At 43.0% G+C, this 264,547-nt stretch overlaps 3 protein-coding genes and 2 long non-coding RNA genes across 12 annotated transcripts; 3 read left to right on the forward strand and 2 right to left on the reverse strand.

Annotated features, from left to right (window-relative positions):
• Positions 1-5,532: 5,532 nt before the first annotated feature.
• On the forward strand, positions 5,533-7,265 carry CLDN23 (claudin 23). The gene has a single exon (XM_072776226.1). The coding sequence runs from the start codon at positions 5,573-5,575 to the stop codon at positions 6,326-6,328; it is 756 nt and encodes a 251-aa protein (XP_072632327.1). The 5' UTR covers positions 5,533-5,572; the 3' UTR covers positions 6,329-7,265.
• Positions 7,266-15,058: 7,793 nt separating this feature from the next.
• LOC140604755 (low-density lipoprotein receptor-related protein 2-like) lies at positions 15,059-58,638 on the reverse strand. Of its 2 annotated transcripts, XM_072776228.1 has the most exons (33): positions 58,531-58,638; positions 55,460-55,573; positions 53,854-53,973; positions 53,003-53,242; positions 52,123-52,236; positions 50,933-51,052; positions 49,715-49,840; positions 48,583-48,786; positions 47,462-47,630; positions 46,975-47,143; positions 45,588-45,813; positions 44,942-45,067; positions 42,275-42,499; positions 36,575-36,886; positions 35,719-35,931; positions 33,352-33,546; positions 32,697-32,912; positions 30,890-31,128; positions 29,666-29,795; positions 29,255-29,445; positions 28,296-28,482; positions 27,511-27,729; positions 26,677-26,860; positions 25,548-25,749; positions 25,297-25,461; positions 24,919-25,119; positions 23,381-23,930; positions 22,839-22,967; positions 21,611-21,721; positions 19,770-20,006; positions 17,412-17,889; positions 15,922-16,030; positions 15,059-15,222 (listed from the first exon to the last, which is right to left on the reverse strand). In XM_072776228.1, the coding sequence occupies exons 1-33, from the start codon at positions 58,610-58,612 to the stop codon at positions 15,193-15,195; spliced, it is 6,333 nt and encodes a 2,110-aa protein (XP_072632329.1). In that variant the 5' UTR covers positions 58,613-58,638; the 3' UTR covers positions 15,059-15,192. The 2 variants fall into 2 exon arrangements, with proteins under 2 accessions (XP_072632329.1, XP_072632328.1); XM_072776227.1 differs by having other exon boundaries at positions 15,140-16,030.
• A 58,411-nt stretch (positions 58,639-117,049) lies between these two features.
• On the reverse strand, positions 117,050-214,321 carry MFHAS1 (multifunctional ROCO family signaling regulator 1). Of its 4 annotated transcripts, XR_012007567.1 has the most exons (5): positions 211,336-214,321; positions 210,944-211,034; positions 130,433-130,559; positions 124,310-124,421; positions 117,050-119,832 (listed from the first exon to the last, which is right to left on the reverse strand). XR_012007567.1 is itself a non-coding variant. In XM_072776229.1 (3 exons), exons 1-3 carry the CDS (start codon positions 214,304-214,306, stop codon positions 119,799-119,801), a joined length of 3,132 nt encoding a protein of 1,043 aa, XP_072632330.1. In that variant the 5' UTR covers positions 214,307-214,321; the 3' UTR covers positions 117,050-119,798. The 4 variants fall into 4 exon arrangements, 1 of the variants encoding a protein (XP_072632330.1); XR_012007565.1 differs by lacking the exon at positions 210,944-211,034; XR_012007566.1 differs by lacking the exon at positions 124,310-124,421.
• Positions 195,104-211,126, forward strand: LOC140604758 (uncharacterized). 2 transcript variants are annotated; one of them, XR_012007572.1, is made up of 4 exons: positions 195,104-195,377; positions 195,932-196,011; positions 209,510-209,592; positions 210,863-211,126. It is a non-coding gene; the product is annotated as an uncharacterized lncRNA (long non-coding RNA). The 2 variants fall into 2 exon arrangements; XR_012007571.1 differs by lacking the exons at positions 209,510-209,592; positions 210,863-211,126 and adding an exon at positions 204,151-208,766.
• Positions 213,510-243,166, forward strand: LOC140604757 (uncharacterized). 3 transcript variants are annotated; one of them, XR_012007570.1, is made up of 5 exons: positions 213,510-213,675; positions 220,473-221,487; positions 221,569-221,864; positions 237,624-237,781; positions 240,612-243,166. It is a non-coding gene; the product is annotated as an uncharacterized lncRNA (long non-coding RNA). The 3 variants fall into 3 exon arrangements; XR_012007568.1 differs by lacking the exon at positions 240,612-243,166 and having other exon boundaries at positions 237,624-239,420; XR_012007569.1 differs by lacking the exons at positions 221,569-221,864; positions 240,612-243,166 and having other exon boundaries at positions 237,624-239,420.
• Positions 243,167-264,547: the final 21,381 nt, after the last annotated feature.

The following is a 264,547-nucleotide window of genomic DNA, read 5'->3' on the forward strand; positions in this document are numbered from 1 at the left end:
GAGGGAAAAACAATCTTTAACTTGACAATGACAAGGCCTCCAGTATCTTGTAGGTCCTCTTGAGCCTATGAAAATCCTTTTGGAATCTCCCTTTTCCTTACCCCCCTCAACTCCTGGGCATATAATCACCCAACCCTCACAGGCCCAGGGCAGCTCCTCCTGCTCATGGGTCCTGTCCCCAGGCTTTAATAAAACCACCATTTTGCACCAAGAAATTAAGAAAAAATTAGATATCAAAAGTTATATATATATATTTTTCTTTTTTTCTTTTTTACAATATTGAGCACAAAGGCTAGAGAAAGAGCTGTTGGGCTACTTGCCAACAAGGAAAGCTTGAAGGGACTATTGAAGGGAAGCTATATTGAAGGGACTTAGTTCAATTCAGGCTGTTTTCACACTATTTTAAAATAACGAAAAAAATAAAATAATGATTAGAGTGTAATTCTTTATCATTTATTTTTTATTTTATAACCTATTGAATTTGCCTTTGGAAGACTAGCATCAGTGTTTAGGGCCTTCATCTGTGGAGAGTAAAAGGAAAGGACCTTGCAGCACGCTGATCTGGTGGGCCCCTCTCGGCCTCCCAAAGTTTGCAACATGACTTCCAAGATCAAGTCACTGCAGAAGATTGGAATTGTGTACCAGGTGTTCTCTGTGACCCAGCCTGGGACGGCTAACAGAGGACTTGGCTTCACTCCCTGTAGAATGAGTGGCTAGGAGCTCACTATTCATCTGGAAACCTAGGGCAACCTGAGTAGATTCTTGTCTTATCATAAGACCCGTCTTCAGAAAAGAAAGCTATTACAGGGCCTGGGGATCAGCTTCCACTGACGGGTGCTAATCTCAGCCATAATTCATTTCTGCCACACCAGGAGTCGTGCTTTCTTCTCATTCACCTTACAATGAACTTGGAAGCCCATAGCACAAAGAGCCCAGGTCTACACACTCAGATGCTACCCTTACTGCCATCATTTCTCTCCTTTTCTACCACAGAACGTTACCCCCACAGGGCTACACTTCTTTGTCATGAATATCTGGAGCTATCCCATATTTCATTGTTTTCTATGCTAACGAAAAGTAAGCGTTCATACAACAGACAAGCAAATTTGTTTACTGAGACACATTAGCAACCTGTTTTCACCAGGTAGTCACCTGTAAGAGAAGCCTGTGGATCCTGTGTGCAAGAATGCAGGGCAGAAGGAAATACAATTGATTTGTTGAGTGGCTACTGCAGCCAGGCCCTGAGATGGATTTCAGGGCTCAGCAGAACAAGGCAAAGGTTACCCCTGCCCTAGCTGGACAACCAGGTGGTTCAAGGAATGAGGAAATGTGGCAGGTCTCTAGCAGGAGAGAGTGTATGGCAGGACCCAACAGGAAAAGTCAATCCCATCCTGGAGATTGAGAAGCTCTCCCAGAGAAAATAGTATTTAAGCAAAGACCTGAAGGGTGCCTTGGGGTCATGAAAGGGCAAGCAGGACTCTAGGAAAAGAAACAGCTTATGCAAAGATCTAGGCACAAAAGGGAACACAACACTTTGAAAAAGATGAGAAAAAAAAATCCAAGTTTTGGGGGAAGTGGTATGAGGAAGAGGGGGGAGGGGTGATGGGCCAGAGTGGGAGCTGGGGTTGGGCTGTAGATGGCTTAAAAGGTGTTCATGTAGGGGGCACCTGGGTGGCTCAGTCGGTTGGGCCTCCAACCCTTGATTTCAGCTCAGGTCATGATCTCAGGGAAGTGAGATCAAGCCCTAAGTCAGGCTCCACACAGGGAGTGAAGCCTGCTTAAAATTCTCTCTCTCCCCCTCTTCCTCTGCATGCCCCCCCCCCCACCAACACATGTTAACTTTCTCTCAAAAAAAAATTTTTTTTTTTTTAAGGGGAGGGTTGGTGTAGGCACAAGATTCAGTTTCAACTTTACAATGTCAGTTCTGAGGGCCTGTGTGGCTAAGAGAAATGGAAAAAGAAAGCATGAGTGTAGGAAACCAGTTCAAAGTCAATTTAGGGGAAAGATGATAGCATGTCATGGGCTTAGGTAGAGACAAAAAAGAAGAAGTCCAAGGGCAGGAGGCAGATTTAGGACGCAGAGCAGATTCACGTCCCCCTCCCAGGTCACACTGCCTGGGATTCATTCATTCCACAAGGGACTCTAAATGATTCAGGTCCCTAAAGTCTTTCTGAAGTCTCTCTGCTGTTCTAAACAACAGTAAAGTTAGAGATAAAGCGGTGAAATGCATTCAAAAGCAAAAATGTCCTCTCAGACCTGAAGGGGATTTCAGTTGGTTTTGGCCACTCTGGCTTTGTGTTCTATACTTCCCTAAACCTAAGAATCCGCTGGGGGCTTGTAAACACAAATTCCATCACAATGCCCTGGGGAATCCCATTCAATGGCAATCTGTGTTTTCCCTAAGTGCGGGCCCCAGGTGATCTTGAGTTCAGACCAATGAGGGAGCTGCTGGGCCGAGGGGGGACAACCTAATAGTCCTTTGTATGCAGTCTAAATTGCTAGACTCCACTTAATACAAAAGTCTAGAAAATGCAAAACCAATCTATGCTGACAGAAAGAAGATCAGTGGTTGCCTGGGGTTAGGGAGTGGCAGGGGCAGATGACAGGGAGGATTTCCAAGGACAGAAAGAAACTGCTGTGGGGAATGGATGTGTTTACGACCATCTTGATTACGGTAATCCGTTCACAGGTGTTATATGTATATCAAAACTTAGCAGATTTAATGTGTGCACTACATCGTATGTCATTTATACCTCATTTAAAAATATACAGGTCAGTAACTTCCAATACTCAGTCGAGAGTGTCTTAGATCAAACTCCAGAACACAACCACTCATTTTTTAGCAAGCAGGCGCAAAAGCAGTTTTTCTATCTGTTCTGTAAATTTGACGAAGTCTCAGTTCTCTCTGTCTATGTGGCATCTGTCAGGAGAGTTCACTGGAGGCAATATTCCGTAGCAGGATTAGCTAACCCTCTGGCTGAGGTCAAGAGAGATGGACTTCTCTGGCAGCCTCTAAACACACAGTGATTTATAAATCAAAGGCTGGGGTGTTGTTCTTGCATGCATCAGGTGTCTAGATTCTAATACTCTGATCCTAGAGGGGCAAGAACATCTTGCTGGTATTTCTAGCCAAACCACAAATCTCAGACAGGAATGACGTCACCAGTGAAAGAGTAACAGGTATTGTGGCTGAAGCCTGTAGACTTTGCTTCTAGAGCATGACTTTTTGATTCAAGGCCCTGAAATGTCATCTAATCACCCATAGAGTAACTCAGAAGGTGAGAGCAATCAAAGTGTGCATCAAAGGATGGATGGCTAAACAAAATGTGGTGTATACATACAGTGGAATATCATCAGCCATACAATGGAAGGAAATTGGGCAGCCTCAGTGGTGTAGCAGTTTAGTGCTGCCTGCAGCCGGGTGTGATCCTGGAGTCCCAGAATCGAGTCCCATATCAGGCTCCCTGCATGGAGCCTGCTTCTCTCTCTCTCTCTCTCATGAATAAATAAATACAGTCTTTTTAAAAATTTTAAAAAAAAGGAAGTTCTGGCACATGCTACATACATGAACCTAGAGGACATTATCTAAGTGAAATAAGCCTCATAACTACTGTATGACTTCATTTATATGAAGATTCCCCAGTACTCAAATTCGTAGAGACAGAAGGGTTAAATGGTGGTTAGCAGGGGCTAGAAGCATGAAGAGTGGTGGTGGAACAGGGAGTTATTGGTTGGTCAGTGGGTACAGTTTCAATTTGGGAAGATAAAGTTCGAGAAATGGATGATGGTGATGGTAACACAACAGTATGAATGTGCTTAATGCCAATGGGCTATATACTTAAAAATGGTTAAGATAGTCAATTCCACGTCATGTGGATTTTACCACAATTTAAAAAAAAATGTTTTTAGAGACAAAGGTAGTGATTCCTTTATATGGTTATTATCTACTCTAGATTGTTCAAAATCACTTCAAATCAACATTTAACTTTGCTTTTTAGAAATAGTTTTAATTTTAACCATAATTGGTCAAAGGTAATACACTTCCATTGTAAGAAATACGGAAAATGAGAAAAACATTGTTGAGAATCATTTTTTAGAAAAATTAAAGTCATGACTCACACAAGTATAAAATGAACTTGTTTCAAAGGTTTTATTTAACTCATTATCAAGCAAGGAACAAGGATGATGTTACAACCAGGTCAAAGAAGAATGCAAAGAACACATTTACAGGTTAACAGGTAAAAAACTTTACAAATCAATGTCAAATTGGTCTGTATCCATTGGTCAATAATCATTTAGGTTTTACTGACTCAAACTCATTTGTGTTTCCTTTTTTATTTTTTTAGATTTATTCATTTATTTTAGAGAGAAACAAGGAAGGGAATGTAAGGGGGAGGGGCAGAGAGAGAGGGAGCAAGAATCCCAAGCAGATTCCCCGCTGGGTGTGCAGAGCCCCAGGCCGGGGTTGATCCCATATCCGGAGATCACCACCTCAGGGGAAATCAGGAGTGGGATGCCCAACCCACTGAGCCACCCAGGATCCCCTCCTCTGCATTTCTTCCTTCTTTCCTTCCTTCCTAAAGATTTTATTTGTTTATTCATGAGAGACACAGAAGGAGAGGGAGAGACATGGGCAGAGGGAGAAGCAGCCTCCCTGTGGAGGGTGGGGAGGGGGGGCGACGCAAGACTCGAATCCAGGACCCCAGGATCACGACCTGAGCCAAAGACGCTCAACCGCGGAGCCACCCAGACGCCCTTCTCCTTTGCATTTCTTTGAACAAAATCCATCGGCGGTACTAAGAGGCTTTCTACAGATTCACAGAGGTAGAAAGTAGCTCAAAGACAACGAACAGACACGGGACCCTATACGGCTAAATACAACTGGAGAGTGCGCCAGACACGACACCCAGTAAGAGCCTTCCCTTGTTTGGCCTCTTCAAAATCTTCTACGGGGATAATAAAAATAAAAATATGGGGATCCCTGGGTGGCTCAGCGGTTTGGCGCCTGCCTTTGGCCGGGGGCGCGGTCCTGGAGGCCCGGGATCGAGTCCCGCGTCGGGCTCCCGGCATGGAGCTGCTTCTCCCTCCTCCTGTGTCTCTGCCTCTCTCTCTCTCTCTCTCACACACAGATGAATAAATAAATATTAAAAAAAATAAAAATAACATCCTCTGGCCCGCATGCCAGAAACACTCCCTCTGATTCTTCGGAGTCGGCCCGAACCTCGACGAATCCTTAAGCAACGAGGTGCGCTCCCGGGCCGCGCCCCGACGGGGACCCAGGGGCGCAGCGGCTGCCCGCACCCCACCCGGGAGGCGCCGGGACGGGGCAGAGCCGGCGCCGCCCCGTCCCCCGCCCCCCCCCCCCCCCCCGGGCCCGCCCGCCGCGGAGCCGCGCCACGAGCGGGGGCGGAGCGACCTCCGCAGGCCGGCGGCGCCCGGGCCCGCGCCCCTCCCACCGGGCGGCCGCGGTTTCGGTGTCACCCGCCCGCGCGCGGGTTTCGGTGGCGCGGAGGAGGCGGGGGCCGGGGCCGGGCCGGGCCGGGCCGGGGCGGCAGGTGCGCGGGGCGCCGGGATGCGGACGCCGGCGGTGATGACGCTGGGCCTGGTGCTCGCGCCCTGCGGGCTGCTGCTCAACCTGACGGCCACGCTGACGCCCGGCTGGCGGCTGGTGAAGGGCTTCGTCGACCAGCCGGTGGACGTGGAGCTGTACCAGGGCCTGTGGGACCTGTGCCGCGAGCAGAGCAGCCGCGAGCGCCAGTGCGGCCAGCCCGACCGCTGGGGCTACCTGGAGGCGGCGCCGGTGCGCGCCGCGCGGGCCCTCATGCTCTCGTCGCTGGCCGCCGCGGCCCTGGGGCTGCTGCTGGCGGCGCTCGGCGTGCGCTGCTGGCGGGAGGAGCCGCGCTCGGCGCTGGCCGGCCTCTCGGGCGTGGCGCTGGGCGCCGCCGGCCTGCTCGGGCTCGCGCCGGTGTCCTGGTACACCCACCGCCTGGCGGACCGCGCCGTCCTGCCCGCCGACGCCAGCCCGGCCACGGTGCACGCCGGCTACAGCCTGGTGCTGGGCTACCTGGGCAGCTGCCTGCTGCTGCTGGGCGGCTCCTCGCTGGCGCTCAGCCTCGCGCCCGTGTGCGCCGAGCTCCGCCGCCGCCGCCGCAAGCAGCCCCCCGGGGCCGCGCGGCGCGGCGGCGGCGGCGGCAGCAGCATCAGCAGCATCAGCACCGTGCACGTCGACTGGCCCGGCCCGCACCTGCCCCGCCGGCCCGGAGCCGGCTTCCCCATGCCGCGCCCGCCGCCCGCCGCCGCCCCGCCGCCCTGCGACTCCGACCTGTAGTCGGACCCCGGACGCGTGCCCGTAACCGCTTTGGAGGCTGATCCCCGCCTGGGGCCACGCGAGGCTGCTCGGACGGGACGCTCGGGTCAGGTTGGCTTTGGGGTTTCCCTCCTGTCGAGTTTAGTTTCCTTCCCCAGAGGGGATGAGGATCCTCGGGGGACGAGCTTCTCATCCTTGAAGCCGGAGGACGTCTGGAAAAAGGGCTCCTTTGTGCACCGTGTGGACGCGATGACCAGAAGTCCAAGTCAGCAGCAGAGGTTCAGAGACCCTTGTAGCACCTGCAGACACTATCCGGAAATGCCACTGAACTTTACACCACCCCCCCGCCACCCCCTGCCACCCCGCTGTATAATTTATTTGCCTGCAAACTCTCAAGAGACCACTATACTGGCTATGTTTGATTGAAGCTCGTAAAATAAACTTAGAGCCGCACGAATACCAGCAGCTTTTGTGGAGTAACTTGATGGACTCATATTCACATTTCTTCAAGTATACATAGGATTTGCCTCTATCTATTTTTTGTGTGAAAGTCGAGGTCATTGAAGTTTCTCTCCTAGGAGCCAGGTGGGTTTGAACAGACGAACCCTATGCTGCCCTGTGCCTTGGCTACCTCACGCTGGACGTAGAGGACCATAAATAGTTGGTACAGAACGGAACCGTTCACTGCATTGAGTTAAAGAACATGGGCCTAGGGGATCCCTGGGTGGCTCAGCGGTTTAGCGCCTGCTTTTGGCCGAGTGCGCGATCCTGGGGTCCCAGGGTCGAGTCCCACATTGGGCTCCTGGTATGGAGCCTGCTTATCTCTCTGCCTGTGTCTCTGCCTCTCTCTCTCTGTGTCTATCATAAACAACAACAACAAAAATCTTTAAGGAACATGGGCATAGACCTCTTGTTTATAAATAAAAGCTGAACACAGAGTTTCAGTATACACACAAAAGTTTGTGGTTTGTTTTTTTTTTTTTTTTTTTTTGTCTCCAGTACAAACTTTGGGAGCTTAATCATTCGTTGCCAACAATACCCTGGCTGCTTCGGCACTGTTTCTGAAATCTAGCACTTATATCTTTGCCCCCTTTTAGCATAAGATTTGCTAAAAGGAGCCGACGGGCCCCACTTAAATCCCTGACTGCTTTATTTCCAAGTTCCGTGCCGTTTTTCGGCCAAGCCCAGTCTATTGTAGAAAAAGCTAGAAGCTCCAGTTTCCAGCATGAAGTGAGACTAGAAATCGTTTCCTTTTGTAAACGGTGGTGCCGAAAATCACAGGTAGGCAGCTCTGGTCCACGGAGGAGACTAAGTCGCGGGCAGGGCCAGCTCTCATTTCAAGCGGCTGATTTAAGGGCGCCTTTCCCTGCGCTGAATCTCCCCTTTAAAAGCCGACTCAGAGGTAGGAACATTCAGGTCCGTAAGCACTGGCAACAGGGCTGCAGCAGAAGGAACTAAGCAGCACACCCTACTAACTACAGTGGAAGGGATAGGATACTTTCACTTCCCTAGCCGTTAATGCCCGAAATCACCTATTTCTACCTTTTTGCAACCAAACCTTTAAAGTGCAGGTGTATCACCTGGTGATCTCTTTCAAATGCAAATTGTCATGGAACTGGGCTGGAGTGAGGCCAGAAACTGACTTCCTCACTAGCTCGCGGGAGGAGCCCGAGCTCATGTCCCCCCTCCCCCGCCTTGGGGCTGCAAGGCTTTCCTGGGGACCGTGCCTCACTCAAATTACAATCCCAACGGGCTGCACAAAATCAGACCTTTGAGAGTTTGCTGCCTGGATGAGATAGGGCACTTGCTCCAGGGAACCGAGAGCCAGAAGGAGAAAAGGCAACACTGCTTTCCCCGCTAACACCTCCGAAAGGCAGGGATTGATTAAGGGTCTGGGAAGTCAGGACCCAGCAGACAACAAAGATACTGAGTTCCTAGCAAGTTACTGAATTTACTGAATCTTGCCTGCATAACAGTTCCAAATATTACTCAGGGAAGCCTGGCTGAAAACAAAACTAGCGTTTTGTTGTTTTCACTTTTCTTCCCTGCCCAATTATTCTCCTGTGGCTTATACTCAAAACCCTTGCCCCCTCCCCCATGACTAAGAATTTGTTGTCAAGAATTAGAGCTCTGTTTTTGCCCTAGCATAACAGAAATGAAACCAAAACTCCCTTTTAAGAAATGCAAACTGGTTTTTGCTAAAAAAAAAAAAAAAAAAAAAAAAAGTATTCAAGACAGCATGGAAAGGCACTCCTGCATCAGGCTGGGATCTGTTTGGGGCACACGGGTCATTCTGGGGCTACAACAGCACAAAGTGACAATGGCTTTGACACACTCGAGACCCTAGACCATGCTGGAGCTTCAGCAGCCACCACTGTGGGTGTGAGCTTATCCTGAACCCAATACCGGCTAGCTCGGCGGCCTCCCCACGGGGAGCACATGATGGGGAAGGGCACTGCCGCCAGCCCTCCCCCGCTGCCTTGCACCATCACAGCCTGTTCTTAAGGATCCCAATCACAAAGTAGGTGTCCCTAGTTGATGGGCGAAGTCTTCTCGGGATTGCTCAAACTGTTCCTGCAAGACGAGGAATGTGTGAAAGTGGAGCAGCACCGCATTCCCGCATTCGCAGGGTTCCTGCTCCACCCGTTGGCTGGCCCGGCTCTGATCTAGAAGCCTGTCCTCACTAAGGAGGGCTGAGGCTTTCAGCACCCAAGCTGTTGAGCCCTTGCGGAAGCTGTAGGAGGTGCTGCCAGAGGTGTTCTCCACCCCTCTCCTCTGGGTTGCATGGGTCATCCAACCAGTGGGTGGGAAGACACCTGTCGTTTTGTCAGCCCATTTGTGGACACCTTGGAAAACAACCATGGCAGGCTCCGCCTTTGTGGAACCTACGCACTCAAGCATGAGAGCTCCATATAGGGAAAATGATGAATAATAGACCAGGGACCAGGACTGGAGGGAACAAGGGAGGACCTTTTAGGCAAGGTGGTCAGGAAGGAGGTGATGCTTGAGCAGAGAATGGAAAGAATAGAGAGGGGAGCATTCCAGGCCCTGAGAACAGTGATAATGAGTTAGGGACAAATGGGGCTAGGTAGGGGGCCATGAAATCAGTCTCACAAAAATCCCAAAAATGTGGAGATGAAAGAAAATCAGAGCTAAAGCCAGACCACCCTGTCCCAGGTGCCAGAGACGGTTACTTGTGGCCAACAAGAATTACGGGACCCTAAAAAAGGAAATAAGCCATTAAAGATGTTACCCACTCACTATGGTGGTATCAGTAGATATGTTAAAAGGATTTGGGTTCCCTGGTTGGTTCTCAATAAAAGACTCAACCCTACAAGCCTCAGTGACAACCCTGTCAGGACCCCCTCACTCCTGACAGCTTTCTCTGTATCTTTGCTTAATAAACTTCTACCCCTTTACTCACTCTCCTTTGTCCGCGAGATTCATTCTTCGATTCCGTGAGACAAGAACCAAGCTCTCCTGTTTATCGGTAGCACAGCAGGCTTGGCATCAGCATGGTTTGCTTCTGCTTCTCTCTAGAACTGCCTGCCAAGGACAGGAGGAAGCTGGAGGTACCTTTGAGTGAGGCTAGGGAACTCTTGCCCTCTACCCTTTGTCAGGGGAAGAGCTTCTTGAGGTGACAATACAGCTTGGAACAAAGTCTTTTCTAGAATGTCTTCAGAATCAAATATGAACAATTCAATGTGTGACTAACTCATGAGGAACATCCTATCCTACCGTGGTGCAGTAGGGAGAGGCAGAAATTTGAATCTCAGGATGCCTGGGTGGCTCAGCAGTTGGGCATCTGCCTTCGGCCCAGGGCCTGATCCTGGAGGCTCAGGATCAAGTCCCACATCGGGTTCCCTGTGTGGAGCCTGCTTCTCTCTCTGCGTATGTCTCTGTGTCTCTCATGAATAAATAAATAAAATATTTTTTTAAATTAAAAAATTTAAAATAAAGAAATTCAAATCTCCGGGCCCTATCACATCCCTGGAGCTGTGGATCTCGCCCCCATGCCCACCCCATATCTTTGATCTCACCTTCTTAAAATGAAGGCCTGTCAATCATGTCTTTTAAAATCTCAGGACCTTCCTTATGTGTCATCCATTCTCAGCTTAAATTCCGTTCATGGCTTGGCCAAGGCCTATGTGTTCACCGCCCCCCACACCCCCTAAATGGTGCTTTCCCCCATCAGCTTCGAGGGGTCATATTTGAACATATCATTCACATGTTCAAATGTGTCATTTTCTCGACGTACTTACCTTATCTCTGAATTTAATATAAGGGCATGATGGTTTCTATGTATTTTTGTAGTCCCAGAGTGGGTATTAACACTTGTTCAGGTCCGGTGAAAAATTTAGTGACTTAAAGTTAGCTCTAAAATCTATTTCCGTGCCCTAAGTATCTCCTTGCCCTAGACACAACTTGTCTTGTACACAGAGAGTCATCTGTGGCCTAAGGGCACCTGCCTACAGGGGTGGGGGAGGGAGTGTTGGGGGGGGGCATAGGAGCAGCTTCATGAACTGGGTTATAATCTGCTTCTAAAGACCAGTCCAGCACAACCGGTGCCTCTTCTGGTCCCAATGCATCATGGATGAGATTTTCCCCATGTGAGGGGAACAAAGTAAGAGACACCATCATTACTTCAAATAAAAACTTGTGTGAGGCCAGGGAAGGAAAAAGAAAAGACTTGTGCACAATTCTCAATCTTCTCAATGACCTCCACATGCATTCTTCTCTTTCCTCATTGCACGCAGTAAAATTACAGTTTTTGAATATATAGGTGAGGTTTGGTGGGGTCCAGAGCCAATGGCCATGAAAGAATTCTTGAGACTGTCTTTGGTGCAGCATGGTGGTTTTATTAAAGCACGGGACAAGCCCCGTGGGCAGAAAGAGCTGTTGCTGCTGCTCCCACTGCCCTAGGATTATTAGGAACAGATGATTATATACTTTGGGGTTGGGGGAAGTAAAGATAAAGGAAGTTCCAAAAGGATCTTCATCTACTAAAGAAGACACAGGACACCAGAGGCCTTGCTATTGTCAAACCAAGGTTGGTTTTCCCCCAGCAAGGCATTTAGACAGTTGGGAGCTTCCTGGAGGAAGCTATACCCTGACTGCCTCCAGTATTTGTCAAAGGGCTGCAGGTTATAGGGACATTGAATTTTATCTACGTTTCCCTCTGCCTTTGTTTCGCACATCAAAATGACCCCTTCCAGCACATCTCCATTACACAGGACTGGACACAGGGAAATAAGGACATCTGTCCAAACCAAGGAAAATGCGGACAAGGCTTTTGGGGTGGAGGGTGTGGGGCAGGCAATGCCGACCAGGTGGCCTGGTTCTCTAGTGTTGGTAAGTGGCGAGGCGGGCTTAAAACTGAGGTAAAGACAACTCTACTGCCCTCTGGTCCCACCAGGCTGCCCAACACCTCTGACAGGCAGGTGGGCGCAGCCGTGCTCTTAAACCAGCATGAGGTCCAGGCGCCCAGGGATGGCAGGTGCACTCACAGGTACCCAGCACCTCTGCCATTCACATGGCAAAGGCCCCTGCCACCACTCTCCCTAATCCCCACGGTCATGTCAGTGCCTCCCAAAGAGCTGCCCCTCATCCCAGCATTGAGGGGCATTGTGATTTTAGAATCTGGGGACATGTGCTTCCTGACAGAGTAAACGCCACCCCTGAGGGATTTAAGTTTTCTCATCTGTACAACTGGGAAGGCTGAGTTAGATGCCATCATAGAGCCTTTCTAAATTTGCTATCTTGAGAGAGATACCTAATTCTTGAGAATTAGATGAGGCTGAGAGGAGAGAAGCAAATATGAACAGTGAAGCCTGAGGAAGAGGACTGACTGATCTATAGATTTAGTAACTAGTCTGATGGCAACAAACTCCATGTTCTAGTTCCTGATTTCTCTTTTAACAGATTTTTTTTTAAAAAATATTTTATTTATTTATTCAGGAGAGACACACAGAGAGAGCCAGAGACATAGGCAGAGAGAGAAGCCTGATGTGGGACTCGATCCCAGGACCCGGGGATCACAACCTGAGCCGAAGGCCAATGCTCAACCACTGAGCCACCCAGGCATTCCACTAACAGACCTTTTTTTAACAGACCTTTCAGCAGTTAAAATAGTAGGAACACGGTGCATCCCTCCCATCATCGATAATCTCCCCCATTTATTTCCTAAAAAGAGTATCAAGTGTTTAACCTACTTGCTATAGACTGAAAAGGTCAAGTTTTGCAGAGGGCGCTCTCAACCTAAAGCATGAACCAAAAAACTTCTTTTTCTTTTTTTTTTTTCCAAAAAACTTTTCTAAAGCTCCTGTCCCTCCAGAGGAAAACCCAAATCTACTATCGGGTTACAGATGTCAGGTTTCTATAAGGAATTCAAATGTTTACATCTGCTATGGGGTTAGAGCTTCATCTATTTAGGTGGAAAGAAATAAAGAAATTAACACTTAATATAGAGATCATCACAAAGGCGGCTCTTACAGTTAACGTGCCATTGCTTCAAACAGGTAAGATTATGAAACTGACATAATAAAGCCAATTTTAGGAGTAGGGGTGGTTAGGCATTGTTAATCTTATAAATGAGTACCTGACATTTAGACTTAAGTCTTTCCTGTGAAATAGTCGTTCAGAGGCGTCTTGTAAATTCTTGAGTTGGGGAAGCAAAACAGGATGTGCCAAACTAGATTCAAGTGGAATGACACTTAGGCACACATTCATAGGAGGCCAAAGATAAGAAAAGACGTAGCTAAGCCCGGGCAAGGAGGTGGAAGGAAGGGGTGCCCACATGATACACAGATTTGGCAGCAGTCAGCAACCCTTTGCCCCAGGATAAAGAAACGGTGGATGTGTCGGGGGAGGGTCTAACCAAGTGAGGCTTGCAGAGTAGCAGGGGGGGCCGGAGTAACGTTCTGGCGGACAGACTGCGGAAGTAGGAAGTAGACAGAGCTGGCCAGAACTCCAGCCTGGGAAGTCTCAGGTCTGAAGGAGGTGAAGGCGATAGCTCAAGATGTCCAAAGTGGTATCGCTGCTGCACATCATTCGTGTATGTTTTCAAGCCAGACTCTTGTGTCCTTTTTACTCACTTCTCCTCAGATAGGGGTAGAGCCTTGCCAAGAGCCAACATGGCAGGGAGATGGCTCTTGGGAGAGGTGGCAAGAGAAACCTAAGAGTCACTCTGTGGAGGCGAGGCATCTCAGGCACTTGGGTGCTGAACTGGTTTCTCTCAAATATAGCTAAGCACTTGGGGAAACGTAATGCTGCTCTGTGTGTCTCCCAGCCTCAGGAAGGGCAGAGCTCCCAGCATTTGTTTTTCCGGTCAAGTTGATCTGTATTTGGGAATGTTTATACTTGACTGCACGGCAGAGTTGATTTTATGTACCATACCCACATTAATAAGCCTAGGACTTCTCGTGACCCTTGGTAGCCTACCAAAATCATCCTGCAAGAAGCTAAATATGAATAGCTTAGAAAAAAAAAAATCCAAGCAAGGAAAGACTTCCAAGTCAAGTCGCGATTATAATTCGGACTAGGGTTCTCAGCCTCTGGTACTAGGCACTAAGCAGTGCACAGGCATTTTTGTATTTTCATGCGATGCTCTATTGACCTGATGTGTGTTCTGTTAATCCCCTTGTTATCGTTGGGGAAATAGTTTTGTGATTAAGTGTTCTGCCAAAGGTTGCTGCTGAATTTTAGACAACACTCCTGTTACCTGTGTCCCATCACAGATTTAGTGCCCTTGGTCCTTACATAAGGGTGAAGGAAGATGTACTCTGCAGGGTCAAAGGGAATCTGGGATCTAAGTAGTATCTGCATGTTTCCCCAGCAGGCAAGAGCTCTTTGAGATGAACCCCAGTCCACACTTGTAACTCTGTGTTGAGGCCCCCAGCGTCTACCCACTTTACTTCAAGTCTTAAACCATATGTCTGCGTTTCTACATCTGTAAAGTAGATTGACCTATACGGTTGATCCTTGGGCAAACAGGGGTTGGGGCGCCCACCCACGGCAGTAGAAAATCCACATATAACTTGACTCCCTCCAAACTTAACAGCCTACTATTGCCCAGAAGCCTTACCTGTAACAGTCTGTTAACACGTATTTTGCATGCTATACGTATTATGTGCTGTATTCTGACCATAAAGTAAGCTAGAGGCAAGAAAATATTACCAAGAAAATCATGAGAGAATACATTCACAGTATTGTGTGTACTGCTTGAAAAAACCTGGATATAAGTGGATCCGTGCAGTTCAAACCTGTGTTGTTCGAGGGTCAACTGTACTTAGCTTTAGAATCAAATGAGAGCATAAGAAAAACACCATTTTTATAGATTTTCAACAAAAGTGACTACTTTTGCAGTACTATTGCAGTAGTTTTGACTACTTTGCAGTAAAATGTATCTGAGAGGGAGTGATAAAGAATACTGGAATACTTGTTACATGGCAGAAACGTGACCTTTACCTAAAAGGTAAAGATTTAAGAGCGATCTTTCCCTTTTGTAAGATGGAGAAGCCCATTCAGAGCAGAAGCCCGTTCAGAGCAATTAAATACACCTCAGAGTAAGTGACAAAGCCAAGATTCAAGTCCAGAACCTCAGACTAGCACTGGGCCAGGCACGCTGGGATCAGAAAGTTTCTGTAGCTAAACCAGAACCTGAATCACATGGAGCTTGTCCTGAAATCTGACCCCACCTGCAAATATTCAGTCTTCCAACACCTACTACCAAAACCAGATGACCTCAGCCAATTTCAAAAGCAGTTATTTTAATAAGTTACCATTTCAGCACACAGTTACAGTAAGTTACAGATGTTAAAACAGTACACAATGCAACGTATAAACAATTTTTATTGAGATGTTTCAGCTCTCTTTTTATCATAAGGTTAGTCGGTTTGTAAAGAAGTTAACAGTTCCTGTAGGAAAAGAGACTCGAAATCAGAGAATATACACTAACATAGTTGTTTTTTTTCTAAGATTTTATTTTTTAAGTAACCTCTACACCCAACGTGGGGCAAGAACTCACAACCCTGAGATCAAGAGTCGCATGCTCCAGTGACTGAGCCAGCCAGGTGCCCCTTGATATAGATATAGATATGTTTTAAAATATTTATTTGTTTATTTTTTTTATGTAAGCTCTATGTTCAGTGTGGGCCTTGAAGTTATTAGGCCCTGAGATCAGGAATCATATGCTTTACTGACTGAGCCAGGTACCCCTGAATACACACTACGTTAAAACAAAACACAGAGGTAGTTGAGTGAAGGGGAGATTAGGAGAGATCACAGGGGGGCATAATTTTAGGGGTAACTCCAACTAACTCTAATAACATCCCACCCCACCATGGAACTGAGCCCCTTGTGGAAGTTCACCAAAATCTGAATGTCTTGATTACCACTTCATGCACATTTCACTTTGGTTGGAACTAGAGACCGGAGACTAAAGATAAACAAGTCACTGAACATTAGTTTAAAACACATAATAGCATCATTCACCCAACACAAAAAGCTCTGTGAGTTAACACTGCCTACTGTCACCCAGCTCAGACTTTTCAGAAGGGGCATTCTTTGGCTGTATCTCACAATCTGTTCTCCTCAAAGACCCTTCCCAGGCATACCTGCTCATCATAGGCTTCGTTGACAAAAGTCTCACTATTCATTAGATTCTCCTCTTCTTGGCCATTTTCTTCACGGCGGGTCAAATTTCTCGATGCCGCTGCACGATTTCTAAGAATCAAAGAAACAAGAGTCAAAAGAGTTGTTCCTAGGGGCTGACGCTGGGATGGGTCTATACTTAGAAAGGGCCAACTCATATCCTATCAAAGGCCATTGCTATGGGAATTGTGTTCTGTCTTTTGGATGAATCAAATGACCTAGAATGGGTGATACCGGAGTCAATTATGATTTGTTACTAGGCATTCACTTAACCTCTGAAGTAGTACATCTTTTCAACTGGGGGACACTATTAATTGGTGTCAAGGAGAACGGAATCCAAGGACAAGTTAGTGGTGATTGGATGCCGGTGAGCTAAGGAAGTCCATCTTAACGTTAGTAAAGCTATTGACCAGTGCTCGTTGGCTTGGGCCAAGCTACACCATTTCTCCCGGGCTTTTCTTCAGTCTGTGAGTGCTGGCTTGATAGAGATTAACTTTTAAAACTTTCCTTCTCTATTTCTTGGTACATAGGCTGCCTACTGGCCCTCCCCCAGCACAGAGTGGACGGACCCTCCCCAGCATGCGTAACCTAGTGTCCTCAGTTACTGTCACTTCCTGTACTAAAGCCGATTTTGTCATCATCCCTACTCTAAGCCAACATTTTGCTATTTTTGTGTGTTTCTTAATATTCTCTTGCTCTTAGGCAAAACAATGTGCTTTCTTTAAATCTTCCCTGAGTGTATTTCACCTCCTGCTATGGGCTGAGTTATATCCCCTCCCAGTCAGTATGTTGAAATCCTAATTCCCAGTATCTCAGAGTGTAACCATCTTTGAAGACAGTCTTTAAAGAGGTATTTCTGTTCAAATGAGCTCGTCAATCTGGGCCCCAATCCAAAAGGACTGCTGTCCTTATAAGAAGAGACGAGGACATAGACATGGACAGAGGGAAGACCAGTGAAGACACAGGGAGGTAAGTCTGCATCTATAATTCAAGGAGACACCAATCCCACAGACACACTAATCTCAGTCTTGCAGCCTCCAGAACTAAAAAAATGAAATCTGTTGTTTAAGACACCCAGTCTGTGGTATTCGTTGTAGCAGCCCTGGCAAACTAACATGCCTCTGAGTTTCTCCTGCAGTTCTTGGCACAAACTTGGCCTCATTGGTAAAGAATCTCATCACTTCACCCCTGAGATTGTGCCACTGGTTGCTGCCAAGGCAGCTCTCACCTGCGCAAATGCCTCCTATCCCTTACAATATCGTGTGCCCCCAGGTCTCAAAGAGGTGACCTCTGTTGTCCCTCCAGGTCATCCAACAAGTAAGCAGGCTGCTTATTCACCTAGATCCTTCCCTGGAGGACAAGTTCCTAGGGTAGAGGGATAACTCCAACCCCACTAATCCTATAAGCCTTCTTTGGAATGAACTCTACCATGAGGACATTAAGAGCTGCTCACCTTTTTAATTTGTGTGCTCTTCTGAAATAGACAAATGCTCCCAGAGCTACTAGAACAACTGATAAGACAACGGTTAAGCTGAGGGCTATGTAGCCAGGTGCAGGTCCACGTGCTGGCTCTTCACAGACCTCTCCACTGTATCCCATCAGGCAGCGGCACCTTCTTAGCCCTCCTACCATGGTACAGATTCCCCTCCCATTACAGAAATCCGTGCTACAGGGCAGATGTTTTGCCTTCTGTGGGTCCTTGGGCTGAACAAGCTCGCCTTTTTCCTTGGTTTCGGAGATCTTGCTTTCTCTAGCAGAAATTGGAGGGATTAGTGTTTTCCCAACAGGATAATTCACCCCTTCTAGACTCGGATATCTGGCCTTGGTGGACTTGGTAGCTCGGAGAGGTAGAGAGGCTTCTGGATTCAACCTTTTTCCAGCCTCTGCATTTTTAGGTGTTGGTGTTGAATGGGTTTTATCTGGATAGATACCTACAAAAACAGATATGGGTATATCCCCGTATTTGTCAGTTAAACGATTTCAGAAGAACAAGAATTCTAGAAGACTCATCTTCTAGATGAGTTTGAATTTATGAAATCATCAAATCATTACCATTACCTCTTGGCTGACCAAAAAACTATTAAAAACATATAAAAAGCTGCATATTCTAAAGCACTTAAAATGTTTGGTTTCAGGACAGTCTATCATACCAATCTATAATCTATTTTTAAATGATGGTATGCCCAGGTTTAGCCATGGCACATTCTCTCAGTTACAAAAATATTTTTTTCTATTAACAACAGTATGGTAGATCTAAATGGTAAATATCCAGAAAGATTTTTAAGATGTAAGTTTATGTGTAAATATGAATTTGTGTGTGTGTGTGTGTCCAAGTAAAGTGTTGGTTTAGCAAGATCTACAAGCTGTAAATCTTGGACCAGATTTGGTAGCAGTAGTGGGCAGGAGGGTGCTTCTAACCAACAACCTGTAAGTTCAGTTTGCCTGTAAGACATTTCACCCTATCCCCCATCGTTGTTGGCACAAGCATCATTCTGTATATAAATACTAAAGACCAAACTAAGGGGAGGAAAGGTAGCCATGTTAGCAATAAAACCACCTACTGCCTCTGCCTCAGGTTGGTGTTACAGGAGTGTTTCCACTCCTGGGCAGTTTAAGGTCCCTGACAAGTGGGTATTTCCAGAGGAAGCCAGACTAGCTTTTCATACCCAGTACCACCCCCTCCAAAAAAGTTTCATGTACAAGCCAGGGAGAAATACTTATTGAGAAGTAGAGCCAACTCTTGGTCATCAGGATGGGAGAACCAGTGACGGTCGGTTAGGCTTCTGGTTTAATTCTAACACGAGATGGTGAAGGTGACACATTTCTTGCTCACTGACCTGCCTCCTACAGTCACCGTAACATGAGGTTTTTGAGAAAACATCCTCATCCATGAGAACATAGAATCAACCATGGGGAATCAAAATCTATTAACTTTCCTATTTAAGATGAAGTCATTCGGGGTAACAAGTGGCATTCCAACTCATCAGCTTTGAGGATGATAAGGATTTAAATTCAGAAATTGATAAGAACTCTTCACTGTTAAGATGCCTTTCCCACTTTGTTTTCTTAATAGTTACAAGCTTCAGTGCTGAGCTCACCATTTCTTCAGCTCTACAGCTTCCACGACTTGGATACCACTAGAGCCAAAGCTGTAGGATGTGAAGATGGTGACTGATATCCCCATTGCTCAGCTGACTCACCATGAAAACAGCTTTCCATGAAGGCAGGATTTGGCAGCAGCATCTCTGTAACCACTAGCTCCCAGCTAGCATTTAAGAAGTAACCTGACAGTGGTATACTCTAACATGGCAGCTTTATTCACATGCTCTTGGATTTCTCAACTCTTTGAGGGAGAAAGTACTATTTCCACATTTAAAAAGGGGAACCAAACCAACACAGGTTAAATCATTTACCCAACCTCTTCCTCCTGGCTCTGCTCACTGTGTGGTCAGTTTAAATGGACAGAATCAAATCTAGGTTAAATGAGTGCTCTTCCAGAAAACACAAACTCTTGAGCCCTTTGGAGCTATCGTATGGCCTATTCTAAAACTGAATCAGAGGACACGTTAGCTTTCCAGAAGATGTGCACATAATCTATACCCAATTGCCCATAGTTAGAAGTTTTATACTGTTCAGTTTAAAAGTGCCAGCAATAACAAAGCAATGATTTGGAGGATAAAAGCATGAGGAATACTATAGAATTAGATATTAAGAATCAGATTGAGATATTAATTAAGAACTATTTTATTAAATAGTCAAAGTATGTCATGTACAGTGATGAACAGTAGGGTCTTAGATAGGAGTTACTCACAGCTCATCTCATCAGATCCATCCGGACAGTCAGCATGACCATCACAAACTTGCTCCATGGAAATGCACTTCTGACCATCCTTACAGGACTGGGACAGCTCAGAGCACAGGACAGCTTCAACACATTTGCTTATGTTAGCCAAGGAGTACCCACTGGGGCATTTACAAGTCAGTCCTTCAGGGTTTGGTAAACACATATGGCTGCAGCCACCATTGTCTTTTGAGCAACTGTTACTACCTGTGGATTCCCCCCACCAAAAACAAAAACAAAAACAAAACCACACACATTGATTTAGATGGTTTCAGAAGGATCTTCTGCAGACATTCTACAAACAGAGAGTTATGGGACCTAGATTTTTTTTTTTTTTTCCCAGCGTGGATGGTTTTTCAGTTTAACTCCCTTTAGTCAACCAGGTACCAAATGATTAGTGATTTTTCTTCATGGGTAAGGATGGCTTTGGAAGGCTAGGCATTCAGACAAGGGACCAGCTTCATAAAAATTGAGCTGAACTCTGGTTCATCCAAGACTCCATTGGGAGTTCTCCTTTCCCCGTGGTGTAAGCCAAGCACCCAGCATCAAAACTAGAAGAGCCTCAGAAATAAAGCTCTCTTTTGATGAAAATATGAAGGCTATGGTATCTATTATCCCTATGAACTGAGTAGAAGGTCATCCACTGATAGCTAACCATGGTTCTGTAAGGCTTCGATCTCAAGCTTTACCTTTTAGTAAGGTTTTATTTTAAGATATTCCAGGAATTGTGGAATAGCTATCTATATACCATAGATAAACCTTCCCCCCCCCAAAAAAAAAAAAACCTTCCCAGGAGACCCTCCTTCTGCTTCTCAGAACCAAGCCACAGATTATCATCACATGGGTGATCACTAATCACACTGAAGAATTCTAAAAAGGTTCTCTCATGGGATGCCTGGGTGGCTCAGTGGTCGAGCATCTGCTTTTGGCTCAGGGCGTAATCCCAGAATCCCAGGATCGAGTCCCACATCAGGCTTCCTGCTTGGAGCCTGCTTCTTCCTCTGTCTATGTCTCTGCCTCTCTCTCTCTGTGTGTGTGTGTGTGTGTGTGTGTGTGTCTTTCATGAATAAATAAAATCTTAAAAATAAATAAAATAAAATAAAAATATTCTCTCCACAAAGCCAAGACTTCAGAAGTTTAAGCACAACTAACACTTGTTTATAAAGTTCAGCTTTCCAAAATAAAGCAATGGAGTAGCATTCACATAAGACCAATATATTCAACATAAATAGTGCTAAGACCAAGATGCTCAACATGCATGGTAGTGGTAGATATGCTTAATTATTTGAACTCACATTGTTGGTGTTCATGTCAACTAGGAAAAGACTTTCTCTCTTTCTACTTTAACCAAATCCATCATCACTCTACTCAAATACTGGAGCAAAACACATGGGCACTCCCAAGTTGGTATTTCAAGGATTAGTTAACAACACAAGTAGATGTAAGTGATGATAAGTAGAATAAAGGCTAGTTCCACCATGGAGCTAAAAGATGATTTCGATTATACCACAGTTATAATTGTGTCTACAAAAGAAATTAAAATAGGGTCCAAGTATACCAAAACCCCATCCAATATATTTACCACTCTTTTGTCTCCTAGAAAAGTAATAGGACTAGTTATATACCAGAACTATGATATATATAATTGCATAAAGACAAGAGAGTTATGCAGATCTATAAGAATTTGCCAGAGAAATATTTTATCAGGAAAAACAAAGCAATTTCAAGGGGATATTGCAGGATAGGGAATCCCTTTCATGGGGAAATTCAGCAGGCTTCAGTGTTGCCATAATCATTGAAAAGTAGCTTACCCTGTTGACTAAGTCTACTATAAACTTTTAAATCCACAATCTTCTGGTCTATTTGGAACCACTGGTTTTCTGAAAGTTCTGCCCTGCTGTACCAAACCTTAATGGTTTGGGCTGAAACAAAAACCAGTAAATGATCATTAAGACAAGCAAAATTTAAATTTTTAAGAAAAGCAAATTTTAAGATTACTTCCTGTGCAAAGAAAATTGCTCAGTATGAAAACTGTCACCCATCTGCATAAATTCCAGTTGAATATTAGGAGCTTTACAGAAGAGACATGTTTTTTTCTAAGTCTTTTTTTTTTTTTTTTTTTCTGAGAAGAAATTTCAAGACAAATAAAAGTAGTTCTATGCCTTCCTCCAAAATAAAGTCAGGTGTAAATTATGTTGAGCACATTCATATATGTCCAAATATACAAGGATAGATAATTAGGATATGAGACACTTAGATATAATCCATGCAAATGATGGGTAGTGATTTTAAGCATTGTTCTATAATATATCTGAAAATGGCTTTTTGCAGTAAGTGTTACCAGGGGATCTTAAAACAGATAGCAAAGGTCTTACCACATACCAAATAAATTAGCATCTCTGTTGGTAGGATCTGACAACCTGTTTTTGCAATTGTGATGTGGCCAGCCCAACTGGTCAATGGACCAACATTTGAAAATATTAAAGAGACAGATTTTAAATGGCATTTTCCAGTTTTACCAATTCTAGACTCTAGCCAGAAACAGCATACTGGAATACTGTAGCTTAGGAAAATCTCTTTAAAACTAGAAATACCCTGTAAGTACAGAATATTCTGTAATTCACCTGGTACTTTCATGTGTATGGAGCCAAGTGAGACAGGTACTGCCCTCATTTTATAGGTAAGGTGTTATAGCTACTAACCGACAGAGCAATTATACTACTTGGTTCCAATTCCTGGCCCAATTCTCTCTGGACTATATCACACTGTCTTCTAAAGCAAAGAACCTCAGATGAAAGCCAGAAATCTCAGGCAGAACAGGACTAAGCATATTTATATATAAAGAATAACCAAATAAGTAAAAGCTTCCCCAAGTCATAGATTTCCTGTTACACATACATGCTAGATTAGGGAAGTTGTTTAATTATTCTTCCAGAAGAAAGACTCTGCCAAAGATCAGTGGTAGGCATTAGTAGATTTACTTTAGAGACACACAAGTAAATTCAGATCACAAAGACAATCATGTTGAATAAGACCTACCATCATCATCCATTGTCGTCCAGAACATCACGCCTTGGCCAAATGTAAAGAGGTTAAGGCCCTCAATTCCTCTGCGGTCTACTCTGTATCTAGAGCCATCTTGTTGAATGCTCTCTATGAGTCCTCTCCCTAGAAAGAGAGGCTAAGTTAATTTCACTTGGCCTAAACAGCTCTACTCCATCCTGTAGTTCTTTGTGTCTTGTCTGCCAACCCCCTCCAGTAGGACATTGTGTAGCACACATTTTCTGAAGGACTGTTCTTCATTCACTCTAACAGTGATACACCAAGATTTGTTCATGCCCGTTTGTTAAGTTCTCGATTTTATTCCTTCACAAAGGACAACAGATGACTCTGCGGGCTATTCCATTCTACTCAGAATGATGAATCATTGTGTTTGTTTGGCAGGTGGTGCAGAATATGTAAACTCAGAACTAAAAGCTATTTGAAGTCATGGCTAAAGACCAGAAAGCAGAACATCAGTATTTCACTGGGGGCCAAAGTCCTTCAGACTCACGTTTATGGTATAGGTTATAATTGCTTACCAGTATCAGCCCAGTAAACTCGGGTTCCCGAATCTGAAAAAGTCAGGCCCTCAGGGACCTGGGATCTCTGCCACAGCATCTTCCTTCTGCTGCCGTCCATGGAGGCACATTCAATGCTGGACCCACGCCTACTATCATCCTGGGAACCCAGGTCCACAAAGCACATGACTGCAGAGGGTGGATGGAGTACAACTGAAGTGGGGTGGTAGAGATTTTCACTGAACAGGACAGTGGGATATTGGCCTTTCGAGGAAGCAACATTGATGTGAGGATTCTCACTGTCAATCCAATATATGTTTCCACTCAACCAGTCCACAGCGAGGTCAATCACTGTTCCCTCCACAGATAAGATTTTCCTCCAAGAGAGACTTCCAGATTCTTTGAGCCTCAGGAGCCTGATATCACGATTACCCAACTCTGAAAGGTAGAGAGCCTTTTCCTGGACTATGTAGTCCAGGGATGCAAGCTGGTTCACATTGGTAAAAGGAAGTATCCTATGTTCTGGTAAAGTTGGTTGTCCTAGTAAAGCTTCTAGATTTTTCAGATAAATCTATGGGAAAAAAATTAGGTGGATGGCACCAGCTGAATCTAGTGTCATTCCACATCTTGATTTTGTATTAACGTTAAAATACTTAGAATATATGAAAATCTGAATTTATCATCTAAAAATAGCAGTTATTTCTCTCCCTTTCTGGAGCTTTACTTAAAAGTCCTTGAAGCCACATGTCTTCAAGATGGACTCCTTTGTTAAACGCCCCCCCCCCCTTTATTTTGTAAATGTCTGAGCTATAATTGACATATAACATTTGTGTAAGTTTCAGGCATACATGTGTTGATTTGATACATTTATTCATGAAACGCCCTCCCCTTTCAATGGGACTCTACTATGAACATCTTACTGAACCTGAAGCCAATCCTCCACCCCAACATTTGTCATTTTAAAGTGCCCAAGGTGACAAACCCCTTATATGGTAGAAGTTAGAAGTGACTTATTTGTTAGTTTCTCCTATGACTTAAGAAAAATTCCCTCATAAAAGGTACACCCGCTGCCCAGGTTAGAACCTTGCCGAGTTGCTTGTATTCAGAATTACTCTATATCATCAGTGAGATGCTTGGACAACTACCCCAGGTGAGCCATACTCTCAGACCCCTAACCTATGCTCTGACATACTAGTTCTCAAGGAGTGGTTTTCAATTCATAGTCACTTTATTTTGGTCATGCTAGCTCCCAGCACACATGAATACTAAAATTTAAGTTGTATTTGAAGGCTATTCTAAAGTGGGAGGGGAAGGGAAAGGGGCAGGGGACATCTGGCTGGCTTGGTCAGTAGAGCATGCAACTCTTGATCTTGGGGTCATGAGTTTCAGCCCCATGTTGGGTGTAGAGATTACTTAAAACATAATTTTTTTTTAAAAAAGATTATTCCAAAGGCCAGGGCCCCTACTATGTATAGCTGTGCCTGGAGTGTTGGAATTATTCAGTCTGAAATAGACCACAGCCCAGGCACAGACATGTGGGTAAGGCTGTGGAGCAGTACCTGCATGACACCTGTGGGCAACGCGAGGAACAGAAACGCAGACTCCTCGAGCGGAACACAGGTGATGCCATCATCTGCAAGCAGGAGTCCCACTGGGCAGTGACAGCTTCCCTTGGATCGTGGGCTCAGAAGGCACAAGTGAGAACAGCCAGTGTCCAGACAAGGATTAGGAGACTTGGGCTGGAGCACTTCGTGCATTATCTGGAAGAGAGGTGCTGGATGTTACTATGCACTATTGAATCCTTATGAATAGCAAATGAATACGTCTTGCTTTTTAATCACAATAGAAAGATGTCACTAGAGTTTGTACTTGGGAAGCTGGTACACGTAGCCTTTTCGGGAGAATTAGGGGGATATTTTGAAGAGTACACCATAGACCTTGAGTCCATAAGGCTGTTGGGAACGCTTGATGAGGACAGCCCTGTTCTTGCCTGTCGTCTTCTTCATGCGCTGTACTGCTCTCATCTTCATATCGGACCAGAAGACTTCATCTTCAAACACAGCGACCGAAAAGGGGTTCTTGATCTGTGTTAGCTGCAATATCTAAAATGGGGATGATGAGGTTTCTGGAATGAATTTTATACAAGGCAGAAGACATTACATACAGCCTAAGACTAAAGAATACTTACATGGACACCAGTACCATCTAGATTAGCAGAGCCAATACAGTGAAATTTGTAATCAGACCAGAATATCCTCTGACTCAACTGGTCAAGAGTTACGCTGGTTGGCTGGCCAAGACTTTGACTGATGAGTATTTTTCTGCCACTACCATCCATCCCAGCTTGTGCTATTTGAGGTTCTCCTCCAATTTCAGACCAGTACATTAGCCTGTGTGGATAAAACTCAGCTTTGAAGTTATTACTTTGCAGAAAATATCCATTCATTCCTTAAAACACTAATCTAGACCCATTATTTTTTCCCTCATGCTTGGTCTATTCCTTAAGTGAAATTGTGAAGTAAAAGAAAGTTACCCTTGAAATTTTATGGTGCTTGTTTAGCCATCACTTGGGGATAAAATATCACGACAGTTATACAAGCAGCCACGGAATACATTAGTTCCTGGACCTGGAAAATAACCAGAGAACCTGCCAATCTCTCCTGGGCTAGAAAGCAGGCTAATTCTATGGGAAGATGTGTGACTTGATCTTAATCTTGGTCACAATCAAAGCCATTAGATGCCTCAGAACTGTTGCTAATTTCCTGAGGACTATGTATGTCATAGATTCCTGGATAGAGATATTGAAAAGGTAAGAAAAGTAGAATAGAGGGTACCCAATCTGGGTGACCTCTGGGTCCTAAGTTTTACCCTATCTTGTTCTTACATTTGATACACAAATGGCCATCCCAATAAGGGCTTGCCTCTGACAGCTAGGCATCATTGTCTCTAAGTTCCTGGCCTTTTCAGAGAAATGACTTTGGATGGAAGAACCTAGATTCAACACCAACACAATTATTTCCTCCACTACTACCAAGCACATTAGTGTAAATTAAGCACTATCGGGGTGCCTGGGTAGCTTAGTCAGTTAAGCATCTTGATTTCAGCTCAGGTCATGATCCCCAGGTCCTGAGATCGAGCCCTGCATTGGGCTTATCAGAAGCTTTTAAGATTACTATACATATGGCTGACCCACATCACCATAAGATCTAAAGTCAAATCAGGTAAGCTTTTTACTCATTCTATGTTGAGTGAACACAAAACTAAAGAGCAATAACAAACTTAAAGGGCTTGGCTGGCATTCTGACCACTGGACTCACCCATTTAGGGGATCTAAAGCCAAAGACTGTGGTTGTGTCAAGTCCTCATCCAGGACAATTGTATGTTCAGATTTCCCTCTCCAAACAGCAGTCAGCTGAATTGCCAAAATCTGGCCAGCTGTCCCATCCACCCAGTAGAGATTCCTCCCAATCCAGTCGACCACTATACAGTCTGACTTTATCCCTGAAGAGAGAGAGGAAACCATTCAACATGGGAGTCTAGGTTAAATAATGGCTTTTACTAGGTTTTAGGCTCATAGGCATCAGACTTGAATTCCATATTAGTTCATTTTACAACTGGTAGATGCATCTCCATCAAAGCAGACTTTATATTTCTCCAAGGTTCTACTTGTAGAGGAAGATGGCCATTAGAAATAATGGCCAGTGGCTGACAGTTTGGCCAACTCACGTGGTCTACTGAGGTGTCAATGCAGCTTTTCATTTCTAGCCAACTAGCAGGCCTTTGTCCCTTTTAGTTAAGAAGATTTAATGAGGGAGGCCTGGATGGCTCAGTGGTTGAGCGTCTGCCTTTGGTTCAGGTCGTGATCCTGGGGTCCTGGGATCAAGTCCTGCATCAGGCTCCCTGCAAGGAGTCTGTTTCCCCCTCTGCCTATGTCTCTGCCTCTTTCTGTGTCTTTCATGAATAAATATATATTAAAAAAAGAAAGAAAGAAAAGAAACTCACATTTCTCTATTAGTGGAAGGCCAGTTAAAACAAAAATTAATTTTAAAAAGGGAAGATTTAATTAAATCAATGTTTAGGATGTTAATGGCCATTTTTCATGCTATGTGTAATTCATAAGGGCAGGATGAAGCCTGCACAAGGGAACATACCTTTTACCACGGTCCCTGTCCTCCTTGTGTCCATACTTATCCATTTAATACTTTCTGCACTAAGATCTGTCCAGAAGACTTTCTGTCCCACTAAGTCGTAGTCAATAGAGAAAATCATCACATTCTTGTCTACAGTTGCCAGAACATCCTCCTTCAAGCTCCTCAAGCCATAGAGGAGTAGGTTGGACTGAACTGCCACGAGCAGGATTGGTTCAATACCTGGCAAATAATAACCTCTTTCAGCATGGCCTTACGAAATGTGAAGGCTGCTGAACTTCACTCTGGCTAAGGATTTAGAGAACAAAGGTGTCTCTGCATTCTCACTGCCAGGGCTGGGACACCAGCTGGCTGGTATCTGAGTAGTTCTCTCCTTGATGTGATGCTTGAGCTAATACCCATAGTTTAAAGATGTTTAGAATAAACACATGATTAGCATAAATTGAAAAAAAATTCTAAGTATTTGGCATAAGTAGGCAGGAAAGAAGTGCTTGTCAAGACTATTGACACTTATCCTAATTTAGGTAAGGACCAGAGTTGTGCTTCTGTTGTAATGATGGCTTATCTGCATAATCCTTCAGATTTAAATTCAATCTGAACTGCTGCACATAAAAAGGGGATTTGGAGAATGTGCTAGGCTTGCTCCGCAGATGCAGACAGCAGACTGGAAGCAGGCAGGAGCATTTAAGACTTGAGAAAGAAGGTTTGCATTTGTATTCCTGGGAGATTTAGGACCTCAAAGTTCCTGACCCAGGGTTTAGGAGAAAGACATCCTGGCACCAGCCTACCTGTTGCTTTACAGGTGTGACCATCAGGCTCCAGCGAGTAGCCAGGTTGACAGGTGCAGCTGTAGGAGCCCTGGGTATTGACACAGGTCTGACTGCAAGGTTGTCCTCCCGACTTCTGGCACTCATCCACATCCTTGCACACTTGGCCACTGCTCTCCAGCTCAAAGCCTTGCTCACAAGCACAGACCTGAATGGGTTTCAAAAGCATTAAGACTTCCTGAAGACACGGATGCCTAACCTTGATGAAAAGGCCTCGCCTTGCTATTAAAAGCACACAGTGATGCACTCGACTTTAGCAGCTCAAAACAAAAAAGATTCTTAGAACCAATTTCATTTTAAATACAGTCACTCTCTTGGTCTTTTTAATGCTGATGCACCTCACACCCTTGTCACCACCAACAAAGGGGTGCAATGGGTCCCCTGTGTTAACAGAGGGGTCCGCGTTCAGCCTAGGACACCTAGAATCCCCGCAGAATCAAGAAGAGGCATGGAGACTTAACTGAACCAACTATCCGCCCATAGAGAGGTTATTGTGCTCGGACGTCAGAACACCATTTTCTTCTACTTGCCCACCAGAGTCAAGTTCATGATGTTCAGCCAACTAATAATGCTAGGCCAGAACACGGGCAGTCCTGAGTTTAAGGGCAGGCCACATTCCAGATACATACACGGAAGAGACGTTCATCAAAATGTCTGGCTTAGTCCCAAGTCCCAAGTGACCCCCCGAGCTCAGGGGTAGCAGAGTTTCTGGAGTCTCGGTGGTAAAGTTCCAGGAGACACGACACAAGGAAGGAACCTGACAGGACTCAGGGGGAGCCAGGAAGGGCCCAGGGGATATCAGAGGGTGGGTCAGGACGGCTCAGCCAGGTAAGACTGTGGGGACAGCCTGCCTGGGGACAGAGACCCTCTCGCTATACCAAGTGCATAGCTGCCGGAGAAGAGTAGCTGAACGAACTCACGGGCCCACGTGGGGACAGGTAGCAGGTGTGGGAACACGGCGCTTGGCTGCATGCTGACAACAATGACGAGCACTTTCCACCTTCATCCGAGCCGTCGGCACAGTCCTCCTTCCCGTCGCACACCAGGCGGAGGTCAAGGCAGCCATGGGAGCGGCACTGGAACTCAGAACTCTGGCACTTCTTGGGGGGACCTAGAGAGGATGACTTTCTACTTTTATAGTCTGCTCCCCCACCCAGCCCCGGCATCCCTCCCCCGCAGCAAGGATGGACAATCAAGACACCTCCATCCTGCTAAGGGAGGTGTCAGGGCCTGCAGGCCTGCACCCAAGCCGGCTCCTCATGCCCAGAGGAAGCAAGCAGCGGGGGCCCCCTGAAACCCCCCGCCCCCCGCAGTGGAGGCCCCGCACTCACACCCAGCCTCGTCACTGCTGTCCCCACAGTCTCTCTGGCCATCACAGCGCCACACATCAGGCACGCACGGGTCTCCGCCGGCACAGGGCCACTGCCTGGAGCCACAGCGAAGCTCCTCGGGGCCACAGTCCTGAGGAGACAGTGATGCGGTCAGTGACACCTGCACTCGGAGCCCAGGAAGGAGTTCTCGGAGGGAGAACGAGCCTGGCTTACACGACAACGCTTGAGTTCCTTTGGCAGGGAGGGCAGACAAAGCCCCAAAACTCAGAAAAATGTTTGCAGTAGCCAGAGTGTAGGTGAGGAGTTCTAGGTAAATCAAATCTGGAAGTGAAGTGGAAAGAAAAGATCTTATTTTGCCAATTGGGAAGTCTTCACTCAAGAAAAACATAGATGCAAGAATGTGCTCTAGAAACTTTTCTTAAGAATTCTTTTGCCATTTCAAAACTACCCCAGCATACTAAACGTGATAGCAAACTTTGCACCTCACCTGACTTGGACACTCGGGCTCTGGGGCAGGACCTACTAGAGGAGGGGAGGGGACATCTGTGCCCCTGCCATAGTCCTGAACCTTTAGATGCATTCCTGACCCCTCAGGCACCACGAGGCCCATGTTCTACCCATTTGACAGATGAGGAAGTGGAACATGAGGGAGCAAGTACTTCTGCAAAGTCAAATGCAAGAAGGATTCAAGCCAGGCTGCATCTCCTACAATGTGGCAGTATCTGTGTGCTTCGTGGTGACAGGTGAGCAGAGCTTCGGAGCAGAGCTCTGGATGGGACATTCAAGCCACAGATATGGGGTGCCTGGGTGGCTCGGTCAGTTAAACATCTGCCTTTGGCTCAGGTCATTGAGCCCCACGTCAGCCCCACGTCAGGATCCCTGCTCAGTGGGGAGTCTGCTTCTCCCTCTGCCTCTGCCCCTCCCCCTGCTTGTGTGCTCGCTCGCTCTCAAATAAATACATAAGAAAATTTAAAAATAAGCCACAGCCATTAAGACCTAATACGTGCAAACCTAATACGTGCAAACCTACAATAAAAACCTCTTAAACGTTGGTCTTTCAGCAAGAGATCATCTCACTTTGGACACTTTAATGTAGTTAAGGGTGGCTTTCTGGGCAGTAGTGATGAGAGCCTTCTCTGCTCTTGTGTTTTCTCACATTTTCTACCAGGAAGCACACATTCCAGTTGTGAGGAGAAATCTGTTTTCTGAAGAAGGGTGCACTACCTTCTCGTCAGTCCCATCTTTGCAGTCTAAGTCACGGTCACAGAGCCACGCCGCTGGCACACACTCTCCACTCCTCCGGCACTTCACCTCCCCCGACGGGCACTGCACAGGCCAGGCAACAGGACAGCCCTCTTCGTCCGAGTGGTCTAGGCAGTCTCGGTTCCCATCGCAGCGCAGAGAGTTAGATACACACTGGCCGCTCTTGCATCGGAATTCAGGTGCACTGCATTTTGCATGAACTGGAAAATAAAGCTTTAAGTAAGAACTCAGCCAGATGTGGAAGTGATCTGAAGGCACCTAAAGGGGTCTGAAGACTCCCTGGTCTTCTGCTGTCCCCTGGGAAACGAAACCCCAGCCCTCAAAGGTGGTTTCAGTAGTGTTAGGCCAGAAAAGGCCTACTAAGATAGCCCAGAAAAATCCTGTCTTGGAGAATGAGGGCTGGGGGACAGGCATGGGAGACACATGGAAGGACACTGGATAGGCTAGGGAGCAGGACTCTTCTCCAGGACCTTAATGTCATCCATGAAAAGAGAAAGTCTCTCATGATATCCAACATGTCCTATGTGTTATGTTCTTGGGCTCAGTTCCTACAGATGGAAGTTGCTTGATTTGTCTCAAGAGAAAAGGCTCAGATCCTACCATAAATACTTACTGAAAAGTAAATTATACCTTGGGTTCCTCCCTCCCTGCCTCTCCTCCTGATATTCTCATAAGCCTGACTGCAATGATGTCATCTGGCTCCACAGTCCCCTCCGCATTCAAATCTATCATGGAACCTCACCCAGACTCTTCTTTTTCCCACTTCAATTCTTCAAATGCTCTCCTCTACCCTGTTCCCACAGTGCGACAAAGGTCCTTGAAACAGGTCATTGGGAAGACCACAGAAAGACTGAGTATCCCATGGGAAAGAGGGCAAAGCAATGACACTCACAGATGAGGATGGCCCCCCACATGAGAAGACCTAGGATCAAAATTAAAATCTTCAATGTGGTAGATTTGAGCTCAAGAAACATTTTGTGAAGAGACTGGTTTTCCACTAATGGGAATCTTGTCACAGAGAGGGAAGTGCTACCCCATGATCTCCAGCATCCCTTCAACTCAGACCCTTCCCTCCTAGTCTGTTAACTTCATGCTAAGTACAGTCCATCTGCATTATTTGCAGATTCATTATTTGCACATTCACCTACTTGCCAAAATTCGTAACCCACACCTCCCCAACAATCCCAAGCTCCCACGCTTTCGTGGTCATTTGAAGACACGCATACACAAAACAGCAAAACATATGCGTTGCCTAGCACACGCTTCCAATTGAGATGGAACAAGGCGACACTGCCTTCTCATTTCAGTCCTCACACTGTAAACAAGTGTCCTTTCTGCAATCTATTTAGAGCTCTACTTCCCACATTTTTGTACTTTTGGGGGATTCTGATTCTGCTGTTCAAATGGGCCCCCAAGTGTAGTGGAGAAATTCTGTCTGGTGTTCCTAGTACAAGAAGTCTACGAGCTGCCTTATGGAGCAGATACACGTGTTACATAAGCTTTGTTCGGGCGTGAGTTGTGATGCCGTTGGCCGTGTCTTCAATGTTCATGAGCCAACTTACGTATATCAAGTGGCCTTTAATCAGCCATACACCTAAAACAAGGTTATGTGTTGATTAGCTGACAAATATATTACCATGAGAGATTCTCAGAAACCTCACCCTGTATCTTTTTTTTTCTATGAGCAATGATGTGGAAAATGTTAATTCAGCGTTGGTCGCAACATCGTAGAACACAACCTACCACAAATAAGTTGCCTGGCACTTACTGCATCCTTGTTCATCTTTCTTGTCCAAACAGTCTGCGTTGCCATCACATAGCCAGATCCTGGGGATACAGCGGGTCTTGTTGTCACAACGTAAAGAACAATCGTCACTGGGCTTCCAGCAGCCCAGCTCGTCAGACCCATCCGAGCACTGCTGAGCCCCATCGCAGTGGTATTTCTCCTCAATGCACTGGTTTCCGTTCAGACACTGGAAGACCCCTAAAACAGAAAGGGCCAAAGGCTCTCGCCATATTCTCCATCATCCTGAAGGTTTAAAATTTGATTCACTCACCCTCATCCTGGAGTTTAAGGAGTAAGTAGATTGCATCCTATTTGTTCAAGTTCTTTAGCTTGAAGCTTTTTAGTAAGGCGCTCAGGCCAACTAAGTTAGCAGGCTGAACGGGGTTAAGTGATAGGGGCTCATAACACTTAAGCAAATTTGAGGGGGCAAGGAAGCAATAGTTAACAATTGCACCTGGTAAAACATTTGACTTCAGTGTGATGAACTAGATCTGTATTCTGACAGAGTAGGAGCTTTACCTACGACGATTTATAGGGAAAGCAAGGGATCGTAATAAACATGGGTACTTCACACCACGTGCCCAAAGCTGACTCCATATACCTGGCATAGAGGACTGAACAGGTGACGGTGACAGACCTGGCCTGGCGCAGAACTGGGAGCAGTTCCCTTCATCCGAGCCGTCCCGACAGTCTCGCTTGCCATCGCAGACGTACTCCTGAGGCACGCATCGCTCCCCGCTCCGACAGGGGACAGAGGATGGGGTGCAAAGCAGACGGCGTGTTAGAGGAAGAGTGGGGGTGCCGTCTGCGGCTGCCTCTTCAGACTTGGGATCTACAATAAACAGTGGCTTCAGCAAGGCAGGCCCTCGGGTCTCGGTGTCAGAGGGGTGCTTCTACGGCCCCCCTTCTCCAGAAACCATGTCAGGGCTGGGCAGCTGCATTGGTCTACCTCGTGGGAAGGAAAAGTGAAGTGGCCTCAAAGCCTAGATCCTGAGACGAGATGTGGCACCCATCGCATGATGGGCCCATCATCTCTTGGCTTCAAACTGGGCAAATCGTTTTCTCCTCCCAGTCCTGATGACTTTTCTCACTGCCTGATGCTGTCTGCTAGGAACGAAAAGTAAAGTTTCTGCACATGACGCGGACACCCACCTGTTGCGAGGTCTCAGATACTAAAAGTTACCAGCTAGTACCCTGCAGCAACTGGCACGGTGACCTCACAGATCAGTTAGTGGAATTATCCAAGTTGGATTATTTATTTATTTATTTATTTACTTACTTACTTACTTACTTATTTTTATTAGAGTTCAATTTGCCAAAATATAGCATAACACTCAATTCTCATCCCGCCAAGTGCCCCCTTCAGTGCCCGTCACCCAGTCACCCCATACCCCCTCCCATTTCCCCTTCCACTGCCCCTTGTTTGTTTCCCAGAGTCAGGAGTCTCTCATGTTCTGTCTCCCTCACTGATATTTTCACTCATTATCTCTCCTTTCCCCTTTATTCCCTTTCACTATTTTTTATATTCCCCAAATGAATGAGACCATATAATGGTCTGTCCTTCTCCGACTGACTTACTTCACTCAGCATAATACCCTCCAGTTCCATCCACCACGAAGCAAATGGTGGGTATTTGTCGTTTCTAATGGCTGAGGAATATTCCATTGTATGCATAGACCACAGCTTCTTTATCCATTCATCTGTCGATGCCAAGTTGGATTTTTTACTAAAAAGTTGACCTTTTCTTAGCACACCTCTACCCCCAAAGAAATAGGTTCCCATGCTTAATGTTTCTTAGCCCTGAAGATCAGGTGAAACCAGGCACCAATGAATCAAAAGGTAAGGTGGCTCAGAAAGAAGAGGGCGAGGGAGGATTCTAGAGTGGGCCCGTAGGAGAGAGGAGTCTGTTCCCTCTCTGCCTCTACTCTTCCTTTGGACTTCTGAATGCTTTTGCTGACAAAGCGCCCCCCCCCCCCCGCCCCCGCCAGAATCCTGTGAGATAGGATTTCTTCTTTTTCTGCCACAAGATCCAGGATCAGATTTTTTTTTTTTTTTTTTTTTTTTTTTTTTTTTTTTTTGGCTCTCGTCCTGGCCAAAGGCTTATGTGAAAAGAAACAAAGCAGCCTTAAAAAACTACAGTGCAACTGAGTGGAAAAAATTAGAGAGCAAGACAAACCATGAGACTCTCCTAACTCTGGGAAACAAACAAAGGGTTATAGGAGGGGATGAGAGTGGGTGGGGGGACAGGGTAACTGGGGGGTGGGCAATGAGGAGGACACTGGATGGGAGGAGCACCGGGTGTTATACTACATGTTGGCAAACTGAATTTAAATTCAAAAAATGTAAAAACAAAAACGACTACAGGTGTAACTTTAACAGCAGGAAGGAAGGGCTTTTCCTGGTATCCACGGCCCCAGAAGAGCAGCTTCGCAAAGGATCCTCCATGAGATGTTGCTGCTACAGGGGAAGGGGGTCCTCAGTAAAATGTTTGGGAAAGTGGTTTAGGACAAATCAAATGGATCTCCTTATTGCCCAATTAAGATGTTTAATATGCTAATGTACAAGAGGATTTCCCAAAGGGGTTCTGGTATGCAAATTTCTTGGAGTTTTGGGATGCCTGGGTGGTTCAGTGTCTGCCTTTGGCTCAGGTCATGATCCTGGGGTCCTGGAATGGAGTCCGCATCGGGCTCCCCATGGGGAGCCTGCTTCTCCCTCTGCCTGTATCTCTGCCTTTCTGTGTCTCTCATGTATAAATAAATTTTTAAAATCTTAAAAAAAAAACTTGGAATTTTGCTTGGGGTCTGTGTCATTTAGCAACTTTCAGAAACATGTCAGATGATTCTTACTCTTCCAGTGTTAAGGTCAGGTTAGGGAGAAGGCCGGCTGAACTGTGGGCCAGCACAACTGCCAATACAAAGATACCCAGGATTTTACCCACTGGAAACATACTGATGAGAGGCAGACAAAGTGGATTCAAAGAAGAACCCCACAGAGGAAGACTCGCCTGAAACCTGCTGATTCTCCGCCAGGATGATCATTTTCCGTACGTATGGCTCTTTTGACAGTGAGAAGGGCTCCAGCGTCTTCCTGTTCCATAGCAGGAGGGCTCCTCTCTGCAGGGTCACCAGGTAGGGCTCGTGAGCTGCTACAATGCCATCACTCCAGGTCTTGTTCAAAGTGTACGTTCTATTTTTTAGGAGACTCAGACTTTGCAACCCTAAGGAAGAGTCAAGTTCTTACAAGCTGACAGAGAACAAGTAACCTGTGACAGTGGGGTGGTGGTGGCTGGGACATGGGTACCATGCGATTGGAGTTCAATGACTCCAAATGAAAATAAGCACAGATTCTTCCTATAGAATTTCATAGGTAAAGATAGTCCCGGGGAGTATTAAAGCTCCGGGACAGCAAGATCTGCCAGGTGGGAGCACCGGGTGTGCCTTTACTGTCCTTCATGCAGGATGCTAACACAGTCTCCTGCCCAAGTGCCAGCTGTTGGGAGGGCTCCTGGCTGAGAAGACCATCAGGGTCAGCTGTAAGGTAGAAGTTGTATCTGGTCTCAAGTGTAACCAAGGCACCTCTGCTTCATTGGCAATGCCAGGTTGGGTCCTGCTACTTCTGCTCGTGGAAATAGAAACACGTTCTGAACAACAGGCTATGGGTACGTTAGCTCTGAAGTTTTCTACTTTTTCGGTCAGAATCCTAGACTTAGAAATGAAACCGGGTTTGAGGCAAGGGGTGTGTGCTCAAGCTTTAACTGTGAAGGCCAGAATTCAGGCCTAGGTCTAGCTGGTTCTAGGAATGACCAGAATCCTCCTGCTGGAGCAACTCTCACCACCATTCCCCAGCTCCTTCTAACTTACCTGACCCTTTGGTCGTCCAGAGGATGCTAGACGAGCCAAGATCTAAGGCCATGTGGGTGTCTGCCGTCCAGGTGCCCATCCATACTTGCTGTCTATTTTTGCCAGCGAGGGTCATACTTTGCAAGTGTTTCCCACTCTCTACCCAGTAGAGCACTCTCTTTGGCCAGTCGAGAAGAAGATGCAGTATGATGCCGCCTGTTCTATAGAGGGTCTGTGTGTCTGCACCAGTGACTCTGGTCTTCTGGATAGCACTTCGGTCACAGGGCAGCCAGTACAAGTTTCCAGTGGCTATGTCCACACTTGCCGAGCAGACTGTGACGGGGAAAAGTGACTCCCATTGGAAAGGATGTTCAAATATATTCATGCGCAGTCTTAACATTTTGGGTCAAGAGTGGAAGGGAGACGCTAGGAGGGAGGCGAAGACTGGTCCCTAACAAGCTTCCATGTTTCATTCACCTGAGGAGTCCCATCCTGCCTACTCTGGTTCCAGCATCTTCTCTGTCACACGAGCTCATGCGATCCTTACAACCAGCTGGTAAGGGAGATATTCTCCATCTTTTCTAAGTTAGGTATCTAAGTGGCAATGCTTACATTTGAATGCAGGCTGGCAACTTTGGATTCACATCCCTCTTCATCAGTTAAGTATGAAAATCAATCAATTATACAGCACGTTCCTAGGACTGAAACTGCTATGGGAAAGCAGAGACTGGGTGAAGTGTTAACACAGCAGGAGTATGAAAGGTCACGGGTAGAATGGATGGTAGTGGGGAGACCTATCGCTAGGAGACACACATGGGATAGGCACCAAGTATAGAAAAGCCACATAGTGGCAGCCTGTAAGTGCAACAGAGTTGGGTGCTAACCCACCAAGCACTCCCTACTCCCATCTCACCCACCAGAGCTGCACAACTGGGTCTCAGCTAGGTAGTACCTACTCTGGGGTGCAGTATAGCATGAAAGTTAAGAGCAGCATTAGGCTAGCAAGCCAGATTGACATTTTTGAAACATTCCAAAATAAGGTGTCAGCTAATTACTGGGCCTCAGTTTCTGTAAATGCATGATAGGAACACAGTGCTTCCCTGTTTTGAGGATTGGAGTTTGTACCTATGAATAGTTTAGGATAGGATCCATTATTTTATAGTGGTATGTGGGAGCTAGTTTGCACAAGCTGGGAACGGCCAGCTGTCAAACGCAGGACTGCTGCAAGCTTGCTGTCCAAACCTAGTTACATTAACTTAATTGTATTTGAAACAAAAATACTCAAGTCATCATTTCCTGCATTTACCGCACACCCCTTCCTAACTCCTATTAAGTGACATTACATTGGGAGCTTGAAATCTGGCGCTGTGGGAGTATTTTTAACCAGAGAAATGAGCAAATGCTCCAAATCAGGGCTTGATTTGTTTTTAGGTTTTGTTTTCTAGATGAGGGACTGACCAACAGTGGCCCTTTCAGGCCAATTTCAGCCTGAAGTCTGTTTACGTAAATTCTGGTGGGACACTCCATGGTCATTCGTGCAAATATGGTCTATGGCTCCTTTGAGATACAATTGCAGCATGTCCCATCAGGCTAAAATATTTAATATCTGGCCTTTTATAGAAAGAGGTTGACAACTCCTGGTCTGGACTTAAGAGGTAAAGAAAAATGTTGATATTACGAGTTAAAACTTACATGTGTCACATCTACAGCCATTACATTTTAAATATCACAAAAGTTGGGAAAATGTTTTCCTAGTATTTGAAAAACGATTATCCAAATCCACAAATAAGTCTTTTATGTCAATAAACTAATTCCAATTAGTCTTCACTGCTGCACTTTTTACTTGTTTACAGAAACAAGTGTCAAAACAACATTACGGTAAGGACGGTATTTACTCGGTGATGGCAGCAACTTGTCTAGCAAACCAGATAGCAATCAAGCATTTATTCAAGTTGGATTCTGTTAAATCCTGATTGAATTGCAACTATAAACAGCTTTTTAAATTCTGAATACTTTCAGATGGGTAGCCAATCTGAAAATCATGTGGCTATATGAAGTTTATAACAATGCTATATTTGTAAATTGTGTTACCACCTTTCTAACAGTTAAGCTTTATTACAAACATATATACTGTATATACGCACACATCTCCCACCCACCCCCACCCCCGCCCGGAGAGCTGGTTCTCAAGAGAATACTGAGTGGTGTGCTGGGATATATTTAAGAACTCAAATGTTAACTACCAGGCAGGTTGACAAACAGACAAGCCATGAAACTGGGGCGTGGATAGTGGAATGGAGAAGCCACTACACATAGGCTTCATGTGTTCTAGTTCTTTCTACTTCCTGGGTGTTAGGGTGGGAGGTCTTACTATTCCTCATGTTTTCATGGGGAGGAAATTGCATAGAAGTGTCCTCCACATTCCTTAAGTCACTCCAGGAAAGAAGGGACATAAAGGGGGCCAGCTAGGAAGAAAAGACTGGCCACACCCAGCTGAGCTTCTCTCTTCTCCTTTGGGCCCTGCCATCTGCACGGAAGATGCACTCTCTCTCTGGCATTAGATTTAACTGGTACTGTGCAGATTCAAGGTTGAATGCCCAGTTGTCAGGGCCACAGAATATTCTTTGAGCGATTCTTTTTTTTTTTTTTTTAAGATTTTATTTATTCATGAGAGACACAGAGAGAGAGGCAGAGACATAGAGGGAGAAGCAGGCTCCTGCAGGGAGCCCAACATGGGACTCGATCCCAGGACCCTGGGATCATGACCAGAGCCGAAGGCAGAGATGCTCAACCACTGAGCTACCCAGTGCCCCTCTTTGAGTGATTCTATGCAGGTTATTCCTTTTTTTTTTTTTTTTTAAGTAAGTAAGTTAGTTATTTGACAGAGACAGAGAGAGCACACAAGCAGGGGGAGCGGCTGGCAGAGGGAGAAAGAGAAGGAGGTTCCTCACTGAGCAGGGAGCCCAACGTGGAGCCCAATCCCAGGACCCTGGGATCATGACCTGAGTTGAAGGCAGACGCCCAACCAACTGAGCCACCCAGGTGGCTCCCTCTATGCAGGGTTCTTAAAGACATACTTTTTCCTAAAACAGAATTTTGAAGCCTTTTCATTTTTTTTTATTAGCAATCTCCTCTGTATTTCCCAGCCTCAATTTTTAATGAGGACAAGATTACTTATTTAAGAGAAAACACTGGAGCACCCGGGTGGCAGAGGTGATTAAGCATCTAACTCTTGGTTTTGACTCAGGTTGTGATCTCTGGGTCATGAGATCAAGCCCCACATTGAGCTCCACACTTAGCATACACTTTGCCTAAGTATCTCTCTCCCTCTGCTCCACCTGCCGTGTGCTCACATGCACATGCTCTCTAATAAGTAAATCCCCCTTTTTATTTTTTTTTTAGAAAAAAAAGAGAAAGTAGGGTGGTTCAGTCAGTTAAGCATCTGCCTTCAGCTCAGGTCATGGTCTCAGGGTCTTGGAATCAAGCCCCACATTGGGCTCTCTGCTCAGCAGGGAGTCTGCTTCTCCCTCTCCCTCTGCCTGCTGCTCCCCCTGCTTGTATGCTCTTTTTCTCTCTCTAAAATAAATAAAATGTTTTTTTAAAGGAGAGAAAACACTGGTATTAGCACCCTCTGATGTAAGGATAAGCTGAAAGCTGCATGCTCGTGGGTATTAAGAAGGCCCTGAGATCTGCAAACAAGTCCAGATAGCTAGTAACCAGCCTGATACCTGCTGTGAAGGGCCTGCCTGGCTTTGTCAAGCTTTCAGCCACTGTACAGGGAAAAACACACCCATATGGCTCCTTTACTCTTCCAACACTTCTGACACCAGATGTGGGGGTCCGAGGGGTTTCCCTACACCAAGCAATTCTGCGACAGTAGCCAAATGTCCTACAAGTCAGTTCTGACACTGTACTCCTGGAGCTGGCATCAGACCCCACAGCTTAAGGGCTCCATCCCAAGACTGCCCCCACTTCTGATGCCAATCACAAGTCTGGGTTGTTACCTGTACTCTGATCCACTGGCTCTAAATCAGGTTTCCTACAACCCCCCTGAGTTTGATAGTTTGCTAGAATGGCTCACAGAACTGAGGGAAACACATTCACTAGTTTATTCCATGAAAGATACAAATGAATAGCTGGACAAAGATCCATAGGGCAATATCCAAAGGGCTCACAAGTAGGAGCTTTTTTTCCTATGGAGATGAAGTATACCACCAGTCCAGAAGCTTACCAAACCCCCTTACTTTGGGGATTTCATGGAGGCTTCATAACATACGCATGATTGATCACTGATTCCATTTCCAGCCCCTCTCCCCTCTCCAGAGAACAGAAAGTGGGGCTGAAAGTTCTAAGCTTTGTCATGGTTTGGTCCTTCTGGTAAACAACCTCCCAGGGTCAGTGGTAAGGTTTTTGTTGTTGTTGTTGTTTGTTTGTTTGTTTATTTATTTATTATTTTTATTTTATTTTATTTTATTTTATTTTATTTTATGTTTAGTGGGAAGGTTTTTAATTTTTTTTTCTAGCCTCAAGTCCGAGTACCTTAAATTCAATTTTGCATTGCATTGCAGACCCCACCAAATTTGCTTCATTCAAACCAAGCTCTTCCTATCACCTAGAAAATTCCAAAGAACTTAGGGGAGCTCTGTGTCAGATGCTATCATTCAGGAAGTTACAAAGGTCTTAGGGTCTCTGTGCCAGTAACCAGGGATATAGATAGATATAGATATAGATATAGATATAGATATAGATATAGATAAAGATATATAGATATAGTTTTTTTTTTTCAGAGCCATCTACCACAGGGTCTCAACATTCCACACTAGAAAGTCAGCTCAAATGTAATTTCCAGTTCCTTCCAAATCTTTGATGTGATCATTCTAACACAGAAATCTAATAGCTAAGATTAAACAGTGGAGTGAAGGTGGCATTTTAACTGGTGAGGAGAAATGGGAAGAAACTCAAAATCATGAGTTTCCTCAGACAGCCATCAGATGTATTACAAGGACGTTGCTCATTTCACTTTTTCCTGAAAGTTCTCTGAGGTAGGTACTAGAAGTTCCTGTGCTTGCCCACAGGACTCAGTAAAGTCCACTACTCTGAAGGATGTCTCAGGAACATGCATTTCAATATGGTGCTTCTTGTAGTAAAGCGTATCATTGGTACTTAGAGTACACAGGGCACAGACATTCAGAAATCAAATTACTCACCCTAAGCTCTAGCTCCAGTTCCCTTTTATAAGTAGATGTTTGCCTTTATGTGGAGTACAGGGTGCTAAGGATGGGCTGTGCCATTCAGCAGTGTGGGAGGAGAGAAAATATATATTACCACATTAAGAAAATTTCTTGCTAGTTCTCTCAGAAATCTGCATTGCAAATAACTTCTAAATTAGTGCAAGAAAAATCTGCAATGCAAAATTGAAATATTTAAGGTCTATTTCTATCCCACCCAAACTTAAGGCCAGAAAAATAGAATTTCAAAAAACTTATCACTGACCCTAGGATTTCCCAAGTTATGGTAGCCTCTTAACGGGCCTGTGCATCTCTCCTCAGTATAAGGGTAAGTCAGACAGTTTGTATTTAAATTAGGTTAAAATGGTTCTTTGGCATTAAGGTTGACTCAGATCAGGAACAGGTAGATTTTTGTTTGTTTGTTTCTTTTGGCTGTAGTTAATTTTAGAGCCAGAAAATAAAGGGGAAAATCCAAAATACCCACCCAGCTTACCTGTATGCTCTGTCCAAATCTCTTGCTTTTCTCCTGAATAGCCAGTTGAGCAGAATAGCTGTCCCTGAGCATTTGTCCAGTAGATAAGATTTCTTTTCCAGTCAATATCCAGTAAATAGATGTTCCTAGGATGCTCTTGAACTAGGGTTCTCTCTATAGCAGTTCCCATAAAACCAACTTTCAACAAGTAGAGACGTTTGCCAGAAGAAAACACAAGCTTTAACTCTACCAAGAAAGAGGAGAGATTTGCTGTTTGGCCATTTGTCAGATAAACCCCATGCTCCTTTCTTGGCCAATCTTTCCAGCTGAGGTACACCTAGAAAGGGGTCTTATCAAGCTCAATTCTGAAGCACATATACAACATGAATGCCCTAGCTTCCTTAGAGAAGGGAGTCATCTGGGCAAATGAAGCATTGCTCTGCTTTCCCAAGGCACTGAGTCTTTCAAATTTTTGCTAAAAGGTTAACACAGGACCACAAGGATTAGGGCTGGGATGGTGCCCCACTGGATTCAGTAATGTCCTCAAATCCTTGCTCATGGCATACAAATCTCAGTAAAAAGAATTTTAAATTCAATTGCCTTCTTATTTTTATTTTTTTAAAAAGATTTTATTTGTTTATTTGGAAGAGAGCAAGAGAAAGCATGAGCAGAGGGAGGGAAAGAGAAAGGAAGAAGCAGGCTCCCCATTGAGCAGGGAGCCTGACATAGGGCTCTATTCCAGGATACCAGCATCATGACCTGAGCTAAAGACATTGTTTAACCAACTGAGCCACCCAGGCGCCCCTTGATTGCCTTTTTTTAAAAGTTACTAGGGACGCCTGGGTGGCTCATTGGTTGAGCATCAGGCTCTCTGCGTGGAGCCTGCTTCTCCTTCTGCCTGTGTCTCTGCCTTTCTCTCTCTCTCTGTCTCTTATGAATAAATAAAATCTTTAAAAAAAGTTACTTAGGTGTTTAACTTAAGGTTATATATATATATATAATGTTCAAGATACAACTTAAGCTGAAGTCCTGAATTTGGCACAACAGCATGTTATATACACCATGATCACATTCAGTGGCTACCCCCGAGAATTGTGTTCTTTAAAAGGGGGTTAGAACATGAACATATTTACATCATTTATCCTTCTTAAAACCTGAGTGTTCATTAGAAAAAAGTGATTTGGGGGGCATCTGGATGGCTCAATTGGTTAAGTATCTAACTCCTAGTTTTGGCTCAGGTCATAACTTCAGGATTGTGAGATGAAGCTTGAGATTCTCTCTCTCCTTCTGCCCCTCCTCCCACTTGTACACACTTATTCTCTTTAAGATTCTATGTGCTTATTCATGGGAGACACCCAGAGAGAGGCAGAGACAGAGGCAGAGGGAGAAGCAGGCTCCTTGCAGGGAGCCCGATGTAGGACTCAATCCCAGGACCCCAGATCTTGACCTGAGCCAAAGACTGAGCTACCCAGGTGCCCCTCTCTCTGTCTCTCAAATAAATACAATTTTTCCAAAAAAAATGTAACTTGGATAAAGATGTTCAATGGAGATTATAAGCTTTAATATTTGAAAGACAAAACAACATGAAGAATTTACGCTAACAATATTGAAGTAGAATCTGCTTACAAACCTAAGTCAGAATACACAATAGTCATAAGACTATGGAGGATTTCTTCCTCATACCAACTTAATTGTTGGGTAAAACTGAGTGGTGTAAGCTATTTCTCCCTGCTTTAAAATCAGTCAAACCCAGGGACACCTGGGTGACTTAGTGGTTGAGCATCTGCCTTCAGGTCAAGTCATGATCCCAGGGTCCTGGAATCGAGTTCCACAACAGGATCCCCACAGAGAGCCTCTGTCTCCCTCTGCCTGTGTTTTTGTTTTACTCTGTCTCTCTCATGAATAAATAAATAAAATATTTAATAAATAAAATCAATCAAAACCAACTATTCATTGATGGATGGAGAAACCAAATATAGTATAAATGGTGATTCAACCTTAAAAATAAAGGAAATTCTGACACATATTACAACATGTATGAACCTTAAAGATAGTATGCTAGGTAAAATCAGCCAGTAACAAAAGGAAAAATATGGTAGGAATCCACTTATATGAGATTTCTAAAGTAGTCATACTCATACAGAAAGTAGAATGGTGGTCTAGGGTTGGAGGAGGGGAGAGGAATGGGAAGTTATTGCTTAACAGGTATAAAGCTTCAGTTGAGAAAGATGAAAAAGTTCTGGAGGGGGCGCCTGTGTGGCTCAGTTGGTTAGGTGTCCAACTCTTGATTTCAGCTCAGGTCATGACCTCAAGTCCATGAGGTTAATAAGCCTCACTTCAGGCTCTGCTCTCAATGAGGAGTCTGCTTGGGATTCTCTCTCTCCCTCTCCCTCTGCCCGCATGATCCCTCTGAAATAAATAACTTTTTTTTTTTTTTAAAGAAATGAAAGAGCTCTGGAAATGGATGGTAGAGATAGTTGCACAAACATATAAATGTACTCAATGCCACTTGATACTTGGAAGTGGTTAAAATAGTAAGTTTTATATGTTTTTAACACACAAAAGAACTAATCAAAGTAAGGTTGTCAGTGTAAAAGTGATTGATCCCAAAATGGAAGCTACATTATTTCTAGGGCTACCATGGAATGTACCTCCTTGAGCCCAGCCCATTTCACCCAGCATACTTACCACTACATGTACCGGAAGGTAAAAGGAACATTCCTTCTGGGCAAACACACTTATAGCCCTTGGGATGGACAGGGGACAGGAGACATAGGTGGCTACATGAGCCTGGAGCACATGCAGGGTATCTGCCTATTTTAAAATAGAAATAGATTAGAAACAATTTCAGGATTATCTATACTAATTCAACTACTACTCAAGGAGAGTTAAGTTAGCTTTGCCTTAAGAGAAATCCCAGTGTACTCATTACCTTCTAGGTTAGGCATGCTGACCTTTAAACTCCCATGATCCCCTCTCGGTGAGTGGCAATTACTTATCCATATTAAGCTCAGGCCAAAAAGTCTTCAACCAACAGCATCTTCTCCCCTAGAGTTAAGGCAAAATGACTGCCTGGCTTGCAGATAGGAAGATTCTTTTAGAAAAAAATAGTGGTTTTAGCTCTCTGCTTCGATGAGTCTCTCAAACTCACTTAAGAAGCATTATCTGAGTTGAATCTGACATATAATTTCTGATTAACAAAAGCTTTTAACTCCCAGTCAATGAATATTTGACTTCCTTCTATGTAAACAGGATGCTGGGCTTTCTTCAATTTTCTGCCAAGAACAGAAAACTTCTAGGTCAACAATTAACAATGAGCATGTCAGTGACCTACCCTTGGGCTGTTGGGATTTGTGGAGGACAGAGAAAGCAGATATGGAAGCATTGAGCAATACCACTCTCTCCTTGGGGACGTGGGGTGAAGTGTGAAACAGCTGTATTTTATTTGCCCAGAAGAAAGAGTTCTCAAATACAGCCAGTCCTATTGGATTGTCATCTTCCAAGAAGACCTCCGGAAAGGTGTGCCTTCCACTGCCATCCACGTTTACCGTCTCTATGGACTAAAGGGTTAAAGTCATGAGAGGAGGGCAGCATCAGCAAGAGATGCCAACATCAGTGTGCCCCTTGCGTGGATGCCCATTCAACACCTTCACGTGCTATCAACTGGATAAAGATGAAAGCATTTTAGGATTCATGGAGGCTAATGCCAAAGCCAGTTGCTGGACCACTTCTTGCACAAACTGGGGTCACAGGCATGTTGTACAAGTAGCTACTATAACTTACTGTCTGCATCCAGACATTGTACCAAGTCCTTTCCCCACACTCTCCAACTGCTTATTGAGGTAAGCATTCTAGCTCTCTACAGAGAGGGCAGTGGGAGCTCAGAGAGGTGCCATAAATTGCCAAAATCATAGCTGAAGTAACAGACATAAAAATAGGATTCTTGGAGCACCTGCCTGACTCAGTTGGTAGAGAATGCAACTCTCATTCTCAGGGTTGTAAATTCGAGCCCCACACTGGTGTAGAGATTGCTTAAAAAACAAAACAAAACAAAACGTGGTGCCTGGGTGGCTCAGTTGGTTAAGTGTCAGGCCTTTGGCTCAGGTCATGATACCAGGATCCTGGAATGGAGTCCCATTCCTGCTTAGTGGGGAGTCTACTTCTCTTTCTCCCTCTGCCCCTCCCCACCATGCTCTCTCACTTTCTCTCTCTCAAATAAATAAAATCTTTAAAAAAATTAAAGTCTTAGAAAAAGACTATGACTCTCAAGCCTATGCTTTTAGTCACCACATCATACTGGTCTGCCAGTTTGATGCTTCCAAAAATAAGATAAAATCAAATGTAATATTAAGGCCTAGAAATAGGAATGTAAGTAAGTATTAAGAAAGAAGTACTGAACTACATGCTTTCAAGGAGGCGGTCTGCCACGTGAAAAGGTTTTATACCCCAGGTACAATACAGAATATGACCCAGGCTACTAGGAAATCCCAATGCTACGTTTGACTGCAGTGTTTAGGAAATTCACACTAAGTCTCCCAACCTATGTTGATCTAGTCGGGCTCTACCCGAAGAGACCATGCTGTCATAGCTTGCTTTTGTCTGTCTTCGTGGCCAGGAGCCACCTCACAGTGTTGATGCGAGACTCAGGAGAACTCTGTAGTTACCCACAGTTGCACCAAGCCCCTCCTAAAACGTTTTTCTCCCTGACCTCTCTCCAGTACCTCTTTATATTCACTGATCCAGTAGAGCCTGCCGGCCACGTGGTCAAGCGTCAGCCCTACTGGCTCCTCCACGTTGACAGCTGCAAGCACCTTCCGATCCGAGCCATCCATTCCTGCAGCTTCAATGGTTCTCATGCCTTTCTTACCACGATTTACCCAATACAGGGACCTGAGGACAGCGCAAGCACAAAGTGTTAACAGCAGTCCCCACGCTCCCCCTACACATCCAGTTCTGAACATCCAGGCCCCCTTAGGGCTCTTGCACAGGCCCCAATTCATCGCACTGCTAAGAATCCTTGAGTTTCTGCCCTCAGACTCTGGACTGAAAAGCTGGCCTCTATAGGATTCAATTTAGACTTAAAATGAAGGTATCTTTGGAGCAAATGAGACCTACGTTGAAAATGTTGAAGGGTTCTCTTTTCAATGTCTAAGGAATGTCTAAGATAACCAATGATTTAGGATACAATCTCAAAGAAACACTACTTACTTCTTTGTGGGAAACACGATCAGCTGCTCGGGCACCAGATCCTTTTCCAAGATTCTGACATAACCTCGACCATCACTCAAACCAGCACAGATAACCCGTGCGAAGCTGCTAGCCCAATACAACTGTCCCGTGAGCCAGTCCAAAGAGATACTGTCCACTGTTTTAAGTTCTGGGGACACACGAGACAGTATTATGTTCCTGTATTCTTCTACCTTCTTCTTGCCTTGAAAAAAATATTCGGCCTATACTCTTCTACAGCTTCTGATTTCGAGCTGTAGGAGAGGAGGAGGCAAATGGGACACAGGGAAGGAGGGCCAGAGGTGTGCTATGTCCAGGATACAGTGGGTGGTAGGGATGGAGAAGGACCTTAGCAGAAGCAGAACCCAGAAACCCAAGAGAATGCAACATCTCATTTTGGGGTGACAGCTATTCCAGAAGTCTCAGGGGAACTGCTAGGAATTGGACCTCTTAAGTCCTAGCAGAGGACTTCTTTGCCCAAGAGAATGCCAAACACTTCCTCACATGTACCATTCTACTTGAATCCCCACACCTACCCAATGAGACAAAGGCTATCCCCTTCGCCTTACTGAGGGTGGTTTCAAAGAGTTAACAACCGGCTCAAAGTCGGATACCTAGTGATGGAGCGGAGACTAACCTTGGACTGAAACCACATCCCCAAACCTTCGGTGCTTCTTTATAGTGATTTCCTATCTCTGGTTATGCTCGACCAAAGCCCCTGCTGAGCCAAATTGTGTGGTTTTATCTCAACTGGGATTGTATACATTCTCATGATTCACAAGTGAGTCACAGAAGATGTCCAGAGGAATGCGTAGGCTGCTTATACAGTGCTGAAGTAGCTTTAAGAAGTTAGGGCTCTTGGGGCGCCTGGGTGGCTCAGTCGATTAAGTGTCTGCCTTTAGCTCAGGTCACAATCTCAGGGTCCTGAAATCGAGCTTGCCATCAGGCTCCCTGCTTAGCAGAGTCTGCTTCTCTCTCTCCTCTGACCTTCCTACCTGTTTGTGTGCACATGCAAGTGCTCTCTCTGTCTCAAATAAATAAAATCTTAAAAAAAAAAAAAAAAAAAAAGCAGCAGCTAGGGCTCTTAACATCAAGAAATATACCTGGATAGAGAGGAACTGAATTTGGCTTCCCAAGGACGAATACATTTATGACTTCATCCACCCAAAAGTACATACTTCTCTCAAGATCATATGCAACAGAAGTAGGCCTCGATTTTATAGGTATCAGGGGCTCATAGATGCCTGTTCTTCGATCCAGGACCCCAAGCTCTCTACCTGCCACTATAAGAATTTTAACAGCACCATCTGCAAAAGAGGGTGGAAAAGGACTAGTGACGCATTCCTTTGACACTTTCTTTCATGCCATTCTCTTTAACTGAAGATGCTGTCCCATCTCCCATGCTAAAATCCACTTATGCCAGGGACACTCAGCAGTTGAGAGTCTGCCTTCAGCTCAGAGTGTGATCCCGGGGTCCGGGATCAAGTCCCACATCAGGCTCCTTGCAGGGAGCCTACGTCTCCCTCTGCCTATGTCACTGCCTCTCTCTGTGTGTCTCTTATAAATAAATAAATAAATAAATAAAATCTTTTTAAAAATCCACTTATCAAAAAAAAAAATCCACTTATCCCTGAAGTTTGGACTCAGGTGTGTCCAGAGGAGATGTCCAGAGGAGACTTAGAGATCACCCTAAGTCACAATTCTTCCTCTGAACTCCAACACGTTCACACTCATCTTTGGAATGTTTGGTCTATTTGATTTCAGATTCAGGCCTTACCCAACCTAGACAGAAGTCCTCTCCATGCTTTATACACAGCAGCTAAATGGAATTAATTGTCCCATCATTTAAGCAGCACAGGCCACATTAAGATCGTATCAGTGGGGTCGTTGGAGCAACCTAGGCATATAGCCTATTGAATAAGTTCTTTTAAAGACATTTAATATGAGTGCCTAGCTGGCTCAGTTAGGAGAACATCCAACTCTTGATTCTTGGGGTCATGAGTTCTAGTCCCATGTTAGATATAGAAGTTACTTTAATAAATAAACTTAAAAAAATAAAGATACCTAATAGCAACTGACACTTGAATTGGCCAAGAAATGTTGTAATACCAGCTTCTTTATGGAAAAAATTAAGTCACCTCTAATACTAGACCATAAAGTGAACAGTACTTCTATCTATTATTACTGCTAAAAACACGATAAAGCTTAAGCTTTGCTTGGGGTGTCAAAACTCACCTGTAACTCGACAACTGGTGCCATTATAGAGCTGGTAACCTTGAATACACGCACAGGAGTAAGAGCCTGGGACGTTACGGCATAGCTGGCCACAGGGACCGTAGGCCAAGGAGCACTCATCTATATCTGGTGATAGAGAGTCATAGGTCAAACGACCAAGGAACAATCTCTTGAGTAGTTTTGCTCCTTTGGGCCCCCTTTCAGGGGCTCACTGGACATGTATGATGTGGAAATCACTGTGCTGGGTGTGGGGACAGACAGCCTCTGCCTCTATGGAGTTGCATCAGTAGAGCGACCCCAGATGTGTGGCTGGTACAGAAGCCAGATGGGGGTTACCCTAGCAACATTCTTAGTGGTATTGCTGATTCAGAATGAATGGCAGGATGTGAAGAAACAGAAACACTTGTGTACTGCTGGTGGGAATGTCAAATAGGGCAGCCACTGTGAAAAACAGTTTGAAGGTTTCTCAAGTTAAACATATGCACTATGCAACAATTCCACTGTTGGTGTATACTCTGGAGTATTGAAAGCAGGGATTTGGACACGTGTGTGTCAATATTCCTAGCACTGTTCACAATAGCCAAAAGGTGGAAACCACCCAAATGCCCATCAACAGATGGATAAACAAAATGAGGCATGTACAATGAGTTATTTGGCCCTAAAAATGGAAGGAGAGCCTAACATGTGCTCTAACATGGATGAACGTTAGTGACATGCTAAGTGAAAGAAGCCAGACACAGGATAGATACCATAGGACTGCACTTATACGCAGGACTAGAACAGGCAAATTCAGAGAGATAGAAGGTCGATAGAAGGTTCCAGGGATTGGGGACAGAGTTATTGTTTAATGGGGACAGAGTTGGGGTGCCTGGGTGGCTCAGTTGGTTAAGAGCTGCCTTTGGCTCAGGTCATGATCCCGGGGTCCTGGGATTGAGTCCCATGTGGGGCTCCCTACTCTTCTCCTTCTGCCTCTGCCTGTGCTCACTCTTTCTGTCAAATAAATGAATAAAATCTTTTTAAAAAATAATAATGGGGACAGAGTTTCCATTGGGGAGGATGAGAAAGTTCTGGAGATGGATAGTGGTGATGTTTACAGGTGTTGTGAATGTAGTGGAGGCCACTGAATTATACGCCTCAAACAACTAAGATGGTAAATTGTATTTCATGTATCTCTTACTGCAATAAACACTTCAGAAGATGGGCCAAATGAACTCTGACCTGCACAGCTCTGCCCGTCCGGCTGTAGCTGCCACCCAGCTCCACACGAACACTGGACTCCCCAGGTGGTGACACTGCACTGCCCCTCACAGCCCCCGTTGGCCAGGGAGCAGTTTTTCCCTGGTAGAGACAGGGCAGCAGTCAGGACAGTTGAGTACAGTACAGATCAAATGTCTTATAAACTGTGGTGCTAGAACCCCCTACACTGTGAGGGCTGTAGGACCTTAAAGAATAAACTTTGACCCTGCCCTCCGACCTAGGAATATGGCGGCTTTGGGGAAAGGCTGTAGAACGGGGAAAGTTGGCAATGACGGAGCAAGGGAAAGGACTTTTTGAGGTGGACAGTCTGACAATTTCAAATGTTGGTATATTGCTCACCCACGGAAGGGCCAACAACCTCTTCCCTATATTCTCTAGAAAATATCAGTGGCCAGGGCTCGCACCTCAAGATGTGATACGGTAATTTATTAATCTCAGTGAATTATCTCCACGGGACCAGAAACCTGAGCTTTGTCCCATTGTTCATGCTTTCTGTGTCTTATTTGTTCCTTTAGCAGAAGGCTGCTTTCACAGCCCTTACCTTAGCAGCACTGAAGAGGTCTCATTATATACTTCTAAGCCCAAGTTTAAGGAGGAAATGAGACAGATGACAAAGTGACCTGGGGACAGGTGCCCCCTCCCCCACAGATTCAACCAACAGTGATTTTTATATTTTATATTGATTTTTATAGTGAGAATCTTAACTTTTTAAAGTTTGAGATGGTTGCTCAGGAGCCTTCCTCCTCACCAGGAAATAGTCTTCCTAAGTCCTTCCTCTAGTTACATCCTTAGATGAACATCCTTTGAGAACTCATCATATGGTCTTGAATACATGATTTTCTTCTCAGTGGCAAAGTCTGTTTCTATATTCCAGAATTTTCAGAGTTGAAAGTCTCTGAACCAGGGGTCTGAGTCTATTTCCCTGGAGTGATAATGCTTTATGGCTCAGGTAACCTTTGCTCACACTCAGGAGACCAAAGCCAAGGCTTGGAACTTATAAAATGTGGGGGACCCATCACTGAAGGATAATTGATGTAGGAGTTTAGTCCAAGCATTCTCTGAGAGTGCGGGCCCCCATGGTAACAAAGGCACAGGCTGACTTACTCTGATTCTCCCCACCCCCACGTGAAGCCCGGTAGTTGGGTCCTCACCACATGTGGCAGGTTCATCGGTACCATCTCTGCAGTCGGCTTCCCCATCACACACCAGGGATTCCGGGATGCATTTCCCTTCATCACATCTGACCATGCCGTCTGGACAGGAAGCTGTGTAGGAAGGAAAGCATCCTTTTCCAACAGCCCGTGGGGGAAAGGGTAGTAAAAACAGACATTTATTACAGTAAGGTGGGGCAGGATTTCTAGAGCCCAAGGTAAGTCTAAGTAGGAAGGAAAGTTTTGCCATTTCAAGCAGAGTTTTCAGCGAATTGGGCTTTAAGGATGACTGACGATGATGTCAAGTCACTTGGGCACTGAACTGAAATAAAGCTGAATTAGAATTGAATTGGTATTGAGTAGTTCTAATTGAAATGGTGTTAAAGTCAGTCAACATGAGCCCTAAAGGAAAACCCTATTGAGAAACCAGTTTATACATGTAAAAATGTTAGAATCTGAACATATTCAGTATTGCAGATTTAATTCTAGAAAGATTGAGCCGGATTGTGGTTTACTGAGAAGTTGGAGGTTCCACTACATTGTGTATGGTGCTCATCAAGTTCCTTTAATGAGAAATTTCCCCCTTCCGTACGAACTACACAAGGACGTGAGGCTCTGTTAGGAGGCTTCCTTCAGACACCAGTGCTCTGGTCTTCTGTGCAGCAGCCACGTTGCCTAGAGTGTCCAGCGCAGAGTCACTATTTGAGGACAGCTCAGTGTTTCCATGGATAACTAAATCTTGGTTATTGCTAGGAAACATCCTGTTTTTAGATATAGGATGGAAGCCCCAGTCAGAGGAATGAAAATGCAACTTGCAGAAGGCAGCCCACCTTCCTCTGTAAAGGACAGGCGGGAGGGGTGGGGTTGGGGGGGCACTCACCACAGGCATCCTCATCCGAGGAGTCCCCACAGTCGTTCACCCCATTGCACTTCCAGCTAGCCTCGACACACACCTTGTTCCTGCATTGCCACTGCCCCGCCAGGCAACAGTTCGGGGAGCAGCGTGCTTCCTCGAGCCCATCTTCCCAGTCCTTACGGCCCTCACAGAGTTCCCAAGCATCGCCACACTGAGGACGTCCCGGACACTGGGCTGTTTGGCCGGGGCATGGTGTCGAGAGCTCTGTAAGAGGCAGGAGTTGGCTCAGTGAGGGGGCACTGCTGAGCTGCAGGCTGCTTTATTTAGGTATTTATGGTGTGTTCATGGGTTTGGCCTATAGAAAACCAAGAAAACCTGGGTGGCTCAGTGGTTGAGCGTCTGCCTTACAGCTCAGGGCGTGATCCCGGGGTCCTGGGATCGAGTCCTGCAGGGAGCCTGCTTCTCGCTCTGCCTGTGTCTTTGCCTCTCTCTGTGTCTCTCATGAATAAATAAGTAAAAAAATCTTTAAAAAAGAAAAGAAAACCAAGAACTGAATGGGCATGCTAGCCACTGGAGATGTGGCCACAACTCTGTATACTGAAGTTTTACCTTAAAGGAGTTTAAAAAGCCAATAGAGGCAAGAATCTTTTAGGCAATTTTGCAAAATGCAGAAGGGGATGAAGTGTCCACCTGTAATACGGGGGACGACTGAACGGTGACAGTGAGTGGTGAACATGTGCTGTGGCCTGTACGGCAGAAGGCTACCTAGTGACTTGCTGGATCCACTGAATACCGCGGAGGTTCATCAATGCTGCTAACATCAATGCTGCTAACGCACAGAGAACATGTCCAAAGAGAAAATAAATTGTACATACCGCAGTTCGCCTCGTCGGAGCCGTCCAGGCAGTCCCCAGCACCATCACAAAGCCAGCTACTAGAAATACATTTCCCGTCATCACACTGCCAAGCCTGGGGATGGGCACGACACGCTTCCTCTGTGGGGCCGGTGGCAGTGTTCGAGAAGCAGAGAGGAAGAGGTGTTGGTCAGGGCGCTGACAGCTTTTCAGCTGGGGTTTCATAGGAATTATTTTCATTAGCAAAAGAACAATTAAGTCCCGATCCGCCACTGAGTCAATCCTAACTTTGCCTGTCCTTTCCTTGTCACCCTTAATCACACACCGTACCCCCTGCCTTCGTGACAATCACCGAGCAGCCCCACAAAGCTTACGCTCCCCCTCATGCTTCTAGAACACCGCCATCCAATAAAAACTTCTGCAACGATGGAAGTGGTTTGTATGTCTGCTGTCCAAAATGGTCATCACTAGGCACATGGGGCTCTTGAGCATCTGAAGTGTGATCAGTATAAGAACTATATTTATTTATTTAAATAAATGTAAATCTTCACACGTGGCTAATGGCCACTGTATTAGTACAGCTTTATAGGTTTACTTCTTTGAACCCCTTTGGCCCCATTTGAGGCCATATAAAGATCTCAGACAACTGGAGTCTAATGAGACCTTCGAATATTTCCACCTAAGTATGTCCCCTGGCAGTTCCAAGTAAACCTGAACAGCTGGAGTGAAGTGTACGGGGGAGCAGAGCACAAGGCACTTCTGCAAGTGTGAAATTTAATTCTAATCTGTAATATTACATAATATTACATCTTTTAATATCAAAGGTTTCACAGTAAATTAGTTACAGTAGGTGGCCAGTGCACTGACATGCATGTGGGGTGGAGAAAGGAAATGTAGCACTCCCCAGGCTCTGGGGGGGGGGGGGGTTGGGGGCTTCCTCTTTTTTTTTTAATAATAAATTTACTTTTTATTGGTGTTCAATTTGCCAACATACAGAATAACACCCAGTGCTTCCTCTTTTAATCAAGAATTTTCTCCTTCTGTATTCACCGCTCAAGGCTGTGAGACATCTGTTAAGAGGCTTTCCTCATATACAGGTGCTTGGAGATCCCTCCTGGGGCTGGGAGCACTCATAGCACAGAGGTGTTTGAGCTTTATTTCAGGAAGACCTTTTCCAAATGGCTAACTTGGTGTCTATCAGTTTAATGATTTTCTTTGTCCTCAATTTGAAAAATTATCTTTTTGTTGTGCAAAAGCTCCAAGGAGAGTTGAACTAGTTTGTTTTCAAGTAATCGTATGCACTGGGGTTGGCGAGGGTTTCCTATAAAGCAATCTGGAATATTCCAGCTTCAGTAGCTGCCACATGTTTAAGCTAGAAGATAAGGTGAAAAGCCAGGCTTTTGGTGGCTTTTCTATCCCAACCAGCCCTCCACACTTGTTTGATAGCAATGCTACCAACACGTACATCTCTAGGCTTACCCACCGAAAGCCTGCAACAACTCAGAACACCCAATATTTTTGGATATCCCCTCCCGAAGGAAAACTACAAGACCCGAGGCTGTCAGCCAGGCACACAGCACGACGGGCCATTTACGGAGGAGGATGCGATGCAGCGAGGAGCACTTACCACACTGCTCATCGGACCCATCGGGGCACTCTTGCTGTCCATTGCAGAGCCAGGTCACAGGAATGCACCTTTCCCCACATGCAGCCTGCCTCGTCATGTTACACCTTACTTCCTCTGCAGTGGGTAAACAAAAGCAAATCCTTGAGAGGTCCTGGCTTCCTCAGCTTCAAGAGAACAGCTTGTTTCATGATAAGCTGCAGTTAAAAGGTCATTGAGAGGACCTTCCTTCAACTAATTCCCTGGAGAACCCTGCGGGGGGGGAGGGGGGGGGGTCCAGTGCCATAAAGACCAATATAACTGCCCTAATACCGATCCTTGGAAACTCTTTTCTGGGCTGTGGAGTTGGGGAGTTGCCATTCGCCTCCCAGTTTTTGCATTAGAATGGGGCCCAGTTGCACTGTGTTCAAAGAGACCCAGCTACTTCTTTAGCTCTGGTTTGATCTTTAAGACTCTGCACGAATAATTGCACATTTAAAAGTCTAAGCTCAAAGTCTGGACTCTAGTTTATTTTTCAGCCTGTGCGGACATATCTAAAAATTAGATTAGGATTTGGGGTCCCACATACTATCTTTTTTTTTAATTCAACTTGCCAACATCCAGTTTAACACCAGTGCTCATCTCATCATGTGCCCTCCTTAATGCCCGTCATCCAGTTACCCTATCCCCCACCCCTACATACTATCTTCATAAGAATGCTTCTAATAGGTTGCTTATGAATACTTTAAGTTTGATTGATCTATACTATCTGTCTTATTCAACTCACAAGCTTGTGTTTATCAAACCTGAAAGATCAATGTCCAAACAATGCCTGTAATGGAATGTGGTCCTCAGAGGGAAGCACCAGGAAGGCCTGACTGTACCAAATTTACTATATTGTCCTAACTTTCAAAAAGAAAAAGCCAATCCAGGGGTGCCTAGGTGGCTCAGTTAAGCATCTACCTTTGACTCAGGTCCATGAACTCCAGCCCCACATTAGGGTCCCTGCTCCTCAGGGAGCATGCTTCTCCCTCTCCCTCTGCCTGCCGCTCCCCCTGCTTGTGCTCACACGTGCGCTCTCTGTCAAATAAATCTAAAAAAATCTTTAAAAAAAGAAAAAAAAAAGCCAATCTTTAGTCCCTAGAAAAGATAAGCTACATGGCCTGTACTAGAAATCTCTGTAAGATGCAGTGAAGTCCACCCACCCCCCACCTCCCACCATGGTCCTACTTCCAGGAACAATTGTATATGGAATGGAAAGTGGTATGGAAAGTTGTGTAATGGGAGCTGACAATGGAAGGTCATTATGTAGACCATCCCTTCTTCGGTAAGGGACCATTTCTTAGTCTTGCTTAGATCCCTCTAAGTACTTTTAGCTTCGCTACTTAGGGTTTGATTTTTTTCTTAAGGGTTGGTTTATAAAAAACATTTTAAATAAAATATTCACAAAATATTGGTTACTAACGGGCTGCTAACAACTCTGCCCTGTACCATCCAGGCAATCTCACTTAGCTTGCCCCAAAGCACTGACGACAGGTGATGTTACCAGCCACTACTATGGGAGCAGAGACTCAGCTGTCAAGCTACAAAGGTTGCCTTTTTGGTGGGACTGCTTACTAACAACAATAGGACCCTGGGAGAGTTACTTCCTCTCTCTGGATCTCAGTTTTCTGTCCAAAAAATGAGACTGGTAAATAAGTGATCAGAAGAGAAAGATTCAAAGATTAAATGGCCACAAAGCCACTTGGCACAGAATACCCACCATATAAATCTTCATAAGGCATTAACTCTTTTGTTACCACTTCCAACAGATCCTTCCAGAAGGATCCCACTTAGGGGTCCAGTCATCCCTCAAAGACTCACACTCCCAGGTGAGTCACACCTGGAACAATATTTTGCCTTGATGATTCTCCATCTGGAGACCAAGTGTGCATATAGATTCTACATATCTGCAGATAGGTCTCAAAACATTATTTTTCACTTATGTAGATGCTTGCTGTGAATAAGTAAGATATTTATTAATATGTTTACTTATCTGTTGAGTATATGGTAGCTTTCTCATAGTCTGTTAGGGTGACCACATGCTATTCTAAAACAGACATCCTAAAGAGGTCTACAGGCCAGAAAGCTTTGGTAACCACTGCTCGGTTAAAAAATGCTAATAATTTTAAAGGTGCTTCAGGAGTGGTGCAAAAAGACCACACAAGGGCTTCTCATCACTGTACCGGTGCTCCACCAGGTTAGGCAAAAATCTTGTGGGTTAGAATCCCTCCCGGAAGACAACTCAGTGAAGTAGCACCTCCTTGGAACTAGTTAACACAACCTTGACCAACAGTCTGCATACGTTAAAATGATTTAAAACCAGCCTTCAATCTATGAGGGCACCTGCCAGGTCGGATCCTCAGGCCAGGTGGTTTGACCACTGCTAGGCACCTCCTACACAGCGCTCACCCACCACCGCTTGGGAACTGTGGGTGTCTGAGTCACCCTGGGGCATCACTCAGCTCTCCTCTGCCCTGGGGTCGGCCTCAACGGGATTGCAGCATCAACAAGCGCTGCAGAAAGTTGCTTCCTAACTCTGCCTCGGACCCAAGCCCCCGTATTTCCCTGTGCTGTTTCTGGAATGAGGAGGTTATGTCTTCCCGAGCCTCCCCCAGGCTAAATCTGCTGCCTGGTGACCCCTGAGCTGGGGTGCGGGCCCCAGGACATTGGCTAGAAGACGAATCCCACTAGGCCACGACGCCCGACACCCGGGGAGGGAAGAGGGTGCGCCTGCTCTCCGGAGCGCAGAGAGCTCTGTCCCCGACGCTCGCTCGGGGTGCGGGGAGGGAAAGGGGAGTGTGCCCGGAGCCCACCTACCCTTCCGCCTGCACCTGCCGCGCTGGACCGGTAGGCGTCACCGGGAGAGCGGCAGGGGCCACCTCTCCCCGGGTCCCCCGGCAGCGCCGCAGAGGGCCCCGGGTCACCCTCCCGTATGCAGGTCGCTGCAGAACGGGGGGGCATCGCGCGCACAGCGACGGCGCCCCAAGCTCCCCGCCCGCCCTCCCCGCACCCTGCGACGCGGGGCGCCCCCCCCCCCCCGCGGCCCCACTCACCCGCTGCGGAGCCCGCGAGGCCGCCCAGCGCCGCCAGCACCCGCGGCAGGAGCAGCAGCAGCAGCAGCGCGCGGCGCCCCATGGCGGGAGCCGACTGGGCGCTCGGGGCTCGGGGGCCGCTCGGCGGAGGCGCCCGGGCGGGGGGGCGGGGGCGGCGCCGGGGCGGGCTTTCCTCGCTGCCGCTCACCGGGCCGGTGGGGGCCGGGGGGGACCCGAGGGGGAACCCCGGACGGGGTGGGGGGGATTCCGTGGGGCCCGGGCGGGGCGCCCCGGGCGGGGTGGGGGGCTGGGGGGTCCGGGCGGAGCGGCGGGGTCCCCGGGCGGGGCGGGGGGCGCTGGGGAGCGGGGGGACCCCTGGCGCGGGGCGGGGCGGGGCGGGGCGGGGGCCGCTCCGCCTCCCCGCGGGTCTCAGCTCCAGCGGTGGGACCGCGGACGCCGACTAGCTCAGGGCCTGGCGGTTGACAGGCTGGGGGCGACGTGGGCGTGCTCAGCCACGCTCGGCCGGAGGAGTCCCCGGCTCCGCGCCAGGGGTCCCCTGAAGTCCCCGGAGTAGACGGCCCGGGCCCTGCGGGCGGCGCGGCCCGAGGGTCGGCTGGGCCCCGGGGCGGCCTCCGCGCCCACTTCCTAACGCTGGGGCCTCCGGCTCCCGACCGAGCACCCACCGAGCCTCGGGGCTCCTCCGCCGGGCCTCGCGCGCCGCCCCGACCCGAGGGTCCCGACAGCTCGCGGCGGCCGCCCGTAAGCAGGGCCGGTGGGTGCGAGCGCCCTGGAGACGGCGCCCGTCGGTCCGCGTCCCGCCGCGGAGGGAGGCTTTCAGCATCGCATCCGGCGGGTGGAAACCAGAGCCGAACATCATCCCTGTCGAGGCACAGACTTCTAGGACTGCAGGAATCCGGACGTCATTTTACACAAACGCTACCCCTCGGGGATCAGATGATAGGACAAAACTGGGAGTTGGTGACACATGACCAAAGACATAGATCACCCTCCCATCCCCTTATTTAGCTAAGCGGTGACATTCCTTCTCTACACCAGGAGAAGGGAGTGTCAGATTCTTGGAGAGAACACCTGGGAGTTGGAATTTAGAACGTAAAACTGGCGAGCAACCTCTGCAGTGCTTGGGAGTGCAAGGCAGCAATAACACACCAGGGGGGGAAATAGAAACAGAAAACTGAATTGCAAAGTGCCTTCTTAGATTTTATTTGCGATACAGTACTCCAACAGCTTTCTTTTAAATCATACCTCCTCTTCGTGTTCACGGCTGGTCCCATCAAACCACACTTCGAAGTTATCAGAACGCCATATGCTCTGAAGTTTTCTTTAAATGCGTTGTATGCTCTGATTGCATAAGCCACTTGCAAGGACCCTTCCACGTGTAACAAAAACCTCCCAGCAGCATGTCATACTGGTTTCTGCTGAAATGTTGTTGCTTTAAAACCAGATTATCTCAATAATCTGCTCAGATACTTTACTGGTGTTGAGTGATGCAATAGAGCCGCTCAGAGTTTTCGGGAAGGAGACTAGTTTTCCTCCCACTGAAGGAACTGAGAGCCACTGAAGCTAGTGATCAGTACTTGGAATTGCAGTGGGGAAGACGGGGGTTCAGGCTCAGCTAGATGAAGTTATATATGGATACAAATCGCAGCTGTGTTGTTCTAACAGTCATGTCGGCTCTTCATAACCCAAACCAGCTGAAAAAAGCCACAGACATAAGTGATATAAATAAGAATTTCAGCAACAATCATATTTGTCTTTAAATCGTTATGTTCTGACTCATTCTTAGTGACATGTGTCATCCTCTCCTAGGTCCCTCCCCTACATTTCACCTTTTCAATCTGCTCTGTCAGCCAATGGTGAGCAGAATATTGTCCCACCACCACCACCACCACCTGGAAAAGGTCACGTTCTAATCCCCAGAGCCTGTAAATTGTGATTTATTGCTGTTTTGATTGCAGGATATAAAGGAAATCTGGCCTCACGCAGGTAAGCGTTGGCTGCAGAAGAAATAATAGCCTTTTTAGTTAAGTGTATTGGTTTAGTTTTCTGCCTCCCCCAAAATATGTTGACGTCCTAACTCCCAGTACCTCAGAATGTGACCCTTATTTGGAAAAAGGGTCTCTGCAGATTTACTCAAGTTCAGGTGAGGGCATTAGAGTGCGCCCCAATCCAATATGACTGGTGTCCTTATAAAAGAGAAATATGGGCACCGACATATATAGAAGGGAGGCAGCGTGAAGAGACCCAGGGAGCAGGCTATGTGAAGGTGGAGGCAGAGATAGGCCCTATGCTACTACAAGCTAAGGAGCATCTGAAGCTACTGGACGATGGAAGAGGCCAGCAGGATCTTTCTGCTAGAGCTTACAGAGAGAGCAGGGACACCTTGACTCCAGACTTCTAGCCTCCAGAACTGTGAGGCAATAAATTCCTGCTCTTCTGAGCCACCCAGTTGGTGGTAGTTTGTTATGTCAGCCCTATGAAATTAGCATAGACGCTAAGACCAAAACTTAAGTGGTAATTTCTTAAAGGTTAATTGCAGTGTGAAATCCAAAACCACATCAATGAGCATTTCATGCTGTTCTTATTAAAATCCACCAGTCTATTTTGTACTTTGAGTGGATCTTTCACCCATGCATGACTTTGTAGCATTATGCATTGATCATTTGGAAAATATGGGTTCATTAAGTTATGCTGATATTCCAAATGTTAACACCTTCTATCATGCAGTATTTTAAAAATCACATTTGTTAACATCGCTACTGATATCATCACAAAAGATTTTGACTGTTGGAAAGCTAGTAAGCTTTTAGATGGTGGACTCCAGTTTCCAAAAATTATAATTTTCCCTCGAAAGCTCAAATTATGTCATTGGAAACAAATACTGTCAGTTGTTTTCCTTGAAGTGACACATATGCACCATTCATTTTTGAGGATCATGTCTGCCAAGTCCCCAAGTCTGAATAACCAGATGTCTGTCAGTCCTTCTTTCATGTAAAAATGGTATGCTGTGAAAAGTGTGGCTCATTACGCTTGTGACTCAGATGGTTGCACAGGTGCTTTCCCTCCTCCAACTCTGGTACAAAGCAGACGGGCTTAATGCAAACTCCGTATTTAGTAACAGTGAATATTAAAAGCCTATATGCTACAGGGCTAAGATTTAATAAAAATTAATCATTTTTACTGCATGAAGCACATTCTTGTCTTAAAAAAAAAGACATATTTTAAAACTACAAGTATGGGGCACTTGGGTGGCTCCATCACTTAAGCATCTACCTTTGGTTCAGGTCATGATCCTAGGGTCCTGGGATGGAGCCCTGCATTGGGCTTCCTGATGGGCAGGGAGTCTGCTTCTCCCTCTCCCTCTACTGCTCCCCTTGTTTCTCCCCTCGCTCTCTCTCCCTCTCTATCAAATAAATAAATGGATAAAATCTTTAAATATGTATATATGTATATATATATATCTTTAAATATATACGTGAATAGATAGATGATAGATAGATAGATAAAACCATAAGTATGTAGCAATGAAGAATATACTGACCACTAGTATACTTTGGTGCCATCAGCTTAATTCATGCTAAGGAGACACCAATATTACCCATCATTAGTTTTTTGTTTGTTTACCATCAATGCAAATTTTATTTTGAAAGTAGTTTTGACCTTGCAGACCCACTGGTATCCGTAGACCATCATCTCAGGGAAACAAAATAGGCTGTATAAGAAAATGTATCACAAAAGAAAGAAAAGATTTTATTTACCAATGCTGCTCTATCCAGAAAACTTAATAAACCCTAAGTTAAACTAAAGTTATTAAGAGAATTTGCTGACATGGGTGCAAACAATATAACAGTATCTTCTCTGAGAGCAAAAAGCAGTTGAAATGGAAATACAAAAAAAAATCTATAAAATACTTAGAATAAAAGATATAGGACATATATTGAAACTATAAAAATTTACCAGGTTTTATTAATATTAAATATAATATATGGCAAATATAATATGTTACATATTATAATATTTCTATTTATATTAAAATAGTATATTTCCTATTAATATTAATAAAAAGATACAGATGTTTCTAGATATAAAGACCTTAATTTCAATGGACATTTTAAAAATTACCTGAATAGCACACTACTCAAAATCTTGAAAAACTAAAAAAAAAAAAAAAAAAAAAAAAAAAAAGGTTGAAAAACTTTCTTAAGCAGGCAGGAAGTTTTTATGGGGTCATGTTAATCATTACTTTTCATATTACTACACAACATTTTGCTGTAATTATCTCTTTACATTTCTGTTCCCCAACACTCTGAGATTTTAAATTCAAGGTAAGAACCTTTTCTTAATCATCTCTGAGCTCCACCATCTAGCACATTTTTGATTTAAGTGAAGAATCTATGATTGTTGCGTGGATGAATAACTTGTAAAGTAGAGGACCCAACTGTTCTGTCCCCTGCTGAGGACAGCTTCCTTCTATCACAGTGCAAATGCTCCAGAACCTGGTGGTCAAATGCCTGACTTTTGGTGTGGCCCAACAAGACAAACCTTGCAGTCATCTACTCGGGCTACCTGAACCAGTTGTGATAGTTAATTTTCTGTGTTGACTCGAGATGCTAAGTGATGCCCAGGTAGCTGGTAAAACATTATTTCTGGGCATGTGATCTGAGTAAAGAAGATCTACACTCACCAATGTGGACTGGCATCATCCAATCCATTGAGGACCCCAATAAGAACAAAAATATAGAGGAAGTTGTGAATTATCTCTTTCATCTTGAGCTGGAGACATCCATCTTCTCCTGCACTCCAACATCAGAACTCCTGGTTCTCCAGAATTTATCCCAGCAGCATCCCTGACTTCCTGGCTCTCCACCTTTCAGATGGCATATGGTGGTATATATATACGCCCATAATAATGTGAGCCAATTCCCATAATAAATCTCTTATCTATGGAGCACCTGGGTGGCTCAGTGGTTGAGCATCTGCCTTTGGCTCAAGTCGTGAGCCCAGCATCCTGGGATCGAGTTCCGCATCAGGTTCTCTACAGGGACCCTGCTTCTCCCTCTGTGTCTCTCATGAATAAATAAATAAAATATTTTTTAAAAAAATCTCTTATCTATATATCTACATCAGTGTCTCTATTTACATATCCTATTGGTTCTATTTCTTTGGAGAACCCTGACTAATCCATCAGTGTCATGAAATGAATGGATGTCATCCTAAATTTGAACCATATGTAAAACCAAAATCTAGGGACGCCTGGGTGGCGCAGCAGTTCTGTATCTGCCTTCAGTTCAGGGTGTGATCCTGGAGTCCCAGGATTGAGTCCCACATCAGGCTCCCTGTGAGGAGCCTGCTTCTCCCTCTGCCTGTGTTTCTGCCTCTCTCTGTGTATCTCTCATGAATAAATAAGTAAAATCTTAAAAAAAAAAATCTAGACTTCAACTCCTGGGTCTCTAGAGTTCTATCAAGTAATTTTTTTTTTTGGCATGTTCAAAATTCTGCCTAGAAAAATCTTATACTGGTTCTCCTATTTTTATACATATCTTAACAGGAGAGTTGCATTTATGGTTATACCCCAAAATTTCAACCCAGGGAAACAGGACAGAAGAATTATATAATTTGCAAGGCTGAACTCTTATAATTGGGATCTATCATGTAGTTATTCTGCAACTTTATATTTTCACTTTTTTTTTCTGAAATTCAGTGTCTAGTGAAAATGAACTGGTATCTTAGTAACCAGTGTCCTGCCTATAGGATATACGCGATAAATGTTGAATAAAGTTGAACTGCTGTTAATGATTGTTCTGCTGTTAAGTTTTTTTCCCTAAAGATTTCGTTTATTTATTTGAGAGAGAAAGCACAAGCAGGAGGAGGGGGAGAGGGAGAGAGAGAAGCAGCCTCCCCACTGAGCAGGGAGTCCATCCTGGGGCCCAATCCCAGGACCCAGTGACCACGACCCAAGGCAAAGTCAGGCACCCAACCAACTGAGCCATCCAGGCACCCCTATTTGTGACTTTTTAATTTAATGCCTCAGCCTTCTAACCAGATCTAGAAAATACAGGTTGTTTTATGAAAACTAAAGTGTTTTATGAATGTAGTTTATTCTTTTTTTTTTTTTTTTTTAAACCTGCCATCCCTTTCAGCTCTGGTTGATTTAAAGGAAAAAAAAATGTTAGGAAGTGAAACTCCAAGCAGTAGGCAGTTAAAGAATTTTATGGAGCACAAAGCACTAAAGATGCAAAATAATTTAAGATACATGTCCTACAATTTACAGCTATGATAACAGACCAGCAAAGGAATGACTGCGGTACAGTCAGAAAAATTTAACAGTGGAACACATGATATGTCATGGGTGCAAAGAGGAGATAGGGGTTGGCCTGGGATAGGCACAATCAAGGCAGGCTTCAGAGAGGTCATGATGTTGAGCTAATTTTTTGAAAGACATGTTATCTATGTAAAGAACATTCCAGGCAGACAGAGGAGAATATATGAAGGTGCAGAGTCGGTCTAAGAAATTCCCATTCATCCAGAATTGCTGTAGTGAGGGCTATCACAAGGTGGTGGCAGGCTAGGAAGCTGGATAGACAGGCGATCCCAGCACATGAGGTGCCTGATGAGCTAAGCTAAAGGAAGTTTTGAACACACAAGTAGGAGTACAAAGATTCAAATGAGACCCAGGTTCAGCCATCAAGAGGTAAAGAGGAGATCCAGTGGGAACCGGGCAGAGTGGGCAGTAAGGGGGTTGCAGGTGTAGCCATTTTAGAAGTTCTAGCTAGATGGAGCAGTGGTCCAGCAACTGAAGTAAGAAACCAGACACATACTGCTGGCTTCCCTCCTGGTGGCCCCAAGAGAAGGGTAGAGTCACCAGACACAGAATCTGCCAGGAAAGGAATGGTCTGGAGGCAAGGATGGACAACCTTTATTTCAAAATCCATTGGCCATAGATTCTTCAATAATATCAATGTTCCTAATTAATCAGGATGTCAAAAAATCTTTTGAATTACCAATAATATGCCAAATATGGTGACATGGCAAGGACCTTGGAGTGAGTAGACCCGAATATTTCCATACAGAGACACTTTGTTGATTTTTTTTGGCCACTTGGGATCTGAGCCTCTTTCTAAAGAGCACCTGAATTGCCTTGTGGAATTACCTCCTCCCTGCTGTGGGGGCATCCTGGTGGGAGGCCAGCCCCTGCCTCTCCCCAATGCCCAGGGTCAGATTATTTCTCTGTCCTCCCGAAGAGGGTAAGACAGCAGGCACATAACCCAAACTTGGCTGATTAACCTCCCCTGGAACTTTGAATTTTAAGCCACCAACATTCTCAATCTCGAGGAAAAGCATTCAGGGTTTCTCCATTATATAAGATGTTCATTATGGGTTTTTTTACAGATGCCCTTTAGCAGGTTGAGAAAGTTCCTTCTATTCCTGGTTTGTTCAGTATTTTTATCATGAAAGGAGTTAGATTTTGTCAAGTGCTTTTTTTGGAGTCTATTGAGATGATCATGTGGTTTTTATCATATTTTCTACTAATATGATATATTATATTGATCCACTTGCAGATGTTAAGCCAATGTTTTGGGTTGGTCTCAGCCTATCAGGTAGAAATGCCTGGGATGCTCACCTGTGCCCGGATGACTCACCACCAGCCCCACAGACATTTCCTGACCAATTCTGTGGCCGGATTGGCCCCTGCAGTTCTTACTAGGATTGCAATAATAATAAAATGATGGGGTAAATTGCTACAAAGCTTTACACCAGTGATTGATACTAAAATTATTAATTTGGTTGTTACATGTATTTTATCTTCCAACTGTGGTGGGATTTGTTAACTTCTATATGTTTAAGCATCGTGAATCTGCCTCCGTGAGCTGATTCACCCATACGTTATAGTCTGCCAAGCTGGGTAGCAGAGAACCGTGTGGGTGTCCATGTAAGTCTCAAAACAGCCGAAAGGAATAAATGTTGAATGATGATGTGCCAAGAGATATTAGCCTAGAAAGATTTCATGAAAGAGGTGAAATTTCAGCAGCATTTGAAAGAAAAAAGAAACCTGCTACAGAGGATCATTTCTGTAGCAAGTCAGATCTGTGTTAATTTTCCTCGCTGTTGACTTGGCAGCAGTGGCAGGCTGAACCACGCTAGAAGCACCCATCTGCTGGAGCTTAAATACCAGAGAATCACCTTGTCCCAGCCTCCCTTGCTGGTGTCCATCTGGGCCATCTGATTAACAGATTGCTAAAATAATCTGGTGCGACACGACACATTTTGAAAACGGTCGTGCTTGTCCTATCCTAGGTGAGGACCTGCTTCTCCACCACTGACTATAAAACCATGTTCCTTGGGGGGGGGGGGGTGGTGGTTGGGGGAGTCTCCATTCCCTGGATCCATTTGATTTCGTTTCTTGCCCATATCTGTGTCACTGATCATTTCGATTCAAAGCATCACACTTTCCATTTCTGAAGAGCCATTTCAAATATTATTGTCATTGGTAAAAATGAGTCATCTTAACTCCTTTTGCTGTATTTCTCCAAAGAGAATATGCCCTGGGCACTCAACCTGCAACACAGAGAGTATAAAAGATCTTGAAGTTAAAGAGCAGGGAAAAAATAGTAAGTACCTTACTGGTGTTTCATGTATAGCATTACAAGTCTTTATCTTAAAAATAGTGGCAAATGTCAGCATGGAATCGTTACAAGCAGGGACCACAAAACGGACAGATATAGCAAGACTTCAGAGCCGCAGCTGAATGTTTGGGGACCGTGTCTGTGCCAGCATGTTCTGTTTGCATATTAAGCTCTAACCAGAAAAGCACTCGTTCGTGAATTTCTTCTGTACCCTACCAATGGGTGCCTTGTTGGTTCAATCAGGTTTTCATCATGTCATATAATTCCATTTATTCTCCGAGCTTCTCCCTCACCTGTCCTCTGGATGCCCCCTGGCCGCACCCCTGCCCTGGCCCCGGGGGGGGGGGGGGCACACATGCCCCTTCTCAGCGGTTGCACTCACTGTGCTCTGCGCCAGCGCCGCTCACCAGCCCTTCATGTCCCTGCCCCAGGCTGCTCTCCCTCGGGGCCACAAGCCATCCTGTATTTCCATGCAATTAAATACAGATCTTGCTGCATCAGAAATTTTCTTCCACTGTTTCTTTTGACTAAATACTGCAAGATCGTGACTAAGAGAAAGCAAGTGTGGCATGTTGTTTCATTTGCTGGATTTCTTTCCTTTGGCATTTCTTTTTTTTTTTTTTTTAAGATTTTCCTTTGGATTTCTTTTTTTTTTAAGATTTTATTTATTTATTCATGAGAGACACACAGAGAGGGGCAGAGACGCAGGCAGAGGGAGAAGCAGGCTCCCTGCAGGGAGCTCGATGTGGGACTCGATCCCAGGACCCCAGGATCATGACCTGAGCCAATGTCAGGCACTAAACCGCTGACCCATCCAGGCGTCCTTGTCCTTTTCTTTTTTATCTTTTTTGGTAGTGGTGGTGGTGATGGTTTTTGTTGTCTTGATTTGGTTCTGGTTTAGGTTTGCCCTGGTAATATTTGAAGATCATACTCATTTGTTGATAGAACATCAATAAAAATTACCACCCAGGAAGATCTGGGCAGTGAAATGAGGGAAAGAAAGCAGTGGTCTAAAATGAAGAGACCTGAATTCTTCCCCTGACCCTGCTGCTTATTCACTCTATGACATTTATTAAACTTTGGAGCCTCTTTGGACGTCATGTATAAAAATCGGATGATGGAAGACCAATTCTCTTCCAGATCTTTCTGAACTTCAGCATTCTATGAATTGAAAACCACATTGTTACAAACATCTAAAAAGACTCCTGAAAACCTCTGAGGACAGAATGCTGAGAGAATGTCAGATTAAGTGTACATACATTTCTGGACCCTCCAACCTCCCACCTCCTTTCCAAGGCCACCCAACAACCCAGGTGAGTATGAGGTGCCAGCAGGTGTCCGCGGCCGGTCGCAGTGGCCCAGGGCAGGATTCTTTTATGCTTTAAAATATAGACAAATTATCCAGGGATCTTGTTATTAAGCACCTTCCTTTTCAGGTTGATCTGAGGTGAGGCGTGAGAGCCTGCATTTCTAACTCCCAAGTAAGGCTGCTGCTGCTGCTGGACGTGCATAGGTCCCTCACGGGATTCGTGAGTGCATCTGAGGATTAAATTCTCCAGGAGGAGGACAGGTGCAGAGACTGACTTTGGACACACTTGGTAGAAAGCAGAAAGCTCTGTGTCTCTGACTCAGAGGCTTCAGGATATGGACTTCAGATGCTGAGGCCGTCTGGGGAAGCCCAACTGAGAGACTCCAGTGGATTTTTTCGGCACTCTGTGTATTTGCCGCATGTGGCCCTGGGGGGAGACTGCAGATCTGAGCTGAGCCACCCAGGGAATGAACTGCTCCCTGTCTGTCTGCCTCCACAAAAGTCTTTCCCTCTCTCTGGAACCCTTCCACCCAACATACCTGTCTTCCTATTCCCAAAACAAGCTCCTCCATCCACAATCAAACAATTTGCCATGTCATTCACAATGTCCTGCCTGTTTACCACTTGCCATAGTTTTCCACAGCCTGACCTTGGTGGGGGCTGAGGGGCCTCCCCAGCCCATGAGCAGGTGGTAAGTGAGGAAGGGTGGGCAGGATGGCTAAGAACAGGGGGTTTCTGTTGAGGTAGAATCAGCACACGAGACAGGGTGACATTTTAATAAATACATAAAAATAATGCTTTGGAACTATCATTGGAGCAAATGGAAGATTTTTAGAAGTTCAAAATAGGATTTATGAATTTAGAAAATCAGCAGACATGAGAAGTACAGTGACCACAGCTGAGAGCATTCCTGGGATTTCAGGAGAAGAAATGGAAAAAAAGAGCTGAGCCCACTGAACAAAATACAAAGAAATAGAAAATATGAAGGAAGAGATAAGAATGGGCCTCGACTGGAGATTTATTATGTGAATAATAGAGTTTCTGAGGGAGAAAAAGCACTGGATGGAGAGAAATTAATGCTTGTACAAACACAGAAGAAACCTTCCCTAAGCTGAAGAGAAACTGCTGTCATAAGGTACTTGCCAATTCCCAAGCAAACTTAATGAGAACAGACTTCTCTCTGCCCATATATCACCAAAATTCCTGAACCTTGAGAATGATGAAAATACAATGTTTCAGACAAAGAAAATAGTACTTGCATGAATCTAGGCTAGCAGCAAAGAGAAGTCTCATGTCAAGACTCCTGGTAGACAGGGCTGTGATCTGGGAACTGTGTACAGAAACATACCATTCAGATGCAACGGCAGAAGAAGGAGATTTGTAGATGTTCAAGAATTCAGAAATGTGTCACCCTTGTTCCATTACCAAGGAAATCACACAATACTCCAAAAAGTAAAAAGAAAAAGAAAAAAGAAAGGAAGAAAGAAAAAAATTAATTCAATTTCAAGACCTAATGACAGAGAAAAAAATGTAAGAATACAAAAAAAAATTGTGACAAGTGCATACATTCCTGTGAAACATATACATTTACATTGATAAAGCCTAATGCAAAGGAGCACAAATGATATATAGTTGTGCCGTGTCTCCCTCTTCATTCTTTCCTTTTTTCTTCAAGCATGTATTTATATCAATATGAACTGATTGGTTCCTACTTTATGCTTTTCATGATAATCCAACAGTACTTTTTAAAGATCTCTTTGCTCTGGGACGCCCTGATGTCTCAAGGGTTTAGCATCTGCCTTCAGCTCAGGTCATGATCTGAGGGCCCTGGGATCTAGTTCCACATCAGAATCCCCACATGGAGCCTACTTCTCCCTCTGCCTATGTCTCTGCCTCTTTCTGTGTATCTCTCATGAATAAATAAATAAAATCTTAAAAAGAAGATCTCTCTGCTCAAATTGTTCTTGTATATGTGTGTACGGGAAGGAAAGAAGATGGAAGGAGTGACAAACCAAGAACCAAGAAGGAAAGAATCCAAGTACCTTGCAAACACGGTCTTTGCCTACATTGCCTCAATTTTAAGCCATTGAGGTGGGAGAAGAATGGAAAAATGAATCTCAAGCTCTTTTTAATGGTTTGTTTTAACACAGCCTGGACAAAGTAATTCTGAAACTATTTTAGCTGTACTAAAGGACGGGGCAAATGACCAAGCATGCTGATTGTTGGGAGCCAAGTTCTCACTGCAAAAGTAGGGACATACAAATAGGACTCAATCTGACACAATTTGAGCACCAAAATAGTTAAGTACAGTACTGAATTACAAACCATTGATAATATAGAAATCAATCAGCCCATTTCCAATAGATTAGATCAATAGCTAGGTAGATAAAGAGATAGAGCTAGATAGAGTAAGGCCTCTTGTTTACAGCAGAATGCCAAAAGCTGACTGGTAAATGTGCAGGGAGTGATAAAGCTGGAAAAATCACTATTTTGCAAACATTGTAAGTAATGAGTGGATCGGCCAGGAGTCATCATTGGATGATAAATCTAGGGGGCATTTTGGTAAGAAGAAGGATAGCTGCATGGTAATAAGGTATATCATTCCAAACTGCTTAGTAGCGGCAAAAGAGAAAACAAAAACCATAATGACAGAGCAGAGAATAAGACAACACTCTGCAGAGGTGATCAAAATTCATATCAGCAGTGGAAAGCAGGTAGGTATTCTGTGAGGACAGAAGACATAAACTAAGGGAAACACAAGCTCACTTGATGAGGACATGATGAGGATGCATAATCTGAATTAATCATGATGGAATAATCAGAAAAGCACAAAATAAACAACCTTCTATTTTTCTAATGTCAACAGAAACTCTGCTTTTATGAAATGTGAATGTTTCTCAAAGAAGACATCCAGATGGCCACAGAAACATGAAAAGATGCTCGACATCACTCATCATCAGGGAAATATAAATCAAAACCACAAGGAGAAATCACCTCACACCTGTCAGAATGGCTAAAATCAACAACATGAGAAACAACAAGTGTTGGCAAGGATGTGGAATGAAAGGAACACTTGTGTGGGAATGCAAACCGGTGTAGCCACTGTGGAAAACAGTATGGAGGTTCTTCAAAAAATGAAAAATAGAACTACCCTATGATACAGTAATTCCACTACTGGGTATTCACTCAATTATAAAGTTAAAACACTAATTCCAAAAGATACATGCAACCCTATGTTTATTGCAGAATTATTCATAATACCCAAGAAATGAAAGCAATCAAAATGTCCATCTATAAATAAATGGATAAGAAGAAGTGGTAAATGTATACATATATAGTGGAATACTAGTCAGCCATAAAAAAGAATGAAACCTTGCCATTTGCAGCAATGTGGATGGACCTAAAGGATATAATGTTAAATGAAATAAGTCAGACAGAGAAAGACAAATATCATATAATTTCCTATGTATGTGGAACTTAAGACAGAAAAAACCCCAAATGAACAAAGGAAAAAGAGATAAAGAAACAAAAAGCTTTCAAATACAGAGAACAAACTGGTGGTTGCCAGAAGGGAGGAGGGCATGGGTGAAATAGGTGAAGGGGATTGAGAGTACTGAGTAATGTATGGGATTGTTGAATCACTTGATATTGTACACCTGAAACCTGATGTAACCTTATCTGTTAATTATCCTTCAGTTTAAAAAATGTGAATGTCATAAAATACCAAGAAAAGCTATTGAAATTTCCAGACTAAAGGAGACTAAAGAGGCACAACCAAATGTGATACTTAACCCCAGATAAGGCCCTACAGTGATAGAGGGTGGGGAATGCCATAAAAGGCATTATTAGGTCAACTGACAAAACACGAATGTTAACTATACACTAAGTTAAAATATTAAAACAAAGTGTATGAAACCAATAATTATACAATGGAAATTGTAAGAGGATATCACTCTTCTTAGGAAGTACACACATAATGTTTAGGGATAAGAGTAGATATGAGGGTATATGCGTAACTTACTCTCAAAAAATAATTATATCTGGGATCCCCAGGTGGCTCAATGGTTTAGCGCCTGCCTTTGACCCAGGGCATGATCCTGGAGTTCCTGGATCCAGTCCCGCGTCGGGCTCCTGGCATGGGGTCTGCTTCTCCCTCTGCCTGTCTCTGTGTCTCTCTCTCTTTCTCTGTCTAAAATAAATAAATAAATAAATAAATAAATAAATAAATAAATAAATAAAAATAAATAAAATCTTAAAAAAATTATCTGTGTGCGTGTGTGTACAAGGAAGTAAATGATAGAGGATTATTGGGGTAAAATGTTAATAGGTAAATCTGACAAAGGGTATTGCAGATGTTCTTTGTGCTAGCTTTCTTTTTCTTTCTTTTTTTAAAGATTTTTATTTATTTACTCATAGAGACAGAGAGGCAGAGACACAGGCAGAGGGAGAAGCAGGCTCCACGTGGGGAGGCTGACGTGGGACTCCATCCAGAGTCTCCAGGATCACACCCCGGGCTGCAGGCGGCGCTAAACCGCTGCGCCACCAGGGCTGCCCCTTAAGTTTTATTTTTAAGTGATCTCTATACTCAGCGTGAGACTCAGACTCATAACCCTGAGATCAAGAGTCACACATTCCACTGACTAAGCCAACCAGGTGCCCCTAATTCTGGTTTTCTAATCATTAAATTGTTTTCAAAAAAAGAGGGAAAGGATCCACAAGTACAAATTTAATTTTATGAACAAAATATAGGGGTGAGGAATGATTGGCGGGGAGGACCAGGATGATGTTAAATCTTGACAGGTCAGGGCAACACGGTGGTTCCAGCCCACTGATTAGGACTTCCAACTTTGAGGACCAAGTAAAATGTAAGAGCTATGTAGTAAAACGTGTGCTGCTTGAGACAAAGGAGTGCAGGGAAAAGAATTTGAAAAATGAATGTCCTGATTATTCCGGAAGAAATGTGAAAAGAAAAGCATGAACAATAAATATAGTAAATGGTAAAGATAAAGTAAGAAGGAAGGCACTCAATCAAACTACCAGAAGAGATGGGAATGGGTTCAAGTCCAGCATCAGATGATAGGGACTTGGTTAAGAAACTCGGACTGGGTTAAGAAACAATAATGGAGTTTTGTGCTCTCTACAAGACACATACTATACAATTTTCACAGGAAATGTGAAAATTAAGAGATAGGTAAGTATAAATCAGACATATGCAAACCAGGTAACATCAGATGAAAGGAAATTCCAAAGCAATCATTGAAGGAGAACCACCTGGGTTTGCAAGCGCTGAGAAATCATTTTAGACCTCCCTGTCTTCTGTCTACCCCTCGGAGGGTCTGCATTATTTCCACAAGGGAGAACTTGTAAGGCACCTGGGTGGTGCAGTTGGTTAAGTGGGGACTCTTGGTTTCGGCTCACGTCTGATCCCAGGATCGTGAGATCAAGCCCCATGTCAGGCTCCTCATTCAGCATGGAGTCTGCTTTAGTCCCTCTCTCCCTCCTTCTGCCCCTTCCTCTCAAAAACAAATAAATTTTTTAAAAAGGGAGGATTTGGGACGCCTGGGTGGCTCAGCTGTTGAACGTCTTGCCTTTGGCTCAGGACATGATCCTGGAATCCCGGGATCGAGTCCCACATCAGGCTCCCTGCGTGGAGCCTGTTTCTCCCGCTGCCTGTGTCTCTGCCTCTCTCTTTCTCTCTCTGTCTATCATGAATAAATAAAATCTTTTTTGGTTTTAAAGGGAGAACTTGTTCCACCAAGAATAACATGCGTGATGGCTGTCACAGGCCATAATTTGGAAGCTATCTCTCATTAAATGTTGAATTCAACCTAATAATGCCCTAATGCTGAAGACATTCTGAATTTTTTTTTTGACATAAAAAAAACCACAAATGCAAGATTTGGGGGAATTTGTACGAATGAACTCAGAGATCTTCATTCACTCTGAAGAACAGAGAAGATAGCATCAAATGGTGTGTCAAATCCACTAAAGTTATGGATGCTAAAAGCTTCCAGGTCTTTTTAATAAATTCCTAAAAGCAAGTAGTGGACTTGCTTTTAGGAAAAAGCAACTGCCCACTGTAGGACAGTTTCCAGGAAGGCTTTACCAGCTGGCTCCTTTCTCCATGCCTGGGTTTCTGCTGCCACCTACAGTCTACTGTGGGCCCAGCACTTGGCCCTTAACGCTATTTTTCTTAGTTGCCCAAAGGTCCCTTGTCGTCCTGTGTGCTGTATCTTGCACAATGAATGTGGTGTGTATCTAGGACCTCCAGACATACGTCTACATGTCAGGGAGAGAAGGACACAATTAATTAGCACCAGGAACATCTTCCCTTGCCAGCCTCTGAGATGACTGGAGTGTAGCATCCCAGGGCCACACATTCTCAGCCTGGAAATTCCACTTAGTCACCCCTGACCCCTGCTCCTCCCCTCTTGAATTAGCCAGAGGTTGAGAGGAGGCCTTACCCCGCCTACTCGAGGCTCCAGTAGAAATAAGAAGAATGATACTCACAAGAAATACCAGCATTTATTTCATGCTGCCTCTGTGCCAGGCACCTTGTCCATGCATCGCCCCATTTATTCTTCACAATCCAATAAGCTAAGTTACTCTTATCCCACTTTTTATAGACAAGGAAACAAATCAAAGCTCAGAAAAATCAAGGTCCTTGTCCAAAAAAATAATACGACTAGTAAATGATAAGCCCGAGGTTCAAACCCAAATCTTGTGGTTCAAAGTCAACAACTCAAAAAAAAACAAAAACAAAAACAAAAACAAAAACAAAAAAAAAAAACAAAGTCAACAACTCTTTACAGTGTGATATACTTGATTTACGTAAGTACATGGGAACATCTATCACCCCACAGCTAACGGCTGGGACAACCTTCCCCCAAGAAAGATAAAATGTTATTTCACCATGAGGCTTTTCCATATTTTATTTTCCTGATGGTATCTATAGAGGAATGTCCCATTCAAAAAATCTAGAGTGGGGCGCCTGGTGGCTCAGTCAGTTAAGCATCTGACTCTTGGTTTCAGCTCAGGTCATGATCTCAGGGTTGTGAGGTCAATCCCCTCAAGGGGCTCCTCGCTCAGTAGGCGTCTGCTTGAAGATTCTCTCCCTCTGCCCCCCCCCCAATAAATAAATAAATCTTTAAAAGACAAACAAAATGAACCCTAGAGCAACTGGGTACATGAAATTGCTAAGTTCTTGAGAAGTCAAATTAGTCAAGTGGCCGTATTAGGTGACCACACTAGCTTCAGTGAGCTGTTCATCTGGTGAAAGATGTCATTTCTTCCTTCCTTCCTTCTTTCCTTCCTTCCTTCCTTCCTTCCTCCCTTCCTTCCTCCCCCATTCATTCATGTCAACAGGTTCCTGGAGCTGTGTTAGCTGCATAAACCAAACCACAAACCACAGTACAATGCAGTAGTTGCACCAACAGGGGTGTGGAGTCCACAGGACATCATGTGATACACCACAATCTGTCACCATTCAGCTCAGGTCAATTACTGCTTTTCTTTCTTCATTTATCTTCTTCATGAAAACTCTCTGATACCTTCCTCAAACTATAAAGATGATGCAGATCTTTCTTTTTATTGCTATTGGTTTCAAAGTTTACATCTTCTTAAATTTTTTCACTCAAGTTGGGTTTTCCCCTTTTGGTTTGCTCGGCTTCACCCTATCTTCTTCCCCCATGTTGCTCAGGAAAGCCCACACTTAATCAGGATAGCACGTTACAAATATTACATTTTTTCCTCCTTTTTTCCTCCATGCTTATATATTCATGTGCGAACATATAAATACGTACACATTTGGGGGGGAGAAAAGTCAAGAAAAACTTCTTTCTGTGTGTACCTATAAAGTGTGTAAAGCTATCATCTGGTTGTTATCTTTCACTTGCTCAGTATCCAGGCACTCTTTCAGCTGGAAGTGTCCAGAACTCACCTGCTTCAACCCTGTCTGTGGTGAGTGATCCACAAAGCCTGTACCTCAGATTATTCTCCTCTTAAAGACTTCCTGATCGGGGCAGCCCAGGTGGCACAGTGGTTTAGCGCTGCCTTCGGCTCAGGGTGTGATCCTGAGGACCTGGGATCGAGTCCCACAGCAGGCTCCCTGCATGGAGCCTGCTTCTCCCTCTGCCTGTGTCTCTGCCTCCCTCTCTCTCTCTCTCTGTGTCATGAATAAAAAAAATCTTAAAAAAAAAAAAAAAAAAAACTTCCTGATTGAATGCTGAGTGATGACCTTAGGCCAGTTGAACAACAATTTCTGTCTTTTAGGGCAGATACAATGTTTTCTTACAACTAACAACTCTCCAGCTTCATTTAAACCCATTTTACAGAGGAAGTATTTCATGGATCCTGTTTCTAAAATGCTTAAACGTTATTTGAGAAAACAAAACCTGCCCTAAAGGAGAAAGTACCAATGATTCCAGGGAGAATTCAAGGAATGATAAGAGCGTAGGCTCTGAAGTCTCATCAAGTATTTTCAAACCCAGCCTGGCACCTGCAGGCTGTGTGGCCTTAGCCCAGCTAGTTTACCTCTCTGAACCACTCTGTAAACATTATAAACATTTTGCTGTTGCAATTGAGATAACAGATGCAAAGCACTTAGCAAAAGCCAAGACTCAAGCATTGAAAATATTTTTAAATCTTTAAAAATGGTGATTTTAAGAGAATACTGCTGACCCAACTTTCTGCCTGAGAAGAGATGATCCCCTGGGCTTGACAGAGAGAAGCAAAAGGAAAGCAAACCTGAATATGCAGCAGGGTGAGCCAGAGTTCTAAGGCCCATATCCCACATCCCCACATTGACTGTGGGTCATGGGATAACAAAACCTCCAGAGGAGCCTGAGAATCTGAAGATGGAAGTAGCCTGTATCTTACCTCCCGGGTAGATCCTGGGAAACAGCAGGACTCAGGCATCCCTTCCCCTAAAGGGAGGAGACGCCGCAGTGGGTGTCACTATGAGGGCAGCTGAGATGGTGCCCCTGAGTTCCCTAGTGGCACTGGTGGGCATCACAGCGGCCCAGAGAAACCTTGAGGTGTCGAAAGGCAGAAGTAGGGTTAGCTGCAGATCTTTCCATGGGAAACCAGACAAATTTGAACATTGTCCAGGTGTAGAGAAACACACCAGAGGCCAGCGGCAGTGGGATTCAGCAGAAGATGCCAGTGTGGACACACGCAGATGAGGGACTGGACACCCCCACAGGCGCCTTGACTCTAAACCCCCCTCTGAGGACCTTAGATGCAACACTGAGGAGGAAGGAGGGAGGTGAGAGCCCCAGAGTTCACAGCAGAAAACATGAATCGGCTAAAATGACATTCCTATTCTTAGTGGAATGTGGGCCCCAAATATAAATTCAGATATGAAAGACAACTGATAAAGTTCATGTTAAGGGCGTGTGTTTGAGACCCGAGCAATTTGTTCCTCTTTTGCAAATACAGCGCTTAGCAGAGCAGCTGGCTGTCATAAATGCTCCATAAATGTTAACCATGATGTTTAATAACAGTATAGGCTAAAAGAACAATTCAGTGAGGCAGGACGAGAAAGCACCAAATGACAAAAGGTGCCGAAGGGTGGCCGCCCTGGAGATGCATGGCCCAGACCTCCTGCTGCAGGGAGCCAGCTGACTGGCCGCCCTGGCATCTCCTCTCTGGACTGTTCCAGGCCAAGGCTGAGGACTGGGCCTCCTCTGACCATCCCTTAGCTCTGGAACTCGGCTCCAACCTGGCCGTAGAGCCCTTAGAGGGGCACTGCTGTCTGCAACCCTTCCTCCCAGCCCTTCCTCCTGCCCCTGCTCCCCCTAGAGTCAGGGCTCTGGTCCACAGGCTCCTGGCCTGTCCTGGCTCATATGTCCCTTGCACATGGAATCCTATCTCTGTGTCTACTCAGTAAGGGTCCTGATGCCATAGTCACTGAGGGCCAGGAAGGACCTAGGTGGCTTCATGAAGTCACACTGAGGGATCAAGAGGACATAGACATAGCCAGGCTTAAATTCAGAGAATGAGCATTCAGACCCATGTGACTTTTGAAGCAAGTATGGGCCTGGGCTCTGGACCATCCGCTCAAGGGGAAGGGAGACCTGGTTTAAGGGGCTGGGCTTGGGATGTCTGGGTGGCTCAGTGGTTTAGCATCTGCCTTTGGCTCAGGTCATGATCCCGGGATCCTGGGATCGAGTCCCACATCAGGCTCCCCACAGGGACCCTGCTTCTCCCTCTGCCTGTGTCTCTGCTTCTCTCTCTGGGTCTCTCATGAATAAATAAATAAAATCTTAAAAAAAAAAAAAAAAAAAGGCTCGGCTTTAACCAGCTCTCTCAGTGGAGAGCTTGTTGAAGGGCTTTGGTCATGAGGACAGAAGGTGAAAGAGCTTCCAGCAGCTCAGGAATTCTGCTCTTCAAGTTTTATCTTTTATTTTTTTTTTAATTTTTTTATTTATTTATGATAGTCACAGAGAGAGAGAGAGAGGCAGAGACACAGGCAGAGGGAGAAGCAGGCTCCATGCACCAGGGAGCCCGACGTGGGATTCGATCCCGGGTCTCCAGGATCGCGCCCTGGGCCAAAGGCAGGCGCCAAACCGCTGCGCCACCCAGGGATCCCAAGTTTTATCTTTTATTGGGGAATACAAAACCTTCTCTTTTGTCAAATGAATTCTATGCTTTAGCAAATATTTGAGGGAAGTCTCACTGCACCACACAAGCTAAAGCTGATCCTAGAAACATGGAAGACTTGCCATAATTGCTACAGAAATACCCAACTTAAAAAAGAATATTATAAAAAGTATGTAAGGTTTAACTGAAGAGAATAATCAAATTATTTTCCCTTTCTGAGCCTTAGTTTCAGAAAGCTAGACAAAATAAAATTAACCTGGTTTTAATTCTTCTACAAAATCCATTGCAGCTCTGCTAACCTGTGCTTTTAAGAGTTATTCATCCACGGGCAGGGGGATCATTTCAAACTTTGGTTTCAATAGCCAGGAGATGCTAAGCTGTATCTGCCAATGCTTGACATTGTGTCACCTAAAAAGATTTCAGGGATGCCTGGGTGGATCAGTGGTTGAGCATCTGCCTTCAGCTCAGAGCATGATCCTGGGGTCTTGGGATCAAGTCCCACGTCGGGCTCCCTGCAGGGGTCTGCTTCTCCCTCTGCCTGTGTCTCTGACCGCCACCCCCACCCCCCCACCCCCGGCTCTCTCTGTGTGTCTCTCATGAATAAATAAATACAATCTTTAAAAAAGAAAAGATTTCTAACAAATGTGTCTTTCTTGTGATGTGAGATTTTTTATTTCATCCGTCCTATGAATAATCGCTGTTGACAGTTTACACTGACAAGTGTTTGAGCAGTTGCTGGTAATATGTTCATTTTATTGATTTTTTTCCTTACTTGTATATAATGACTAAAATATCTGTAACTCAGACTGTATATATTAATTGAGCAATAAAAGCTCCTTGATATACAGCCACGGAATCAGCAACTTTCCCTCTGATGCTCATATATATTCGAAGTAACAAGATTGAGGGAATAAAGAACAGAATACAGATAGGTTTAGATTGGTATCTGAATAAGTTATCAAGAAACCCTAAGAACAGCCACAAGTTTCTTTAGTGATGATGATCAAGATCCCTCCGATGGATAGAGTAAGATGCCAGTTCAAAAAATAGAAGTGGAAGTCTCCCACTGAGCCAGGACATCCCCCACCAGCCTCTCCCTCTGCCCTGCTCTGTAACACCTGCAGCCAGACTAACATGCTCATGGCAGGAAACGGGGCACATGTGTCCTCCTCGGGGAGCTATTAACAATGAGATGTTGTCCAGCAAAGCAGTAAAGCATCCAGGTCCCTTCTGAGCCACATTACAATAAAGCCCACCAGACACCAACCTCAGAAGACACACAACTTACAATCAGCTCAGAAATCTGCCTCTCCCCTAAATGGCCTGGTACAACTTGCCAAGTATTTAAGGAGAAGACCTAAAACAAAAGTAAAAATAAAGCAAAAGAGACAAAAATAAACAAACGGAAATCAGAAATTCAGAAGACATAGAGAGTGAAAGAAAATTCCATGGAAATGATGAATATGTTCAGAGAAATAAGCTAATGTGGCATTTATGAATCAAGGTAAGCAAAAATCTTTAAAAAGAACAAAGACCAAGAAAAGCCTTGGAAATAAAAAATCTGGCAGCCAGTGTTTTTAAAAAATCAATATAAGTATTGAAAATAAATCTCTCAGGTAGTTTTTTAAAAAGACAAAAGGATGCAAAAGGTAACGAATCAGAGGATCATCGCAGGAAGCACAACGACAAAATAATCAGAATTCCAAGAAGAGGGAACAGAGAAGATAGTGCAGAGAAAATTATCAAAGACAAATAGAAGAAAACTTCCCCAAACTAAAAACATAGTTCTCCAGATTCTAGACCCTGTGATTGCCTATGACTATAAATAAAGACTCAGAACATGACACATTGCTTATAAACTTCAGAACTAGAAGTGAGAAGAAATGTCTAAACATTTCTAGAAGAGCCAGGATACGGGAATAACAAAATTTTTATAATAATAAAAAATAGGAATCCGAACGGTATCAGACTTCTGAATGGCAATCTTTCAGTAAGAATATACTGGAAGAATGCCTTTAAGATTCTGAATGAGGGATGCCTGGGTGGCTCAGTTGGTTAAGCATCTGCCTTCAGCTCAGGCCATGATCCCGGGGTCCTGGAATCAAGTCCTGCATCGGGCTCCCTGCTCAGTGGGGAGTCTGCTTCTCCTTCCCCCCGCCTACACTTGTGAGCTCTGTCTCTCTCAAATAAATAAAATCTTTAAAAAAATAAAAATAAAAAATAAAGTTCTGAATGAAAATGACTCTTCCAACCCAGAAATCCAGGCCCAGCCAAAAAATCAAGTGTGAGGCTCGAGACACATTCTGTGTAACTGGAAGCAAGTGTCATAACCTCTCTGCTCTTCCATCGTTCCCACCTATCAAATGGAGAAGTTACACCTGCCTTGCCCATCTCACAGAGTCCATGCTAAGCCATGAAACAAAACATGGCTTCTATCCACGGAGTATTAATTCCCTTGTAAGTCATAAATTCTGGGGCAGTGTCTAATCTTCGTTGGAGCCTCCAAATTGCCCAGGCCCGTGACATACACCTAGTAGGTATCAATGAAGAACAAATACATAAGAGTTGTAGAAAGACTTTCTAAATGTTGAAACATGTGGCACATTATATATAATAATAATAATTTGGAAACTTAATATATATAATACTGCATTAGAGAAAAAAAAAGAACATAGCTGTGAAATAGAATATTGTGTATTTATTTGGCCTGGGCGAGTGTTCCTGCTATAATGCTGCAGCATTGAAGGAGAGTCACAGGTGTGTAGGAAGTGACATCCTACACACACCCATACACCTGCTATATTTCCCAATTTAATTAACCAAAAAGAGAGAAATAAGCAGAAATGCAGTTGCTCCCCGGGGGAGCAGGTGGGTAACTAGAGAGTAGGTGGGTAACTAGGGCTTTGTCCGCACCCACCCTTGGCTTCCAGCTGAAGAAGCTGGTGTCACTCTCTGTCCAGGTGACCCCGTCAAGGTTGAGAAAACAGCTAAATCTTTGCAGAGTTATCATGCTCTCATGCTGAGGTGAGCATCAGCAACCCGCCATAATGTGTACCTATCCTCTAAACACTTCCTTTTGAAGAAAGACTATGGAATATTGGCCTTTCCTTGCCCTTGAACCTGACTCCACAGCCACACGGCTGAGTCCTCTTTCAGGTAGCAGGTAAAGGCTGTACCTAGAGGGTCCGGAGTCATGTCTCTACGTGCTACTCTCCCCTGTCGCAGGAAGCCTGTCCCCACCACCCACATCTGCTCCGATTCCATCCCTTGCTCCTTGGCCAGTTCTCAAACTGTGTTGACTTGAAGCCGCTATCACACATCCATATAGTCGATGGTCTCAAATATTCGAAATATGGAAGACTGGGACTAGAAGAAAATAGGATCAAGTATTCATCGTAGCTGCCTTTTAGTGGTAGGGATTACAAGTAGGTTTTTCTAGTTTCTTTGGTTCGTGTTGTTTTGATTTGGCTCTATTGCTTTTTCAATACTTGTTAAAGGCCCTGCAGTCAGCAGGCATTGGACAGAGCAGGGGAAGCACTGAGCACAGTGGACATGCTGCTGGCACAATCAGAAATCATTTGCCTGGGGCACCTGGGTGGCTCAGTAGGTTAAACATCTGCTTTCAGCTCAGGTCAGGATCTTAGGGTCCTGGGATGGAGCCTGCCGCCCCAGTCGGGCTCCCTCCTCAGCTAGCAGGGAGTCTGCTTCTCCTTCTTCCTCTGCTCCTCCCTCCTTGCTCCTGCTCTCTCTCTTAAATAAATAAATAATCTTAAAAAAAAAAAGAAATCATTTGTCCTGTTATCATTACTTTTACCGTCAAAAAAGTAAGCTATTTTTTAAATGTGCTGTGCAGAGATGTTGAAGATCTTGCCAAATATCATGGGCATAATTGTTTCTATAAAGTTCTGGCCAGTTAGGACTATAAGTCCCTGTGAGATACAATAATAATAATAATTTTATATATATATATATATATATATACCGATCTGTGCCCCTGGTTTCTGGCACAAAGGTCCTGTAACCTTTGTGATTTCCTGGGTGACAAGAGTGTCTTTGTTCTAATGAGGGGACTCTAGATGGTTCCTGGATAGGGACTGGTCACCAGAAAGCTCCATGATTATTTGCTTGGAATTTTCGATTAGATTCTTGGAATTTTCGGCCTCCAGTCTCTTGAGAAAGGAGAGGGGCTGATAATGAAGTTAACGATTAATCATGTTTATGTGATAAAGCTTCCATAAAAGTCTCAAAAGTATGAGTTGCAGGGAACTTCCAGGCTGGCAGACACATCCACATGTGGGGAAGGTAACCCCGACTCCTGCGCCCGGGACCCACCCAGACACCACCCTATGCATCTCTTCAGCTGGGTGTCTCTCTGCATCCTGTATCATAATAAACTATAAGCAGAAGGAAGCTTTTCCCTGGGTTCTGTGAGCTGCTTTGGCTGATCACTCAAACCTTCTCAGGTTTGATTTGTGGCCAAATCACAGAGAAGCTGTGGGTGACCTGGGGACCTACTCTTTGTGACTGGCATCTGAGGGAGGGGGCGGTCAGCATGAGCCTGTGGGATCTGACACTCTCCAAGGTAGACAGTAGCAGAATTGAGTTAAATCGGAGGATGCCCAGCTGGTGTCACAGCAAATTGCTTAGTGTGGGGAAAGACCTCATATATTTGGTGACCAGAGGTGTCAGAAGCAAAGTGCTCCCTGAAAGTAGTAAATGAGGCGAGGGAAAGGGAGAGCTGCAGGTTTTCATAATACTCAGCTTCTTTTTTTTTAAAGAATTTATGTATGTATGAATTTATTTATTTATTGTAGACACACACAGAGAGGCAGAGACACAGGCAGAGGGAGATGCGGGACTCGATCCCAGGAACCCGGGATCACAACCTGAGCCGAAGGCAGATGCTCAACCCCAGCCACCCAGGGGCCCCAGTACTCAGCTTCTATTATAGTACAGCTAATACCATCTTGCAGTAAACCCCAATGTGCCTCTTTTCCGCTTTTGGTGCAGCATAATTCTGAGAAATGGGGCCGGGGGCAGGCAGGACATCCCCTGTGTGGGCAGGCACTGCCCTCTGGGGTATATGTTCAAAACCAAAAGGTACTGAGAAATTGAAAAAATAAAGACATGGTCTTCAAAAAGCAGAAGAAAGAGAGAGTGTGAGAAGACTAGAAATTCCAACAAATAATCTAAAATCAGACTTTTAAGTGAATTTCCACTTTCTATTTTGGGGTGAGTCTGGAGCCCTGAAGAATGACATGGAGACCATAAAACATCCCATGGTACCCACCAGCACCTTCCCATGGATGAGTTCGCAATCTCCGGCCACAACTTCCTTGAATTTCAACCACGCAGTTCCAACACGCTGCAGAATTCTCAAAAACCAATCCGTGTCTGTCAAATAACCATATGGGACATTAGCTTGCTTGGTGAGGGACGAGACCCCTTTGGAAGCTCCTTCCTCTTGCTCCAAATCAGCTGGTCTATGGGGGCCTCACTGAGGTCATGTCAGGACCTGAGCGACTGGTATGGACTCGTGAGAAATGTTTCAACAATTCTTATAGTAGAAGATCCCTGGGTGGCTCAGCGGTTTGGCTCCTGCCTTTGGCCCAGGGCTTGATCTTGGAGTCCCGGGATCAAGTCCCGCGTCCGGCTCCCTGCGTGGAGCCTGCTTCTCCCTCTTCCTGTGTCTCTGCCTTTCTCTCTCTCTCTCTGTATCTCTCATGAAAAAAAAATTAAAAAAAAATAAAAACAAAACAATTCTTATAGTGAGAAGGCTCGAGCTCCATTGAGTGATATGTTCATTTATTGGAATAAATCAATAGAAGCCTCCTGAGAAAAATTTACATAGTGCCTCTCCTTAATCAACTTCCAGCCCCCACAAATCTACGATAAAATTTTTAATTCCATTCTTAGGATATGGCCAATTGATGCTTTTTTTTTACCCATTTGGAAGATTCGAATAGCAAGAATGAAAGCAGCTATCAGAAAGCTTTGCATGCAATACAAGAAACAGTGAAAGGGAACATAAGAGAAGGCGAAGGGGACTGATTGGAGAAAAATTAGAGAAGAAGACAAACCATGAGAGACTCCTAACTCTGGGAAACGAACAAAGGGTTATAGAAGGGGTGGCGGGTGCAGAGATGGGGTAACCGGGTGATGGGTGTTAAGGAGGGCACATGATGTTATACTGTATGCTGGCAAATTGAATTTAAATAAAAATTTTAAAAAGAAATGAAATTAAAAAAAGCTTTGCTCTTTTTCGGTGATCTGTACTATACAATATAAAGATAAAATTCTCGGGGCACCTGGGTGGCTCAGTGGTTGAGCGTCTGCCTTTGGCTCAGGTCGTGATCCCGGGGTCCTGGGTTGAGGTCCTGCATCAGGCTCTCTGTGGAGAGCCTGCTTCTCCCTCTGCCTATGTCCCTGCCTCTCTCTGTGTGTTTCTCATGAATTTTTTTTTAAAAAAGGCAAAATTCTTTTTTTTTTAATTTATTTATGATAGACACAGAGAGGGAGAGGCAGAGACACAGGAGGAGGGAGAAGCAAGCTCCATGCGGGTAACCCGACGTGGGACTCGATCCCGGGACTCCAGGATCGCGCCCTGGGCCAAAGGCAGGCACTAAACCGCTGAGCCACCCAGGGATCCCCAAAAGGCAAAATCCTTACACAAATAAATGCAGCTTTCCAGCACAGCCCCAGGCCAGGCTCAGGCTGCAGCCAAGCCCTCCCTCCCAGAGAGGGACTCTAGGGCTGCACATTCAGAGAATGACCTCAAACTTTTTCACTTCTAGAGCAGAATTTGGTAAAAGCTACATACACCTCCTTGCACATGGTTAAGCTGATAAAGATATTTCCTCATCCCATTTAAGTCACTACAAGAAATGCCATTTCTGATATATTTGTAAAAGCTGACATTTAGAAATAAAACTTTCAGTCTTCTAATATATTTAATAGAATCCGATAACTCTAGAGATTTAATAACCACCACGATCCACTTTAAATATGCATGAGCTCTCTTCACAGTAAGATGTTTGACATTATTTCTTTTCCTCCTCGACTCCCATTTCATTTCTTCCAGAATTATATCCTTTGACAGCACTTTTTTAAGCTCGGGAGTCTTTTTTCAACCACGCTTCGTATTTCTTGGCCATCAGAATATATGTATCTAAATAGAAATTTGAAATTTTTTGTTTCCTATCATCATAGATCTCCAAGTGTTACAATTTTTCCCTTTTGGATTGATTATCTTTATGACTAGTAATACATAATTTTAATCAAAGCAACATCAGTTTCTTTCAAATTGTGATAAATATTCAACATAAAAAGTGAAGATGCATTGAAAGTACATCATTTAATTAAATGAATGTGTCTCTTTTATTGCTACTTTCAGGTATCCATAGATTAAAATTAGTTCAAGCAAAATAAGCTTCAGCATCCAATCTCCTACTATTTTTCCTTATTAAAGACTTAATCGAGGGGCACTTGGCTGGCTCAGTCTTTGAAAGGGTAGACTCTTGATCTGAGGCTTGCAAGTCGGTGCCCCATTTTGGGTGTAAAGGTTATACAAACATAAAAATCTTAAAAAAAAAAACACTTAAGCAAAGAGAGAGGTTATTCATATCAATAAATTAGTGGAAATGGCAGGTATGCTGTGACCACAGTGTTATCCATGTCTTTGAGTTCCTCTGCAGTGATACATGGAGAACTACACCATGATCTGTCATGATCTATCATATCCTCATTGCCAATCATCATTGCTGACAAATCTCTCCTTCCAGTTTGTTCCTGACTTGCAAAAGTGTTTGTTACCCACACATTAGAGTCCATCAGACACCAATATATAAAGCTGTTCTTTTGCCACTTACCACAGGGCTTTTTCCACTCCAGGGCAGTGGACAGGCTTGGGGGCAAGCTGGGAGTAGAGATTGAGGGAGTGAGAATGAAAAGGGCTGTTTGGGAAGAGGCTTCCTCCCCACCCCCTGGTGGCAAAGCACCTTCAATGCAGAAGGACAAGAGTACAAGGGGAAGTGACTTACCTGTAAACAAATGCCCAACTACGACCTTGCAGGAAACCCGTGTAAAGTTTCTGTGCAAGCTCAGGGCTACCCATACCCTGTTGGAACACCACCGATTCAGAACTCCAGGACTACAGGATCTTGCTAAGAGTGCAGCTAAGAAACGCACTAGTTAGACAAAATGCAGAAGCAGCTTGGCAATCCACTTCTCTAGGGTCCCTGTTTCTCCAATGGGCTTCCTGGATCACCCGCATCCAACAGGACCTGGGCGTTTCTTTAATATGTTCCAGACTCCGCTCCAGGCCAACTGAATTGGAATCTTTAGGAAGAGAGAGCTGGGAAGCTGTTTTCTTTAATGAGCAAGGCTTGTGTTTCTTAGGCTCAATAAAGCTGGAAAATATTCTCTTGGCAATCTAGTTTCTTTTTTCTTTTTTTTTTTTTTTTTTGGATCTAGCTGAAGCACCAGAGGGTATATACTTAGCTGTATCTTTTGCCCACAGCTGACTTTACTGAATTTCATCTTTTACCTGCAAAGAGTTTGTAAAAGTCACAAATACATATATGTACGGCACTGTCACATCAGCTTATTACATTGTCATAGTGCACATCCATGTCTCTATCACTCATTAAAGAATTTAATTTAGAAAGCAGTGCTTGGAAATACAATATTTCCCCTTGCTGGTCTGGCATGAGATGCAACATTATAATGAAAATGTGCTGACCCGGTTTTTTCTTTTTGCCCTAACTGCCTGAAGCTCAAAAGTTAATTTAAAGTTTAATCACTCCAATTATGTTGAATATCATAATTTTAAAAGGGATATTCTTTGTTATCGAATCTGAATCTTCACATCATTTTTTAAAAAGTCATCATCTGTGCTTTTGTAATAAATTATATTCAAATATAATTTTTTAAAGTTTTATTTATTTAAGCTACCTCTACACCCCACGTGTGGCTTGAACTCACAACCTCCGAGATCAAGAATGGCTAGCTCTTCTGATGAAGCCAGCCAGGCACCCCTCAGATCAAAATATTTGACAAGACTTTCTGCAAGTAACAGGCCAGAAGGTTTAGTTATTTTCTCTTTCTATTTGTTACAGTTGTTATTTTTTTGTTTATTAGAATAATACAGGTTAATTATATACAATTTTAGAAAGCCTGCTAAAAGTGTAATTGATCCACAATCTTATCAGTCGGAAATAGTCAGTTATCATTTTCTTGATTTTCTTTTCTTCCTTTTCTGTATATAGGCAGAGTTTTTAGGGTTTTTTTGGTTTGTTTTTTGTTTTTACAAAACTGGAATCGCACCTTACACTGCGAACCCTGACTTTAAAAAAATTTAACATGATTATATCTACAAAAGCATTTAACCATGTCATTAAATGTTCTTGAGAAACTTAACCTTGTACTTAATCCCTTTTTCTGGATATATCAAAATACATAGGTGCCCTCTGGTTGCTTCTATTATCTACTGCTATACCAGCCAGTGATAAGCATATGATACACGTGTTTTATGTTCACCTGTGATCATTTTGAGATTGGCTTCTAGAGGTAAAATGACTAGATCAATGGGTAGGAACATAGAAGTCTTTTGTGGTGTTCTGCAAATTCACTTTCTAGAAATGCTCTCTGAAATTTGTTTAATTCTCTAGCTACACAAACTCCATATCAGGTAAAATCCATTAATTCTCCTTCCACAAATTTCTTTTATCCATTCCTGGTGCCCTAGTTCCGGTTCCACCATCTCTCACCTGGGCTGTCGGGAATCCTCCCCACTCACAGGTCTATCTCTGATTCATTTCCTGTTCCTCCTCCTTCCTCTCCTCCTAACCCTCTTCCTCTACTCTATCGCCTCCTCCTTACCCTTTTCAATTGAGATGCTTTTTCTTTTTAGTATTTTGTTTTCCCTTTGCTCAAATTAGCTTTTCTCCCTCTTTTATGAGTGAAGAGTTTTTCATTCCATAAAACAGAACTTTCCAGAAAGTGGCTAGAGTAGGGAGCAACATTCTTATCTCTTATTAAAAATGTCCAAGTCCTTACCTTTATTAGGGGAGGACCTTGAATGCCCTGTGTCCCTAGGATGAAAAAAAAGCCCATGTGTGGCATATGTGTCCAGGAAAGCTTGGACAGATAGCTTCATTAATCATGGATCTGACTCTTTTACTTCTTTACTTAAACATGTTGAAAGGTTAATGTATTATTACTACCTGGAGGAAGTCCACATTTTTGCAGGGTGATCAAGACCATCGAGAGCTCTTCCCTCCCTACTTTCTGGCATTATGGCTCATTAATTGCGCCTCATGAGCACACTGTTCTGGCTCCAGCCTAAGTGCATGACTGGTTCTGCTGAAAATTCTCTCAGTCTGTGATCTCATCCCTTGATTCGCCTGGCCCTATAGTTCCCTCTGTCTAAATTCTACACAGACTTCCACATCAGTTTTCCTGCTCCTCCAAAAAGCCTGCCCTTTTGCTTAAGAGTCAGTTGCTCTTGTCATTAGCACGCACAGAATCTTGCTTTCCTAATGCCTGCAAATGCTTTCCTTTGCCTCTACTGCAACCCTGGGGAGCCCTCAGGGCAAGATCTGTCTTCTTCTTCTTTATGTCCACAACTCCTAGCCAAGGAGCCAGCATATTTACGCTCAAGAGATATTTGTTGTATTAATGAATTAATAGTAAGTGGAGGGACACCTGGGTGACTCAGCGGTGAGCATCTGCCTTTGGCTCAGGTTGTGATCCTGGGGTCCTGGGATCAAGTCCCACATTGGGTTTCCTTTGGAGAAGAGCCTACTTCTCCCTCTGCCTATGTCTCTGCCTCTCTCTGTGTCTCTCATGAATAAATAAATCTTAAAATAATAATAATAATAAGTGGAAAATACAAAAATGAAGATGGAAGGAATAGTTGAGGACCCCCCCCACACACACTGCCATATAAGATTAGTGCTTAACTGCATACACTAAAGAGATCCATGATGGGATTTTCACAACCAAAAAGTAGCCTCCAGATCATGTCTGATGACATATGTTTTTTATTATCTTAAAATAATGTCCTGAGATGGGGTCCATGGTGGAAAGGGCAGGATAATGGGATGGGGGATAGAGTCACACCTTCAGTTTTTGGAAAGGTGTGCTATCTAAATGGAATGCATGAACATCTATTTGCTGAGGATCCTCTGATCTTTTTAGAAATTAGTGATGATAACTTTGGAAACTTGTCATTCTGATTAATATTTCGAAGCCAAGCCTGGAAATGCTCTCTACTACTCTGGAATTGGGGTGATAACCTCAGAGGAGGACAAAAACCTGCTAAGTTGTTAGTCAAGTGCCCTTTGGCCCAACATCTGAGAATTTATCTTTGAGGCCTTCATATAGGAGATTGTAAACTAAACTAAAATGTAAACTAACCTCCCCCACTCACCCTCCACCACCAGAAGCCTAATTAATGGCTGAAAATGCTAGTGGGTAAGGAATGTCAGTGAGAAGAGCCCTGAAGCATGAGCCCAAGACCCTGAGCACCGGAGACTATAGCAATTGCTCACATTAACCAGCGGGTGGCGCAGCAGAACTCCAAACTGAGCAGCTCCAGGCCAACCCATTTCTTTGGCTCTTCTCCCCAAAGAAAAGGTTTGGAAACGGAAATTTGTCTGGAGGAGTGCTCAGAGTCAGACACCACTGAGACTGTAACCCAATACCTTCATTTCATCCTTCTCCCAATTTTACACTAAAAACAATTTCCAGAAAGTACATTATCTGATAGCACTGACTCTTGAGAGCCAATCGCTAAATCTTAATATTAGAATTAGATTCTGTAAATTTACAATGAACTGGATTATACTTCAAACAAAAGTAATAAACACTCAGAATTTATTGTTTCCTCATTCTTTTATTACATGTTACTGTTTTCTGTGCTCTTGAGGTTATATACATCCATAATAGCTGTAGGATACAAACAGTATAAAATGGGGCACACATGATATAAATACTATGTAACAGGGAGTGCTACGTCCGTCTTCTCCCAATTCTATGTCCAGTGCCATCAAGTGGGTCATTTGGAATTGGCCACTTGGAAATTGGCCCTGAAAATTGGCAAATATTACAGATCAGCTCTTTCAAGAGGGCTGGTTGTTAAATATTTTCCAAACACCGGTGGGCAAGGAAGAGGGGAGGTATACATAAACAGTTCTTGTAAAAAAAATAATAAAAATAAAAAATAAACAGTGCCTGGAGACAGAAGGAAAGGGATTTCTCATTAGAACTTGCCTCCAATAATAACTCAGACACAGTACAATGTGTAGCTAAAGGTTTGCACTCTGGAATCAGGACTGTGCCGTGCCGCTGGTTAGCTGTATACCTTCAGCTACTGAGTCTCAGTGTCTATTTCTCTGTAAAAAGGACATAATAGTACCCACTTCATAAGGTCGTTGTAAGGATTCCATGAATTCATACATATATAAATCACCTGAAATAGCTACATGTGTTGGCTATTGCTATAGCTAGAAGATGAATTATTAACGCCTGCTACAAAAGTAATGATGATGCGAACAGCAGAAACACACTTGAATTCTAAAATCCGAAGGCCATCTATCAATCTTATTATATTTTAATGTTTAATGTCACATCATGATTTCAATTTATTTTCTGGAAGGAGACTAAACCCAAGGTCAAATTTCAGGACAGAATAATACATGGTTACTATCATACATTCCCATCTTAATATTTGGGAAGTAAACTTTAAATGTCCAGGGTTTTGTACTAAAAGCTTTAATCCTAATTTCTTAAATATCTTGTAAACATCAGAGAATCGGTTGGGTTTTCCCAAAGAGCATTCCATTTAACTGGAGCGTATTTTATATTGTTGGAGTCATATACTCAGAAAGTAGGGTTATAGAAACTCCATGTCAAATGCCTCTAAGCAGGGGTTAAGATTCTTCTCCATGTCTGAATGACAGCAGCCTTTGAGAATACATTTAGGGAATGAGCTCTCATAGTGACAGAGAGGAATGAGAAGAATTTAGAATTAGACATGTGACCCTCCTTCCAAAATCACAAATTAAAGACCCAGCTTAGTGATGTGAGGAGCTTGATCAGTGAGGATCAAGCTGAATTTTGAATGATATAAAATTAGGATGTCTGCTTGCATGTAGTTGTGAAAGCCCTTTCTGGAAGTTTTGGAGAATGTCAGAGCACTGCCTATCCTCTGAGATCCCGAAGTCTTAACACTCTGTTGCTTGAAGCCAAAGGAAACTCAGTGACCACCCAAAGTCACCTCCAACTAGCAGACACTGGAAAGCCTATTGAGTTAATGTTTAAGTTGTCAATAGATATGTGTCCCTATTTTTTTATGGTGTAATATAAAATAACTGAATTTCATGAGAGAGTCTATTAAGCCAGGGGAATTTCAGCTTTGAACCAAATCTGTATATCCAATATTAACCAGTCTGTTGAATGTGGGTTTTAAAAAAGGTTTGCTAAACTACCCACGTAGGATTTATTGTATTAAATGGCCTTTGGGTCTGAAAAGCCTTTTTTTTTTTTTTTTTTTTTTTTAAAGAGAGAGTCAGAATCCATCAAATCCATTGCATTAATCCATACTTTAAAACTCACTGCAGACTGTTCCCCTCACGCCAGTCCTTCATACTTTTTTGATTTATTTTTTGGTTAGCTAATCAAACTAGTATTCATTGGCTCCCTATTATTTATGTCCCACAGTTGTGAGAAGTATAGTTTTAGAATTTATTTATTTTAAGGATTTTATTTATTTATTCATGAGAGACACAGAGGGAAAGGCAGAAACATAGGCAGAAGGAGAAGCAGGCTCCCTGTGGGGATCCTGACTCGGAACTCAATCCCAGGACCCTGGGATCACAACCTGAGCTGAAGGCAGACACTCAACCACTGAGCCACCCAGGCGTCCCTAGAATTTATTTTTAGAACTATATCTAAAGGAAAAAGATTATACTTTTCCCAGACATGCAAAGATTAAGAAGGCAGGCTCCATAAATCCGTAACAAATAACAATTTGCTCTAAAAATCAATGACACTTTAACAATGCAGACACGCTCCGAGGCCCTCCCTCTGGAACTCTTATGCCACCAGAAATGACAGGGTGTTTTTGCATCAGAGTATGCACGTTGCCATTCTTAGGATTCCTTCTGTTATATGATATACTCATGGCCTCAGGGGACAAATATGTGCCACTCTAAGTCACTTGAGACTACAGCTGTCTTACTGTCACGATCCCATTCAGAACTATTTTGGCACTCCCACAGCTGCTGGTAGGGCCCAGATGGGTGGGTGTAACCACGCGTAAGAGTAGTGATATGGAAAAGACAGCTGAACTGACAAAGTGCCATCATGACAGTAAGGGCCACAGCCCTTGCTAGTGCTTTTTAAAACCTTAAATATATGTATACGTTATAAAAATAGATACATACCCATGGTCGAATATGTATACAATATAAAAGCATGAAGAAAATTATTCTTCTTTAATTTTCCCCCAGCTTTATTGAGATATAGTTGACACGCAATATAGTATGCATTTAAGGTGTGCAATGTGATGCTTTGATACAAGTAGAGACTGTAAAATGTTTCCCACAGTTAGATTTGTTAGTGCATCCTTCATCTCACACAATTATCTTTGTTGCTGTTGCTGCTGTTGTTGTTATGGTGAGAACATAGAAGATCTACTCTCAGCAACTTTCAAGTATGCAGTAGAGTGTGGCTAATCACAGTTAGCGTGCCGTACGTTAGATTGCCAGAACTCGCTCACCTTACAACCAGAGGTTGTCCTCTTCCACCAACATGTCCCCAGTTTCCCCACCCACTGGCGACCACTCTTCTGCTCTCTGTTTCTATAAGTTCAGTTTTTTTTTTCAGATTCCACATCTAAGTGAGAACATACAGTATTTGTCTTTCTCTGCCTGACTTATTTCACTTATCTCAACACAGAGGTCATTCCGAGTTGTCAAGAATGGCAGGATTTCCTTCCTCTTTAAGGAGAAATAATATTTTACTGTGGATACGTCACATTGTCTTTATCCATTCATCTATCAATGGATACTTAGATTGCTTCTATGTCTTGGCTAGTGTAAAAAATACTGCAATGAACATGGGCAGATATCATTTTGAGTTGATGTTTTCATTCCTTTTGGATAAATACCCAGAAGTGGAATTGCTAGATCGTATGGCGGTTCTATTTTTAAGTTTTTGAGGAATCTTCATTTTTTTTTTTTTTAATAGTGACTACATCAATTCCCATTCCCACCAACAGTGAACCAGGGTTGTTTCTGCTCCACATCCTCACCACCACTTGCTATTTCTTGTCTTTTTGGTATAAGCCATTCTAGCAGGTATGAGGTGATCTCTCATTGTGGTTTGGATTTGCATTTCCCTGATGATGAATGATGTTGGTTATCTTTTCATGTACCTGTTGGCCATGTATCTGTCTTTTTGGAAAAATGTCTACCCATTTTTAAATTAGATTGCTTTTTTGCTATTGAATTGTGTGAGTTCTTCATACATTTTGGATATGAACCCCTTATCAAATATATAATTTTCAAATATTTTCTCCCATTCCATAGGTTGCCTTTCATTTTGTTGATGGTTTCTTTTTCTATGCAGAAGCTTTTTAGATTGATGAGTCCCATTTGTTTATTTTCAATTTTGTTTCCTTTGCAAGAAGATTAATTTTGAATGTAATGTCCCACCATCTAGATATAAATACTATTCACACTTTTGCAAAAAAAAAAAAAATTTCAGACATGTTCCTGTGTGTTTGTGTGGAGAGAAAGGGAGAGAGGGAAGAAGGGTGAGAGGCCCTAAGGGAAGAAAGAAGAAAGATATTTTTTTCTTTTCTCCCCTTACTAGCTCTGCCATTTATTTTGAAATAGTTTCAGGTTTACAGAAAATTTCCAAAAGTGGTATAAAGAATTCAAGTGTGCTTTTCACCCAGATTCTTTAAGATATTAATATTTCATCATATTTGCCTTCTGTCTCCCCCCCTCCATCATATAGTATATTTTTCTGAACCAGATGATGGAAAATTGTAAATTGTCCCCTGGCTTCTAAATACTTCTTCATGTATTTCCTAAAAACAAGACCAGTCTTATACATACCCACACAGACATAACAAAATCGGAAAATTAACAGCAAGACTACCGTACTATATGATCTACAGGATTTCATCACTAAATTTCACCAATTGTCTTATTTTTTCTTCTTTTTAAAAAGTTTTTATTTATTTTTTCATGAGAGACACACAGAGAGAGGCAGAGACATAGGCAGAGGGAGAAGCAGGCTCCATGGAGGGAGCCCGATGTGGGACTCAATCCCATGACTCTGGGACCACGCCCTGAGCCAAAGGCAGACACTCAACCACTGAGTCACCCAGGCATCCCTCATTTTTTCTTCTTTAAGCAGAGAAAAAAAAAAAAAAAAAAAACTCTGGCACAGGATCCAGTCCAACATAACTTACAGAATTTAGTTTCTTTGGGGTCTCATATGGGCCATTGTTCAGCCTGTCTTGATTGGTTCTTTAAGATTTTCTTGCTGGACAGTTTTGAAGAGTACAGCCAGTTACCTTGTAAGAGAGTTTGAAGTTTGTTGCTGTTTCCTCATAATTAGATCCACATACACATCTTCAGCAGGAATGCCACAGAAGCGAGGAGGTTTCATTCTCAGGGCATCAGATGGAGGGCACATGCTGTGGTGTTGACCCATTACTGGTGACATCCAGTTTGACGTCAGCTGGTCATTTAAGGTGGGGTCTGCCAACATGTTCTATTGTAAATGATACTATTTTACCGTTTGTAATTAAAAACTGTGGAGAGATAACTTTAATACTATGTAAATATCCTATGACACTTGCATTACTTTTACTTACTATTTTTACCATCCTGGCTGATTTTTGCTTGAATTCATTATCATAATGATGGCTATAAATGTTGATAGTTCTTTAATGCCATCATTCCTCATTTATTAGCTTACATTCTTCCTTTCTCTCTACCTCATTTATTTATTTATTCACTTATTTATTCAATATCAGTACTCATGGCTTCTCATTTTATTTTTTTAAGATTTTATTTATTTATTTGACAGAGAAAATGAGAAAGAGCACAAGCAGGGAGAGGGGCAGAGAGAGAGGGAGAAGCAGACTCCCTGATGAGGAGGGAGCCCCATATGGGGCTTGATCCCAGGACCCTGGGATCATTACCTGAGCCAAAAGCAGATGCTTAACTGACTGAGCCACCCAGGTGCCCCTCACAGATTCTCATTTAGTCTCTATTTATTCTGATGCTTACATGTTTTCAGACTTGGTCAGTGGGAGTCCCTCGAATGTGGCTCCCATGCCTTTTTGACACGTGCTCAACATCCTTCGGGTACATCCTTACTTATCTGCACAGTGAGAAGTTCCAGCCCTGGAATCAGCCAGTTCTCCAAGGACTCTAGGTCCTTTTAGTACAGAATGACATTTGAAAACCAGATATGGGCACTAAATGTTTTCATTGCTCCTGGGGTGCCATTGTTTATAGACGTTCTCAACAAACAGAACCAGGAATATGTTTGTGTCCTGAGATTCATGTTCATTTCTGAATCTATATATTTAATAACTGTATTTATACTAACACCTCCAATTCCAATACCCAATGTACTCCACAGAGTACATTCTAGACTTCTCCTTTCATGTTTTTGTAATTTTATTCTCTGATGGTGAAAAATCTGGATCCCATTATATGCTCAATCTAAGAGTCTCCATAACATAGTTTTAGAATTGCTAACATATACCCCTGTGGGGGGGGGGGGAAACCAAGCCCCCCACTAACTACAATAATTGTCAATAATTTTTGTCTTAAGACTGAGGGTATAAAATCAAATTACTATGTTCAAAAATTCCTTAATTGATTCCCTCTGCTCCCTTTCTGTATGGTTGTCGTTTGTTTTAAATACTATTAGGATTATTTATTTCTGTTCATGTTTTATTTGCAGTTTTTATCTCATATCCAAATTGATTCAATTTACTAGTATGTTTGTTTATCTATTTATTCTTTGAGTATGTGAGAATAAACATGGTTCTAAAAGTCAAACTATACAAAAAACTTACTCAACAAATGGTTACTTCTCTCATCCATTCTACCCTGTTCCATCCAGCTGATATAAGCATTAGAATAAATAGAGACTAAAATGAGAATCTGTGACAGGCGTCTGGGTGGCTCGGGACTCTGGGATCAAGACCTGAGCTGAAGGCAGATGCTTAGCCAACTGAGCTATCCAGGTGTCCCAGATATGGTTTATTATAAAAAGAAATCTTAAAAATCAATGAAAATTTAACAAAATGGTCAATCCATACAATTCACAAAAAAGGAAATATAAGTCCCATTGGACGGTATTATTAATGAAATGCACCTTAGATTGCTTTGATATTTGTTCGTAAAAAACAAAGATTTTTAAAGATGCATAATTGCTGCTACTGACTGTGGAGAAGTCACTATACACATCTACTCTATAAAGCATAAGATGGTTGGGAACCGGCAGTAACTCTTAAGGGCCTTTGAAGTGCCTGTTATCTTTTTTCTTCTGGTCCATTTGGCCCGGTATCCTTTTTGTTTACAATTATAATGAGCTATAATTGGCATACAATAAACTGCACTTATTTAAAGGACATAATTTGATGAGTTTGACATACATATACACCCATGAAGCTATCATCAATCAAGAAAGTGTTCCCCAAACGTTTCTATATAATATCTGTTCCCTTTATAATCCATTTTAATCTATTTCTTTATAATATAGTGCTCTTTTTACTCCTTCCACAAGTAACCAGCACTGTTCTTGCTGTTGCTGTAGATTAAGTCTTTTTTTTTTTTTTTTTTTTTTTTTTTTTTTTTGTAGATTAAGTCTTTAAGAGTTTTATATAAATACATAATATGTCACATTCTCCTATTTCCTTTAGTCTCTATTTATTCACTTAACATAAGGACTGTGAGACTTATCCATGTTGTTGCGTGCATCTGATTTTTCCTTTCCATTGCTGAGTAGTATTCCATGGTATGGGTGTACCATCATTTATTGATGGACTCACTTGCCTAATGGCATAAAATTATCCATTTTATTTTTCTAGACATTTATTCTAAAGAAACAATCATAGACTTCTTCAAAGTCCTGGGACTGAGCCTCACGCCAGGCTCTCTGCTCAGTGGGGAACTTGCTTCTCCCTCTCCCTCTGCCTGCTGCTCCCTCTGCTTGTGCTCTTTTTCTGTCAAATAAACAGATAAAGTATTTTAATATATATATAATATACCATATCTTCACTCCTGTATGTTGCAAATATTTCTCTAAATTTGTCTTTTGCTTTCTTACGTTGTCTATGATATTTTTAGATGGACAGAGCTTTTAAAAGATGCATACAGGGATCCCTGGGTGGCGCAGCGGTTTGGCGCCTGCCTTTGGCCCAGGGTGCTATCCTGGAGACCCGGGATCGAATCCCACGTCGGGCTCCCGGTGCATGGAGCCTGCTTCTCTCTCTGCCTGTGTCTCTGCCTCTCTCTCTCTCTCTCTGTGACTATCATAAATAAATAAAAAAAATAAAATAAAAGATGCATACAGTCAAGTGTGGTGATTTCCTTCATGGCTCTTATTGGAAAATCCAACCACATTCTGAAATCAATTGACTCTATTTTCCTAATGTTTGTTTAATTTTATTTTTTTTACACTTAATCTCCTTATTGCCCTCTGGAACTTACTCAAGAGTATCCTAAGAAAAAAAAAATCTAACTTTTTTTCCCCCATCGAGGAGTAAAATCTATTACTAAGGATCATTTTGGTGATATTTCTAAAGAATAAATGACCGTTTAAAAAACCGATGGATTTCTATTTATATTGTCCTGGTTGTCCTATGTGTAAAGTAGTTCCACCCCATCATCGTATCACACATTGCAAACATTAGCTTAAGCTGAACGGGGCTGGCTACTTCTTATATGTATGATAAGCATTTTGAGAGGAGGATATGACCCCCTGATGCCCTGAAGTAATGCCCCAAAAGGGCTTAAATCAATGACATCTGTAATCCATCCAGAGCTAAAATGAAGCACTTTGGGGGAAATGTGCCCACTGATGGCCTTCTTAACGTTATCCATAAGCCTCTTGTTTTTCTCTTTTTCCAACCCCTCTATGGACCATTCATCAGACACAAAGGAAGGTAAATTCAAGACAAGGAGAAGGAAAGAGGAGTGGATAGTAAAATCCACTAGCTTAAAAGTGAATCTACAACTAATTTCACCTGCATGAATTTGACTCCAGATTTTCCCCTCTCTATGCTATTCCTATATTTATTCCTTAAACATAAATGTTTAAGAAAAAAGATGTGATGGACTGACGCTCACCTTTACAGACTTTTTATATATTGCAGATATAACTCCTGGCACCTAATATGTGAAACTTCAAGTTTATATAAAAATATAAATTAGAGGGTAAGTTTGCTACTCCAGAATTATCAACTCTACGAATCCTTTTAAAGAGTTAGCTGTCCTGGTACACTTAAATTCTGACCCAGCTGACAAAATACAATGTTCGTGGGTGGAGAAAATTAAGCTCATGCCATTTCTGTTTGGCTTTTAGTCTACATGGTCTATAGCTGAACTTCTACCTGGGAAACACTATAATCATCTGTTTGACCTTCATCCAGAAAGTATTTTGTAAGTGACCTCACTATTTTAATTATATAGGAACCCTTTATAACATTTTATGATCATTGGCTTGGATAAACCATTGGGTGCATTATACACTTATAAAACAGTCACTAAATAGGAACACTGCATCCTTAGCAAATATTCTACAAACATGGTCAGCTATATTAGCATTTCCAGCCTGTGGATATTGTTTGTTTTTTTTTTCTTCTGTCCCAGGAAAACATACACAAACATTTGGAAGATTCTCTGAAGAGCCTAACTGTGCTAGTATTATTAGTGAAGCCTTCTTCTTGAAGGGCTTGTATTTTGGTGGTGTGTCTCCCCAGGGGTGGGGTCATGTTGTCTACTGGTATGTCTAATTCCATTAGATCTGCTATATCAAAATACCATAGACCGGAGGCTTAGAAGTCGAAGATCAAGGTGCTGGTAGATTCTTTGTCTGGTGAAGGCCTGCTTCCTGGTCCATAGATGGCCATCTTGCTGAGCCCTCTTAGGGTGGAGGGGCAAGGGAGCTCTCTGAGGTCTCTTTTATAAAGGCACTAATCCCAGACGTGAGAGCTCTACCCTCATGATCTAATCACCCCCTAAGAACCCACCACCTAATACCATCGCAATGAGGGTTAGATTTCAACATATGAATTTTGAGGGGACACAGACATTCAGTCTGTATGTAGCATGACCTCAGAACAGTGTTAATGCTGTGGACTCCTTTTTATTTTGAGGCCCATTCTTAGCCACCTACAGGGTGGGGGCCTTTCCTTTTTGGAGAGTGGAACTTCAGCTTTCTTTAGTGCGTGGAGAAAGTTTGGGGAAGAAGTAGAAGAGAAGTGGAATTAGGAGAACTCTGTCCTAGAGAGCAGCAGGGAAAGAGTTCATGGCTGTTGCCAGATCCTGAAAGAGGAGGTGTGGTGACCCAGAGATCTACCTAGTAAGGGTTCGGGGATTCTATGGACTGATTCTAAAACCTGCCTTGTGGCCTATCTTCCTCTCCTCCCCTCCCCACTTTTCTACTCCTCAGCAAGAGTATGTCATCTGATAGAGAAGCTCAGGTCCCCGATGCATCTCTCTCGAGCATTTATGATACAATGGCTCTCAAAGGTGCCACCCAGGCCAGCAGCACCAGAGCACTTGGGATACCCAGACTAAATCCAGAAAGTCTTGGGGTGGAGCCATGCAGCTTGTGGTATAAGAAGCCCTTGATTCTGAGCATGTTAAATTTCAAGAATCCTGCTGTCCTGTAATGGTATGTTAGCTTGTCTCTATTCTCAGGACAGAAAGTGTCTTCAGGGCAGAGACAAATGTTTTTATCAGTGCCTTTGAGGTACAGAATAACAAAAATGGTGAATGAACGAATGAGGCAAATGAACTCTTGCACAGTCTTAACTATTTAATAAACGCTTGGTAAATACTTTTGACAGCATTAGACTCAAAGCAGATCTCTAAGGAACCAGAGACAATAAATGGCTGAGAAAAACCTCTCCCTTCCCCTGGCAATAAAAGACATCTAACTGTGGAAACAAACATTTCTCCAGAATCCATTTAGGACTCATTTAAGTAAACTTATTTTTCTTTTCTGATGGGAAACAGAATGCAGTTTCATTGCAAAACAATTAGAAAAATGCAAAGAAAGCATAAAAATTAAGAATATATCTCTTACTCCACCACCTTCTGGGTCTTGTCTATGTACTTTTATACATGTCCCTTAAATGTGATGTTAAAAATAAAAATAGATCTTTTCTTTGTATTGTAAATGCAACACATACTCAGAAAGTTTGAAAAATACAGAAGAGCATCACAGGAAAAACAACATCACCAATAATTTCATCATTCAGAGATGTCAATACTCTGGGGGATCTCCCTCCAGACTCTGTGTCTTTGTATGTTTTAAAACCTGTCTATGCTCTATAACCTCCTCCTCTGTGATTCCACCCCCAGCTCCAGCATTTTGTAAGCAATTTCTTTCTGTGCCATGGCACACTCAAAATGAACTTGCGGGAAAACCCCTGTGCTGGATGTGGCCCAAAGGCCCAAGACTTGAATCTACTCTCTGATTTTCCTTAGCACCACCTTGACTTTTTAAATGATGAGTTAATTTAATTGGCCAACTCCTGGAAACTTCTTACGTCTCAGGCTTTCACTGAATGAAAAGCTTATTATATTCCAAGAAAAAGAGAGAAGATCATCGGACCTTCCAGGAGGATGTGTTGTGCTGGCATCAGTCCCCTCTCTTCTGGCCCTTGGCTGGTGCTTAGGATTTCAGAAACAAGCAGACATCCATAGGTGCTCATCTTGCTGAGCTTCTTCTTATTGTCTTCAAGGTAATCATTTGAGAATAATTAGGATATTGCCCCCCGCCCCCCAACCCGTCCTAGCACTGTCCACTAAACCTGTCTATATGGGCTATTAACATTTGCAATCCTCACCAGCAGAAGTGAATTTTGTGGCTTTGATTTTCTCATTTTCAGGGTATCGGGGGTGGAATAAAGGGATGGTGGTGACGAATGGGGAGACAAGGCAATCTCAGATGAGGGTGGGATACTCATCGGTTTTTTGTAATGATATTATAATTTCAAGCTTATGGTGGGTAATTTGGAAAGCAGAGTAAAGTGGAAAGGTGGAGGGAAAATAATCACCTGTCCTCCCAAATCTAAAGTAATCCCCCTTAGTATTTTGTCTTTCTGCTTTTCATCTGTGCATTTATCTTCATGAGCATTGAAAAAATATTGTATATAAAACTTGGAACCTCATTTTTTCACTGAAAATTGTAGCAAAAATTTTGTATATTGTTATTAAACTTTCAGAGGTATAATTTTAATGCCATTTCCCATTATATACTTTCCTGAATCCTTTCCCTATTGTTGCTTTAAAATTTTTTATAGGGACATCTGGGTGGGTCAGTGGTTGGGCGTCTGCCTTTGGCTCAGGTTGTGATTCTGGGGTCCTGGGATTAAGTCCCACATCAGGCTCCCCCCATGGGAGGATAAATAAAATCTTTAAGAAAAAATAAAATACATTTTTATAAAGATTTTTATTTATTCACTTGAGTGAAGGAGAGCACGAGCGGGGGCAGGAGGAGCAGAGGGAGAAGCAGACTCCCCACCACGGAGCTCAGTCCCAGAACCTTGAGATCTTGACTTGAGTGGAAGTCAGACGCTCAACTGACTGAGCCACCCAAATGCCCTGCTTTAAATTTTTTTTTAATTTTCATTTTAATCATCTGGTGCTCATCACACAAGTGCACTCCTTAATCCCCATCACCTAGTTCATCCATCCCCCTACCCACCTCTGGTAACCATCAGTTTATTCTTTATAGTTAAAGTCTGTTTTTTTATTTGTCCCTCTCTCTTTTTTTCTCCTTTGCTCATTTGTTTTGTTTTTTGAATTCCATATATGAGTTCAAAGAACATATATGTTCAAAGAACAATCATTTATTCTTTGTCTTTGACTTATTTCCCTTAGCATAACACTCTAGCCCCATCTATATCATTGCACAGGGTAAGATTTCATTCTTTTTTATGGCTGAATAATATTCCACAATATACACGTGATATATGTAGCATATCTTCTTTATTCATTCATCAATCGATGGACATGGGCTTCCATGTCTTGGCTGTTGTAAATAATGCTGCTATAAAATGCAGTGGGAGAGCTAAGTTTTTGTCTCCCAGAGTCAAAGAATGAATCTTATGAATGAAAGAGTGAATAAAGTGATAGAAGTTTATTAAGCAGGGATACAGAGAAGGCTCTCAGGAGTGAGGGGGTCCCAACAGGGTTGCCACTGAAGGTTGTGGGAATGTTCTTTTATTGAAAACCCACCAGGGACCCTGAATCCCCTTTTAGCATGTCTATTGATATTCCCATCAAATAAGGACTAGTGAATAACACTTTTAATGGTTTACTTCCTTTTTACCATCCTGTAATTTTTTTTTTTTTACCATCCTGTAATTTTTGTTGGTCACAAGTAGCTGTTATAGCAAGAACCCACCTCTGCCAACTAGGATAGGATACTCTGGTTTGTTTATCTCTGGTTTTCTTTCACTTCCACACTTTTGGGATTTTTGTGACCCCAATTCCATTGCCCCCTACCTATTTCTCCCTATGTAGCCCTGCCTGTCCCTTACTCATATACATAGGGAGGTATGTATCCCTTTGAATCAGTGTTTTTGTATTCTCTGGGTAAATATTCAGTAGTGTGATTGCTGGATCACAGGATAGTGATACTTACTTACTCACTCACTCACTTACTTACTTACTTATTTGAGAGACAGAGAGAGAGAGGAAGAGAGGGAGAGCACCTGTGCATGTGCATGGGGGGTGCAGAAGGGGAGGGAGAAGGAGAGGGAGAGAATCTCAAACAGACTCTGTGCTGAATGTAGAGCCCCATGTGGAGCTCAATCCCACAACCCTGAGATCATGACTGGAGGTGAAACCAAGAGTTGGACACAACTGACTGAGCCACCCACGCACCCCACAGGGTACTTTTAGCTTTTTGAGGAACCTCCATATTGTTTTCCACAGTGTCTACCCCGCTTTGCCTTCCCACCAACAGAGCACAGGCATTCCTTTTTCTCCACATTCTCCCCAACACCTGTTGTTTCTTGTGTTTTTGATTTTAGCCATTCTGACAGTTGTGAAGTGGTATCTCATTGTAGTTTTGATTTGTGTTGCCTTGATGATCAGTGATGTTGAGCATCTTTTCATGTGTCTTTCAGCCATTTGCATGTCTTCGTTGGGGAAATATCTGTTCATGTCTTCTGTCCATTTTTTAATTGAATTATTTGGGTTTTGGGTATTGAGTTTTATAAGTTCTTTATATATTTGGATACTAACGCTTTGTCAGATAGGTCATTTGCAAATATCTTCTTCCGTTCAGTAGATTGCCTGTTAGTTTTGGTGACTGTTTCCTTTGCTGTGCAGAAGCTTTTTATTTTGATGTAGTCTCAATAGTTTGTTTTTGCTTCTGTTTCCCTTGCTTCAGGAGACCTATCTAGAAAGAAGTTACCATGGCCAATGTCAGAAAAGTTACTTCCTTTGTTCTCTTCTAGGATTTTGATGGTTACAGGCCTTACATTTAGGTCATTATATCATTTTGGATTTATTTTTATGTATGGCGTAAGAAAGTGATCTAGTTTTATTCTTTTGCATGTTGCTGTCCAGTTTTTCCAACATCATTTGTTGAAGAGACTGTCCTTTTCCCCTTTGGATATTCTTTTCTGCTTTGTTAAAGATTAATTGACCATATAATTGTGGGCTCAGTTATGGATTTTCTATTCTGTTCTATTGATCTAAGTGTCTATTTTTTGTGCCAGTCCCATACTGTGTTGATCACTACAGCTTTGTAATGTAACTTGAGGTCTGGAACTGTGATGTCTCCAGCTTTGCTTTCTTTTTCAAGATTGCTTTGGGTATTCAGGGTCTTTTATGGTTCCATACAAATTTTAGGATTATTTGTTTGAATTCTGTGAAAAAATGCTGTTGGTATTTTGATAGGGACTGCATTAAATCTGTAGATTGCTTTGGTTAATGTAAACATTTTAACAACATTTGTTTTTCCAACTGGTGAACATGGAATGTCTTTCCATTTCTTTGTGTCATCTTCAATTTCCTCCATCAATGTTTCAGTTTTTGGAGTATAGGTCTTTCACTTCTTTGGTTAGATTTATTCCTAAGTATCATATTATTTTGGGTGCAGTTGTAAATGGGATTATTTTCTTAATTTCTCTTTCTCCTGCTTCATTATTGGTATATAGAAATATAACAGATTTCTGTAGATTGATTTTATATCTTGCAATTTTACTGAACTTGTTTATCAGTTCTAGAAGTTTTTTGGTGGAGTCTCTAGGGTTCCCTGGATATAGTATCATGTCATCTGCAAATAGTAAATGTTTTACTTCTTCCTTACTGATTCAGATGCCTTTTGCTTTACATTTTTGCTTAGTAGTCTTATATATGTAGCTTTGACCATATTTCTGCAAAGCTGGGATAGATTCCTGAGAGTAGGGTATAATTTGGATACATTGATGGCTTTGATAGCTATTCCTAATTGCTTTCCAGAATGCCAACTTCCACTGCCATGACCTCAGTGTATGAGTACAAAAGAAGCAAACATGAAAGGTGCACTGTTTGGGAATGTTCACAACACTAGATAGCGCAAGACGTCAAAACTAGGGTGGGTTTACTGACACTGTCCCTCTTAGTATCTACATTTTACGATCCCAACAATGCAACACAAGTCTGTTTAAATTCTATCTGGGGAGTTTGGCCTCAGATATGGCTCACATTATAGTCTGGTCAGCCCATGTTTCAAAAACACAGGTTTCAAGCACAGCATCCTAGAGGTGTCCCTGGGTGTAAATATTTCTGATGAAGCTAGATTTACTGTTTTCCTTTAACTGTGTTGAATTTTTACATCATCCTTGCACAGAAAATATATCACTCATCAAACCTCTCTACTTAAGAACTTGAACATTTAGTTCTTTTCACTTGAGTTTAAAAATAACACTATGATAAAATCCTTGAAGGCCAGTGACCACATGAATTGGTTCATTAACTGTTAGACTCTGCTGCCGAGGAGACGTGAGTCCAAGAGGCTGATTCCTTCATACCATGTATGGGTAAGAGGAAAAGTGTCACAGCCCAATCAAATCGCATTACCTTAGGCCACTGTGTGACAGATGCAGAGCTAGTCACAAGGAGAATCAGGTCAGAACGTGTGTGTGGTTCAGTGAAATTAGAAAAATGACCCTAATGTTGCTGAGTCAGCTCGGGTAATTTTGTAGATGTGAAACAACAGTCTAATGAACTAGCATAAATGTAACTCAAGCTGTGGAAGAGACCTTAAGCAATTATTGAGTATGTAGATGAGCAGTCTTAAGAAGTCAGAGGCATGCCCAAGATCCCATGGCTAAATTGGTGGCTCTCAAAAAAACAAAACAAAACAAAAATAAATAAATTGGTGGCTCTCTGGGTCTTTAACTAGGTCTTCTGATTGTAAGCTAAGTGCACTTTCTAGTACTGCATTGGCTGCAACTCTGGCGTATGTCTATCAGGTCTTGGCAATGTCAGTGGGGCTTGGCAGGATGGGTTGAGAGAGAAGCCTGGACTCATGAGAAGACCTCCCTTATTATTTATGTTGCTGCCACCTGCAAATAGTTAGTGGAATTTTCTGGTGCAGCCCAGAAGCTGACAGTCATCCACTTATCCTTGTGTGTGTCTCTAAGGAAAAAATAAAATGGACTTCAGAATTCATTTCTCTAGCCCCTTATTTATAGCAAACCCCCTCTCCATGAAGGGATAATCCGCTCCAAATCAAGATTCTTTTCTGATGAGATGCAAACCAATCTGCAGTGAAACATGTAGTCAGGGGACTATAATTTCCTGCCCTCGACATTATTAAACCTCAGCAAGGCCATCACATTAGCTTGTTTTCATGTAATTGTATAAACACAGATTTGCCAGTTCAAAGCACTTGGAAGTATTTCATTATCCCTTCTTCATAGCTAGGCAACACAGACCACATGCCAAGGCTAAAAAAAAGAAAATAATAACTAACTTGTCCGAGCTGCTGATGATTTGGACTTGTAGGAAGGCAGGTGGACAAGTCTTCAGATACATGCCACCATTTTGTGGCCATCTGCTTGGCTGTAGAAGCTGGGAACAAAAGAAAAGGGTGAATGTCCTCCTCGCTGTCTCCCTCCCTCATCCTTCATAGGTTGAATTTAATTCAGTTGAACCAAAATGCAGTGAAGGGATCCTGGGTGGAAGGTTCAGTGATAGGCCCTAGGGAGAAGGCATCAGGCCCATTTCCTGTGCTCAAGGAGTTAAGTTCCTGAGGATGAGATAGGCATATAAACAACTCTAACTCGAAGCAGAATGGCAGGAGTGTCACAATGGCTACAGAAGTGCTTCGTGTGTAGCACAAGAAAAAGGGAAATTAATCTTGCTTGAGGGATTCTGGAAGGCTGCATGGAAGGGGTAGCATTTAGCAGGCAAAGGGACTTCTATGAAGAGGAATCACCGTGAACAGGGTGAATCAAAGGCACACGGCCAGGGGAGTCAAGTGCATGGCACAGGGCGGGGGCTAAGGAATTCAGTGCGAGTAGTGAACATTTTCATCTCCGTCCACAAGAAAATCCGGTCTCTGCAGAGGCCCAGTGGGCCTCATCTAGTGCCGAATCTCCAGCGTGCCAAACAACACAGCGCATAATGAGTGCCTGGAAATGGAGCTAAGGGTTTCCTGGGAAAGAGGTCCTACTCCAGCCAGGGATTTTTGGTGCATACGCAGAGACCCATTCAAGTTACCTCTAGCAATGGGTGATTCATTTTAATGATATATCTGGGTTGGAACAATGGAGGCACCTCTAGGGACCCCAGTTTCCAGACCCACTCACAGCAGGTATGGTCTCTGGAATGCTTTGGTCTCTGCATTGGTCAGCTCTCCTCTCTCCCAGCCAGCTTCCTCTGCTTCAGCCAGTCCTCTGCTCCATCTTCACTTTGGTATGGAAGTTGTTCCAGTCACCACTCCGATCCGTCTCTCAGTGTCACAACATTCCCCCAGGTCCTATGCTGGTTGGCTCAGTCTCTTCCATGTCTAGTGCTAGGAGCAGGACACTTGCTGGCCTGGACAATTTTTGCATACCAGGCCACCAGATGCCCCTGCCTACTTCAACTAGCGATGCTGGACTGGCTGAGGGCCAGTAAGAGCTGCGGACAAAGGTATCTCCCTTAGAACTGGGGTGTGGTGCCTCTGATAGTCTCGGGTACACCTGCAGAGGAAATAGAATGGAGTTAGGTTTGTGCCAATTGACAAGGAATCTGAACTGTGTTCAGGAGGCACAATGTTGTAGAAGGATTCTGTCAGGCCAGGGCCTGCTGGCTCCATATCCCTTCGTGTCCTTAGACTCTACTGTGCTGCGGGCCAGCAGTCTAACAACTCATTGCCATAAAATATTTTCTTTTATTTCAGTTTTGTGTCTTCACTTGCGATCCTTATCACTCCATTCTCAATTTGGCTCCATCACTCCCTTTGTTCTCTGAGTCTTTCTCATAGAAGCCGGTGCCCACAGCAAATGGCCCCCCATGAGTGGGCCTCATCTAATCAGTTAAATACCTGAACAGAACAAAGGCTGAACCTCCCCTAAGAGAGAATTCTCCCGCCAGATGGCCTTCAAACTGAGACATCAACTCTACAGATTTTGGACTTGCCAGCCTCCATAATTGTGTGAGCCAATTCCTATCATTAATCTCTTTCCAATACATGCCATTGATTCTGTTTCCCTGGAGCATCCTGACTACCACGCTGCTCTAAAAGAATCCCATTACCCCATTAATAGTCATTCCCTACCTCTCCTCCTTCTAGTCCCAACCAACTATTACCTGGGCCTATACTGGATATTTCATATAAATGCAATTTGTACAATGTGTGGTCTTCTGGGATTGGCTTCTTTTGTTAGCATTATATTTTTAAGGTGCCTCCATGTGTTAGCATGTATCAGTACTTCGTGTCCTTTTATTGCCAGATAATGTTCAACTATATGAATATACTGCATATTAGTTTTCTGCTCATCAGTAGATGTCATTTGGATTGTTTCTACTTTTTGGCTATAAAGAATTGTTCTGCCATAAGCTTTTGTTGACAGGTTTTTGGATGAATGTGTGCTTTTATTTCTTTTGGGTATAAATTTGGAGTGAGAGAGTGGCATTGCCTAGTCGTAGGTAACTCTATGTTTGACATTTTGAAGACGTGCCAAACTGTTTGCCAAAGTGTCTTTACCGTATCACCAATAATGCACTGAGTTCCAGTTTCTTCACATCCTTGTCAACATTTGTTATTGTCTATCTTTTATTGGTAGCCATCATAGTGGGTGCAAAGTAGTATCTCACCAAGGTTTTGCTTTACATTTCTCTCAGAGCTAATGGCTTCAAGTATCTTTTTATGTGTTTATTGACCACTTGTATATATTCTTCAGAGAAATATCTATTCAAATCCTCTGCCCATTTTAAAGTTGGGTTCTTTATCTTTTTCTTATTGAGTTTTAATAGCTCATATGTGTCCTGAAGAAGAGAGCCCTTCTATTTTTCAGGAAGAAGTTGAGAAAGACTACTATCAGTACTTTTAAGATTTGGTATACCTCACCATGGAAGCCATCTGGTCCTACTCTTTCTGGGAAGTTTTAAAGCTACCAATTCAATCTCTTTTCTTGGTATAGGTTGAGTCAGATTTTCTATTTCTTCTTCAGTTTGTCTCTGGGAAACTGTCCTCTTTGCCTACGCTATCAGAATTATTGATCTGAGGTTTTCTTTTTAATATAGGCATGTCTTTATGCAGACTGCCTTAGCTATATCCTACAAGTTTTGCTATGTTATGTATTCATTTTCATTCATTTCAAAGTATTTTCCTTTCTTTTCTTTTTTCTTACTTTTTTTTTTGAGATAGAGAGAGAGATAGCATGAGTTGGGGGCAGGGGCAGAAAGAATCTCAAGCGGGTTCTAGGTTCAGCATGGAGGCTGACATGGAGTTTGATCTCATGACTCCGAGATCATGATGTGAGCCAAAGTCAAGAGTCAGAGGCTTAACCCATTGAGCCACCCAGACAGCCCTCAAAGCATTTTCTAATTTCTCATTTTCTTCTTTGATCTATTGAATACTCAGCACTGTGTTGCTACATTTTTGTCTGTGTTCCAAATTTCCTTTCCTTCTGATAGATTGACTTTTTTCACAATGAAATACCCCTCTTTATCTCTAATAACATTTTTGTATGTGTGTGTGCTTTATTTGTCTTAAAGATTTTATTTGTTATTTAGTCATGAGAGACACAGAGAGAGAGAGGCAGAGACACAGGCAGAGGGAGAAGCAGGCTCCACGCAGGGAGCCCGATGTGGGACTCAATCCCAGGTCCCCAGGATCAGGCCCTGGGCTGAAGGCGACGCTAAACCGCTGAGCCACCCAGGACGCCTGAGTGTGTGCTTTAATGTCTATTTTACCTGATATTGGCATAGCCACTTCAGCTCTGACATGGCTGTTTTTTGCCTGGCATATCTTTTTCCATCTGATTACTTTCCACCTATTCGTTTCTTTACATTAAAATCTGCCTCCTGTGCAGAACATAATTTTTTTAAATCCAAACAGGCAATCTTTGTCTTTTAATTGACTTGTTTAATCTCTTCCCATGTTATTAATATGGTTAGATTCACATCTGCCATATTGATTTTCGTCCTGTATACGTCTCATACCTCTTTTGTTCTTCTATTCTTCCTTTACCATCCACTTTCACATGAAGTGGGTATTTTCTAGTGTAACATTTTTAATTCCATTAATTTCTTAAATATATTTTTGAATTATTTTCTGAAGGGGTGTTCTACATCTTAACTTACCAGAATCTACGTCAGATTTATACTGGCTTAGTTCCAAGGAAATATAGAAAATAGTTTCTGTATTTTTTTGTTCCTACGTAACTCCATTTCCCCCATGCTTTTTTGTGCTATTACCATCATATATGTTACATGTACATCTTATAAAAAACAGTACATTGTTATAATTACTGCTTTATATAACATCTTTTAAAGATGCTGAGGGGAGAAGAAGAGGAAGTATATACTATCACATTTGTCATTATAATTTTTCTTTTTTTAAAGATTTTGTTTATTTATGAGAGACACACAGAGAGAGGCAGAGACACAGGCAGAGGGAGAAGCAGACTCTCTGCAGGGAGCCTGATGTGGGACTCGATCCCAAGACCCGGGAATCATGACCTGAGCCAAAGGCAGACACTCAACCACTGAGCCACTCAGGCGCCCCTCGTAATAGTTTTCTTATTTACCCATTGATTCACTCATTTCTTCCTTTGGGTTTCAATCACCATCTGACGTCATTTCCTTACTCCATCACTGCTTAGTTCTACTTGTTTCTGTTGTGCTCATGTTGTCAAATATATATTATGTTTGTGTATATTCTGTTTCATATGGATTGTTTTTTCCAATTGCTTTAAATCAGTTAAGAGAAGAAAGAAGACCTGTGCAATCATACAGTTTTCATCATCATCTCTGTAGTTTCCTTTATTGGGCCTCTCTGATGTCCCTGCTGAGATATCCCCCCTTATTTTTATCTTTGAGCCCCACAACCTAGGAGTTGTCCCTGGTTCTACATAGGTCACTTACTGGTCAAAAGTTGTGCTTCAGCCAGCAGTTAGATTTTTTACCCTCTACTATTGGATGTGCAGGTAGCTTGCAGGTTGCTATCACACTTCAGGGAATTTACATTTTTTTGGCTCCACATTCAGCCAGAGATTAGTAGCATGGAGTTCTTCTCTGATCACTCCCGAGAGAGCTCAGTCTTGGACATGCACAATCTTCTGGGTTCCCAGGAATGAGTATGATTTTCATTGCACGTCTACCTTCGTAGAAGTAGCCCCTTAGTGGGAGTAGCTTATTGTTCAGTTGGTGTTTGCTAGGAGGTTATGTGCGAGCCCCTTGTGCCAGGGAGGCTTCTGCCCTGTGATGATGGGGCTGGGTGTGCTTGGGGATGCTTTGAAGTCTGCCCCATGACCTGCTCTGATTATTCCTGAGTGGGTGCAGCCTAGAGCACCCACAGAATTGCCTGGGATCCTGGCCCTTTCCCTGGTTCTATTAAACCAGGTTTCTGGCTCCTCTGCTATTTTACGTGTCTTGGGGCGCTCCCAGCCTCCTTTAGTGTTCGCCCAAGATATCCATTGCTTTTGACAACACCCTTAGGCATGGCATTCTCTGGGCTCTGTTCCAGATAAAGTCAGCCTTCTAGGGCAGAGCCATGGAGATCTTCATCCTCATGGCCTGCCTTTCCTCTGGACAAAGCTCTGTGCCTCTGTGCTGGAACTGAGGGTAAGGAGCTGCTTTTCCTGATATGGACACCCCTGTTCTACAAGTGGGCACCGAAGGAGGAGGAAGTATAGCCCCCAGTCTTCTTGGCTTGCCTCTCCCGGGGTGGGGAGGGCAGGGATGACTGGGCCCTCAGGATGCTTTCCCACCCTGCCTGCCATAGAGCTTCGCCTATAAGCAGTTGGAGGCCCGGGTCCTCTCGGCTACTCTTGCCTGGAATAGAGCTTCTGCAACAAAGGGCTGGGGAGGTTGAGAAATGCAAGCAGCCTATCTTTCCCAAAATGAAACCATAGCCCCTGGTGGCAGGGAAGTGAGGGGCGAGAGAATCTCTATCTTCTTGGCCACGTCTGTCCAAAGTAGAGGGTCCAGGGAGCCACTTCTGGAACATGGAGCTATGGGGGAGGAGGGGTTAGGAAGGTCATGGCTTAAAAGTCACAGACCCTGGCTGATTTTGTATTTGGGAGATTTTCTTGAATGAATATTTTTTCCATTTGTTGTATGTCCTAAGGACAATTTCTGGAGATTTGAAATGACCATGGCTTTGTGTGTGTTTTTTAAATACGGATTTTGTTTATTTATTTGATAGAGAGAGAGAGAGAGAGAGAGAGAGAGAGAACAAGCAGGGGCAGTGGGAGAGGGAGAAACAGGCTTCCTGCTCAACAGAGAGCCTGACGCGGGGCTCAATCCTAAGACCTTGGGATCATGACCTGAGCCAAAGGCAGATGCTTAACCTCCTGAGGAACCACCCAGCTGCCCTGCTTTGTGTTTTTTTTTGTTTTTTGTTTTTTGTTTTTTAATTTCCCCTATTTTATTTTGCTGGGGAGAATTTACACTGAGCTCCTTACTCTGTCGCTCTGGACGTCCTCCTCAGCTGCCACATTGGCATACTTTTTGGAGTAGGAAAAGAGGAATGTATCGCTGGCTTGCTGGACATTTCATCTAGCCCTTGACACACCCTGGGCGTGTGGCCTGTACCCAACTTAATTTCATGCCATGATTTCTCAAGTACCGAGTGACTATAAAGTAAATCCAAGAGATTTGTTCTGTTCTATGTGCATCAAATTGGTTAGTGAGATTCTGCTTTTATTTCTGATGAGTGAAAACAGTAGTTAATTTTTCGCTGGCTTCAGTGCAATATTCAGAGAAAAAGTGTTCCATCTATAAAGGTCTTCTAAAACGGCACTAAAGTTTTCACAAATCAAATCAACTTTCCCAAATTTCAGTTGCGTTTATATGCAAAGCTTTTGGCTGCACTGAAACATTTAAGATGTTTCTTTTAAATTTCAGATGAAAAAATTGATTTTCTAACAATATAATTCTTCTGTAATCTTTCAGTAGATTTTTCTGGTGGAAAATTTAAAACTGTGGAAGTGTCTTTAAAAGCTTTAGGGTCTTCTGGGGCACCTGGTGGCTCAGTTGCTTAAGCATCTGCCTTCAGCTCAGGTCGTGATCTCAGGGTCCTGGGATGGAGCCACGCATAGGGCTTCCGGAGCAGGGAACCTGCTTCTCCCTCTCCTTCTGCCCTACTCCCTGCCCCTTCCCACCATGGTCAAATAATAAATAAAATCTTTAAATTAAAAAATCAAAGCTCTGGGGTCTTCCCTGGGCGCTTGGGTGGCTCAGTTGGTTAAGCATCGACTTTTGGTTTCAGCTCAGGTCATGATCTCAGGGTCCTGAGATAAAGCCCTGCAGTCAGCAAGGAGTCTGCTAGAGATTCTCTTTCTCCCTCTCCCTCTGCCCTTCCCCCTGCTCATGTGCACTCTCTCTCTCTAATAAAATAATAATAATAAATAAAATAAATAAAAAGGCTTTGGGGTCTTCCAGACTCACGGGGCAATTTCCTGGTCTCTCCATGGGTTGTGTTAGATTGTGTCTCTCCATGACATTACCCAGACATTCACATACCATTTTCTTAATTTTTCTGCCATATTTTCACCACTTTTTGTCTGTATCCCCCTTGCATTTATGCACTTAATATTTTTCTAATATATATTAAAGTATTCCTTTCTAAATGCACTTCCTTTTAAAGCAGACATTTTTATCACTAGGGCCAATAACCAATTTGCCAATATGATAAAACCAAGAATTATGAAAAATTCTAGGTAGGTACTGTTTCTTTCTTTGCTCCACCCCCCCCCATGCCAAGCCCCCCCAGGTAGGTACTATTAAAGACTCAGTCTTTAGACTTCAGGTCTGCTTTCTTGGTAAAAAGGGGAACCATGGAAGGAAAGAGAATGAGCTTAGTTGTATTTGATTAGTGTTCACCAGCGCCCAGCACTGTCATAAGTCCTTTTACAGAATCTCATTTGACATTTATTTACTTTTATTTTTAAAGATTTTATTTATTTCTTCATGAGAGACACACAGAGAGAGGCAGAGACACAGGCATCGGGAGAAGCAGGCTCCCTGCAGGGAACCTGATGCGGGACTCAATCCCAGCACCCTCGAATCATGCCCTGAGCTGAAGGCAGACACTCAACCATGGAGCCACCAAATGTCCCTCATTTGATGTTTATAACGACTGGACGACGTGGATGGCTTGGCCCATTCTGCGCACGAGGAAACGGGCACCAGGAGCGTAGGCCGCAGAGCCAGGATGCCCATGGAGGCGGTCGGGTCAGCGCTCTTCATCACTCTGCATCCGGCCTCCTACTAACATCAAGGCCGCTGGAGAAGTGCTGCTCCTCTGATGCTAAGTCCACAGGGCCCACACCCCCGCCTCACCTAGCACTGTCGGGGCGCACCCCAAACCCTGGAAAACCTGGTCACAGAGGGGATCTGCAGACGACTCAGGAAAGGCCCCCTTCCGCACTCTTACACGGAGAAATGCTGCGTGGAGGTCTGCTCCCCCCTCGGCCGCTCTCGCTGTGTATCTGCCCCTGAGAGCTCCTCCTAGGCCTGCAGCAAAAGCTCAGTATTTGATGCCGCATTTCTCAAACATATTTGACCTCAGAACTCCTTTACAGGGGAACATGCATGATAGCTCGGGAGATAGGATGCTTCATGGAGCAGTTGGAGAAACACTGAATTAGTCCCAGTGTTTAGAGTGAAATCATTCAAAGACATTCCAAGGACATTTCTTGTATCTAAAGATGAAAAAGACACTTCTTGAGCTGAAACATTCAAACAGGGTTTCTGTTGCCCAGTGCACGGTCCCCTGCCTGCCATCCCTAATAACTTGCAAGAATCATCTGCTTGATAAAGCCTCTTGCAGCAACTCAGCATCCCCGCTCTACTCCGTGTAGGAACGTCCTGTCCCAGCGGTTGAGGCCCTTCCTCCCTCTACCACTGGGTGCCGGGGCCAGGAGCAAGGGAACCCCTGGGCTTTTGAATTTAACTGCCAGAGCAGCCCCCACCTCGGGAGCGCTGTGTATTCAAAGCAAATCTGGGAATCAACTTCCAAAAGTTCACAGTGGGCAGCCCGGGCGGCTCAGCGCTGCCTTCGGCCCAGAGCCTGATCCTGGGGGCCTGCTTCTCCCTCTGCCTGTGTCTCAGGAATAAATACAATCTTCAAAAAAAAAACCTCACAGGTAGGAGGAACTGCTTGCAAGGGAACAGGGAATGACAGACAGAGGTGATGAATCATACAGCGTAGTTGCCATGGACACCTGCGTACCTGTGCTGTGCTCAGCGAGGCTGAGAACTCTGAGTTTCTTGGTCAAAACAAAAAACCCCCAAAACAGAAAAACAACCAAAAAACCCACTAGGCCCCAAAGGATGAGTTCTGCTCCCTGTACTACTCTCTAGCAGGAGGGAGGGCTGGAGGACAGGCTATGGGGCCCACGGCCAGCTCCGCTGTCCTTTGGAAAATTCTGATGGCCCACCACAGTGTCAGCTTGTCTGCTGGGACAGGGAATGGAGCCTCTGACCCAGCACTGGCAGGTCTGCGAATATAGACGCCTCCCCATGCCCAGGACAGTAGTCATGCAGCAGGGGTGGCCAGGCCTTCTGCTGAGAACCCCGCCCCCCGGCTCCGCTCCCTCCGCAAAGAAAGATCAGGAAAGGGGAACCTGCAACGTGTGGTGGACTCCTAGGTTTAAGAGGATCGCAGATCCCTGATAAAGGATTTGGTTAAAGAGAGAGCCGCTAGTCGGGCACTGAATCTCTGGTCTGAGAAGAAGCAGGGTTTTCATCATTTTCAAAATGAAGACTTTCCCCAAACAGTGCAGCCACCGTCCATCTCCTGCAGCTCAAAAGTGACTTAGGAATGTAAAAGTCAGGGGTGCCTGGGTGGCTCAGCAGTGGAGCGGCAGCCTTCAGCTCAGGTGGTGATCCCGGGGTCCCTGCGTCGGGGTCCCTGCAGGGAGCCTGCTCCTCCTCTATGTCTCTCTCTGTGCCTCTCATGAATAAATAAAATCTTTAAAATATATATATAAAAGTTATTCTTATACCTGAAACTAAAGAAACCAAGAAACAAAAATAACTAAACTCTGCAAGTATAAATTGCTTAACCATTTCTTTGTATTTTTATTGAATTTTTTTGATTTTTTTAAAATTTCTGCCCAGTAAAGACAAAGGGGAGACCACAATCACAATTTACAAAGTGTGGCATGACAAAGAACACACACACACGCCCCAGCAGGAATTATACCAAACCCTTTCCTTTTTATTCATTCAAAAGAGTCCAATGCACAAATGTCAAATATGAGCACTGTCATTTTTTTTTCTCGGAAGAGGGAAAAAAAACATTTATTCTGGCAGCACTTTTACAATTCCAGGAAGTGGTTTTGATACCACAAGATGCAGGAATAGAAACCATAACAAACTCGAAGGGCGTTTGTTTGGGAGGCAAGGGACAACTTGGTCTGAAAAGACTCCCCTTGTGCTTTAGTGAACTGCCTGTCGGCCTCTGCCGGCTGAGTCTCCCTTCCCAGGTATGGAACTGTCTGCATAGACACTGAAATTTCCTGTGGAGCAGAGTATTTTCTGTATCTCCAACCCTCCCTCCACCCTGAAGCAAGGGCTCGAGCTTTTCTGGAGCTTCTTCTGGTCACATGACCCTCAATCATGATGACCTTTTTGCCAAAACACATGTGACACTGAAATTTCTTCTTAACTGCTTCTCTAGGGTTCAGATGACAGCACAAAACATCACTTGTCAAAAAATAGCAGATATTAAGAATGTGGGCATTTGTGTTCATAGTAATAACAAACATTTTGCAGGGTATGTCACCCAAAGGAGCATTTTTTTTCTTTTTTTTTCCATTTAATATGGTCCCCTGGGGAGTTAGCCCAAAGTCACATCCTTAAGAGTCCTTGCAAAAGACTAGTCAAAGTCAGTTAATTTGACAGTTTGAGAACCGTCTCGTGCCAATTACAAAACTCCTATGCCCAACAATTCAATGGTCCATAAAGCAATGAAATGTTACCATTCGGCTTACACGCACACACGCACACGCGCACACACTCACACAAGAACTGTGACAAAAGGATTAAGCCGGTGATCTTGTGACTGTGTTCTAAAAGGAAATGAAATTTCAAAACTGAGGTGTCCATATTCAAGTATCCAAAAATGCAGAAATAGTCTGATCCCATTTGATTTTATGACCATGAGAAATCACATTTGTTTAACTGAGATTCTGGAGTTAGTGAAGTCGACTCCTGGGGCAGAAAAATCTACAAAAATCTACAAAAATTAGGATTTTTCACAATGCAGCCGCTTGCTAGTTTGTCATTCCTTTTAAAAATACATTGAGACTTTGTATACTGGCATTGCAAGAGTCAATACTTTATAAAAGAAGTAAAAGAATACTACCGGCTGACTCACTTTTCATGCCTTACACTGGCGAGAAACAGTGTGTTTTACACATTTTCCCGTCAACACACAGGGAGGCAGCTGCAAACAGAGTCCTTTACATCCTCCAAAGAACGTGTTACTACTGCAGCAGCAGATACCGTTTGGCCCCAATTCCAAGTAGATGAGAGAGCAATTTGCTTTGCTTTGCACGTTTTACTTTGTGGAGATTGAAAAACAATGGTGTTACTAGTTCTTGCCAGTAGACCATCCAGTCAGAGGCTCTATATTTATAAATAACCAATGTGGGATTGTGCTCTCCAGTTAGGCAACTCACTATCTTAAGGTCTGACAGCCAGATGTGGAGGGCTTGCAAAGGGCTCTGCTAAATTTCACAGACTGTTGTTGTAGCAGGGAGAAAAAAGTACTCATTAGCAAAGCTCTTTGCACCATTCACAACCGACTCCTGATTATCTTAAGCTATGAAAGACTCAGGTTTTCCATGGACTCGTTTGTTGACTCTTCTGTCCCCTTCCCCTGAAGCATCCTAACACCAGGCTTCCGTCACCACATTGCTCAGGGACAACTTGCTGTCAACACGCAGCCCAGGCGAATCCCAGGCCGGAGAGGGAAGGTTCCACCTGGCATGCGCAGATGTGCGGGCAAAGCAAAACAGGAATCCCACCAGCCTGCCCAACAAACGGGCTTACAGGCTGGGACCATTATTTAAAAGATAGAGAGGACACACTGCCTGATATGCACGTTGAAGGTTCTTGCTGATTATCGGCAACCTCTATGACCGCAACACTTAATCCACGGGCAGAGAGATTTTTTTTTAATCTCAGAAGGATTAACGAATAAAGAATGAAAAAGGTCTTACGCTAAAATAAGAAATCAGCCCCATCTTGGCACAGTTCTCATGCAGAATATTGCACCCAGTGTTAACTAACGCTAGAAGCATCAAACTGTATAAATTTAAATGTATTTGCATATTATAAAAATAAAGATAAACATATACATATTTTACACTAGTTACGGAACAGCAATGAACGGTCAGTCGATCCCTCTTTCACATTTAACAGAACTGAAATCTGAGTGCTCAAAACACGGCCACCTGTACTGAACTATGGCTTTTATGTGCACAGAAAACAAAATCCCTGAGAAGCCATTCGACTTTTTTTTCTTTTCTTCAAGTAGCGCTCTCCTTGGAGGATCACAGTTCTGAGGTTCAGGTTGTAAAACATTTGCTCCATGTTCTCTCCCTTCGTCCCCCTGCCCCTCCCCACTTCATCTATGCGCCAGGTGTGCTCTCTCCTCTGCAAGCACCCTGAACATCTATTCACTCAAGTTCACGGAACACGCGTGGGAGTGTGGAGGGTTTCCCAGGTATGAAAGATGATCCAGGTGAGTTCTGATGCTCTCTTTTCTCCACGGAAATTCCATAGCCATAGAAGTCATTGGTTTCTGTGCTTTTCACCAACGTTCTTCCTATATGGGTGGACGAGAAGAAAGCAGAGAAATGACAAAAGGGGACAGAGAACGATATTCTCAACTATAAGACCTGGAAGTGATCATAGGAACTGTTTTTTTTTTTTTTTTTTGGCAGATTTTAAGTTCTACTTCTGGAACTCCTTATAAAAAAACAATGTAAATGTCGGGCAACTAATAAGCCTACAGAGGAAAGTGTCTTTTCACTGGAAAGCTGGTCAAATACTTCTGTTTGTGACGTGACGTGCAGACAAAGAGAGGAACTACAGTAATCAGTAAAACTCACCTAATCCATTGTCATTTCATAGCTGAATTAGATATGTAATCAGGAACCCCAAACTCTACCCATAGCCCTGGGTCCTTTCAAGAAACATCCATGGGGACACACACACACACACACACGCTGAATAACCCCCCAGGAGTAGCACTCTATACTGAAAAGTGAGAACTTTGAGTTTAGGATGTTGATCTGGCCTAAAAGGCATGATTTCCCTTAAAGTGTTAGAGGCAAGATGGTCAAACTAAAAACTGGTATTAGATCAATAGAAAATGAAGAAACTCTTGCATCGTCATTGAATTAAACAGGGTGGCATCCGATTCAGACAAATGGTTAGGGGGTAAATGTCAAAGGTCCCCCTCCCTTATACGGGCTTTCCTATGATGACATGCATATCCTCCCCCCTCCATCTCTCTCGGTGCCACTTGATTTTATGGAGAGTATTTTAGTTACATGACCAAAAACATGTACCTTCCAGGTACTGACTATTTACTACACCCCAGGAATCACACCACTCACTGCAGTGCATTATTTGATTAATCCTCAATGCGTCACGCACCCATGAAGTAAGCTCCATCCTACTCGGCATTCACCAAGAAGGAAATTAAGGTTCCAAGAGGTTAAGGAACTTCCCTGTGGGTACACATCAGTGGGCAACAGGGCCAGCCTTTAACGAGGGTTATTTGACTCCAAAGCACGCTTGACAGCTCAGAGCGGGGTTGGGACGTTGGGGGCCCTAGGAGAGTTTCCTGTTTCTCTGGCACTCAGCCAGGAGGGCTTTTTGCAGGCCTATTACTCTAGTAAACTGCCCAGTAGAGAAAGTCTTGAAAAGTGCCTCAAATTCAAGTAATAGTATAATAACTCTAACTGTAGAGAGGATGGCAGTGTGAAAACTCCTGCCTCCACCAAGCAGTTACCTCTGGCGGTTTGAGCTCTGGGCTTGGGAGGGGGAGGCGCCGTGCAAATGTTTTTCTCAGTGAATCTAACAAGCTTTCGGAAATGCAGGCAGTCGTATCTGGCTGGCTGTCCCCTGAGCCACACGTAAGACAGAAACGCGAGAATGTCTAAGCGAGAGCACCCAGAGGGAAAAGGGAAACCACTTTGAGTATATTTCCACATTGGTACCACTTTGTGTGTATAGGCTCTTAGGGAAGGAAAGAGCCATCAGATCACCAACGTTCCTCACCTCACACTGCTTCTCCATCCCAGAAGGTCTACCTCAAATGCTACTTCCTCGCACTTTTCCAGATCCTTCTTGGTAGAGTTCTTTCTTCTCAGGGGACTTTGCTGATACACTCACTGTGGCAGGGATCATATTTTCATTGTAATTAGACACTCACGAGTTTGTCTGGTTATGTCTCTGATTCCCATTCTCCCCAAAGAGACTATTAGATTCGTGAGGGCAGGGTCTGTCTGGCTATTTCTGCAGCCTCAGCACCTGGCGCGATGCCTGGTGGAGGGCAAATCCTTAGCTAAGCCCTGCTGCAGGAATAGTGAATAAGATGTGATGAAAAAGTCACAGGTGAAATAGCCAGGACACTGCGAGACTGTTATCGTCACAGCGGAATATAAGGAGTGAAGCAATGAATGCTTACAGGTAGAAGGGTTGCAGATGGCGTCTCAGAGGAGCTGACACATGACCTTGGCCGTAGGGACAATGGGTCTTCACCAGATGTGTGTGTGTGTGTGTGTGTGTGTGTGTGTGTGTGTGTGTGTGTGTGGAGGGGGCACAGGTAGCCATGGGCTGAGAGCCAGCCAGGCCTGCAGTATGGTTGACCTCCCCCAAAGTCAGGGTGGGTCACACATGTCAGCAGGGTGCCTGGGGTCTGTGATTCATGCCCAGGGGTTTGAACTTAAGCCTATAATCACCAGGAAGCACCAACAGGCTTTTAGAGAGAGAAATGGCAGGGTCCGTCATTAAAAGATAATATTGGTTTGAAGGGAAAAAAAGATTAGAGAGACGGAGGCCAGCTGAGACTCAATCACAGGTATCTTGGTAGGGACAGGCGCATCTAGATGACAGCACAGGCCGAGGAGAAAGATGTCTGAACAAATGTGCCCATGTCAAGGCACACTGCAAAAGTGGGAGAACAGGTGTCAGTGGAAGGCTGCAGGGGTGGAGGAAGGAGAGGGAAGCGTGACGGCTGGCCGACTCCTGGTCTGGCCAGTGGGTACATGGCACGGCCACTCCCTGAGGCGGGAAGCACAGACCGAGGCTGAGCACTGAGGGGAAAGACAGCAACTCACACCTATGAAGCCTATGGACATCCCAGGGAGTTGCAGTGGGACGCCAGGTAGAGAATTCTGGAGCTGAAGGAGAGGTCAGAGTGAGGGCCCAGACCCAGAATCCTCTCGGGGTACTGAACCTGCTCTTCCTGGGACACAGCATGACTCTTCAAGGTATTCAGAGGCCTAGGCTGGTGCTTGACGTCTGGGCCCTTGCTGGCCCTAGAGGGCCTGTCCTCCCCACAATGGCCAGTTCCCGGAGATAGTCAACAGCTCTAATGTGAGTGCACTTCTCAATAAGACCAACGCCCCATACACCCCAGCCACTCCCTCTATCAGGCTCTGACAGAGCAGGCCACTGGCTCTCCGCCCTCCTCACTCCAGGGTCACCTGCCAGACACCCAGGGTCTGCCCTCCGTCCCACAGCCTGCTGAAACTACTCATGCTGGCTCAGCCCGGCTAGCACCTTCCCTTGGAGAACACAGTACAGGCTTCTGCCCAGTTCCTGCCCCTCTGCCTCATGCCCCACCCAGCAATTCCCCAGGAGCCCCCCATCCATGGCCTGACACCCACCCTCCTCTTGGGCACAGTCCGTCATAAACTATCTATTCAATGGCACTCGTTTCCTGGTCTGTTGGCCTTACCATACCTGCAACACTCTATTATTCCCCTGCATTTTAAAACAAGCATGTAAGTAAGAACTTGGTGTGAAAACAGCACGGGATCTGGGAGCCACGATGTGAGTTTTAGGCTGTGCTGTGCCGCTCAGTAACTGCGATTATCAGCACGTAGCTTGGTCTGGAGCCCAGAGCTCCCTGCCCTGTGTGCCCCATGGGGCTGTTAGGAGCAAATGAGTGAGGGGGCTCTGCTCTGAGGGGCACCACACCACAGGCATTTGTGATCATGATAGGAAAGAAACAATACCACTCATCTCCTCTTTCTCCCATGAAGATGCAGTTAGGACACTGCAGGTGGCCTTACACACAGATCCTCACTGGGTGAAGGAGAGGGTGGGCCAACATTCTTTCCTACCTATCCAGCACTTTTTTTTTTTTTTTAAGATTTTATTTATTTATTCTTGAGAGACACAGAGGCAGAGACACAGGCAGAGGAGAAGCAGGCTCCATACAGTGAGCCTGATGCGAGACTTGATCCCAGGTATCCAGGATCACATCCTGGGCTGAAGGCAGACGCTCAACCACTGAGCCACCCAGGCGTCCCTCCAGCACACATGTTGACCTTCCTTGGGCAGGCACCTCAGTTAATAAACTAAATGCTCCGAGGCAAGTTAGTGAGCCTGTTTCATTCTAGGATCCAGATGTGTATTGTGGAATTTTGTTTTTTAGGATTACCTTGATATGCCACCCACAGCGTACACCACTAACATTCTTGGTAGAGAAAAGAGCAGCCGAAGTTTATTGAGCGCTGTGTACTCCATGTAAAGAATCATGTCAACTGCTCCCCTTGCAATGATCTCTCTAAATGCTCACAACCACCCCACGGGGACAACCGTTTTCTGGAATCTGCATCGGACACAGTTCTATAGTCACAGCACCAACAAATCGCAAAGATTCGAACTCAGGTAGTTTAACTCCAGAGCCCGAACTGCCTTGAGAAAATAAATGTGAACACTACCTTTAAAAGCAATTTGTTGTGTTGCTCCATTCGAGATTTTCCTAATGGGATGTCCGTGCATAATATATTTTTTTAAATGACTTTTTTCCAGCAAGGAACAAAGATGACTAATACATGTGATAATATCACAGTAAGTTTAGGCAAAAGAATCAAGCAGTTTCCTTATTCTAATTTCCCAAAGGCTTCTGGATAAGCAAAGGATTCACACACTTGAAATGCACTGCTGTGTAGGATCTCTTCATCCCAAACCCCACCCCACCCTTATTTTCCCCTAAACTTTTGGGTCTTCAGGAAGCCCTTATCTATTTAAGAAACCCTCTCTGCTTCCCAGAGACTTACCCTTAATAAATGGTGCTCCTAAAGTCACAGATTGGATACAGTAAAAAATGATGACATAAGGGGAAGAAGCACTATCTTTTCCACTTAATTTTCCAAGAAAGTATGGAGATACCTAAGCAGAGAGGGAACAAATTCTAGTATCAGTGTGGCTGGCGGGGCACTAAATAATCCAAGAGACACTATTTCTCCTGGCCTGTGAAGGTAGTGAGGCAATGAGCTGTCTCACTCCTTCCAAAAACAAAGCAAATCACTGTGATACCCTCCACAGGCCACCTCCACATTGAGCTCCTTTTCTCCTGAAATACCATCCCCACCCTTCATGTTCTACAGCTCCGTGGTCAGTGAAAGATCCTTCATCGTTGTAAAGCCAGATTCGTGTTGCTCCATTGCTTTCATTAAAAATTTTTTTTAAAAATTAAAAAAAGAAAGAAAAAGAAAGAGAAAGAAAGAAAGAAAATGTCAAGTGCAGTTAAACATATTTTCCCTGTTTATCTGATGAGATAAAGGATAAAGATTCTTCATACTACTTTTTATAAAAGGCAATTTCAATTGGTCTTAAATATCCTTCTGTCATAACAATGTAACTGCCAAAATTCCTATGGAAGTAATCATTCTATCTTTGGGACTACTGATAAACAGTACGGAACTGAATTTACTGGGGTCTTGCTTGACTGGGGACACTACGGTATTTATGCAATAACCCAAGTTTAAAAGGTAGTTCTGAAAGGCAGTGTCTCGGCCCTGCCTTTCATCCTTAGTCGTACTTTCTGGAAAAGCAGAAAGCTTATTAGCTCAACAATTTTCAAACCAGCTCATGTTTTCCAAATCTGTAACACACGAACTGCCCCAATCTGGATTTACCTCCGTCGTCAGGTCGGCCACTCCACATGGAGCGTAGACACACATCGTACCACCACCAGAGAAATGGCAGTTGTCAAGAAATAAAAATGATAGAGTCCCATTTCCTGTATGTTTAAGGGTCAGTCCATTAAGAAACCACATGGAAGAATGTGGATTGCATTTCAGTATGCCTTTAGGTAAAACATTTTTATATGCTAACCTACTGGATTCTGTCTCTTAAATGAAAATAAGTAGATAAATTGGGTCATCTGGCAGTTTCTCTTTACTGAGTCTATACATTACTTGGTAGAAGTGGGGTTGGTCTACTCCTCTTTGGAAATGAGAGAGAGGAACGTTCTATAGGATACCTAAGAATACAGAGCAACCAGTGAGCTGCCATTCGTCTAAAGAGGTTCACGCTTCCCTACTGAACTGGAATTTTAAGTGTCTCAACATGCAGAGCAGCAGGATAAAGACAGGATTTCACAACTAAAAGTGTAAAAAAAAAAAGTTAAAATGAATCTACTTTCTTTACTTTCCCCATTGAAAGTATAGTTTTGCCTCTTAATGATTTGTAATGTCCAAGACTCAGTATCCCTTTGATGTCGAGACTTCAGTTAGGCTGACCATTCAGAATTTCTGAAGGATGAGTATGTGAGATGTTGGATGGGGTGATTAATTACTGGATGGCGGGAACCCTTTCACAATGTATTGTGTATCAAGTCACCATGATGAACATTGTAAATATCTTACAATTTTATTTGTCAATGATATGTCACTAAAGCTGGAAAAAAAAAGATCAGTGGTTGCCAGGGTTAAGGAGGAAGGGAGGAATGAACAGATGGAGCACAGAGGACTTTTAGGGCAATGGAAATATTGGTGTTTATTTATTTATTTTTTTTTAAGATTTTATTCATTTATCTGAGAGGGAGCAGGAGCGAGACAGATCACAGAGGGAGAGGGAGAAGCAGACTCCCTGCTGAGTGAAGAGCCTGCTGTGGGTCTCGATCCCAGGACCCCGAGATGATGACCTAAGCCAAAGGCAGATGCTTAACTGAGCCACCCGGTGCCCCAAAAATTGGTTTTGATACTATAATGGAGGATACACAAGCACATGGAGTGTGAAGTAAACTGTGGCCTCTGAGTGACGACGATGTGTCAGTGTGTCCTCATCAAGTGTTTCATATGCACCACTCTGGTGACAGCTGTCAATGTGGGGGAGCTGCGGTGTGTGGGGGCTAGGGGGTCAGGGGGCATCTCTGTACCTTCTGCTTAATTTTGTTGTGAATCTAAAATGGCTCTATAAAATAAAGTTTATGTTTTAAAAAATTGGTACCTATACTAAAAAAAAAAAAAAAAAAAAAAGACAAAAAGGTCTGAAGGAGGCTGATCTTCCTTCCCTTACCTTCACTGTCCAATAAATGGTGGGCTGGCAGTGGGTACAAGCAATTCACTGCCTTTAGACGGAATTAGGTCAAGAAGAGCACTTTATAAGAGTTTCTTTGAAACTCACAAATCTGCTTCATAGCCAAGAAGAACACTTTATAAGAATTTCTTTGAAACTCACAAATCTGCTTCATACCAGTGCAACCAGGCGGCAAAGCCATTCCTGAAAGGGACACAAAAAAATTTCTTGACTGCATGGAACTAGGTGTTGTATTAGATGTTAAGTAGCTGCAAACGGGCACACGTTTCCTTTAAGAGAGGTGAAAATGTTCTAGAATTAGATAGTGGTGATGGCTATGGACCACATAATAAATATGTCATAAAGAAATCACTGAATTATTTTTAAAATGTACCAAACAGAATGTGTATCCTTAAGGAGGTCAGAATTTTTTGGAGCTATCTAGCAGATGTGCTACTAGGTGAATTTTCATCTCATCTCAAAAGCAAATGTCCTTGAAAATCAGCCCAGGAGAACCCAAGTATGGAATGACTCACATTTCTATCTGGTAGTCAGCAAAGAGAACAAAAAGCCACTCAGCTCCTCAGTATCCTCCTAGAGGGTGAGACAGAGGTGAGGCATCTCATTCATGTGACCTCTAACCACTTCCCAATGGAAAGCTGGTGGTGACCCTAATCGCCAATCACCAAAACAAATGATCAAAGTAAATCATCTTCTTTAAAAAAAAAAAAAAAAAAGGGATCCCTGGGTGGCGCAGCGGTTTGGCGCCTGCCTTTGGCCCAGGGCGCAATCCTGGAGACCCGGGATCGAATCCCACATCAGGCTCCGGTGCATGGAGCCTGCTTCTCCCTCTGCCTATGTCTCTGCCTCTCTCTCTCTCTCTCTCTCTCTGTGACTATCATAAATAAATAAAAATTTAAAAAAAAATCACTACTATTATTCTCTGTGTCTCCCCATAGGGAAATAAAACACAGAAAAATTTTAAATGAGAAATAGAAAAGCTTGAGATTTATAAGGAAGATCCAATCAAGTAACAGTTGTTGGTGGTTTTTCTTTATAAAGGATATGGCAGCACCATTATTTTATACACGGTCAGAGGCAGGCTTAAAGTTAAATGACAAGTCTCTGATTTGACCTGTAAATGAGAGGAGTTAAGGAATTTGGATTGTCTTTTTCAAAAAACACCATGAGATCTAGATCAATGACATAGGAATAGAGGGTGATTATTCTGTTAGGCCTGGAAGAGTTTTCAGGCTGATGTCTGTTGTCCTGACATAATTATTAAGAGCGCTCCTGTGATCCTCAATCCTTTCTTGATTTGTGCAATAAAATACTGATCCATGTAGCATGGATTAGCTTTGACTTGGTGCTGACAACTGGTTACTGACTGGAGTGAGGCTCTATAGCCAAAGATAAAGCCCAATGGCGAGGGAGTCCACTTTTAGAGTCCTGGAGGGGACCCCAGAGTTCAGGAAGTCCAGCATACATACATTACAATCAGCAGGTGGACTACCATTTCCAGACCAGTGCCTGCCTGGTCCCCCTGGAAATCCTGATATATATATATCTCTGATTAAGAAAGACTCATCTCCACCATCTACCCTGCCTTTTATGGGGTGATAGAGAAGTAAAAGATCACTTTACCATGACTTGCTGAAGATAACTTGGTTGGAGTTGAGAAGCCAGTGCAATAATAGCCCAGCCTCCCAATTCCTCCTGCCTGCTGGCACCTGCTAGCCTAACTGTCAGAGTCAGATCCAAGCTGTGACAACATGATAACCACCCACTGTGACAGTTTTCCTCATCAGTCCCCCAAATCTCCTTACTTTCAATACCCTGTCATCAGCATATAAATCAGACCTCTACCAGGCAGGGCTGGCCTGCACGTATGTTTGTTTTCATGGATATTCTCTCATTTAGAATTAAGACTACACTCCAGACCTGCTGTCCATTGTATGAGACTTAAAAAAAAAACACAATCCATTTTAAAAATAAAACTATTCACAGCTAGGTCAAAAATAGTTCAATCCCTAAAGGTATTCTCTCCAGCATCTAGATGTTTGAGGCTACGTGGCTTTGATTACCCAAGACCTTCAAGCTGCTTATTCATTGAGGTATAATAAACTGTGACAGAGGGGCTGATAGCATTTTTTTCCAGGCTGGTATAAATGTCTTTCTGTGGCAGTACAGAGAGAAGCCCATGGGAAAACACTGATAAAGCTGGCTCGGTGCCACAGTGGTTTCTTGTGCAAATGGATATTTTAACCTCTACCTCTATCTCACCTCTTAAATGGCATGGCAAAATAAGAGGTTAACATCTGTGCTGGCTCAGGAAAATCTACCCCAATGCAAAGCATATTGCAAATTGTTTCTCTCCACGTCATTGCCTGCCACTTCTGTAAATCCCCTTATCCTTTCCCTACGTGTACCTGAAAAAAGAGACCAATGGACACCAAAAAACAGTAACATTTCTGTCCTGTGCTGTGTTTGGGACAGAGGATGCTCTGGTTAATATGAAGTTACTATCTAATCCTAAGAAGTGCTTTGAGATTTCACAATGTCTTACGGTCATATTAGTGATGAATTAGACCATGTGCAGGTTTGCTAAAACAGCATTCTGAATATGCAGCGGTGCATAAGACTCTCCCTTGGGCATTCAGAGATATGTTCCAGCAAAGATGAAGTAAGGATGTTCTAATGAGTCATCCGGTTTGAGGAATGGAGCAGCACACTTCTGCAGTGGCTAAGGAATGAGCACCCACTGAATCCCTCGCCCTGCAGATGACACACCAAAGTCAGGAAAATGGACACTTCAGGATAGAGGCAGGAGCTCCTCCTGCACAAGACTTTCTGCAATGCAGCCTCATGGCAAGTGTCTCAAGATGAGGAGGACGAGTCACCATTTTCAAATGCAAACTTCAGAAACTCCCTATAAAATGTTTATATATATACACATATATATAAAAGCATTTATATAATATATATATAAAATATAAAAATATAGAAAATAAAAATTATATATATTTATATATAAAATATAAAAATATAGAAAAATATATTTTTCCATATATATATATATATATGGAAAAAAATTCTATGTGGTCAAGTAGGAAAAAAAATGGAAGTCTGCTCCCTGAATACTTTGCTGTCTGCGTCATGTCGCCCCTATCACCCAGATAACAGGATCTGCTCCAAGAAAACTGTGGCCTCTACTTTTCAAGATTTGTGGTGAAAAGGTATTTCATCTCAGTTCAGCAGTGGCCTATTTGGTTCTTAATACTACAAAAAGAAAAAAAACCCAACCCAGGATGAGTTAGATGTATAATGCTAAGCTAACACTATATCCAAAAGTTAGTTCAGGCATGTACATTTTCTGTGTTTAAGTCCATTTAGGGGAAGCGATCTGCACAGCTACTGATTATTAAGGCCTGAGAATCAGAGACCTATGGAGAAAAATAATCCACTACAGATTTTCTTTAGGCTTTTCTTACTTAATGGGCCCTCATTGTTCTCACTATCCATTAAAAAAATGCTCTTTTTGGAGGCAGATACCTACAAATATGCTAAAACCCAATTAATTACATACTTTAAATGCATGAACTGTATTGTATGTGAATGACCGATAGCTCAATAAGGCTGTTAAATGCTCTTTTACCAGCAAAGCAAAAAAAAAAAAAAAAAATCATAAACAAGAAAAAAATAATTCCTAGTTTGCTACATAAATCATGGTGTCCGTGGTCCCCTAGATATCTAGGTATGCCCTGGGAGAGTGTTCAAGGTTTGCTGGAAGGTACTTAATTTAACTTCGCTTTTTGTTATCACCACTCCTGAGGCAGGATTGGGAGTGAGAGGCAGGGGCTACCGTGTGTGACACTCACTTAGAACAGGGGCTGATCACAGTCGGTGTTGGTGGGTAAACCAAGGCAACATTCACTCGCTCGCTGCCGTTCTTAGGGCAAATGATCTCTGCCACTCCTTCGGGTCTGGGCTGACTCAGCAACTCCCCTGCAGGAAGAGAGAGAAAATGCATTCGTGAGACGTACCTTACCAGTGGGACCCTGTGACAGAGTAATACAGCGCTCGCTCAGGGCTCAGGGCTGGGGGTCAGCAGGGAGAGGGCCAGGTAGTGAGGAAGCAAAGGGTCTCCAGACATGGAGTCAGAGAACAAATACACACCCCAGAATCACAAAACTGGCCCTGCTGCTCCCACTCCACTGCCTAAATTCTCATCTGCATCACCGTGGAGAACGTTCTCGTGGTTGTGGCGAAAAGGCCATCGTTCCAGACAAAGACAGCCTCTACCAGCATTTTCCTCACCTTCCTTTCACAGACTGACTCCAGAGATCTTTATCTAGATGTCCTGGCAAATTGAGCCAGGATCCCTAGAGGCCCGAGAAGCAAGGCCTGCCAAGAAGGTGTTCGTAATTAGCATTCAGGGCAGACAGGATTCGGGCAGATGTAGCAGCCTTTCAACAAAGCCCTGCAAAAATGATCTCGAAATGCAGCCGACTAAAGCTGTCAGCAAGGTAAACAGCCCAGCTTCACACTGGCAAGAGGAGGATTTCCTACGTAGGTATGTGTGGGGATTTGAAAGCACCAGCCTAATACTATGTTATGAGTAATGGGGTCTAGTAAAAACAGACAATTAACCTAATGGATTACCACAATACCCAAAGGAAATCTGTGTGCTCTGCATGTCCCGGATACACTCTCTCTCCAAGTAGATCATTAAATCCCTAAGAGCAGGGATGACTTCCATTCCTTAGTGTCCCCTTCACCTCGGCTACTAACTGGCAGCTCCCTATTCTCGCTCAGAGAAAAGGCGATCGCTAGCTTCTAGCTGAGGATGGTACCTGTTATTGCCCATATCCCCCTACTTAAATCTAGAAATTAAATAAACCAAACCAAGGACGTAAAACGTATGCCAACTAGGGAAAGATGCTACTGAAAATAAAACGTCAACTCTTTGGCAGCCACCACTTGTATAACCGTTGAAATTCCAGTGACTCCAAAGTGAAGCTGACAAAGGATAATAAAAAAAAAATCCTTTGCCTCAAAATACCATTTCTAAATGCCTCACTTTCAGCAGAACTCACAGTGATAAAGGAGGCCCATGTGCCAGCACTTGAACTGAGAGCTTTAAATGTACATCTTATTTCATCTGTGTAATGTCTCTCTAAGGGTTATCCTCATTTTAAAAATAGGATAATAATTGTCAGAGAAGTTATGTGGTGTACCCTGAGTCAAGGGCTACCAAGTGGCAGACCTGGGATGTGACCTTGGGAAGTCATCTCTGGGGGGCTTACTCTTTGCCACCACTGTCTGAGACCTCCTAGAGTGGGAACTGCTTCTTTATGTCTCCTAGAGGAGCAATTTAAAAACAGTTTTTAAATAAGGAACCAAGCATTGACATATTTGTAGTTTTATGATAAGACATTCATTTCCTGCTTTGAGAATTTTCATATGGTTTTGGACAATATGGACTGAATATACTTTGAAGTTCTTAACCAAACAACTGTCAACACCCAATTACTGCAAAAGTTAATTTAGCATGATTAGCTTATATCATGGATACGTGGGTATCAGAGCTATACTCTGACACAGCTAGGAAAAGATTCCAAAATATAAAAATGCAAGTTAAAAATGTAAACACTAAATGCTATCCAAGCAATAAAACGAACCAAAGAAACAGCACGTTAGAGCTGGATGAAAAGTTGGAAGTTGTCTGGTCCAAACACCACTTTATCAGTCAGAAACTCCTTGAGTTTAATGGATTTGCTTCAAGTCCCACAGATAACTGAGCATCTTTAAACCAACCCCACCTCCATACATCATGAGACTGGGACTGGAACAAGATGGTGCACTGAACACCCCAGGCCTATTAATGCCCTGGTCCTGGACTGCTCTCCCCTGGTTCCTTATGTGACAGTTTCAATTTGTACTTTCTGTCCCAAGATCACTGCCAAGGCCTGAACATACACTCGGCTTGTCTGGTTTCCCCTGAGTATGCTCTCCTGGTTGGAAATTCACACAGGCCTCTTTCAGCTGCCTGGGTGCCCAGGACAGAACTGCAGGTGTCAAGCCCTCACTCAGGCACCCATCCCTGGCACAGCTGGCTCCCTGGCCAGTTTTAGTGAGCAGACCAGTTTGGCAGAATTGAAATAATTTGTAGTAGACTATTAAGCATCCATTACCAATCTTTACTAAACTAACAGCTTTAGTGCCCCCCACCCCCAACCAGCCCAGCTTCCTAGTATCACACCGAACCAGGTCTAACTGGTTTTGTTTGGGTCCAACTCCCAGTGGCACTGCCAACCACAAAGCAGCATGAAAGCTCTCGGCACTGAGCAGTCTCACACATATAGAAAATTCACTTGATGCTGCAGAAAACTGAACAGTAAGCCTCACGGTTCACAATCTTCAGCATGTCCACACACTCCAACAAGCTACTGCGTGGTGCCAGTATTCTTAGGGTTGAAGAAATGGCTAAGATTTCTGTTGTTAGACTAAAAAAATAAAAAAATTGCTTTTTCTTCTCAAAAAATGTATCACGTTACAACAAATGGTTTCATCACTAGTGTTGTCTACTAGTATGGAAGATAGTTGTCTCAAATTTCTTTAACATAAACTTGATTTTCAAACCAAAGGGGCGCTGGGTGGCTCAGACAGTTGAACATGTGCTTTGGGCTCAGGTCATGATCTCTGGGTCCTGAGATCGAATCCCACATCAGGCTCCCATTTCACTGAGGAGTCTGCTTCTCCCTCTCCTCTGCCTCTCCCCCTTGCTCATGCACACACTCTCTTTCTGTCTCAAATGAATAAATAAAATCTTCAAAAAAAACCACCAAACAAAATACAGCCACTCACTGAGTATCTAAATAGGAAGATCTTACAGTGTGTGAGGAGATGCAGGGGATACAGGAATCTGAGGCAAGGCCTCTGATATGGAGGGTCCCAGCAACCGAGAGAGCAAAACATGCATAAAAAGAACTATAGTCCTGTGTGATCCTGAGCACTTATGAAATGTTAGAGGAACAATGAGAAGGACAGACTACTGCTGATTTGCAGGGCCAGAAAAGGCCTCAAAGAATGGAGAACACGATCTCAGAACACCTGGTAATATTCACTACCATGTACCTTATCATTATGCTGTTATATACGTCAGGGTGAACAGCACACATCAACCCCAGAAGAAAAAATGATGATCCCAGTAGCAGCTTACATTTATTGAGTATTTATTATGTGCTGATGCTATAAATGTATAACGTCACTTAGTCCTCATGACAACCCTACAAAGTAGGTACAATTTTTATCCTCAGGAGAGTGAGCCTCAGAGGGGTTAAGTGTTCACCAACATTCACAAAGAAGTAGCAGTGCCAAAATCTGGACCCTGAACGCTATGACTCCACTCTTCACCACCACACTGTACTGTCCTGGGCACGGGATAATTGTGATTATTTAAATTAGATAACACAAGAAGTACTAAATGTTGTGTCTGGCCTCTAGTAAGTTCTTGATACTATCACTATAGTGATAAGATTCTTTTTGAAAAGCTTTTCTAAATAGATAAAGAATTCATATGCAAATATTTGATGGGTAACCAGATTCTTTATAGTAAAGCAATAGACCGTAACTTACCTGCCTGCAAAACACCACATCACCAGAGATTTGAAAATGTCAAATGAAAAAAAAAATTAGATTCATTACACATCTATCATCACTAGCAAAAGCAAACAAGAAATAAATTCCAAAGTTGGTGGCAGTTGTAAAAAAAAGAAGAAAAAAAAAAGGAGCTACATTTACAGAAAATATGTCAGCAGCAGAGAGAGGACACATATACATGTGGCCTGGTATATTTCCATTTTCAGGAACTTGCTTCAAGGGAGTAGGCTTTCTCTCTAACAAAAACTATACAATGATTGCTCGTAGCAACACTATTTATAAAACAGTGAAGACTTGGTAACCCTCTCAAATGTCCGACAATGCAGAAATGATTAAAAACTATGACAAACTAAGAAGACAAGATCCTCTGTAGTCATTAAAAATCACGAGACTGGCATTTCTGTGTGGCAACGTAAACTTAAAACTACATTCTAATTAGAAACATCAACCGACAAAGAACAGAAATGAATTTAGAGTGAAATGGGTCATTCAAGACTGAATGGTCCCGAGGTTACTTATTTATTTTTATGTTTGAGTCCATGCTAAAACAAGACGAAAGCATGTTTCACAACTGAAGGGAAAAGCCAGCTTTAAATGCTAATGCTTGCTCTTCTGTTGGAGATTTTCTATTCGTGTGCAGGACACAGGCCATCAGTCTTCCTCTTGAAGAAGCAGAAATTTGGCCTGATGAACAGAGCACTGCATTCACTGAAGCTGTAGTAGGCCACTACACGGTCTCCTTGTGTCCATTCTGTTCTTAATTACTCGGGCTCAAGATTTCTGGCATTAAAAACTACCATATTAATTTTTCCCCCTGCCCCCCACCCCCGCTTCCGTGGAAAAACAGAACACAAAGTTTTATTATGATTTTTTAACAAAATCAACAGAAGTTAAGTGGGATGAACTCTTTTTCATCTTTTTCCTTCTTTCTTTCATTTTAAAATGATTTTATTTACTCGACACAGAGAGAGAGAGAGCACAAGCAGGGGGAGCGGCAGGCAGAGGGGGAGGGAGAAGCGGGCTCCCCCCTGAGCAGGGAGCCCGATGTGAGGCAATCCCAGGGATGACCTGAGCCAAAGGCAGACACTTAACGGACTGAGCCACCCAGGCACCTCCTTTTCATCTTTTCCCACTAAGCATCAGAATCCTCAAATATGAGGCACATTACTCAAAATACTACGAATTGATCATACTAATGACTCAAATCACAATATTAAACACCACAACCATTTCTTTTCAGTGCAAATAAAACCCACTTCCTGATGAGTGATAAAGATCTAAGTTATGAACATCCCTCAAAACAGCCAAAGTGGTCTTAGATACTAAAACAAATAATCATATAGGGTCTATTAAGTAAGGAATTCTCTAGACTTCTGCAGAGTGTCTTCAGCTCTACTACCCTAAAATTCACACCCCTCACCCCCCAAAGTCCACTGCTGTATTTTAATTAAGTGTGATTCTCGAGTAGCTGCTGTGAGATACACGAGTGCATGGTTTCCCACCTCCCCTCAGGGCAAAGGCAACATCATCTGAAACCTGTGAGCAGGAAGGTTCTCCACTCTGTAGGCCCATCAAGCTATCAGAAACAGCAAAGACTGGAGAACTCCAGGGTCACTTTATATGGAAGAGGAGAGCCAGAGAGAGATACCAAGACACCTTGTCTTAAGACCAAATAAAGCCCAGAAAGTAATATACACAGGAGAAGTACACAATCAACATTAAAATGTCCAATTTAAAAACATGCCACCCTGCACGCTTACGGGTGTGAGAAAAGGCAGAAGAGACCTCCCAATACTGGCTGGATCCAATATAACCAACCATTTGTAGACCTGGCTGCCATTTCAGAGGAAAGTCCCCCATGCCTGTACCCCCCACCCCCCGCCCTGGGACACACCACAGAGCCTCTCTCAGGTCCACGGCTGTGTGCCTCTTGATTGGCCACCGCTCAGAAGAAATAAAATAAATTGACCAGGTTGTATGTTTTGCTAATCCTAACTTTCAAAGAAATTCCATTTTGTTAAGCAGCCTTGGTCTCGGCCCTTTGAACTTTTTTTGGTGGTGGGGGGAGAGAAAGTAACGTGCAGGAAGGAGTGTAGCCAAGTGTTTGTAAAAACCTGAAAGGAGAGAAAATGCGTGGGAAATATCAGAGAGGGTGAGAGAACATGAGAGACTCCTCACTCTGGGAAACGAACAAGGGGTGGTGGAAAGGGAGGTGGGCAGGGGGATGGGGTGACTGGGTGATGGGCACTGAGGGGGGCACTTGATGGGATGAGCACTGGGTGATATGCTATATGTTGGCAAATTGAACTCCAATAAAAAAAATAAAAAAAAAAAAAAGCTGAAACAGCTGAAGATGCCCTGTAAATAAGCAGATCTGGGTCTTCCGTTTCGCAGCCCAGCACTGTGCCCATCTCTGGCAGTCACCTTTGTCACCTTTTCAAGACAGGGTATGATGCAGCCCCCTGGAGGGTGGAGAAGCCTGCTGGGTTGCCCCAGGTGGGATGAGTCACCTGTCAGCTTGCCGGAGCCAGCAGAGGATAAGCAGGGACCTATCCTCTGGGTGCTGACAAAATTCCCTGGGAAACTGGGGGTGGGCGTGGGGATGCTGCCAAACTCACTCAGGAGCTGGGGGGGGGGGGGCACCGGCTGGAGTCCTTGGAAAGCTACTTCCATGGGTGCTGCTGAATTCATGGGGAAGCCCGCTGGGACACCCTCAAAACCCCCTGGGAGGTACCCACCAGAACTGCTACTGAACTTGCCAGGAAACCGGCTGGAGTGCCCGGAGATTCAGCAGGGATCTTCCTGCTGGTAAGAGAGCTGGGACGCCTATAGACAATGTCCAGCTTTGGAGAGTTCTGGAACTCCAAGAAGAGTCCCCAAAACTGCAAGGATGCTGCCTTCTTCCTGTGAACAGAGTTTGCTTTTGGCTCAATTAGTTCCCCTTGGAAATGAGTCAATGATGGACCACTTAGTAACTGGATACATCCTAAGGTACGAATTCCAAAGGCAGCTGCAAAAACCCACACCATCAGAAATCATGAATTTCTTGTAAAATTGTATTTTCATTTCCACGATATAGCCCTGTAATTCTTCAAAAGGCAGAGTCTATTTTCTGCCTCCAGCCATTTGTTGATCTCTTGAGACCAGTTTTGATTCTGAAAGCTGAGATTTCTTAAGAAAAAAAAAAAAATCAAATGCCTCGATGCTTTGGGGACAATATGTAAAGTTTTATCAGAAAGAGATTATAATCTACAAGCCAAACAGGAGCAGGTCAACCGGGGTTCTTGGACATGCCCTGGAACTAAAGGTTCAACTCAGTTCCTATCTTCAGTGAGTTTTCATGGCCTGCTTGTCAGACTGCACTAAACAAACTAAATTTCAACACTTGCTTCAACTTCTACCCAACATCCTCCAAGGTGGTGGCAGTGGGGACAGTTACAGGCAGAAGGAAAAACAGAGATCACACTCTTGATTACTTCTCTGACTCACACAATGATTCTAACCTCTGAAGTCCTCAGACTCTCCTAATGAATAATAGAAGCCAAGTCAAGTAGGAACCCCAGCCTGGGCAGAAATGACTGATCCCTGTAATTTTTTCCTTTTATGGAAGGGGCTCCGTCTGGAAGGAACAAGCTCATGAAAAGCTGAGCGTGTTCCCTCCAGACGGAGCCCCACCTGTTTCGCCCTAATAGATGCTAAGAGATGATGGTCCTATAGTAATGTCTGCTTGCCAATTACACGAAGCTTTGTTTGTTTGTTTGTGTGAGGGAGAGAAGGAGGTGACTAGGTTTCTCAGACACACTACGCCAAGCAGGGCTGCATTCAGCCCCTCCCTGATGGAGAAGTACTCTGGTCTCTTTTGGACCAAAAGAGTTGTGACCTAAGATCACAGCGCCCCTCCCAAAGCATCTGACCAATGTTCAACCAGGGGGAGAAAAAACACTGCTTAACATGATTTCTTTTCAAACCCCCACCTGAATTTTGTCACTTCCTTCACATCACAAGCTTACACTTCCCTGTCCTCAAGTCTGCTTTTCTTTTTTGTTTTTTTTCCACACATCCAATCTTCTTACCCTTCTTTCCTACCACTTCCTCACACTTGGCTCACTGACATCGCCTCTCCTACAGCCCCCCACTTCCATTATTCACAGTGGAAGAAGAACCCCATTGCCTCCTCCTCCAGGCTGCTCTTCTGCCTAGATTCCCCACCTGCTAAAAAGCAGGAGTCTCTGAATTTACAGTCTCCTCCTCAAGTGTTCATCATGGCACCAGGATGAGATACCATGTAGAAACTTCATGAAGATTCCACTTTTAACTGTGAGGTTGCAGCAGACACAAAAGAAATATCCCTAGGGGCCAGAATAAACATCCAGGACAGCAGCTGAACCTGGCTGTGGTGGCATTTATTACATGGAGGAGAAATGATTCCAGGGAAGTTGCAGGAAGTTCAGGAGCCTACTAGGAAGGCCTTTGTCTTTGGATCTAAAAGACTAAACATGAGCAAAAGAAAAGATTATCTCAAGGTTCTTTATACTTTCTGGTCTCAGAGTCTTCCTCAGTCCCAGATAAGCCCAGATAACATACAAATTTCAATAACACAAAAACAAGTTCTCCTGTCTTTAGATAATATATGAGATTTCTCTAGAATGTCTAAAAATAAACCACCTTGCATCTTAGAAATGCAGAACCATGAGGTACCACTTGAGGGTCAGATGAGGTGGTTTTCTTTCTTTCTATTTTTTTTTTTTTTTAAGATTTCATTTATTTATTCACAAGAGACACAGAGAGGCAGAGACAAGGCAGAGGGAGAAGCAGGCTCCCTGTGGGGAGTTTGATGTGGGAGTTGATCCCAGGACCCCACGATCATGCCCTGAGCCAAAGGCAGATGCTCAACCACTGAGCCACCCAGGCGCCCCTGATGAAGTGGCTTTCTGACAGGAAAGCATTCATACCATGATAAGCACATTTTAAAAACTCACTACCCACAGGAAGTGCCAAGGGCTGGTGCAAAAAATATTGACAAATTCATGCAAGAAAGTCAATAATGAATGGACACACTGTGAGAAGGTAAAGCTTCCAGAGTTGAAGTTCCAGAGGACAGCTAAGGCCCTCGACGACACTATTCTCTTAGCAGTGACCACAAACATGAAGTGAATGAATCCATTCCATACGTACACATACCCCACTGGGGTTAGGAGCTGAAATGAACCGGTCGGCTGCTAGCTCAGCCAAGCAGTTTGGTAATGGCCTCACAGATATACACGTCCCCCAGAAAATGTCCACGAGGACTTACCCCAACCTGTCCTCACTGACCCTTAGAAGGTCTGCCAGGGTCTGACCCAAATCAAAGCTGGCCTGTCGAAGAGGGCCCACGGCTCCTGCCTCTTCCACCATTGACTCAACTTGCCTTTCTGCAGACGCGTATGCTTGCCACTTGGCTCCATTTTCATTGCTAAGGGTTTATATAAATACAAATCCACCCAAGAAAGGAAAAATATTTCCTTTTTTCCTGCTCTGGATAAAGTTCCAACAGACTTGGCTAAGGATTAGACATGCTTCACAGATCAAAGAGTGTATGGGGGAAGGTGGCCGGGGGAAGCAGAGCCCAAACCCAACTCGGCCTTCCCTCTCTCAAAATGCAAGTGAGGATTATAAAAAGCCCACGCTGCTGGACTAAAGTGCTTTCAAAAGGTTACTCTTTATTTGGATAGCCTGTCACCTACTTCTTACTGGAAACGGTTCCAGGCTCAGAGAAGTTAACACAGACAGCATGAAAGCATTCCAACTAAAATGGTCTCTCTCCAACCCTAGCTCTCCTTTCAACTGAAAATGGGAGGAACTTTTATGACTTGAACTGAAATTTGAGACACTGACCCAAAAGCCTTATCAAAATCGACCCGATTTGGAAGTACAAGGATGATCAGAGGCCATATGTTTGCTTGTCTCCTAACAGGGAAGATGACAAGATCTCTACAAATTCATTGTTCTCGTAGGCAAAAGGAATGAGTGTCGGGCTGGGTCAGGGGAGCCAAGGAGCCCCTTCCTGGGGGACCAGAGACACCTACACACTTAAGTCTGGAAAGATCCCTGAGATGGTCCAGCTTGCTTATTTTGCACAGGATTGATAACTCCCACACACATAAACAAACACTACAGGAGAATCTACTGCAGGGCCCACCCCCTTCCTTCACTCCATAATGTGAGCTTCCCTTTACCTACTCTCCCTGCCGAGTTTCACTCCCAGAAGATCCAGACTGGACTTGGGGCCATTAGAAACAAACAACAAGCATCCAGTAATGGTGCAAAACCAGAAATCTGGGGCAGCCCTGGTGGCGCAGTGGTTTAGCGCTGCCTGCAGCCCAGGGTGTGATCCTGGAGATCCGGGATCGAGTGACACATCAGGCTCCCCACATGGAGCCTGCTTCTCCCTCTGCCTGAGTCTCTGCCTCTCTTTCTCTCTCTGAATAAATAAATAAATCTTAAAAAAAACAAAAAAAAAAAACAAAACAAAAAAAAAAAACAAAACAGAACTCTGTGGCCTCTCTAACTTCTTACAAGTTGGAATTATGAACAAGAAAGAATTCTTTATATTTCAATGGCACCTCATCTTGAAGCAGATATAGCTGGCTTCCAGAATGAAAGCTAAATACAGATAGAGAAGGAAAAGAACATAATCATGAAAGTATTAAAACCAATTAGAAAGTATGGGATGAGAAAGGAAGGAAGGGAGGGAGGGAGGAAAAAAGGGCTTACCAAATAGGCCTCGCTTCACCTAGGGAAAGGGTGTGCTGAGGAGGAGCCAATTCTCTGAGTGGCTCATTCTATGTAGAACCCACCACTCAACTAGGCTTGCATTTACCTTGTCTTGAGCTCTTCACTGGATATTGGACCAAGATCCAACTACGTATTAAACATTGTCACTTGGATACTGACATGTCCAAAATCAAACTCTTCTAAGTTACTCTTTTCCAAGGCTTCCCCATGTCCATTAATGTCCATTCCTCTCTTCCAGCTACTTTGGGCAAAAGATGTAGAACCACCCTTATCCTACCCTTTCCTCACACCCACAGCATCAACACAACCTGTTGCTCTGCTCCAATCCCACCCAACCTATCTGAACACTTCGTCAGCTCCCTTCTCCACACCACCATCCATCTGGACTACTGTGGTGCTCTTCTAGCCCATCTCTGGCCTCGCAGTCCATTTCCCAACTGAAGCCAGATGGGTTCTTTTAGAATGCAGACAGACCAGGTCATGTCACTTGGCTCAGAACCCTCCCCCACTCCTCTGTCACTGAGAACAAAGCCTAAGCATCACAAAGGTCTACAAGGTCCCATGTGACCTGCTCCTGTCTACCTCCTGCCCCTGTTCCTTCATCCTGCTCCCTGTCCTGACCACTTTGCTCCCCACCTTCTCCTTGTCCCCCATACTCACTTCATTCAGGTCTCTGTTAAAGTCCCCATCTCAAAAAAGAAAAAAATCTTCCCTGACCCCCTGGTATGAGATAGCATCCTCCCCTTCTAGTCACTCTCCATTCCACTACCTGATTCATTTTTCTTCACAGTACTTCTGTCTACCCGACATAGATTGGCTGATGATGTGTCTCTTGTCATGTAAGCTCCACAGGTGTGGAGATTTCCCTTGCTCACTGTTGGATGCCAAGCATCCAGAAGAACAGTGCCTGGTACACACAGCAGGCCCTCAGCACATGGTGAAAACCTGAATCAACGAATGGCCGAATCCATAGATGGAGGGCATATCCAAGGCAGCCTCTCAGGTTCCCTCAGGTCTGTGGTTCCAAATCTGACACTGGTCAGTGCATGGTCAAGCCCTTAGAGTCAAAGGCGGCAGCCTTTACTTCCAGAGGGTAGACAAATGCCCAGCCAGGGCCGGTTTCCAAGCCTTACAACAGCACTGCCTCCTCCACACACCACGGCAGGGTGCAATAACCAGAAGTGCTCTGGGACATCACCCTACATTTCGGTCTTACTTGATCCTGCCATCTTTTTCAAACTTAAGAGAAAGCCATGACAATGTTGAAATCCATTTGGGGAGATTCTAATGCCAACATCTTAACATATTTTCTAAATGTTAAGAATTACATAGTTCAGAGACTCTGAAACCATCTTCCCTAAACCATCTTTAGGGAAACCTGCACATGTAGCTAAAAACACCATCTTCTGAACTGTAGCTGAAAATGGGTTATTTTTGAGAGAAGTAGGGTGAGGGGGGCAGGGAGGGGAGAGTCGAGGTGCCACAAATTATTTAGTGCTCTGGGTGTGGGGTAGGGGAGACTACAGCTGAAAGGAGATCTTTTTTTTTTTTTTAAGATTTTATTTATTTATTCATGAGAGACAGAGAGAGAGAGAGAGAGAGAGAGAGAGAGAGAGAGGGAGAAGCAGGCTCCATGTAGGGAGCCTGACATGGGACTCGATCCCAGGACTCCAGAATCACGTCCTGGGCTGAAGGCAGGTGCTAAACCACTGAGCCACCCAGGGATCCCCTCTGAAAGGAGATCTTAGTGCGCACCCCCCCCCCACTTCCTTTCCAGTTACCTAGCTTCCTCTCACACAGGCGCTGACCAGCACTCTGCTGGGTTCTCCAGGGGACTCTGCAGATCTCTGGAGTTCTCTCTCTTTACCAGTCCTCTGTCCCTCTAATGCTAAAAGCTCTACTTACCTTGGTCTCCTTAACTCAGGGAGCCTGCCAGGATGCCTCAGTGCCCTCCCTGTACCCCAGCCGAGGGTGCTAAGCTGGGGCAGTCACTTCAGTCCCTCAGGACCATTGTCCTTTGTTGCCTGATACAAGGGGTCTTGAAAAAAATCATCATTTTATATGTTTTGCTGGGTTTTTTATTTTCAAGTGCAAGGGTAAAGACAATCTTTGTTACTCTATCTTTACTGAAAGTGGAAGTGTGGCTACTGGATTTGAAGTACTTTCTATATTATGAAGGATACAGTTTCTTTCTAAATGGTTACCCTGCCATCAAGGTTAAAAACTTAAACACTGGGATCCCTGGGTGGCGCAGCGGTTTGGCACCTGCCTTTGGCCCAGGGTGCGATCCTGGAGACCTGGGATCGAATCCCACGTCAGGCTCCCGGTACATGGAGCCTGCTTCTCCCTCTGCCTAGGTCTCTGCCTCTCTCTGTCTCTCTCTCTCTGTGTGACTATCATAAATAAATAAAAAGAAATTAAAAAAAAAACTTAAACACTTCTAACAACATTGAATCAAATGACTTGTCTCAGTCATTTCCCCACCCCATATCATTACAGATGGGGAGAAAATATTTGCAAAGGAGATATCTAATAGGGCTTGTATCTAGAATATATAAAGAGCTCTCAAAACTCAATACGAAAATTATTATGTAATATATAATACATGTTAAAACTTCCCAAATTATACACTTACAAACTGTGTGTTTTACTCTATGAAAATTATATCCTAACTATATTTCAATTAAAAACAAACAAAAATAAAACATACCTTATAATTAACCAAAAACCTGAAGCATCACCAAGAAACACCAAGGCATGACTGCCTTCCCCAAGAAAATGAAGTGCTTGATTCCAGGGAGGACATATTTCATTTATAATATCCCATGAGTTCCCTGCTAAAGAATCAAGGATGTCATAGATCAAAAGTATAGAAGGCAGAAGTGCCATATATGCATGTATCTTTGGGGCAAGATTCTTTTTTCGGCTTTTATTTACAATTATTTCATTTGTGCTTCACTGTGATTTTTGTAAAAGAAAAAAGTACATTTTGTTAGGTGAATTCAAGCTGAAGCTCTACTCAATCCTGTAACAAAGTTCTAATGTTAAAAACACCACATCAGCTCAGGTCATGATCTCAGGGTCCTGGGATTGAGCCCATGGGGTTCCCTGCTTCTCCCTCTCCTTCTGCCCCTCCCCCTGCTTGTATTCTCTCACTTTCTCACTCTCAAATAAATAAAATCTTAAAAGAAAATACTACATACTAACTAATCTCTAATAATAATTGGTAGGTGATGCTACCTACCAATGGCTATTAAATTAGTAGGTCAAAATAGTTCAAGATAATTGATGGTTGTAAACTTCTGAGGAGGAGCAGTAATATGGGAGCAACCAATGATAGCTTCTACAAGACAAACATGCTAGAGTTGACATATGGGATAAGTCCAGGGGTCAAATGCCCACATATCTCTAATCACTTAGAGACATGGAAGCTGGGTTTCTTTCTGCTCTTCTTCCCCTTCCACTTCAGGAAATTTCTCTCTACCTATTATAAGATTAAGAACATTATCACACAGAAGTGAGACAGATGCTTTAGTTCATCAAACACTATTTCACCAAACTTCTAGGAGAAGGCAAGGCTAAGGGTCAGGACACTGGCTCCTTTCAATCTTGAAGCACAGAGTAATCCACTGGCTGACTCATAAAAGCAGCTCAAAAGAACAGTACTGTCTCTCCACTTAGACTGGAAATTACACTAGAAAAAGCAACCATAATCATCTCATCATCCATGAGAAAATCTGTCCTGCTTTTCATGGAAGGGAAAAAAAATCTCCTTTATTTCTTGAGCTGAGAAAGTATACCAAAATTATATCCAAATTCTTTAATTGAAACCAAATTTGCATCAGAGGTTACTAATCTAATAAAGCTTTTAACGATTCCAAAAAGCCTCTATCACCCCGAATCCTTGGTTCCAGCCTCCAGCCTCACTGCAGCCAGCCATGGCCCTGAAGCCCAGCCCAGCCCTCAGATGTGGGAGCTCTTGCCTTCCGTATCTTCATCCTCACTGCGGGCTCTAGCCCTTATCTATCCATACATCCTCGCCTGCACACTCCACTATGGACTGAGTGCCAAGACATATGGCTACGGATAGTCTTTCATAACTTCGTAGGTTATATGGGCTTTGTGGTTCAGCCTGGAAGCCAAACCTGCATTTAGAGCATTGTCACTTCAGGGCTGTGTCTTCCCCCTTAGAGTCAGTAGACGGAAAAGAATTTTTGGAGCATAGCCCTTTGTAGGTTAAGGACAATCCACATAATCCAACAACAAACTTTGTCCTTCTACCCCACAAACCTATTAAAAGGGATTTCTAAGGCACAAGCAATATCACGCAGCCATAGGTCAACCATAGGTGACATCGGTCTTCTATACCTTGTTCATTGCTCCAGTGTATCCCCTGATTTTCTGCTACAGCAGAACTACAGAGATTTCTGATTTTCCAGGAGACAGGGGAGAAGGCTCAAAATGAGCATGAATGCCCTGGCGAAGTCTGAAAAATGGCTCTACCACTTATCCACTGTGTGACCTTGGCAAAGTTATCTAGCCTCTCTGAGCCTCACTGTTCTCATCTGTGAAGTGTAGATAATAAGTGCCAAACATGACCTCATAGGAGCACTACAAGAATTCAACTGACCTAATCCTATGCCTGGCACATAGTAGCACTAACTGTTCACTTCTTCCTCATATCCTTGTTAATATGAAACCAAGGTTTATGCAGAAATAACTTCTGGAAAGAGGCCTAACAGAGGAGCAAGTGAAAAAGGCCTGACTCTCCTATCACTTTCCCCCAAATCCCTGTTGCTACCATTATATTATATCCCTCCTCCAAGGCAGCACATTTCCTCTAGAGAACATCTAGCACTTTTGTACATTTCTAGAGGAAGAGTAAATGTGTACCTCTTCTCTGGAGAGAAATTTGGCATTCTACTTCAAGGTACTACAGGGGTGTCTGGGTGGCTCAGTCCATTAAGCATCTGTCTTCAGCTCAGGTTATGATCTTAGGGTCCTGGGATTGAGCCCCACATTGGGCTCCCTGCTTGCCCAGTATCCTGCTTCTCCCTCTGCCCCTCCCTCCTTGTGTGTGCTCTCTCTTTCTCTCTCAAATAAATAAAAACCTTAAAAAAAAAGTATTTACAAATATACCCACAAATGTCAAAGGATATAGTCCTAAGTGTTTCCTCAATATGATTTCTAGGGATCCCTGGGTGGCGCAGCGGTTTGGCACCTGCCTTTGGCCCAGGGCGCGATCCTGGAGACCCGGGATCGAATCCCACGTCGGGCTCCCGGTGCATGGGGCCTGCTTCTCCCTCTGCCTATGTCTCTGCCTCTCTCTCTCTCTCTCTCTGTGTGACTATCATAAATAAAAAATAAAAAAATGTTTAATAAAAAAAAGAATTTTTTAAATATGATTTCTAAAGTAAAAGACTAAAAATGACTCAAATGCTCATTGAGAGAAGCCTGGTTAAAAACAGCTTATACAATGGATTATCACACAACCAATAAAAAAAAGAAGAGAACCAGAGAGCCTATATGTATTAGTACATCCCGAGTATATATTTAACTTAAAAAAAAAAAAAAAAAAAAAAGAGCCAAAGTAGTGTTTCTATTCTGCTACCATTTTGGGGGGTGGGAGAGGGAAACCTCTCTCTTCACCTATTTATACATGCAAATATATATTTATAAAAACACAGAGCATCTCTGCAAGGATACCCAGCAATCCTGGCTCTCTCCAGTGGGGCAAATGGACATCTATGGACAAAAGAGAAGACTTTCTTTTTCTGGTAGAGCCTTTTGCTTTTTAAAAGGTACCACCAAGTACACAGACTACCTATTAAACATCAAATTTAAGTGGCACCTGGCTGGCTCAGTCAGTAGAGCATGCGATTCTGGATCTCAGAGTTCTAAGTGTGGGCCCCATGTCAGGCATAGAGATTACTTAGAAAAAAACAAAAAAGAACATTTAAAATAAAAAAATAAAGACAAACCTTTCTCTACCCCAGTGTAATTTTTTTCCCTTTTGAATAGCTTTCTTGTTTTTTTTTTTAAGATTTCTTTATATTTATTATTTTAATTATAAAAAGGTTAATGTGTGCTGGTATTAACAAGTAATTAACATAACGTGTAAAGGAAAGGTTAGAATCACTTTCCTTCCTTGACCTCTTCCCAGGTATCCAGGTCTCCTTGCTTACCTCTCTCCTTGCTCAGCTCAGACATACTGAATACTTATCTACACACCAGGGATTTTTCTGGTTAATTTCTTTTCTATCACGTATACAGTAAGTACAGCGCAATGTTCTTTTCTTTCATCTGACTATGGTAGCCTCAGAGTGACAACTATCTGTTCCTGACTTCTTCATTCATCTAATATCAATATCTTTCTCATCCCTGGTCCTCCCCTACCCTTGGAGGGTGAATCTGCTTGCGCACATTCCCACCTGGTAGTCCTTCCCAGGGAGCCCTCCCCACACCCTCTGGGGCTGGATCCTGCCCTGGTGGCATCTCAGAGACAGGGGTACCCTGGGACAAACTGGGGCAAACTGCACCCCGCTGGCCAGGCACTGAAGCAGGGACTCTGGCCCAGTGCGAAGTGTTATTCCAGACTCAGCTGAAGTGCCATTTGCATCATGGGATTAAACCATCTAAAAGGAGAAGCCACTGGAAGCTTTTCACAAACCCAAATCACACATTTAAGAAAAAATAGCACAAGTGATAGAGAAAAGCTCTCCAGCAAGCAGAGGCTTCTAGTTTCAGCATCCTTCACTACCCCTCTTCCTTTACAAGCCCACAGAAATGAGAGCAAGTGAGTCCAAAGGGGCCGGTATCTGGGTCTGGGTTACACAGCTGGCCCCCCTGTTGGGGCCTGAGCGGGTCTCTGCCTGGCCTTGGGGTGACAGGGAGCAGCTGCCGGATGGAGCCAGAACGAAAGGCTGGGGGATTAGCAGCTTCTGTGCGAGGCAGAAGGGAGTGGAAACGGAAGGCCACTTACTACTAAGCCTATTTCCACCTTCCATTTCTCGGTTCTTAGATTTCATCACAGCAAATTTCATGGAATGCCAGGAAGTACTTATAATCTTTGTTCAGCAAGGTGGGTGGTGATCACCTCCTTCCCAAATACGCTTCGATCCATATAAGATCATTACTAATCCCAGGGGCTACGAAAGTATAAAGTGATCTCCACTGATTAATCAAAATTTGATTTATGACAGAGCTTTGCATTTTCTTTAAAAGAAGGCGGGCACTTTTAAAAATCCTGACAACCAGCACGTGATGTTGAAACCTCACCACGGCATTTCTATGAGGACTTGACCTAGATCAGAGAAATCCTCCTCAGACCTCAAGTTTGAAGATGTTAGTAGGTACCATGCAGGGTCTCAAGCAAGGTTTTTTCTTCTTTCTTTCTCTCTCTCTCTCTCTCTCTCTCTCCCCCTCCCTCCCTCCCTTCCTTCCTTCCAAATTTTATTTATTCATGAGAGACACAGATAGAGGCAGAGACATAGACAGAGGGAGGAGTAGACTCCCCACAGCCTGATGTGGGACTCGATCCCAGGACCCTAGGATCATGACCTGAGCCAAAGGCAGACGCTCAACTACTGAGCCACCCAGGTGCCCCTCAAGCAAGGTTTTCATAAGACTCTACAGATATCAAGTCTACTGACAACCCAGGGGACTTAACAGTAACTTCTAAACTCATGCAAAAGACAGGTGGGTCTACCTAGCATCAAAGCATCTGATTAGCTTCAGGAGGGCCTAGCCTGAGCCTGAGGAGGAGGAGGAGGGTGCAGTGCTGGCCTCAGAGGCTGGTTCCTACCTGCACCACCTCCCAGCAGTGGGTCCCTGAGCAAATGGCTTTAAGGGCAATCAGCCCAGGTTTCCACATCCCCCTGGGGGGATGACACCACATGCCATGTAGGCCTATAGTGAGGACTGAATGAGATCATACACATGATGTTTAGCTGGAGGCTAGCTGCCTCCCCCCACCCCCTGGGTTGCTGGCCTCCACCCAGGGCTGGCCACCTGGCCACAGGCAGCCAATTCTGAAGCGTGGCGGCAACTGGTAGCCTGGTGAGAAAAGCTGAAGTAGGCGGATCAGATGGCTCCGTGGGGAACTGGAAATTGGGGTGAGAGACAGAATTAGTGCCTGAAACAGAGAGAGGCGGTCATCTGCATCCCATACAAGCTGCTGGTCTGAAGGAAGAAAAAAAATGGGGCAAGTCCTTAGGGAGAGGCTGAGGGACAGAAGATGGGAGGGAGGCCAAGCTGGGAGACAGGGGACCTTGGTGGTGACAGGAGACCAAGTCAGGGGAATGGACATGGGAGTCAGGTGACTGACAAACGGAATGACAGGAGGGCTCATCAGACAGGGGATGTGGGACAGAGGACTCAGAGTGACTGGGACAGAGGGACAGAATGACACAGACCAGTCCCAACTTCCCAATCACAAGGAAAGCCTGGACGTTGTTTCCTTTCCTTGGATTCTGGGATTGCTCTACTCTTGACATAATCCTGCTTTTCTTCTCTTAAATTAACTCACAAGTGCTGACTAGAACATAATAATTAATAAATGGCCTTTATTGAGCACAACCATTTCTTTCATTAACTGCAAGTTATTATTTGCAATTAATTACAAAGCCCTAATAAGTCATTATGAAAACAACTTTTGAAGCCTAAACTTTACAAGTAACAAAGTATTTCTCTGTATCTAGAAAAATGCTTTGCAAGAGCCCAGTGAGCAATGCTGCTGGAAAGGAGAGATCAAGGACTAGGCATTGAGACCTGGCTTCTACTGCCAGGGATGCACTAACTACCCTGCAAGGTCCTGACAACCCTTGACTTTTCCGGGCTCCAGTCCTTCAGCTGCAAAAGGAAGAAGCTGAACTGGTTTATCTCCGGGGTCTGTTCAGCTTAAAATAGTCTGTTCCAGCTTAAAATACTGTGAAAATGTATTTTCTACTGAATTTTCTAGGTTTCTCAAGTGAAGATGCCTCAAAAATTTAGCATCAAGTAGAGCAATCTCTTAAACAGGCCAAACAAATGTGACCTGGGCTCTCCTCAGCCACCCTCTCATTACTTCCCTACTTTACCCCTCTCCTGCTTCCATATAAGAGAGTGCATCCCTCTGGTACCCAGAAGGACGTGTTCAAGAGCTGTCTCTTGCACTCAGCACAGAGAACAGCCAGGGGCCTGAGAAAAGAAAAGGCCAGGAAAGCCCTCTATGCAGAGATTCGTCTATCTCCCTAGGCTTCAAAGAACTCAGCCACCCAGTATATGCAGGAGTCTGAGAGCTCACATAAAAGGTCTGTTCCTCTTCCCTATGACAGCATATTTCCCTGGAGTGAAAAAAACAATGATAAACTGTACAAAAAGAGCAAGGTTTAATTTTCTATAGAAATAAAAGTACTTTTCATTCCCCACTTAGCAAAAAGCAGTGCCTTCCAGGAGCTCACAATTACATGCATTTAGCCAGACCGAGATTTTTCCACCTGTGCAGCTCTGTGCTCTAACACCAGCCTGTCCACCAAGGTAGACCTGCTGTCCCGCCCATGCTATATACTTCCTGAGAAGACACTGGTAAGCAGACAGGCAAACCTCACAAATGAGGCCTCCCTCTCCAGGGGCTTAGCAGGGACCAGAATGACATGAGGCCAATCTCTGCTCACCCTCAGACAACTACCATCTGCTAGAAATGCAGGCCTGGCCCCCTCCTAACCCAGAGCATGGGTGTCCCTGCAGTCATGATCCACTGGACCAGAGAAAACAGGCCCCCCTATTTGGCCCCAAAAGAATTCAAGTCCCCCTTAAATTGGACGCTGCAGGCCATTTCAGAGTCCTCTGGCCTGGCTCAGGGAAGGCCAAGCTGAAGGTGTGCAGACCCTAAAAGCTGAGGCTTCAAGGGCAAAGGTTCTCTCTCTTTTCTCTTTCCCCCTGCTCTCTCTCTCATACACACATACACATACACACCCTTTCCTGCTCCATCAGAAGTGGAATTTAATGCTTGCCTCTATGTACTATAAGGCAACTCATAATACAGGATCCTACTCCCAAAGCTCACCGAATTGCACAGGTGCAGATCATCTCTAAGAGGTACAACTGTTTGTGATCAAGAAGGAGTTAGCCTTCAGAGGCTAGAGTGAGAGAGAGCATCCACTTGTCCTGAAGTTCAAGGAAAGAAAAACGGATCAGAGAGCAGGCAAGCAAGTTGAGGCAGGACACCAAGGAATCCGGGAATGAGGTGTTCACAGCAAGGTCCTTTAGAAAGGCCTGTCAGGATCTGTTCCAGCCCACATTCAGTATTTCTAGGTTCCCGGGCTAGACTCTTTGGGGACCAGCTTTTACCGGGGAGAAGACAACAGGGAGTAGCCAAGCCTAGAGCAACTTCAACTATCCTTGAGAGTCCGCACAACACAGAACTCTCTTCACCAAAGTGTAAAGGGCAGGAAGAATGGATTAGTTTGCTAGGGCTGCCATAACAAAGTATCACAGACCAGGCAGCTGAAAGAACAGAAACTTGTTTTCTTACGATGCTGGAGGCTAGAAGTCTGAGATGGAAGCATCAGTGGGGTTGGTTTCTTCTGAAGCTTCTCTCCTCGGTTTGCAGATGGCCGTCTTGTCCTCTCCCTGTGTCCTCATGTGGTCTTCCCTCTGTGTGTGTCTGGGTCCTAATCTCATCTTTTTAATGATTTTATTTATTTATTTAAGAGAGAGAAAGCGTGTGTGCATGAGAAGGTTGGGGGGAAGCAGAGGGAAAGGGAGCAGCAGATTCCTCTCTGAACAGGAAGCCGGACCTGGAGCTCGATCCCAAGACCCTGAGATCCTGACCTGGACCGAAGGCAGGCACTTAACTTACTGAGCCACCCAGGTGCCCCTAGTCTCATCTTCTTATGAGGAGACCAGTCATATGGGGTTAGGGCCCTCCCTCATGACCTCATTTAATTTTAATCTCCTTCTTAAAGAGCCTATCACCAGGACGCCTGGGTGGCTAAATAAATACAATAAAATCTGAAAAAAAAAAAAAAAAAAAAGACCCTACCTCCACATAGAGTCACACTCTAGGGTGTGGAAGCTAGGACTTCAACATATGAATTTGGGGTGTGTGTGGGGGTCCCATTCAGCCCATAAAAAAGACTAAATAAGAACATCTTCAAAATGCTAGGTTTCTTTTGTGACCCCAGAGGTAGACTCTTAATCTTCAGTTCTTGGAGACTGTATAAATTATAACTTGGATAACTTGAGAAGGCTCAGACCTAGAAAGAGTCCAAGATACCAACTGGCTGGACAGCTGTACTCAAGGGGTTCTGATAATGCACTGATGTCAACTTCCTATCAACTTCCTTCCTTTACAGTTAACACATATTCATTGTCAAAAAAAAGAAAAGAAAAGAAAAAAAAGATCCCAGGCCTTGACCCTGGCCAGGCACCTGCTGGGAGCACCACCAGCAACTTGAGCATCCTCAACCCGGAAGGAAGCCAGGGACAGCGGAAGCGTGCAGAGTGTGTGACGTTTGTGCCAGCCACCCCCCAGCCCAGCTGCCTGAGGAGCCCGTGGGAGCCCCAGCCGGTGCAGCCCATGCTGGTGGCAGGCGAGGACAACATCCGCTGGGCATGTGAGGACACAGTAATGAAGGACCCCTTGGAGTGTCACAACCACATGGAGAGGATCCCCGCCAGCCTGGGCGGCCTTCTGCTCACCCTGTGGGGCCTGTGGATCCAAGGCCCCTGCCTGGTCTCTCAAAAGGATGCCCACCCAGGCCCTCTCTGCCGTGCCTCCCTCTCAGAGACCATGCTCATGAGGAAGGGCTTATGCCCCTTACTGATGGGAAGCATTTCATACTAATGTCAAGTATAGAATAAACACAAGGAACTCCCCCCCACCCCCCCAAAAAAAATCTCAGTGGGAAATGATGATATAAAATGAAAAATAAATGTCCCTCTTCCTCCTGACTACAAGTTGATTCCACAGAGGTAACTGCAGATGGTCCAGGACTTACAAGGATGTGAAAGTGGATGCATATGGTGGAAACCACACTTTGAATTTCAAATTTGGATCTTTCCCCAGGCTGGCGACCTGCAGTATGATCGTCTCCGTGATACTAGGCATTGGCAGTGAGCTGTAGCTCCCAATCAGCCACACCATCTTGAGGGTAAACCACCCATATACTCGAACAACCTTCTGTACCCATATATGCACTCTGCTTTTCCACTTTCAGTAGTCAACTAATTACAGGAGGTATCTAACACTTTAACATAAAACAGGCACTGTGTTAGATGATTTTGCCCAACTGCAGGCTAATGAAAGAGTTCTGAGAGTATTTAAGGTCGGCTAGGCTAAACTATGATGTTTGGGGGGTTAGGTGTACTGAATGCATTTCCAACTTATTGTATGGTTTATCAGGACAGATGATGGGTTTATCAGGACATAACCCCACTGTAAGTCGAGGAAGATTATACTGTGATCTGTTTCTCAAGTGCCTTCCAGAAATACTGAATGCAAATACAGACTGTGTGTGTATGTGTGTGAGAGAGAAAGAGCAAGCGAGAGAGAAAGAGAGAGCACTACACTTCTAGCTGCCTACCTAAATATTCCTTCTCCCTTCTTCCATCATCACAGACCCCTGGATTACACATGGGAAAGAAATATGTGCCTAAATAAAATTCTTGCCTTTGTAGATTCCCTTAAAGGTCTAGAGAGCCATGGGACAGCACTAACCAAGAAAATGTAAGAAGTCTGCTGAGGATTTCTGGAAACATTTTGGCTTTTGTGATATAGATGCCTTCCCTTCCTCCTACTTTTCTCCTTATATCTAAGGCACAGATGGCATACTTGGGACCCTGTACCAACCCTGCACTGCCAACATATGCAGATTTCTCGTTGCATAAGATAAATATACCCACTCAGGCTTTTTATTATTTGTAGCTAATACCTTCCTGATTGATAAACTTTTTTTTTTTTATAAAACACTTTTGATATCAGACTATGGTGATTTGTTTTTTCATGTAATATCTTGACTCTTTCACAATCAGGACATTGAGAATTGCAACTTTATTTAATTTTTTTTTTAATTTTTAAGTAATCTCTTCAACCAACAAGGGGCTTGAACCTACAACCCTGGGATTAAGAGTTGCATGCTCCACTGACTGAGCCCCAGAGAACTGCAACATTTTTAATCATCACATAGCATTCCACTGTAAGCCTACTGATGGATGTATGGTTTGCTTTTTATTTTTTTTTTCCTACTACAAACACTGTTACAACAAATGTCTATGTAGCTATTTTTGCATACTTGCTGGAAAATATTTACAGGGTCAGAAGTAGAATTCTTGAGTCTGAGGATAATGACCTTTTAAATTCTGATAGATGTTGTACAAATGACCGTCAAAAACCACCCATCAACTATTTTTTGTCTGTTTCCTTGTATCATCATCAATAATGGATATTACCAAACTTTGTTATGGTCATCTCACAGGTAGAAAAGTGAGATCTCATTGTTTTAAACTGAACTTCTAAACAGAGTAAAAATTAGGCGTTTTAATATGCTTATTTCTATCAATATAAGTTCAGCCTTCCCAGTGTCCATCTTTTTCCTTATTGATTTTTAAGAATTCTTTCTGGGGTTCCTGGGTGGCTCAGTGGTTGAGCATCTACCTTTGGCTCAGGTCGTGATCCTGGTATCCTAGGATAAAGTCCCCTATCAGGCTCCCCACAGGGAGCCTGCTTCTCCCTCTGCCTATGTCTCTGCCTCTCTTTCTGTCTCATGAAATAATAAATAAAAAATCCTTAAAAAAAAAGAATTCTATCTGAAAAGAATTGGCCCTCTGACATACATGCCGCAATTATTTTTCCAAGTATATTCTTTGTCATTTGACTTCATTTATGGAACTTTTGGCAAACAGAACCTTTTAATTTTCATATGAAATGTTCCTTTTTGGAAAGTTAGTCTTTTCCTTTATAGCTTCCATGTTCTGTGACATGCTTAGGGAGAAAAAAAGTCTTCTGTCTCCAAGATATATTTAAAATTTGCTCATGTTTCTAATAGTGTTTATGACTTCGTTATTAAGTTTAAATCTTTGAGCCAACTAATTTATTTTTTAAATTGTATCTAAAAAATGAGGAGGGACTCCAGCTTTCTCTTTTTCTAACAGGTATCCATCCAGCTGTCCGAAACACCATGCGGTGATGAGTTTGCTTCCCCCACTGATTAGAAATGCCCCGTTGTTCACACCTAGAGGCACAGTGCAGAGCAGGCTATATCTGACAGGACTCAGATTCAGGTCCTATTCTCATAGGCATCTCAATGATGCTGATGAAAATATATAAGGGAGTTCATAAATCATTTATTTAGCTTATAAGCAAGAGAATAAATTAACAGGATGAAACCGGGGATTTAAAAAACAAAACAAAACACAGAAACTCAAAAGCCTGGAGCAACAGGAAATGTATAATAAAAGAATATCTAATAGAGATATAGTTAGTGTCCACAGTTAGATGCAGTGAAATTAAAGGCATCAAATACAGAATGGGAAGTAACATGGAGGCAAAAACATGCCAAGGCTTCTTTGGAATTTTGTGAGTAGCTCTGATTTATAGTTGTTAAAAAACTGAAAGTGAGGATACAGGACTTTAAACGAAGCAGGTCCATATCTTAGGTCATTTTAATAGAAAGGAGGTAATAGCCCGGGCCTGATTCTACATTGCTCACGTATTCCACATTATCTGAAGCACTTCATTCTGTTCTGGACACTCTGCTCTAAGGAGAATATTGATTAGATCATTTCCATGAGGAAGAAAGCAAACAATAAAGAAAGGCATGTTTTAAAACAATGTCACATAAGAAGAAACAACTTGAGAAGTCTCCTGCCCCCACTAAATAGTGAAACTCTGGAGTAAGGGGCAAGGCCCATGCTGTCTTCATTTCTATATCCCTCAATCTGAGCAAAGTCTCTAGAAATAATTGGCCTATAATAACTAGTTATTGAAAAAATGTGAGGAATGGAGGAGAAATAACTTGTTCTTTGGTTTTCTGAGGCAGACCCATCATGGCCCTAGGGGCCAAGCCCTAGCTGCTGACCCCCAGTCAGCCTTTCATCATCTTTCCTTTGAGGAGTTGAGAGTGCTCCCTACCTCCATCTACCCCCCACCCACATCCCCGCAGGGTTCCTCTGCCTTTTTTGCAGCTAGCATTTACCTTCCTAAAATACAAATCTATCTTCCTCCAACCTCCTAGATTAAAGTTAATGGCTTGGGCACTGTGACGTGTCATTGTCCACATCTCTGGTCCCCTGACATCAGTAATATCAAATTTGTCAATGGCCTCTGCAAATCTCTCTCCATCAGAAATACCCCACCTTTGTCTCTCTCTGGAACCCTTCCCCATGTCTAGCATATTCCAACTCAACCCTTCCCTGGAAGCCTTGCCCCAGTCTGATCCTAACAAAATCAACCACTCCCTCCTTCATGCTACCTCAACACCTGATCTGTGATCTTCATGGAGATTATCACACTGCACTACGGGCCATCCATGGATGTTCCTGTTTCTATATTAGATGGAGTTCTTTGAGAAATGAGACTGTGTCTTATTTATTTCTATATTCTCAGTGCCTGGCATGTTGGCAGTACCAAAGGATGACTGCAAGTTATACCAGAGGGTACAGGAAAACATTTCAAATCAACAGAAAAAGAATAAACATGAACAGAACTATCTACAAATGGAACAGGTGGCCTCTGTGGGGTTACCCTCAGAGATGTCTAGAGGCCAGATGGTCTGGTGGGAAGGCCAAGAAGAAGATTCTTATTGTCCCAACTTGAACACTGCTTCTCAACCTTTAATACACATAGCTGTGCACACCTGGTTTGGTAGGTTTGGGATATGGCTTGAGATTCTGCATTTCTAATGGGTTCCCAAGTGATACCAAAGTTGCTGGTCCAAGGAACACATTGAAGAACAGGGGGCTAGATGAACTCTGCTTCTCTCCAATTCTGAGATTTATCCATGGACTCTGATCTGAGAGGTGGCTGGCCCCACATGGAGCCTCTGGCCCATGGAGCTATTAACTAAAGAGCTATTAGCTATTAGCTATTAACTAAAGAGTTAGGTGTTAGAAACACCAAGCTAAAATTTAGGCCAAAGGAAGGAAACCTATAAAAGCTCCTAAAATAGAGAGTCCAGTTATATATATGTCAAGATTTCCTGAAGCATTTCCAATAAAAGGGTACAGAGTTATCATTAAATGTTGGCCGCTGTTTTCATTAAATTCTTTGGTTTTCAGTATTGTTTTTGCTTGGCTATTTTAAAACTTGAATCACAGCATAGTATACAAGTTAAAGAGAAAATTGTTTATGATCCATATAAAATTACAGGTAACTAGACTCAAATGGGACATTGGTGAGGACTATTCTAGAGTCCTCTAGACCCATCTTCTCATTTCATGACCAAGAAAACTGAGGCCAAAGGTCATTGAAGCTGGCACTGAAGCAAGATCACTTGCCCTTTATGCTGACTACACTTTCTCTGCCTTTAAAGTCAATTAAATGTCTGACTGAAAAGAAATATGCTTAGTTCAGTTTTCAGAGGTATAGTTACTGAATAATACATTTGAAAAAAATAGTTGTATAAAAGAAATCAAAAGTAAAAAATACATCCTTCCCCATCATACTGCCTGATTTCGAAATTGTTCATAAAGCTACAATGGTCAAGGTAATATGAACAGAAAGAGCAATAGGACAGAACAGAATTCAGAAATAAACACATCCGTGGTCCTTTTTGACAAAAGGTCTAGTTAATTCAAAAGGGAAAGCACAGTTTTTTCAACAAACAGTACTGAAACAACTAGATATCTGGATGGGGAAAAAACCTCAACCCTGATCTCATGGCATACACAAAAATAACTTGAAATGGAATCTATACCTAAATGTAAAAGTTAACACTATAACATTAAAACATGATATTCTTTCTAGAGGAAAACTTAGGGGGGGATTTTCTTTATCTTGAGAGAGCAATAACAACAAAAAAGTACTAACCAGAAAAAAACCTGATAAGGTGAAATTTTAAACCATTGCTCTTCAAAGGACACTAAGTTAAGGAAATGAAAAAGCAAGCCACCAGCTGGGGAAAAATCTTTTCATACGTGTATCTGGCAAAAGGCTTGCAACCAGAGTATATAAAAACTCTTATAATGCAGTAAGAAGAAGATAAGCAACTCAATTAAAAAAAAAAACAGACAAAAGATTTGAACAGACACTTCTCACATACACATACACACCACAGACACACACACACAGACACACACACAGAGACACACACACTGGCAAATAAGCATAGGCAAAGATGCTTAACATTATTCATCAGGGAATTGCAAATTGAAACCATATTAAGATACAGAATATATCCAGTAGTAGAATGACTAAAAGTTTAAAAGCTGACAATACCAAGTATTGGCAAAAATTGAAGCAACTAGAATTTTCATACCCTGTTAGTAGGAGTATAACAGTATGATCACTTCAGAAAAGTTTGGCAGTTTCTTTTCAAGTCAGACATGGGTTATTATATGAGCTAATAATTCTAATATTAGAGAAATGGGAATATATGGCCTACACAAGGACTTACACATGCCTGCTTATACAGCCTTTTCAGAACAGCCGAAAATTGGAAACAATTTAAACGCCCCCCATCAAGTGAATAGATATACTGTGATATTTCCAAAAATGGAAAAGTGCCCAGAAAAAAAAAAAAAAAGGAACTACTAATGCTTCTAACAACTTGAATAAATCCCAGAAACATGATGCTGAGTTAAAGAAGCCAGATTTGTGTTCCTAACCTGTGCACTAGAGTCAACCCAGGGCATCACAGTGAATGCAGTGGTAGGTGTATTGCTGAATATTTCAGTTATGACACAGCAACAACTGAATATGATGCAAAGTACTTCAACTGAGTTCTCTGGACCTAAAGGAACTATTAGATATTGCTTTGGCTTACCATGAAAAAAAATCACTGATTCTCGAAGGGTATTATGAACCAAGAAAGTTTAGTAATCTCTGAGCCGATACCAGAGAGTATATACTATATGATTCTATGCATATGAATTCTAGAACAGGAAATCCTAATCTACAGTGATGGAAAGCAAATCGATGGTTGTCTGGGGTTTGGTGAGAGAGAGGGTTGAGACACCTTTTGGAAAGATGGAAATGTTCCTACCTTGATGGAGATGGTGGTTGCATGTCGAAGCTCATGGAATTTGTCATACACTTAAAATAGGTACATTTTTACTGTATGCAAATTATACCTCAAAAAAGTTCATTTTAAAATAAATTGCCCTCCAAAAGTAAAAAGATACATTTACAAAAATATCCTCTCTCATGGGCCTTGATTATCTTTTCCAAGGCATTGGTAAATGCCTCAGAGCAAGAACTGCGTGACAGCCATCCTGGTAGCCACCCTCAGAGCCTGGTAAAGCATCACCTCACACTTGGGAAAACATTTGCTCATTAATTTCCTAATTTTCCTCACAATGAAGATGTTTCCACAAGGAAATGAAACCGAAACTGAATTCTAAACTTGCTATACAATTATCTTTTTATAAGAACCAATTTTTATTTCAGCAATTTAATTTTTAGCATTTATAAATATTTATAAAGCTTTTCTCTCTAGCTCCCCCCAGATTCAAGACACTGAGTAAAGCTTCAGATTAAAATTTTTAAAAATCATTTAACCCTCTAAGAACTTCTGGGACCCCAGTAATACCATGTAGAAGAGTCAATATTTAGAGATAGCGTTCATTAACCATGTGTTGAGATTAAACTTTGCATGGCCCCCTGAGGGAACGAACAGGTATCAGCAAAGTAGGGCCTGCTGTCTGCTCTTATTTATAAAGTTTTATTGCCAGTCCATGGCTTCTTTGATGATGGTAAAACCCTGCTTTTCAACTCTGCTGCAACAGCAAAGCTGCGTACTTGCCAGGAACTCTATGGCCTACCAAGGTAAACATATTTTATTTATTCTTTTTTTTTTTTTAATTTTTATTTATTTATGATAGTCACAGAGAGAGAAAGAGAGAGGGGCAGAGACATAGGCAGAGGGAGAAGCAGGCTCCATGCACCAGAAGCCCGATGTGGGATTCGATCCCGGGTCTCCAGGATCGCGCCCTGGGCCAAAGGCAGGCGCCAAACAGCTGCGCCACCCAGGGATCCCTATTTATTCTTTATATAAAAGTTTGCTGAGCCCTGATCTAGGATGTATCCGACCTAAAACATTATAAACCATGCAAGTCAGGAGAAAACCAAACACTGAAATGAACGATGACAGGCAGGTTGTGATTGAGGAGATAAATATCTTAATTCAAATGCAAATTTCAGACAAAACTTTTCAGAAAAAGTACCCAGCTTTCCATTTTAAACACTTCCCAGGCAATGGATCCATATATCTATGAACTCAAGGTCTTAGGTGCAGTATTAATTCAGGACAGCACAATGAAGTGGAGATGGCTTTCTTTTGCCCCCTTCACATTACATGGGTCTGAAAAATCGGACTCTTTTTTCCTCTTTGAATTTCAACATTTTTCTGTAAGTGAACCAACCTTTTTTCTTTCCTCTTTTCTATCCACAATAAAAGTTATCTTGTTGTTTACTTAAACTAGCTCTTTACATGTATGTGAATCTCATTTGATCTTTTAATGTAGGGACTAAAACAAAGTTCCCTGTGAAAACATTTTAGGAAAAAAAAAAAAAGAACAAAACATAAAATCAACCGAAAAAAATTTAGGTATTTTATAGAAGTTCAACTGTGTTATAGAAAACAAAACATAACTACCTTCCATATCTACAAATATTCATTTAGCATTTGAAATATGAACTATTGGGGGATCCCTGGGTGGCGCAGCGGTTTGGCGCCTGCCTTTGGCCCAGGGCGCGATCCTGGAGACCCAGGATCGAATCCCACGTCGGGCTCCTGGTGCATGGAGCCTGCTTCTCCCTCTGCCTATGTCTCTGCCTCTCTCTCTCTCTGTGACTATCATAAATAAAAAAAAAAAAAAAAGAAATGTTTCTGAAATATGAACTATTGGGACACCTGGGTGGCTCAGTGGTTGAGCATCTGCTTTTGGCTCAGGTCATGATCCCGGAGTCCCGGGATTGAGTCCCACATTGGGCTTCCTGCATGGAGCCTCCTTCTCCCTCTGCCTATGTCTCCACCTCTCTCTCTGTGTGTCTCTCATGAATAAATAAATAAAATCTTTTAAAAATGAAATATGAACTATTATCATATGTAATCAGCAACTAGATGTTCCTATCACTGTATTTTTAAAATGATGATACAAATGTTCTGCTAAGGTGGACAAGCTCTTCCTGAAACAGATGGCCAAATAATTTATCCTGCTAGGCTTTTAGGACAAAAGATTTTTAAAAGTAATGAGGCAATACAAGATTTTCTCCAAAGAAGATATATAAATAGCCAATAAGCACATGCAAAGGTGCCCAACATTAGTAATCATTAGAGATACGCAAATCAAAACCACTTCATACCCACTGGGTTGGCTACTACCAATGAAACAAAACACAACAAAACAAAACCCAGAAAAGATTAAGTGTTAAGGAGGATGTACAGATACTGGACCCCTTGTGCACTGTTGGTGGGAACGTAAGAAAGTAGAGCTACTGTGGAAAATAGTATGGCTGATCTTAAAAAATTAAAAACAGAATTACTATGTGATCCAGCAATATAACCAAAATGCCCAAAAGAATTTAAAGCAGGGTCTCAAAATGATATTTCTATACCCACATTCATAGCAGCATTATTCACAACAGCTAAATCATGGAAGCAACCCAAGTGTCCGCTAATACTGAATGGATCGTAAAATGTGTTGTAGACACACAAATGGAATAATATTCAGCCATACACAGAAAGGAAATTCTGATATGCTACAACATGCATAAACCTTGAGGACATTATACTAAGTGAAATAATCCAGATAAATACTATGATTCCCTTTCTAGGAGGGACCTAGAGAAGTCAAATACAGAGAGACAGAAAGTAGAATGGTGATTGCCAGGGGCTGGGGAGCAGGAAGGATGGGGAGTTGTTATTTAATGGGTACAGAGTTTCAGTTTTGCACGATGAAGTTCTGGAGATGGATGGTGGTGATAGTTGTACAATAATATGAATGTACTTAATACCACTGAACTGTATACTTAAAAATGGATAAATTTATAAATATTATGTTATGTTTAGTTTGCCACAATAAAAAAACGGGGAAAAACTAATGCAAGAAAGGGTTTGCATCCATAATATATAAAGAGTCCTTAGAACTCAGTAAGAACACAAACTACCTAAGAGAAAATATGCGTAAGGTTTTAATGGACACTTCACAGAAGAAGACATGTGAATAGCCAATACACGTGAAAAGATACTCAACATCATTAGTCTAGAAAATGCAAATTAAAATCCTATACCCATTAGAATGGCTAAAAATAAAGATAATACCCCAATGTAGCAAGCACACTCATTTAGTACTAGTGGGGGAAAAAAAGTTGTGCAACCAATTTGGAAAATGTTTGACAGTTTCTTATAGTAAGTTAAATATATACTTACTATGTGACTTAGCAATTCCATTCCTAGACGTTTACCCAGGAAAAGTGAAAACATATGTCCGACACACACAGACTTGTCCATGGATGCTCATAACTTTATTTATACTAACTCAAACCTGAGAACAAGCTAAATGTCTTCAGCAGATGAATGAATAAACAAACTAGTATAGTCCCAAATGGAACACACTTAGCAATAAAAAAGGACCAACTACCAATATATTCAACAACATAGATGCATTTCAGAAACATTACACTATGTAAAAAGGCCAGACAAAAGATAATCCTTTATGATTCCATTTATATGAAACTCTAGAAAATGCAAACCTAACCTATAGTAACAAAAAGCACACTCGTGGTTGATAAGACTGGAACAACAAAAAATTGACTGGAAAGAGGCAGAAAGGGATGTTTACGAGTCTACATAATCTTGAGTGTAGCGGTGATGATACGCGTGTATACATTTGCCACAACTCATTGAACAGCAAATTTAAAATGCTGCATTTTATTTTATGTAAGTTACATATCAATATTTTTTTTAAGTTATCCTGTTGGGCTTTTAAATCAAAAATTTTTAAAAAGCAAAGCAAAAAGCATGTCCTTCCCTCCACACCATAGTCTTTCTAATAAATCTCACACACAAAATCCATATAAAATTATTAACTTTCTCTTTTCCCCTCCCGAGTATCCATCATGTTGTTATTTTAGAGGACTTTTTCTTTCTTTGGTCTAACACAATGAAAATTAAGCAACGGAATACATTATGATACACACAGGACTTGTTTGATGCTTACCTCTATCCATGTTAAACAGAGACTTTAACTTCAGTTACAAGTTGCTACTTTAAAAGATAAATGCTATTAAGAAATGAGAATAATATTGATAAACTAGAGCACTAAATTTTATGAGATCAGTAAGTGCATTTCCTACAGGAACTCTTTGTTCTGCATAGTAATTACCGTTGTGACTTCTCTTTTCAAGAAAATCATGCCTGGGGAAAGAGAGAATAAAAAGAGTGAAAGATTTTAAGCTTAGAAGATTTTATGCAAAATTAACTGAGATTTTATGGAAAATCTCAGTTTTTATGGAAAATCCAAAAAAGATTTTGTGCAAAAATTAACTAGAAAGAGAAAACAAAACTGTTTCTTCTCAAGCCTTAATGGGACATTAAGTACTTTAAAGATAATATTATCGTTCAACTTGTGAAGAAAAGGTGATATCTATGGAAAAACCTTGTCAAATTGTTCAAGTGATACACATTTGAAAGTACTATCATAAATGAACCCGTCCCTTTTAATATAGTGTAGTAGTCAGCGTTCTCCAAAGAAACAGAACCAATAATGGTTGGGGGGAGATTTTATATATATATATTATATATGTATTACACACATATATATATGATTTTATATATATATGTATATATTATTACACATATATAAATATATATATGTATTACACACACATGCACACACACACATACATGTAAAATGAGATTTAAATTATGGAGGCTGAGAATTCCCACGCTGTATGCAAGATGGGGGTCCAGGAAAGCCGGTGCAGTTCAAAGACCTAAGAGCCAAGAGCCAATGGTGCACATTCTACCCCATGTCTCAAAGCCTGGGAATGAGGAACATCCAGAACAGGAGAAGGCTGATGTCCCAACTCAACACTGAGGCAGAGAGCAAACTGCCCCTTCCTCCACATTTTTGTTCTATCTGCCATATAAATGGAAGGGATTATGCCCATCCACATTAGGGAGGGCCACTTGCTTTATTCAGTTCACCAATTCAAATGCTAATCTCTTTTAGAAACACCCTTACAAATATACCCAGAAGTTATGTTGAATCTAGGTATCTGTGCATTCCTTGGCAAGGTCAAGTAGACACATAAAATTAACCATCAAACATGGTATCAGAGAGAACACCAAACTAAAAATTAGATAACTTTGTTCTGGTCCCAACTCTACAAATTATGAGTTAAGTGACCTTGGACAAGTAACTACACTTGCCTTTGGCCTCAGTTTTCTTAAGCCAACCCAATCTATACCCTCGTCATCTTAACAAGATTGTTCTGCAAATCTGGTGACTGTGTATGAACAAACTCTTAAGACCATCAGGACTTTCTCAATCAAAGGCAGTATCATTTATTCTTATCAGTTTGGTTTGGACACTTTAACCCATTATTGGCCACACGTATCAATGGAATATTCTCATGATATACTTGGAACATGAGCCCAAGGAATAACAATCAGCTGGTTGAATCCAATTGTTTCTAAGAAATAAAAATCATCTAAATTCATTTAAAATGACAGTAGAGGTCCAGTACCTTCAATGTCTGAACCTGATCTGTCCCAGATGAGTCTTTCAAGACTTTTGATATCAACTCAAAATGAACACAATAATTGGAGGGGGAAATAAAGGTTTGATAGAACCCCATTAGTATCTGGATACCTTCTAGTATATAATTAGTTCTAGTACATGGAAAAAAGAACTTACGTATCTGTACATCGTATTCAATGTTTTTAAAGGATTGCTACCCATCATAATATATATCTAAGCCCCAACTGTCCCAATTCCTCTGTTATCAGGGAGGATCCGGGGATGTAACAAGACGTCTTATTACCATCTGCACTGCCCTGTCCAAATCTCAAGGGCTGGGCAGCCCTGAAATCACTGGTCTCAAGGCCACCACTGAACATACCATACTACACGAGAGCACAGTGATCCTCCAATTGTTTTAAGGCACAATCTTCTTGAACGAATGACCATTTCTTAAGCTTTCCTGTAGGGACTATTCCATTAGTTGGATGCTACTGATACTTAGAATCCCTGATCCCCAAATCCCACATCACTGCACGTCTACTGTAATTCTATCTGCCTGGGAGTCTAATTTAGTGATATGCCTTGCTTTGTGTTATAAGTATGCTCCAGAAAAGATGGTCTGAAAGGGAATATCACACATATCGCATCTATTATAAATCCTTTTGTAAACTTAACCACTTCTTATAATACAAAAGTATATTCTCCCACCGGGTTGGTTTTATGTAAGATAACACTGTGTGTAAACTGAGGCATTAAAAGCGTACTTACATTTCATATCTAAAATATCTTCAATTAACCCTAAATAACTAAAGAACATATAAAATGAAGGGTAATTACAAAGCTCCCTAATAAAAATCATCAAACCACATATACGACATCTCCTTAGAGTACGGCTATGAGCACCTGGGTGGCTCAGTTGGTCAAGCAGCCAACTCTCAATTTCAGCTCAGGTCATGATCTCAGGGTAGTGAGAGAGAGTTCCATGTGGGGCTCTGAGCTCAGCGTGAAGTCTGCTTGAGATTCTCTTTGCCTCTGCCCCTCCCCCTACTTTTGTATGCATGTGTACACGTACTCTCAAATAAAATCTTTTTTCTTTTTAAAGATATTTGCTAAAAATACTGATGGCAGACTATATAAAGATACTTCTTTTTGTCTTACGGGAATGTAACCAGCACACACAAAACACTAACTCCCTGTAAGCAAGCACACTTAATGCGAGGCAGTATGAGTTCGCCAAGAGCTTGTCAATAGTCAAGTACAGGATCCTTACTCTAGAAATGGCAACACGAATCTCCCATAGGGTTTTAAGGAGCTGACTCTAAGTTACAGACACTGAACAGGAATAAGCAACCCACTATTTTTTTTTTTTTAAAGATTTTATTTACTTATTCATGAGAGACACAGAGAGAAAGGCAGAGACACAGGCAGAGGGAGAAGCAGGCTCTCTCTGGGGAGCCTGATGTGGGACTCAATCCAGGACCCTGGAATCACGCCCTGAGCCAAAGGCAGACACTCAACCACTGAGCCATCCAGGTGTCCCTGGCTATTCCTTATTCTTCACTGCTCCACAAAGTCTCCTTGACCCCAATTATACCACACCACTCTGTATTTGTTATGTGTTGATCATACAAAAGCCTTGATCTTACTACTCCAACCCCAGAATATGTCACTCCTTATGTTGAAGTATAATTTTGGGAAATATGCCATCCTATTTTGGCAACTTTATGTAAGATTTTCTGAATTTAAAGAAAGAGGGGTATGTGTTCTGTCTCAGTACTAGAAATAAAAATGCCTCCTCTGTCTCAGCAAGGCAGGCAGTTAAAAATATCAGGGCCTAATTCTTCAGTGAAAGAAAGCAATGTGAGAGGTTGAGTGTAAACAGGCTTTTCCTTTTTAATAACCTGATCTAAGTAATCAACTTCCTGATGCAGATTTTAAAGGGAAGCCCTTGGAAGAAGCACGCCCACTCCTCCACACTTTTTTGAGAGACTGTAATTCCAGATAACTCATTTAGACACAGACACTACCTCAGTACACAGCATATCATTTAACTTTTTTTTTTTTTAAGATTTTATTTATTTATTCATGAGAATACACAGAGAGGAGAGAGAGAGAGAGGCAGAGACACAGGCAGAGGGAGAAGCAGGCTCCATGTAGGGAGCCTGACGTGGGACTCAATCCCGGGTCTCAGGATCACGCCCTGGGCTAAAGGCGGTGCTAGACCGCTGAGCCACCCGGGCTGCCCACATATCATTCAACTTTAAGATGATTTGTAAGGAATGTATAAACCCTGCTAAGTCCAGGGTTGACATATTCCTGCTAACCTGCTAACAAGTGTGGTCCAGACCAGCAGCACCAGGACCCCCGGGGGTTAGTTAGAAAGTAGAACCTTGGGCCTTGCCCCAGACCGCCTGGATCAGCATCATCCATTTGAATGAGATGCACAGGTGATGTGTGGGCATATTTGGGGGTGAGAAGCACTGCCTTAATCCTGGTAACCACCAGCACTGTGTCAAAGAAATCCCAGGATATTACCTCAAATTTCTTCCCAACTGGCATGTTAAGGCATAAGGATGCTCCTGACATTCCATATTATCTTTTAGTTTTCCCTCTTATGTTCTAGAAATTTTGACTTGCAAACTGATATGGCTTTAACCAATATGAAAACAAGAAAGCAGGCATCCGGTTGGCATGCAAGAAAATGAGAAAGAGACAGGCCTGTGTGAGAGGGAGAAAGAAAAAGGTGGATAGGTTTGGGGTGGATTCCTAAGGCCAAAAACAAGAAGTGGAGAGAAAGAAGGCACAACTGTGATCATTTGTCCCCCACACCTCACTCTGTGTCCCAACCCCACAAATGCTAGGAAATTCAGCAACATCTTATAGGCTAGAAACAAAAGACTGGCATTAATCTTAAATTTAGCTTTTACTCTAATGACAGTGATAATGAACCAAAAATGAAAGGGTAGAAACTGAAGAATTATCTCATGTTATCATTATCTGGGGCAGAATTTCTTGCCTAAAAGGACAAACCTCAGATAGTAGAAACCTGTTTTATAAATGATTGAAGGATCAATTTAATGTAATTAAAAATCTGCTCTTCTCTGGGACTCTGACTGAAAGGGCATTGTGCTAAGAGACAGAGATGCAAATTCTAACCACTTAGAAGAGCCAGAGAGAGGGAGAGAAGAGACGTCACTGGAGTGTCAGCCCTTCCCCTGACGAGGGGGAGAGCCTCAGACCGAGGGTGACTCTGTCACCAGTTTAGTCATTCCAAGAAATGGGAGAAATCAAACTAGATTCCTCCCCAAAGTTCCTCCATTTCAGCCCTAAAACTACTAAGATTCTAAGTCACAGAATCATGGTCCAACATTACTACTTCTCCTAAAAATGGGAAAAAGAGCCCACAGATATTCTCACCAGATGCAGGCTTCAAATGTGTTATTTGTTCACTTTGGAAAACAGTACAGCCTTCTTCAAAATATGACTTGATTCACACTTAACCAGGTTTCTTTACAAAAATACAAATAAAATACGCATGGGCACATACATCACTCCTGTCATTGTTTAAAATTAGCACGATTCTTATACTAGTTTCTTATCTGAGAAGAATCTAAAACTACACAATTAAGATACTTGGGTTTTGCAGAGGCAGGGCTGGCTTCCATCCACCGGCCAGTCAGAAGCTGAGAGGCTATGAAAGGTGAGATCCTGGTTTCAGATGCTCCTTTCTCAGATCATCCCATGCACAATCATTCTCGCCATCCTGGCTCTCTGTATATAAACTCCAAACAAAGTCACATATTTGCATATTGGATTACTGCGCCACCCCAGCCCCCCAGCCCCAGCCAACTAGGTTTTCAACTCCTGGGCAGCAGAGGTACTGGCTGTCACTGCTGCATCCCCAGGCCATCAAACAGTGCCTAGCACAAAGGGGTGCTCCATAAACATTGCTAAATCAGCAAATTTAAGCTCTAATACTGGTCACTTAGGCTGTTGCTTTATTTTTAGAAGATGCCCCTAATATTGTCAGCATCACAAAGCAATTCTTGGATGAAGTTATGAACAACAGAAGATGAAAAAGGAAGAAAATGAGAACTCATTTCAGTTGCATAAGAGGAATAAGAAGATACTCAAAATGGACTAAGCTATAACCTCCTTCAGTATTTTGAATGCACATATGTTCTTTTTCCCTTAAACCTAGGGACAGAGATTTAAACTGACCTGCTTTCATCCATGTGCAGACAATAAAGTGGATTTTTTTTTTTTTTTTTTTTTTTTTTTTTTTTACAGTCAGTCTGCTTCAAAATTGTGATTCTTTGTTAGGTAAACAGCTAAACAAATGATGGATGTTTCCTAGGTTAGTTTGCATAAAAGTCAGAAACAATTCTGGAAGGAAAGAAGGAAGGAAAGGAAAGGGAAGGGAAGGGAAGGGAAGGGAAGGGAAGGGAAGGGAAGGGAAGGGAAGGGAAGGGAAGGGAAAGGAAGGGAAGGGAGCAAGGGCGAGCAAAGCTATTTTCATAGCAAAAACCAATACTGGCAAGATTGCAATTGATCCATCTATGATGTATCAGAAGATCCATATTACTTTTTAGTAGCATTAGCCTCATCGCATAACACGTGGGGCAATTAAGTCCAAAGCTGGTGCACACCCAGTTAGAGCCAGACACAAGAATCTTTTTCCTTCTGGAAAAACGTTCTCAATTGGAAGCCTACAGTTTAATTAAATTGCCTTTTATAAGACCCTCTTGCTGAGATGCTCCTGGGGATGCTTTCTCCTAACTGGCCTTTTCTGATCTTTATACTAAATTTTTCTTTCCTTGATTCAATGTTTCCATACCTTAAGCCAAGCATTACCCTGAGACTTATTAATAAGAGCACACTTATGCTTATAGAAAAGCATTGGGAAGATTAAATGAGCCAATAATAGCTTTTAATAACTATTATAATAAAGAACCAAACAGGTTCCACACTCAACTTTTTATTTTTTTTCCCTCAGAATTTCCTCTTCTCCTGTCTTTACCACCTTAATAAATGGCAACTCCATTATTCTGGTTGCTCAGGCCAAAAACCTTTGTCTCTCTTAACTGCTTTCTCTTATAACCCAAAGCCAACCCATCAACATATCTTTTCACTCTATCTTCCAAACAGAGCTAGAATATGACATCCTGCCAGCAACTCTGCCAGTATATAGTTCAAGGTATCACTGTGTCTTGCTTGGATTACTGCAGAAGTCCTACCTCACTTCCCTGCATTTACCCTTGCCTACCCCCTTATACCCTCTAGGGTCTTTTAAAAATATTTAATTTAAAATTTTCTCAACTCAAAACCCACCATTGGCCTTCCAATTTTCTTTTTTTTTAAGATTTTATTTATTTATTCATGAAAGACACACACATAGAGGCAGATACATAAGCAAAGGGAGAAGCTGGCTCCAGCTCCCTACAGAGAGCCTGATGTGGGACTTGATCCCAGGACCCTAGGATCACAACCTGAGCTGAAGGCAGATACTCAACCACTGAGCCATCCAGGTATCCCTGGGCTTCCAACTTTCATGGAGTTGGTGAGATTATAAGCACTTTTTATTTTCTCCTTGCTACTTCAATGTATGGACAATAAATATACTTTATTGTCTCTAAATGGGATAGCCACAGGGTTTTTGGGTTCTGTTTCCAATAAACTGGTTAGAAAAGTCTTAATAGATCAAGATTCTCAGAAGTAGAAAGGATTTATTTAAAATGTAGAAATATGAAATAGAATATAAATTCATTCTTCATAAAAAAGCTAGTGGTTGTGTACTAAGAAATAAAAACAACCCACATTTAGATACCTCATTGCATGTGTATAAAACAACTTTGCAGTAAATTCCTACACACTGTAGACTTCCAGAAAACACGAATTGACTAAAATTCTGCCTTGTTAAAAATGCTGGAAGGCGTATTTCCATTCTCAACCACTTCAAATAGCAATGATCTAAAGTCAAAGTATCTGCTTAGTATAACTGATACTTGGTACAGCCCGTATAGCTGAATAACCTTTATTTCCCACTATATTCACGCTTTAAGAAAAAATATCTGCAGACACTGTGAGGGGGAGTGTAGTTGGTATGGCATAAGTAGGCACAAACAGGAACACAAATATCCCCTCCTGTTCTGGCATGTTTTTCTTCCTTCTGTGATAGAAGGGGAGAAAAGACAAAGCACCAGCTGGACACCACTACGACTGGACCGCTTGGAAAGTCACCTAGGCCTGCTGCTTCACATACGCAGCCCAGGGTGGCAATGGCTAATCCCTTTGCCTCTTAGTCTTTCAACAGGGCACAGAGGGTGTCCCACCTGACAGCGAACAGCCTGGGATGGCCACTTGTGTCCTGCGGTACTTTAATGATTTCCAGCACATTTATCATAATAGCATTCCTCCTATTCTTCAAAGAAAGGATTATGACCCCAATTTACACACAGCTGAACATGTTGGCCATTTTGAGGGAGTGACTCTCCTCTCATTTTCTAAGAGAGCCAGTCAGGCTTAAAAATAAGAGTCATCCAATTTCATTTCCTTCTGTATCTCAGGCAAAGGATAAAAGGAGAAGCTGTTAATATCAAGAGACGCAAATATATCAGCAAACAGAATTCATGGGGAACTCAAAATCCCCTCATCATTAAACTTGAAACTGAAATATTAAAATACTTCATGAGATCAAGGCCAACCGTCTGACTAGTAACACAGCTAGATAATCACTTTTAAACAATAAGTAAATCATTTGAGAAAAAAATGAAAAAGCTTTTTGCCCTTGTATTAGGACTTTAAAATTTATTTATTTATTTATTATGACACACAGAGAGAGGCAGAGACATAGGCAGAGGGAGAAGCAGGCTCCCTGTGGGGAGCCTGATGTGGGACTCGATCCCAGGACCATGACCTGAACCAAAGGCAGACGCTCAACCACTGAGCCACCCAGGCACCCCTAACTATGTATACCTATAAATATACATACTGTGCCAGTGAGAAGAATGTGAGATTATTATAAAGGTATTTACTCAGTTGCACATTTGTACCTTCCCTTAGAACTCAGCCCAAGTCTGGCGCCAAAAACACCACCCATGCCCTGAAAACACACTGTCTCCTGGACACAAAATGTGCAATCTAAGTAGCTGCTTTATTGTGGTCAAGGGATCTATGCTTTTGTATAAGGAAACTATTCCTTTCTTCAAATTGCAAACAGGTAGGGGTAGATAAGCTTTACTTTCTAGCAAGAGCAAAAGTTATCTCCTTTCCCTTTCTCTCAAAGGGAACCAAACCCTGGGAGATAATTTACAGCTCAAAGCCCTAGTTGCCTGGTATGACCCAGGGAACATTCCATTTTGAGAAAATGTACTTTCCTTAAATACTCTGAGACGGAAAGCAGTTAGGTCTCTGACGAAGCCACTAGACTTTCTCAGGATTAGGTAGAAACTTTTAGAAAATCAAAGGAAATTAAAATACTTAAACCCAATACTTTGAAATCTCTGCCCTGAGCAACACTGATGGCCCTACCATGCCTGTCCTAATGAAGATAATCTTCAATGAATCATCCACTTTTGACCAGCTTTGAGGCTACAAAAACAAAAAAAATCAAATCATAAACTTTTTTTCCCCCTTAAGATTTTATTTATTTATTCATGAGAGACACAGAAAGACAGAGACACAGGCAGAGGGAGAAGCGGGCTCCATGCAGGGAGCCTGATGCGAGACTCGATCCCAGGACCCCAGGATCATGCCCTGGGCTAAAGGCAGAAGTTCAACCGCTGAGCCACTCGGGCTTCCCTCAAACTGTAAACTTTTCAATCCAGTGGCAATTACTTGCCATAAGCTAGTTTGCCATTATAAACTATCAACTCCCAGCTACACCCCTTGGTAAACGTTAAAAGTCACTTAAAGTTCTCTTTCATTAACTGAAACACAGACAACTTTAACGCGGGTGTGACAGGACACACAAATGACCTCCCACTTTTTATAAAATGTTAACAACAAAAGTAACTCTCACTGATTCCGAACCTGAAAACAGTCCCCAGATTAGAGAGGGAGACCTTGGCACTGATATTTTCCTGACAGTGTATTTCCAAATGATTGCAGAATTTTAAGCTGGAAGAGACTTTAGAGGTCACTTAATTCAGCACCTCATTTTAAAGATTAGCAGGCAGGACCAGCGAGTTGAAATATCCAAAATTACAGTTTCTATATAGAAATAACATTCAAGGACCCTGAATTCTTAGACCCCTACACTACACATCAACTCACCCAACCTTCACCACTAGTGTAATCTCAGCAGAACTTTTCTTTTTTATTATTATTTTTTAAAGATTTATTTATTTGAGAGAGAGAGAGAGAGAGAGAGAGAGAGAGAGAAAGCATGAGTGGGAGGGGCAGAGGAAGAGAGAATCCCAAGCAGGGGATGCTCGAACTCATGACCCCAAGATCATGACTTGAGTTGAAATCAAGAGTCAGATGGCTAACCGACTGTGCCACCCATGTAACCCTCATCAGACCCACCTAGTCACGCTCTCTTCTAGCAAGTCCCAGATACACTCCAACAGCTCCGTGGATGGTATTAGTAGAGCTCTGGGAACTCATCACCTACACACAGTCCATCAGCTGTTCCTCAGAGTAAACCCCCTCTACTTTGCAATCCAGAATCTTACCTAGAGCTATGAATGGAGATATGCCTCAAGTGCTTTTAGGAGAAAATTTCAGAGTGAGATGAATTACAAAAATTACAAGTACAAGGTTTATTTTCCCTTTTTATTAAAGCTTTGCTTGTTTTCAGGATTCCCAATTCTCTCAAAAAGAAGTTGCTGCTCTTTTTGTCTGTGCTATGATTTAGAACAGGTGTCTGATTAACAGAAACTAGATTTAGTGTCTGAGCCCAAATACTGATGCTTAGTATCCTTAATATTTCTGGTCCTTAATATTTGCAAAGCATCTGTCATTTAAGTGAGAAGTACTCAGACAGACACGATGCTCTGGAATGCCCAGATCGATGCAAATCACTTTTAAAAGTAAGGTTTGGGGGCACCTGAGGGCTCAGTCAGTTAAGCATCTGCCTTTAGCTCAGGCCACGATCTCAGGGTCCTGGGATCAAGTCCTACATCGGGCTCCCTGCTCAGCACAGAACCTGCTTCTACCCTTCCCTCTGCCCCCGCCCCTGCTTGTGCTCTCTCTCTCTCTCTTTCTCTCTCAAATAAATAAATAAATAAAATCTTTTTCAAAAGTGAGGTCTAGATGCCACAAAACAGCCTCTCAAACTCTGCATGTGGAGTTGCCGTCTAGACAAGATGATGGATTTGTTTGGCACTTGAATCAAACTCTATACACCCTGTAGTACTATAACCAGGGAATAATAAGTTTCAAGTACTTATCTACTGTTGCAAAACAGGACTAGAAACAAAACTCTATTTTTCCATTTTTCCCTTCCCCTTGCTTTATTTTTCTCCTCCCATTCACTAAGTAACACTTTAAAGAATGGACTTAAAAACAAACACGGGAAGTTAATCTGAGCAAAACACTGGCAATAATGTTAAACTAAGGTAAACGGAAAATAGGAAGTTTCGATACCTCTCGTAAACAAGGTTTTCTGGCACTGGAGACTAAGAACAATCACCGTGTCCTCCTTTCTCATAAGGCCTCGGAGATACAGAATATTTTGTCTGGGCACAGTTGAAGCTGAAATGTAAATTCCTGGTCACCAAATGCATCCCTACAAAGGACTGAATGCTGCTCAGAAACCCTTCCACAGAGCCCAGGTTCAGAGGCGCAGAAAGTGGGGGTGGGATGCCAGCCTCCTCTCAAGGGAGCCAGCTCTAGCACCACCCCCATCTGATATTCTCTGAGGTTGCAGGAGTGCTTGGCACATTGCACATGTTATTAGCATGATACTTAAAACATGCTACACAAGATTTTATGTCTAGCATCTGCTGCTTTCAGTGGCTCCAGAACCAACAGGAGCCCTTTGCTTCTTTGCAAATCCTGTGTCCTCAGGACACCAGCACAACCCACCCTTCATGAAGGCTGAGATTCCAACTTCCGTGGCCATTTGCCACTGATGCTCTTAATGACCATACATTGATTTGGTTCTCAAGTCTAGAGAAAAGGCTTTCTATTTTTGCTTTCCCTAATAGAGCACAGCCAACAGAGCACACCCCACCATGCAAAGCTCTAATTTGGCTGACATCTGAACAAAGTCTGCTAAATGGTTTCTTATATTAGGCTGTAATTGTTTTTAGCCCTGTGGAGTCAAATTTATATTCTGGGAGAAGGGCATGAGTCCTTGCTTCTAAATACTTAAGGTCAGGCCTGTTTACATTTCCATAAAAACATTTTTCAGAGTCTTACTTTGTGCATGGGAAGATGGACTAAAAAACCAGTGTTACCCAAAGGAGGCAAGAGTTCCTGATTCTAGTCTCAGCAGCAACCACTGCCTGAATCAGCCTGTGTCTCAGCTCTGAAGCCCCTGACCTCACCCCTACATGCTCCATTTTCTCCTACCATGAAAATGGGGAGATTACCATTCACTCATGCTTATGTAGTTATATTCTCTATATACATTGACTGACACATACCTACACACCCCACCAAAATCTGGTGGCTTAAAATACTCAACATTGTCGTACCCTGCTCTGATCTCTCCAGAGTCCCAGACAACTATTTCATTTGGCAATATGCACAATCTCCCAAGATGGTGGCCTAGGAACATAAACTTGGAATAGGAGTGCCTTGCTCACAGAAGGCAAGCAGCACTAACAAACCCATTAATCAGGTCCTTGCTACATATTTCTATAATCAAGGCTATCTAGTTGTTGTAGGTGAAATGGTCCATCTTCACTAATACTAATTGTGAAGGAGGGTAATTACTCCTTTTTGCAATTTCCATCCAACACTTCAGGGATGAGACCAAGTCCCAGGAACACCTTGATTTACCTTAGTCGTGGTCATTGTAGAATTATACTGCTTCAGTTCAAAAAAATAGTTTCTAAGTAATGGACATTACAGAGGGTTGCCAGATTCAGCAAATAAAAATACAGGATTACCAATTAAATCCAAATATGGCATGGGACATATACTAAAACATTATTTGTTATTTATGTAAAACTCAAATTTACCCATCTATGTATATATGGGACACACTTAGAATAAAACTAATTGTTGTTTCTCTGAAATTCTTTTTTTTTTTAAGATTTTTATTTATTTATTCATGAGAGACACACACAGAGAGAGAGAAGCAGACATAGGCAGAGGGAGAAGCAGACTCCCTGTGGGGAGTCTGATGTAGGATTCCATCCCAGGAGCCCAGGATCATGACCTGAGCCAAAGGCAGATGCTCAACCACTGAGCCACCCAGGTGCCCTGTTTCTCTGAAATTCAAATTTAACTGAGTCCTGGATTCTATCTGGCAGCCCTAACACTGTACTAGGTCCTGTAGAACAAAGATGAGCAAAATATGGTGTCTGACCCCCAGGAGCTTACTGTCTGGTGACAATCAGACCTGAGCAAGAACAATACAGGTTAAAATGGAGGATTAGAGGCGTTTATGAGGTGCTTGGAGAAACATAGGCAAAGGAGTCATTAAATCCTAATTTAGCACACCAAAAAATTCTCTACCCTTCCATAATATGAAATTTTTTATTCTAGAATTTTCTATATTCTGCAGATTCTATAATCCTGATTCATGAACTTGCTAGGTGTTCCAAGTGGTCTTCCCTACCTGGATATCACCCACCATTTCTCCTTCAGGAGTATCATCTACAGCATAAGAAATAATCCCAAACTGATTGAAGTTTCCAAAACTTCCAGGAATTGCTTAATTCTGAGAGCTATGTCATTAACTTCAAAGGAACCCACATGAAAGCCCAGAACAATGTGGCTTGTATGCAGCAGGTACTCAGTAAGGGTCATTTGGAAAAGGAAACTGAACTCTACCAATGCCACACCATCTTCATGTGTAAACCAAAAACCTCAACAATTGTGAAGAACATTCATTATGTCGTCTGTCATTATTTGCATCTGAAGCAAGTTAGTGTCGAGGTAATCTAAAAGGAGTTCATGAATACTGGGCATAAAACAGATTTAAAAAGACAGATGAGAAAATAACTGAGTTGTTTACAATGCCAAATAATCTTCATGACTTGTGTGCTTTGAGAGTTAACATGGTTTGAGAGTTTGTCTGCTTCAGATACAATTTAGAGGATGGTCTTTACCATCTCTGTTGAAATGAGGGATTCCCCACATACTACTCATGTACACAGTGCTGAAAGTAAGATTTTGGGCCCATATTTGGAAAACTAACTCTCCTTTTATATCTTGAGGTCTTTTTTTGTGCCGGCAGCCAAGGGAGTTGGGCAAGGCACAGAGTGGACGGACGGGTCAGGTAGGGTTAAGCAAGGACAGTGCTGGAGTGACCTGCCCCGTCCCACGTGATTCTCTCTTTATGGTGCTCTGGCAGGCATCATCTGCACAGCCTGGCACAGAAATGCCTCCAGCCTAAAAGTCACCTGAACCTTCTTATGAAGGGCTACTTCATTTCCTCCTTGATTTCCAAATTACAGGAGAAAAAGAAAAAGAAAGGTAAAAAGAAGCTGAAAAGCTAAAAAACAGTGGTATGTACCTATTTCCTGCTAGAATTGCCTTAGACTATGGAAAAGAGGACATGATGACTGCCAGGTGCACTAGGTAAGGTTTTGGGGTCCACTGGTGGAAAACCCAGACAATATCTCATATCAAAGTCAATAGTTCAAAGACTTAAAATTGGGTAATTAGCTTGATATATTATTTTACTCACAAGGTCTCCTGTCTTGGTGTTAAAAATACTAACACTTCAAAAAATAAAATTGGCCTTTTATCCCTAGCCCATTCATCTGTGCATCCCCAGCACTTAGCATTGTCACAATGTGTAGCACGTATACCATGATGTTTAATAAAGTCATGAATTAATGGATGGCGCCTGTGAAGTTTCAACCCTAGGAGCCAGGTTCCCGATCATGGGCACTCGTTGGTCTATTACTACACACAGAAAACTCTGCAGCTCATGCTTCTGTTTATATACTTTCCTAACAGTTGACACCATTCTCTTGGTGATGAAGAGAAATAAGTATATTCAAGTTCTTGTCTTTCAAGACCGGACGTTAGAACTTACTCAAAACCAGACAGTTTATAAGTCAGAAAAGTAAAAACACGATTTCATAATGCATTCCCCCCCCCAAAAAAAAAAAAAAGATCAACCTGATTATAATTATGTTCTGGAGGCACTGCAGAAGGAAACACTTTGGAAAGCACTGCCAAATTCTTAAAAAAAAAAAAAAAGTAAAAAGCCAAAAACAAATTCAGACCATAAAACAAAGTAGGGGAGGAACTGCATCAATTCAAGGCAATAAAGATTTAAACAGAAAGTTTGTGAAAGATTTAATTCCAGATATGATCCCACTAGTTAACTATTAAACAGTCAATCTGAATTTCATGGTTAGGTTAGGTTTGCTTCTAATTTAATATCCCTTTCAGATCTCTGACTCTACAATGAGACTCCTTGCAAGTTAAGTCAAAATATGCCAACTTTTTCTGACTTGAAATAAACACGTGAACTTCCTGGACTTAGGTACTTTCTTGTTATTATTATTTAGCCACATATAATCTAGTCATCCCAACCATATTCAATAAGTAATGTACAAATAAAAATGTATACATGTTAGTATATAATATATACATAAGAAGTATATATACAACATATAATATGCATATAAATTAAAAACAAAAGTAAGTATGAATAATTGTCAATTGAAATTAATTAAAATACTGAAATTAATTCTGTGAATAATTTTAATTAAAAATGAGTTCAGGGGGGATCCCTGGGTGGCGCAGCAGTTTGGCGCCTGCCTTTGGCCCAGGGCGCGATCCTGGAGACCCGGGATCGAATCCCACGTCGGGCTCCCGGTGCGTGGAGCCTGCTTCTCCCTCTGCCTGTGTCTCTGCCTCTCTCTCTCTCCCTCTCTCTCTCTGTGACTATCATAAATAAATAAAAAAAAAAAAACATTTAAAAAAAAATGAGTTCAGGGGCACCTGGCTAGGTCACTTGGTGGAGCATGTAACTCTGGATCTTGGGTTCGAGTTCCACATTGGGTATAGAGATTACTTAAAAATAAAATCTTTTTTTAAAAAAAATGAGTTCAAAGGGCACCTGGATGGCTCAATCGGTTAAGCATCTGCCTTCAGCTCAAGTAATTATCCCAGTGTTTTAGGATTGAGCCTACATCAGGCTCCCTGCTCAGCCGGGAGTCTGCTTCTCCCACTCCCTTTGCCCCTCCCCGCCACCCCTTGCTTATGCTCTCTCTCTCTCAAATAAATAAATAATTTTGAAAAAATTTAAGCAAATTTAAAAAACGAGTTCAAAGTGAATCAATACTCTGTTTTGTGAAGTCGACAAATATACGACTCTTAACTCTCTCTGTTAATCTAGCAAAAGGTGACATTTTCAAACTAATTTTAAAAGTTATCTAAAACCTAAAGTTTTCCTCTCTAGTTAGCCAGTTCCATCTGCTCATCTGCCCTGATTATGGATATGTACACATTGCTACCAGTAACCTTTCAACACCAACTTTTGGTAAAAAATTCTTTAAACAGATTGAAAAAAAAACAAAAAACAAAAACAAGATGATTCAAACTCAAATGAGCTACACCAAGCAAAATGCTCTAACACCATGACCCCTGTATACTACCCTGGGTCACTTCCCTACCTTCAAGCCTGACAATCTTTGATCCAACCCAGAGCAACAGCCATCTGTTGCTCACAAACTAGAAGGGGGTCAAGGGTTGACAAAGGAACCAGGAAGGGAGAGAAGGAAATGGTTTAGTAAGCGCCTACAATGTGCCAGGGATTGTTATGCGCTTTTACACACATTATCTTATTTACTCTTTACAACAGCTCTATGAAATAGATTTAACTTTTGTATGGCAAAGGAAACAGACTCAGATGTTTCCATGTCATTTAAACATAAGTAAATGCTCTTCTTCACATCTCTTTTTATTACCCTTGACCTATAAGAAAATTCTAAATGGCCCATCTAGTTTTGGATGCTAAGAAAGCATTCAGTATTGACCTGTTTATTGGGGCCTAGAACTACAGACAAGGTCTCTGCTACGTAAAATGATTATGTGATATCACCATTACTATATTAAAAATGATTAACCCTTTTGGGGTGATAAATATATTCATTATCTTGATTGTGGTGATGGTCTCATGGGTATACACATACATCAAAACTTATCAAATTGGGGCACCTGGCTGGCTCAGTCGGTAATGTGTGTGACTCTTGATCTTGGGGTTTTAAGTTCAAGCTCTACGTTGGGTATAGAGATTACTTTAAAAAACAAGGACTTATCAAATTGTACACTTGAAATATGTGCAGTTTATCATATATCAATTGCACTTCAATAAACTGTAAAAAAAAAAAGTTTATGTCATCGATCAGAGCTAAATAAATATAAGGAAAGTGAAAATATCCATAACTGATAAAGTATCCTGAGTCAAAAAAGCTAGATGAATACAAGCAAGATTTCTCTATCAGTATGTCTCAGAATATATCATATATAACACCAGCTCTAAGGGATGTTAACAAGTGTTACACATGTACACACACACACAAGCAGGTTCTGGGGTCACCTAAGTTTGAGAAATGCTTGGCTAAACAAGACTCACCATGTTTCTTAACTGGAAATTCTGAGAGGCTTTCTCTTATGCTGAGATACTTGGTGCTTTTCAAAGACAGCTCTATAAAAATAGAGCTTTTCTGGGGATGCCTGGGTGGCTCAGCAGTTGAGCATCTGCCTTCAGCTCAGGGCATGATCCCAGAGTCCCAGGATCAAATCCCACATCCGGCTCCCCTCGAAGAGCCTGCTTCTCCCTCTGCCTGTGTCTCTGCCTCTCTCTCTCTCTCTCTCTCAGGAATAAATAAAACTTTTTAAAAAATTTAAATCTTTATATATATATATATATATAAAATACATACAGCTTTTCTGAAACTAATTTGATCAGAAGCCTAATCCACACAATGCACTTTGGGAAATGATGCTCTAACTCACAGGCTCATGGGGTCTATACTGGCTGACCATTTAGAGACCAGTGAGGTTGGGGTTCTCTGAACTTGGCCCCCAGCGTCACGACAGCTCTCACCCACGAACCCCCTCTTCCTTTACCACTCAGAGGCATTAGAGGATACAGCGGGTGTGAGTAGAGATCCCTAACTCAGATCACGCACCAGAAGTCCTCCAGATTCCTTCTCCATTAGTGCGCTAGGGCTGCTGTAACAAAGTACCACAAATTTCAACAGGAATGTACCGTCTCACAATTCTGGAAGCCAGAAGATCCAAGTGTGTGCAAGGCTGGTTCCCCTCAAGGGCTGTCAGGGCAAACCCGTCCCAAGCCCCCCATGTGCTTGACTGCCTTCAAGTTTCCACTTTTTATGAGGATGCCAGCCATGTTGGATTGAGCCCATCTAATGAATTCTCTTGAACTTGATTACCTCTTCAAAGACTGCCTCCAAATAAGGCCATATTCCGAGGTACCAGGACTTAGAACTTCAACATAGGAATTTGAGGGAGCCACAATGCAAACCATAACACCCCTTCAGATAGTGCTCAACTGGCAAGAGATTCATGAGACTTCCAGTTTACAGATATACCCTACCCGTGGAAGTTGTAACCTGATGGATGTTGCTATCTACCTGAATATCCTTCTGTGTTCTCTGACACTCTAATTTATACTCCGGTTTGGTGTGCTATCCTCATTCTGCCATACAAATAGACTATAACAAATCCTTCCTTCATCTGATATCTACATATATGTAGCTTTTACTGTGGTTTCTGTTAATGATCTACTGAGCCCACCCTATTCGGGCACATATTCCTCATCCTCACATCCCATTAAAGTCGGTGTTTTTCATATTTAAAGGGGGGAGAGTGGGGTAGGTCAGGTAACCTTCCCAAGGTCACAGAGCTAGCAAGGAGCTGAGCATTGGGATATGAATCCAAGTCTGGCTTCAGAGTCCCCACCCTACCTCTCCACCCCACTGTAGTTCTAAATCTGGGATGGCTGCATTATCCCTGCACTTGTACTGAGGTTTAATTCACTCAGCAGGGAAAGAAGTCGTCTTGAGATGGGGGGAAAAAATCAAAAGCTCTATTTTAGACATAAGATCCCTATTAGATATTCAAGTGGAGGTACAAAATAGGAAGCTAAATATGTTAGCCTGAAATTCAAGGGGGGGTAGGAGCTAGAGATCCAAGTTTCTTGTTCATCCGCATATGTACGGTATATTAAGACCAAGGAATGGATGACATCGCTTCACAATATAGGGCACTTGTCAGCAAACTACAGCCAAACAGGCCACCTCTTCTTTTGTGTGATCTGTGAGCTAAGGATGGTTTTGACATTTTGAAATAGAAAAATTCAAAATATTTCAACACATAAAAACTACATGAAATTAAAATATTAGAGTCCATAACAGTATTCCTGGAGCACGGCTACACTCACTCAACTTTATATAAGGCCAATGGCCACTTTTGTGCTATAGGATCCAAGTTGAGAAGCTGTGACCAGACAGTATGGTCCCCAAAGCCCAAAAGATTTGTTATGTGGTCCTTTATAGAAAAGTTTGATTTCCCAGAAAGAGAGAGGAGAGGCCTAAGGAGAGACATATCCCCGGTGGCCTGCAACACAGGGACACCAGGACGAGGAGGCACATCCAGCAAAGGTGACTGGGCAAGGCAGGCAGTGAGGCAAGAAGACAACCGGGCGTCTGATGTTCCCCAGAGCAGCAAAGAAACAGGAAGCCAGGGGCAAGGCAGTGTCTCCAGAAGGATGGAGGGAACAAGAGTATGGTCCAGTGAGAAGAGGATGAGGCCGCCGACCACAGGGGTGCCCCTGAAGACCAGGACAAGAGCAGCTCTGCAGATGTGGTGGGGACAAGGTGACTGGAAGAGCTTCAAAGAAAGAATGGGAAGCAAGGATGTAAATATAGAGGATGAACAATGTTTCTGAGGAACTTCCCTTTAAACAGGGTGGACAGAGCCACAAGAGAGGACCACCGGGTCAAAAACATGCTATGGTTGTTTAAGAAAGGAGATGCTATGGGCTGACTGGAATGATTGGGTGGAGTAAAGCTGAGGAGAGCGGGGAGCAATCTTTGTAAGAAGGAAGTGCTTCCGAAGAGACAAGAGTAGAAGGTGTCCCTGAATTAGTGGCAAGGACAGGGGTGGCTCGTCTGTCGCGCAGGCAGGGTGTGGGTATGGATGCACAAAGTGGGCAAAGACAGTGTCAGGAAGATGAGGACATTCTTGTCCTACTCCTTTTTTCTCAGTAAAATAAGAAACAAAGACATGAGCGACAGGGGGACACACTGGACGCTACAGGAGAAGAGAAATAAGAAACGGTCACCCTAGAGAGGGAGAAGGTAAACCGACGGGGGTGCAGCAGCTGGACTGCCTCACGTCCTCAGGGGACACTTGGGAGATGTGGTGTCACACATCCTCGGGGAAACCAGTCAGTGTGGCTGTTTGCCTTCAGCTACCTTCAGACACTTAACACCAAAAGGATCAAAGGATCGAGTGACAAGGAGGTGGGCAGGTGGGGTGAGGAAGCGGAGGACAGCGTAAGGGGGGTAAGTCCCAGGGGATCAAAGAATTTGTACGTAGATTCTGTAAAGAATTAACCAGATATGCCCTAAACAGGTGATCTTCCATCACATTTTTTTAAAACCCCAAAGCTAGAATTCAAGCTGGGATCTGATGGGGGAGTTTTCTCGGACAAAAATACAATCTCTTAAAAAGCAGTCACCTCTAGGTACTGGCCAATTGTTTTCTCCTGTCAGGGGAAGGGGGACTCGAGGAAGGTGTGTGATCCTTCAATTCACCTCTTCTCTGCGAAGCCAGGAGTGAGGAGACCTGTGCACACAGCAAAGTGGGAGGAAGGAGGCAGGCTCTGCGGAGGAAGCACACGGGGGAGAAAGAAGAATCTGGAGGAGAAAGGGAGGGGGGTGAGGTGAGAAACAAGGAAGAGGGGAGATGGTGACAGTAATGATTAAAACCACTTCAGGGACGCCTGGGTGGCTCAGTGGTTGAGCATTTGCCTTTGGCTTAGGTCGTGATACAGGCTAAATATATAATAAATATAAATAAATATAAATAAAATCTTTAATAAAGAAATAAAACCAATTTAATAAAACAAATAAAAGAAGTGATGGGTTCTACACACAGTGGTACGAGCAGCAGGAAACATCCACAAGTCATCCACGGAGATGTCCTCAGCACCTGGGCATCAAATTCATCAAACATTAGCCGCCCCCCCTTCCTCCGATACACTCACAGTCATTTTTTTTAAAAATCACTTTTATTAAGGACAGTGTGTTCATTTCTTTTTTTAAAAGATTTTATTTATTTATTCATGAGAGACACAGAAAGAGAGAAAGCCAGAGACACAGGCAGAGGGAGAAGCAGGCTCCCCACGGGGAGCCTGATGCAGGAAGCCCGATGCGGGAAGCCCGAAGCGGGACTCAATCCCCAGACCCTGGGATCATGCCCTTAGCCGAAGGCAGACGCTCAACTGCTGAGCCACCCAAGTGCCCCAGTTGTATGATAATTTTAAAAACAATATTTAATGGAGTGCTCGAGTGGCACAGTTGGTTGAGCATCCAATTCTTGGTTTTGGCTCAGGTCATGATCTCAAGGATTGTGAGACTGAGCCCAGCGTCAGGCTCTGTGCTCAGCAGGTATCTGCTTAGGACTCTCTCTCCCTCTTCCTCTGCCTCTCCCCCTGCTCATGCTCTCTTTCTCTCTCTCTCTCTCAAATAAATAAATCTTTCAAAAAATATAAATATTTTTAAAAGAATATTAGCATTTATTATTTTTCAACAACTTTTAAGTGACATCTTGATATTAATCCCATTTTTCAGATGAGGAAAATGGCAGCTTGAAATTAAATAACTTGCTTAGAATTATAACGCCTTCCACAGAGGATGTAGGATCTGAAACCATATTTGGCTGGCTCCAAACCCTGTACTCTCTTCTACTGTTCACAATACCACCAAAAAAAACCTATTGAAGTACTTCATTTGGATGTGCCTGACCCTTCTGGTAGCTGCAAATCCTTGATCAAAAGGCTATTGTCAGAGGGAACACACACACACACACAGACCTGAGATTCTATAAAGAGAGCACAGAACAAAAGATGGAAACCCATCCCACTTCCATAACATCGTTTCTTGGGTACACTCTCCTCTGTGGCAGATGTCCAAAAATAACAGCCTATGTGCTATGTGTCAACAATCTCATCTCTTAATTGCTAGGATAACTCCATTCCACATAAAAAGAATAACCACCTGCCCTCCTAGTCCCCTGCATTCAATTATTAGAGGAGAAAATACACCATAGTTAGGAAACAGAAAGCATACATAATGCCCTTCTTTTCCATTTTGTTTGGATGGGTCTCCAAAGAAAACAGGGCACCAAGTTGACCAGACACTGGTCACTGTTGTATTAAGTTCTCTAGAATATGTCTTTAGGAGTTTCCCAGGGTTCTTCATGGATGCTGAGTGTAGCCCCTGTCACCATCTTAACAAAGTTTAGTCATAGAATGACATGACAGCTACTTGACTATCGTCTATACTCCAAATGGAAGACCACAAAGACACTCAGAAGCAAGTCTTATTAAGCATTCATCATCTCACCTAAGACAATGGTTTAATCATTCAAATAACTAACGAGTTGGTATGAGGTCATTCACTCAGTAAGGGCAAACTATACTGACTCTTCTTGCAAAAGGTTAAAAAAGGCTTGCTCTCAGCAGTGCTCTAGTTTTCAAGCAAACTGAATTATTAGTCTTGTTTCCATTTTTTCTTCAGGTTCATATATATATATATATATACACACACACACACACACAAATCCACAACCCCTTATTTCTTCAGTAATAAAACTCAGATACCTACTTACAATTGCTACAATGGAGACAATGACAACAAAGAGATGTATTTCAGTCTTTTGTCCGTGATGTGGCAAAGTCTATACATGACTTTTAATTTTATCACCTAAATTCCTCTGGGCAGGGATCCCTGGGTGGCGCAGCGGTTTGGCGCCTGCCTTTGGCCCAGGGCGCGATCCTGGAGACCCGGGATCGAATCCCACATCGGGCTCCCGGTGCATGGAGCCTGCTTCTCCCTCTGCCTGTGTCTCTGCCTCTCTCTCTCTCTCTCTCTGTGACTATCATGAATAAATAAATAAAATCTTTAAAAATAAAAAATAAAAAAATAAAAAAATAAATTCCTCTGGGCAGGAACAACAAATTCATCTGTATAACCATCCACTGTGATCCAAGTAAAAGGCCCTGAAAGTGGCAAAGACATATAAAGTATCTACTGAAATAATTAAAGCACAATGAGGTTAAATAAAATGCATAACATAGAATGAAAAATTGAGGCTTCTTGTCTTACCCTTGAAATTTAACCACTGTACATAGTCTTGAGCTGAAACCATTGCCAAAAGTCTTTTCAAATAATCAGAAAGCAAACAAAATGTCTTCTATTAGTTCAACTGTAGGAAATTGCTGCTTTTTTGTAGGTCAAAAATTAATAGATATCAAGACTTCCTGAGGTTCAACCTAATAAAATATAATCAATCATACAAGTGAAGGTGAAAATCTGGGTGTATCTTCAGTAACATGTCTCACTTACCAAAATATTCACATACAAAGCTTATGATCACAAGGCACATAAATGCATTCACATGAAAAAAAAAGAGGATATGTTTCTGGAGATCTAAGGAAATCATTTTAATCAGAACTTAATTTTTTTTATTCACTTTAATGAGGCCTAATTTCCATATAATAAAATTCATTGATTCTAAGTGTAGAATTTGATGTGTTTTGATCAATGAATCCACTTTTGTGATCTCCACCACAAATCATGGTGCGGAATACTTCTATCAACCAAAAAAGGTTCCCTTGTAGCACATTCCTCCCCCAAACCACTAGTCTCTGTCACTGTAGCATTCTTCCCTTTCTATGATTTCCTATAAATGGACTCATATAGTATGTGCTCTTTTCTTTAAATATTTTATTTATTTATTTGAAAGAGAGACAGACCAACAGAAAGCACGTGTGAGCGGGGAAGAGGGAGAGGCAGAGAGAATCTTGAGCAGACTCCCTGCTGAGCACAGATCCAGGTACAGGGCTTGATCCTATGACCCTGAGATCATGACCTGAGCAGAAACCAAGAGTCAGATGCTCAACTGACTGAACCACTAAGGTGCTCCTAGTATGTGCTCTTTTGTGTTTGGTTCCCTCCAATTAGCACAAAGCTCTTGAGAGTCATCTCTATCATTTACTAATAGTTCATTTCTTTGTATTGCTAAGTAATACCCCACAATTTGTTTATTCATCCACCAAACAAGCTGTTTCCAGTATTTGGCCAGGAAGAAAAAAGCTGTTATGAACATTTGCATATAAATCCTTTTTTAAACATAGATTTTCATTTCCCTTAGAATGAATACAGGTTATCAAGTTGCTGTGTTGTATGGATAAAAGAACACTTAGCTGTTTAAGGAATAACCACAGTTTCACAAAGTGATGTTACCATTTTGCCTTCCCAACAGTAATACAGGTGAACCTGAGCTGTTGTACATCCTCACCAACATTTGGTATAGTCCATCATTTTAATCTTAGCCATTCTAGGGGGTAAGTAGTGGTATCTCCTAGTGGTTTTAATTTGTATTTCCTTAATGACTAATGATATAGCTATCTTTTAGTCTGCTTATTTGCCATCCATATGGCACATCTAAATCACATTTTATTTCAAGTTTATTTGTGTGCCTGGTGTGAGGTATAGGTCTATGATTTTATTTCAAGTTTATTTGTGTGCCCGGTGTGAGGTATGGGTTAAGGCTCATTATTATGAATATAGATGTCTAATAATTTCAACACTATTTGTTAAAAATATTACCCTCCCTCTCTCTGTACTTTTGTCAATGAAAAATCAATTAACCATATACATAGGTCTACTGCATTCCATAGATTTGTCTAACCTTACGCTAAGCCCATACTGTCTTGATTACTAGCTTCAAAGAAAGTCTTGAAATCAGGTAGTGTAAACCCTTCAACTCAGAATTCCTATTTTTAAATAATTTTATAATGTGTGACTGATTCCCCACGGGTTAGTTCACTCCCAATGGACATATCCTTAGACTTCTAACTCATGTTACTTGCTCTTCCCATCACCACCACCACCTCTGTTTCTTAAAAATTTTAAAAATCCTTCCATTCATATCAGTTTGGGCTCCAAAGCCCTTCATGTACTTCCTACTTAGATGGGGCATAAAGAATCCCTACCCACTTGACCTTACCAGGTATGGGCTCTCACCTATACTGTTACTGCTAATACTCTTTTCTTGTTCCACCAACCATGACCTCCTGGACTCTTGGTTTCTACTCCTTAGATTTTACCAGACCACATTACCAAAAAGTTCCTAAACTCTGTTTTGATCATCTGATTCCTATACCTTTGACCTGCCTCAGAGACTAATTTCCCCGGGTGCAGGTCCTAAATTCAGACTGTGACCTGGTTTACTCTGAATTTGGGCTTCACCCCTAACCAGCCATAACTACAGATGAATAAACCAATGAACAAAGTACTTCCACTTGCATTCCCAACAGGCCGCTAATGGCCCTGAGGATTGTTCACTGCCCAAGGCCAGGTGCACAGTTTCCACGGACACAAATGGAATTGTGCAACAAAATGGCCCTGACCCCACCCCTTCACTTCTGCTCCTCTCCACCACTCACACATTAGTAGATACAACGTCTTCATACTAAAAACTGCCAAGTAAAAATATATTTAATGTTCCTTGGGCCAAATTCATACCCTAAACACTGTAATGTTAACTTTGATGTTTCAGGCAGGTCAAAATGCAGAACTGTTCAAGTAACTGGTTTGGTACATCACTTTCAAATCTCTTTTTCCTAAAATAGTCAAATATATATTTATATTATCTCTTAAGAACCACAATAAGCATGAAATTACTTATTCCCTTCCTGTGATTTATACCAGCTCTCTAACAGAGGGTTTTGAAATTTATTTTCTTTATCACATAAAATGAATTTCCCCAGCTGCATCCCAGGATAAAAACTATAGGATCTGGAGTCATTTGGCAGTCATTTTACCTTTAAATTCATCTATGGGCTCTAGGTACTGCTTTAAAAAAAGAAAGATAGGCAGATGAACAGACACAATGAAGGAAAGAAGAAAAAGAAAGAGAAAAATAGGAAGTAAAATATCATAAAGTTATACAACATAGGACTGAACTTTTCTCATCCCAAAGATTACTTGAGATTTCTTTTGGTTTATGCATGAATCACAGATTATCTACTAAAAAAGGATATCCAGTTTCCAAACTAATTAATGAGGGATCTACCCAAGGTTAAAAAACATATATATCACCCTCAAAATGAGAAGATTAGAGATGTTTTCTCATAAAAATCTAGCTCCATTTGTTTAAGAAACAAAAATCAAAAGGTAAACGCTGGAAAGCTCTTGGATATGATGGTTTACAACTTGGACGGATGGTTTACAACAGATGGGGGAGACAGAGATGAAGATTATAAATTCTTCAAACTCAGGTGGCATTCTAACTCACCAGACCCAGTGCAGGAAAGCCCTGTCAAAGGGGAGTCACACTGAGAAGCAGCACATGACACATGACATGCATTCCTCTCCAGATGACTTCTCTTCATTTCGGAAAGTGGCTGATGAGTACGATTTTCTATCATTCAACTGTCAAATTTTAGGCTACTCAGGGTGAGTGGCCTACAGCTTCTCTGGAATTGCTAGTAATTATTATAAAAATTGACTTACCAATATTAAACCATACAGCCCCCAAGCCTCCCTCCTTTTTGTTCCCAAATTTGACATTCAGTATCTCAGAAGAATTTAATTTTCATAGCCCAAAAAGGTCCGAAGTCTGGTTTGTATAAAACAGTTGGTGTCCTACTATTTCAGTTGGGAAGGCAGAACAATTAGGACAGGAAGTATTCCTACTACACAACAGAGGTCTTCCATCCACACCACTCCTCACTCACTTTGCTCAGGCTGCTCTCCTGATAATGCAGGCACACAAGAGCACCACACTGTCCAATCTCAAAAGGAGGTTATGGGGTGGGTGTCTGGGTGGCTCAGTTGGCTGAGCATCTGCCTTCCACTCAGATCATGATCCCAGGGTTCTAGGATTGAGCCCCATGTTGGGGGCAGGGAGCCCATTTCTCCCTCTCCCTCTGTCCCTTCCCCTGGCTTGTGTACTCACTCTCTCTCAAATAAATGGATGGAAAGAATCTTTAAAAAAAAAATAAATAAAATAAAAAATAAAAAATAAAAAAAAAAAGGAGGTGATGGCAAAGAGGCTCCAACGCTGGGTCTCTCAGGACTTGGCAGGGCAATTTTGGAAAAGCTTACCCACTGAGTACCAGCCTCTTTACCTGCCCTATCTTAGCCACTTTAACCTGCCTCAAGTGCTCTCCTTAACTGACCACTGTTTTTGCAGAAGATAAAACTTGGGCATTTAATGGGGACTTGGAAGAGGAACCTATGTATAGTTACTGAGTAAAGATCATTCTCAGAGCCGGTAGGAAGGATCGGTGATACAAAGGGGCCACTGATTTTCTTTTCCTTCTCCAGATTTCCTACATGGTCTCACACGCAGTGACAGCTCCACTTGTTTTCTGCAGAACACAGAACTGCATGAATGTGATGGAAAATGTTCATGTTACTAATTGGAGCTCTCTGGTTTTGTGAACTACCCTACTAAGCAATTACCTCGAGGAATCCTAAAATAAAATCATGATATGAAATTTGATATAAGTTTACTTGCATAATGAGCCTTCCATAGAGAATGGGGAGGGACTTATCTGATATAAGAAAATTTCAAAACTATAATTCCATCATTTGCAAATAACTGAAAATTTAGAGGATGACACTAAACCAAGAGAGAGGACTGTTTTTAGCATACCATTCAGCTGCACATAATATAGTCACACTATGTACTATATTGCCAAGATGCACTAGTATAATAGAGGAGTAACAAAACAGGACTTCAGATTGAAGGAAACAAAATAATAAAGCAGATGGATGGAGCTCTTCAAGTCTGTACTAGCAAAGAATGCAATTAAATAGACTTTGGTTTTATTAAAATCACAATGGTTAACAGTGTACACGGACCCATGGAATTCTTTACCATATAAACTTTCTGTTATATTTTTATGGCACAAATTAAAAATTAATCTCACACTCCTGAAGTACACCTTTAGCTGTTCCTAAGATAGGAAAATAACCCACAGAGTTTCCTAAAATGACATAAAGATAAAAGAAGATACATATATGTACTTCATAGGCATCACATAGAAAAAAGTTTTTTAAATAACCAAAATTTCTCCTCTTTTATTATTAATTTGACCCCGGGATTTTAAAATCAATGCAAACTATGGTTACATGAGAATGACTAATAGTCATTCAAAAATTATGAGTCATTTTACTCTTTTGATTAATAGGTTAAAAGCCCAGGGATCTGATGATCCCTCTAAAAGAAAAAAGACCATTTGTAACTTCTTTATTCACAACACACCTTTCCCATGACTAAGTCAAATTCCAGTTTCTCTATGACCCGCTGGGTCTTGGAGAGAGACTCTTGGAAAGAGACTCTTTCTCCTATTGACTCCCAAGGCCCTTTGTCCAGATTCACACTATGATCTACTATACCTGAGTAGATCTCCCTTTCCAGACCAAGGTCCTGAAGGACGTCTCTTAACGGGATTCCTACTAGATCTCCCCGGGACCCCTACATCACCTGGCCACAGTGAATTTCTGCGGATGAATATCTTGACAAATGTCTACCTACATGTTTACTCTAGATATTATCTCATTTCTCTATATCACATGAGCACTGTGTTGTAGCTTTTGGTTAATAATGTTGATGACTATTGATGAACAGAGTTAAATTATTTTTCTTGGGAAGATTTTTTTTTAATTTAGTATGAGCTAAAACCATAATTAACCATGGAGATGACCAGCCCAACATTTTTCAACTGACAATAAATTGGAACTGACTAATACATTGGAACCAGCCCTCAGTAGACGCAAACTTCAAGAGGTGGCCACAGTCCTCGGGCTTGCCTCAATGTGGAGCCACTCCCAACTATTCAGATGTTTGCCTTGGATCACCTCCATGAGAGAATCATCTTAGGGAAAAGGAGACGGCTCACCAACCCACAAAGAAATAAATACACAGGCAGGCCCTTTCTAATTAATTCCAGGTGAGCCAGGTGTGACACCTGGGTCCTGGGAGGCTCCAGCCTCATAAAGCAGGGAGCAGCTTTCACTACAGAAAAAAGTTATGAATGACCAAACTATGCAACGTTAGAGCTGGCTTCCACTTTTGAGTCATCATTACTTCATGTGTGAAATTTAAGCAGTACGACTGATGTCTTTCTCAGCTCCTAAAGAAATCTTTGCAAGGGGAGGGGTGGAAGGGGAGGAAAGATCTAATTCTCTGCTGTGTCTCATGGTTTTCCATCCTCTCTAATTGCATCTAGAGTCTAGAGAAAATTAGTGGGAGAACAGATCAGGGGCATGTTCTTAATAATGTATTCCATTATATTTGTTATTAGGTCCAAACGTCGTTAAGGCCCAACCGGCTCTCACACAGAGCACAAAGATCTCAGTGGGACCCACTGCCCTGATGAATTTAGAGGGCACAGTGAGGAGCCAGAAGAGAACCGCTTTAGAAGCGCAGCGAGCCAAGAGGTGCGCCCGTGCCAGGCGCCCGACCTGCAGCTGTCAACACCCGGGCTTCTCCTCCCACTCTCCCCAAATCCCATCCCACTGTAGACCAATTGGATAAAGAAGGAACAATGCACAAACAAAAGCAACTAAACAGAAGAGGATGCAAAAGGCGATCATCCTGCACCAAACCGATCTCGTTAACGGGCATCTGCTTTGACCTCTTCTTTTGCAAGCACCACGGCTGAAAATAAGCTAGAACAAAAGATGATTCGTTATGCGCGGCCATAAAGAACTCCAGGGCACGCGGCATACATAATTCATGATGCAAAGCAAGCTGCCACCAGCGTCATTTATCCTTTCAATATTTTAAAGTCGTGAGAGATGACTAGGTAGTGATAGAGTCTCTTATTTCTACAGGACCCTTCCAAATTCAAGAATAAATGGGGAACTTTCTTTTTTTCTGCAAATGACATTACTTAGGAACCAAAGACTGTAAATCTTCTAGGACTCACCCGGTGTGTCCATCACAGGAGGGTGGCTAAACAACCCTAATAAACCAGTTAAGTCAGCAAGCAACGCTGACTCAGTCCTGCTGAAAATCATCTTATCGAATCACTTCTCTCTGGTTTGCAAACAAAAACGCCCTGGTTGTGGTTCCACTGCATCCCACCCCATCCCATTCACCCAAATCAAAGAGATAATGCTGTACACCTCACAGACAGGAAACCTGTCCAGAAGCCCAGGACGGTGACTTGACAGGGCCAGGCCCGGAGGCCCAGGACCCCACCCATCATTCCGCAGGGCGGGCACCACCTCCTGGGGGAGCTACCCTGGAGCGCACCCCGCCTCCACCCCACTCCCTTCTTGCTCCCATTCAAGCCCAACCTCCCTGCAGCCCAGCGTGACCATGACACTTTCCCACTTGGCCCTTCAATATTTCCCCCTCACTGGAGTGGGGAGGGAACAATCAAATCAAATCAAAATATTTTAGCTCTATATTGAGCTGCCAAGAACCTTAGCTAATCGGGTAGACAGGCTAAAAAAATATTTACAGGGCATGTGCACTATTAAGTCAAAGAGCTAACTCCCCATAATTTGTACAACCTTCTCCCCCACCGCCTACTCTAGGACACTTCAATGGCCCTGGTGGTTGGCAGAAAGTGCCCTAGCAACACTGCTGCTCAGCTGGGGACCTGTCCTCCTGCCTCCACCCCTACCCACCTGGCTCCAGACAGCTCCCTTCCTCCACACATTCCCCCTTCTGCCCCCTGGCCCAGATCTGTTCATCTCGGCCCTTACTACACAGCACTGCAACTATACATTTCCTGCTTGCTTTGCCGACCCAGACTGCAGCTTCTTGGGATCAGGGCTGCCTTCTTCACCCCTCCCTAACTCCCCATAACCTGCCTGATGCCTCATCATTGCAGACAGCCAGGTAATGTTTCTGGTCCAGCACTGCAGAGTTGAACACTCATGCTTTTCCCACACGTTATTCCATTTTTCATTCAAGCAACCAGCCGTTTTTGACAGGTGGAAAGCTAGAATTTTCCTGAAAGGCAGCCCAGGATGGTGACAGAGGGCATATGTCCTAGAAGAAGAGAGCCTAGGACCTGGCATGTCCTGTGTGCACCTGGCTAAGTTACTCAGCCAACCCACACCTCAGTGTTCCTCGCCCATAAGCAGGGATCATGAGCCGACATTTATTAATTAAATTAATTTAATTAATTTATTAAGCACTTGCTATATGGTTAAACCATCTCTGGATGCTTGGCACCCGTTAATGCATTTAATCCTTACAACATCTAAGGAGGCTGAGAGAGCAAGAACAAGTGCTAAGGAAAGGTTAGAATTATTTCTCCTCATGTACCCAACGAAGAAACTGAGGCTCAGGGCAGCTTCCCAGAGGTCCAGGCTTCTTTACTCCTTAATCCACTGGCCTGGAAAGATAAAAGATGTAAGGCCTCTCTCTCTGATGCTGCCTTAGCATCGTGTAAGAAAGCTCCCTGTCAGTATTCGTCTATCTATAGCTAATGGGACGCTTGTCCTAGATCACCCCCTACAGAACACCTTGCAGACAGACTCCTTGGGGTGCAGACCTGTCCCATTACAGAAACAAGCTAAGTTGGAGGGGGAGGGAAAGAGGTGACAAGCTATTCATACTTGAAGCAGCACACACTGAGATTCCAAGCATTATAATATCCTCTGCACGATGCATGCGCCTGCATCCTTGGAAGGCAAGAGAGCGTGTGTTTATGCATGGATGTGAACAAAGCCACCGACCGACACACCACCAGATTCTTCAAAAGCAAATATTTGTCTACAACTGAAGAGCCAGGATTCTCTTCTAACAAAGAACAATGTGCACCATTCTAATTCCGGATTCTTGCCCGGAGTTTACAGTGGGCTCTGATTTCAATGGAAATCCCCCCATGAATAAACATGTCTCGAATCTCAAAGGGCACAATAAATCAGAAGATTTATGGACTGTAAACAGTCATGGCCTGATATTCCAATCTGCACGTGGAGTACCTGGGGCCAGGTACACAGCCTTTTGGCTGGACTGGAAACAGTCACCTGGTTGCTGTATTGTGTTTTATTTGTTTGTTTGCCTCAGTGAAAGAATTTTAGTAGCTCTGGTAATCAACAAGATGCAACCATCCCTGCTCTCCCGGTAAGCTTTTGATGCTGTACTGTGTCACAGGGACCAGGGTCAGGCATGAACAGTTTTCAAGAAGTAGCTGAGAGGCTAACAGATCTGATAAGCTCTGCCGGCTTGCAGTCAAGCCTGGCCCAACAGCCTTGGAGGCAAATTCCTGAAATGACCAAACAGAAAACAAGTGAATTTTCCTTTTCTTCCTTGCCAAGGGAAAAAAAAATAGATGGAAACAATGTAGTAATCAAGGAGAGTGCACATTATATTACATAGTAACCAGAGGGCACCATATGCTTTTCTTAAGGAGGGGAAAATGCAAACATAGTAGCAGAGACTTAATAAAAGAAATAAACTCAAAAGAACACCTGCCCCAATCTAGAGAGGGCTGGGCCACTCACCAGCCAGCTGGGGGAGGGCAGTATCCAGGACAGAGACAGATGCATCCTCCAGGGGCTTTGCATCTCGTTTTTTGTTACTGTGCCCTGCGCACAAAATGGCCCAGCTCTCAGCAGACCAGCGAGCTGTCTGGGCATTACGGTGATCTTCTGGAAAATTCATCTTTCTCCTTTCAGTTCTTCCCTATGCAATTCATGAGCAACAAGCCTCCCCAGTGAAAGGCAGCACAGCAATGCCAGGCCAATGTGCAGCCAAGGTAAGTCAAGAGCATCCCAGCAAATATATATTTTTAATAACATGTGCAGAAAATGTGGCATACTCTTTTCCTCCACACTGCCTGCATTGATTTGGACACTTAATATGAGATGGAGAATTTTTAAGACCAAACCCTTCAAGGGGCCCTGTTAAAAAATCTTTCTCTAAGAAAATGGAGATTTTGTTAGCATTAAACAAAATATACAATTAAGTATCTTTTAAATACATGGGGCACCTGGGTGGCTTAGCCGGTTAAGCCTCTGACTTTTTTTTTCCAAAGATTTTATTTATTTATTCATGAGAGACACAGAAAGAGAGGCAGAGGCATAGAGGGAGAAGCAGGTTCCCTGTGGGGAGCCCAATGTGGCACTTGATCCCATGACCCCGGGATCACGACCTGAGCCAAAGGCAGACACTCCACCACTGAGCCACCTAGGCACCCAAGCCTCCAACTCTTGACTTCAACTCAGGTCATGATCTCATGGTCCTGAGATGGAGCCCACCTCTGGTTCTATGTGGAGAGCCTGCTGGAGATTCTCTCTCTCCCTCCTCCTCTGCTCCTCTCTCCACTGTCTCTTTCTAATAAAAAAAAAATAAATGTTTAAAAAATAATAATAAACACAAAAGCAACTCCAGCAGGATTGAATTCTTTACTGTTTTTACAGGTCAAACATTTCAGTGTGCTGGATTAGACCCATTCTTTATTCATTACACACACACAGAAAAGCAAACAGTTCAGATTATCTCTTCAATTCTGAACCCCTACTGATATCAGGATAAAACATCCAGGGCACATCTCCTGAGCATAACCAAGCTGAGGTCTAGAAAATACAATGTTGTGGAACTCTTGGACTAGGTTATAGATAGAAATGAAAACTGTAACACTGGCACAGACAGATTTTTCTTTAGGTGACAGTTGGGATAGAAAGGAGAAGCAGTATTTTGGGTCAGTGCGATATAGTTCATTAGCAATTATTTTTTATTAATTTCTCACATGGATACAGCATTATTCTTGCTGACACTATCTTATTTTGACCAGTGGCATATTTATTTGTAGATATGCAAGCTTTGTCAGTATTGCTATGTCTAAACATGACATCACATTCAAATGAACAAATCAAGGGCACCTGTCTGGCTCTGTTGGCAGAGCATGTGACTCTTGATCTTAGGGTTGTGAGTCAAGCCCCATGATGCGTGGAGAGATTACTTTAAAAATCAAATCTTAAAAAATAATAATAATAATAAAATGGATGAATTAGTCTGTGAAATGCATAATCATGCTGAAAACAATGGTATTCCAATATGCATCACAAAAGTGAATTTCAAAAATCATCCTTATTTTTTTAGATTTTACTTATTTATTCATGAGAGACACAGAGACAGAGACAGAGAGGCAGAGACACAGGCAGAGGGAGAAGCAGGCTCCATACAGGGAGCCCAACATGGGACTCGATCCCAGGTCTCCAGGATCAGGCCCTGGGCTGAAGGCAGTGCTAAACCACTGAGCCACCTGGGCTGCCCTAAAATATCACCCTTATTTTATTTTTTTTATTTTTTTTTTAACTTTTATTTATTTATGATAGTCACAGAGAGAGAGAGAGAGAGAGAGGCAGAGACATAGGTAGAGGGAGAAGCAGGCTCCATGCACCGGGAGCCCGATGTGGGATTCGATCCTGGGTCTCCAGGATCGCGCCCTGGGCCAAAGGCAGGCGCCAAACCGCTGCGCCACCCAGGGATCCCATCACCCTTATTTTAAATCACAAAGTTAAACTTTTAGAATTCCCAGGCCTGTTTTTAAGTCCCACCATTTTGACTCAGAGATTTGTCTTTTTCTAATTGCATCTCAACAGTGTTCTAAAGCACAAGGCTGGATTACCAACCCTGAAGAAAATAAAATTGGGTATTCCTCAGGGTGCCTGGGTGGTTCAGTCAGTTGAGCACTGGACTCATGGTTTAGGCTCAAGTCATCATCTCAGGGTCCTGGGATAGAGCCCTGCATCGGGATTCATGGTCAGCGGGGAGTCAGCTTGAGATTCTCTCACTCCCTCTCCCTCTGCCACATACCTGCCCCGCTCCATTTCTTCTCAAATAAATATTTTTTAAAAACTCGAGTATGTCTCAAAATTCTAGAAACCAGAGAGTTTATTTAGCATAAAATTTATAAAACAACCTTGAAAGAATCAAAGGTTTTTCAGTATACAGCCAACCAAAAGGACAGCCACTAGTAAAATATAATTGATAGACAGACATACAGTACATCTATAACTACTCATGTGAAAGCATCTCCAAAATATATTTTTAAGTGGCCAAATGCAAGATGCAAAACAAGGAGTGTAGCATTATCTCTTACAGGTTAAAATATATACGAATATATGCTTTCTTTTCTTTGGAAGATATCACGAAAAACATTTTACAGAAAACAAAGAAAACTCGGGGTGAGGTTATGAGAGATATGATTTGCCTTTTGAACATACCATCCACATACAGATAATAGTTTTTTATTCTCAATAGCGGTTGTATGGATGGACAGATTATGGTTCCCTGTGAGTCCTTCTGTTACTTCTCTGTGTTTAGAAAAATAACAATGGTATTTCATTTGATCATGCAGAAATGATCAATATATTGTACTGAATAAAATTTAAAACATCAAGACATCAAAAGTTTTTTACACTTGAAAGGGGAAGCACACTAGAAAATAAATGCCTTATGTGTGAGAGACAAAAGCTCATTATCTTGAATATTGGCAAAAAGTTAATACAAATTGAAGTCTGTGGTTGTAAGAAATAAGACATCACTGTGATTAAAAACAGAAAAAGAAAAGGACCATGAAGATGATGCCAAAAGATATTAAACAATTCATAAAAGAAGCAACGAAATTTTCATAGAGGAAAACACTCACACTCATTAATTAAAAGGTTTAACCATCAGTGAGATTTTTTCCCCCATCAAATGTTAGTGCATTTTGGAGATGATACCCAATACTGAGGAAGTACAATGAAATCAATCTGGCGTCCTCAGCAGGTATGAATATGAATTATGACCTGTCATGGGAAGCAGTGGAGACATATATCAGACCTTAGACATTCCTTGCCTTTTGGAGATTATTGCCCAAATAAGAAAGAGCCTTTACAAAGAAATATAGCCATCAGAGAAGTACACATAATAGCAACAATTTGAAACAAGAGTCCAACGGTTAAATAAAGGTAAAAAATATCCTTCATGTAATTGTTATGTAAGCATTTATAATTATTGTGGAGATATTAGTAATATGAAACCATATCCATGATAACTTACTTAGGCTAAGAAAAAAAACTATTTAAATTATTTATACAATGGAATTACAGCTCCCTATTTTAATGAGTTTAAGATTAAGGGGAGGAAAACTGAAAAAAAAAAAAGGAGTAATTTGTATCAAGTAATTATATTAGATACCAGTCACATGTAATTTTTTTCCCCTTTACTCTTCAAATCTGTGTATGTTTTTATAAAGGGGGAAAAAGGCATTTTCAAAAGACCATAAGATGTTTATGACTAGAGATCACAGTGTACTGGATACTCATTCCACAAAAAAGGGGGGCATTTTATCCATAAGCTTATCAGGTTTTCAAAAATATGTTTGGACTTGTGCTTTCTGGAATAACTATAGCAAGAGCAGCAGCAGCAGCTAATATCTACTGAGCTGCCATACACCGAACACTGTTCTAAGCATTTCACACATATTCACCCAATCCTCAGGACCACCCTATGACGTGGAAATTTATGATACCCCAAGTCACAGTGCTAACAAGTGTGTGGGGGGCGGTGGAGACAGGGACTCCAACCCAGCACTCCACTCAAGAGCCCTTGCACCTAACCACCATATCATAATGCTTCTATTTTCAATGGCCACATGAAGTTCCAAGTATTTCAATCCAAGTATCAAATAAATATGAGCAAAATATAAAGTGAATATTTAAAATATCTTGCACTTCCTAGGACTTCAGTTGAAATGTAACTGAGTGTATTCTGATCAATTGAGAGGCAAGGAAAGACAGAGTAGAATGATACAACGAAATGTGACAAAATGCTGTCAGAGTGTGGGATATGGTGTCCCAACAAATGATACACATGAAATACAGCATTCCATGACTGCAAAATTAATTTAAAAAAAAAAACACACAGTATTTTCAGTCAGCGGTGTCACAAAAAAAGCACAAAGATGCTGAAATTGAGTCCACAGTCAAATGCTAATTATGTTACAGACAAATTCGCCTTTATTGCAAGATCTGTTATGGTAAGATTTAGAGGAAGGAAAATCGATGTTCTCGGATACATTCCCAGGGATTACGGAGGCATGCAGCCATCTGGCTGTTAGAATAACCAACTCGCCTTTTCTCCTGGCTCTCCGGCATGGACAAAGTGGCCAGTGGCAGGCTCAGACGTGGATCTATGGGACAGGTGTTCTGTGGGCCCAGCAACAACTTGATTACGAGTCTGAGCGAATCACTGGAAATGACTCTTCCATTCTCGCAGCCATAAATCTCTTCCATGGTCTCAACACAGCCCTGCCTGACTGAACAGGAATGGGCCAGGATGATGCTTCCAACTCTAGGGTCTGGGCCAGCAGCGGTCACTGGCAAAGTGTTATCAGTTCATAAGCATAACTTAAATAAAGAAGCCTCTTCCTTAGTAAGATTGGTAAACGTGGGGTACCTGGCTGGCTTAGCAGTTGAGCATCTGCCTTCGGCTCAGGGCGTGACCCCAGGGTCCTGGAATCAAGTCCTACATCCAGCTCCCCACAAAGAGCCTGCTTCTCCCTCTGTCTATGTTCTGCCTCTGTGTGTCTCATGAATAAATAAAATCTTCTTTAAAAAATTGCTAAATGTTTTTATGCACTTATGCCCACCCTTTGGCATGGCACACTGAACCTTCTATATCACTCTCCACCCCCAACTTTTTAAATCCCGTTCTAATTTGAAATACCCTCTCCACCTCCTTCATGTGGTTAGCTGGAAATCATTCTTTAATGCTCTGCCGTGCTGCGGTCCTAGTGCTCCCTTTGGCAGCACATATAATAAAATTGGAACGATGCACTGTGGTCCTTCCAGGAACCTCTCTCTGAGACCCCATTTCTCCCCAGCACTTGACTGTGACCCCCGATGGTCTCCACATGGGCAGGTCGCATGCATTAGCAGACCCCTCAGCCTGCAGGCCCAGCACTCAGCGCTACAGAATGGACAGGGAGCAAAGAGGAGGGAAGGAAGCAGTGGACAGCCTACCCTTGAGGGACAGCAGCACCGTGGGTAGGACCAGAGGGTCAGGGCTGAAATCCCAGAGAGTTGTCACTCAGGGGCAGTCCCTTAACTTTCTAAACCTCAATTTCTCCACCTCCACAGGATGACAGTGATAATACCTACCTCCCAGCCACACTGAGAGATAGGTATTATGATGACATAAATGAGATCATCCATAGGGTAAGTATCATGATGATATAAATGAGATCATCCATAAGCAGCCCGGAGCATTGTCTTTGCAACATGGTGGGAAGTCCACAGCGTCCCTGCCTCCCACGGTCTTCCCAAGCCTACACCCTTAGAAAGCCTGGAGTGATGATTAATACAATAATAGCCTCTATGGCATGAAAAATAAAAATCTTACTGAAACAACAAAAAAAGTTGCTAAGTCAAACACCAGTATCTGGGAGGAATATCATTTTTCTGATTTTTTTTATCTCCTCTCACCATTACTTTTTTTTAAAAAAACTCTCTTTTCAAAAAAAAAAGGAAGAAAAAAAAGAAAGTAAGTGAAGAAAGAGCTTGTTCTGCTATGCCCAAATTCACCACTACTGTAACGCAGTACTAATACAGGTGCTTCATTTTCAGGGTGGGGAGGATCTAAGAAAATTAACTCTTTAATTCTCTCAACATTTAGCACGCTGAGAACAGAAAGCCACCTCCACAGAGCTTCCTTCAACAAAGAAACCTGTAAGCAGCAGCCATATATTTTTATTATAACAGTATCCAATTTAATTTGTACCTTCTTTGGAGGCTGTGTTCATAAATCTTTGGTGTCAGAAATGACTGATCACTTCAATCCCTCTCAAAAGGAAGCAAATCCATAAAGGACTCTGAGGAATGAGAAGGCTCCTGAACAGAAGGCATTTTTTCCCCCTCAGAGAAGCAGATCCATTTTCAAAGTTTTTAGAAAGCCTCACCTACAATGCTTTTTCTTTTATTTTCTTTCTTTTATTTTTTTGGCACCCTCTCCAAGATCTGCCTGAAATTTCTTGCAAACAAATGACCCAAACTGAAAATCAACTGAAAAGAATGGCTTGAGCATCACTTTTTACCTACTCCTCTAGGTCAAGCAAATTCAAAGTGGTAGCTGATTTTTCTCAGGACAATCACATTTTTCTTTCTGGAGAAATCTTTTCTTTTCCTGTTAATAAATTTCTCCATATGTAGTCAGATTCCAGATATACAAGAATCAAAAATTACATCAAACAAAATCCCAACTCAGCTCCCTATGGCATCTGTTTATTTTCTTTTGTTCTCCTCCAATTCCTTGTTTGGTACAGACTCCTGAATGCAGCAGGTACTCAAGTGATTAATGACGGAATCCGGCTAATAAACTTATGGTACATTTGTCTGTCTAATCTGGTAATAACCTAATTTTGTTTCAATGGAGCTCTATCCCCTTCGCTCTCCTGCCTCTGGTCTTGCCAATCATTCCAGAGCTTTATTGGAAATGTTTGTAGAAAAAAATGTTTGTAGAAAAACAGCACTGCACACAAGAAGACAAGTGATTACACAGTACTTATGTGTGCTTCTATGTGTTCTTTACTGTCAGCCCTTCATTAAATCATTAATGCCACAGAATAGACTGGAAGGCCCATTTCTATCCTCTCATTGACACCAAGGAAGAAGATCCCCACTGCAGCCATGTTAAAGGTTGTTCATCAATGCATCTCAAGGCCTGGCACCAAAGCCCTACTATTCTCAAGTTGTCCCTAAGAAGGAAAATTGCCACAAAGAGCCTGGAGGGAGACTTTTCTAGTCCATTTGCACCAGAAAGGAAGCCGCCAACCTCACCTGCTCCTTGTCTCAAGAAGTACTGAACTTAAGGAGTGGGAAAGAGGACAATGTGATGCATTGAATGTATGGATTTGTTTACTTAAGAGTTGACTTCGGGTGCCTGGGTGGCTCAGTTCATTAAGCATCTGCCTTCAGCTTAGGTTATGATCTCAGGGTCCTGGGATCGAATCCTCCGTCAGGCTCCCTGCTGGCTTCTCCCTCTGTCTCTCCCCTTGCTCGTGTTTTCTCTCTCATACTCACTCTCCCTCTCAAATAAATAAAGTTTTTTGTTTTTTGTTTTTTAAGAGTTAGTCTTGGGGCACCTGGGTGGCTCAGTGATTGAGTGTCTGTCTTTGACTCAGATCGTGACCCTGAGGTCCTGGGATCGAGTCCTGCATCAGGCTCCCCACGGGGAGCCTGCTTCTCTTTCTGCCTGTGTCTCTGCCTCTTTCTGTGTGTCTCTCATGAATAAATAAATAAATAAAATCTTTAAAAAAAAAAAAGAGTTAATCTCACATTATGTGGATTTTGATAAAACAGGAGGAGGAGGAGAGGGTGGGGGAGAAAGAAGGACCAGAAAACCACTCCACTCAAAGGGCAGAAAGAGCCACGTGAAACGGGAACCTCCAGGAGCAGTCTGACACAACTCCAGCTGGTTTCTCCTCCTTGAACTTCTCCCAAGTGCCCTTGTGCACAGAGCTGCAAGAGCAAAGGAAAGAGCTGGAACAGCCTGGTGCCCGGGCTGCCTGTCTAGAGCAAGGAGTTCCTTTCTGGAGGGGGCGCAAGAGCTTCTGGCTCACAGGCCATGCCGGACACCAGCCCCCCATGCCCCAGTACCTCTCTCCCGCTCCTCCTCCCCCAGCTCCCACTTCCCTTCCCCTCCTGTATTATTCTTTGCCTTCTGTAGATTATAAGGCTAAAGAAAAAAAAGTTTGTTGATGGTTTTTCACTAATTTCCTCTTTAAGAAACCAAGTGCCAGAATTTTAAGCTAAGAGATGATGTGGAGAAAGGAAAAATGGGAAACTGTTTTCAAGCTCTCGGTGCCAAAAATAAAAATAACTGAAAATTCTTCCTCCTCCCTCTCCAGAAATAAGTGAGCCCTGCTGGTGGTGGCGTCTGGGAGCTGTTCTCTGTAGCACAGGGGATGCGCGGAAACACACCTGCACTCGTGACAGCCAGCAGCCCTCCCCCCTTCCGTGAACTCAAACCGGCAACCCTGTTTGCACCCGCAACCCTGCAGAGCTTCTGGAAAGCAGCAGCGTGTGGAAGAAGGCAAAGGGCTGGTGCAAACCACAGGAAACACCTTCCCTGGACCAACCACCACCACACCTGCAGCCTCCGCCCCTACCTGCCTGCCTAGAGGACCGCTCAAGGGAGGGCTGGGGATCGGTGAACCGCTAGCAGGAGGAAGCTAGGGCAGCCCCGGTGGCTCAGCGGTTTAGCGGTTAAGCACTGCCTTCGGCCCAGGGCGTGATCCTGGGGACCCGGGATCGAGTCCCACAACAGGCTCCCTGCATGGATCCTGCTTCTCCCTCTGCCTGTGTCTCTACCTCTCTCTCTGTGTCTCTCATGAATAAATAAATACAATCTTAAAAAAAAAAAAAAAAAAAAAAGGAAGAGGAAGCTATGGAACAGGAGGTTGGGGGGCGGTGGCAGTGCTCACTGACCAGGAGAGCAGATGTGACATCAGGTGCAAGAGGCCTTTCCAGAGCCAGCTCCTGCCCTTCATTCACCTTGACCTCCCAGCAAGCTGCTCCGGTGCCCACCCCGCCGCCGTGTCTGTCCCAGCCAGGAGACGCACACAGGAGGCAGGCATATAGGTCCCAGGAAAATCACACGGGAACATTACAGACGATTACCTCACAAGACACGCTTTAAGGTAAAGACCATCATAAACAACCCCAAGAAGCACTTAGCAAAGGAAATCAATTAAGAAACACTAGAATTTCTTGGGTTCTTTAATAATAACCAATCTCGGGACGCCTGGGTAGCTTGGTGGTTGAGCATCTGCCTTCAGCCTGGGTAGTGATCCCAGGATCCAGGGACCGAGTCCCGCATGGGGCTCCCCGCATGGAGCCTGCTTCTCCCTCTGCCTGTGTCTCTCCCTCTCTCTGTGTCCCTCATGAATAAACAAATAAAAATCTTAAAAAAAAAAATAACCAATCTCAACTGAACCTCTTCAAGCTTCTCAGCCCCATACCAGGCACTGTCCAGGGGTGTGGATATATCAGCGGAAAGGAGATAACCACAGTATCACACTGCCATACCTCCCAAGGGAGAGAATCTTTATGGAAAATGTCATCATACGTATCCTGGGGTTGTCTGAGAGGCCTGTGAATCACTCTGGCTTCTACAGGTGGTACAGACAGGAGAAGCCAAGCAGGGATCAGGGACAGCTTCTTTAGTGCCAGAGTAGAACTGGGGAAGGCAGGCCAAAATGAGGCCTCATCATCCCAACCCACTAAACTGAAGGTAGCCAGCTCCCAGAGGAATATAAGCCTGACAACCACCCAGCAACTGGTTTTGCGGTCAGAGCAGCTGAACCAGGGAGAGCAGAAATCTGGTTGGGCCTGCCCCACGCAGACCCTACCCAGTGGGCTTGCTTTCTTTCTTCTTTTTTTTTTTTTTTTCGTTTTCTTTTTCTCTTTCTTTCTTTCCCTTTCTACCTTCCTTCCTTCCTTTCTTAGATTTGATTTATTTATTCATGAGAGACACAGAGAGAGACAAAGGCAAAGGGAGAAGCAGGTGCCATGCGGGAAGCCCGATGTGGGACTCGATCCCGGAACTCTGGGATCATGCCCTGGGCCAAAGGCAGAAGCTCAACCGCTGAGCCACCCAGGTGCCCCCTGGTGTGCTTTCCACAGAGCCTGGAGACACAAAGCAACTCTCCTCTCCATCCCAGGACACAGGAGTGCAAAGAGAGAGCAGGAGATAAAGCCAGCACCTGCCCTGGCTTTAAAAAGAAAAAAAGCACCCTAATAGATGGATGACCAGGTTCTTAATCAAAACAGGCTCCCAGGGAGGGAAGAAAGTTAATGGGTGAATGGAGGAAGCAAGCAGAAATGTTCACCCCAATACCGGCCTGCACCCCCTGCTGTGTTATAGAGCAGAAGCCCCCCTCCCCATGTCTTCAGAGACACAGAGAACAACTGTTTTCCTCAACACATTCTCTCACCTAATCCCCCAACAACATTTTAGGTGTTAAAGTGAAGTAAATGACCAAGAACAAAGCCAGGGAGGTTTACTGGGGAGGAAGATAAGCAGGCAGCAGAGCATGACATAAAACATCTGCTAACAAATAAGAAATACTTTCTCTAAGGAAATTCTAAACTACTTGTGCGGAGCTGGGCTTATGATTCTATTCTAGAGTTTAAAGAAGACGCACCTAATACTTAAAATAATTTGAATACTCCAAAGGCCCTTCAAGCCTTTGAATTCTATTATGCATGGTATTTCTGTCTCCTACTGCATGATTAAGGTTTTGATTTTTATATGAAACAAAGCCCGGGAGAGTTCAAAGAGGACTGTTCACAAAATAAAAGCCAAGAGGCATCAATGTTAATAAAGCTAAAGTAAAAAAGATATTTAATAACCTTTGTGAAATTAAAAACAATGACTAATTCAATCCAAACAACTGGGTCATGCTCACATTCCAGTAACTCTAAAACTGAGCTATAATAAGGCAAGAATTCTCCTTTGCTTCAGTGGTCAAAATGAAGGGCCCATTCAAGGGAAAGACCCAGGAATACAAACACAATGGGAAAACCAGAGGGACATTTGGGGAGGGGAAGAGGGAAGTTGGGACACAGGACAAAGAAAGATGATCATGATGGGGCCACCTGGGAATTTGACAGAGTACGTGAATAACAAAGGAAAAAAAAAAAAGGTATTTCTCACAAAAGACCAAACAATCAGTCAGCAAACATCTGAGCTCTTAGAAAAGCCACAAAGCCTCAGGCGGGCGGGTCTCCTGCTCAGAGGAAGCCAGTGAACAACCTAATCAAAGAGGTATTATGACATCCAGAAACACCAACAGAGCAAGACTGAATTTGCTGAATGCCTCAGAGGTATACATACCCTGTACAAGAAATGGATCAAGGGCAAAAGGTCTTCAGGAGACAGGGAAAGGCATGGAGACACTGAGTGAATGAAAGAGACCAAATATAAAGGTGACCATAGGCTAATTCTCTGTCTACTGCTTTGGGCTGCTTCCTAATTATTCCTAAAAATGACCTTTAATGATTTGGAGAGTGGGATATTTAGTGAAAAATCACACTCAAGCCAAGTTCAACTCCTAAGACCCACTCTTCTGATCTAAAAACATGATCTCATTCATTCAACCCCTTGAATGGAGTATCGGAGGACCAGCAGCTTGCTCAGACCTATATCTGAGCTTCCACATCTTACTCAATATGTCACACATCACCCAACCTCAGGAGCATTCAGCTCTTTTGGTTTAGATGCCACACTGGTAGAAAAGAAGAAAAAGCATAAATCAATATTCCACATGAAGAAAAACTTACTCTAGATGAGAACATCCCACAAATAACAAGGAGGAAGCCTGGCTCTCAGATGCTGGCAGGAGGTCAGGAGGAGAACGCAGGCAAACACACGCCTGACACTTAGGCTTTGTCTAACCTCTTCTGAGTTTCCAAAAGCACCTCTTTGTCGCACAATCCTTTCGTCTTAAATAAGATAAACACGTAATCTCTCTAACATAAGTAGATTTTTTTCACCAGAATTTTTTTTTTAAGGTTTTATTTATTCATGAGAGATACAGAGAGAGAGAGAGAGAGAAGCAGAGACACAGGCAGAGGGAGAAGCAGGCTCCATGCAGGGAGCCCTACGTGGGACTCGATCCTGGGACTCCAGGATCACGCCCTGGGCCAAAGGCAGGCGCTAAACCGCTGAGCCACTCAGGGATCCCAAGCCACTCAGGGATCCCTCACTGGAGTTTTTAAAACCAAGTGTCTGTTGGCTGAGGTGTTTCCAAAACATCACATTTCTTTTGTAAACCAAAATCGAAAAAAGAGAAACCCAGCATCATATCCACCTAGGCCAACTGCATTAGTGCAGCTCAGGCCAGAAAATGCAGTGTCCTGTTGACACTGAACAGGGCCAAAGCAGGCCCCCTCCCCCCAACCCCGGCCCTGGAAATCTTTAAAAGATAATAATGCAACTTTACAGTTCTTCTGTATAAAATCAAGGGAGATGGTAATTTGCTATTTATCCTTATTCTAATGTCCTATAGTGGAAAAAATTAAAAATCCACTCTTTCACCTTTGAAAAAGTAAATGAATGTTTCCCCCTCTTTATTTTAATGGGCCTCAAATTCCTCTGACAGTTTTTTGGTCGAGTCATTTCTATTCAAAAATATTGATTTTAAAAACCAATAATTTAAAATTGCCACACACACATTAAAAAAAAAAAGCAAATGGTCCACAAAACATTCTCTTTCAATTTCACGCCATCCTATCTAAAATTGTTACGAGTTTACAGGGGAGGCGGTGCCTGGGTGGCTCACTCAGTCAAGCATCTGGCTTCAGCTCAGGTCATGATCTCAGGGCCCTGGGATGGAGACCACCATTGGGCTCTCCACTCGGCAGGGAGTCTGCTTCTCCCTCTCTCTCTGCCCTTCCCCCTGTGTGCAGGCTCATGCGCGTGCTCTCTCTCTCAAATAAATAAATTAAATCTTAAAAAAAAAAAAAAAGAATTTACAGGAGAACTTGACACATTAATTAGATGTAAAACTATGTAAGATTGTTTCAAAGTCTCTAAAATACAAAATGACTTCTTAAAAAGACAAAAAGGCTACCCATAGGTTCAAAGGTTTCTGCTGACTTAGAATATATTTTAATAACCTAGGGACTCCAACATATCTTTAAATGTTATGCCCTAACTGAACACCTAACATTGCAATGCTGTTCCTACGTTGCCTTCCAGTTGTTTATTATTTTACCACTTCCCAAATCTTTCAGAATTGTGATAAATACTATCAATACTGTCACAGAAAAATCTGAAAAAGGAAAATGTGTTTTTTCTCATCTTCACCTACTGATTTTTTGAGGTACATTTAACACACAATATTGGTTTCAGATAAATAACATAACGATTCAGTATCTGTGTACATTGCAAAATGACTACGACGGTAAGTCTAGTTAACATCTGTCACCATATATTTACTTCTCCATCTTCTTAATGTCATGAAAGTACCATAATCATCTTTTTCCACTATTCTGTGCCCTTTGCTACTTTTCAAAGAAATACGATCCTAAATGGAGCAAAAAAAAGGTAACTTATTTCTCTAACCATAAATAAGACAGAAATGTGTAATCTCTATCACAAAAACAACTAATGACTTATTCCTGCCTAATATATAAGATAATTCCACAATCTTCTACCATTTATTTGTTTTTTACATAGAGAAAATCATCTTTCTCTTCCAGCCTAGATTGCAAAGCAGGTGTGCCTCCTCTGAAAGACAGACAAAACAATGGCAAGAGAATGGGCTCTCGGTTTCTACAGGGTGGTACGTACTTGTTTGTGGAATTCATGACTGTTAAAAAAATAAAGAGCTGAGGTTAGAAAAAAAAAATCTGGACTCATGGTTTACTTCTCAGAGTTCTTGGAATTCCCCTACACAGTGGATCCTCACTTGTCCAATAACCTGGGTCCTTCCCTTTGTTGATAATAACAGATTTATTAATGCTCCATCTTTGGATTATGAATCAGCTTTAGGAAGCTCCTTCAATGAGCTACTCTGTGACTATGTAACTCTTAACCACTTTATTCAACCTAGTAACACAATAAAGAAGTATTTGCTTTTGTGAGCAAGGTACAAAGGCAAATAAGAAACAAGCTGATGAGCCTACCAAGTCACAGACAATGACAAAACACCAGATATTCATGCAGAATTGACAGCTCAATTGACTGGTAACTGAATCTTCAAGCTGAAGAATTAAACTCAGTCTAGATCTAGGGCAACAGGAAGATGTTACCTTTGGAAATACTGGTGTCCAGTTGCTTGCTGATACTATTACGAGTTGCATTCAGACTAGGACAAAGATCAGAGGGGCATGCAGTCTTCCATTTCAACATCGCTTGATGCACCCTGGGGGTGGGGATGGTGGGGAGAAACTGGCCATGATGTTATCACTGGGGCTTATCCTCAGGACACTTGGGAGTGTTGTTAACCCTGCCTGCCCACCCAACCCCCCCCCCCCAAACCAGAGTTGTTTTAAAGAATGCTCCAGTGTGAAAAATGGCCACATTCCCAAGTTCAACTAAAGACTAGCGTTATCAATTAGCCAAGCTCAAAAAATCCCAGACCATTAGTCCTAGAATTCTCCCACTCACCTATAATGGTGTAAAAAAAAGTAAAACGAAAAAAAAGGCTGTTGCAAAACATTCCCCAGAAGAGGGAAAGGAAAACACATACATACACACACAGACGCAGACACGCACACACACAACACTCTTGTCAGTCTTTTGTCCCTTCCATCTCTTATAAAGTATTACCAAAAAGCTCCACTCTCTAACACATAGCAAAAAAGCAAACCTTTAGCGGTCTATAAGACACAAAACTGGCAGGAAATACCCAGGAAACTCCCCTCAGAGATTCCAGTTATCCATCTTCCCTGCCTTCTGGCGCACTGGCCAACAGTGATCCCAGGACATAGTCCTGCGTTACAGACTGAAATTTTTGTCTTCACTAATGCATCATTCACCCTGATTACAAAACATTCTTCTCTAGAATTTCCTAAGAAAAATGAGCAATAATTTTTACTTTACGATTACAGTGAATTCAAACAAAAGATGATGACAGTGACATCTCAAGCTGCGAGCACCCCTTGCAGAGAGGGTCTACTGTGCACAATGACCTCAGTGCGAGGCTCAGCGCAAGGCTAATGTCAGACGCTACCCGTCTCCTGTCCGGCTCCCTGAATTTCCTCCCGTGGAAGGCAGGCTCACCTGGGAAAAGGGAAAAGGAGATGCGAAATCCGAAAGTGGGACCGGAACCCACTTTTGACATCTGGGTCTTTTTATTCAGGAAGAGTATGATACCGGGGACTATTTCATTTTGCTTGTGTCTTTAGTCATTTTCTCATCCGCCAACCCCCCTGATATTTACCCTGAAAAACTTTTCTGGGGAACGTGTGAGATTAAGCAAATAATCAAGTGAATGAAAAACAAGTTAGCTCCCCCCCCCCAAAAAAAAATGCATCTCAACACATTACCACCACAGAAGGGCCACATCCGTCTCTCCACTCACCTGGGAAAGCGTGTGGATTGGGCGACCCTCTCTTAAGGCACTTAGAACAGAGAATGTGCACGGTGTAGTGCAGTCCGGGCCATTCCTGAAGCAGGACATTCAGCTCCTCTACCAAGGGGGTTATGGCTTGCCATGCCGTCCATATATTTGGTAACGATGCGTGACTGGCAATGGACAGAGTGTCTGGCTGCAGGACCCCCCTGGCAGGTCTGTAACTGACCACCACAGGAACCTTCCCTCTGTATGCAAAGATCTGAAGTTTACCATCCGATCTGTGCACCACGTGGCTGTTGATCTGGACGCTGTAGCGGGCAAACAAGCCGGGTGGAAAGGTAAAGGGAAAACTATATTCAATCTGCAGCTGCTCAGCCACAAAAGACTGCCCGGCCAGGTTGGTCCCATTAATCCAGGCCTCTGCATGGGGCACCTCGTTCTGCACATAGCACGGGAACTTGTACCACGCCGTGGACCCATTCAAAGGCTTGCCCTTGGGTTTATTGAGGCAGTAACAGAGTCCCATCTTCTCCAGCAGCTCCAGCAGCAGCTGCAAGTCCTGCTGGGCCTGGATGTGAGGCTTCAGCAGCAGCCGAATGACATGGGCTGGCAAGAGCCCATGGAGCAGAAAGCCCTCCACGTAATGATGGAGCTGGGTGGCCCGGAGTAGTTCCTGGCCGGGGGCGGGCCCCGCCAGGAGCGGGGAGCCTTCACTCTCGCCCTCGCCCTCACCGCTGGTCCCGAGGAGCAGCTTGTGCAGCAGCAAGGAAGGATCCCTCTGGAAAAAGACATTGAGGATGTCAATGAGGCGGGTGAGGTTGTGGAAGACGTGCTCCTTGAGGGCTGGGCTGTCCTCAAAGTAGAGCAGCTTGCCGCTCTCGTGCAGGTAAGAGAGGGCACTCTGCAGCCGGTCCTCGGTCAGACCCGCCTGCAGGCCCAGGCGGGCCGAGTCCCACCAGCTCAGCCACAGTCGCTGTGCCTGAGGCGGCTGGAAGTGCAGCTCCTCCAGCACCTGCCAGGATCGAGGCAGTACTCTGTGTAAGTTGGGGAAGATCTCCCTGTGCTCGGCTACCGAGAGCAGTTTGTCCCGAAGGCGCTGTAACTGGCGAGGGTCCCTGCAGCTAACGGGCAACACCGGGGAGAGGATCTGCAGCCGGTGGTTGAGCAGGTACTGAAAATGGGCCTTGCGCCGCCTCAGGTTCTTGTCTGAAACCCCATAGTAGGCTGCGTGGGGGCTGGCGGAGCGCAGCTCAAAGTCCCGGGCCAGGGCCTCGTCCACCACCCGGGCCAAGCGGCTCAGCCCCTCTGCGTCGTGCTTCTCCTGCAGGGCGATCTGGCGGTGAATGTCCAGGCATTTCTCCTCCAGCTCCCGCTCCGCACACAAGTCTGCGTGCGTGCCCACGATGCACACCACGGCATGAGGCACCCGGGCCCCCACCCGGTGCAGGAAGGAGCCCACGGTGCTGGGAAAGCGGTGCGGCTCATAGGTGGCCAAGTTCACCACCAGCACATACAGGGCTCCCGGGGAGAGGAAGAAGGGCTGGATCACCTCGTAACTCTCATCACCCGCCAAATCATACACGATGAACCGCAGCCCCCGGGAAGCATCGGCTGTCCAGCTGGTCACCTCGATGCCTTTGCTCGCAGAAGGAGCTGAAGGTGGGGAGCTCTTCTCCTTGTCCCCTCCTCCTTGGATCCCTTCCGCTCTCTCCTCGGTGAGGCAGTGACGGAGCAAGGTCTTTCCCGCCGCCTTGTGGCCCATCAGGAGCAGCTTGAGGCGGGGCTGCACCGCCGGCTGTGAGTGAGCCAGCTCCTTCTGGTAGGCTGCGATGTAGGGGATCCCCTTCATGCAGACCTCGTAGGGGGGCTGGATCAGTGGGTTGTCCTTGATCTTCCACAGGCCCACCCGGGACAGCTGGCCAAAGTTGTCCGGCAGCACTGCAATCTGGTTCCCCTGCAGCACCAGCTCCTCCAGGCCCGTCAGCTCCACGATGGAGTCGGGCAGGTAGCGGATGCGGTTGTTGTCCAGCCAGAGGGTGAGCAGGCGGCCCAGGCCCGAGATGAGGGACGGCACCGAGGTGAGCTGGTTGCGGCTAAGGTAGAGCTCCTCCAGGCCAGCCAGGGGCAGCAGCGCCGCAGGGAACTCCTCGAAGAGGTTGGAGGAGAGGTTGAGCATTTTGAGTCGCTGCAGGCGGCTGAACTGGGCAGGCAGAGCCCGCAGCCCGTTGTTGTCCAGCATGAGGCTCTCGAGGCTGGCCAGCTCGCAGAAGCCGCTGGGCAGGGTGCCAAGCTCGGCCCCGCTCAGCCAGAGGATCTTGAGGGCGCGCAGGGCGCTGATGTCCTCAGGTAGGCCGCGCAGCCGGTTGCTGGACACGTCCAGCTCCTCCAGGGCCGCCAGCTGCAGCAGCTGCCGGGGGAAAGCGGTGAGCTGGTTGTGGTCCACGTCGAGGGTGCGCAGGCGGAGGAGGCAGGAGAGGGAGTCGGGCAGGTGCGCCAGCCGGTTGAAGCTGACGTCCAGCTCCTCCAGGTGGGCGAGCGCGCCCAGCTGCGCGGGCAGGGCGGGCAGCTGGTTGTGGCTGAGGTTGAGCTTGCGCAGCTCCCGCAGGGCGCTCACCGCCTCGGCGCCCAGGGCGCTCAGCCGGTTGTGGCTCACGTCCAGCTCGGTGAGGCGGGGGCCCAGCTCGGCCACGGCGGCGGGCAGCCGGGCGAAGCGGTTCCTGCGCAGCACCAGGACGCGCAGGCTGCCCAGCGCCGCGCCCAGCCCGTCGGGCACCTCGTCCAGGCCGTTGTTGCCCAGGTTGAGCACCTCGACGTCGGCGAGGCTGGCGGGCAGCGCGAGCGGGGGCGCGTCGGGGGAGTCGGGCGGCTCGGCGCCGAGCGTGAGCTGCCGCAGGTTGCCCCGCAGCTTCCTGGCGCGCAGGGCGGCGTCCCGCCACAGCCTGGCCGCGCGCAGGTCCCCGCCGTCCTTCCCGGCCATGGCGCGGCCGCGGCCCACAGCGACGCGCGGCCGCCCGCAGCTACCTGCGGCGCCAGGCCCCCGCGCCCTCTCGGGCCTCCCTCCCCGCCGGCGCTCGGCGGCCCGCGGCCGGGGTCCTAGCGCAGCCGGCGGCCGGGCGCCCGCGGCTGGGGGGCGGCGGCGACGCGAGCAGCTCCGGGGGGCGCGGGGCGCGCGGCGGGGGCGGCGGCGGCGGCGGCGGGGGCGGCGGGGGCGGCGGGCGGGCGGCGCGGCTCGCATTCTCCGTGCGCCCGGGCCATGGGCGCGCCGCGGGGCCGGCAGGGCCGCCGCCCGCCGCGCCGCCGAGGATGCCTGCCGCTGCCGCTCCCGCCGCCGCTCCCCCTAACGCTCCCGCCGCCGCTCCCGCTCCCCCCGCCGCTCCCGCTCCCGCCCCGCTACCCTCGCAGCCGCGGCCCCGCGAGCTCCCGCGGGCGGACCATGCTGCGGGCGCAGGGCCGGGGCAGCCGGCGGCGCCTCCTCGTCTCCGCTCCTGCCGGGCTCGGGCGGGAGCGCCAGGCGGCCGCGTCCCCGGCGCTGGGAGGGCGCGATCGGGAAGCGGCAGCGCCGCCCGGCGGAGCGGCCCCACGTGACCGGCGGAGGCGCCGCGTGTCCCGGCACCGCCCCGGGGGCGGGCTGCGGGCCGGGGCCGGTCCCGGGCGCCGCGCGGGCCTCCCCCGCCCCTGCCGGCGCTCGGCCTCCGGCGCTCGGGGCCTCCTCCTCCCGGCTCCCGCCTGGGGCCGAGCCCCCGCGGCCCCCGCCGGCTCCCCGCAGCCCCTCGCCCTCCGCCCGCCCCGCACCCACCGCGAGGGGAACGGCGGGCTCGGGGCCTGCGGCGCGCGGCGGGAGCTCAGCACGGAGCGTGGCCGAACAAAAGAAGACGAGAAAGCGGGCGACCATCGCTCGTGCGGCAAACGTTCACTGAGGCCCTGTTTTGTGCCAGACGGACCGAGACAGACCGACGTTCCCGGGAAGGCTTCGAGCAGGCCCCCTGGCCGGCTTCACTGTGGGGGTGGGGCGGGGGACACGCAATCCAAGGGCTTTCCATATATTTTATTTTTTTTTTTAAGATGTTATTTATTCATTCATGAGAGGCACACCGAGAGAGGCAGACGCAGGCAGAGGGGCGTGATGTGGATCCCAGGACCCCGGGATCACCCCCTGAGCCCCCCCCCCCCCCCGTGCCCCTGCAAGGGCCTTTTCTGTGCAAGGGTCTCCCAGTTACCCTCACAACCACCCCGTGAAACAAATCCCGTATTCCCATTGTACAGTTCTTTTACTCTCATTTCAAGAAAATAGTGGCTGTTTCAGACAAAATTCACAGTCAATTTTAAGGTTTCTTTTTCCTCCGGGAGGACCTCCCCTTAAGGTCACGTCTACACTAAATAATTTCTTCAGAATATACTGAAACCTTCAAAGCTACTGGGTGTCTGGATGTCACCTCCCTCACTGCCTCCGAATTGGTTAACAATGAAGCAAATGGTTTTCGGAGACACAAGACTAATGGTGATTGGTTAAATGCACCACTTAGCACACTGGCTCTCCCTTCACTGAGGATGCTGTCATTTCGGTAGTAATAGTTTGTCTTGGTCTGGAAATCTGCCCCCCTCCCCGGGTTGGTTATCAAGCCTTGGTCCTACACCCTTGTAACTGGAGGATGCTCCTGGGGTCAGGCAGGTCCCGCAAGCTCCCACACCACAGGTGAGATGTGGGTAATTATCAGGGAGAGCTGAGCTGTGTCCTGAAGGAACTTCTTGGAAGAGCCAATTGCTCAAGGAATCCCCCAGCCTCCCACCCCAAGAGAAGTTCTAGATTACCTATGCTGACCTTTTATTTTCACAGAGTAAACAGGCCCCAAATAAGGGACTTCTCAATCAGCCTATCAGGTAAAGGGCAGACCCAGGCGTGCCAACTGCCCACGTGGGTTATTCCTCTGAGTGCATCACCTTCATGGTGTTAAGTCAGTCCCCAAATTCTCCGCCTTTAGCTCCTTCCAACCCAAATGTGAACCTCAGCCTCAGGAAAGAAATTGGAGAAGACATCAGCACCCTACCCCACTTTCAATGGCTACACTGAAGTCCCAAAGATCTAAATGACCTATGGTAAATTGGTCCCCTTCGGAAGCTATCAGAAAATTATACTTCCAGGGGCCCCTGGGTGGCTCAGTCAGTTGAGCATCTGACAACCAAATCTTGATTTTGACTCAGGTTTTGATCTCAGGGCTCAGATAGAGCCAAATCTTGATTTTGGCTCAGGTTTTGATCTCAGGGCTCAGATAGAGCCCTGCATGGGGCTATGCAGCCAGCAGGGAGTCTGCTTGAGATTCTCTCCCTCTCCCTCTTCTCCTCCTGTCCCTTCCCTCCACCCTTCCCCATCTGCGAAAAGAAAGGAAGAAAGAAAGAAAAAGAAAGAAAGAAAGAAAGAAAGAAAGAAAGAAAGAAAGAAAGAGAAAGAAAAGAAAAGGAAAGAAAAGAAAAGGAAAGAAAAGAAAAGAGAGAAAGAAAATTATACTTCCATTTTAAATGTCCTTGAAAACTCTGCCCTTCCTATGTCAGGAGATAATCTGAGATTTTCTTTATCTGATAACAAAAGCTGGATAGGACTAGAGAACACCCCATTTAGGACCTCTCAGCCTTCACTGGAATGCTGAAGCCTGGTGTGAATGCTCAATAGGAACGCTTTTTTTCTGAGCCCTCTGCCTGCTATGTGTTGCTGCAGTCAGTAATGTAGGAAGCCTTGTAAAAAGTCTGGTCCAAGAGCTCTTTGAAAGTCACTATGCTAAAAACTAGAAAGTCAAATCGGGAGAATGCAATGATAAAATAAAACTCCAGGAAAATAAACTGTGTCCAGCTGGCTCTTAAATCCAGGCAAGAAAACTCGTGCCCCTGGCATCCAGCCTCACACTGCATCGGGTCCTCCTCTTGCCACACCCCACCCCTAATAGAGAAGTTCCTGATGGGCCAAAGAGAATGATGGACATGCCCCCTCAACCTTCTAGAACACATTTGGTAGAAAGGACCCTAAATTCCTGGTGCAAACAGCCTCAAGGACCCATCCCTGTATGCCACAGTCTCCTCCCTGCGCTGGATGGGGTCATGGTTAGGATGAGAGGGGACATGAGTATGCCAAGCTTTTTAGCCTAATGTAGCATATTTAGATATTTAGGCATATGTTATATGGACCTCTGTTTATTCTCTTGCCCCTTGCACTGTAAAAGTTAGGGGTGTCCCTGCACATTAGGGTTTTCCTAAAAGCAAAAAGCAATCATTTCAGTTTGGAGAAGAGAGATTCTGATTATTAAAAAATTTCTTGCCTTTGACTTATTTATCTAATGCTATGGACCTAATCTATAAACTTCGCAAATCGGGAAGCGGCAATTGACCCTATTTTTCTTTTTTTTTTTTTTTTTTTAATTTTTATTTATTTATGATAGTCACACACAGAGAGAGAGAGAGGCAGAGACATAGGCAGAGGGAGAAGCAGGCTCCATGCACCGGGAGCCCGACGTGGGATTCGATCCCGGGTCTCCAGGATCGCGCCCTGGGCCGAAGGCAGGCGCTAAACCGCTGCGCCACCCAGGGATCCCGACCCTATTTTTCTTAATCTGAGATGGTTTTCATTTTCACTGATACCATGATTGTAATAATATTCCATGCAGATGGGTTCCTCCCAGTGCTGACTGCTTAGGTACCAGTCATTTCAAGTAATGGGAGAGCATACTTGAGGAGGCTGGGTCTTAAGCAAGGCCTTAAAGATATGGCTGGCTAGAGGAGAGGATCCTGGGCACTCAAGCAACAACAGCCTTCTACTTATTTTTTTAAAAGATTTTATTTATTTATTCATGAGAGACAGAGAGAGAGAGAGGCAGAGACCCAGGCAGAGGGAGAAGCAGGCTCTCTGCAGGAACCTGATGCCAGACTCGATCCCCAGAACTGGGATCACACCCTGTGCCAAAGGCAGATGCTCAACGGCTGAGCCACCCCAAGAGTCTCCGACTTAAAAGTCTGTCAAGGTCTGTCCAAATGGCCCTGGTGACAGTGGTACTCTGCTCTTACTCCCTGCTAAGCCTAGCAGCGAGCTCCAAGGAAGCTCTGGTTTCTTTCATTCTGTCTTCAACATGTTCAACTTTCTTCCATCTTGATAGATTTTTCTCTTGACCTTACTAACTAACCCCCTAGCTATTGTCTCATTGCTTTCCATATTTTCCCTGTTACATGTCTTACGTAAGCAGTCCGGAGTCAGCAGTCAGGCTCCTCTCAACTGGTTCCCTCCTTGGGCTCAGTAATCTGGCTTCCATCCTCACTGTGCCAGCAGCCCTGCTCCCTAAAGGTGAACTCACCCTTTTTCCTTCCATTGTGAAAAATGGTAAGCAACTCCCTTTGAAAACTTTCTCCCTCCTTGGCCCATAGGATATTTGGTGTCACAATAAGTTTTGAGTTTTCTTTTTTCCTTTTCTTAAAAAAAAGATTATTTATTTATTTTTAAAGATGCTATTTATTTACTTGATACACACACAGAGAGAGAAACAGCATAGGCAGGTGGAGCGGCAGGCAGAGGGCAGAAGGAGAGGGAGAAGCAGGCTCCCCACTGAGCAGGGAGCCCTATACTGTGCTCGATTCCAGGACCCTGGGATCGTGAGCCCAGCCGAAGGCAGATGCCCAACTGACTGAGCCACCCAGGTGCCCCCAAGTTTTGGGTTTTCACAAAGAACCTTATAAAGACTATTTCCTTGTAGAAATCTAATTTGCAACTAGAATGAGTGCTATGAAATGATCCACTAAGACAACTCCATGGACAAACCTGCCAGGACTTGCTGAGATACGGATAGCTTCTTATAAAAATATTTAGCTATTATGCTCTTCCTGTTTATATGTATATTATTCTGTTTATATTAAAAATGCTTAATTTGGAAAATCATGTCAGTTTCCTTTTCCAGTGACTTTTAATTTTATCAACCACAGCATAATCAAGTCTTTATTTTAGGGTAGCCAAATGTCCCAATGTGCCCAAGACTGAGGGGTTTCCCAGGATAGGAGACATTCTGCACCTAAAACCAGGGCAATCCTAGGAAACGAGCACAATTAGTTAACCTACTTGGTCTTTCAAAAGAACCCTTTTTCTGGCTCTCTCTTTACCTTTCAGGAATTTAGAAAGCACTGCTTCCCAGAAATGCAGCATTTTACTTGCTTCAGCTGCTTTAGACTTTCAAAATTGTTCTGATTTCATTGGCTTAGTAAATGCTTACTAACTCATCAAAGAGGATAGTCATGAGCTTGAGGTTCTAACTAACTTTGGAGTATGGAAACTACCTGTCTAGTCTTGAAAGGAAATGTTTCTCTCCCTTAAAAAAGCCTTCCGTGCAAATGAGACCAAGAGAGGTGGGCTACAGCATTTGCTTAGTTCTCGTCTTGAAGTCTGGAGAGGCCAGTATATGCTGCCTTTATCATGAAAAGTGGGAAGGGTTTCCCACATTCTCCATTCTTATAATTTTAGATCCAGCTAATATTTTGCTTTAAAAAACCAATAACAGAGGGATCCCTGGGTGGCTCAGCGGTTTAGTGCCTGCCTTCAGCCCAGGGTGTGATCCTGGAGTCCCAGGATCGAGTCCCACGTTGGGCTCCCTGCATGGGGCCTACTTCTCCCTCTGCCTGTGTTTCTGCCTCTCTCTCTCTCTGTGTCTCTCATGAATAAATAAATCTTTAAAAAAAATAAAAATAAAAAACCAGTAACAGCAAAAATACTTCCCTGTACCTATATAAAGGTAAGTAAAGGAAGATCTCACCTCTGTGATTTTAATCAATGCATACCGTTCTTGGCTTGGTTTTGTTGGAGATAGAAGTGGAGGAAATAAAGGGAAAAACAGAAAGAGGTAAAGAAGATTTTAGGCTTGTCCCAAGGAAGTGGATTATAAATAAAGCCTTAAGAACTGACTAGGACAGTTTAGCCACAGAAGATCTTGAAAGTCATGTCATCTCTTTGGTACTGGGCATGACTAACCAAGATATCAAAGAATAATCACCCATAACAGTAGCTAAGGTGTGTTAAAGTTTGTGTGCTGAAGCACTGCGTTGTAAGCTTCGCATACAGGCTTTCATTTGATCTTCACAGTAGCCTTGAATAACGGGTTCCATTTTTTCTCTTCATTTTACAGATGGAGAAAAATGAAGATAGAACTATTGAGGGGTGTAATCCAGACTCCAAAGACAGCAGAGTCCAAAGCTCATGTTTTAATCACCGTGCTATTTCTTTGAGGAGAGGAATGGGTCTTATTCACTGTCGGCAGACTGGGTGTTTTAAGCTATAGAGAAGTTGTACCAGCTGGAAAAATTGAACTTTGCTCTTACTTACTGAAGAATGTCATACTGGGCAGCCAAAAGCTCTAAACAAACAGAATCTCCAAACTACAAGGAATGGGTTTAACATCTGTTGTTAAATGTCACAGCAGGAAATGGAATTTCTCTGCCATTTGTAGATAAGTTGTGTTTGATTTGTTTGTCTATTTGGAGAGAAAGGATTTAATACAAGTGTCCATAAAACCTATACTTCAATTAGAAGGCATTTCAGATTCTATCTTTTGGAAAGAGCATTAAACAAAGAAAAAAAGGGGGAAAAAGGGGGAAAAAGGTAGAAAACCAAATTATTAAGCTAAGATTAAGATGTACAAAGAATCTGGCATCTTTTGTCTTTTGTTTAGGTAAAACAAACAACAACAACAACCACAAAAAGCCTTCAATTTCCCTTACCCATCTTTGGACTCACTGTCTGTATTTGAATGCAAGCCAGTTTATATCAGCATTGGCTAAGAAGTCTGAGTGGTCACTTAACTACCAACAGAGCATAAAAAATGTGTTCAAGACACTGACTCCCCCAGAGAGCAAAGGCAAAATTATACCAATATGTCTGTTGTTTTTTCTTTCCCCTGTGCTACAGAAAACAAATTTATCTTGGAATGGGCAGCATTCAATTTAACATTGGATCTCTTTGTGTTTCCAGGTCAGGCGAGAACACATATGCTCCTACTGAGGAAAATAAACTGCAATGTATTTTTAGCATCCGTTGGAAGTGCTTTCAGCTGAAGATATTCTGCAGGATACAGACTATTTCACTGAAGGCCAAAGGATTGGCCACAACGTCACCTAGAATTCTGGAACTTGTCCTCGGGATCTGTAAGTAGCAGAGCCCCTGAACCCCTCACCCCACCCTCCATCATTCTCAGTCCCAATCCTGTTGCAATCATCTTCTTTCAGAGAAAAAAGAAAGAAAATCATTCCAGAAAAAGACAAATGAAAAACACCTGTAGAATAGTCATGACAAATGGTGCTAACTGTAGCACACCTGGCACTCTGAGATGAAGCATGTCCGGGAGGGAAGAGGGAGCATGGGGAGCAGAGAGGATGTCTCCCATTCCTTTTCTGCCTAATGCTGAAGATAAGCCATGAACAGGAAGCCACTATATGGTGCATCTTGGAGGAAAGTGCCTGTGGGTGCCCTTGTGGGATAGAGCAAGGCACCATTCCAGCAGACCTAGCAGCTCCATGGCATGGTGAGTGATAATCAGATGGTTTCAGCTTCCTGGCCTTCCCCCCAAGAGTGTTGCATGCAGCCCTGGCAGTAGACTTTTAGTTACTAGTCTGAAATGCGGTAAGTTTGTTCATGGGATTTGGCGACAGTGAGACAAATGGTTTAAGACTTGGCCTCTGCATAGTTTTGAAAAATATTTTTCATTTTTAAAAGCAAATTTAGTTAACTGGTAGCTTTTAAATAAACGACACGGGAATATTGCATCCTCCTTGTGAAACGTTGTATTTCTAAAATAAATCGTCTCCAGTGACATCTACAATGACACAGAACCCATATCATAAAGCACAGCATGCCATCAGAACTGCAAAGTCTTCCCAAAAAACTCTAGTTTAGGTTATTATAATAAAACAACGTATTTATTTAAAAAAACAGGGAAGCCAAAGTTACCATTTATGTTCTTCCTGATATTTTATTACTCCTGTAGCAAAAAGGACTTTCTGTTTCCTCTTCCGTAATACAGAACAACAAAACCTGATTCCCTACCTACCCTACCGTATCCTATGAAACAGTGAAATGTCTTGGAATAATGCCATGTAAATATAAGGAACTCTGGCATGTTGAAATACAAGCGAGTTGGTCATGGCTTCGTTATTCACCCAACAAATATTTCCATAAGGCTTTGTGCAGGGTTCCTGAATACAAGAGAACTCAAGAAGGCTTCTGTCCCTCTTGTCTTCATCAAGGTGGAAAAATAAAGTGTCATCTACCGTAGATTAAAATAGTCTTCAAAAGTGTGGTCCTCTGATACGTTAAAAAGCTAGTGTCCTTTTTAAAATGTTCAGAACAGATTTGAGGGAACTCTAGTGGACTGCTAAGTTTCATTCCTTTGTTCCCAAACTGCCCTGGCTCTTCAGATGTTACAGAACAATTTGAGGAAGCTTTTCCCTTCCTCTGTAAGATAATACTGTTCCATGGTCTTTGTGGTTCTCGAGTACAATTATATTGACATGTAATTTACATTCTCAAAACCAAGAATATAAAGTTTATGTATTAGGAGTTTGGGTTTTGTTCTAGCACAGAAGATGAACTGTATTTTTTTTTTACATTGGCTTTTTAAAATAAGCCTTTTAAAAACAATTTAACATGATGTACAACTCAAATAAAAATATGCCTCAAGATTAACTGGAAAACCTGTAAGAGTTTTATCCTGGGAGTTTAAGTTTATAAGGGCAGAGAACTAATTTTCCCTGTAACCTTCTGAGTTCTTGGCTGAGGTCTCTGTAATAATAGATTGACAAGAGAAAGACTAACGCAAGTTTATTAACATGTATACCTCATGTAAAAATGGGAGATACCCAGGGGAAAAAATGAGTAATTCAGGGATGCCTGGGTGGCTCAGTGGTTGAGCATCTGCCTTTGGCTCAGGGGGTGATCCCAGGGTCCTGGGATGAGTCCCACATCGGGCTCCCCACAGGCAGCCTGCTTCTCCCTCTGCTTATGTCTCGCCTCTCTCTCTTTCTGTGTCTCTCATAATTAAAAAAAAATAAAACCATTAAAAAAAAGGGAGTAATTCAAAAGGGTGACTTAGAACTATAGCTTATGTAGCATCCTCAGCTAAAAACAAGGGAAGATGTGGGGGAAGGCCAGTGAGGGGCAGCAGGATTGATAGGCACATTTAAATCAGCACCATCTCTATTGATGAGAGTCTGAAGTTGTCCCCAGGGACTAAGCTTTATCCTGCCTGGTAGAAAGGGATACTTTTGTAAATTTATGTATGTGCTGCTTTCAGGTAAATGGGAGAAGATACAGCTTTTCTCATATCTGCTTCTCAGTTGCCTTCAGCTCAAAATAATCCACTTGTACTCAAGTGGCATATTCTGAGGCAGCATATTCTGTTACCCTTTGGGACTGAAAGTAAGGATGAGAGTCTTTTTTATGGGCCCAAATGGGAAACTGGAAACCATGAGCATGCTATGCCTAGACCCGGGAGGAGGACAAAGCCAGTCCACCAAGAAAGAAAAAGGCAGACATGGAATGATAGCAGATATAAAAGAGAACAAAATTTCTTGAATTTCCAGCAAAATTTTAGTTTCTTGTCTGATATTCATGAGTCTTAGCTACATTCCTTGCCCTAAAGACTTGGGATAAATCCTTTGCTTTTGCTAGAGCACCTTGAATTGGTTTGTCTTTGAAACCAATGGAATCTTAGCATAGACGTTCGTATCTGAAAGTGAGTTTGCAAGTTACAAACCATTGAAGAAAACAGTCATGTCAAAGCAGATTGGGTGAGAAGTGAATAGTCCTGGAAACAAAGGAGAATATGTTAAAGTGTGTTCAGTTCTTGCAGGCTTTCAAGGAAGTGCAAGGAGAGCAAGAGGAGATAGGCTTTGGGCCAAGACTGCTTGGAGAAAAGCAGAGTAAGAATATAATCATGAACCAGCAGGCTTCTGACTGTAGCCAGCCATCTCAGACTGCTCAAAGTCAGCCTAAACAGCATTTAGAAAGACGAAGTATGGATCAATACAACCAGATTCTGTGTTATGACTGCTTTGGAAAATGAAAGTGCTGGGTTCATCGAGAAAATGTATAATCTCAGCAATTAGAATGGAAATATCGATGAGAAAAAAGAGGTGCTGAGGACTTCTAAAACTTCAGCTTTAACTCCTCAAACCCTCCGTGTGTGTCCCCTTCATTCATCCTATCAGATCAACACAATGAGGGCTGCCCCCACTGTAAAATAGTCCAGCTCAAGTAAATCTGGAGATACGGGTACCATTTTGCAATACATTAGAGGGAAAAAGTGCCACCATAAGCTAAAGAAAATGAAAAACAGGAAATATTTTCAAAACATGTAACATAGGGTTTATATTCAAGATATATAAAGAATTTCTACAAATCACTTTGCAAATGATGACTATCATAATAAAAAGTGCAAAGAAAACAGCTTATAAGAATACAAACAAGTATATGGAAAAGTGGTTTAATTTTGATTGTAATCAAAGTAATGAAAATTAAAATAGAAGACCATATTTAGCCTATCAAATTGCCATAGATTTTTTATGTATGTATACTAAACTTTATTTTCTTCCAATTTTTTGAGGTGTAATTTACATACATCACTGTATAAGCATCATGGTTTGACTTATGTATATTATAAAATCATTACCACGGTAATCATTTATATCTGTCATCTCATACAAATACAATAAAAAGAAAAAGAAAATGAAGAAAAAATTAGCAATATAAATAGAAGAATAAGGAAAAAGAGCACTCTGAGATTGAATTACAGCTAGGAGTATTCGTACAATTTTGTTTAGGGTATTTAATAACATGCAGCAAAATCCTAAAGAAATAATCTACTCCTGAGAATTGTCCTAAAGAAATAGAGAGGCTCCCAAAGATCTTTGTATAACAATATTCAGTGAAGAAAATTGAAAACACTCTGGACTTCCAGTAATAGCAACCTGGACTTCCAATAATAAAATAAATGATTAAGTAAATGTTGGCATGCCCATATGATAGAATATATGTAGCCATTAAAAATTGTTTTCCAGGGGGTGCTTGGGTGGCTCAGTTGGTTAAGCATCTGATTCTTGATTTTGGCTCAGGTCATGACCTCAGGGTCTTGAGATCAAGACCTGTGATGGGATCGCCCTGGGCATGGAACCTACTTAAGATTCTCTCTCCCTTGCCCTCCGCTCCATCCCTCCCCCGCCACAGGCTCTCTAAATAAATAAATAAGAAATTGTTTTCTAAGAAAATGTAATAATAACTTTAAAAATACCTATCCAATTATATTTGTTGAATGTATCAAGATATAATTCATCATATAAAACATGGCCTGGGGCAGCCCTGGTGGCTCAGCAGTTTAATGCTGACTTCAGCCCAGAGAGTGATCCTGGAGACCCGGGATCGAGTCCCATGTCAGGCTCCCTGCATGGAGCATGCTTCTCCCTCTGCCTGTGTCTCTGCCTCTCTCTCTCTCTCTCTCTCTCTCTCTGTGTGTGTGTGTGTGTGTGTGTGTGTGTGTCTTTCATGAATAAATATATAAAATCTTAAAAAAAAAGGCCTGACTTTGATGTAACCAGATACGTACATACCTATATGTATATGTACATGTGTGTGTAAAAATACACAATAGAGAAAAGCCTGAAAATATATGCATCAAATTGTCAGTAGCTGTTACCTCTGCCTACTGGAATTACAATTTGATTTTCTTCCTTTTTCTGTTTTCCAAATTTTCTATAATATGTATTATCTTTAGCATTAGATTAAGTTATATTTTAAAAGAAAGCCAAGTAAGGGCATCTGGGTGGCTCAATCAGTTAAGCCTCTGACTTTGGCTCAGGTCATGATCTCAGGGTCCTGGAATTAGCCTGGCAGACTCCCCGTTCAGTGGTGAGTAGTGGGGAGTCTGTTTGTCCCTCTCCCTCTGCACCTCCTTCCTCCCTGCCAGTTCATGTTCTCTCTCTCAAATAAATAAATAACGTCTTTAAAAAATATAAAAATAAAAGAAAGCCATACAAAAACATATATGGATTTTGTTCAAGCCATCAGAACACTTGTTGTGTTTAATGTTTTATTTCTATATTTCAATTTGTGATTTGAGAGCAAATATGTTCATGAGGAAATCCCTCCCTGACCTGGAATCTAAGCTTCCTTCTCGGCCTTAACGTACCCATTATCCAACATGTGCAATTTCTCCAAGTTAATTGCATGAGACTCTTAAAACGGGGCATTTTTAAATGCCTTTCAACAATATCAAGAGTATGGTTGCCTGGTATCACAATACAAAACATGTAGTACAGAACCCTCATGTCCAGCTACAGGAAACATTTGAAGCACATGAAGCTCTGAAAATGCTGCTTTGCTTAGCTTTAATCCTGGTAAACAGAGTTTTCTCCTCCACCCCTCCTTTTCTGACACCATATTTTTCTAGTCCCTCCTCCTTGGTCTACAAAGAAGTAGACAAATGCATAAAGATGCAAAGGCAACAGCAGATAAGGAGGCCGAGAGTCTCAAAGCATGATTTCAGCATGAGAGAAAAAGTCTGGGCTAGTGACCTATATCAGACCCTGGTTTGCCTCCAGCCAGCATTTGAAGAGAGGACAGTGCTTAACGGCTTGTCCACAGTAATGCAAATATGCCACCTGAAGACATCACGTGTGAGAATTTAAAGCACTATCAGGAGCTAGGTCAGGACGTTTAGGCCAATGGGGCCTCTCATACCAATTGTTTAAGTTTAGATGGACTCTTGCTTAGACATTTTATAACCAAGTGATAGCAAAAATCGCTTTGTAACTAGAGTGAACTCTCTACCCTACCTCACTCTGTAGCTGTGGGTGGACCACACAGCCACAATCACTGCCATTAACCATAAAAGGAGAGAGTTGAATTACTCAGATGCTTAAGTGGGGTGTCAGGTGGTCTATGAACATATGAAATTATGAGCAAAATCATATGCATTTTTAAGGGAGAAGATTTTTCAGATACTCAATCCATGAATCCAAAGTGATTATGGCCCCTTGAGTAGTGTAATCTTTAAATTCCATTCAACATTAATATTCTACGATTCTCCATTAATGCATATTTTGGTTAGCACTTTTATTTAATGGTATTGGAGAGCTAATGATTGGAGAATTCTATTTTATACCACATTCTGTTTATTCACACTTCAAATTGGTGAATATTATTATGTCTTCCAACTGTAATATTGGATTGTGAAGTGAATACTATTATTTCCTCTCTCATTTACCTGGAGCTTTGCTACAGGAGAAGTTTGTTTATGTACTCAGAGCTACAACATGCTAAAAGCTTATTAAAATAGTTAATCAATTATATTTCACATCAATGATGGACAATTTGCAATTATGTGAAATTGACACAATTTGCTAATTTAGCTAATCTATTTGAACTAAAATAATAAATATTAAAAGTAATATATGTTAAGAGCAATTTTATGTAGTATCATTTCTATATAATCCTGGTGTTAACCGTAATATAATATTTTTAAAGAATAGATTAAAGTGGGGATAAGTCATAAAACTATAGTTGCAAGACCTTAAGCCCATCAATATATAGTTAACTTTAATGAATTCAGATTTTTTCATTTCCTGCTTGACATCAATAATGCAAAATACCTATTCACACTGGTCTACCTGACATTACCTATTCTTCCAAGAGACCACACTGGAAGTGACTTATGATGATGCAGGCACATGGCATCTTGTTGCCCTACAAGCCAATTTGCAGGTGTATTGGGAAATTCTCTCCGAGAACAAACATGGGCAGTGTCTTTGCCAGGGGTGCTGAATCAACATGCCAGAGCACAGTTCTCTTTCCCGACCAGCCAAACTGGGCATACAGAGCCAGCCTTGCTCTCTGCAAAGCTGTCTCATCACATGACAGATACCATATCCACTAAACAAAACAGCCTGGCTGCACAAACTGTGGAGAGCAGTTTGTTTTTATTTTCAAAATAGTTAACTTTGTATTGTCAGACTATCTTTAAAGAGACATAGTACGGGCTTCCTACATGGAGCCTGCTTCTCCCTCTGCCTGTGTCTCTGCCTCTCTCCCTCTCTCTCTCTCTCTCTCTCTCTCTCTGTGTGTGTGTGTGTGTGTGTCTCATGAATAAATAAATAAAATATTTTTTCAAAAAAAAAAAATAGGGACGCCTGGGTGGCTCAGTGGTTGAGCATCTGCCTTCGGCTCAGGTCATGATCCCAGAGTCCCGGGATCCAGTCCCACATCGGGCTCCCTGCATGGAGCCTGCTTCTCCCTCTGCCTGTCTCTGCCTCTCTCCCTGTGTTTCTCATGAATAAATAAATATAATCTTTAAAAAAGAGAGAGACATAATAAAATATTTACAGATAAAATGGTATGACACCTGTCATTCGGGCATTGATGAAACAATTTTGGCCATGTGTTAATTAAATTTAAAAAGAAAGGAAAAAAAGAGCAGAGCTATAAGCATATATTGCTGTTACATGAAATAAAGATATAGATTACATTTTTTACCAAAATGCAGTATCCATTATATTATTATTATTTAAAGATTTTATTTATATATTCATGAGACACAGAAAGAGAGGCGGAGACATAAGAAGAGGGAGAAGCAGGCTCCCTGTGGGGACATCCAGGAAGGACTCCATCCCAGGACCCCGGGATCATAACCTAGCCGAAGGCAGTTGCTCAACTGCTGAGCCACCCAGGTGTCTCCATTATATTTATATTATTTTCTGTACTGTTTCGTTTGCCTGAAATATTTAATATTTTTTAAAACTTTTCTTCCTATTTTGATTGTAAATATCTTAGTATGTTTTCCTTTTTCAGTACTGCAGTCTGTAAGATATAAGCATCTAGAAAGAATTCATTGTGTTCTTTTGAATGAACCTTCAGCTTAATCAATAAATGTAGTGACTTGTTTGAGAGCATAGAGAAAATACAAATTATTCCTTTGGAGCCCTCATTCCAGTGTCATTACTTTTTAGGAGTCACATTTTTCTTTGCAACTTTGCTAGGTTAAAAAAAAAATGATGTAGCATCACCATAGAATCTGCCTAAACACTAACACAGGGGATCCCTGGGTGGCTCAGTGGTTTAACACCGCCTTCAGCCCAGGGCGTGATCCTAGAGACCCGGGATCCAGTCCCACATCAAGCTCCCTGCATGGAGCCTGCTTCTCTCTCTGCCTGTTTCTGCCTCTCTCTCTCTTTTTGTGTCTCTCATGAATAAATAAATAAAATCTTAAAAAAAAAAAAACACTAACACAAACTTAATACTGATATAGTTGAGTTTGCTCATTCAAACTGAGGGTAGACTTAAACTAATTAAACTAAATATAAAGTAAACTAAACTATATATTTCCAGAGAACAACATGTGCAGATTTTTAAAATCTAGAATATAATGAATACTAATAAATATATGACTAAGAAAAGGATGTCCAATGCTCCCTTTCTGGCATTCATGTGCTGGCCTATAAATCATCACCATCTATTTGGAACAGAAATCTAGGTATATTACTTTGACTCTTAGGATGCATGGGTTAGCATTAATTTAAAATAACTCTCCTTTAGGGGCACCTGGGTGGCTCAGTCATAAAGCTTAAGCTTCTGCCTCTGGCTCCTTGCTCTGTGGGAAGTCGGCTTCTCCCTCTCCCTTTGCCCCTCCCTCTGGCTTGTACTCTCTTGCATGCTCTCTCTCTCTCAAATAAATAAATAAAATATTTAATAAATTTTTTTTAAAAAATAACCCTCCTCTCACTCACTCTGACCTAGATACAATAGCCTTTGTATTATTCTTGAATATCCAAGTACATTTCATTTTATGGTTCCTTCTGTTTAGAAATCTCTCTCCTTAAAAAAAAAAAAAAAGAAAGAAAGAAAGAAATCTCCTAAGATGTTTGTATAAACAACTTCCCGCTCTTTTTCTTGTAATCTTTTCTACAGACCTCTATAACCAGCCTTATTAAATTGGATCCCCACTACCACTCTGCTTAACTCTCTACCTGTCTCCTATCTCCTCCTATCCCTTCCCTAAGCATTTATCACTACCTGGTATATGTTTCTTTGTTTCTGTGTTTGTTATCTCTTTCTCATACAAGACTATAATTTCATGAGGACAGGGATTTTTTTTTTTTTACCACCTAGGCTGTGACACACACTAGGTCACAATTCTTACTATTTGTTGAATCAATGAATGGACAAAATGTTGAAAATGAACATATGGTTAAGGAGACTAACTTCTAGCTAGAACAATGAACTTCAGTCATATCTTCAGCAACCTTCTAGGAACTTTCATGGAATTGAGTTACACCTATTTTTCATTTTCCACATGCATTATAGAGAGTTAATTCTTTCAATTCCTCTATGAAATATATGTGAATACTCCATTTTACAGATGGGAAAACTAAAGCAGGAAAAAACTAAATTCCTAAAGATCAATGCATGAGTCAATATTAGAGCTAGATAGATTTAGAGAATTTTGGATAGTCTTTTTTTAAAAGATTTATTTATTTGAGAAAGAGAGAGATCACAAGGGAGAAGCAGACTCCCTGCTGAGCAGGGAGCCCCATGCGGGACTGGATTCCAGGGTCCTGGGATTATAACCTGAGCTGAAGGCAGATGCCCAACCTACCGAGCCACCCAGGCACCCCAGGTATTTAGTCTTGAACAACTGACTCCCAAAGTCATTTAACTACAGATTGTGTGCTATAATTCATTTAAAAGCATTTACTATTCCCGAATTTGAAAGTCTCTCAGGTAAGAAACTGATTTGTTGTGACAGTACATGACTCAGTTACTGTAAATGTTCTTTCAAGAACTTGTTCCTTAATCCATATCCAGTAATTCACAAAGAAAGTTGCTGTCTTAGCAGAAATACATGGTTTGTAAGTATTTTACCAATTCATCTCATTATTCTTGTCTCCCATTTAATTTTAAATGAATTCTATGACTCCAAATCTATTGGAAACATGAGGGAAACCTTTTATGTAGTATCTGTAAAAGATTTTCTCAAGTCTAATTTTACTTTCGATTCCTCAAATGTTGCTACAGATGATTTGACCCCAAAATTCAGTATGTCAGAAGGATCACACAACTTTTTTTTATTGAGAAGTCCCTTTTTCTTTAAAGTTTTTATTTATTTATTTGAGAGAGAAAGAGAAAGAGCATGCATGAGCAGGGGGAGGGGCAGAGGGAGGGGCAGGGGGAGAGACAGAAGCAGGCTCCCCACTGATCAGGGACCCCACCATGGGCCTCCATCCCAGGACCCCAGGATCATGACCTGAGCTATAGGCAGATGCTTAACTGACTGAACCACCCAGGCACCCCAAGAAGTCCCTTTTTAAATAGGGACAGTGGTTCCCAAATTTGATTGCATTTTGAAATCACCTGAAATATTTACAAATACTGATACCTGGATTCTGAAGTTTAGCCAAGATAGATACTTTTGGGGGTTTCCTGACATGATCCAAGAATGAAATCCAGGAAAGAAGCAAAGCTAGAGGACTGTGGATATAAAGATTTCTAGATTTCTCTGTAATTCCAGATCTTTTAAACTATTAGTATGTTTAGTATCTTATTATATTCTTCACCCTGAGGCTGTTTCTTGGAAGAATCTGGTTTTACTACCTAACATTTTTTTTTTAAAAAAAGAATGAACATGACGGGGAGGGGCAGAGAGAGAGGAAGAGTATTTCAAGCAGACTCCATGCTGAGCATGGAGCCCCACTCAGGGCTCAATCACATGACCCCGAGATCATGACCTGAGCTGAAACCAAGAGTTGGTTCCTTAACTGACTCTGCCACCCAGGTGACCCAACTATCTATGATTTAAGTTAAATTGGGCTAAAATGAAAAGGATGTCAAGATGGATCCCAACAACTGGAATAAAGTGTATGAAACTCCTGAAAATGTAGCAAGGTATACAAATGTGAGATACAATTACTGTTCATCTAAATGCTGACACACTACATTAGCCATCCAGGACCAAAGGCCATTTGTATGTTATAAAGTGCCTTCAAAATAATTCTTAGCAATAAACAAATTCACTTAAAGTGTGTCCACATTTATTTGGGAGACGTTATACCTTCATCATCAATTCCTCTCATTTGCAAGGATAATGAATTTAGTTTTTCATGCCTGCCTGAAAGTTCTACCAATTCTAATACCTACAGCTTAAAGGAAAATAGAACCCTTCTGTCACCCACTAGTTTACATTAACCAATTCAGATCCCACACCAGAACCATTAGGCAGAGTCAGATCCGTATATGGTTTTCATTTGTTTTCTACCAAGTTTTCACACTTGGAACTTCTTCGGTTTGCTTGCTTAGCTGTGAATGATAACAACGGTGACACAGACAAATAGCAACAAATGAGGAAAGAATTACTGAAAAAGAAATGCCTTTTTAAAAATCAGCAAGAGGAAAAAAAAAATCAGCAAGAGGGGTGCCTGGGCAGGTCAGTGGGTTAAGCAATCAACTCTTGGTCTCAGCTCAGATCTTGATGTTAGGGCCATGAGCTCAAGCCCCATGTTGGGCTCCAGGCTGAGTGTGGAAAAAAAAAAAAAAAAAGGGCATAAAAATCAGTACAAAAAAAAAAAAAAAAAAAACTCATGAACTCAGCTATGTTAGAGCAGGAACTAGAAACCTTGTCTCCATCTGTGGCTCATCATTGGCATCCTGTTGGGTGCTCCCAGAACCCTGTCCCCCTGAGTCCCTCCCTCTCTTCATAGGCTGTGGGGCCTGGGTTTTCTGTCACTGGATTACTTAAGCAAGCTCTTTGAAAGAATTGTTTTTTCCTACTTTGCTCCAGGCTGTTGGGCTTGCATTTGGTGAAGTTTCTCTGAAGCAATGAGGCTGGTGTTATCACTTCAGCACTCCTATTTAAACACTCTCTTAATTCCTCCTGTTTAGTCTGGCTCATTGGGTGTTGCCCATGAAAAGTTTGGCTTTTGTAATCACAATTAGAGCAGGCTGGTGTGACTAATCAGTCAGTTCACTGTGTCTCTATCTTCTGTGAAGTGAGTCAGTTTCAACATTAGCTCTGTGCTCACATGTCACTCCCTACTCTAACGTTCAAGCCTATATTTGTTCCAGACTCTGAATATTACAAAAAAAAGGGCCGTTTGTTTTCATTCTTAAAGCATGTTCTATACTCCCTCTTGGGAGTAGAACTAACTCCACAGGAATTTGGAGAAATTCCCAGAGTGCTAGCTCACTATACAGAATTTCCAGGGCAGGGAAATTTTCCTCATTTTGGGAAATTGTACTGATAATACGACATTCAGGTCAACACACACATAATGAATGTTTATAACATGCAAAGCACTTTTCATATATCGTTGTTTTAAAATACAGTTACTGTTAGAGCAGCTCTAGAAAAATTACATTTTGCAGAAAAAATTATAGACAGTAGAATTGCCATATATCCCACACCCAGTCTTCCCTTTTATTAGCATCTTACATTAGTATGATATATTTGTTACAATTAATGTAATAATATATCGTGATTCATCAACTGATACATTATTATTAACTAACAGTCATGCTTTATTCATATTTCCTTAGTTTTTTCCTAATGCCCTTTTGCTGTTCCAAGATCTCATCCCAAATACAACATTACATTTAATTATTATATCTTCTCAGGCTCTTCTTGACTGTGACAGATTCTCAGATTTTTTTGTTGTTGTTGTTTAACGAACTGGACAGTTTTGAGGAGTACTGCTCAGGTGTTTTGCAGAACGTCCCTTAATTGTGATTTGTCTAATCCTTTTCTCATAAGACTGTGGTTAAATATTTTTAAGAGGAAGACCACAGAAGTAGAATGCCATTTTCATCACATAAGGTCAAGGGCATATATTATCAACATGACTTATCACTGTTGATGCTAACTTTGCTCACCTGGCTGAGGTAGTATTTGTCAGATTTCTCTGCCGTACGTTTACAGTAACTTTGTCCTCATTTTCCCCCTTTTCATCCTGTGTCCTTTGGAAGGAAGTCACTATGCACAGGTTATACTTAAAGAGTAGAAAATTATGGTCCATCTCTTTGAGGGCAGAGTATCTGTATAAATTATTTGAACTTCCTATTAATTCAGTCATTTATTTATATCAGTATGGATTCAAGGATTTTTAAAATAATATTTTGAGTTATAATCCCCCAAATCCTTCTTTATTTATTTTCTTGTTCAAAATTTTCCAGCTTGGCTATGGGGAGAGAGCTCTTTTACTTGGTTCCTTCTCCCTTTAACATGCTCCTTCATATTGGGTGTGTGTGTGTGTGTGTGTGTGTGTGTGTGTGTGTGTGTGTGTGTGTGTTTTAAGCACTTCCTTAATTTCTGCATTTACAAGATGTCTCAGGTTCATCTTGTATGTTTCATGTCCCAGGCCTAGAACCAGCTATTTTTCTGGGGAACCCTAGTCCTTTTATTGAAGAATGGTATTAGAAATCAGGATCTGGATGATAGACATGCTCATTGTTATTGGAGTCTCTTTGCTTCTCAGCTGAAAGAGAAAAGGACTATCTGTGCATATATTAAATCAGGTATTTCCACATATGCATGAATATTTCTGTATGTAACTATTTGTATCTATATTCAGCTAAATGTGAGTTCACAGAGATGTCTCCAACTTCAATCCATTACCACTTGCATCATTCTAATCTCCTCCTTTTGTCCTAACAGTGAGATACTGGACTCCTACCATCCACCATCCATTTATTCTATTGTTCAATTTCAGTGTTCCTATATAGCAGTACCCAAATTGCTGTTAACATGTACCCCTGTGGGAGGTAACTTTATCAACTAGTTTTCCAGGGAGTCTGGAAGACATTTTTCTGGATGGCCATGGGCCTGATATCATACAACAATTCTGTTACCAAAGAAGAAGGGGAGAATTGATAAGGGAACACAATTGGGATGCCTGGGTGGCTCAGTGATGGAGCATCTGCTTCGGCTCAGGTTGTGATCTGGGGTGCTGGAATCAAGTCCTGCATCGGGCTCCCTGCTTCTCCTGCTTCTCCCTCTGCCTATGTCTCTGCCTCTCATTGTGTCTCTCATGAATAAACAAAACCTTTTTAAAAAATAAGGGAACACAATTAATGGTCTCCACCATAGAATGTACTGAAGTGACAGGTCACAAAAGAGAAAAATACAGTGGCCTTTTTTTCAATTTTAGCTGAGTTTCTATGAGAAAGTCAGTGGTTTCCTTCCTCAGACTGTAACCTTTCTACACGATGCTCATTTCCTTCTGTTGCCACAGCACCAGCTCTATCTTCTTTGGGCTTCCACAGCCATCAGCCATCACTCACAGAAGTAAGGGGACCAATCCTATTGAGCACATTGTAAACTGAGCCATGAGAGAGCACAGCAGGGCAGTGAGGTGGTGAGGATGGATAAATTGAAGTATCCACTGGTTGTTGGGCAGTGAAGGTAGCAGAGATTGCAAGTGGGTGCTGACTGATCCAAGATATTAATATGATAAGGAGGAAGAAACGTGGATGATGGGACGGCTTTTCCAAATGACCATCAGTGAGGCCCCCCTGACAACTTTGACTAATCTGTGCCCCTTCGTTGATCTGTTATCAAATCAGTTGCCAATGTGCTATTTTCATCCAGTGAGAGTCTACAATTCTAAAAAACAAACTCTTCCATACCCACCTTCCAAACCTGACTTGCTAGCTGGGGACCGTTATGCCAATATATGGGAAAGAATAAGCAACTCTACACAGGGAAATCTAAAGTTTTTCCTATCACATGAGAAGATTCTGGAAAAAAGAAAATGACATGGTAGGAAAGGGAGCTTTGAAGATTTGCTCATCTAGGTTCAAATCCTAGCTCTGCCACTGGAGAGCTGTGCAACCCAAATCATTTGCTGCCATTTATATTAAATTGTTATTAAAATACTAAATTATTAAATATAAATTGGTAAAGTAATATCAAAATGGTACGTGTTCTTAGTATTTAAAATATGTGACAAAACCTGGAGAATTTATAGCACAAAGAGAGAACCTTAATGTATGCGAATTTACAAATCCTTTAGGAAGCTGAGGGATCCAGGATGGAATGCAGAATGTGACAGAAATGTCTGTATCACACTTACGTGAAACAACCTCACGCCCTGGGTGGGAGGTGAGGGGAAAAAGTGTTAACCTAAGTAACTTTGGAAATGTGTGGAGTGTGTCAGACTACAGGCAAAAGAAAGTCTACATTCACACTGTGCTCTGGTTGGAACTGGAATGTGAAACCTTCTATAAGCATCCTAAAAATGAGGGGAGGGCATGCTCTTCTCACTTTTGTTCTTTCCTACTGGGTAGGATAGGACTCCTTACCAGGTTAGGACACCCATCTTGGACATGAGATGAAAGACAAGGGTTGAGGATGATGATGACAAGAAGATAGAAATAGCTTGTCTTTTTCTTATGATTATAGAGCGTCCACACCTGCTGAAATTAGAATGAAAAAGAAATTTCCACCTTGTTTAACTCACTCTTAATTTGAATTTCCTATCACAGATAGCTTTAATCCCAACTAATGAAGATTTTACTCCATACCTCTTCCTCCCTGCCTTTTACCCCTTTACCACTTCCTGGATCCCTAAAAAAAAAAAAAAAAAAAAAAGGAGAATGCATGACTTTTCATGATATAAGCCCCTCGTAAGATGTTCTGTGGGATCCTTGAGCACCTAATTCCAGCCCATGAAAGGGATGCATAAAGTAGACTCTTGCTCACAAAAAGATTGTATCCTTGCACGCAATGATAATAACTGATTGGAGCATACTATGTATTAACTCAACATCCTCACAAAGGGGTTATTTCAATGGCCAAAGAGTAGACCTTTGGCTTTTGTTTCGTTTGTATCAAAAGTACATACTTACTGAATTTGGGGAAGTGTCAAGAAGTGTAACCTTTCAAAATGTAAAGGTTGGGTGGTCATAGTCTATGATCTCTCTCTCTCTCTCTCCCCTCCCTCCTGGACTTTGATGTTCTACTGGACTTGGGAATTGGAAGTCTGTTCAAAGAACGATGGAGCAGAAAAGGAAGATGCCAGTTCATAGTTGCTACGTGTCCATTTCAAAATGGTTACCTAGCAACAGCTGGAGCCGGGGCTACAAGGAGTCATACCAGTGGCTTGGAGTGGAAAAGCTTACTGAGCTACAGACTTGCTCTACTAACGGTCTCGTCTGCGTGGTTTTTAAAATAAGAATCAGCTTTTGGGGTTATGTGGGCTGAGGCACAACTGATTGTCTGTTTTATTTGTCCTCTCTCATCTTCTGACAGGGTGAAGGGCTTGCTGTGTTTACAGAAAACCTCTCGTGGTGTGAAAAACATCTGACAGCTTTTGAAGCCAAAACAGAATCCCTTTTAAAGTTCCTAGATGCCAGTGATAGCACCTCTGTGAATATACAGCTTTAGGGGGAAAAAAAGTCCACTTTTAAGTAAGAAAATTAAATTTCCTTAAACACACTGAAAAAGTTTGAAGAGTTTAAATCAGTATAAAATTGAAAATCTTTTACTAAAGTTATCATTCTAAGACCCCTCTAACCTAGCCTCCCAGGTTTTCATCTGTTTATGTTCAGTTCCAGGAAACCAAGACAAATACCTATAAAAAGAGAAATGCAGGATGTATTACAGGGGTTGTGGTATTTGGTATTTATATTCTATCATTAAGCTGTACCTTTATTTCCTTTGCGTACAGCCTCTTGCCTTGTTTATGCCTACTTTCTTTCTGTATTTCAAAATCGCAAAAAAATTCATCTATATGATTACTTTGTAAACTCTTTGGGGCTCTAACCTCTCAAGAGGAAAACCTCTCTCAATAGAGTTTAGATATTCATCACACATTCTGTTTGGGTTAGAAATGAAATTTCTATTAAAAATGAAATTGGGGGTGCCTGGGTGACTCAGCTGGTTAAGCGTCCGACTTTTGGTTTTGGCTCAGGTTGTGATCTCAGGGTGGCAGGATCAAGCCCCACATTGGGCTCCCAGCTCAGCGTGGAATTCTGTTTAAGATTCTTACCGCTCCTTCTCCCTCTGCTCCTCCTCCTTTCACATGCACTTGTACGCATGCTCTCTGTCTCTCATAAATAAATAAGTAAATAAATAAATAAATAAATAAATAAATAAATAAATAAATAAATAAAATCTTAAAAAAAATAAGTCACGGGGATTCAAATAGATATTTATATTCCAATGTTCATAGCAGCTTTATTCACAATAACCAAAAAGTGGAACAACTCAAGTGTCCATTAACAGATGATGGAGAAATAAAATATGGCAGATATAAAAAATAGAATAGTATCCAGCCTTAAAAAGGGATGAGATTCTGATGCATGCTCCCACATGGAAAAACCTTGAAGATGTTATGCTAAGTGAAATAAGCCAAACACAAAATAACAAATATTATATGATTTCACCTATATGAGATGCCTAGAATAGTCAAATTTGTAAAAACAGAAAGTAGAATGGAGGTTTCTAAGAGTCAGGGGAGTGGAGAATGAGGAATTCTTATTCAGGGGGTACAGAGTTCCAGTTTTGAAAGATGAAAATGTTCTGGAGTTGGATAGTGGTAATGGTTGCACAACATTGTAAATGTGGTTAATGCTGATCAACAGTAAAGCTGGAAAGGGTTAAAGAGTAATTTCAGTTATTCAGTATTTCAGTAATTTCAGTACCACAATAAAAAAAATTAAATGTATCGGGCTGAATATTAACAATGCTCTGATTTTTTCCTTGTGCTTCAGTGTCCTAATGGGACATAATTATAGGAGGAGAAAAATCTGCTCTGGGTATTGTGTAATGTGCATCCATGTACAGAAGAATAAACCATGTTATCAAAAGAGCAAAATCTTGCCCTGATTTTTGCGAGAAATCCTAATATCAGTTGAATCGAATTCTTTTTTGTTGTTGTTGTTGTTGAGTGAAAGAATGCCTGTTTTGAGAGAAGAAGGGGCTGACAATATATATTCTAACAAATATCCATTGTGTTTTTTTCTTGTTGGCCTTTTTCCTTCTATGGCCAGACATTTCTTAAATTTGTCTATCGTGAAGAACTAAATAAAATACATTTAAAAGCCAGCAAGTCTTGAAATTATATTTCGTTATTGTTTCCAGGCATAACTTTTGTAAACCATATATGGCTTTTATGAGTAAGCCTATTCAGCAGTGTAAGTCCAACACTGGATTTTGCTTGTTTTCCCATCTGTGCCCTAAACTGAGACCAGCAGTAACTGCTATTTTAATTATAGTATCATGAGTTAATCATGATTGATCCCAAATGAAGACTAGATTAGACTTTGAGGCTCTTCTAAGTCACAAACTTACAATGTGTATTTTTAAAAACATTTTTTTATTTATTTGAGAGAGAGTGAGTGCATGAGCCGGGTGGGGGTAGTGCAGAGGGAGAGGGAGAAGCAGACTCCCTGCTGAGCAGAGAGCCCAATGTGAGGCTTGGTCTCAGGGCCCCAGAATCATGACCTGAGCCAAAGGCAGAGGCTTATCTGACTGAGCCACCCAGGTGCCCCAAAATGTGTATTTTTTATAAATAAGTCTCATTTCATTTAAAAGCATGAGTTTTGTTTTTTGTTATACATTTTCTTAATTTTTCCTTGTTGCAGAAGCAAAGTGTATCTGTTATAGAAAATCAGGAAATACATGTAGGCCTAATAAATCCTAGGGGGCCGTATAGTCCAATGGCTACACGGGATTCTTCAAAGAAGCATGGCAGGCTAGTGTGTCACCTCTGACAGTGCAATGCTGACTCTGTTCTATTTGCTACATCCCATTTCTTTTTCTTTTTCTTTTTTTTTTTTTAATTTTTATTTATTTATGATAGTCACAGAGAGAGAGAGAGAGAGAGGCAGAGACACAGGCAGAGGGAGAAGCAGGCTCCATGCACCGGGAGCCCGATGTGGGATTCGATCCCGGGTCTCCAGGATCGCGCCCTGGGCCAAAGGCAGGCGCCAAACTGCTGCACCACCCAGGGATCCCTTTCTTTTTCTTTTTTAAGATTTTATTTATTTTACAGACAGAGAGAGCACAAGCAGTGGGGAGCCTCAGGCAGAGGCAAAGGGAGAAGCAGACTTCCTGCAAAGCAGGGAGCCCAATGCAAGGCTCGATCCCAGATCATGACCTGAGCCAAAAGCAGATGCTCAGCCAATTGAGCCACCCAGGCACCCCTGCTACACCCCATTTCTGACAGATGCATCCCCCAACCTTCTCTGTGCTCCTCTAATCTCTTAGAGTCCACCCTTGTACTGTGTTATCTAGGTTTCCTGCCTACTGGGTGTGTTCAGCCAATGGAAGGACTAGCAGCCCCACATCTCTAGAGTCCCAAAGAAGTAACTACTTCCCAGAAGAAATATGGTGTCTTTTGGGAGGTTCTTCCAAAAGCAGATCTTGAAACAAGGACTTGAATGCAAGTAGTCCATTTGGGAGGTGATCCCAAGAAACATTGGCATGGAAGTGACAAGAAGAAACATGGAAGAGAAAGAAAACAAACAAAAAGGTGTATTATCAAACAAGTCACCCTCATGAACAGTTGAGGTTTAATCTGTTGGGAGAGATCTTAGCAACAGTAAAGCATGTGCACCTGTGAGCTGTCTGCTTGAGGGGTGGGGAGTTAGAGTCTTTATCAACAATTCCCTTCAGGTCATTGACAGAAGACTGGTCCAGGGGGAGTACACATGAAGATGCCAGGGCTGCTTCATGACCCTTCTACTGAGTCATGAAGACTAGAGAAAAGCAAAGAAAGGTAAAGTGTCCAAAAGCTGCACAGTGATGCTCCCAATGAGTTGCCGGAAAAATGGTCTTAGTGGAGTGACAGGGTTTGAAGCCAGAATGCTTCAGAGAAAGAAAAGATAATATGTGTGAACAATTCTCTCAAAAAGCTTGATTCTGAAGGGGAGGAGAAAAAGAAGGCTTTCGCCCAAAGGTTATGGGGTTAGAGCAATGCTTTTCAAACTGGGATGGTTCAAAGTGTTCTTTATCCCTAAGACCTGAGAGTATTAACAAACACACATTGTGCCCACTGGACGCCCATGAAAAGGGTTTCAGGATTTCAGTTCCTCTGGTTATATTTGTGTTTACAATCAACAATCAAGTTGCAGCCAGGCAGAAATCGTTTAAAGCTACGTTTTGAACTGGGATACCTTGGATGGCTTAGTGGTTGAGCATCTGCCTTTGGCTCACATCATAATCCCAGGGTCCCAGGATCGAGTCCCACATCAGACTCCCCACAGGGATCTTGCTTCTCCCTCTTCCTGTGTCTCTGCCTCTCTGTGTGTGTCTCTTGCAAATAAATACAAATCTTTAAAAAATAAAAAAGATACATTTTGAATAGAAATTGTTCACACTCTGTGAGAGAAGAGATGATATCCTTGAGAATGAATATCGTTTCTGTGTTGACAAAGAGAATCAGGATCCTGGCTTATGCTCTGCTTGTTCCAGCTTTGGAGATATTTGAATCAGAATGAACATTTCCAATGGAGAATGCTCATGTTCTGGAAAAGACATTGAGACCCAGAGAGAACAAAGAGGAACAGAGGGAACAAAATATTTGGGATGAGATATTTGTCCTATTAAAAAGAAGCATAAACTGAAAGCTTAGCATATATATCTAACAAATCACCCTGGCTGCTAAAGGACATCTCTCTTAAAGGCAGCTCTGAAGACTTCCAAACACGAAGGACTTGTGGCCTTAACTTTCAGAGAGAAATTCCTTTAGTGGGTAGATAAGTAAATGCCTCAAGCAGGACTGAGTCAGGATAGGCCCCCATCTGGCCATAGTAGTGTTAAATAGAGGGGATATGGGGCACCTGGGTGGCTCTGTTGGTTAAGTGTCTCACTCCTGATCTCAGCTTAGGTCTTGATCTCACAGTTGTGAGTTCAAGCCCTGGCATGGGGCTCCATGCTGGGTGTGGAGGTTATTAAAAAAAAAAGAAAGAAAAAGGGGGAATAGTAGGCAGGCAGGCTGTGAAAGCTACTTGTTTAGCCACCCCAGAGAACCTTCCTGTCTGTATGGGAATGCAGGACATAAATAGGATTTGTATATATCTGCAAAAAGCAAAGACACCCTATCTCATAGGTAATCTCAAGATTTTGATGTTTAATAAGGAAGTTAAAGAACATAGCTTCAGGGGATCCCTGGGTGGCTCAGCAGTTTAGCACCTGCCTTCAGCCCAGGACGTGATCCTGGAGTCCCAGGATCGAGTCCCGCATCCGGCTCCCTGTGTGGAGGCTGCATCTGCCTCTGCCTCTGCCTCTGCCTCTGCTTCTCTCTCTTTCTGTGTGTCTCTCATGAATGAATAAATAAAATCTTCTTTAAAAATAGTTTCAATAATTAGGATAAATAATCCTAGAAGTATTCAGTGTTTAAAAGTTTTACAAACACACACACACACACACACACACACACACACACACATCCATGGAAAAAAATACTTTGAACAGAGCAACTATTTGCAACTTGTTATGGTCTTTCCAATCATGATCTATGTATGTACGATTTTCAAACAGCTGTGGTCAATGTGTTGAATATTTCATGAGTGACCTCAGACAAACCACATCAGTTTCATTTGTCTGTTTTCTTCTCAGCAAATGGAGAGAATTTCCTCTATTTCACAGGGTTATTGTGAAGAATAAATGAGGTAACGTAGCATAAACACAATTTACAAACTCTGAAGTGTAAAATTGTGAGGTGTAATACATGTGACTGCTCCTTCTATTCCTTTCTATGTATCAGTTTGAATGGTCACATATTATCCTAACTGAATTACTGTCATAGTTTATTTAACCGTTGTCCAGTTGTTTCTCATTCTTGCTTCTTGGCCATCATAAATAAAGTTGATTATAAACATCTCTGCATGATTAGCATTTTTCCCTTCTGAAATATTTCCTTAGGATGAATTCCTGGAAGTGGAATAACTGGGTCCAAATAGTTGGAACATTCTTCTTTAGATGATGTACATCTTCTGAGTCCAGGAAAAAAAAAAAAAAACCTTCAACTCCAAAAATCAAGTTAATTATGATGCACCACAATTCAGATGCATTAAGAAAGTAAATCTAAACCTGGCGGTGATAACAACTCAGCACATATAGAACCACATCAGCATAATTTTCAAATAATTAAGTTTCCTCTGATCCTGGAACACATCTTCCAGTGGCTACAAATCCTTTTTGGAATGGGGCAGGATAGAGCATGAAGTGCAAGGACCATGACCCGGTAACCTTCTTGTCCAGTGTTAGCAGCCTCTGTTTACAAGTTACCTCATTTTTTAGAGGATATATTTCTTCCCATCAAGGCCTCAGCCACTGTTTTTTTTTTTTTTTTTTTCAGTTGATTTAGATTCAGAGCAAAGTAATTTTGGTAAAGGATGATTTGCTACACAGATTTTAGGTTAAAGTTGGGGAGATGAATTCTGTGCTGCATGTATATAAAATATGAAAATATATTCTTCATGATCTGTTCCAATTTTCTGGAAATATTATCTTAATATTTATAAAGTATATGCAGATTCCTAGACTCCTGAATATAAATGCTTTTACTATCTATTATCTAATGCCATTTTTGGAAGCTTAAATGCTCAGATTGGCAAGAGTTCTCTCTGCCTAAAGATTTCTTTTTGAGTTGGAATTCTGCTTTCCTCTGGGCCATTTCTTAGGGATGGCTACAAGAATCAAAGAAGAGCTGTCTGAGACACTAATACGGTTCAGTAAAAACTTTCCTTATGAGATGTTTCAGGGGAATACTTACATCATTACTTAAGGGCCCAATGTGATTGATCATTAAATGATTAGCTCTATAGCGCTCATTTTCTTCCTCCACATACGTCTTTTTTAAAGAGACTAGAAAAAAAAAAAATAAAGAGACTAGAGAGGGAGTTAAGAAGAGGCATAGTAAAATCCCTGGGTGGCGCAGCGGTTTAGCGCCTGCCTTTTGCCCAGGGCGCGATCCTGGAGACCCGGGATCGAATCCCACGTCGGGCTCCCTGCATGGAGCCTGCTTCTCCCTCTGCCTATGTCTCTGCCTCTCTCTCTCTGTGTGACTATCATAAATAAATAAAAATTTAAAAAGAAAATTTAAAGCTATAAAAAAAAAGAGGCATAGTAGGAGGGTAGTGGCTAAGAGTTAGATATGATGGATGGTTTCAGCTTTGCCACTAACTAGCTATATGACCAGATCTAAGCTATTTAAGCTGTTTGAGCTTTAGTTTCTTCAACAACAAAGTTGAATCCAACAAACATTCTATGATTTCGTATGAAGCAAAAGCCTTTCCCCCTGACACAGTCAACTTTTGGGGGCCAAATAACTAAGAAAAGTCTTAATGTCATGTCACTGCGAGTGCTGTGCATTTGTGCAGGTGTGGGTGTTGGTGGAGGGGTGGGTGAGAAGAGAGATTTCCACTTCTCCATGTATCAGCAGTTGAAAAACAGGTTGCGAAAAACACTGTGCTCTCCTGTGTTTGGGCAAACAGGAATCAGGCCACCCTGACCTCATGGTCCCACAGAGACTGCCAGGAAGCCTGCAAAGTCTGTCCAGCGCTGCTGAGACAGCATGTTTGGCATAGCTGAGGGGAAGCTAGAAGGAGGAGGGCAAAGAAGTAGTGGTGTAAAGAGGCGAGGGTGTGGCCTGTACCAGGGGCCAAGTCAACGCTGCTGCCTTATTGGCATGATTAGCGCTTTCAGAAATCCCTTGGTGAACCAGTAGAATTATCTAGGGAGGGGAAAGACCTTTAACTTATGCAAACTTCACTTCAGGTTCATTAATACTTTATTTATTTTTTTAAGATTTTATTTATCTACTCATGAGAGACACATAGAGAGAGACAGAGACCCAGACAGAGGGAGAAGCAGGCTCCCTTCAGGGAGCTTGATGCGGGACTCCATCCCAGGACCCCAGGATCACGACCTGAGCGAAAAGGCAGATGCTCATCCACTGAGCCATCCAGGCATCCCTGCCTAGAAGGCTCTTACCCTGTTTGTTGGCTAAAGTTGTAGTAAATGCATACACCTGCCATCCTTCAAGACTCAGCAAAAATATCTCTTCCAGGCATTGTGCTGCTTCCTCCTCAGGGCTGCCTCAGTGCCCAAGAAAATAGTATACAACAGGACACTGAGTTTCTTGGGGCCATGCATTTTATTTGGGTTTTTATATGTTGAGCACAGGATCAGGCAAATGGGTGCTTAATAAATGCTGAATGCATATTTAGACCTGTGTTTCAAATAACCTCATCTTCAATTCCTGTTTAGGACAAGGTGGGAGGGAGGGTTTTAAATGCCCAAAAAATTTTTGTAAACTGACAGGGGGAATTGATATTAAACCATGTTTGGAAAATGGGACCAGATGACACAGATTCCTTTTGGGTTTCAAAAATCTTACCTAAGAGGAAATTCCCTCAACACCCCACCGAACACCCCGTCCCATGAATTTCTCTTGTCCTTTCTATCAACCATGAATCCATTTAGGTTAACAAGTTACTTTTTAAAATCTTTATTACTTTCTAGGAAGGTTAAGTGCAATTTACTCTAAATAAAAATCCTCTTCCAGAAAGCTATGTATCGGGGACAGTGAGCAGTGAAGAAGCGCACTTCGAATGGGAAAGCTCTTTCCTGGCACTGGAGTCACAGCTCCAATGCTAATTAGTGCTCCTGAGCTGCAAACCACTCTTGGCCCAAATTCCTGGCCCGTGCAAAGCCAATCTCCATAGTGTAAAGAGCCTGGGCATCGTTGCCAGACAAGGCTAGTTTTAAACTCTGGCTGTGTCACATGCTGGCTCTATGATTTGGGGTAAATTGTCTAATTACCAGAGCTTCTATTTTCTCACCCGTAAAATGGTGATAACAGCAGTAGAGTCCTCATAAACTCGTAAGAGGATTCAATGAAATGTTGTGGCTAAAGTTGTCAGAGAGCAGGTGCACAGAAGTAATTACTATTATATTTGTGCATGCCTCCAGGGATCCATGGACTTTCCAGAAGTGGGTGTGGATAGGTGGGTTATTGGGTCTTGTTGCCAGCTGAGACGGTGTGGACTGGGAGGTGGTTTTGCTCATGGGGACAGGAGGCCTGAGGGATACTCAGTCAGGCATGGAACAAGATGGAATGCTGGGGTGTGATCTGCTAGGGCTGCCATGTTCCAAGAGCTCCAGGACAACCAGGACCCATAGGCTCCCCAAAGAGGTGCTGGCTGATAGATTCAGGGATCTACTCCCTCTTCTTGTTGATGAGGAAAATCTTTTCCATTCCTGGCTCTCCAAAAAGGGAAGGCCATAGCATTTTATAGAGCTGTAAAACACACAGAAGCTTTTATTTCTGACACAAAATAAAATACCAGAATCGGTTTTGCATCCGTAAATAATCTTTCTCCCTTTTCAGAAGTGAAGCCTATGGAAGATTATCTCTCAAATTTTCTTAAAGTGGGAAATTCTGAGCAGCTACCCCTGAGCTCCACCTCAGACATGTTGAGTTAGGATCTCTGAAATGGGGGGAACCTTGGTGGCTCAGTGGTTTAGCACCTGCCTTTGGCTAAGGTCTTGATCCTGGGGTTCTGGGATCAAGTCCCACATCAATCTCCCTGTGGGGCCTGATAAGAAGCAGAGGCTTCTCTCTTGGCCTATGTTTCTGCCTCTCTCTCTGTCCCTCATGAATAAGTAAATAAAATCTTAAAAAAACAAAAACAATCTCTGAAATGGGCCTGGAGAATCGATGGTAAATCAAGGCCTCCACGCAATTCTCATGCACCTGAACCCTTGCTTCTTCCAGAGCAGTCTCTGGGCAGTAGTATCAGCCTCACTTGGGAGCTTATAAGAAATGCAGAACTTTAGGCCCTACCCCAGACCTACTGAATCTGCATCTTTAAAAAACCGTGCTAAAATTCCCATAGCACAAAATTTACCATCTGAACCATTTTGTTTTTTGTTTTTTGGGTTGTTTTTGTTTTTTACTATTTTAATCTTTTTTAAGTGTGCCTTTCAGTCGGTTAAGTGCCTTCATGATATTATGCAACTCATCTCCAAAACTCTTTTCCTCTTGCAAAACTAAAACTCTATACCTATTAAAACAACATCTCCCTATTTCCCTCTGGCAACCACCCAGAATTTGCATTTTAACAGCATCCCCAGGTGACTCATATGCCTATTAAAGTCTGAGAAGCACTGCCCTAAATATGACAACCACAGGTAATAAAATCAGGAGCCACAAGTGAGTTTACTGAAGCAATCACGCCACCTACTTGGGTGAGGCGATGGAAACCGGCCAGCAGAGCAGTGACAAATCCCTCTAGACAATTCTGGTGCATGCTCAGGTTTGAGGATCACCACTCTAGAGCAGTGATAGGCACCCCTGTCTACGTACCAGAATCATCTGAGAACTTAAAATACACACACACACACACACACACACACACACAACTGAGACCCCTCCCAAATCAACTAACTCTAGTCCTTAGAGGCAGGGCCCAGGCATCTGTATTCTCAAAATCTCCCAGCGATTCTGATAACTTTGTTTCAGAGTCACTGATCTAGAGAGATGAAAGAGGTTAATAGGATAAAGAGGAGCACAGTGTGTGGCTATTAGAGGGGACTAATGGCTTCAGAGAAGGCATCGTGACTGCTATTCCATTTTATATCATCCCAGTTATCCAGATATGAGTGATTACTCTGGGGATCTTAAAACAAAACAAAACAGCAAAGCTGTGTTTGTGAAAGAAATAGCTACCTTATTAGAAGTTCTAACACTTTTTTTTTTTTTTTGCTCTAACACTTTAGATGCAAAAATCCCTACCACCTCCTCTCCCATTCCTTGTCACTACTTCCTATCATAGTGCCCTGTTTATTTTCTTTTATTCATGGGAGACAGAGAGAGAGAGACAGAGAGAGAAAGATTGAGGCAGAGACACAGGCAGAGGGAGAAGCAGGCTCCGTGGGGGGAGCCTGATGCGGGACTCAATCCCGGGTCTCCAGGATCACACCCAGGGCCGAAGGCAGGCGCTAAACTGCTGAGCCACCCAGGGATCCCCTGCCCCGTTTATTTTCTTAATAGCATTTGCCACAATTAGCAATTATCATGCTATTGTCTGCCTCCTCTCACTAAAGCAACAGCTCCATCTGTGCAAGAGCCAGGTATATATAACTCTTGCTCACCTCTCCCTCTCAGAGGCCCCTGATAAATACTTGAGCTAATGAAACACATACCAATCAACCCTGCTATGCCATTGCATCACTTCCCAAATCTGTGGCCCCAGACCAACTGAACTTCCATGATATAGAAAGAAGGGAGCAGTCTTCTGACTGTGAAAGAGACCGCTGAACTGTCAGGATTGAGAGGATCATGGTGGTGGGGGTAGGAGGAGGTCTGCATTGAGCAGTCAAGGTCAGCAGGGTGAGTTTTCCCAGGTGGAAGAGGCCAGCACAGGCAGCAGTGCAGACTGATTCTAGGTGAGATTAGAATTCTTAGATGGGTAGTAGGGACTTGGAGCTAGTGAAATCTGAATATATAAATGTGACCTCCTCCAGAACTTCCCAGCTTGTGAGGCTTGAATAACAAGGCATTGATGCAACCCTTCATGGAGAATTCTGTACTGAAATGAGCATAGATTTTGGAACAGACCTGCATTCAAATTCTGCTCCTTCTTCTTTGAAAGAGCAACAGAAAATTACTTATCTGTACTTCAATTTCTTCATCTGAAAATGGGATAGCAAGATCTATCCTACAGTATATGTAAAGCACCCAGTAAAGTGCCTGACCCAGAGCAGCAACTCAATAAATGTTAACTCCCCAATCTGCAATCTGCATTTCCTTACCCATTCTCTTTTGTCCTTTAGTTACACCTTACTGCCCATCACTAGAACCACAGGCAGGGACTTCTAGTTCTCTATGCCAGAGATTGGGGCAAAAATCACATATTGACTTGTGGATTATCTTCTATCATTAGATCAAGAGTCTTTGTATAGCGAACACATGAAAAGTGAAGATCTGTTGAACTTATTTCCAAGTCCAGATGGAAATGACTTTTGAGACAAAACCCTTCTGTTCTTTCTGCCCTCCAGCACTGAACTCTGCAGTCAGACATTCAGAGCTGATTCGTACTTTTCAGATCTCAGTAAACACAATGGCTCAGACAGAGAGCAGTGGTTGCTCCTTGAATATTCTTCATCCTTCCACACAACCTCTCCACAAATACAGCCCATCTGTGCACTGCTGATGCTGCAAATCTATTTTTTAAGTTTTTTTTTTTTTTTTTTTTAATTTGAGAGAGAGAGTGAGCACAGAGGGAGAGTATGAAGGGGAAACGGATTCTTTGCTGAGCAGGGAGCCCAGTGCAGGACTTGATCCCAGGACCACAGGATCATGACCTGAGCCAAAGGAAGACACTTAACGCACTAAGCCACCCAGGTTCCCCAGACACTGCGAATCTATTTAAGCTCTTATGCTATACTGATTGAAACAGGTTTTATTGTTTTTTATCAGATTTTTATGTGCTTTAATGTTTAATAGAATTCAAAGTATTATGAAAAGTAATATAGCATCTTTATATCCTCATGATGTTATTTATATTTACAAATGGCAGAGAATATAAACTTCTTCCCCCAGTCAAATCTCCCCTTTTCCTTTAGTAACAGATCCCAAGTTTTTGGTTGGTGGATTGAAGTCCAGTTAAAAAATGACATTTTCTAGGCTCATTTGCTGTTGACTGGGTCACATGACCAGGTAGGTGCCATAGAGATGCAAGTAAAAGTACTACTGTGTAGTAATTCTGAAGGAATCTCCTTAATAAAGTGCTAGGTGTTTATTCGTTCTCACCTGTTGCTAGCCTGGAACATGGATGATGAGATGGCTAGAGCGGTGGCTACTTTCTTAGACCATTAGTACAGGGGCCACACCTTAGACATAGTAAAATGACAGCCAGAAGGAGACTGAGTCGTTCATGAATTTGGAGCACTTTGCCACACCAACCCCAAACTGCCTACTTGTAAAATCTTTTACTTTTTATGACTTTTTTTTTCAAGATTTTATTTATTTATTCATGAAAGACACAGAGAGAGAGAGGCAGAGACACAGGCAGAGGGAGAAGCAGGTTCCATGCGGGGAGCCAGACATGGGACTCGATCCCAGGACTCCAGGATCATGCCCTGGGCCAAAGGTGGCGCTAAACCACTGAGCCACCCAGGGATTCCCTGTAAAATCTCTTTTAAAGAGAATGTGGCCAACTGTTCTATGCTAAATATAAACTGTTGTATTAGCTAAACCTAATTTTTAAAAACATTTTTTAGGGAGAGGGGCAGACAGAAAGGGAAAGAAAAAGAGAGAATCTTAAGCAGGCTCCACACTAAACACATAAACCCAACGTGGGGCTCCGTTTCACAACCCTGAGATCATGACCTGAGCAGAAATCAAGAATCAGACACTTAATGGACTGAGCCACCCAGGCACTCCTGGCTGAACCTAATTTGAACTAATACAAGATACAGTTAAATTTTCTATCTTCTTCCTTTCTTTTTCAGAAGATTTATTTATTTATTTGAGAGAGAAAGAGAGAGAGCATCAGTGAGAGGGTCAGAGGGAGAGAATCTCAAGCAGACTCCACGCTGAGCTTAGAGCCTGACACGGGGCTCAACCTCAGGAGCCTGAGATCATGACCCAAGCTGAAACCAAGAGTTGGATGCTTAACTGACTCTGCCACCCAGGCGCCCCAAATTATACTTCTTTCATATTCAATTCACATGCATGAGATTTAATCACAGATAATTAATGCACTGATTTTGTAATAATCACATAATTTATTGTCTAGTAATTGTACTGAACTGCTGACTGAACATAGTATTTTGATTTATAGTGAAAAAATTTAAAAGGTTAGGATGCTTAAGAAAGACTGGCTGATTCAAAGTCAATTTTTGATAACAGTCAATAGCCCTAAGCTTCTCTGGGCATCAAAGATTCCTCCTTAGGGAAAACATAAACAAAGAAGCACCACAATCTATTTAAGGTAAAAGCATCACTATTGGCTTTGTAGATTTTATGAGCTATTTTTATTTGTCTTAAGTTTTGACAGATTTTAGACACATTCATTGTGCTAGACAATTTTCATCACTAGTAGGAAATAAAGTCTCATCCTAGAAACACACATTCTTTGTCTTTGTTTGTTGTTGGAAAGTGAACAAAGTAGGAGAGAAAGAGAGCCTGTAGACCAAGGGAACATAGTTTAAAGGGAAAGAAGTGGAAGATCATGACACCAGTCAGTAGGAAAAGTGGAAAAAATAGAACGTGGAGGAAGGTGATGATAGAGTGTATCCTATTGACTGACTGGCCTAAAATCTACTACTTGAATAATGGATTTCTATTCACAAAGTCCACAAATTATCTCAGTCAGAGAATAGGTGTAGAAACACAGGGAGGGTTGCCCTAGTTATGGGTGAGGGAAGGGGTGCCTACAAAGGAATAGTAGGAGCAAGTTCTTTTGAATAATAGAAAAGTATACAGTTTCCACACTCCAACAGCCCCAGATGACCATGGTTGGTCATAATGTTTGTCACATATAAATATCAGAGAATGAATGATTCCGGTTTTATACCTCACACTTATGCTGTTTTGGAGATACTCTACAAAAAAATACAATATTAATTTCAGGGTCTTGAAAGAGATCCATGTAAGCAAGAGCCCCTGAGCCATAATCTTTGTTAGCTTCACTGTAAATCCCAACTTGGGTCATTATTTTATATTTTAAAAACAATCAAAACAAGGACTGTAAATATACATACTGTTGTGTAAACTTGTTTCCACTCAACTAGGTATCTTGGGTACCCTTCCCTGCCAATACATAGGATTTTAGTTCACCTTGTAATTTTGTGGTTGTCCCAATATTCATCATATACTTACTGAATGATACTTAAATGACTTCCACACTTTGATCCTCTCACTGGGGGATGCTTTGCATGACAGAGCCTAGTGTGTGATAAGCCCTAAATTGTTCTGAGTGGTGTTGTCTCAGAACAGGTCTCAAAACCTGTCTCAAACCCAAGTTTGACAGGGTTAAAAAAAAATGGTGAATTCTACTTTGAAGCTGGCCCCTGGTTGGCGTTGTGACAGAGAGAACAATGTCCCATTCTTCTGTTCCTCCGCTGTCCTCCTGTGTAGCCTTCCTTTTTTTTTTTTTTTTTAAGATTTTATTTATTTATTCATGAGAGACACACAGAGAGAGAGAGAGAGGGGCAGAGACACAGGCAGAGGGAGAAGCAGGCTCCATTTAGGGAGCCCAATGCGAGACTCGATCCTGGGTCTCCAGGATCAGGGCCAGGGCCAAAGGCAGGTGCTAAACCACTGAGCCATCCAGGGATCCCCCCCGTGTGGCCTTCCTGTTCCTACTTCCCCTGGCTGTCAACACCCAGCCCAGCTCTTAGAGAAGGAGGGCAGACCTCACTGAACAGGTTGGGCCAGGACGCAGGTTGTTGTTTCAGGAATATATATGCTCTGGGTTTCAAACCCCTTTTAACTTTATGGGGGGGGGGGGTTCCTGGACATTCATTCTCTGGATTAAAGACAGCAAAGTCCCAAACCTAAAACTTGAAAGACAATGGCAATCTGAGGGTCTTGAGCACATTAGGCTGTTATGAATTGGGAAAACAAAGAATTTTAAAAGTGAATTAAGAATTTCACAAGGTCAAGGAGCATGGGGCTCTAGAAATAAGGTTCTGTTTGTAGTCTTATGTGATAGAATATTTGACTCTAGCTGGTTCAAAAGGCATCATCAGTTCATTTGTTTTTAGAGATACTCTCTGGAAATAATGAGACTGAAGCAATGGGTTTAAAATCTATCATTCCCAAATAATGCATAGAATTTTAGTCTTTTTAATGCAGAAAGTTTGTATGCCCATTTCCTTGAATAAATCCCTATGTGATTCATGAGGACAGTGGAATATTTTCCACTATCAATTTCTCTGATTTCCAGCCATATGATCTTCTATCACAAACTGGGACTGCTCTTCCCTATGGATTCAGTCATATCCCCAGGCTTGGAGACTCTAAAGGATCCAAAGACAAGCACTCAGCTAAAGGACAGTTCCTATTGCTCCTTTCTACTCTCTCGGCTTTACACAGGTTTGCTGAGAGAAGGTTCTCGCTTCCATTATGGTGCCCACGTGGCTGTCAAGCACAGGTTTCATACTGGGTCACACATCTCTCCCATAGCTTTCTCTAGATCCTTGAGCTACCTGGGCATCTCTTTTTGATATTCCCGGTTTCTCTGGAGCTAGGACCCTTGGTGGACGTAGATAGAACCACCGATTTATTCTCTTTTCCTAATACGACTTATACTCCCTTTCTGATATTTACCTCTTTCTCTTTCCTATGAAGTCCTAAAGTTTCAGGGAAGCAGACCCCACCTGCAGCTCAAGAGGTGCACCACCAGCCCATGGCAAACCTTTGATCAGTTCATCTGTTCAGGGATGTACCTGAGACTCAGCAATCCCTTAAAGGTGAACCTCAGTCTCTTCCTGTAAGCTATGGGCTGAGGTTTTCTATCTCATTGAATACAAGCTAGAGAACACTCAGCTCCCATTGCAGCTGGCAAAAACTAGTTAAACATTTACCATTTTTCAGGACCTACGGCTCAACTAACATTTCCTGGCTCCCTTACAGTCAGGTGTGGCCACATGACTGAGTTCTAGCCAATGGAAGGTAGCCAAATTGACACCTCCCCTTTCAGCCCTGACCCCTCATGGGTGGGGGGTCCATTTGCTTTTCCAATGTTCTCACTGAATGGAGAACCACAATGGAAGGAGCCTGAGTAAGCACTTGCAGGATAGCTTCCCAGCATGGTTGCTTGCTGAGGAACATTGGACTGAGCAACTGCATGGAGATACAAATTTATACTAAGTCACCAGAATTTTTAAGTTATCAATGGTAGCATTGACCTTCCCTGATTGGTTCACTTCCTTACCTCTAAATCTTATCCCAGAAATCCTTTTTGTTGGTCAGAATGTTTAGATTGGGTTTTTCTATTACTACTTAGAACATGGTAGCTGATAGAGATGTTGCCTTGCTCCCCATCTCATGGTGGCACTGTGGCTTTCTGGTTGTGTTGTTGTTGCTTATTTGATTCAGTTTATTTCTGGTATTATTTTAAAAAAAAGATTTTATTTATTTATTCATGAGAGACATGGAGAGAGTGGTAGAGACATAGGGAGAATTAGGCTCTCTGTGGGGAACCTAATGCAGGACTCGATCCCGGGACCCCAGGATCATGACCTGAGCCAAAGGCAGACGCACAACCACTGAACCACCCAAGTGTTCCTATTTCTGGTATTCAGTGTTATCTAGACTAAGCAGAGTCTTTTTTGGTTAATAACTTAACTAGCAATTATGGTTAGGTGCTCTGCCTATTTTCTTCATTCATTCATGACTAAAATAAGTCTTTTACTTTTTTTTTTACTGCAATTTTCTCTCCATTTAGGGATTAGGGATAATCATCACTGGCTTTCTGCCGCTCCTGGTTAATTACTTAATGCTTCCTAATTACTTCCTAAGAACCCAGCAGCCAGATAGTTTAAAGAATAGCACAAGGTAAGAAAAAAAAATGTAAATTTGGACGGGAGCATCTCATCCTTGCTTGCAGGGGGCTTATAGTTCTCTATGACCAGATCAAAGCATCCATGTTCCCTATTCCCACAGTTTTCACAGGGACCAAGAGACCTGGGAGTCAAATGACAAGGGTCAGTGGAACAATCAAGTGCTTAGATTTTGTCCTTTGCAGATTTTGTCCTTTGTCCTTTGTCTAAAATAGCTTCCTTGGTTAATATAAAAGGTCACGGCCTTGTCACATCCATATTCGTAAGCAAACCAATGTTGCCCAAGTGCCAAACTTAACCACCAGTAAACTCTTTTTTTTTCTTTTTTTTAGAGAGAGAGAGAGAGAGAGAGAGAGAGAGAGCATGAGTTGGGGGGAGGGGACAGAGAGGCAAAGAGAGAGAGAATCTTAAGCAGGCTCCACGCTGAGCACGGAGCCCCACACGGGGCTCCATCTCACAACCTGAGATCATGACCTGAGCCAAAATCAAGAGTCGGATGGTTAACCAACTGAGTCACCCAGGTGTTCCACAAACTCTTTTCTTCTTGCACCAGCCTTTCTTCTCACATTTCTACTGTCCCACATTAAGGAAGCCTTCCTGTGCCACTTGTTCCATCAGTCCAGATACCTTAAACCAAGATCACAGCCCCTTCTTTTTAACCCTGCCTGCCATCCTTTTTGCTTCCATTTGCACTGAGCATTGGAAGTATGAACGTGACTAAGACAAAATCTCCTTCCTCAAAGTACTTGTACCTCATGAAGGAGACACATATACATACAATTTTAATAAAATATAGAAAGTGCTGTAACAGAATTATATGGTGCCACGAGGCACAGAGAAGGCACTTAGCCCAAGATGATGCTCATAAAGGCTTTCAGGGGGGAAATGATGACTAAATGGACCACAAAAAGCTGAATATTATTTGAACATAAAACATGCGGCAGGAAATGCCAGAATCTGATGGGTGGAGGGATGAACAGCTGACGAACAATGCAGAGCTTAGCAGTGCTGAGCCTCTCAATGCAGTCAAAATCCCCATAGCGGGGCACCTGGGTGCCTCAGTTGGTTGAGCGTCTGCCTTGGGCTCAGGTCGTGATCCTGGGGTCCTGGGATTAAGCGCAGTGTCAGGCTTCCTGCTGAGCAGAGAGCCTGCTTCTCCTTCTGCCCCTAACCCTGCTCATGCTTTCTCTCTCTCTCTCTCTCTCTCTCTCTCTCGCTCAAATAAATAAAATCTTAAAAAAAAATCCCCATGTAATTTTTGACTCTTCTAGAACTTTACTACAAATAACCTACTATTGGCCAAAACCTTACCAATAACATAGTCAATTAAAACATACTCTATCTGTTAGATGTATGATATACTGTATTCTTACAATAAAGTAAGCTACAGAAAAGGAAATACTATTAAGAAAATCATAAGGAAGAGAAAATACATTTACAGTATGTACTATATTTATCGAAAAAATCTATATGTAAGTGGACATACACAGTTCAAACCTGTGTTGTTTAAGGGTCATCCATATACAGGTATATACAGGTAGGATGGTGGAATGTATAAGCAGGCAGGGCTTAGAAGTAGCATCTAAGCATGTCTTTGAACTATTTATTCCTATTAGGACATAAGTTCCCTGAATGTTGGAACCTAATCTGTTTTGTTCACTGATGTAACCTAATACACTGATGTACCTAATAGTGTCTGGTACCTAAGCAGGGCTAAACAAATATTTGTGGAGGGACGCCTAGGTGGCTCAGTGGTTGAGCATCTGCCTTTAGCTTGGGTCATGATCCTGGGGTCCTGGGGTCAGTTCTCGCATCAGGCTCCCTGCAGGAAGCCTATTTATTTTAGGCTTCCCTAAATAAAATCTTTAAAAAAGTAAAATAAGATACAAAACTTTAGGACTGCAAAATGCATGTACAGACTGCATCTTGGAGGTCATGGATATAAGATCTTCAGCTGGCATTTGTTTCCTATTAGCATATTGAAAATATCATACCACTGATTTCTGGCTACCACACTGGCTGCTCAGAACTCAACTCAAAGTCCAATTGCACTTCTTACAAAGGTAATCTGACTTTTCCTCTGGCTATTCTTCTCTCCTCCAACCACCACTTTGTCTCTAGTTTTCTTCAGTTTCACTCTGCTGTGTGTATGGATTTTTAAATTATCCTTCTTGGTACTAATGGGACTAGTAAGTCTGGAAAGTGTCTTTCATTAGCTCTGGAAAAGTCTAAATCATTATTTCTTTAAATATCACATCTTTTGAATTCTCTCTGTCCTTAACTTCTAGGATTTTGATTGAATGTATGTTAGCTAGATGTTTGATAATATTAAGGGATTATTATACATTTGTAGGTGTAATAATGACATTGTGGTTATTTTAAGAATCTTTATTTTAAAAAAAAATGTTTTTGTTTTTTATTCATGATAGAGAAAGAGAGAGAGAGAGAGAGAGAGGCAGAGACACAGGCAGTGGGAGAAGCAGGCTCCATGCAGGGAGCCCGACGCAGGACTCGATCCTGGGACCTAGGGTCACACCCTGAGCCGAAGGCAGGCGTTAAACCGCTGAGCCACCCAAGGATCCCCAAGAATCTTTATTGTTAAAAGACATATAGGGGTGGGGCACCTGAGTGGCTCAGCGGTTGAGCATGCCTTCAGCTCAGGGCAAGATCCCAGGGTCCTGGGATGGAGTCTGGCATCAGGATCTCCCCAGGGAGCCTGCTTCTCCCTCTGCCTGTGTCTCTGCCTCTCTCTGTGTGTCTCTCATGAATAAATAAATAAAATCTTAAAAAAAAAAAAAAGACATATAGGGGAACCTTCGGGGCTCAGTGGGTTAAGCGTCTGCCTTCAGCCAGGGTAATGATCTCAGGATCCTGGGATGGAGCTCTGAGTTGGGCTCTCCGCTCAGTGGGGAGTCTGCTTCTCCTTTTCCCTCTCCCTTTGTGCCCTCTCTCCCTCAAATAAATAAAAGTCTTTTTAAAAAAGACAATTTATTTTTGGTGAAAAAATTTATATCTTGATATAGCCAGCTGGACTAAGTTTAGATGATCCCAATTTTGTTGGCAACATCCAAAGCATCATAGTCAGGAAACAATCCAACATATGACCTCTCTCCATGGGGCCTGATCTGGGTGTTGACTTTGGCCAAGTCCACGTCACTGAACTCCCTCACAGCCTGTTTGATCTGGTGCTTGTTAAGCTTGAGATGCACAATGAACACAAGTGTGTTGTCTTCCATTTTCTTCATGGCTGACTCCATAGTCAGGGGGAACTTGATGGCATAACGGCCAAGCTTGTTTCTCCTGGGGGTGCTCTTTTGAGGATATTTGGGCTCCCTTCGCAGACGGAGTCTTGAGCTCTTAGAGGGTAGATGACATGTGGATCTTTTTGTGTGTGTGTGTGACTATGGATATCTTCCAGGACCACTTTCTTGGTCTTTGAGACTTTTGCTCTGGGTTCTTTGTCAGGGACTTCCTTTGCTTTCAGGGCCATCTTTAGGAAAGAGAAGACATTTATTTTTTATTTATTTATTTTTTTAAGTAGGCTCTACTCTCAGGGCTTGAACTAACAACCCTGAGATGAAGACCTAAGGTGAGATCAAGAGTTGGAGGTTTAACCAATTGAGTGACACAGGTGTTGCAAGACATACAATTTTCAAATGTGATGTGTTACATCTTCTCTCTGTCTCTTCCAGGTCTCTTCCCTCTGCTGTGTGTTGTCCATATTTTTTATTCCCTATTCTAAATTGTTGATAATATATCCTGAGCTCCTTTCAGTTCACTAATCTTCTGTTGTATCCAATCTACTGTCAAAGATGTTCATTCAGATATTTATGAATATGGTTTATAATAAACATAGAGATTTTTACAATACATATATGTTCGTTGGTTCCTTAACCAATGCATGTTATTTTTATAGTCTCCTGCAAATATTTTCAATTTTGTTACTTATGTATTTAAACTGGATAAGTGAAGCAGTTTTATAACGAATCTGAGAATTCTGATGCCTGAAGTCTGTGCAGTCTTTCTCTACTGTTGTTTCTCATGTGGTCTTGCTCTCTTGTACACCTGGTTACCTGTAAATTTCACGTTTGCCATTGGCCTTGACAACTGCTTGGGAGGTTTTGCTAAGGCCTAGGCTGACTGTATCTCTGCCTGTGAGGCTTTGCTTCAGCTGCCATGAGAGTCTCAGAAACACTACCCATGTGATGTTGGGGTGATGTGAGGTCTGGGTGCAAACGGTGAGAAAGAACTCTTGAGATGTCTTCGGTGCTAAAAGGGTGATTTTATTAAAGTGTGGGGACAGGACCCTTTGGGAAGAAAGCTGCACTAGGATTGTGAGGAGTGGCTGATTGTATACTTTTTAGTTAGTAGGGGTTAGGGATAGCATAAATCTCTAAGGAATTTGGAAGCAAGCCTTCCAGAACCTTGAGGGGTTAGCTGTCATTAAAATGAGGTTATTTACTACTGTCTAGTAAAACCTTAGTCATGAGACCTTTCAGATATATATCAGTGGAGCAAATGTTTGAAGGATGATTGCTAACATATATCTTGGGGGGTTGAGATGAAGGAAGTTTCCAAAGGCATTTTTGTATGTTTAAGAAGATGTACAGATCCTAAAGGTACAGCTAATGTTAAGCTAAGGTTGCTTTTTGCCTCTAGCAAAGTATTAGCACCAAGGCAGTTGAGTTCCTTGATGTAGGTCCCTCTGCCTGTTTCAAGTACTTAGCTTTGGGCTGCACACTGTAAGGATATTTAGTTTTATCTACATTTATTTTCCTTTGTTCTCCTCACCAGCTACTACTTGGGAACCACCTCAAATCACATTTAAGGTGTGTGGCTCCCTTAGACTATATGTGCCCAGAATGAATGTGCATGTGAGGCCTGATCTGTGGCCCATTTTCCATGGGATCAATCTTTCCTTTTCCTTTTTTTCTCCCTTCTGCAGCTCCAAGGTAACATTTTCTAATCTCTTGTGGTTGTGAGGTAGAAGAGCATGTTTAATTCTTTTTAACTCTTTTTTTTAAAAGATTATTTTTAGAGCAATCTCTACACCCAATATGAGGCTCGAATTCACAATGCCAAGATGGAGTTGCATCTAGAACTACCCACCATGCTGAACTTGGACTACTCTGTCCTCCTTACACCACAGGGCAAACCGATTTACCCAACTGGTTGTTGCCTTCAGTACCCTCAAGGCATATGCAGCTTTGATGGTCCCTCCTTCCCCTTTCTCCTCTCCCATTTTATAAATTATTCTGAAAACAGCCTTTTATAAAACTAGCCAGTCACTCTTGTCAATTTTCAACTTTCCAATTGTTTTAAGGTGATCCAAATAATCCAGTCCTCCATTGCTAGAAACAGGTCTTCTGCTAGAAGTTTGTTGTTGTTGTTGTTGTTATTGTTGTTGTTGTTATTAACGAAAAGTAGAATAACTCAGAGATCTTTTTTTTTCCCTTTGGGGATCTGACAGTAAAAATGCAGGTGAGTAGCCACTTGATTTTACTAAAGGATAAAATGTTTCTTATTAATCTTCAACCACATAAATAATTTCAATTGGCATCATTAGTCTGTAACACTGTACGAAATTCCAGTTACTATTGTCTCCCTATTGGACACTTGACACCCAACTGGCAAAAGTGTTTTGAATAATCGAAGACCCAGATGGTAACGTCTACTAGTATCTTATCATATAACCTTACGCTTCCATTTTCTCAGGTCTGAAATAAGAAGGTTGAACTCTGAACTCTGAAATGAGAAGGTCGTTTCAGTTCAAAAAGTAGTCTAGCTTCTTTCAGACCTAATCATCTGAGCTAATAATAGTAAACTCTCTTCCCTGGGGATGTGGGGAGAAAGACAGGTTTATCCTGTTCCTACTTTTTTTTCTCCCCTTAGTCCAAAAGATAAGAAAGACTTTGTACCAAATAAGTGAGTAACATAACATAGAAAAATACACTGGGATTTTATTATTTATTTAAATTCCTTCTTTTTTTTTCTTTTTCTTTTGAGGGGCTGCAAAGCAAGGTTTATTGAGCGATAGCAAAATGATACTAGAAAGTTCCTGAGGAAGGAGGGGATCCGAGAGGATTGCCACCAGAGTTTCCAAGTCTATGGGTTTTTATGGGCTGTTTTAATCTGGTTAATCCTCTTTGTGCCTGTCATTCAATCAGGTTTTCATCACCTATCTATCACATGGGAAAGGGTGGAGGGCTCCTTCCAGGGTGGTATAAAATCCTTTTCAGGGAGGTTTCCTCTGAGGGTGGGGGGCCACTTGTCAGTGCCTGCCTGCCTTCTAACCATGATTCATCATTCCCTTCTCTGAAGAGGCAACCCTGACTGCTGTTAGGGAAAAAAGGCTTTGACTGATCTTAGCTACTTCCTGCTGCTCAGGGGCATTGGATGTGGTGGTGATCAGGGTTCCTCTCATGCCAAGCTATCAAGCAGCCTCCATAGATGTCTGGTTTGACCTCCATGTGAGACTCCATCTGAACTACCACCCTTTGGAGTTTGAAGACCTTGATTCTAGAAGATAGAAGACGGGTTAGGGCATTTAGGAGGCAAGGCCCAAAGCTCAATGCAAGACCAAGTACAGCCAAGGGTCCGGCAAGAGATGGAGGATGTTTTAGTGAAGTCCTCACATACTGTGAGGAGAGGGCAGGTGAAAGGAATGCAATAAGGATTATGATTTTTTTTTGGGACAGAGGGGAAAATTACATTGAAGAGGCTTATCTCTGTCTTGTCCCTACAAGACTAGTTTGAGGTTCTTTCTGGGTTCACAGAGGGATTTTCGTTCCTCAGGCCCTGTTGACAGGGACCAGGGTTTGACTCTGGAATGGTGGATCCGTACAGTGAGATTTTAGAACCAGAGGAAGAGAAGAGATGATCATGTATGAATTTATTCCATAATGGCCTATAGTTGGGTCATGAAGTCTATGCAGAACTTTCTGGTGGCCCAAGCAGAAAAGAAAACCTCATTAGTTACTAAACTCACATTGTTCATGAGATAATAGCAACCTGACATAAAACCTTCTCTACAAACTTGCTCTGAGAAAACCTTCTCCCATGGGTCTTACTAGTTTCCTAAGACTTCCATAACAAGATTATTATAAGCTGGGGGAGCTTAGAACAATAAAAATGTGTTCTTCTATAATTCAAGAGGATGGAAGTATGAAATCAAAGTCTTGGCAGAGATGGTTCTTTCTGGGGACTCTGAGGAGAATATGCTCCAGGCCTTTCTCCTAGCTTCTGGTATCTGCCAGCCATCCTTGGTGTTCCTTGGCTTGTAGCTGTATCACTCCAAATTCTGCCTGTCATCACATGGCCTTCTACTCCGTGTGTCTATGTCCCTATATCCATATTTCCTTCTCCTTTCTTTATAAAGATACCAGTTCTTGGATTTCGGGCCCACCCTGAATCCAGTTTGGCCTCATCTTAACTTGATTCCATCTGCAAAGACCCTATTTTCCAAATAAGATCACATTTACACATACCAGGGGTTAGATCTTGAGCATATCCTTTTGGAGGACACAATTCATCTCAGTATAGATCTCCCTTACACTCTATCTCTCTGTCTCTCTTTCTCTTTCTCTTTCTCTTTCTTTCTCTCTCTCTCTCTCTCTCTCTCTCTCTCTCTCTCTATATATATATATATATATATATATATATATATATACCCAACCCTGAGGGATGTAGAGGAAGCATTTGTACCTTCTGCAGCTGTTCTGTGAGTTCCCAATCCCTCCCACGTTCTGCTCCTTTGCAGCCCACCACCCCATGCTGACTCCCTGACTGCCGGGATGTCTGTCACATTCTGACAAATTGTTCTGGATGACTCTGAGAAGTATTAATCACTAACAGTCATCAGATCAACCAGTTCTTTGTAGAAGAGATAGAAAAAATACTATGAATGCCTATTGAGAGCCACAGTTCCCTGGAAAAACCCCAGGTTTAGAATTGCAACCAGGTCATTCTGGCTGAGTCCAAGCAAGATTTTGGAGGAGAACCTCACCATCTCCTTCCTCACTCTGGGTTGCTGTTCAAGTAAACTGCGATGTTTGCTTCTCAAGTTTTAGATAACATAAGTAGTTTAGGCAGCATTTTTTTTTTTTTTTTTTTTTTTTTTATGATAGAGAGAGAGAGGCAGAGACACAGGAGGAGGGAGAAGCAGGCTCCATGCCCGGGAGCCTGACATGGGACTCGATCCCGGGACTCCAGGATTGCGCCCTGGGCCAAAGGCAGGCACTAAACTGCTGAGCCACCCAGGGATCCCCTAGGCAGTGTTTTTTGTGCTGAAGCCTGGGGGAGAAGTTAAGATGATAGAGGGGGCTGGCCTGGTATGGTTCTCTTGCCTGTTCTTGGGCCAGTTTTGAACCCCTGTGGTTAATTGGATTAGAGGCAGAAGCTGTTCTAGAATGGGCTGGGAGCCTCAAGGCACATGAGTTTTGTTTTGAGGCCCAGGATGTAGCTCAGAGCACCAGGGAGAGGGGGTGCTCTCTCCATTTTTCTGTGGAACACAGCTCAGCTGTGGAACAGGGAGCAGGGAGGATTGGAAAATGGGAACCATGAGGGGATGTGTAGTGTAGGGAATTCAGCGGGAAGGGAAGTGGCTTCTTTTTTTTTTTTTTGGTGGGAGACACTGGTAGCAGTGGCAGTGAATTAGTGACCCTCCCTTGAAAACATCTGGGCAGAGGACGTATAGAAGAAAACCAAAATGGTGAACAAGACCCAATTTGCTTCTGAGTAAATGTGAGACAATGCCGGGGCATCTTAGGAACAACTAACAGAACCATTTTTAAATTTTTTTCAATGCCAGCTGTTTTTTTTGCTGTAGTAAAACATACATCATATGAAATTTAACATTTTTATCATTTTTAAGTATTCACTTCAGTGGCACTAAGTATGTTTACACTATGGAACAACCATCACCTCCAGAACTTTTTCATCACTCTGAATTGAAACTCTGTACTCATCAAAACCATTGGACACTACCTCCCCATTCCTCCCTTCCCCCAGTCAGTCCTTGGTAACCTGTACCCTACTTTCTGCCTCTAGGGATTTGACTACTTTAGGTGCCTCATCTAAGTGGGATTAGACAGTATTTGTCTTTCTACGTTTGGCTTATTTCACTTAGCCTAACATCTTGAAGGTTCATCCATGTTACAGCATGTGTCAGAATTTCCTCCTGTTTTAAAGCTGAATAATGTTCCGTCTATATGTATATGCCACATTTTACCTGTTTATCTGTCGACAATTCGGAGAATTTTAGATGTGGAGACTTAGGCTCACAGCTATGCAGGTTGGAACTAACAAGTTAACAGAGTTCAGACACTAATACCAACAAGAACTTGCTTGCAGCCATAGACCTATCATACCTGTGGACACTCACATTACTGAAATGTATTTTTTTTTCTTTTCTTCTCGCATGTATCTCATTTTAAAAAATAATTATTTATTTGAGAGTCAGAGAGAGCATGAGGAGTGGGAGAAGCAGGCTCCCCCCTGAGCAGGAAGCCCAACGTGGGGCTCTATCCCAAGACTCTGAGATCATGACCTGAGCTGAGGGCAGATGCTTAATCAACTGAGCCACCCAGGCACCCTCTTCTGGCATATATCTTAATTTACAGTTGAGGAAATGAAAGCTAGCCTGACTA

Source organism: Canis lupus, chromosome 15 (genome assembly GCF_048164855.1).
Source record: "Canis lupus baileyi chromosome 15, mCanLup2.hap1, whole genome shotgun sequence".
NCBI classification, from domain to species: Eukaryota; Metazoa; Chordata; class Mammalia; order Carnivora; family Canidae; genus Canis; species Canis lupus.

Excerpts from the sequence above, each read along its gene's own strand:
- CLDN23 (XM_072776226.1), top strand. The coding sequence starts at position 5,573 with ATGCGGACGCCGGCGGTGATGACGCTGGGCCTGGTGCTCGCGCCCTGC.
- LOC140604755 (XM_072776227.1), bottom strand. The coding sequence starts at position 58,612 with ATGGGGCGCCGCGCGCTGCTGCTGCTGCTGCTCCTGCCGCGGGTGCTG. Across the intron at positions 55,574-58,530 it reads CCTCGCGGGCTCCGCAGCGG|AGGAAGTAAGGTGTAACATG; the intron begins GTGAGTGGGGCC and ends TACCCACTGCAG. Across the intron at positions 31,129-32,696 it reads GAAAGATGAACAAGGATGCA|TTCATGCAAAATGCAGTGCA; the intron begins GTAAGTGCCAGG and ends TTTATTTTCCAG.
- MFHAS1 (XM_072776229.1), bottom strand. The coding sequence starts at position 214,306 with ATGGCCGGGAAGGACGGCGGGGACCTGCGCGCGGCCAGGCTGTGGCGG. Across the intron at positions 130,560-211,335 it reads CAATCCACACGCTTTCCCAG|GGGAGTTGCTGAGTCAGCCC; the intron begins GTGAGTGGAGAG and ends CTCTTCCTGCAG. Across the intron at positions 119,833-130,432 it reads GTGATCAGCCCCTGTTCTAA|GAAGAACGTTGGTGAAAAGC; the intron begins GTGAGTGTCACA and ends CCACCCATATAG.